Here is a 288,358-nt window from a genome sequence, read left to right as displayed (position 1 = left end):
AATCTTTGACCATGGTGAATCTTCTGAAAAATAACTTGTATGTTTTAAAAAAAAAAAAAAAAAAAAAAAAAAAAAAAAAAAAAAAAAGGTTGTTCTAAACTTAAATGTTATTTTATCATCCTAGCAAAGTCATAGTGGCTGCGAAGAAACTAGGATAGAGTTAAATCACTAATTTCAGTCCCACAAGGATATGAGGACCTGTTTCTTGCTTTTCTTTTGGCAGTTGTAGGGACGTTCAAGGAAATTTCTTTCAGATATTGTTGTGAAGATTAATCACTTAATGTATCCCAAGTGCATGCAACATATTCCAATTCCAAACTTGCAGTATACAAGAAGAGGAGAACTAACCTAAAATATATATGACAGCCTTCAGAAACTGGACAGCCCACTCTGCAGATTTTTCTACAGGGTAGTTTCAGAAAGCTCTATTAAATTCCATGTTACTGAGCACTGTCCTCATCTACTAAAAGAGGATAGTTGTCTTTGTATTTATTGATAGCTTTTCCCTCTACCACTGTCACAGTGAAAACAAACTCACATTATTTATGCAACTTTACACAAATCAGGGTGTAGATTTTGGCATGTTCATCACTTTCAGTTGGTTGCATGAATATTGTAGTACTTATACCAAAAGAGTTTCTCTGAACAATGTTCAAGATACATTAGCTTGGCCAGAGTACCACATAATATGCTTGCTAATTCACATGTTTTATAGAACACCATTATGCATTCTTACATAAATGTACTTTTTGTGGTATACTATTCCCTATCCTGCAGTGGTGCTTCTCTGACTTGTCTAGAAAAAAAATTACATATTTCATTTTATGCTACTACATTGGCTTTTCTTTTTTTTTCTCTTTTCTTTTTTTTTTTTTTAATTTAATTGGTTTAAAAGCTTACAAGTTCTCTATTTCCTCAGCTTTCTGTTCACTTTAATTATCACATATTTTGACCACACTTGAAATGATAAAAGACATCTCAATTTGAGGAAATTGTGTGCTGTTTGCCAGAAGTGTTGTGGTTATTGCTTTGACAGAAAAATCCTTCCATGTTAACTTCATTTCCTTAAATGCTTTTCATTTTAAAGTCACTTTATTAACAAGTGCCTTGGAAATTCATGCATATGTTTATAGCATTGTTATTTTTAATTTTTCACCTGTTCCAGTGCACTGAAGAGGATCCACCTAACATGAGCAAATTTGCATTAAATTCAAATGAGAAACCATTCAACAGACATCATAAATAATACATCAAGAACAGTGCTTAGTAGTTTTCCAAAAGGCTGAATAAAGTACATTTTTTTTAAGAATTGGAAATTTGGATGCATTTAGGGTTTTCAATGATCTTAACATTCTCAGGTTCTAGCTCTTCTACAAAGCTCATAAAGCACACAGCATTGTAGCATTGGGCAGTGAACAAAACCATTCAAAGTCCCAGACTACTGCAGTGTAAAATAAATTCCTTAGAAAACAGAGTTGTTACAAAATTCAGAGAAATGAATTTATAATTTCAGAAAAAGGTATGGATTTTCACAAGCATACTTGGATCTGACAAATATCCACACAATTAATCTGAGGTAGCCACTGACCCTCATTTCTACTCCTTTTAAATCTTTCCTAGACTCTTCACTGGAAATGGTTATGCCATTATTTGTCATCTCATGTTGTAGCCGATGTCCAAGCATACGTTATGTGATATCAAATTTCGTCACCTCACTCCAACCTTACTGAAAAAAAAAAAAAAAGAAAAAAAAAAAAAGAAAGCTGAGCTATGGCTATTTCTACTAGTTTATAAGTAGGGAGCCCAGATGATATTATATCAGGCAAGATGAGACAGAAGAAAAAAGCACGGAGCAGGAGTGAGTGTGCTGAATTAACAACAAGCTGGTAACTCCAGAATTTGGAAGTGAAACACCCACAGGAAAAGACCCAAGAAACTGACAAGACAGTGGAAGGTCAGAAGATGGGAACTCAGGAAGATCAAGGATCATCTTTCTTACAGGAACACGGGCTGGCACATTTTCATCTACTTGGGCATAGCTTGGACAGTGTGTATGAGGGCAGGTAAGTGTACAGATGTCTGGCCTTGAGGCACACTGCTCTCAACACACCAAGAAAATTGTTGGATACTAATAGGCTATGACTATAATTCTATTTGGATGTCTTCACACACAGTAAACATACACCCAAGCAAAAGTGACTCAGAAATCTGAGGATTTATAATACTATTTGTAAACAACGATAATTTGCCTCTGGACTACATACAAATTCCCAAACCAGGAGTGATGTGCAGCAATCCAAATAGGAAGTCATGCCAAGGAAACAAGAAAGCAAACCCAAGGCAAAAAGAGGCACTGTCACCAATGCCTTAAGCATAATTAGAGCACAATCAAATATAGCAAAATATTTCCAATTATTCCATATTCCATTCTAATGTTTTTCAGGGCTTTACTAACATCCAGGCAAAAAACTTACTTTCCCTCATCCATTAAGCCATTTATACACATCTGCCATTACATTCCAAATTAAATGAAAGTTTTGAAGAGAATCCTTGCTGACATCTTAAGTCAATATCCCTCTTCCTAGCTCTTAACTCTTTTACCTCAGCTGTTGAGTGCCGTGGGGGTTTAGTGGGATGATATTTCAGAAGCAAATTGAGGGCAAGAAAAGTTCTTATAGCAACTTCAGAACCAAAAGGTCAATACTAGAAGTGGAAGAAAAAGATGGATGTTATTGAGGCTTGATACAGACAATTTATGAGGAGTGAGAGAACAGTTAGGTGAGAGCATTCCTCTATCACTGAAATTTGTAAGGGAGACTTTTTGCAAGGTAATAAGGGATTTAATAATAATACTTAGGATGAGAAGTAATAAAGGTGTAAAAAAGGGATAGGCATTATTCACTTGAGAACTGATTCTTGTGTGCCCTGCTACAAAAACACTAACAGAGAGTGGTACAGAAAATGTGTAGTGGAAGAAGCTTGTAGTTGAATCCTAATGCTTATCTTAATGATAACGATGGACATGTTTTTTTTTTCTTTTTAGACTGCACAAAGAAACTTTTCATCTTCATTTCTGTTCTGAATGAAAAGAGGCAATTCTTTGCCATTGTTAGTCATCTATACACTTAAAAGGCAGATGTAGTTAAATCAGCTGTGCTTCTTAATATTACCTGGACTACCTAGTCTAGTCACTGACTCAAGTCACTGATTCTATGCTCCCTGTCTTTGGGGGGTAAAAATAGACACAGGGGTCTTTTAAGAAACAGCTTCAAACATGATAAATAACAACTTTTTTTTGTTGTTTGAGTTAAGAAAACTACAAAAGAATATGCAACAATGCAAGAAAAACCATAGCCTTTAAAAAATTCTGTTATGTGAACTGAAACTTATGTCTGTTTCAAGCTGCTGATGAAGTTTCATTGTAAATAGCTGGCCTGGTACTATTTTGTAAAGTAGCTTGTATTTGTTGCAAACCTAGCCATTAATCCATCTCTTGAGGACCTCATCTGCATGATTGTTCTTTAATTTGAGTGCAGCTGTGACTAGATTAAGAATGATTATTCTTTACCTCTGCTGTTCAGTGCACTGCTTCTAGTTTACAAATACAAGTAGGCAAGAAATTGATTAATTATAAAAGAAGAAGTGAAGGTGGGAGTAGAAAAACCAGAATAGGTGCTGGTTTTATTACTCCTGACAGAGCTAGACTGCATCTAGCTGGTTTACTGAAGACTTGGATAATGTCCTTGCATTCATTTCACTAAATTCAATAGCTAATCAGAATCACATTATGCCACTGCCATAATTTTCCACTAGAGAGGCATCCTTTACATGGTAACTTGAAGTAATTTCATGAGGGAACACTAAGAAAAATCTTTAATTTAAAGTCTGATTTGATTTTAATAAAAATTTCTTTGTATTTGTTTTCACTCCTTAATTAGAGCTAGTAAACTGCTTTCTCTTGAAGTCAGGAATTGAGCCATATTCCAGCTCTGGTGAATGCAGTACTGAATAGGGACAAGTGATTCTGGCACAGGAGATTTTGCCATGTCAGAAGTTGTGTTCAGCTGGGGAAGAAGACCCAGTGGCCCAGTCCACAACTGCAGCTCCTGAAAAGATTTTAGCCACTAAACTAGAAGGACTGTCGTGAGCTGAGAAGGATCTTGTTCTGTGGATTTCTCTATTGCTTGGTAGGCAGCTGGAGTCTGGGAAGCATGCTGGCTTCCATCATAGACCATGATCTGTTGCTCTTCTCCTTATTTCTTGTTCAGATTTCTTTAGATTTGTAGTTCCTGCATAATTTTGGAGGGTTGGTGTTTGTTTTGGGGAGTTTGGGGGATTTCTTGTTGCTGTTGTGGGTGTTTTGTTTGTTTATTTGTTTGTTTGGGGTTTTTTTTGGTGGGGGAGAAGAGGGTGGGATTTTTTTTTTTCCCAAATAATGTTTCTGATGCAATAATATCTTTGCTTGGCTCTTTCTGTGCTGCTGCTGGTGGTCTAAGCATGGCTGAATAAATACAGAGTCTGTTTTGCGTTTCCAGTTCCAGAAAAGGTACATTTCTGAAAGGTTTCAGTTTGTCTTAAAGTGGACTAAATGAACCAACATATTTTCCACTGTGGTTTATGAGTATCTTAAGAACTCCAGGACCCATTGTGCTAGGTTCTGAAATACACTGAATATGATTTCAAAGAAAAAGAAGGGAGTCTGCCTGGAGAACAAAATGTGAAGTACCTATAGGACCATCTGTGGGTTCACCTAGCAACCCACACAAAATATAAGGTACTTTAACAGATGTCTGTGTATATATCTAAGCATTTTAAGTTGGATTATTCTCTTCATGCAACTTAAATATGGTCTCTAGGCAATTCTATTTTACCAAGATATGATCATTGGTGACATCTTTTGTAACGATAAGTGGCATCATCTTTTGTAAAGGCAAATAATAGTCCTTTGAATGAGAAGAAAGTAATTCTATATTGTAAGGAGCTGACTTTTAATGAGTCACTGCCCAAACATGCCCACAGGGAAATGGAGTTGATGGGAAGCTCTTCACATCCTCGAATCCTGTGCCACTCACTGAGTCAAACATCATTTTCAGTCACTATTCAACCTGAGAAGTTGTGCTTAAAAACAAATTTTCCCACTTTTCCACCTCTTTCCTCCAACTACTGCAGTACCTTTTTTACTGGTTTTAATTTGGCTAGAAGGTAGCCTTTTAGACAGGTAACTGAAGTTGAGTACTTGCTACAATTTAGTTTATTAATGCCAAACTACAAAATTTTACAGCCTCAAAAAAAACTTCCTTTCATTTAAGTGGAGAGACCCCAATAGTGTTACTGCTAATGGATTGGATAGGTTCCTGCCAAATAACAATTTATGTAGTTGTATTTTAATCAGTCACACATCTAATGTTATTTACCCAATACAACAGATTTAACGCCACATATTTGGGATTCTTATTACTTCCAGTACCTATATCTTAAAAGACTGAAATGGTTCCCCTCAAATTGGACTGAAATGCAAGAGTTTCAGACTCAATGATTCACATGAAAATACGTTTATTTTGAATTTATTAAAAGACCCAACCATTATAAGTCACAAATTAAACCAACTCAAAACACCTTTTCCCACAAGATTATTCAAGACAAGAAGTAGAGTTTTCTAGCTCATCTATTTTACTAGCTCATCATTCAGCCTTGCTGGCTTGCTGGTACTGCTGCAAAAAGTCTAAAGGAAACTCTTTAGTACATGATCTGCCAAAACATACAAACAGCCTTTAACTGTAGTGTATGGGATTCTGGGCAATAAGATGATTGTGGCTCATCCCCAGCCAGCTAGTAAGGACCATGCAGCCACCCATTCACTCCCCCACCGGTGTGAGTGGGGGATGAAATTGGAAAAGTGAGAAAATTCATAGGTTGAGATTCAGAGAGTTTAGTGGGGAAAGCAAAAGCAAACACAAACAAAGCAAAAGAAGGAATTAATTATTCATTCTCCATGGGCAGGCAGGTGTTCATCTCCAGGAAAACAGGGATCCATCAGGCATAATGACGACTTGGGAAGACAAATGCCACTACTCAGAATGTCCCCCCATCTTCCTCCTGCTTCCCCCATTTTTATACACTTAGCATGACACCTTATGGAATGAAATATCCCTTTTGTCAGCTGTGCTCAGCTGTCCCAGTCATGTCCCCTCTCAAATATTTGTGCATTCTCAGTCTCCTTGCTGTAGGAGCAGTGTGAGAAGAAGAAAAGGCCTTAACTCTGCCCAGCAGTAAGGAAAACATCCCTGTGTTATCAACACTGTGTTCAGCCCAGATCCAAACCACAGCCCTGTACCAACACTGTGAACAAAATGAACTCTGCCCCGGTCAAAACCAGCACATGAGACCAGTGAGTAGGACATAAATCCAGGAGCAGATTGTCACACTTGGATTACCTTCAATTTGTTTCCTTGTGTAGTAAATCTCTTTATCTTTCAACACAAACTTACATTACAGAATCAGGATGGCAATTTTCATTCACGTTTTAGGCAAGTATTTATGATTTTCTTTTTTTGAGAAAGAAAATGGAACTCTGTCCCATACCTCAAGAACAATGAGTGCATCCAGCCCAATAATTCTTCTTATACCTTTGTACAATATTTCCAAGTGCTACTCCTGAGAAATCATAACGAAATACAATTTTGGGGGAAATTTCTTTCCATCTGATGCAAAGGTATAATCATACAGTAAGAAACAAACATAAAAAACATAGGTTTTCCTTCCTTCTCATGCCCCCTTTAATTTTGACCTAAAAAATAAAATTAAATATTTATTGACTGGTCTAAATCACCAATTGTAAAATGCAGACAATTATCTCACATTTCATTGATTTCTGTAACTCCAGTTTATCATGCTGTCAAATTTTCCTCAGTCATTCTCTCTAAGTAGGTGGAGAAAGAGATGTGTTTAAGCAAAACACATAGAATATATAAATTCCCTCCAGACTCCACACTATTAATTAGCCTGGTGAAAGAACCTCTGGTGGAAGAAAATCTGTGAAGGGGAAGAAACTGAGGAGGGGGAGGTACATTCAGTATATTCAGCACTCAGGTTTCTGTGACTCATCATTAGCGAGTTAGTGGTTAAAAGTGCTGAATCAAATGGCCAATTCTAATAGGGCAAGTAACTACACCCAGGGACACTGGTGATTGTGAAGTTGTTTTTCTTTCCTGTTACCTTTTGGAGATTTTGAACCAAGTCTTTTTGGGTAGGGGCCTGTGTCACAGGAATTAAGGGGCAGCAGAAGAAAATAAAACACTTGAACACAGGATTCATTAAATCAGACACCGAGAGAAACACCTGTGTTCCTGACAGGACTAGGGCATGTACCAGATTTGTTGCTTTCTCTCCATAAAATCAATTTTGCACATTTTAATAGGTATTCTCAGCCTTTTGTTTAAATTGATTGTATTTGAAGTTCTGTAGCATGTAGAGTTTTTCCCTAAGTTTTGGCCCAGATCTTTAATTCATTTCACCACAGACCCCTCAGATGTGTCAAAGAGTAATTACTTTCTTATCAATACAGAGCTAGCCCATATCACAGCTACTGACCTAAAGTTCAAAGGCTAGTAACTCACCCACAACTTCTTGAATTCCTTCTTTTGCCACCCTTCAGTTGGTTACTCCTCTTTCTCCACTAACATTTTCTTCTTTTCTGTAATAGTGAATCTGTTTCTTAACACTAGACTTGTCTCCCAGGATCAGATACTGAGTAAATTTGATGCCTTTTCCTCCTTATCAGTTTCTCTGAATAAATGGCTTGAAAGATGCTTTGAGCATAAAACTAGTATTTCAGAATATTAAATATTAATATTGCATCTCTCCCTCTCTCTCTCTTCCTTCACTTGACCTTGTACAATGAGTTGGAGTCCTTTTGTGCCTGTTGAAGGTTGCAGCATTTGCTTATTTCTCTGGAAAAGTTTGGTATTTAAGAGTCTACCATGTGCAATAGTTATATCCAAACTTGGTCATTGTGTGAATAGACACATACTGGTTTACCAGGGTGATCACTAATCCACAGCTGAAATGCAAACAATGGATTTGTTTTATTTTCTTGCTAACAATGTTGGACAGCACAGAGATTTTCTATCTCATAGAGTGTAATGCCCAGTATTTAAATGGAGGGTGAGTTGTACAGGAGTGGCTGATCCCCACTGAGCATGGAGAAGGCTGGGCATCAGTGTGTGATGAGCAATTGTATTGACCATCACTTGTTTTTCTTGGGTTTTAATACTTCCTCTCTCTCTATCTCCCTTTTAATAGTAGTAGTAGTAGTAGTATAGTAGTAGTAGTAGTAGTAGTAGTAGTAATAATAATAATAATAATAATAACAATAATAATAATTTACTTAATTTTAAATTTTAAACTGCTCTTGCCTTGACCCATGTATTTTTACACTTTTCTGATTCTCCTACCCATTGCACAGCAGGGGATAGTAGCCGTCAGCTGCATGGTACTTACTTGCTGGCTGGGGATGATCCACAACAACAGTATATCAAGTTTCTTCCTTACACCTTACTGCAGATCAAACAAACAGTCACACTGACAATATATTGATTATCTCAACCTGTGTGATAATCTAATAAAACTCACTTTTTGGAAGCTGGAAATTAAAAACAGAACTTCTTCCTCCTCTCTACAAAAAGAGCTTGTCTAGGCTAAGAGAAAAGCATATAGCATTTATGTTACAAAAAGTTACTGAAACAAATAAAATACTGAAGTCCAGTGTAAATATCCCCCCGCAGCCCCCCTCCCCGAGACTAGCTCTTTAGAGGCTTTGAAGGGATATCTCAGAGGGACAGGACAAAAGGTTCCAAAAGAGGCTCTTACCCCAGGATTATTCCAAGGCGTTTATTCTCGAAGGGTTCCAGGGGCTAGAGGAAGAACAAGAAAATACAGGAGTCTCATCTAGTCTCACTCAGGGAGGATAGCTGGCACTCAGCCAATTAGGTCAAGAAAGAAAGGAAAGGTCAAACCGTATGGTTACAGGCATTAGGGGTCTTGGGGGGAAAAACCTTTCCCCAGAGAAATACAACTGTCCAGCTTTTTTTTTCCTCCTCAACAAGAATTTTATAACAGTTCTTCTGAATCAGTTCTTATGAAAAACTCCAGTGTTCCAGTGAAAAAGAGGAGAGTTAAAAAAATGCTACTTGGATAACATGAGTAAAGGACATCAGAAAAAGTAGTAAACTTGTCAATCATTCCAGAAGCAGAGCTGTTCATTTTCAGATCTTCTTCTAACATGGCTTAAAGACTGAACAAGCAAGGCAGCTCTTAAGTATGGTGAGTTGGCTGGTGAGAATGACAGGAAGCATCCTTTTTCCCACTTACGTTCACAAACCCTTGTTAATCTCAGCACTTTAAAGTACATAAACTACTAATTAATCCTAAGGAGGTGCTTCTAGTTTTGGTTTAAACTAGCATTGACTGGAGCTTCAGTGAACGGATAAAGTATCTGTTATCAAACATGTATCTGGTGAAGAACGTGCTGAAAAGTGGGAAAGAATCATTCTAGCGTATTCAAGTCATGAAAGTGAGGGAAAGCATTCTGGAAGGAAAGGAACCTTTATTTTCTGAGTATCTGTTTCAGTTTTGTTTTCATTTATATGTTTAATAGATTTATTTGGAGATATTTTATCATGCATTAAAAGTCATTTCGCCTGCTGCTCACACTGCAAGGTTTTCCAGAGGCATCTAACTTTATATATGCTTTGCACCAGGTGATGAGCATGGGCATCTAGTGACACAGGGATTTAGAGACTGAGGTTTTAAACTGTATTCAGTAGGAACCTACTAGCTGGGCTGCAGAGTAGGTATGGAGAATACTCTGCCAATAAGCACTTCAAAATTAGGTGCCTTCATTCAGTTTTAACCCAGAATGGTATGTTTTCGACATTTTGAACTGCTAAAATAAAACACTTGTTTTTCCAATTCCCAAAAAAAGGTACATCTAATGAACCACTTTCTGATCTCTTCTTTTATCACAGCACCACTGAACATGCTGATAACATTTCCTATCTCTCTGCTGGTGGAAGAACCCTGACACAGGTTAAAGTACCAATTTCTCCACCAGTGTGAGAACTGCTATTATTTCAGAAGAGTGTAAGATAAAGCACAGGAAGCTCAGATCTAACACACAGTTCATTTGATCTAAACACTAGGCAACTAACAGAACAGGAAATAGAGTCTGGCCCTGGTGTCCCCTGAAGTATAGAGCTGTCCTGGGTTGAAGTATATTCTATCACCATCTTCATGAACTGTTGAAACCACGTGAGGCAGTGCTCCCTGCCTCCTCCACTCTGGCTTATCTTCTCTTAATGGGCCCCTCAGCACCTTTGCTACATGACTCACAGATAACCCCCTCCTGGACTGTCTGCTGTTAATGGGCCCATCAGGCCTTATCACATGACTCACCATCCCATTGTGAGATGCTCCGCCTAGAGGGAGGAACCAAGCATTCCAGCCTGGATATAAGCTGAGACTCTGAACACCAGAGGGGCGCTTACCCACTGGAATCCCAGAGGACCCAAGCTACCAGACCTTTCTACAGGATCACTGCTTCAGGAAGACCACCTCATCTGGACTGCTTCCATCACTCCGCTCAGGTTGTATTCTGACTCTGTCAGTGGTCTTTTGTATTATTGCATCTATTTTATTTTACTTTCTTTCCTTTTTTCCTATTAAATTGTATCTCTGACTTGGAGCCTCTCATTTGTTTTGCTTTCAAACCACTACATTTTTGGTGCCCAACGTGCAGCACAAGGCACTGAGAAAAGTCAGAATTACAATTTTGTATTGAAGAAGACACCTGTTTGCTATGATGCTCAACATGCTTACACGTGTCTTATATCTATCTCTCTAAATTTTTCCACAAGTGGGGCACCATCTGCCAGTCTTAATGCTCCTGCGTAGACCAGGGTATGGTACTAAAATTGCTTTATTGGTCTATTATGTCCATTGCTTGATAAACTCCGAGGCAATGAACATCATTCAGAATATACACCCAGTTTTGTTTTCTTGTTCTGGTCTAAGATGCTACATCTAGAGCCTCAACAATCTCACCCAGCCCCTGTGGGGAGGGGTGAAGAATGATTTTTTCCAGCTTTTCAGGCATGACACAACAGTTTTTGAAAATATGGAGTACCCTCTGGATGCCAAGGACAGCATGATGTTGTTGTTAGTCCTGCTTTGTCTTCTCTGCACAGCCCGCACCATGCTTAGAATCAAAACACTACATGGTGTGATACAGCGTGTTCTGAAGGAAGACGAAAAGGGAAAAAGAAGCAGAGCAACAGCATCAGTGTCTACACAGACTGTCACAGAGGAGAAAGGAACCAAAGGCAAGGCAACAGTGTCCTCATCTACACAGACCGTCACAGAGGAGAAAGAAGCCAAAAGTGAGGTAACAGTGTCCACATCTATGCAGTCTGTCACAGAGGAGAAAGGGACCAAAGGTGCCATCAGTATCTCCACACAAACTGTCACCGAACTGGAACAGCTTAAACCAGTAGCAGTTGCCCCCGTTCAAAAGAAGAAATCAAGGACCAAATCAGTCCGCATAGTGACGGATGAGGGTGCAGCAGGACCTTCACACCCAGCAGAAGAGACAGAGCCAGAAATCATCACTCGCTCTCTATCTCTGGGTGAGCTGCATGACCTGCGAAGGGAATTCACCCGCCAGACCAACGAGTCCATCCTGACCTGGCTGCTCCACATCTGGGACGCTGCAGCCAATGACACCATTCTGGATGGAAGTGAGGCCAGGCAACTGGGATCACTGTCCCAGGATGTGGTCATTGACCAGGAAATTGGGAAAACCCAAGAACCTCTCAGCCTCTGGCAGCAACTGCTAACAAGTGTGAAGGATAGATACCTTTGTAAAGAAGACCTCCAAGTGCACCAAGGAAAATGGAACACAATAGAACAAGGTATCCGATGCCTGAGGGAATTGGCTGTGTTGGAGATCATTTTTTCAGAAGATGAGAGATTTCCTAAAAACCCAAATGGTGTCCAGTGCACATCACGGATGTGGTTGAGATTTGCACGGCTTGGACCAGATATGTACTCACGTTACCTGGCAACACTGCAATGGAGGGAAGGTGAGGACAGGGTAGGTGTCCTGGCTAATAAACTAAGAATTTACGAGAACACTGTCACTGCCCCAGTTCGTACTCATGTCTCGTCTGTGGAAACAAGACTGGCTGAGCAAGTCCAGAGCTTGATTGAAGAAGGCCATCAGAAACAGAAAAAAGAACTTAAGGAAGAAATTTACCATATCCAACCAGAGCCAATGAGAGTCTCTGCCATTAGGAGCAGGCGCACCCCAGCCAGGGAGAGTGGATACACACCACGAGGCAACCTCTGGTCTTTTCTTCGGGAGCATGGAGAAGACATGAGGAAGTGGGATGGAAAACCCACCCCCTCCTTAGCAGCCCGGGTACGTGAACTGAAAAGAGAAACACCTACCGCAAAGAGCCCATCTAGAATCAATGTTGCTCCGGTCTCTCATGCACAGAACTCCAGACGGTACAGGAATGATGATATGACTGATCCTCTTGAAGGAACCTCAGAAACATATTTACAAGAAGAGAACAATGTATGCCATGACCAGGAATAGGGGGGCCCTGCCTCTAGCCAGGTAGAGGAAAGAGACAATCAGATCTACTGGACTGTGTGGATCCAGTGGCCCGGAACATCTGACCCACAAAGATATACGGCTCTGGTTGATACCGGTGCTCAGTGTACTCTGATGCCATCAAGGTACGTGGGAGCGGAACCCATTTCCATTTCTGGGGTGACAGGAGGATCCCAGGAGCTGACTGTACTGGAAGCTGACGTAAGTCTAACTGGGAACGAATGGCAGAAACACCCCATTGTGACTGGTCCAAAGGCCCCATGCATTTTGGGCATAGACTATCTCAGAAATGGGTATTTCAAAGACCCAAGAGGATACCGCTGGGTTTTTGGCATAGCTGCTCTAAAGACAGAAAGCATCAGACAACTGAGTACCCTGCCTGGACTCTCAGATGACCCCTCTGCTGTGGGACTACTGAAAGTTAAAGAACAACAAGTGCCGATCGCCAGAGCAACAGCGCACCGTCGGCAATATTGCACCGACAGAGACTCTGTGGTCCCCATCCATAAGATGATTCATGAGCTGGAGAGCCAAGGGGTGGTAAGCAAGGCTTGTTCACCCTTCAATAGCCCTATATGGCCTGTGCGTAAGTCCAGTGGAAAATGGAGACTGACAGTGGATTACCGTGGCCTGAATGAAGTCACGCCACCACTGAGCGCTGCCGTACCAGACATGTTGGAGCTTCAGTACGAGCTGGAATCCAAGGCAGCAAAATGGTATGCGACCATTGATATTGCAAATGCCTTTTTCTCCATTCCCCTGGCAGCAGAATGCAGGCCTCAGTTTGCCTCTGACTTGGAGCCTCTCATTTGTTTTGCTTTCAAACCACTACAAGAGCCTTGTATTTTGAAATTGAAATCTCACTCCAACTGTCACAGTGTCCTTGCAAATCAACTGCAGACACTACAACATGCTTGCAACAGTTCATTTAGCTCTTAACAGTCTTGTACTTAGCAGTTTCCTGCTCTCCAGGGATTAGTCAAACATGGATTTCTGCTCTCCTTGCCACTGTCATGCTTTTGGATTCAGTGCATCTATACTAAATTGAAACAGAAATGCATGTTTTTCAAAATCTGATGTCCAGATTTGAATCAAATTCATCAGGTGCTTTTAAACAAGTTCTTGCATGGAGTTCTAAATGCTCTTTTCTTTTTTCCAGGAGGATGGAAAGACAGGAAACTTCTGATCCAACTATTACTTCTATTGATTTAGATTTCACCTTGGAGTTGTGGATAGTGGAAGAGTAACAAATGCACCTGCAAAGTCAAGATTTGTTCAAGAACCTGGTATCTGTGTTTCTGACAAAAAAGCAAAGGTATGACACAAGTCAATCAGAAACACTGATTTTAAATATTAACTCTGAGCCATGGAGGTCTCATTTCTTTCCAGGTTACCAATCTTGACCCCTCTCTTTTCCTTTCTAAACTAGTTGCCTTCTTGCCACTATCTTGCTCATGGGCATTTTAAAAAGAAGTGAGAAGATACCATTGATTAATCAGTATCTGCTGATTGTGTTTTCCAATTGCTTCTCATTTTGATGGAGATCTCTAAATATCACACTAAGAGTCTATGCTACACTGAGAAAATTGTCTGGAGGAGTCTAGTCAAACCAACTCAAATATTTAATTTTTCCAGTGAACCAAGCAGAACAGCTCTCTAGAGAGGAGTGGGCAACTCCACACAGCAGAGCATTCTATCACAAAAGCTTCTGGGGCATTTTCAAAAGCAAGAGAGGGAACTGTGCTAGGCCAGGGGGAAAGGTGAATTTACATCAATGCTGTTACATAAACAACTCTATGACCCAGAGCTGCCCCATCATCCTGGGCAGTGCCAATGGGAAAGCCACATCATTTTCTTCAGGGCTGCAAAGCTTCATCTATTCATGCATTTACCAAATACAGACTTTAACAAGCCTTGGATTTCTCTGGGGTTAGGCGATGGCCCAGCAGTCACAGGGCTCTTGATTGCTCTTCAGGTGTCTTATTTTAAAGTCTGGTAGCACTAATATGCACAAGCTTGTGTTGGATCATGTCAAAGGGACTAATAACCTGCTGCTGAGCAAAGCCAATAAAATCCATCTCCTTCCTCTCCAAAACACTGAGTAATTTAAAAGACGCCAGTGGGAGGAACTAGTGAATTCTTAATTTCGGGTTGTTGCTATAACAATATGCTCAAGATTTACACCAATGAGCTGAAAGAGAACCATTTTTTTTTTATTCCCTGTACATTGGCCAGCTATCACAAAGCAATAGCTCATCCACTGGAGTGTAAACAAAATAATCTTGTTTGCTACCTGAAGAGTTAAGGTCACTGAAAAGCTGAAGAAGGCTAACATGTTTGTAGGTGTTCTTTTGTATAAAACACCTGGAAACCGTGCATTAAGAATATTGACAAGAAATTTGTTTGTACTTTAGTTACATAAATTGTATGCCAAAGAATGAAAGACAGTGGGTGCTAATAATGTGGAAACTTCAAAGTATGTATGCACAAAGGTTCCATGAACGTGACTGACTTTGGTTCAGTAGACTTTTGTCATGTTTTGTCTTCACTGAGGTAGTTCTATTGATGGTTCTTTGTTACTGGTGAGACAGCTGAAAAACTGCTTACAGTTCTGCATGGTTGGAAATTATCAATAATGGAAATGACATTATTCCCTTTAGACTTCTCATCTTACTGAACAACATCAAAACACAGTAGTTATACAAATGACAGAGTGCAGGACAGGTGCAACAGAGCAGACTTGTTTTCAACTCTTAGTTATCTGGAGAAATATTTCATTGTGGCTTGGATTTTATTATGAAACTTGCCTGAAAAGTCAGTGGCAGAATTTGAAACAGTGAAAACTATTTGAAAGATATTAAAATGGAATAAGGTGAGATGAGATGGTTTTTATTAGATATTCAAAATAAAGTAGTATTAGATAGTATTGAATAAAGTAAAATTTCTCAGCATGTTTCTTTCAGAATATACACTGGAGCACTGTTACACCTCTATTGCAAAAAGCAGCTTAAATGAAAGTAGTTATATTTGCTGTGCGCCAGTAGATGATACATCACAAACTCTGCTTCAAGATGTTTGTATAGAGGTTCACTTCACACACATTCCTTTGGGGGATAAAGACCAAATTTTCACACTTCACAGCATCTTTGCTTCACCGAGAATAAACACTCTGCCCATTCCTGTTTGAGAGCCTCTGAAACTCTTTCACAGTACCAGGAAAGAGAGCCTGCTTTCAGATTTACCAGAACAAATCTTATTTGGTGTAGTGAGGCGGTAGAAAAGGAAAAAACCACTATTGTTTTTGTACTTAAAGGTAATTAATAGAAAGCGACACAGTTGCATACTCTTTGTTTACCACTTTTTGAAGGGCCAGGAATGAAAAATTCTCACTGGAATATAGGCAAGTTTCAACCCCATGACCTGATGCTTAGTGTTACGCCTGTGGTCTGAAAGAGAGTAAGCCACAGTTCCATTTGATGAGCTGTGTGTTCTAGTTGCTATCTCAGACATAGTAAAAATAATATCCAGACAGGGACCCTGAGGCGAGATACTGAGGAACACCAAGGACCTGTACCAGTACCTGGCGCTAGGTCTAAACACTATGAGAGCATCAGGATGCCAGATCTAAATAAGAGAGCATCAAGTGGCTCTAAGTAGAGCAGCACTGGACATGCTTACAAGGACTTTGATAATTGGGGAACACACCCACCCAGCTGGCTTTGAGAGCCCTGTGTTCGGCAGCAGTTGAGAAGCCGCCTCCTGGCAGGAAAGGATGAGGGCATGAATACATCTCCTTGGCATGGATGTGCCAGTGAAGACATCTTCATCTCTAGTGTACCACCAGCTGCTCACCAACTTTCCTCATCCAAGGGAACATTGCTCTCCATAGGAGGAGCTCACTGTTCCCCTAAACTAGACCAGTAAGGACGAACCAAATCACCAGAGACTTTCCATTTGAAACAATTCCTCTGTTTTTTTGCTTAGGTCGGTTAAGACAAATAGCTCATAATAACAATTAAATACAGATATACACACCTCTGGGTCACACAGCCTTGAATTAGCCCTGGAAGCCGGGTGACTTTTTTTTCCTTTTGACCTTGAAGGAGGTAAGATAGGGCAATCCCAGCTCTCTGCTGCGAGAGGGAGGGCTGACTCGAGGCCGGGTCCACCACTCCCCACTGCAGGTTGGAGAGCCAGGCCTGGCCCTGGCCATGTCTCTGGGCCTTCCCCACCCCCAGCCTCCAGCGAGGGGGAGCAGAGGCTGCACCCCCTGACAGCAGCCTGGGGCTTGGCAAGGCTGGCCCCACACCATTGCAGTCCCCTCCCTGGGCCTGTGCGCAGCCCAGCCAGGCTCTGCTTCTGCTGCTGACTGGGCCGGGCCCGCCCCATGAGCCCAAGGGGTGGGCAGAAGCCATTCATATCTTAGGCTGCTGAGGTCTCTGACTGCCTGAGCTGCCCCAAGCTCTTGGTGTGAGTTCCCTACGTCGGCGCGGCCTTGAAGGCTGACACTGTGAGCTGCAGCCAGTAGAGACCTGGGCAAGATTTAACTCTCTCTTGGCACAGATGAAGTTTCCAAAGCCCTAACTTTTCCCTTAGTGAGAGAAACGACCAAAGCGAAGACATGTAAGAAGACAATACGGAGATCTCAAAGTCAGTAAAGGTAGAGTGACCTCTTAGGTGGAAGAGATGACAAGTTGCCATGGTTCTAGGCTGAAGAATCTCATATGAGTTGTGGTAACAGACTGTAATATGAATGTTCTAGAGTAACCCTTTAAATCATGGACGATATGAATTGGGGAGATGATTTGTAGATTTTTGAGCAAAGGTATCTGTGATTTACTGAGTGAATATTGAATTAGAAGTTGTGATCTGGTGATCCCATAAGAAGTTTGAACAGAGAAAGGTGAGAAGAAACCCTCTGCGCCCAGTGAAGAAGTAAGAAGACATCTCTGTTCTTCGGGATGAAGAATTCTTTGCCTTTGAGTTGTACATCTTTAAAAGTGACACCCCAAGATGTGAGTTCATGGCCCATATTTAGTCACGGGAAAGGCTGTGTGATATGGGAGGTCCACAACTGCAGAAGTTTCCTGGGAGGGCTGCTTTTGTGTGAGAAGACACAAGCAGACTGTTTCTCTTGTGGAAAGTTACCAAAAACAACAGGAGAGACCCCTCTCTCTCAAAGACTGAATTAAAGACTATTTTATAAGTGGTACTGACCTGGAGTTCTGAGTTTTCCCTCTTTACATTGTTTGTAGAAAATGAACAGTTGGTGGTGGAAGAAAGGGTTGGTTTACACATTTCATTTGGGTTTTCTTTTCTTATTTTCATCTTCCTAGTGTATGTTAATAAAATTATCTGTTTACTTTTAAGTTAAACCTGTTTTGCCTTTTCATCCTAATCCTATTTTACAACTGAAAGACATTAAACTGCTACACTAAATTTGGCAAACAGAAACAAAATTTGGTAAATGTGAAACCACTACAAGCTCACACAAATAGCTCTCTAGCAGTGGGTTGTCAGTTAGGTGCAAGCCATGGGGCACAGGCCAGCTGTGACAGCAGATGCCAACAACAGCAGGGCCATACCTTTCTCTCTCCTCTCCCACGAGGTACAGCCCCACCATGCCCCACTAAGCCAAGGTCAATGAGGGCTGGTAGGCTGGGGCCTGGGGTTGGTTGCAGTCGAGCAATTGCCAGGTGAAGCTGCAGCCATGAGTTCTCAAGACAGAAAACAAAGAGGGCAAGATGAAGTCAGGGTCAGCAATGCAAAGGCAGGGCACAGGCATTCATGCAAGAAAGCGTGGGCAAGAGAGACTGACAGTCAGCAGAGAGAGTAACAAGAACTGTTCATGGTCAAATCTCAGGTCTTGAACTAATCTGGCCATCCTTCCCAAACAGATACAGCCTGAGGGAGATACATCTTTTTCTTGTTAGAGCAGTGTGATAAACAAGCAGAAGGCAAAAGGGCTCTGCTGTGCAGTAGGATCCAATACAGATTAGATTTGATTTACCCAGCTATGCTCCTTCCCTGTAATTTTTCTCCCAGATTGCACTTTCAAAAAGCAAGGTGAGAAACTGTTGTGGTTTGACTCCAGTCAGCAATAAGCATCACAGCTGCTCACTCACTCACTCACACACACACCACCACCACCCCCCCCACGTTCATGGTGGAGAGTAGAATAGGAAAGAAAAGGGAAAATTTTGTGTGTTAAGATAAGAATGTTTTAAAATAAAATACTACTATTACTACTGTTACAAATGATACTAATAATTTTAATGAAAAGGAGAGAGAAATAAAGCTCTAGAAAAACAAGTGATGTGCAACAAAATTGTTCATCACCTGCTGACCAATACCCAGCCTGCCTCTGAGCATCAGTCAGTCCCTCATCTGGATAACTCCCTCAGCTTATATACTATGTATGGCATTCTATGGTATCTAATATCCCTTTGTCCAGTTGGGGTCAGCTGTCCTGGCCATGCTCCCTCCTAGCTTCTTGTGCAGATCATGGGAAACTGAAAATCCTTGACTTAGGGTAAACTCAGCTAAGCAAAAGCCAAAATGTCAGTATGTTATCAATGCTACTGTCATCTTGAGCCCAAGCTACAGCACTGTACCAGCTACTAAGGGGAGAATTAGCTTTATCTCAGTTGAAGCCAGGACAGAAACTTGCAGTGTTCCCTATAATAGTGAGGAGTGAAGGGTTAACTTCTACCTTAATGGGCCATGTAGAGAAGCATTTTTTCATATGGAAAACTGTTCTTAAAGTGAGAAGAGTTTCAAAGATTAATAGCCAAATTTTGCTGATCACGTGTTCCACTAGGCAGACTCCTGATCCCCCATTTAAGAACACGTTATCTTCTGCTTTATCACAGATTTCTTCCCACACAATGAATTCTCATCAGATCATAGAAGTAATATGTTCCTCATCAAGTCTGTTCATTTTAATGATTTTTAATAGGCTTTTGCTTCTTTGCCCAAGTCTCATCCCCAGTGCCTCTTCAGCAAGCTGTATCAAGGTAAAAAGGAATTTCCCTTTCAAATTAATTCAGTTAGCATGAACTCCTGAAATCTGGAAGTACCAAATCAATTTGGACTCTATACAACATTTGCAGTATTAGATATGGTGTGTGGTTTGTCAGCAGTGCTCAGACAAGTACTTCCATGACTGCGCATGCAGAATGTACTATTTGTGAAAGTACAGATGAGCTTCTGTCCTGGTACACTGCCATCCATATAAGCAACTGGAAAATAAGATAATATGAGACTGTAAAAGAACTGTTTCACTTTCAGAATGCTTCTGCTGAGCTACAACTCATTACAGCATGCTCTCAGACTGCCATTTATGTGAAACCCACATCCTGCTCCTGTTTTAGGTACTCATTTTTAGTCTTGCTCTTGTTTCATTTGATGTAATGATACATTTCTACCCACTTGTGTTTTTCCTCTATTGAAAGAGAACTATTGAACTTTATATGACCTGATTCAGATAAACACTGTTATACTTCATGTAACTGTGCAGAGACACAGGCTAACTTAAGTGGATACAACCTTATACAGAAAAATATTAACAATCACCCAATCTTCTGTACCACCAAGAAGGTTATTGTCACCAAATTTTCTTCATTTTCAATCTTCTGTCTCTGCACTGTCACCATGGAGTGGAAGGAGCCCGCTAAGGCTCTAATTCCATTTTACTGACCTCGCTCAAATCCTGCCTCATAATTCTCCTTGGAATCAACGGCCCTTCCATACACAAGTGAGGATGAAGCTGTTGTCTTGTCTCACTACTCCTGAGTAATCTCTTTCAAAGTCTTTATTTGTTATCTTGTCTTAGTCTCTATACATGAATTTTCAACTACCTTTTCTTTGCATAGAGAGGCAGGAAGACTTAGACAGTAGCAAAAGAAAAAAGTCTTGACAAAAAGAAGCAAAATAACAGCATCTCTACCTGACTGGCTTCAGCTGGTGTCAGTATCAAATAACTCTTAGCTCCAAAGTATGAGATTTGGTAGAAAAATCTAGCTGTTTGATTCACATTTTGTAAACATGAATGAATAATCTCAATGCCACAGTCACCATTAGCTGCAACTCTTGACTAAGTGAAGATTAATCATGCTCTCTGTACCCATCTCAAACACCTTAACACTGAATTTGTCAAGCAAAAGCATTTGATCAATATTCAAGAGGCTTCAGGTGGGTGAAAAAAAAACTAGTACAATAACAAAGCAAAAATGTAAACATTTTGTGTTAACGACTCCCTCTCTGGTTCCAGCACTCAGTGGGATCAGGCTACTTACAGTGTCAATGACTGCTTATTTGAATGTTTTTCTCCTGTGGGATAACTAGTTCTGTAAATATGGCTCTGTTAAGAGAGTAGAGGTGCATGGTAAACTGTGACCCAGAATATCTCTTCTACACTTTTCTGCTGGAAGAACCCTTAACCCTTCAGTGCAGTTAAATAGAAAAGATGAATCTTACCTATACCTGTGTCACCCACGGTTTTGAGTGGATTACTGCTCAACACAAACCTTAGGCATAATGCTAATCAGGATCTATAGATAAAAAATCATCCCACATGCACACTTCAAGGATTCTAACTTTTCTCCCTTTCCTTTTCCAGACTTATATTAATCCGTGCATTGCTCATTTCACCTTTAGTTAGGTAGAAATGGAAAGAAGAAAAAAGAGAGTGGGAGCAGATATTTTTATGTATTTTGTAATTTTACGTTGCAGTGGCAAGGTTTTGGTAGTGAGGGGATGGTGGGACTACAGGGATGGGTTCTGTAAGGAACTGTCAGAAGCTTTCCCTATTTCTGATCAGGCCAATGCCTGCTGGCTGCAAGAGAGAGTCACTTGGCCAAGGGCAAGCCCAAGCCCTGAGCATGGTTGCACCTTGGGATAATTCATTCAAGAAGGAGAAGAGTAACACACAGTAGCTGCAACCAGAGAAAAGAGTGAGAATGTGTGACAGGAACAGCTCTGAAGATACCCAGATGAATGTAGGAGGAGAGGGAGGAAGGGGTACTGCTGGTGCCAGAGCTGAGATTCTTCTGCAGCCTGTGGTGCAGATCATGGTGAGGCAACTGTGCCCCTGCAGCCCATGGAAGTCCATGGTGGATCAGATATTCACTGCAGCCCAGTGAGGACCCCACCTTGGAGCAGGGAAATACTGTGAGGAAACCTCCCCTTGAGGAGCAAAGAGCAGCAGAGACCACATGTGATGAACTAACCAGAGCCCCCATTCCCTGAATTAATTGGTAATAATTAAATTAAATTATTTCAACCACTTCACAGGAGGATGCAGGAATAGAAGGCATCAAAATGGAGCCCAACGTAAAATCATGTGGTTAGTGACCTTACAGAATGGCAAAGTATTGAAGACATTTATTTCAGTGCTCTGTCTCTAGGTTAAAAAAGCTGAACCTCCTGTACTGAAAATGCTTTGACTAATCTAGAAGAACAAAATTCTTTTGTTTACACTTTCATGATTTGAGCGAGAGTCACTCAAATTAAATAGCTGCCTTGTGCAAATTTTGATCAAAAAAAGCTCTAATAACATATCTCTGTGAATTCCTCAGTTTCCTCACTTCTGTTTCATACCTTCCCCCTCACCTTCTGAACACAGATGCCACTGTCACTCCATCCAGCTTAAACTCCTGCCAAACCTTGTCCTTGAACTGCTATCCCAATTATTGTTCACACAGCTTTCTTGTCTTCCCTGCTGAATTTCTTCTGAATCTATTCAGTTTATTATGTATTACATTAAGCTCAGTGCAAATTATGTAACCCAAACCCCAGGCTCTTTTAGGAGGAAGATGATGAGCAGGTTTGGGAAAGCTTTTACCCCCACTCTGCCCAGCACTGGTGAGACTGCCCTGGCAGACTGCTAATCAGTCATGTGCTTCCCTCTTCAAAAGGTATATAGAGAAATAGGAAAAGGTCCTGCAGGGAACAAGAATGATGGACAGAGGCTGTGGACAAGTGTCCTGTACAGACAGGTGGAGAGTGCTGAATTGGTTAAATTTGTTGAGAGGAAACTAAGGGACATGTTCTATTTATAGACCCAAACCCAGATTATGGGGCCAAACAGCTCCTGGCAGCACCAAATGATACATCAGGAAGCAGAAGTCACAAAACGTTAATTCACAGACTCAGATTTGAAAAATCTTTTCACTGATAGAGTAGTGCAGCACAAAAAGGGGTTATTCAGAGACTGTGGCATCCTCTTTGTTCAAGCTTTGGAACACCTGGTTAGACATAGCCACAGTTGATCCAGTCTCAGCAGCAGTCCTGGATTTGAGCAGGAGGTTGACCTAGAGGATCCCCAGTACCCAGTTTGTGACCTGAGATTTGACTAAGCTATGCCAGCAGCAGCCACCAGGTAGAAAGTTCATTTTCAGTTCCTAGGGAGCAGATAATGGTGTGAACCACAAGGACTCCTAACTCAGCTTTAGCAATAGACTCAGAATGAATGGAATGAAACATCAAAACAGAGCCAGTAATTAAGGTAGAAAGACATTCTGAGTTACCAAACAACTCAAAATTTCATCAGCTAGTCACTCTTGTGTTTATTACAGGTAGGGAGGGAAATGTACCTTTTTTTCCTTCATTATTCTTTATTTCAGTTCTTTCAAACTTTGGCTTGCTATTTGTCTTTGCTAATGGGCTGCCTAGGATGGTTCTTCTTGATGAAGTTATAAAGGTGATTAAGTAATTCTTTGTAGTTATTTAAGTTCTGGTTTTTTTTCAGACCAGACAAGCAAATGTGTTGTAACAAAAGATATAGACAGGAAAAAAAAACCCTTTTTTTTAAACTTAAGATGTATAATTAGATTTACTGGGGAATATAGATCATTCTCTGCTAGAACAGGCTGATACTACATACATTCTGTATTAATTGATGGAAATCAAGCTTTACACTTCTGTCTTTTCCCAGAAATTCTTCAGCTTTTGGTTAGATTTCAGCCCTGACATACAGTTGTCACTTTCATCTCACTGATAACATACACAGTGAATCAAAAATGGACTTATTTTGCAACTTCCAAACAACAGGACTGTATTAGAAAAGGCTTTTTAAGGGTAAATAGCTTCCAATAGGTAAGGGTCATTTTCAAACCTCTTGACTAAATGCTCAGATAATGAATTATATGATGAGAGATTAGCAGCAGTAAGGTTTACCAGCTGAAATAGCCATCCTAAAGAAAATGTATTCAACACCTCCCAAAGATAAGTGAGTATTTAGCAGATATTGTAAATGACACATGAGAAATGCAAAACACCAGCACAAATCAAAAATGAATTTTTCAGCAAGATTTTTATGGAGCAGTAATTCAAGTGTGTTTTAACTTTTCTCAAAGTTCCATTGGACTGGCAGTGGAGTCATCTCAAAGCACATAGAACCCTAACTGTTTTTGAAGAAAGTATGCCAAGTATACTTCTGCACACCTTTAGCTATATACTTGCTCAATTGTCAGGTTAAGTTTAATTTATCTCAAGTATGAGGTCCCTAGAACAGGAGGACATGACTAATATATCTATATCTATATCTATATCTATATCTATATCTATATCTATATCTATATCTATATCTATCTATATCTATATCTATATCCATATATACATATATACATATATACATATGTATACACACATATATATACACACATATATATAAATAATTTCATATATTTTATATATATATGTGTGTATATATAGATATATGTATATGAAATTTTCCAATATCAAAGCTGACTGAAACCATGAGGAGACAGAATCAAATGACAAAAGCATCTTTTACTCCTCTCTTGTACATATGTTGTCCACCCACCCCTGCCCAAAATACCTCACCAATTAAGTTGTCATTTCATGTTGTTTTCTCACTGTAATTTGGCATTGCATTTTTCTGCAAGAGTGGTTTTTCTTATTTGGCCCAAATGTGGGCCTTTTGTCCGAGATCCATTTTATGGAGTGAGCTCAATTTTATAGACAGCTGGTTGATTATTGCCCTCATGACTGGGGCTAATCATGAAGTGGTTATTGGTCTGGATTTACCATCCTGCAACGAGTTTTATAGAGGAAGGAGATCAGCATTGTAACAGTTATTTTCAGCTATATTGAGAGCGTCAGTCCCCTCTCCCCAGCTGCGTTTTCCCTCTCAAATACGCTTCCATGGTAACATACACAGAGCTGCTGCAATGGTGAAGTTAATCTCAGAAGTTTGGCTTTCCCAGCTGCTAAGATTCTGCACTGAATCTTAATTGAAATCCTAGCAGCACAGAGTAGAAATAATATTTGGCAATCTTAGTGTTACTTTTGCTTCCTAATCTATTTCCAATTATCTTCTATTTCAGGTTGTATTTTAAAAGGACTGCTGTACAAAAGAGACTAGTATTTATTTAAAAAAAAAAAAAAGAAGTTTTATAATTAATATAAACTTAAAGGTGAATACTCTAAGGGAAAATAAGATAATTTATTCTTTATAACTGATGAACCATAGAAATTTAGTAAGTTTTCTAGGGGAGGGGTCGCAGTTGAGTAGGTGGATAATATATTGTATAAAGAAGCTCTTGGTATCCTTGGTGCTGGCAGCAATCAAATTCTAAAGCACCTTCTGATGACACCTGTGGAAATGTCAGGCAATATATGTTGTTCACATCAGGGTTGTTCCTTTTTACTGGGAGGACAGCCACAAGTTCTCTGTTGAATAGATTTGACGATAAGTGAGCCATTTGATTTTATCATTGGGAACAGAATTTTCTGTGTGGTATGTCTTCAAGCACTCATCAGTATTGATGCAGAAAATCCAGAAATAACTGGCTAGAATAATACGTATTAAAAGTATTGTACATCTTTTATCCCTGTCAGTACAAAACCTAATTTGTTACACTATTTACACATTTTATTTACTTAACAGGACTTGGAGGTGAAGTCTATGAACAGTTGCAACTGTCTTCCAACTAAGGAACTATACTTCTGGTACTGTTATGAACACTTGTATTATGCAAAATATGTTTTGGGTTTGCTCAAATCTTCTCAGTTCTAGAGAATCTCAGGTTAGCATTAATGTAGCTGGATCAGTTTAGTCATCTAGAATACAGGGAATATGCTTTCAATGAATATTCACAAAAATGTTTATACTTGAAGAAATTGCCAAACTCTTTATAGGAATTCTGCTGCAGGATGAGAATCTTCAGAGGGGCATTTGGTAGCCTCTTCAACCAAAAATCTTTTTCCTTCTTGTCTTACTGTAGATGGATTCCAAAATAAGCAGCAAATAGGAAATGCGTCCAACAAATTTTTTCACTGCAACTCCCTTTTTCATATTCTAAACAACAGCCACAAGAAGCCTGTGGTCCCAGTGAAGGTAGGATATGATCAGTTTATGTAAGAATTATAAATGAAGATTAATTAGAACTGGATGAACAATCTGATTTTTGCTACTCTAACTTTAAAATTTCCTCATGTTATATAAATCTTGTCCCTTCCTAACATGTAAGTATGAGAGAGAAAAGTGGTTGTCTGTTATGGTTGCAAAAGACTACCTTCCAAACATGAACAGCTGCTATTTTGTCCTGGCCTGAAAAGCTGATCTTTGGGCTGCATGAACATTTTCCATTATATCAGCATGATATTAACCTGCAAGTAATGTCATAGCTAAGGGTCACATTTGCAAACAGATGAGATGTACACATAAATGAGCATTTCTGTTTGCAGCCAAGCTGAAAGTCAATCAGGCAGTTGCCTGTGTAGCAAGGCAAGTGAGCAAATGATAGAAAATTTCCAGCACATTTTCCCTCCCCAGAGCGAAATTCTGAATGAAGCACTAGATATACTAACAGATGAAAATTGTTAATGCTTTATCATGTCCATCTTTCCATTGCCAGTGAATGGCACCAGCTGTGAATTAGGTTATTGCCATTCATGTGTTTTGTTCTCTGCCAACACCTTAGAGGAGTCAGACTCTCTGCTTCTATGGTTAGGAAAGTGGAATGGTGGAGCCCTTTGAGAGTTTTGCTTAGAGTAAAATACTGACATACTCGGCTGAAAGTCATTCTTTGCCATCATGTTTGCTGCTAAGATACTTTGGATACAGTTTAAACTGGTGTGACTGGCTTCTATATTATAAAGAAATGCATTAAAAATGCATTTTATTGAATGGAAACAATGAAAGGAATCATAATGAAAACTAAGACTTATAGTAACATGTAAGGTCAGTTTAGTTTTAGATAGTGAAAGAATGACACAAAAAAGAAAATATTATTCCTGACCTAGCATATAGGAACAAATGAGGGGTTTTACTGAGCTAACTTCAGTTTGAAACTGTTAGACATGGATATATGCAATCCTTTAAAATCAATGTGGTAGCTTATTTGTTTCTTTTTAAAATGCAACTGAACAAGGACAGAAGGTAGGGAAGAAGATTATGAAAGACTTCAGGATGGTTGAGAGAAGCAACTATATTTTTAAAAAATCTGTTGTATCCAATCCAGTAAAGATCAAATGATGGTAATAAAGGATTTGGGACATTGCTTTTCCAGTTTCAGTAAATGGGACCTGTGTTTTTATCAGCAAGTGAGCTTTCTCTTGATTTTCATGTTCAGGCAACACAGAAAAAAGGCTGTAGAATAACTACACAATAGCTGTACACACAACAGTAAATTCTTCAATGAACAATAGTAACTATATAATCTTACCTGAGGCTATTCAGTCACTGGTTTTTCTATATGTAGCCTTAAAAACTACTTAAAAAGGCTGAAGTCCAGTTATTCAAAGAATCAATCTGCTCACCATATATTCCTTCAATTCATTATAAAGTGCCTTCTTGATAGTCTGAGATCAAGCTTTACAATTACAAAGACAAAGAATTTCAAACATATTTAATGGCTAAGCAGTAAATAATTTTTTTTTGTCTCTTGATACATGATACTGTTAGTGGATTTTCATATTCTTTGGTAGAAGCAATTGAATTTCCCAGTACAATTTAGAATTACAATAACCATATCAAAAAATAACTATCTAAAAATGAACAAATATGCATCACAAACATGCTCTTTACATTTTTATAGCTTTGATTAATTCTTGTCCCTGTCTTTCCATTTATTTGCCACAAAAACTGTATGCTTATGATAAAAAAGGATATATCCATTTACTGTAGGTAAATCTCTGTCAGTTTTATACAAGTGCATAATAAATGAAAGCAAAAATATCCTTGTAAAGTCATTATGAATTCCAGTAATGACAAAAATATATTTTACATTTATATAATACATTTAATTTCTCCCCTTTTAGTTCCTTCTTTCTTCCTTCTCAGCCTTTGCTCTAACAGCAGAACTAAAAAATACATTTCAGGCCCAAGAGTAGACATTTAGTTTCCAGAACTATTTGATGTAATACACAAAAGTGGATGAAAGTAGAAGAGAATCATATAATTTAACACATTTCTGACCAGCAAGGAGTCACAGAATAAGCTTGGAGGCTTATCAGTAATGGGAGTTGGATGTTCTATAAGTGTCTCATAGACAATATCACTGTGGTAGTACAATGATCTTAATCATGGCCAAAGTTTTAAAAGCAAAAGGAATGTATCAACAAAATTGTACTTTGAGTTCATAAATGACAAAAAAAACCCTTCTGTGAACTCTTTTAATCATTTTGCAATCGTTCATTTTGTTCAGCCAGACTGAAGAATTGCAAACATACATTAATGTTATTTGTAAAGTTAACTTTTAGTATGCAATACTCTTTTAAGGAACAGCTCCAACAGTTCTCTCCAAGTAGCTCTTTTACAAAAAACTTTAGGAGAATTGGGAAAAAGTCCATGTAATTTACTTACTGGAAGAATACTTATTGGAACATGAGAGATGGCAATACAACAGTTTTCAACTTTTTTTGCTATGAGAAGTGATGCTTGAATTTCCAACCACTAGGCTTGAAAATTCAGTCTTATTAAGGGAGCCTAAAAACTTTTTGGAGGAACACAATAAGGAAGATGATCAATCAGGCATATTTTTCTCATGGTGGAACGTGAAATTGATAGAATCTGATCTCAGAGTATTTCTCAATGTCTCCCAGCAAAATAGTGGCTGTTTAACATCCATCCTCTGGTTGTTTTCTTAGTTGAGCTACCTGATAATTCCAAATAATAGAAGGAAACAGAGGTTTTGGTAGAGTGGTTTTGTTCACAGCTGGTTCAGCACTGAGTTCAAATGCTGAGCGATTACTTTTCAGCAGTTCGGACGTTCTGGAATACAGGCTCAGAATATCAAAGGGTCAATCGTATCTGGAAATTTGAGTCTGAGGATTTTGGAGGAGCTTCAAAGCTATGACTTGGGCTGACAGCACTTCATTTAGGAGGTGTAATAACTGGACTTTATTCTCCACTGCATTAAAACAGTCTGTTTAGATCAGCTTGCATCAACATGCACCAAGCACAGTATTTAATCTCAGGATAATCAAGCATTATGATCTAATATAATAATCTTTCTCCAGTAGTTGAAAATAAATTCTTTTTTAATTGTATACTTGTGGGTGTGTGTTTTCAGTGACTGCAATTCATTTGAAAAGGCAACTCACATGTAGAGGCAACAAACAGTCATTGAAATCATTGATAAGGAAATAAAACGGCAACCAGTTCCCCCATCCTGATTTTAAAATCAGAGCCATAAGTTTGTGTATTGGACTTCTCTTGTGGATCAAACAACTAATGAGTTTCCCACATGGGAATTTAGAGCAGAAGCCCAGATGTGCTGGAGTCAGGATCTTCCTACTCCCCAAGATGTCATGGAAAGGTGTTAGGATGCCATTTTCCCCCAGTTCTGGCTGTTTTCCCTCTGAATTTTAAGGAGAAGAGATCCCCATTCCCACTCTGAGAAAGCAGGGAAACAAAGCAACCAACCACAGCCATCTGAGTGTATTTTCCAGTGGAATGATGAGTTGCATATTATGGTCCATATGAGTATTAGCCAGGCAGGAGAAAGGAACAGATGGTGAGCTAGGACAGTTGACTTGCTTGGGAAGATTTCACAACACTCTTATCTGCTGAGAGTGCCAGAAGGTGCCAGAAAAAAAGGATGTGCTCTTTCTCCTGAAAATCCTTTTCAGTGGGATGCAGTTCAGCACCTTTTCCCATATAGCTATCACCTTGGCCTTTCCTATATGCAGGCCTCCCAATGTCCTGGAGAGATGATGGTATGGTGGGTGCCAGGTCAGGGTTGGCAGTCAGGGAGGCCAGTGGCTGGGACAAGACCAGGGCTTGGGACTCCAAGGCAGCTCCCAAGCATGAAATGCCTTCCCTGCCTCAGGAAGTCCAGTCAATGGTGCAGTCACCTTTGTTTTGCTGCTGGTCCCGACAGGATGAGTGCCTGCAGGAGTTCCCAGCGTGCAGCTTAGTGAGGGAAAAGAAATGTGATTGTACTGTGCAACTCATTAAGCCACGCCTTGTGTCCAGCTAGAACTAGAGCATTAAATAACAACTGCTCCAAGGGACTGAGATAAAGAAAGAACAGTTTTCTACTTAACTAAACCTAAAGAAAGCAGACTTGAAAAAGCTGTTTCACAAGTGTCACTGAGCACTGCAGTTTGCAGTGTCAGCCAGACCTGCACTCACCACCCTGTAACAGGCATAATGTAAGGTTGCATATCCAGAATGATGCTATATGGAGGCAAATGGGTCCTCTACTGCTGTGAATGTCTTGCAGTCTCCAGGCATGTGCTGTAGCAGTGGGGAGAAGAGCCAGCTGGGAATACTAGGGTGCCTCAGCTATGAACTCACAGTTCATAGATAGGGCTGTGGCCAGCAGTGCATCTCAACATAAAATACAGACCTTGTATTCTCTTCAAAACAAGGCTTGATAATTTTAGTTGCCAGAGAAATACCCCCAAAAGACAAAAAACCAAAACATCACAAAAAAGCCACAATGAAAAGGTAAAAATACCCAGAAAAAAAAAAAATAAAAAGAAACCAAAACAAGCCAAAATAAAACAAACCAAAACTACCAAAACAAAAAAGAAAAACACCAAAAACACCGCACCAAAATAAAACCAAACCAACCAAACAAACAGAAAACCCCCATGAAAACCACATCACAAAATCTCCATATAAAACACACACACACCCACCCCGCAATATACCTGTATCTTCCTGTTTGCTTAGATAACTGATAATTTTAAGGTAGGCAGTCTAGGAAATGTGTGCACTTCAACTTCTAACCTTGTTAACCAGCTTGGTGCCACAAAATCCACTGGAGATTTGTGTAGCCTACACTAAGCCTCAGCAACCACTCAGCAAGAGACTTGTGTGAAGGACATCTAAACTCCAGTGCTGCCTTTGGGGTAGGAAGAATATGCAAAGTCTCACAACAAGATTAACATTTCATAGATTTGGTTGCATCTTCTGGGTAACACTTCAGAAGAATTTACCAATTCAGTTGCAGATGTATTCATTTTAATCTCTCCTCCTGCTTTTTGGCCTATGTGATAAGGAGTAAATCACCTATAGCCCTGCATGACTATTGACATCTCACAGTCATTGAACCTGAAATAATTAGCTTTTGTGGACTGCCCTATGCTGCCATGTAAAAAAGTATAGAGATTCTAACTATAATGCAGGCAAGAGAATTTAGATGGTAGAACTAAACTCCAGCAAATGTTGGTCTCAGTAAGAGTTCACACCATCACCAGGGTGTGTCAATATCAACCAGCTAAATTTTGACAGTCAGAAATAAAAGAAGTAGCTGGAATCACCCATGCTGCAGTGCAATGAAGATGCGCAGTAACAAATCTTTCATAACAAAGGCAGCTTTTGTTCTTAGATCTTTATGTTTACTGAAAGGTCATTATGAAGCACACAAGAAATAATTTCCTTTGTGGAGGCAGAAAGGTGAACTGTAGGTGAGGTCTCCACTTCTCTGTTTAGACTAATCTATAATGTGGATTTTTGAGGTTCACTTAGAAGATCTATTCAAGGCAAATATGTAGAACTGGCTTGGACAACCATCATAATTTTTTACCTTTGAACTTACCAGACTTTAAAATTAAGTCCTTCTTACTTGCATATCATCTCTTTCCCCTGCAGCGCAGTCTTTCTGATTTTATACTTTCCCAGACACAGCTGCAGTTCCAGAACTGCTCTGTGACAATTGATTTTCATTTTTTGTTTGTTGTGAGAAAAGCTTTGTGCATGCCAGATATGTCAAAATCTTCTTCATAGGCTTGAAGAATTACTGAATACTCCTTATCAATTCTGCGAGTAATGGTTTACTTGGTATCTCAGCTGAGCATGTTTAAGCTGCAGCTTGGCAATTCGTTCAAATCTATTAGATAAATGGCTAGCACAAATTTTGTAGATGTTTGAAGAAAATTCTCATAGTTTTGTGTTCAGAGTGGTATTTGAAGTTTGAGTATAATGTTTTTTCCTCACTCCTGGTCACTTTTCATCAAGCTCTACAAGTAACAACAGACAGGTAAGAATAATAATGAAAATTCTGTTTCCTGAAGATTTGACAAAAAGCTTTTCTTGAACAATGAATGGTCTTTTGAAATGAAGATAAATTAAAAAAAAAAAAAAACTAACCACAAATGACAAAAAAAAAAAAAAAAAAAAAAACCCAAAAAAAAAAACAACCCAAAACCAAAAAACACCCCCCAAAAAACCAAACAAAAACAACTGCCTGGCATTTCTAGTTGTGTCAGACAGGAATGAGGTACATTTACTTACATATATAGAAGTTTTTGATCAACAAATCAACAGTGGCCAGAAGCAAGGATATATAAGCAAACCAGAGTAAATTCACATCTTTCTGAAGTTATAAAGCAGATGAAATGTTACCTTTTGGCTCTGACTATGTGATTCAGAGGGTCAAAAGACTATGATTTGAACACTTCAAGGTATTTCATTTCAAGTGATTTTCAGCTATCAAACTACAGCTTTGCTACAGTATATTTTTGTGATTCAGCGGTCCATGCCTTTGGAAGCTGAGCAAAAAGACAGATAGAAGCTATAATGACAAAGAACACCAGAGTTTTCTGGTTTATTAATATCTGTAGTAATACAGATAATATATTTATATAATAATATATTACAGGTTGTCTGGATTAATCTGAGAGATGTACATCCAGTGAAATAACTCAAAGTAAGCATTTACACATTGTTTTGCTTTGTTTGCATATGTGGTTTTGGCTTTGCCTACTAAAATGTCTTTATCTCAACCTACAAGTTTTATCACTTTTATCTCACTGGTTCTGTCCCCCATCCCACTGATGGCACAGAGAAAGCCACTTCATCGTGCTGGGTTGCTGGTTGGGGTTGAGCCATAATGATGTTGACACAAGCACAGCCCATAGCAGAGTCCTGAAAGTCACTGGCTCCACTGCTACCATGTGACGGAGCGCTTCTATCCTCAAGAAGTAATATTTAATGAAAGCCATAAATCTCCAGTTTTATGATAGCTGAATCTAGTTTGCATTGTACATCATTGCTCACCATTTTTTTCCAGGTCTTATCTTCTGTGTTATTACCCCCACTTGAGCATTTAAGCAAAGTGGTAGTTAGTATTACATTAGAGGGGCTGTCATATTTCTTATCATATACCTCAGCATGAAAAATCAAGTTTGCACTACAATTAACATCTCTAATTAGGTTTGCAAGTCACTAATATAACAGTTTTACACAGTCTTCTCAATATGGGTTATTTTGATGAATTAAACGCTTTTTAAAATGAAGACAAGAATTCACAATTGTAGGACATTCATTGTGTAACATTTACCAATTTTTTTAGATCATTATGAATTCTTTTATTGTCAGAAAAGTAATTTTGGTAGAGCTTTTTAAAATCTACCCATCTCATATTTAAGGATAACATTGTGCAGAAAAGTAAACATGACAACCTGACTGTAATTCCACTAAAACGAAGAAAACAGATTCTTACAGCTGTACAGAAAGTGTATTCAGATGTCTGAGCTCACAGGTTTAGCTGAATTTGAACCCATTGTGTTAATTTTTGGTTAAGAAATATTCTACTCTCTACTTGAGCTGGGTCTTAACAGTAAAGATAAATCTGAACAGAAGTTATTTCTTGTGGTGTACTGACAGCTCTATATCCAGGTCCATTGGAGTTCTAACTTACTATACAGAGGTGTGACATTTAAACAATTCTTAAGAGCTTGCTACATTTCACTAGGGCACTCTGAACTGTCAAGAAAAACCTACAAAGATATTTAGATTTTCAGACTAGAGCTGCCAAAATCCTCTTGGCTGGTAGAATTTGCAGTAGCACAATGCGTCACTATGAAGCCAAATCAATTGATTCTTAAGCAACCATTATTGGGAAGTAGTGGAACTGAGAGAGATGCTAACAGAGAGGATTTTACTATCAGTTTTCAGAGCTGCAAGAGGAATATGCAGAAGGAAAGTGAGCCTTCGGAATTTTGATGCCTCATCATTACAGTTACATCCTCAGAAATGCAAAGAAAACAGAGGACCAGTTTTTATGACTTGCCAAAGGCTGCCTTTTACAGCAATTCATGCCTCAGATAGTTTAATCATACCATGTGCTTTTCTTCAAATATCAGTTTGACAGAAGTCTAGTCACTAGGTGCTTATACCTCTATTTAGCCTTGATTTATCAGAAGTTTCTGCTGGGAAAAATCCCAGACTTTCAAAAATGCAGAACTATGAACACACTCACAGCACTCCCACAGTGGTGGGAGGTACATGTCCATCTTTTACAGCCCTACGCAAAAATGGACTTGATACCACTTGTGAAGGGTTGTCAGGGTATATGAGAAGCAACTATATTCTGCTTTCATCTCTTCAAAGGTTACCTCTTCTGATGCAGTTATATAACCTCCTCCCTGACTTCAAAGCCCCGTTGCAGGTTTTGACCCTGAAACTTCAGAAGTATGGTATGAACAACTAGAGTATCAGAGAAGAACTCCTTACCAAAGACAGTAAAAGTAAAATTCATTTTTAATATGTCAATAATGGTTCTTAAAGAACCTTTATTTTGAAGTTGTTGATATGGCTTCTTTTCTGCCACCTCTGCTCAGAAACCTGAGAATACAAAGGGCAGGATGATGGAAATTTCCATGTTTAATGATGCTCCTCTTCTCCAGTCTTGGCAGGGAGCTTCAGCTCAGGCAAAAGAATATCTAGATCTAAGGTGTTTGGCAAGGAGACATCAACACAGGCTTTTTTCTCTTTTCCAAGAAATTCTAGAAATTCCTAGGGCTTTTGGATGTTACAATGATAACATGAACCAAACTGCAGCATTTGTTTACTTGTTTGAGAGACTGACACACACCTCAAGAGTTCAGACAGGAAGTTAGAAACAAAAATTATGATACCCTGTTTCAGTACATTTGAGATACTTGATGAATAGACTTTTGGGATGAGCCTTTTTCCCTTGCTTGCCACGACATGCCATGCCATGTAAATACACTTAGAAAAGACTGCAACAACATTTTAATGTAGAAAATTTTAGGTACCTGATTTGTTAAGTTCTCTGTCCAAACACTTTAACTTTTTAAGGTCAGATAAACCTGCACTTATAGATGATAAATTTTAAGCTCCTTTGTGACATTTTGACAATCATGATAATTTCTTGAGGTTACATTTTCCAGTCAATATATAATAAGATTTGCAGAATTTACACTATTGCCACATGACAGGTAGCACTCATTTAACTAATATTTCAGATTCTCAGAAACCAGCAAGGGATACTATTAATTCCAAGCGCCACAGGATGTGGAAAAGAAGCTCTAATAGATCCATTATCTCTGTTAATCTGCATTTTAGATATCATTTATGATTTCTGCTACATTTTGCCTCTGGTCATAATTTTGGTTTGTATCTGTTTTGTGCTGCAACTTTCTACACTTTCATGCCAAGCAGTATTATGTTTAAATAAATTTACAGTTTATTATTTATTTAAGCAGTCTTGGCAAGATGAGGTTTTTGTTTTAAGTTCAGCAAGTGTCTTGGGTTATGTAACCAAAAAAATGTTTATTCTATTCCATCTGTTGAAACTGGCTGGGGAAGTGTTTTCTTTATCTCTTGTAACTCCAGAGGGGAGGGGGCAGCTGCCTTCTGGTGATAGGCCAGTTGTTAAAACCAGGTTGAACAATGTTCCTTATCTTTTCCATGACCCATCCTCCCTCCGGGGGATATCTTCTGTTAATGGGCCATGAGGCTCACCAATGACAGGACACATCACATCATCCCATTGTGAGATGCTCCACCCAGTGGGGGAAGCCAAACCGTTCCTACCTAGATAAAAACTGAGACGTAGGAGCACCAGGCACCCAGTGTTCCCACTGCATTCCCAAAGGAAGACTGGACCCATTTTGCCAATACTGGATCCTTTTTCTACAGGACCATCTCTACTCCAACAGAACCACATCTGCCACTCCAGGAGGGCTTACTTTGTACTGCATCCAGCACTCTGACCAACAGGTGTCAGGTTATATTTCTGACTCTGTCAGGGTTTCTAGGATTTTCTGTTTGTTTTGTTTGCTTGGGTGTTTTTTGTTTGTTTGTTTGTTTGTTTGTTTGTTTTGTTTGTTTGTTGTTTTTGTTTTTTGTTGTTTTTTTTGTTGTTGTTGTTGGTTTTGGTTTGGTTTGGTTTGGTTTTTATTACAACATTTGTATTCTTAATATTTCCAGTAAAGAACTGTAATTCCTATTCCCAAATCTTTGCCTGAAAGCCTCTAATTGAAAAATTATAATAATTTGGAAAGGGGGCGGGGAGTGGTTTATATTCCCCATTCCAAGAGGAACTGCAGCTTTCCCTGGTAGATACCTGTCTTCCCAAACCAAGACAGCAGCATATCACAAATACTTCTTATGACCCTGAAAAAGACCATTTAAAATGTGAGATTTTGGTGAGAACTGAACACTTTCTTCCCTTTTCTTTTAATGGCACTTTTCAGTACATACCCAGAGGTGGCTATAAAATTAGATTACAAGGGGATGCAAATATGTTTAGAGTAATTTGTTTTCCCTGAAACTGGACATGATCAATGCATTGTAATAACACAATTTCCTTTTCAATGCAGATTGTGTGCAGTGATGAAATACATACATGACCTCTGATGATCCTAAAAGTGTTAAGCAATTGTCATGGCATTGACAAATCACCACATAGCAGAACATCAAATACAACTGCTAGGGGCCTTTATTTTCCTGTAGAAATAATTAATAGGTTTCAAACTCATCTACTCAACAAGCCTCAGGTTCTCATTCCTGAGTAGTTTCTTTCAGTAAGAAGTCAGCTCATCCACTGCTGAAGTATATTAACCTACAGTTATTACTTCTCCATTAGAAAAGCAAATCAAAGCCATGACCCGTCTCAGCCTGTTCACACTGAAGTACTATAATGTAGAGCCTTACTTCTGAATGAGTAAATTGTACCAAGTAGATTAGAACCTCCTGCTGCAGGCTTCTGACACCTGACCCAGTAAAGACAATGAAGCTCTTTCTGTCAAGGACAGTGGGTGAAAAATTATGTTCCATTATGCATAAATACGAAAATCAATTTATTATTTTCTAGAAACAGTCCCTTGAACCCATGCTATCATCTTCTCACAGGAAGAAAAAAAAAAAAAAAAAAAAAAAGTACAAGCTAACACTCAGGTGTCTTTGAGAATTACTGCTAATTTTGTTTCTCATGAGTATTTGTGATTATGCTATAAATCAAATGACAACATAGTTGAGAATGGAAGGTTGACCTGTGCATTTTAAAGGAATGCACTTGCTATAAAATGGGGTCACTTCTGCTGAGAGGTTTGAAGTGACACTTGATTAAATTAGCTTGAGGAGTTCTAGTCCCTCCAAAGCAACAAACTATGCTAAGTCCACAACTGAACAGCTAAAAACAAAGCATTACAAAGCACAGTAATTTGAAAGGGAATGCATATCTTGCAAAACAGATGCCCTGCAACTTAATGATCTTGTTTACTGAAGTTAGATATCTTATCTTCTGCATTTTAAAGTCTGCTGAAGAACACATACTCCAGTCCATCAAAATCACATCCATGTTTGCTGCTCAAAGATCTCCATATTAGGGTAGACTAATACAGTAAAAAGAGAGGGATTATGCAGTCTCTTCACTGCATGTATTAACTTATTTAGGAAGGCTATAATGTTATCAGGGCCATGAAGGGACACACAAGTGTTACGGTGTTGACAGAAACAGAAAATGCATGAGGTATGATTTTACTCAGTGAGTTATTACGATTTTATTTGGAAAGTCCACAGCATTTCTGGACTTATTTGGATTGAAGGTTCTACTCAAGAGAGTAACACAGTCACTCCTCCTTAATGTACACTGTAACTAACACTTTTCTATCCTTTAAAAGAACAGGTAGGCATAAAACATAATACAGAAACCTAAAAATTCACATGTCTCTGCTGTAAGCACACACGTTGAACCTCAACATTAATATTTAAACAAAGCCAAGCATTTTTATGCCCTCTGTGATCAGGTAAATGGCCTGATGGTATTGAGAGAGTCTGCCCTGAAGTTTCTAGTTATGAAGCACAATTCACAAATTTAGATGAAATAAAGTTCTAACAACCATGATTATTTCTTTAGTTATGCCACCACTTTATATCAAGGGCCAAAAATGTGAAATAAGTTTCAGTCACAGTTGTCTGTCCTAGCTAAGAGGAATTTTGAGGTGTGCTTGTAACACAAATTATTTTTGTAATAAATTATGATGTGTTTAAAGAGCTGGATGATAAGTGGCAAAAATAAATTCCTCTCAACAACATTTCACTATATATTTTAGCTACTTTCAGATTTAAACCCTAGTTGAACATTTGCAAAGTTAAGACAATGAAAAAAGAAACTTTGCAGACATTTTTATTTTACAAGAGAAACAGAAGAAAGGACATGTTTTAGAATTACAGCCAAAATACACTGAAATACAACCAAAGCACATTTTTGTCCCTTGCCCTTCCAACCTAGTAACAACGGCAGCATCCCAGAGATATGTCTTCTGTTGCAAGAGACCCCTATTCAGATGAATTCTGTAGAGAATAAATAACCTTTATCAAAGTGGGATGTTTGACATAAGACCTGTCCCCCTCCATAGCCAATAGTCTGCTCTTGGTGTCTGCTTTACAGTTTTGTCAAGGCTTGCAGCTTGGTTTTGTTCTCTTTATGAAGAATCTTCTGCAAGAGGTGATTTATTTCCCCCCTCATTCAGATTTCACTATTTAAAATGCATTCTGGTGCACTTTAAATGAGAGGATAACAAATTAGACCAGAGGGGGCCCTAGGCATTTATATTATTAACAGCCGGAGCACTAACAAATATTCATCCAATTAAAACAGCTCTAGCTCATTAAGTGTGAGGGAAAATTCATTTCAGATCTTCAAATACAACAGGCTACTAAACAGTCAATTAACTTTTGAGTCATGTCTTGCCCTCGTAAGTGAATGTCAATACAACTCTATTACTTGAACATTATACCTAAGAAAAAACAATCCTTTTCATACCGAGTAATTGTTTTAATGAGGTCACATATAGGCCACTGGTTATTCCACATGTATTTCCCTCCTAAGCTCAGCTCACATTCTGCTCCTAAGCTCAGCTCACCTACTGCCTGCACCATTGACTTTGAGATTTAAGTTCTGTGCAATAACCAAAAGTGATTATGCTGCAATAGCGAGAATGATGGTTACAGATAGTAAAAGTTACATTACCTTTCACTTTCATATAAGCAAATTTACCAATTTACGATTTTATCCATCACTTACTGCTTTCAGTCCTGCATCTTGCAGTTGGTAGACCTCTTAACATGCACAGAGTACACATCTTAAAAAAAATGCTCTTAGGGATAAGAAATGCAGGTTGAGATGCAGCTTGAATTGTTTTTACTCTGCTGAATCAGATGCTCTACTGTAAGGAGTAGAATTAGAAATGGCTGAAAATTTTCTTAGAAAAAAAAACACCCAAAAGTAGGAGTAAGGAGATGATAATTTGCAAAGCTTTTAAACAGAAATGTACCATGGGTAGAATTTCAGCTCAGATAAACTACTGTTAAGTAGAGAGTAGCTCCTTGTTGACAGAGGATAAAAGTAGATGAAGAAGTGTGACACTGTATCTGTGGCTGTAGGCTAGAGATCTGCACAGCCAAACACAGAGTTTGTAGAGACAGTTTTCTGAACTCTGTAATTTCTCCTTACTTATGAAAGAATCATCCTGAGTTGGAAGGGACCCAAAAGGATAATCAATTCCAACTCTTGAAATGAAGAAGGCATATTAACTGAAGAGGGAAACTTCATAGATTTGAGAGAGGAAGATATTTACAGTAGTGAAAGGGCAGATACAGAAATGTTGAGATTCCAGATATATATACCATGTTCAACAGCAACAGTTACTGCTTAATTGTCAAAGCAATATAATGTTTATCGCATTTATTTCATGGATATGCAACAGCAGACAGATACCTTTTGAAGAGGAACCTTTTAAGCAGAAAGTAGTGAAGAAAAGCCTGTTCACCAAAGATAACTGCAGCCAGTTACCATAGCCCTCCTGACAGGCTGGATACTGGGAGATCTGAACCGGAACAGGGGTTTTTTTGAACAACTTTTCCCCAGGCATAGTAAGACAAAAACAACTTCAAAAGATTTTGGTTTAAGCCTCCTTCGTTTCATTTTTTGTTTTATGAAACAAGAATCCCCAGGTCAGAAATCATTAACCTTAATCTAGGTTGCAAGGAAAGAGATCAGGACCATCCTGAGAGTTTAACACTGTAGCATGGCACTTGGGAACTTCCCCTAGCCTGAGGAATAGCCTTCAGCTCCAGGATGTTTGACTGCTTTTCCTTTGGAGCTAGGGACACTATGCCCAGAGTCAGCTTCTATCCACATTGCAGTGAATTCTGATTTAGACAACATTGCTCCTACTTGATGCCCTGCTCCAAAACTCAGAAAGCATATCACATTTTGAGACAGCATGTACAGCCATTCGGAGAAAAAAATCCATAAAGCTGTTTTGTCCAGGGCAAGACTATGCTAATTTATACCTTGGAGAAATCCAAGTTCACTGTTGAATTAATGCAAATTAAAAAGACATTACACATGCAACAGCAGCTTTTGCAAAAAGAAGAATGAAAATATCCCATTTTTAGTTTTTCTCTGCAGTACACTCTTCTTTCTCTATTTCTACAGCCCACAAGCACATCTTAAAAATGTTACTCACATCTATATATTTCTGGAAAGAAAACCCACCTCTATTTTTATTCTTATATTTAATTGCTATAGCCTCTTGCTGGATGTTATATCTCTTAAAACAAGCAACATAGATCTGAATTTCTCTTTCTCTTGTGAAGATCTAATCCTAGTCTATCAAGTTTATAGATTCCAGTAACATTTTCATACTAGTTCTGTTTCAGAATGTAAGGGTAGTTGTTAATTGCTTTTACTTGAAACTGATCAACAACTGGTAAGAATTAATGGCAATTTTCTCTTCATCCTGAAGAACAATTTCTGTTGGAGAAGAGAGTAAGTTGGTGCAGTAACTGTAGAATTGAGAAATGCCAGCTTAATTCAACATGCCTCCACAGGAGACATTCAGTGCAGATGGATTTCAAAATAACAATGAAAATTAAATAAATGTTAAAGAGCAGTTCACTTTTTGTGTGCAATCTCAAGCTACTCTACACTCTTAAAATTCCTATTTGAATGCAATTTGCTGCGGTTACTCTAGCATAATTTTATTCTCATAAGCATTCTGATGAGAACCTCTTGAGGAGTAAAAAAAGATAACAAGACCTATTTAATCTGGAATGATAAAATTGTGTCTGAAGACATTGCTTCCTGTGGGTACAATTGCCTCAATAAGTGGGTACCAGGAGAAATGTTTCCTAGCAAAATGTTTTTTACATCATGACAGTTATTTCCTAATTCTTGAGCCATTTCAGCTGAACACGGTCTGAACCAGTACTTACACATATTTTAAAAAATGAGAAAATAACCAAATTCCCTGGTGAGTTTTCTTGTCTGTTTTGCTGGGTTTAAAATTCTCAGAGTTTCACCATTTTACACAGATGGACCAGGATGGATTAACACAAGACAAAATTTCATGGGACAATGAGGCATCTCCTGGGATCTATCAAGGAATTTTGGTATACTTAGTGAGAGAAAATGCTTTCTATAAACATCCTGAAATTTTGCTCAGAATAATCTCTCTTGACGTATTTCACTGACAGTTACATGTAGAGGAAAATGAGCAGTGAGAGGAAACAGGATGAAAATACATTCTCAAGGTAGGCATCCTAATTTTCAAGAAATTAAATAAATTCTAGGTCCACTAGAAAGTCTGTAAGACCTAGTAAGTAAAAACTTCTGAGTGCAATATATTTTTGCAAAATCTGTGGAAGTCTCTGTCAGATCTGAAATAGATATTCTTTCCCTCACCCTTATTACTTCACTGGCATTTCAATTCATAGCTTAGGAGCACCTCCTGGAAAGCTGTCAGCAGAGGGAAGTAAGACATGGAACTTAAAAGTGATGTTCACTTGAACTTCTAGTCCACAAACACCCCCTATGCCTTTCCCTCATGGCTGCTCTCAATCTGTTCTCTACCCAGCCTGTATCTTTCCTTGGCATTGTCCCAATCCACATGTGGGACCTTGCACTTGGTCCTGTTGAACCAACTTTTTATAGTAGTTGGCTAGTTCCCCAAGAAACTTTGGGTTAGAGGACCTAATAGCTCTCCCTCAATTCTTTTGAAGGTCAGTGAAATCACTTGATTCTTTCTATTCGGTGTTTGGGATGTCTTTGTTCCTGGGAACTCCTGTAGTGAGAGTCTGGAGTCAGACTGGGCTTCCAGGCTGTGTTACCCTGCTGTAACCTGTACACTTCTGCCTGAGAAGACAGACGTTAAGTAGCATTTAACATCATCAGGAATCAGAAGATTGCATATGCAAAGTCTCTGCATAACTGAAGTTCTCTTACTTCAGAAACACCGGCCAATCCCCTAACAGTGAGCAGTAGAAGTGGAGAGCGTATGCCATTGTTCAAGGACATGAAAAGCAGGCAGAGCAATTTATGACCAACAATGATGAAGTAGGACATGAAATAAAACCTCACTTAAATATAATTAATATGAGAAAGATCTCAGTGACAAGGACACAATGCACACATTTTGCAAACAATAGCTCATTTTTCCTTTCTATCAGGAATTTAGTGGTACATGACATTGAGTGTCTTAGCTGTCAAATACATGAAAAACTTTTGTGAAACAATCTCATGTTAATTCCACTTATGAAATATTATGATAAAAATACTTTGGATTAGAAGGAGACTTAAAAGGTCTTCTAGTTCAACATTCTTGGAAAGACCAGGACACCTTCAAGTTGTTCAGGTTGCTCAGAGCCACATCCAGTCTGACCTTTAAAATTTCCCATAGGGGACACCTAAGCAGTACTTACAGAGTTTTTCTCCCCCTCACTCCATTCAGCCAGAGAGGAGGCTGACTTTCAAGCAGCTCCTGAGACCCACACAACAGCTTCCTCACCCTCTTCTGCTTTTCCCTTCTCACCTAGTCACACATCCTCTTCATCAGCTACCATGTGCTGCAGCCACTAAACACCACTTCTGCCTCTCATAACTCCCAATTCACCCGCTGAACTCTCTGAGCTCTCAATTATATGATTTACCCAGTAGAAGCAGAGCTTGGGGCACCTCCTTTGAAAGGTCTGTCACTATTCTTAATATGCTATCTCCATTTTATCAGAGAAATGTTATAGTATATACACATTTAATGAAGTGTAAAATAAACTAAGAGAGCTATGACTACTTACACTGAACTGGGGAAACAGACAAAAAAAACCCCAAAAACCACACCCCCTGGGTGAAGCAGCTGTTGCCCTTAGAGCAGGTGCTTTAATGTCTGCAATTACTTAATACCCAGACATTGCTAAATGCTACACTGAGCACGGCAAGTAAAAGTAAATGAAGCATTAAGCTAGCCATTGAAAAGTCTTTATTTTCTCAAGTCAGAAAAGAGGTGTATGATTGTATAGACCAAAAAGCTAATTTTATTTACGGATCTAGAAGCGTCCAGATGATCGGAAAAAGAAAAGCCTGACATAAACTAGCAAAACGATTTAATACTCCAGGAGAATTAAAGAAAAAAAAGGTTGTATAATTTTAGTGATCTCTTCCCAAGTTTTGTGTCTCAGTGTGCAATTAAAAACTAGCAGAAAAGAAATTTGTTGGACATACATATTACTGGTTACTTAATTTTGTTGGAGTTAATGTCCAGACTTTTAAATTTCTTGAAGAACCAGGTTTCATTTTGCGAGACAAATTGGTGAGTCAACCTTTAGCAGCTGTTTTATTTTCCAATGAAAAAGCCTTCTTAAGTATCAAAATGACTCAATTTGCAAAAGGATCATGCTGGTTATGACCTTCACTTAACCCACAGAAAATAACTTGTCTGCAATTAAGGGCTGATTCAGATGGTTTTGCCTTTGCTGATGCTGTTGTTAAGATGCCCAAGATGCATAGTCTCCTGAGCCTCCTCAGACCCAGACAATTTATTCTCAATCTCAGCAATGTGAAACTCGTCAATTTCAGATTACCCAGAAAACTGTGCAAGAGCCCACACTTTTTTCTAGCATCTCACTGTCCAATTGTTAGGAAAAACCTCCAAACCTAGTAAAAGTATATTCACAGATAAGTGTCATCAAAGCATGTCTTTCTCACAGGTTCCGTGTGGCATGGGAGTGTCTTATTTCGAGCAAACTGTGTTTCAGAGGACAGCTGTGTCCATTTCAAGTGTTGTTACTGATCTTGGTCTTAACTGTGTTTTCCTGCTGCAGATGTTCTGGAGCTGTTTTTGGTTCCAAAAACCTCCTGTTTGCTGATCCATGAATTTCCCTTTCACCTCTGCTAATCCACCCCAGAATTTACTGGAAGTAGAACAGCAGAGCCAGCCAGCACCCATCTGGGGAAAGGGAAGATGGAGAACAATAGTCACACTCAGTCCCACTATATGGTAGTGATAAATGTTTCATTTCTTTAGAAGGCTACACATTTTTGACAACTTCTCTAGCTCTGCCACAAACCAAATTGTTTCTCTGACTTCCATCTATGGACGATCAGGGTTTAAAGTGTTAATTCACATCCTTTTGCATGGTGGTTTATTACACAGGGCAGGTAAGTAGGTCTGGCACTGTCTTTTCCTTCTAGGACTGGAGAATCATCACCAACATCCTTTGTTGTCCTGAAATCTTCCTCAGTTTATGATGTAATTAAAGCTTCCAGACTATAGCTAGGATTATTTTTCTGCCCCATCAAATACCAGTGTGACTTGTGTGTGTGCCTATATAGAATTCTTGCTCCTGGGAAAAAATAGAAAATTGTTTTGTCCAGAAATTTCTTCTCAGGCTTATGCTTTGCAGCTGGAAAATCAGTTTTCCCAATGTGCCAAATACAAACAACACATCATTTTCCTTTTTTGTTTCATTTTACATTCTTATAACCTAAAGAAAATAAATATATTTCCCCTCTCTATAGCTATCATTTTTTAAAAAGATATATATATATAAATACATATATGACTTGACCTTTACCAGCAGACTGATCGCATCTAATGTTATTCCGCTCTCAGGAAATACATAATTCTGAAATTCAAAATTGTTCCATCAAAGCACAGCCACAGCATTAGTCCTACTGGCCATGGGGAGGACTCCAAGAGAATAAACAAATTTGAGGTAATGTCAAAGGTACTTAGTACTCATCTTTCATAAACTACTTACTAGATCCTGCGTTTTCACTGCTAAATCACAAACCAACAACAGACACAATAACATTTTCCAATAACAAACATGACAAATAATGGAATTGCATTTCCCTCTTCCTTCTCTCCTTTACTCAGTGGAACACTTACTGTGATTGTGAAGGTTCACTGAAGTATAGGTTGCTGAAGATTGATGTATGTCTAAAATTAGTCTTAATAAAAGGTGCACTGCTGTGTGCTGTATCATTCATTACAGATTCTGAGTAAAGTTACAGATGCACACTGATGTACATCAGGGATTGCACTGCACAGATTCCAGCTATTGAATTTAGCTATAGGTTCTTTTAGGACCAGTGACCAGTAAGCTGTTGATAAGTCTTTATAATGCTTTCTATGGGCAAATCTCTAAAGACATCGATGACATACTTGTCATACCTGCCCTATATTTAAAATTTAAATCACATATTTACTTCTTAATTGATTCGTAATATGCCATACAATACAATGATCACTTTCTTTGTATACCTAGGTATAAAAAGTGCTGCCACTTTCCTATGACAGGATGGGAAGGAGAATCTGGAAAAAAATTTAAAATGCTTTGTTGAGATAAAAACAGTTTAATAGTCATAACAAAGGAACATATAATGATGATGATGATGATGATGATGATAATAGTAATAATGACAACAACAATACTAAAGGAGAGGAAGAGCGAGAGCTAAAACCCAATAGAAACAAATTTACACAATCCAATTTCTCAGGACCTGCTCGCTGATACCCAGCCTATCCCTGAGCATTAATCAAACTCTTTTCTGTGTAACTCCTCCAGTTTATATCCTAGGCATGACATTCTGTGTTATGAAATAGCCCTTTGGCTATTTCAGGTCAGCTGTTCCAGGCCTAATCTTGGTTTTAGCTACAGTTAAGAATTTTTTTTTTTTTAATATATTTGTCTTCTGAAGTATGTGATTTGGAATATTGTGATCTCATTTCAATTAATATACGAAGTATATTTTCAAAAAAAATTTTTTTCAGATAAAATTACTTATATCTATACATTTCTTTAATAATACAAAAAGTTAGACTCCACATTGAAGTAAATACATTAAAAACGTAAAGAATGTTGACCAACCCAGTATAAAATTTTTTACAGATTAATAAAATTATAGATAAAAATGCCAAAGTTTCGTTATTGCCAGTGAATCAAAGAAGAGATGAATTTTTTTAGTTACTTAAACAATAATCATTAGTTATAAAATTAGGCATTAAAAATTAGACATCAAAATACAAAAGGGAGAAATGGAAATTTGAGTAGGTATGTTTGGCATATTGGGGAAAGATGTAAAACACAAAAGAAAGGGATTATAGATCACATTTTTATTTGGAATTTTCTCCTAAAGATATCTTTAACTAAGTAGACTCACTTCTGTTTCCAGTTAGTTTTCAAACATTTATTGACCTGTGCCAGGCATTTACCAGGATTTCCTCAGAAACCTGATGAATCACAGGAAACAGCAAAAATAAACATAGCAGTCGAAATTCATCCCCAACAGCATTCAGTGCTTTAAAACTGTTTCTTCTCCATGAGGCCAGTCCCAGGCATTTTGTTCACTGAATGGCCCTTCTTTTCAGCTGTTGGATCTAATTATGAGGACATTTTGGCAACAGGCTTAAACAGCATGGCTCTATAAATAGTTTCTTAGTAAGACTTCTTGTTTGATGATTTTAGTTTCACTTGCTCTGCATTGGGCATGAGGTTATGATTTAAAGAACAGTATGTAACACTGGCATTAGAGGTGGCTAAGGTAGAATGTTTATTACTATAACATTCAGGGCTTAGAGGTGCCTTGTGTGTTTTTAAAGCTTACTATTGATCTGCTATCTAGAGAGAAAATATCAAAAGAATTAAAGGCTGAGAAGGAAAAAAGGAGAGGACCAAGGCAAGGAAGTAGATTAAAAAAATCCAAGAATGAGTAGGTGGGAGGGAACAAAGTTTTGTTACTAGGTTTGCTAGCCTCCTTGAAACTTGAGAAACAGGGAAAAAAGGGAACTACTTCTATACTGGACTGTCTAATAATACATGGGGTAACTTATTAGAAAAGCAGTAGAATCCACAATCTCATCAAAAGCAGAATGCTTAATCTGCAGATTTAATTCTGTCAAATTTCCTATAAACACCAGACTACCATATGTATTTTACAAATGGTATTTCTATTATTGAAACTCATAAACAAAGAAATAAAAGTCTTATCAGTGAAGTTTTTCTGTCTGACATGATACCTGCATTGATACTTTTGGACTATTTGGGAAATGGAAGTCACTAATGCATCAGCTTTAGACTTCCACTTCTAAGGAACTTTAATGAGCTAGCTTTGAGCAGTGTCATGTTTACTTGAAGTAAAATAGCACTTAGAGGTATGGGGGAAAAAAGCATCTATATTCTGACTTCAGTTACAGACATTTCTAAAATGCCACTTAAAAAACCCCAGGATTTACTGAGGACGATCAGCCAGGTCTCAGTTTAACGACTGGCCTAGAGCCAAGGTAGGGGGTAGCTCAGAGAAGCTAGTAGTCTTACTGCAGCAAGGGGGCATCTGAGTCTGAGCAATTGGAATTACACAAATGATATCAGAAGTTCAGTGTTAGTGGGAATTGCATAGCTGGTGACTTGTACTTAAAGTGAGAAAATAAATAAAGTTGATGTAAACAGAAGAAAATCCCAAGGCAGGCTTTGATACATTAAAGTCAGGTATTTGAGTTAGCTTGGTCATTAGTACTCAGAGCTGAGCAAAATCAAGCAGCAGGGAAGGATCACCTGGTGCAGGGCACAATGTTCCAGAAGGCTTTTGTACAGCTTGGAGTCTTATTAAATTTTTGTTGTCCAAAACATATTTAGAAGCAATTACAAGAATGTCTGGAAGAGATGTTGGGTAGCAAGCAGAGTAAAAAGGACATAAACACTAGAAAATAATGTAGTACAGTGATATTCAGTATAATATGCAGCTCCATATTAGTAACCCTGCTGGGAGATATTTCTTGACTGTACAGTGTGACGCTCTACATCGAATAAATCTAAGATTTAGTATTGCCTAGAGTAGGCAAGAGATGAACATATTTTAGACTTGTTTTGGGAGACCCAGCCCAAAGTTTGCAATAATGGACGTAATTCTGTAAAGCAGTGAAAGACAAACACAAATCAGTACTACTTGTTTTGCCAAGGATCTTGAGTAAAACTGTATGCTAACAATTCTGCTAAAGGCATGAAATCCATAAGAATGCAGCCCAGCAGACAGTGCAATCCCCTGTGGTAGAAGATCTGCAAAACCATCAGGACATTCATGGCAGCTGCCAAGAATACATAACTAGCATTTAGCAAAGGAAGGCTGGAATGATTTGTCTCTCCAGTGAGATGGCTCCTTCCTTGAGAGAGTAAGTATCACTGTTTGAAATTATTTATGCTCAAAGGAACTTGCAATGAAACTGTAAAAATAATACCCAACCACTACACAAAACCAGACAAAAATTCAGACCAGAGCCACTGCTTGAATGCTTGGGACTATGGTGAGTAAAGCTTTCCTTTGCAGATCTGAGTTCCCTTATCTGAGAGAGGGGGGAGGTGGAGTCCCTTTAAGTCTACTGGGACATGAGCACCAGTGAAGCACCAGCACCTTCCAGAGCTGTGCTTGTGACAGAGAAGCAGAGCAGACAGTGGTCCACAGTCTCAAAGACAGGTAAAGAATTTAAATACCTTTTGGGGGCTGATACAATTCTCCCTTGGGATCATCGTAGGCCTATGCCAAATGGCCTCTCTTCCCAGGACTGGTCTGTGGCTGAACCTGGTGGCAGTGAGGGAATTTGTGCTGAAACAGGAGCTGGGACTGGGTTTGCTGGGTCCCAAACTTGCTATCTACACTGGAGCATGGGAGCTACACCTCTGCTGTGGTAACAGAGGACTTCCTCTTGCAAGAGACACTGAAAGCTGAAGGCAGAAAACTGATCTCTTTCATCCTTCCTCCTGAGAGTGGTCGTGATTTACAAAGGGTTTGTGGCACTGATGGAGAGAACGGGGACTATCAAACAGGACAGGAGGGGACCTTCCAGTGCTGTTCCTTGGATGCATGAGGAGAAAGAACCCATATTCTGAGTCTCCTAGAAACAGCTATAGAACTGTTTAGGTTGGAAAATACCTCTAAAATCATTGAGTCAAATCATTAACTCAGCACTGCCAAGTTCACCACTAAACCATAGCCCTAAGTGCTACATTCACATATTTAGATACCTCCAGGGAAGGGTCTCTTCCCCCAGACTGATCTTGCTGGAGAATTCTCTTCTTCTTCTTCCTCAGTAGCAGCAGAAAGAAAATATTTATGGATTTGACTCTTCAGCCACCACAGTCCAGCTCTGACCAAGTCTAGGGTGACTGACTCACAGCATCATTACCTGCCGACAGGAAGGGACAGAGCTGCCACAGACACTAAGACAGAAGCCTCAAGGAGGGGAAGAAATGGTAACAGAGAACATAATAACCTCCACCATCTGACTCATCCCTCGTTCATTCTTCTAGGAAAAGCTCATTTTGTTCCACAGTGACAAGCTGGGAATCCACATTGGAGCTTGGGTGCAGAGCTGATGGTGCACAGGGAAGACAGAGGCTGCTCAGCATATCTGGATTAAGGCCCTAGTTCATTCTGCACATGAAAGTGTGATTGTTTTACTGTTTATATCAAAATGCTCAGGTTGATGGTCCATCTTGGAAGCTGAGCCACAATTACAACAGAAGTATCTCTACCACTGAGGAATATCTGCAAATGCCCTCCAAAAGCCCTACTTACTCCTCTGTGCTGCCAAAGGGAGCAGCAGAGCAGGCAGAGGCATCTAGACACAAGAGACAATATGAAGCTGCTGACTTACACGGTGCTGGTATGCTAATATGGATTTAATTCTAATGGGCCTTCATGTGCCATCCTTGCAGTGCTGATTAGAGAAGTTATGCATTGTAATTTCACTGTCTTGTTCTGCATAATACATACTGAAATAAGCTGAGACAAAAATGAGGCAGTCACAGGGAGTGGAGGATTTGTGCATCTGGTAAATAAATAAGCCATATAGGGCAGAAGTGAGAAATAAGAGACACCTGTTTCTGGCTTGGCTTTATTACTTTTCACCAAAATAAAAAACAGCCTTGCAAATGTCCTTAATGTAGAAATTAATGTCTTTGTTATTATGTGAGACCGGCATTTACTGGCATATATACAACCTGTGTTATTCAGAGATTTCAGATGATAACAATTTGACATTCCTAAACAAAACAATACTTGAAAGGGAGATTTCTTAAATAAACTTGGATAACAACTAGACAATTCAGGATGTTACTTTGATTCTGCAGAACATGGTGAACACCTCTGCATGTGCCAGCATAGGCAAGGCACAGGAACAACTACAAGACTCAAAGATAAAATGCAAAAAAGTAAATTTGTTACCTCACTAAAGAAGGTGCACAGAACAGCACCCAGGCAGAGATGCAGGCACTGTTGAGTTTGGTCCATACTGAAGGTTCCCCCTCTTGGATCCCTCAGCCCTGGCTGCCAGGCAGCATTTTGCCCTCCCTTGCCCAGGCTTCCCCCAAGGAAAATGGGCTCTCACCTGCCACCCAGAAGGGGCTAAATCATGCCCCATTTGGGTTTTTCTACAACCTTATGCAAAGCTCAACATAAAGGATCTTTAATTTAAAAAATCCCCAATCTTCAGCAGCACGTAGTCTGACTGCACTTCATTGCAGTATGCAATGTATGGCTGTTCATGAAGTATTAAGGAAATTGGCTCCAAGGCTAAGCACATCCTTGTGGCAGACAAGTCACAAAAACACAAATAAAATAGGTCCATGGTCATGGAATTTATTCTACTGGAACAAATATTTTAAAGGAATGATATATTTACAATCTATGATATAGTCATTTATATCAACAGCAGAAGTAGTAAAAAACTGTAAAAGTGCACCGAGTCTCTGTAAAGCAAAGAGTAAAGGTAGCAAATTACCTCCATTATTTCAGAAAAAATTACAACCAAAATTTATTCCTAATGAAAGACAATATTCTAGGTGGCATTTTCTCTTTCCTGTTTCAGTTTCATTCCCAACAGATCATGTGGCGTTTTTTTCCTCTGAAAGTGCCAGTTTTCTTTATAATTACATTGATTTCTAAATTAAATAGTTCTAAAACTGTTATTTCCTAAATAGCAATACTGAAATGAGTAAAAACCTGTTACAGAATGTTTCGCTGCTGACTTCAGTGAAGCAAAACCTTTGTTTCTGAAAAAGCCATCAATTCCTTACAGGATTTAATATATAAAAGCATGCACATGCATACACACTTTTCATCCTCAAAATTATGTGAAAGTGAAAATACCAAGCCCAGTGTCTGTCCATTAGGAATATTATTTAAGCCACCAATAAAATACTCTAAGGTAAAATAAGACAGTATTAGTGAAAATGAAAACAAACATAAATGATATTCTGTGGATGGGGCAGAAGCCATGAGCTGCTCCAGAGAACTAAGAGGGTCAAGCACAAAAGATAGGAAAGATCACTACTGCAATCCTACAGTTTTAAGGGTATTTTTAGAACCAATTTTTAAAAGATGTAATATAACTCAGGAGCAAATCTGTTACCAAATTACAAAAAACATATATAATAGAAAACTATTTGAAGAAATTATATATATATATATATTTTTTTTACAGACACAAAGAAATGGGACAAACCCCCTCAATTTACAGACAAAAAGTCATTTCTCTTGCACCAATTTTAAGAAACAAGACAGTAAAAAAAATTACAGCACTAATCTGAACAAAGCAAACAGGTAACAGTCAGTTCAGATGCAGCTGAACTGGAGAAAGCAATGCAACTCAAACCCTAGCTAGGTCAGCTTGGGTTCTAGTGCCACCTGCTGAAATAACAGCAGTCTTCCCTTTGCAGCAGCTAATGAACAATTTAATCCTCCGCATTAGACAGCAACAGCTGAAGAAAGGTCACGAAGAAGAGGAAGTGCTTGAGTAATCTAAGTGCACATCCAGCGAACCATACACTGAACGTAGTAAATCGAGAACCTTATCTTGAATGATGTCAACCTGCTCTGATGGGCAGTAGTCATCCAAACTTGATCTGTAAGAACAAAAAAAGAAGCATGAGAACACAGATATCACCACCATAACCACATTGTGTATTCCTGCAATGCTCTGTGGCTAGGCTGAAGCTTCTTCCAAACTGTGGCAAGTTTTGCTTCCCAGTATCACTTCAAAGCATAATGCTGTGCTTCTCATCACTGCAATTTATGTTTAATAGAAAATCTCCAGCAGGTCAGGAACATGATCTAATCATTACAGTTCCACTCTCTTCCTGAATCTGGCACAGATCACACAGGCAGTCAAAGTTCAAGCAAATGATCTAACTAAACAACACATGGAAAATTTAGACTGAAAAATTGGCATTAAAGGTCGATCTTCATAATACCTGGCATATTTTATACTATCTATTAATGAACTTTGAACTGATACTAGTAAAAACTGACTTCCTGAATTCTTTATCTGTTAAGATCCACTGAGATGATTCTGCTTTCTCCACAACAGTGGATAATAACTCTGCAATTGGCACAGGGAATAGAGCTTTCTTTTATTGCAAGCATTAGCCATACTAGTTCTTGCTGCCAAAATCAGTTTCATATCAGCTTTTGTTATTATTGTCACCCTTTTAAGGGCACAATTAATACTTCAGACTGATTAAATTGCAATAATTTGTCAAGAAGCACACTGTGGTCTTCAAATTAGTTTTTCAGGTCAGTTCTTTGGTTCTCCCAGGTCTCTGGCCTCAAACTCTGTTCTGTTATTCTAAATGACACCCTTACAGTCCTGAATCCTAACTTTTACTGAAGTTTTACTAGAGGTTTGAATAATATAAATGCCTTTCAGCCTACTAGATGAAAACTAGTTCCATCAAAAGTTTCACTGAAAAAAGGAAATCCTATCTGTAATACAACAAACCCTAGAGGAAGAGAGTAAGGAAGGTGGGATTTCAGCCCCAGTCAGCTTTGCTCTAATTAGCACAAGTAACACAAGTAGAGATGTATGAACTCCAGTGACAACTATCAACCCCAATATACACAAGTCCTCATCACAGCCTTTATATAACCTGTGTTAAAGCACTGTAAGGCTTCCACTCTAACAGAGCTTAAGACAGAACTAGTGCTATATTGACAGGATCATTTAGCTTCATGAGCACAGTCTGGACATTTTGAAGTGAAAGTATCTGCGCAGTCTTACCGAGCAACTGTCACCAGTGTGGGCTTGGGCAGATCTGTCAGCAGAACTTTAATGGATTGTATGAGGCCTTCGATCTCATCGTCAGTGCTGACATGGTGAGGAAGCTCCACATAATCACAGGTCAGACCAGCCTGATGGACCTGTGGGCATATTAAAGATAGATGAAATTTCTGTTGATGAATTAGTGATACAGCTTATGCATGAAGAAAGTCTTTAGGATACTATCCCTAGCCCAACTTGTACCTCTTCAGACAATGGGGTTTTTTTCCCCAGCTTGTTCTTTAAACAAGTAAAATTCTGCAGGTTGTATGGATTATTTTGTTATCTCCAGTAAGACTGGAGAGTACATTGTACCTCTTCTTAGGAATTCAGAGTATGCTGCAGCCCTTGAAGACAATATAGCTCTGATACATTAAAAATAGGTATCTTATTTTAGGTTCTACAAAGGAGATCTCAACAGACTGGTGAAATATAGCCTCCATTCACAGAATGAAGCCCAAGATATTACAGTCCTGGAAGATCACATTAAAGTTGCCTAAATATAGCAGAAAAGCAGACTAGAATTTTAGCAGCTTTGAAAGGAAAAGCTGGTCTAAGTAATAAGACATAAAACCCCAAAGTCCTGAATCAAGAAGCAAGTCTGAAAGGAAGTATGTCTCTCCCTCCCTATCAAAGCTATTCTTTGGACATCTGTCTGCTTTCTGCTCTTTTACTTTGTCACCTACCATTTCATAGTCTGGGCTTTCCATCCTGCTTTTCAAACTGTGAACTAGTTGAACAAGTGGCTTCATTCTGGAGTTAAAACAAAACCAAAGTTTGTTACAAACAGCTGGAAACTGCTATATACCTTAACTGGTTAGGGAAAAAAAAAAAGGTGAGGAAAAAAGAGGGAAGCAGAAATTATGGCCTAGGATTTGAAAAGGAAATTTGCTCCTTTGTGTCACCTTGCACCTACAAAAACGGAATTATCAGTATTACTGTACTGTTTCACCAGGTCATTCTTATAAAGTCCCTATATTCATATCTGCCTCTGGCAAGTCCACCTTGTGCTCCTTTTAGGGTAGATCTGCAGAGAAGCTGTTGTAGCTCAAAAGTCATTTGAACTTAATAGGAAATACTTCTTGTCACTGTTACAGAGGTCGCACAGTAACAGCTACATTTGATATGGAAAATGAGTGATTTTTCTATCAAGGAAAAGCTCAGACTTTCCCTGTCTCTTTTCATCTGGAAACTTCTCATGTGAAAACATCTACTTTAAAAGCAGAGTGATGCAGTTCAGATGTTTAGTGGAGACTGTTGCTCAGATACACTTCCATTAACTTCCATTTTTCCAAAGAAAGCAGAACCTTTGAGAGCATCAAAGAACTGCTTCTCCATGTCCTCCTTGGTTTGTTGCCTTTTTTTGAGAGCTGTTGACACACTGATGACCAAGGTTTTAAGTCACCAAATATGCCTCCATCCATAGACAACAAAACTTGCATGAAGATGAACAAGACTGAGCTTCCAAAGCTTACAGTAGTGCTGAAGACAGCAGACTGCCTTTCTTTTTGTTTCATCTCTTTCTCCTCTACAACTAAAGGAAAAAGTGTATACTTGCATAGATCCTATCCTTTTCTGTTATCAAAATCCTGGACTAATGAGTTCTCAAACTTCTATTTGCAATTTAGGCCTCTCAGAAATCTCCTACCCAGGATATGAAGCCCACTTCTGCAGGGTTTCTTCGCCATCACTGTCACACAAATCCGCAAATGCTGCTTCGAGATCTTCCAGCTGATGAACACGGTTTTCAACACAATCCAGCAAATCTTCCTTTAAATATGCATATACAAAAGTATGTTAGGGAAAAAAAGAGGTAAGAACATCATGACTTTTCCTATGATATAAATTTTGTAATGATTGATCTACTGGAATTGGGGCATCAGAAACAACTGATTCATTCCTACAGCACATCTTTCCAAGAGGATCATAACAAATGCCTGCAGAAACTGTTATACCTTCAGGATAAATCAGCTCACTTTGTTCTGTTTTTCCCACTACAAATTTAAAAAAGCCACCTTTTAAATAGGTACTTGCTTTTATTCCTGATTGACTAAGAAACATAAGAATCAATCTGCCAATGTTCAACCTATCTTTACTTCTTTATTCACATTTCTAAATTTGTTTTTTTTTTTAATTTGTGATAAATGTGTTCAATCTCTCTGTATTAGTGTTCAGCTGAGATTATGAAAGCGTGTATTTCCAAGTTTTAGCACACAGCACATAAAATGGAAAGTACATTACAGTGGCATAATACCACCCTTTCCACATCTAAACAAAAAGGTAGAATACCAATTACACATTCATCACAGCTCTGACTATCAAGAGCAACAAGAGAAGGAAGGGGAGAGCCTGGAGGTATGAAAAAAAAAAAAAGAAAAAAGAACCAGCCACCATAAAAACCGAAAAAGAAACCCCCCACCAAACCTAAGCCCTGTTAAGCCATAAAAAAACAAGCTTGCTGGTGACTTACTATGTTTCCATTCCTTCCATACCAATTACCATTTGTTTACAGAAAAAAATTCCCACACTCATGCTAAATATTTATGCAATTTACATGTTTAATCAGAATATTTAATAGAAAAAGGTTCCGAAGATGCTGCTGATTAGCATTCAGCTGCATAGGTTAATGTGAGACCACTTCATTAAGCACCTTTGATAGGCTCCTTCCTGTTGTCGTAATTCATTTTCATTGGGTAAATAAAAAGAATCATTCCTTCATACATTCCACAAGGAAGCATCATACCTCTGTTGCATTTTTATGTGGCTTCTTGAAATTGTACAACTCTTGCAAAAGCTCATATTCTGTCTTTGAAAAAGAAAAAAGAGGAAGAAAATGACCCCTCAAATGAGAAATCCAATCCTCAAGGCCTTCCTTCTTCAAAAAAAGATCACTTCCCTAATTAGTACTGTAGACAATAATGAGCATAACAGCCTCTCATCAGGACAAGCTACCACTCCTTGGATAATCAATACTACTGCGCCTTTTAAAAGGCAGCCTCCTGATACCATCATGGTTTTCTAAGCACAGGTTATAGAGAGTGAAAAATGATTAAGTCTCTCATCCCCCCGATGAATCTTGCTGTGGGTATTTGGAAGGTAACCTCTGGAAACCCAAGCATAGCTTTTATGTCCCAAGCAACATGCAGAAGTTGAGTATACCCCTGAGTTTGAAGGTACACTCAATATTGATACCAAGTATAAGAAACTCCTCTTATGAGGAGGTTGTAATTTTTTACCACATCCACTCCCCTAGAAATATTTCTGTAAAATGGAAACATCTGTGTAAAATATTACCATGAGTCATTAACTATGACCAGCTAATCTACTAATTTAGCTTAGATGAGAGTTTCTCCATAGACATAAATACTAAGGCTGGGACTCTTTAGTGCGTGGTATGAGGCTACTACATTTCCATACTTACCTGGGTGTACATTTCTTTAAATGGATTTTTAACTGAAAAGAAATCTAAGTCGATGTCCAAAACATATGCATCCCCTTTCTGTAGCACTTGGCAGACATCTTTAACAATTTCCCTTATTGGGCGTTCACTGGTTTTGAGACAGCTTGAAGCTGAGCCCTCTGCCAAGGCTTCTGCCGCATTCAGGGCACCTGCATTTTCTGTTTCCTTTTTCTTCACACTTGGGATGATGTGATCAAAGTCACCAGGAGCTACTGAAGAGGCAGAAGAGGCACTTGCCGTGTCATCTGTATTTAGCTTCAGTCTTTTAGCAGATGCTACTTCACCATTTCCTTCAGGGTTGCTTGATGGCTCAGTAGGATTGATGAGAATGACGTGCAAATTTAAAGGCTTCTGGTTTTCTAGCTGATCAGCAGGAACATAAAGACCATCACTTAAGAAGTAATGATCTGTGCCTGTAACCCTATAATTGACAATAACTCACAGTTAATACACATCTTGATGAAGAGCTTAGGAAAAAGCATTTCATACTTTAGGTATGCAGAGAAGAATGAATAGATGTTTGATGGGTAATGAAAACAATAAAACTGTGTAGACAAAATTATTTCTTTTAATCCTCAGGTTTAAATTATATTAAAGTTTTTTCTACTTCTTTATTGTGGAATATATTAAAATTCACTCTATATTTTTATGATATCCCTACAAGGTTTTAATGGATACAAAAAAGATAATGCATTATGTGCTACTAAGATTAATTTGAAATTGAATTGCATCTTAAAGATGACATCCAGAATTGACAAGATATTATCAATACTATGGCACATAAGATTGCAAGCCTATGGATATTTTGTCTTGGTTTTATAATTTTCCAGGAAAATTATGATAATTGGGTTTGAAAAGTGCCCTGAAATGAATAAATAATGACTCGGTAAAAATCCAATTATTATTAATTCATAACTAGAATTTTTTTTACTCCCAATAGATTCCCTAAGTGATACAGATGGTAACTAGAGGATAAATAGCTAACTATCAATTGAATCCACTTAAAAAAACCCCCATAAAACAACTAACCAACTAAAAAGCAACAATAAGACTTCTGCTTACAGTGAAAATTTAAAGAATAGGATTTTAATCCTGCATTGCAGTACATTAAGACTTAAGCATCATAAACTCAAATCACAACTAAGATTAAGGAGAGTGAACTTCTGTTTGCTTGTGGTAAGGCCTCATTTGAATCCAGGGTATCACCATCAATCAACCACAAAGACAACAATTTCCTAAGCAGGAGAAATTTGAAGTTTAGTTCCCCAGTGTCCTGTGGATGGATTACCCTCAGTTTGCCAAACTGAGAGGCTGGATTACAGCTCCATCTTGTTGACAAGGCATTCACAGCACATCTTCCCAGAAATTCAGCACGGTTCACCACAAGCTCACAGTACCTTAGTGTCCACTAATCAAGAAGCCATATCTATTGCCTATCCATCTCTTGCCATCAAAACTTTTAGGACATTTGTATTTATGAGGACTGTTTCCCTTTCTTCCTTCATGGTTTTGGTAAAGCTAGAACCTGAAGAAAATGTACCTGACTGTCCTCAAAAAGAAGTGTGAAATGTTGTTTGCATGACTGCTAAGGCCACCAGTGAGAGTGCTATTCAACCATTATGAAGTATTCCTTTATATTGGCTAAATGATTAAACGTAACAAAAAGCACTAGCTTTAAAAAAAAAAATCATTTAAGTTGCCATTAGGCTTCACATTCAGAATTGTAGAGCTTTAAGTGTGTTTATTTAAGGTGGTAAAACAAAGCATTTCTCTGCTGTGTTCTGTTAAACTTGCTTCAAAAGATTTATTCAGCTATGCTCACAAGAGACATGATTTGCAAATATCTATTAAAGCTGCACAAAATCACAACATTGTGAATATAGTGAATGTAAAATTATTATGGACTGCATCCTGCAGAATGATGAGGGGCTCTGATTTGAACTTGAATCACAGAATAATTAAGATTCAAAGAGACAACTGGAATTCTATAGTTAATCATTTGATCAAAGCAGAACTGACTTCAAAGTTAGATGAGGCTGCTCAGGTCAATTGTCCTATATCAAATGATGGAGAATTCACTACCTGAGTGTCTGTTTTGGTACTTAACCAGATTAACTTCAAAAAAAACCCCCAAAAAACCTCCAAACAAACAAAAAACTCCCACCCCATACTAGAAAAACAGTCATAGCTGATACCAAATAACCATTTTACTACTTAGACCAAAGACTAAACTGATACAAGTGTAACTGCATTAGGTTCTAGGGAAATTATAAATACAAATTAAACTTTCATCTTTATCCAAGAAACCAAAAAAAAACCAAAACCAAATCTAATTAAAAACTATAGAGATGGCTTTTATATTAGTAGTATAGGACAGCAGACAATTTACCTGATTGTTGTTGTTGATATATCTTTCCCAATCAGAAAATTGTGTTTCCCCTCTGAGATCTGCTGAGCCCAGCGTGGGTGAAGCCACACTACTTGAGAAATATGGCCAGCATAAACAGCAGGCATAATCCAGTTTTCAATACTTAATTCACTGTAATCAGTAGAGAAAGACAGAAGATAGCAATGTTACTTTCCCTATAAATAAAAAAGGTCAAGAACACCACAAACACCTTCCACATCTTGAAGGCCTTCATGCAAATCATCTAAAATTAGTACTCCATGTAAGGGTAACATCATCAAAGAAAGAAAAAGAGGGAAATCTTTATTCATAAGACAAACCAACAGGGTCTGTAGTAGGTATAAAAAAGTTTGGATATAGAGTGGAATCGGCTTCACTCTTAGCATGATTATAAACTCCTTAGTGCTGGACCTGGCAGTGTTAGGTTAATTGTTGGACTTGATAATCTTAGAGGCCTTTTCAATTTAGTGACTCTATGACTCTATGCCCTTTTCCTCTTGATACGTCAGACAGAGGAAAGTGCAAGGAACATCATCAACACTGTTCTGAATAACTTCAAACTAACCTCATATGAGTGTTTTATTGTGAACTGCTCCAAGTATATTTTAAATGCCATCCCAGTAATTAAAGTGAGTCAATCCACATCCACAGGATTGGCACCTTCCCTAATTATCAAGATCCTACTTTTTTTAGGTGTATGATGCCAACTGGATCCTGGGCTGCAGCAAAAGAAGAGTGATGAGCAGGTCACAGGAGGGGATTCTGCCCCTCTGTTCTGCTCCTGTGAGACCACACACCTGGAGTGCTGCATCCAGCTCTGGGCCCCCCACACAGCAATTACATGGAACTGTTTAAGCAGGTCCAGAGAAGGCCACAAAGATGATCAGAGGGCTGGAATACCTTTCCTATGAGGATAGGTTGAGAGAGTTGGGGTTATTCAGCCTGGAGGCTGTACAGAGAGCTTATAGTACCTTCCAATACCTCAAAAGGGTCTACAAGAAAGCTGGAGAGGGTCAAGGGCACGCAGTGAGAGGACAAGAGTTTAAACTGAAAGAATGTGTATTTAGATTAGAAGTTAGGAAGAAATTCCTCACTGTGAATATGGTAAGGCACTGGAATGGGTTGTCCAAGCAGCTGCAGGTGACTCACGCCCAGAAGTGTTCAAGGCCAGGCTGGATACAGACCTGAGCAACCTGGCCTAGTGGAAGGTGTCCCAGCCCATGGAAGGGCAGTTGAAACTAGATGATCTTTAAAGTTCCTTCCAATCCATAGCATTAAATGACTTTATGATAGAGTCCATAAAACCTTTTAGTCATCCAACAAAGAAAACAAAATACTGACTATGGCTAAGTTGATTCAAGTACACCAAATGCATTAGCTTCTAATACTGTAAATCACCATAATACTGAAGCAAACAATATTTATTTTAAAGCAGGAAGAGCAAGACAATAGCAGAGATCACTGTGGCTTATTACCTACCCACCTTGGATGGTGGGGGAAAATATTGGTCTTTATGACTGTAATAGGAATATCTTGTTCTACTTCACATATTCAGCATGCCGACAAAGGATGTGCTATTTCAATCTCAAAGTCAGTTTTTCAGTGTGAAGAGAGAAAGACTGTTTTATAACTACAGCTTTTCAGACAAAGATCCATGCAGAGTGCTTTCCTGTTACCCAGAGGAACTGCTTGGGATAATACCATCATACGCTACTGTGCAAATACACAAAGCAAATTTGTATATCCTAAATTGCTTGATACGCAATGTAACTTCTGCCATTAAAAAATGAAGTTTCAGCAATAGTGAAAAGTCAGAAGATACAACTTGAATCTGACATATATTTTCTGTTCATCTTTCCTACGCAGTCATACCAATATTGACTATGAAAAAAAGGCAGCAAGAAGTGGACTTAAAGTCTACTCTGATGCAGTACCCAGGACTTACCTAAAAAGAGCTTCCTTGTCAAATACGGTGTCTGCAGGCATATTCACAGGAATAAGAAGGTCTGGATGGGAATCAAGATGAACAAAACTGATGTTACTGGCAGGGAGATGTTTTGAACCAATGGCACGATAGATGAAAGGCAGCACCTAAAGTAACATGAATAAAAACATTTTAATGATAACCAGTGGGCTGAAAAATGCAACAGCTTTAGCAGCAAAAACACAAGTATCACTTTTATTCCTTTAGAATTTGGATTAGAGGGAGGAGGAGACCGAAAACAATACAAAAGGGAAAAAACGCCAGTGGCAAGACAACTCATGAACAGTAACCATTATAAGCCCAAGCGTTCCAGATGAGAAACTGAAGAGTCACAGCTTTACATCCTTTTTCCTTTTTTATAGGAAGTCTTGTTTGCAGTAGCTCTTCTCACTAGCCATTCAATTCAATTCCGAGATTTTTTATTTTTTCCCTTTACAACTAAGCCCCAGGAATGCCTTTCCTCTTCTGCAGATCATTGCCTGTGTATTTCTTTCCCCATGCTATAAAGCTTCCTCATCACGTCCTGGTGCTATGGAGGTAAAAACAGTTTGCTCCTTATGTTTTATACATTTACTGATATAGACTGAAAACTGAGCCCACCATGATTTAAACCTTAGCTGACCATTAAACTTACTCCTCTTGAAGAACTAATTCCTAGTCCCTCCATGACTAAGTGTTTGCAACAGAGACTACCTTTCTCAACTGCCCAACTTTACTTTATTCCCTGCTGAAGTTCTTCACTCAGAAGTGTGAAAAACAGATGAGGCAACTCACCAAACTACAGCATAGCAAACCACTGAACTGCAATAATATAGTGTGGAAAAATGAGAAAACTGATGGCTGATTCCTCTTACTCAGAGGTGCAGCAGAGTTTCGTCCAGTTAGAGGGCATCAACTGCCTTGGCTGCCAGAGCAAATTCAATAAGGATTGTGAATCACAGCCCTTTTATACAGGGAATGTGAAGACTGTAAGAAGCAACAAAAATTATGTGTGACCTCTACATACCAACAGCATCTGAGCTACTTTTTTGGGGATAAAACTGATAAGGACGACGAACCCTGCATACTGCATAGGCATAACCATAACACATACGTGCATTATTGCAATAGTAGATAAAACAAGAATAAAAACAACGTGGGTTCCCTGATCCATGGCTTTTACTCCTTTGTCAAAAAGCAGCAATCTGGCCTACTAAACAATCCACAATATTTTAAATTAAAATTGAAGCTTCACCTCAGGTAAGTGTAACTACCAGTTGCAAGAGACACAAAAGACTAAGTTCTCTAACCTTGAAGTTCTCCTGATTTGGATTAAGAACAAAATTTCCTTCATGACAGCTGTTAGTATTAATCAATGCATGATCCACTTACTGACAACTTACTCTGGAGGAACATCACCGTCAGCAGGGCTGATTTAAAATTTTCTGTTAAGTTCTTACACCTTGGGACAAAAAGCCACTTATGTTTTATGCAAGATAGACCAATAGCATCCACAGTGCTATACTAAAAACATTTAAAATTAAATACTATTAATAGAACTTTAAGCTCATTGAAAACAGAAGTGTAGAGACTAAAACGAAGAAGCATCATTAAGAAGCATTATCTCAGAATTCCTACTACAGTGACACTCTAAGTCCTTGGCTACGATGAAAAATCACCTATCACAACATCATATACTTAGTGAGTCTTAGCAAGAATGAACTGCATTAAGCTACCTACAAATTCGTAACATTGTTTTCTTTAATAAACTTTACCACACAAATATTTTCTCTTTGCAAAGAATCTAGTCAAGAATCTGTTATTTTAGGATAAAAGCCTCCGTTTATGCTATTATTAAAAAAACCCATGAGAAACAGCACTTCAAAATCAATTCCTTCTTCACTCCCTTTTTCAACAACTCCATGAAAAAAGCAAAGCTCCACATTTTTAACATTTCTTGTCAAGTGGGAGTCAATTCACTTGTTGGGATGGGATTATATTTACTTATCCTCTGTTGACATGTCATACACTGGGTAGAGTTGAATTTCCAAGCACCCCACTGTGAAAAACGAGGTTGACTTTCCATGTAAAATTTAAGAAATAGATTTAATAAAACAATAAGACAAAAGAGATTAAAAAAGCAAAGTATGGCCAGCCAGGTGACTTGGCACTTATCCAAGTCCACACACTGCTATATCAAAGTCATACTTTAAATACCCTTTCTATAGCATCAGTCTGTGGAATATTCATATTTTTCCATAAACTAGTTTTCATATTCCAGGAACTGTTCTGCATGATCCCTCCTTGGGTCCGCCTTTTTAGAGCATGCGTGTTTCTTGCCAGTGTCTTCATTATCACCTCCAGTTCAGGCCTTGGTCCATACTTTCTTCAGATGGTGGATGCTGATAGTTGGTATCTCAACAGCAGGGTCTTCTTTACATGTTCACTGATGTTATCCCGGCCAAGCAGACAGTTTAAACATACTGTATCGACCATTACCACTATACCTAACTTTCTTTATTAATACAGAAGTAAAAACTTATATCCTTACCACAACGTTATTAATCATATAGCACACACCTTGCGAAAAGCCAACTTTATAATATGTATTTATAACACCACTTATAGCTACCAAATAACAAATTATAACAGCAGTGTAATGTATGTGTTATTTCCTTTAAATCAGAGAAATTAATGATACAAAGAAGAAAAAACCAGCAATAATTACTTAAAAAAGATGCCAAAATGCGATCACGGCAATAATGAGTCGCTGAATCGGGAACGAAAATCAGGTCAGCTGGGCACTGAAGTGCGCTGCTGTTTGAGCAGCAGAAGGGAAGGCAGGTTTAGGGTCTGCGTGTGGCTGCGGAGGGCAGGGCCGTTCCCCAGGACGCGTCCGGAGAACCCGCACACATGCCAGGAAAGCGCATCCCGCGGGGAGGCCGCCGGCGACCGCACCGGGCACCTCTGCGCTTCCATCTGCCGCACGGAGCATCCGCGCCGCGAGGAAACACACGAACACACATACACAAACAGGAAAAAACGACACCCCTCCCCACCCCCACCCGAGGGAGTCCCCATGCCCCGGCAGCCCGGCGCGGGGCACTCACGTCCTGGTGGTCCTCCACCACGCACACGGGCAGGGTCGGGTCATGCCGCCGGGCGGCCCCGGGAGGCCGGGACACGCCGCTGGGCCCCAGCTCCGCTCCGCTCATGCCGCCGCTCCCCTCGGGCGGGCGGCGCTTCCTCCCGGAGCGCCTCCCACCGCTTTCCTGTTCCGGAGCCGGGGCGCTGCGGGCAGCGCTGGCCTTGGCGGCGGCGAGGGCGCCAGGTGGGCTCGGCGAGCCGGGCTGCCCACGGAGGGGCGGCGGGGCCGCCTTTGGGCCGCTCCGCGCTGCTCGTGGTGCTCCGCTGGGGCCGGGGCCGGGGCCGGGGCCGGGGCGTGGCGGGGGCGCAGGTCCCGGGGTCGGGGGCGCGGCGGCTCCGCGGGGCTGGCGGGGCCGTGCGGCCGAGCAGAGCCCGGAGCGGGGAGCGGGGCCCGGCCGGGCGCGGTTCAGCGCCTCGGAGGCTCCGGGCCCCCCCGGGCCGTCGGGACGCGGCGGTGGGGTGAGGCCAGGTGGCACTGGATGGAAGTGGACCCTCCCAGGTCGGAAGGGACCACAATGGGTCATCTGGTCCAATCTCCCTGCTCCAGCAGGGTGAACCCAGAGCACATGGCACAGGATTGCATCCAGACATTTCTTGAGTATCTGCAGTGAGGGAGACTCCATAACCTCTCTGGGGAATCCATTCAGTGCACGGGCACCCGCTCAGTAAAGTTCTTCCTCGTGTTCAGGTGGATCTTACTGTGCATCAGTTTCTGCCCATTCTCACCCATGTCCTGTTGCACGGCACCCCCGAGAAGAACCTGCATCCATCCTCTTTGGTATCCTCTGTTAGACACTTACAGACATTGATGCTGTCCCCTCTCAGTGCTCTCTTCTCAATGTGTCAGTGCCCTGTTGCACTCAGCAGTGCATATGCAGGGGGGAGGCGAGTTTATTTGATGTTTTTTAGGGGATCACTGCTGCTTCAGAATGCAATGGCTCCTGTCAGTGCAATAAAATTGCTCTTTTAGGTGGCAGGGAAAGGGGAGCTTGCCCTTTTCTGTGTTTTCAAACTTACTTAACTTTAAACGAAAGTTGAATGTGACTTGCGTTTGCAGCAGAGGGACCTTTATAATGATTTGGGTATGTAAAATAGTTTTAAGTATTTTTGAATCTTTTTTTCCATTTGTGATTCTGTGCTTTCTGAAGGCCTGAAATTAAAGTAGTAGAACAAGAGCAGTTCTCTGGCATTGGGGAGATCTGAGAGCTGATAAACAAGACCCTTTGTTGAATGCTATGACATGTTAGAAACACTCTTAAAGACAAGGCACTGTGGTACAGCTTGTTTAAATAAAGTGTATGTGAATGTTGGTGAAGTCTAAAACAGTCTTCTGTTACAAGCCTGAGTTGTGTTAAGATCACAGCGGGAGAACAAAAGCAAAATTAATTCAGCATCTGATAGATTACAGTTAATAATTTCAAAAGGGGTGCACTATTGCCCGACAAGATGGACATTGACTTTTTCCTTTTTTGAGAGCCCTTACAAAGTTGGAGGGTACTGAGCAGGTACAGGCTGACTAACAAGTGGCTTTATACCATCATGGCTGCTATCTCCTCAAAGTGTGGGATTCTCACTCAGATTGGCCCTTGGCTGTTCTGGAGAGGGAATGACCACCACCAATTTCAGTGGCTTCCACTAAGCCCTGCATGTGTAAGGAGGGTTCTCTTGATTCCTCCTCTTTGATATCAGTCCTTTTTCCCCTGTGTTTCTTTTCCTTTCTCCCTCCAGTTCACCAGAAGCTGTCTACTTTCTGTCAGCAAGAGCTACATCTTTTGCTGCAGTGTCACCGGAATGCAGCTGAGAGTAGTGCCCTGAGCAGTCCAGGTTGGCCATGTTGCACTGTAGCAGGTGGGAGAGTATTCTGTGCATGTACTTCAGCATCAGCAAAGCCTCAGTGAAAGGGAGGCTTGGTTTCCTTTTTCTGGCGATCTTTCCAGTTGTGTGTGTGGCTCCCTTTTCTTATTTCCCCTCATGGAAAACAAGGTTTGACTTCTGGAGGTGCTTGGATCTTTTTTGTTCCCTCTTCTTCCATTCCAGCCATAAATTTTCTTAAGTGTTTTTCCCCCTTTTTTCAGTTTTTGAAACTTAACATTGTAATTAAAGAATCAATTTTAATTTTAATGAAGCACAGTGCTTTCATTTATAAACATTGATGCCTTAAATACATGCCTGGTTTTGAGCAATACTTAAGCCTACTTGAACCAGTGATAATTTCTCAAGGGTAACAGGGCTGAGAAGGCAACTGAGGGTTCTTGGGAACCATTTATTTCAATGAAAATTAAGGAATAGCACAGTCTACATGATTTTTTTTCATAACCTATAAGATGTATAACCTGTTTTTCCACAAAAATATACCTTCCTCACTCGAGATACTTTGAAGGGTCTGTTGAATTTAATCCTAGTACATTGGGAACTCAATAGTGAATGTAAATTGCTAGTATATTGTTTAAAATTTACGTGATTTGTTGGGCCAGGTGGCACGCAGTGAGGTGTAAGTCAAGTCACTCTGCCTGAAGTTTAGAATTGTGTTCTAGAAAGAACTTCTTGTTATACAACTTTGGATGACCACTGCAGTTACTAAAAATGAGTGATTTCTTTGGTGTGGGGTATCTAAAGGCTTTGTATCAAAGTGTCTAAGTTTTAGTGGAGGTGCTTGTATCCTTGACCTGTCATCATAACAATAATGTGTTGACATTACATTGCCCTAGCTCATGGTCCAGCTTGGGTTCTGTCTTAAAGACAGTAAGTGCTTTCACGGATTAGAGGTTAAGGGAATCAAAAGAGGCATAAATGACTTGCACTAAAGGTTTGAGGAGCACAAAGCTCCCAGTGAAAGTGGGTATCATTTACTGCTTCTGTTAAAGGCAACTGCAGTTTCAGCACTTCAGGAGTAGTTCCTGCAGATGCATTGAGGACATCTTACAAAAATTGTGTGACACTGGATTTTTATTTTCCTCAATAAAGGTGAGCCATGTCTTTCCATTCTGGGCGAGGATGTCCCCGTGGCCAGGGGGGACCAGGAGCAAGAACTTCAACGCAGACCTACCGCCCTCAGAACCTCCGGCAGCTTCACCCACAGCAGCCCTCCGTGCAGTACCAGTATGAGCAGCAAACTGCCCCTCCAACAACCTACTCCAGCCCTCCAGCCACCGGTTACATGCCTCCCAGGCCAGACTTTGTGCCCTATCCTCCTCCGGTGCCCCCTTCCACACAAAATCCCATCAGCCAGTGTCCCATGAGACCACCGTTTTCAAACCACCAGATGAGGCAGAGCTTCCCAGTGCCTCCGTGTTTCCCTCCCACACCTCCACCAGTGCCAAACCCTAGCAACACTCCCGTGGCAGGAACACCTGCTGGACAAAGCACCTTTCCATACATGATGCCTCCCCCCACGGTACCACACCCTCCTCCTCCGCCAGTCATGCCCCAGCAGGTCAGCTACCAGCCCGTGTACTCGGCGGGCTACTCGCAGCAGTCCTTCCCGCCGCCCAGCTTCAGCAGCTACCAGCACAGCTCCGGCTCCTTCCCGAGCAGTGCCGCCGGCAGCAGCGCCAGCAGCAGCCACTTCCGGCACACGGGGCAGTACCAGGGAGAGAAGTCCCAGAGCGAGCGGCGCTCCCCGGACAGGAGCAAGCACTACGATGAGCACCGGCACCGCGAGCACGGTCACGTCCATGGCGACAGGCATCGCTCCGCCAACCACGGGGATCGGCGGGATCGAGGCCGCAGCCCGGACAGGAGGAGGCAGGAAAGCAGTCGGCACCGGACAGATTATGACCGAGGAAGGGTATCACCTCATCACAGAAGTTACGAGCGAAACAGGTAACTGTTACCTGCCTGTGGGGGGAGGGATGTCATCATTGTTCCATAGTATGTGTTTGTATCAATGTTCTTCCGTTCCCCTTGTTTGTCCCTCTAGCTTGGGAAGTAGCCAGTAGTCAGGTCTCAGGAAAAAGTTACTGTTCAGGCACCTTTTGCGTACACTGCTTTGCCTCACGGTTGTGAGCTGGTAGACCTGTTGCTCTTGTCCAAGGAGATAGTTTTCAAACAAGAGCTTCCTTGCGTGCCATTGAGTGGATTGTTCCATACTGCCCAACATATTTACCTTAGAAATTTATGCACATGTGGCAGGAAAATAGAGTTGGCACTCTAAGACTGTAGAAAGTTAAGTCTTAGGAACCATTAAGCCCCAGAACTTTGAATTTCAGTATTTAGGTACCGGAGTTAGGGTGTCGTGTTTACTTTCTTTCAGAAAGTCTTGTGTTTGTAGAGAACTCTGGCTTGGTGAGGTTCATAGTCTGATAGGGGCCCATAGCTAAACTTTGCAGTAAGGTGTTTGAGTCAAAAGCATGTTATGTTCAGGATGAAGACCTCAGAAAGCCAGCCTGTGATCTCAAGAGAGGACTGAGGTGAAAATGAGCATGGGCCTGTTGTAGGTGTCACTGATGTTATTCAGATGGATGAGTGTGCACTGCTTATTTTGGGATTTATCATGAAGTGTCTGTCCCTCTTCTTCAGGGACACAGATGACTTGAAAATTATGAGCTGACCTGATGCAATTTGCTGTGGTGTGTTTTAGAGCAAACCATCATCAGTTAAATCTTTCTCATATCTTAGATTTGTTCTGTTTGTAGCTATTTATGTGTCTAATGAGTTTTGCCAAAATATTCAAAGAGCTACTGAAAAGTTAAGTATTTACCAGGGCTCCTGGATCACATACTCTTAATTTTAAAAGCTCAGAATTTTTTCATGCCACGAGTGGAATGTGAATTTACACAAAAAGCCTGCATGAATGAAGCCCCTTTGATTTAGATATGCAGAGGCTAAGTTACAAAACCTTAGACACCTGCATTCAAAAAAACAACCCAAGCCTCACACTCAGTAAGTTAACTTTGATTTTGAAAAAAGGATTTTCCTAAAAGTGAATACAGCTGGCATTAAGGCACCGGCCTTTTCTGTATGACATGCTTGTGGAGTTTTCTCCTTTTTTCTGCTTTATTTCAAGTTTCAGTTTTAAGTTTTGAAAATGCGTGTTTTCAGCAGCTTCTTTCTCAAAGACTTTCAGATTGCTGCTTTAGGACAACAGCTTCTAGATCTTCTTGATACTGTATCTACTTATTTTAATTCAGCCTGCTTGCCAGAATTGTGGTTGACTTTTTTTTTGTGCAGCATCTCTCTCCCAAGCAAATCAGATGGCATAGAGTATGCCTTCTCTGGAGCCTGAAATCCAGGCTTGAACAAAGCACCAACAAACAGGGATAAATTGGGCTGGGGAAAAACAATAGATAATTTATCTTTTTGCTTTATAAGTTTGCATTCTGTTTCATATTATGAGCATGGAAACAAACATATATATATGTTCATAAATAATTTTGACTCATTCTGTTAATCACCAAGCCACTTGAGGCTCATGTTTATAATTCCTAGTGTATCAGTAGACTAGAAGTTTTAACAGATGCACAATGACTTGCCAGCTGTTAGCAGAATGTAAAAGCTGCCTGTGTGATCTTTCCTGCCTAATAAATACAGTAATTTCATACAGTCATTTAGCTTGGAAAATGTACTTAAGATCAAGTCCAACCTATAACCTCATGCTGCCAACTCCACCATTTAATTGTGTCCCTAAGTGCCACATCTACATCTGCTTTAAGTGCCCTCAGGGATGGTGATACTACCACTTTCCTGGACAGCCTGTTCCAGTGCTCAATAACCCTTTGGGTGAAGAAATTTTTCCTGCTATCCAAATGTAATCTCTCCTAGTGCAACTTGAGGCTGTTTCCTTTCATTCTCTCGCTTGTTACTGGGAGAAGAGGCTGACCTCGACCTGGCTATAACTCCCTTTCAGGCAGTTGTAGAGAGCAATAAGGTCTTCCCTGAGCCTCCTTTTCTCCAGGTGCTACAACCCCAGCTCCCTCAGCTGCTCCTCATATGACTTACTCTCTATTCTCTTCATCAGCTCCGTTGCCCTTCTCTGGACTCACTTCAGCACCTCAGTGTCTGCCTTGTAGTGAGGGGCCCAGAACCGGACACAGGATTCCAGGTGTAGCCTCACCAGTGCTGAGTACAGGGGGACAATCACTCTGCTGCTGGTACAGGCCAGGATGCCCTTGGCCTTTCTGGCCGCTTGGGTCTGCACTGGCTTGTATTCAGCTTCCTGTGACCAACATCCTCATCTGTTCTGCTGGACAGTTTTCTAGCCACTCTTCCTAAAGACTTCAGTTGATTTAAAGCTCTTTGACCCAAGAAATGTGTTTGGGTTGTTAGATTCTTCATATGCGTGTGGAAGCTGAGTCTTGCAGATGAGAGTCATAGTTTCAGCATCATGCCAATTGTCTCTGTCTGGTTTCGGGTGTGCTTGAGGTTGCTGTTAGGAAGAGAGGACTTGCCTCAAACACTTGAACTACTGCTGTGCTTACAAAGCTGTTGTGCTTGAAATAAGTTTCCTTTTCCTTCCTTGAGGCATTTAGAATGGTTATAGATACAATACCCTTTGCCATTCATAGCAGAAGAGGAAAAATGGTAGTAAGTCCTGTTGGGGATTCATAGAAGTCGCCTCTGTATGGTGTGAATTAACTTTCATATTGAGATAGATGGCTTTGTGACAAAGGTGGGGAACATGGACACTTGACTGTCTTTTACAAGTTTCTTGAAGGTCAGTGTTAAGAACGTCTGGGTTTTTAGCAGTCAGCACGTGGATGTCATTTTGCATGATCTTAGGCTGCTTTTGTGTTCCCTTCAGGTGAAGGATGTATGAAATGCCAGATTTCTCATTTAACTTATTTTTTCAACTTCTCAAGGGAGCGAGAGAGGGAGAGGCATCGGCACCGTGACAGCAGAAGATCACCATCACAAGACAGATCCTACAAAAAGGATTACAAGAGAGCAGGAAGGTAAGGAGGGCTGCATATGGTCTCTTGGACATTTGAGGCTCTGTGCATCCACTCATATAAGGTTTTGTGTATGCATATGAAACCCAGAAAAAATGAATGTCTTAAATTTATAGTCATCTACTGATACATGCAAATACCAGTTATCTCAAGACCTTGTAGAGTTAAAAACTGGATTAATCTCTGGAGAGAGAGTTTCACTGCTGTGTTCTAAAGACTTTCTCTTAAATCTTCTAGTCTGTAAAGTACCAAAATTATTTAAAGTTGCTCTATCTTTAGATTATCTTTTAGAGGCTTTTCTTATATTGCTGCTCCTTTCTGAATACTGAATAGTTGAAAACATTGAAACATTATTGGTTTTGTAGGCAGAGAAGATTAAAAATAAGTAGGTAGTTTCCTTACTTTTCTTTTGAAAGCATCGGTCTTGCGATGCACAAGGAATATCACACCTTGTGTTGTTCAAAGGTGTGTTAGAGTAACAGAAGTGTGAGTTCTGTATAATCGTTTTAATAAAACTCAAGTCTTGTCAGACTAATAGTCTGTGGGAACTTTGAAACTTCTTACTGTAACTTCTAGTTATGCCTGATGTGACTTAGTTTTTACCAATGAGTTCCTAACTTAAAATTAAACGAAATTCACTTAGAATGCAAATAGGAATTTTAATTGAAAATGGCATGTCTTTTTTATTTTAATTCTTGATTATGGCTTCAAATAAAAAGCGCATTGAATTTTAAGTCATTTTATAGTAGTTCAAAACTACAGATTACTCTTGTACTCTTTATGGTACAAGTTAAAAGCTGGAAAGGCAGCTGGATTTTGCTGCAATTTGTATGATAGAATGACTTACTGATTGAAGCAAACTGTTTTTCATTTTAAAATAATAAAGGGAATTGCTTTTGTTTGCTTTCTCCCACTAAGTCGGTCTCCAAGCAGAGAGAGAAAGAGAACCCGATGGGAAGAGGACAGAGAAAGGTGGTCTGAGAACCAGAGCTCCAGTAAAGAGAAAAATTATACTGCTGTCAAAGACAAAGAATCAGAAGAGAATGCTTCTGAAAAAAATGAAGAGGAAGATGAGGAATTGCTTAAGCCGGTCTGGGTTCGCTGTACACATTCTGAAAGCTATTATTCCAATGACCCTATGGATCAAGTGGTATGTCAGTGAGAACTCTGAAATGACTGCAGACAGTCCTTTATAATATGAACCCTTCAGCAGGATCATCATTTTGTGTCATTTCTCTCTTCCCAATCATCTCAGTCTTTTAACCCTGTTAGGGGTTTCATTTGTTGCTATTCTTCCTTGTTTTCATCAGTCCCTTCAGTCTGTTAGCATTCAGAGGAGTCATACTTGGAATGGCGTACTTTTTTTTTTTTGTCTCCAGGAAGGAAAGATCTATTTTTTCCCTTATACGCTGTGTTCAACTTGTGAGCACAGATGCCTCAAGCAATGTACATTCCTGAAAACTTGGAGAAGTGCTATACCAGCAAATGAAATAATTTCTCTGCTAGTTCACCTGGTGAAACAATGTAATGATATACTAAAGCTTTATTAAGTATTCCCATGTTTCACTGAAAGATCTGTCTTTCCCATCTTGTTGAGTTTTTTCATGAAATGCTGGTAGATGTTGAGTTCTTGTGCTATTTTAACACTGTCTTCTTTTTGTTCTGTTGTTGTTCTAATTTTTTTTATTAACAGGGGGACTCTACTGTGGTAGGCACAAGCAAGCTCCGGGATCTGTATGAAAAGTTTGACGAGGAGTTAGGAAAGCGACAGGCAAAGGCCAAAGCTGCCAGGCCACCATGGGAGCCACCAAAAACCAAGCTGGATGAAGATTTAGGTAGGCTGAAATCATGACAAAGCTCTGAAATGGAATAATCTGTAGTTAACCTGTTTTGGCAGTTGTGTGTATTTAATCATGTTGCTAGGTGTTTTTTTAAGTCCCTGCTTTGCATTTCACATCCATGGGAGTTTTGCTGTAGCTTTTGATGGAAGTAGAGCTAGATTCTTTACCCGGAAAGCCTAGGTGGAAATGGAGAGTATCCAGCACTACCAAATGCTAGTTTGTTCCATGGCATAAAACACCCTGAGCATGATGAGGTAGTCCAGAGAAATGGCACATGAGGAGCTTTGAGGAGCTTCTGGTCTTACATTGCTGAAGAGCAAGCAAGAATAGTGGTGATAGCCTCAGTGCTGTAAAAGCACACATTTGAGTTCTCCTTCAGTATTATATTTTTGTTGTGCAGTTCTGCTTAATATGATCAGACATCTGCAAAAGTATCAGTTTTCATAACATACATTATCTGCATTACCTTTCCCACCCATATGGATCTTCTGACAGTGAAGTACTTCCAGCAGCATCAAGTACTGGGGAAATGCTGGTTGAATTAGTAGGGCAGAAGTTTTTATAGCAATTTGTCTACTCAGAAGTCAGTGAAAGCTATTTTTCTTGGTTTGTTTTGTGAAAACTGTTGTTCTTTTCATACTTCCAACATTTCACTGTTTCATAGTGTGTTTTTTAGTCAGTTGCTTTAGTTCAAGAAATTTGTAGGTGTATCACAGTGATTTAGATACCCTAGTAGGCTTGCTTTTAAACTATTGCTTCATGTTGGCCAGGTGAGCTGCTTCAAACTCTCAGGTCTCATCTCAGTAACTCATTAAAAAATCGCATATCAAAAATTCCAAAGCTGGATACAGGCATAATTACATGGTTACATGCTGATGGCATAAAAGGATGCAATGAAGAGGAAAGAAAAGGATAAATACAGATGAAGTAAAATGTGAACTTACTTTTTAAAGGATTTCTTCACGTCTTTTTTGAACAGTGCACTTGCATATATTTAAACTCCTTCAGGAAATCTGCTAACTGCAAAGTTAACTGTAGGGTTTTTTAGGAGGTGTTTTTTCATGTGGACGAATCAAGAACATGACTGCTACACTCAACATATCTGTGTAAAGCCCTCATTCCTTAGATCTCTGAGGAAGAAAGCCTGCTGCTCCAGGCTAAAATATGATCGGGCCAAGGGCAACTTCATCATTTTCTTTTTTCACTCTTTCTGTAGATCCAGAAGACTTAGTGTCTTCACTGTTCCCCTGGGCTAACTTGGTGTCTGTGCCAGCTTCTCCAACAGCCATGTAGTGTCTGGTAGTTTGTCTTACTTTGTACTGCAGTAAATGCTGTCTCTGCTCTGTCTTGTGTTAGCAGCAATGATGGGTTGCAGTGGGATAGCAGTGCACTCCAGGAGCACTTTAAGGTCATGAAGGGCTGATGATGGAAGAAATTCTTTACTGTGAAGGTGATGAGGCAATGGAAGAGGTTGCCCAGAGAAGTTATGGATGTCCTATCCCTAGCAATGTTTAAAGCCAGGTTGGATGGGGCACTGAGCAACCTGATCTAGTGGGAAGTATCCCTCTCCATGACAAAGGGATTGGAATTAGATGGTCTTTAAAACTCCTCCCAACCCAAACCATTCTATGATTTCAGTACGTTACATTGAAAAGTTCTGTGTTAGTCTTTTGAAACTAAACTCCAGCTTACTCTCACAGGTTCTTGTATATTTTGCACCTGAAAATAGACTTCATTATTAATCAGATCTATATCAGAGAACTTTTGAAACTTAAGTCTTTGTGAATATTTGTAGGAAAACACGTGCACGCTTCGTGAGGAAACTCTATTTCAGCTGTGCACAGATGACCTATGTAAACCATGTGTTCCAAAGACATATTTTAATAACACCTTATGTCAAATTATGAACTGTGTAAAAATATATCTTGATTTAAAAAAAGGGAAACATTTTTCTTAGTGATGTTCTCTCATTTTCTTTTTCTCCTTTTTCTTTCAACTAAGGAGATCTTGTATTCAGTAAAAATGTGTACTTTAAAACCCTAGTTTCACAGTATTTGAAAGCACTGACAGTATAGTAATATATTTTCTCTTAAGTCAAAACTTAAAAAATGGAAGAAACATTGCATTTTATTCCGAGAATAAAATAAACTACTTGCATACTGGTATATGTCTTGGCTATAAAGGCCTTTATTTAAATTGGAGCTGAGGATGTCTGTGGAAATGAGTGACTAAAATTATGTGCATGAGAAAGGGAGTCACTCCGCTGTACCACTGCAGATCAGAGATACTGAGATCAAGGTTTTTGTGTGTGGGGTTTTTTTTTTTAATATTAAGTCCAGACATTAATTCATGATAAAGAATGCATTGCTATGGAGAAGGGAGCATGTAGAAGTGTTTTTCAGCCTTCTTTATTTCTTCTGTGTGAATCAGAGAGCTCCAGTGAGTCAGAGTGTGACTCCGAAGATGACAGCAGCTGCTCCAGCAGTTCAGATTCGGATGTTATTGACGTCATTGCAGAAATTAAGCGTAAAAAAGCACATCCTGATCGTCTCCACGAAGAGCTGTGGTACAATGATCCTGGACAGGTAGGGTGTGAGGGAAAAGTACTGGGTGTCCAAAGGTCATTCTCCCGATAAATTGAAAATTTTGCCTTGTTGTCAAACATGCAGAGTAACTTCTAATTCAAAATGCTTTCTTTACCCCTGTTTTCAGTTTTCTCTCTCATCTTCTTCAAAGCACTTCACTTTTGGTTTCAGGAGCATGGTTCCAGCTAATTAATCCTGGAGATTATTCAGTTGGAATCATGTCTGATAGGGTTAATAAAAACTGCATGCTAACAATGTGCTAATGCTGTCCTTTTAGCCCTGAGATAAAGGTACACAACTGAATTCTGTGGTGGAAGAAAACTGATATGTTTACATCCTTTACAAATTTTTCATCTTAAGCTCTCAGCTCATAATAATAAATAATGTTTTAAATATGCAGTTAATGCTTTTAATTTCTTGTCTAATGGTTCTTTTGTAATTGCATGGAGATTGTAGTTCTCATTAAATGTAATTGCTGAGCGCATGAAGTGCTGTTTTGAATGTACACATTGCACAGAAGACTAGTTTTTGTTTGCAAATTCACCATCTTCATCTTTCTTAAATATTTTACAATCTATTCTCTCATTTCAAGTGGCACCTCAGTAAATTTATTTTTCTGTCACTTTGTGTGATGTATGAATTTAGCATGCAACAAATCATAATGTGAAGAGATACTGGAATGCATATTGCCACTGTGGTAATTCGGAATCTGTTGAATATTCTATTATGGATTCATATTTATGCTTCTAGTTAAAAAAAATGATTGAGCATAACTAGTTGTTTTTTGTTTGTATGGAAAACAAAATTAGTGAGCTCTTTAGATATTTAACAGAAAAAATTATGTAGCTCTTGGGCACACTTCAAAGTAATGTTCTATGAAGAATATTAACAAAAAAACCCGTGGAATAATTGTAGAAGGAATAGATTGAGGAATGTTTGGTATATGAGTTTCCTGCTGAAAAACGTTCTTTATCAAAAACTTTCTCGAGACTGACTCTTCATCTTTCTTGAAAAGACTAAAATCAGTCATGGTGAGCCTGTCAGTGCTGTGCTACTTCTGTGTAGACTTTATTTGAAAACATTTGAAGTTTTCATAGATATTTATCTGGTGCGTCAAAGTGCTTACTGTCAGTAAATAAAACAGGAATGATTGCCATGCACTCTGACATGTACAGGTACACTGTCTGACACGGAACTAGATTTGTGGGATGGATCTTCTCAACTCTTCAATCTGTGAAGCTTGTTTGTTAATTTGGATAATCTCCATCAGTGCTGACAGTTACCAGAAAATAAATTGTTAAATTCAAGTCCACCACAGTGGATTTTGCCTTACAAATGAGATCTGCTTGTTTGTGTTGTTCTGTTGGTCAGAGAATCATTGCCTATGTAAATTTGTGATCTCTCACCATCATTTTACCATCAATTCATGATTGCTCTCCTGCATTTTTTTCCTATGAGCAGTGTTGTTAGGGACAAGATAGACAGATATGTATGTGATTGTTTCTCAAGTCTGGGCCTTTACAGGTACTTCACATCTCTCTCAGTCTTGGCCTGTGCATTTAATATAACAGAGGCAGTATTTGTGCTAAACAGTTCTAAGAATTAAGGATGAGATTTTCAAAAATACTTGATGATTATTTAAATAGCCTCAGTAGAAGCTTAGTTTTGGAGCACTGATGAGCAATTAGCTGTTGGCTGCTTTTTTAACTCTCTTCTGTCTTATCGCTGTATAAGCCAGTGAGGAAGTTTGTTTCTACCTATGAGCATGATCCTATTTCTTGGAACCTGTTCCTTCCTCGAGGGTCTCAGAGTAGGGGAAAAACTGTGTGAACAACAGGCTGTCACATCACTCCATTGTTAAGACTGTGTGACTTAGTTTCCAAAGGAGTAGGAAAGTGACCTGCTTCTTATGTTCCTTTGCACATACACATTGTGCCAGTCTGTAGAAACTGAGGTTACCATAAAAACTAAAAGGTTGCATCCCTGTCCAACTGCCTAAAGCTAACATTAACAGTGATTTAGTGATTCTTGCTTCCTGTGGTTACCTTCACATTACGTCTAATATGTGATAATGCCATTTAGCCCCACTGTGGATGCTGTTTATGTTTTCAGACTGCTTGTAATAGCATGGAAAGTTCAGCTGGTTTTTCTATTGCATTGCAAGTTTATTGTTTATCTGTTTGGGTTTTTTTCCTAAGCCTAAAAGAAGTTTGACTTCTTGGATTCAAACATTGATTAAAAACTGGGGATGGGAACTTAATTTGTTTCTCTGGTTTGTTTGTGGCATTCTTATGTGGGATTTCTGCAATGAGCATAATGTAAGAGCAGAAAGCTTAAGGTTGTTGCAGTAGTTGATAGTCTGCCTTTATCTTAGTCATTAAAGTGAAAAGAGACGCACCAGCTTTATGATGTATACCCTGGCCCTTTTTGGTATTGGCACTTGATGCACCATACAGAACACTCAAGTGCGTATTTTTTCCCTCATTATCTCTTTTACTGCTCTGTTCACAGGATGGATTTGAAGTGTTCCCATTAGTTCTTTTAAGTACCAAGTAAAATCTTTGAAGGCTCTGCATTTCAGGGGATAGCCTTGTTCCATGGCAGAGGGCTTAGCTGAGGATGAGTTTCCAGTCAGAGAATTCAGTGGAACTGTTTGAATATGGAGATTTCAGCATGTAAATATTGACACATGCATGTTTAGGACCTGAATTTTGTTTTAGGCAGTCAGCATGCTGTTTGTGTGTATAAGCAATGGAAAAGAGGTTTATTATAGCAGGGTGGTAGAATTCTGCTGAGAGTGTTTTTCCATCTTGTGCTTCTGAAGCAGTGATGAAGTTCTAATGCTGCTGTGCAGTTCTCTTACATTAGTCTACAGTGTTTTCAGTTTTATTGGCTTAAGAACATCCACTTAATCTAAGCATGACAGGCTTTTAGAAGCATCAGCACTCAGGGCATTAAAACCAACATACTTTTCCAAAACCACTTTTCAATAAAACCAGAATCCTATTTTGTTTTTGACAGATGAATGATGGACCTTTGTGCAAGTGCAGTGCTAAAGCCCGGCGAACAGGAATAAGGCATGGCATTTATCCTGGTGAAGAGGTATTAGTAATTCTAAGGATTGCAATTATGAATACAAATTTGCAGCTGTAAATTCCTGCTTGGGTTGATTTGAGAGGGTTTTCCCATGATTTACAGGCTGAGTAAAAAAAACCTGTTGTGCAACTTTAAATCACTTAGTTACATAACCTCATATTTAAAATGCAATACTGGTAATGAAATCCATCTGAAAACCATAGAAAACTTTTGCCTGTGTTTGCTTAGTTTTAGATTTGTTTTTTTTTTTTTTTTTTTTTTTTTAAGTTCCTGAAACATGATTGTGTTAATAGAAAAAAAACTTGTGATCAAAGATCTTCTGTCTTCAAGTGGATGAATATGTTATGAGGACCCACTCTGTAAAGTGTTTGCTTTAAAAAAAATTAAATAGTAATTTTGCTGCTGAAAGAAGCAGAAGGCTTGTCAGGAGACATTCTTGCCTTAGCACGTAGTCTTTACAATTTATTTTCATACTTTTTCTTGAAAAATTTTATTTTTCAGTTTGCCTTCTTACATATATTTACTGAAAAAATCACTTATTTCTCTGTAGCTAAGGAGTTACAAATGTTTCTGTGAATTGAGTTCAGAAAATTGGCTTTGGTCTAAAGCTTACTATAAATTTCTCCAGTTCAGAATCTATTCCTCCCCATGTTGCATCTAGGATTCTTCTTGCAGAAAAGGGAGAAAATTTAGGATGAGAAAACTACTATATATAAAAGTTGCTGCATGAAGGCAGCTGCTCCCTGGAACAATGCCATCTGGGAATCCCAGGTTTCACAAAATCTCCATGGATATAATACTTTTCACAGTGTCCTGTGGGTGAAACTGCCTGGTTTTCAATTAGCTTATTTGCCGCTACCTTGTTGCAGTTGTGAGAAGCCTATGTTGGGGTGGAAGAGCCAATGAAATCACCTTCCTTACTGCATATGTTTTGCAAAGTGGTCAGAGCACTGTGGTGGTGTAGCTGTCTTGCCATTGCCACAGACCAGCTTTTGTTCTACAGGTCAGAATAGTACACTGCACCCTGCAGTGGTTTTATTCTTTTTCCCAGTGTATTCCAAACAGCAAGTTGTATGTAGTGCATATGAAAAACTGATTTTGTCCGACTATTGAGGAGTTCAGGTTTTTACACAGGAATGCTTCATAACAGGCTGGAAGGAAACATGAAATCACAGGCGTCTGACTGCCTTTGGACCTCAAAGTCAAGTATTACAGCCTGGGAGGTAGCATGGGGTTACCAGAGCTACCTCTGTGGTGATAGACTAATAATCCCTTCTCTTCAAGCCTCAGATATCCCCCAAGCAAATGAGCTGATACCTGTCTATCTTGATAATGTACCTTGAGATCTCCTCATGTGATGTCCAGGCTCCTCTTTGTAAGCTTTTAAAATGTGTTTCCATGAAACAAAGTTATATAGGAGAGGAAATCAGTCTGGAACGTGAACAGCTAACTGTTTTGTGTAAGAGAGATGGAGAGTTAAATGGAAAATGAAAAAAAAAAACATCACCTTTTCTTGCTTTTGAATAGCTTTAAAAATATTTCTTAAAGTGAGAATGGCGATAAGGCCACACTTTCCTCCTTCCCAGAATGCTTAATTATGACTACCTGCTTTTATTTAATTTTTCCTAATGCATATTTCATGGCTATTAGAAATGCTTTGTTCTCTCTTTTAATCTAAATTTGCCTTGACTCTACACATAATTCTACTCATCTCTTTCTTTTAAGCCCATTAAACCATGTCGCCCCATGACCAACAATGCTGGAAGACTATACCACTACCGAATTACTGTGTCACCCCCCACAAATTTCTTAGTAAGTACTTTCTGAATAATTCCACCTAGGACTCTGATTTTGTTTGAGGTGACAAAAGTCGTATTGCATCTTTGCTTACTCCGTGGTGGTTTTGTTTGCTTTTTTAAGACAGACAGACCTACTGTTATTGAGTATGATGACCATGAATATATCTTTGAAGGGTTCTCCATGTTTGCCCATGCCCCACTAACAAATGTAAGTATGGCCATTGCTGCATACTTTAGGTTTCATACAGAGGATTTCTTTAGAAGATGTTCATTCTGCACTGAAGCAAAACTTCTCTTAAACAGCAGTACATGTATGCTACAAACATCTTACCAGCACTAGGGACAGGGAAAAGGTATTTGTGCTAATGAATCTCAGGTTTGGTCTTGACTGATTGTGGTCTTTGAGCTGTGACTGAAGCTCTGATGTGCAGTGAAGTAACGTTTTTATGTGTTTCGCAGTTTGGAAGTTAATTAAACCATGGAACAACTTGTTAAGACTGCTAATTGGATTTAAATTGACTGAGTGGGTTTATTAAGTTGACAAAGTTTAAAAAAACTAGCAATAACCACAAGAAAAGGTTTTCCCTTTAAGTGACAAATGAATTTTTTCAGAGATCCACTCGAAAGGGTTTTCTCTCTCTTAAAACTTACCTGGATGTATCCAATACTTTCTAACAGCTGTTCAGCTTCTTCAGGATCTGGCAAGTTAGGGTTTTTAGTAAAAGCTGTCGGTATGTACAGATGTTCAATTTTGTCTTTTGAAAGCAATTGTAACAAGAAAAGGACATGGTTGGTACCTGACTGCCTTGCTTTTCCAATACAAGCTGAGTTAGCCAAATGTGAATGGAAAATATGCAGTTTCTTAATTTCTGTACACTTGAAGATTTTTTTGTTATCCTGGTTATTTCAAAGTTTTCTCAAAAAGTTCAGTGTGTGTTAGTTTGTATGGTTTTTATACCCATTACTAGCTACATCACCAATGCCACAATTCAGTGTAAGAATGGTTTTGAACACAGGGCTGGGATGTAACACAGGACTGGGATGTAAGGATACTGGAACTGAGATGCACTGAGAAGAAATTACTTTGACCCTGACAGTTTGCTTACATAATGTATACAACACTACTTCTGGCGGTCAGGGGAAGGGTCACTGGAAGCACTGCTTCCCAATGACATTAACTCAGCCTCGAAGTTCAAGGCAAATTCATCTCAAGGCTTTACGTTTTCACTTTGCAAATGAGCAAAAAGGAGCAGTTTTGTTTTACTCACATTAAATAATAGAGATCCCCTTATCTTTACAATTTTTGTGTCTACTGTGTGACAGAAAGGCAGAGAATTATGGAAATATACAGACAACAATATATAGACAACAACTCTTCTTTGATATGATTAGCTAGTGAAGCTATTAAGCCTGCTGTAAAGTGCATGTTTACATTCACTTCCAGATAGGGGAATGATACTTTTTTATAGAGTTAAATACAAAGCCACACTGGTGGTGCCAGTTCCTGTTAATAACAGGTATAAAGCCCTTTGGAAGGAATCTCTTGATGTCATGAGATGATTTTTTTGGCATACAACATAAAACCTGCTTTTTGAGGGACACTTCGGAACATATTTGATAAAATGAAGGTTGCAAAAGGTAGTAAAAGTAGAGATCTGAACACCAACATCTTTGCATTAAGCAAATTTCTGTAGTATGAAGTCTTAAGTCTGCATAGTTAGGGTTACTACTGTTATTACTGAGTAATAACTTAGCAGCTCAAGTATTAGGGAAAATGGTTAGTACAGTCACAGAAAAATTATTTCCATATTATAAATGCCAAACCAATTTTACAGTGCCAACCAAGTGCTCCTTTAGTGTGTATTTGCTTGTGTACATGGAACTCCAGTTCATGGAGGTCTTAGTTGTGGTCACTTCTCTAAAGTATTCAACTTCCAGTTTAAATTATGTGTTAGGAAGTAAGTAAACAATCCCTGTGCTTTTTTAAAAGCCTCACTGATTTAAGTATGACAGGTTTTCATCTGCTCAGATTCTAAACAGTATATTTAGCTTCCAAGGTTTTGGGAGGGTTTTATATTCACATTTAATACTGTATCAAATTTTAAGAAGTGCAGTTTTGTTTGGTTGTTTGGGGCAGCTTTCTAATTTATCATGCAGATATCAATAGATTTTTGTAGTCAGAATAGTCAAATGTTTTGACAGTGGGCTGTAAGAAGGTGCAATCAGAATATTGTACCTCTGCTATGTACATTGATTGCATTGCAACCCCAGCGCTGTTCAGATATTTATTTGTGTGCTTCTAAATGTAAAATAATCTTGGGTTGCTTCACTTCAAAGATCATGGAATTGTTCTAACATTCTTTCATACTTTTGAGGGCACTGAGTAGTAAAATTTGGTAGAGCTGTAGATGTGTAAAGGAAAATTAGGCATTTTTGTAGTCTTAGAGGAAATTTAGCTTTTTTTCTCTGAAAATCCCATAAAAAATGAAATACCTTCAGCCTATTATGGACTGTAAAAAGGTAAAAGAAAGGAATTAAACGTTTGTCTTGATAGCTAGTCAGATGAAATTGATAATATTTATTGCATGAAATTAGTATAAAACTGTAATTTATCCCTAAGTTATAACATTATGTAGCTTTGATTTAAAACGGCATTTTAAGACAGTATAGCTGACAACAGCTGGCAGTGTGCTAAGAACACCTTGCTCTCAGATCACTCTTATCAATCTGACATGTTGTGTAACAAACAAATTCACTTGCAAATATCGAAGTGAGAGAAGGTACAGGTTGACTGAAGTTTACAGGTGTGCTTTTTCTCCTAAAGAAAATTTAATCTCCAGTAGGTGGCATTATTTAACTTCCTTCACCATCCCTGCTGTCAGCACTGTGTTTTGTTACTGAGGTGAAGGCTGGAACTGATAGCCCCTTTACAGATGCTTGTGTTCTTGTCTTTGCATGATTCCCCAGAGCAGCTTGTTTAAGTAAGTGCCCTTTTCAGCAGACAGTAATACCTTTGCATACAAAATTGTATTAACTATACATTTGATGTGTATAGTTTTTAATGCTGAATCTCTCTTTTCCTTCCAGATTCCTCTATGCAAAGTAATCAGGTTTAACATTGACTATACAATTCATTTCATTGAGGAAATGATGCCTGAGGTAAGATGGATAATTATTCTAAAAGTCAGAGTGGGTTATGAGTTGTTGGTATGTTTAATGGATTAAACTCTTCAGTATCCAACCTTGTGAAGTCTCTGAGAGACCGGCTCTGTTCTGAACAAGGGGCTCAAACAGAACTTGCATTTACAGGTACTAGCATAAATCCATCTACCTAGGCTATCATGTATTAAAATCAAACAGTAAGAAGTGCTTATATCCGTAGGTTCCTTTCATTTTAAATTATATGCAATATCTGCAAGTTGAATTAGGTATTGACCTTCTTTTACATCTGACAAAAATAAGGCATATGGAGCTATTCCTTTGCCAGGGCCACATACATCAGTGGCAGAGCTGAAACTTAATCAGAAGTTTGAAGCTCTGGAGATTGCTTATCGGTACTTAATATAAGCTGTTGCCAAAACAAATTTCCTGTGGATACAAACAAAGCACATTGAGTTCATAATCTGTTTGTGGTGGGGTTTTTTATTACTAATTAATGCCTGGTGGAGCCAGTTTGCAAAGTAAATTGCTGCAGTGGAACGGTGTGTATGGAGACAGAAACACCCCTGCATATTAACTACAAAGATGGGATCAGTATTTAATTTAGCCATATATATTTACATTTTTCTTTCTAGTTATCTCATTTTTTTTTGTTGCTCAGCAGCATCTAAATATAAGCTACCACCTTGAAATGCCTCAGAAAGAATAATGTGAACAAAACAATTAATTTCTTGGTAGTGAATGTACTATGTTGTCGGCAAATCTTGAACTGGAACAAGAAATTGCTACCAAGCAAAATAGGGAAGTCACCATCTGGGGGGGCTTCTGGGTAAATGGTTACAGCATTATTTGCAGACCACCTTTTCTAATGATTTTTGAAAGAGATTGTAGTGTTGAGTAGAATTTATGGGTGAAATCATGCATGCACGATTTATATCAATCTGGCCTGATTTTGTTTGTTCAGGAAAGCTTATATGTTCGTTTGCTGAAGGAGCCACTTCCTTACTTGATGAAAATAATCTTTTTTTTTTTTTTTTTTCCCATTTCATCTTTTTTCTTCTTCTGTTGGCTATTTAGGTCATAATCCTCAATTTGTGTTGTAGTCATACTTACTGTGGAAGTGATAGTGATACCACAGATGGTGATTTATAAACATTTATTATGAGCATGTGGGAAAAAGTGAACTATGAAAAGGATATTTCTCAGAAATGTGTTATATGCTTAGCTTGCTCAGGTGGAAGGGGTTTTAGTGCTTGGCAGATTATTGCAAATTCATAATTTTTGCCTATACTGTGGATTTGGACATTAGTGAAGAGGATTCAATACTGTTCTTTCTTGACAATGCTTTCTGAGGATACCACTGTGCTGTGTTAGAGTAGATGATCACAAATATACCAATACTGTTTCCATAACACAGCATCTAGTGGTTGGCAGATATGAAGACACTGGTTTTTTCCGTTGTGTTTTATTTAACTATAGATGAATGGCATTATTTGTATTGCAGTATTATAGATTTGTAATTTTGTCTGGGTTTTTTTTGTTTGTTGTTTTTTGTTTGTTTTTGTTTTGTTTTTTGGTTTTTTTTTTTGTTTCCCCAGAATTTTTGTGTGAGAGGCCTTGAACTGTTCTCTTCATATCTATTCAAAGATATTTTGGAGTTGTATGACTGGAATCTTAAAGGTAATGTTCTCTTTGAGAGGGTCCTCGAAGTAGCTGTGCAACTGCTGTTTTCTGTGAGAGGGACAAACTTCATCTATTCTTCAAGCAAATGAAATTAGAGTTCAATAGTGTGAGCTGTAGCGATGAAAATGCACAAATTTGGCATTGTATTCCCACAAATAAACTAAATTTCTGCCTTAATCCAGAACTTTTATTTTTAATCAAACAATAAATATTACTGTGTTTAATATGATGGAGTATGATGTGCATGGCCTTTTGAAAGCCAAGGTGTCAGGTAAACTCTTCTCTCCTTTTACAAGCTAACAACAAGTTGCTCATACAATATTTCTCTGCAGTCAACTCAGAAAGCACTGTCATACAGACAACTGTGGAGAGTTAAAGTTATCATTAGAGCTGAGTGTTTTTGTCTTTTGACAAGATGAAAATATTTGTTTCTGTGAAGACTGCAACAAAGGAGAATGCTTCTCATGGTCTAAAAGAGAAGTGAGTGCATCAGAGGAATTACATTTCAGTATCTGTGGGGTGTCTTGACTTTTGTCTGTGGAATTGCACTCTGCACTTAATGCAGTTAAACACGAGCACACAGATTTAATACATTTTTTGTAGCCTGTGGTTTGATACTAAATATATTCTAATATCAGTGTTGTCTCTCCCGTCACTTCTTCTGATTGCTCTTTCTTTTTGTAACACCAGGTACTTACAGATTTAATTTTTATTTTCTTGCAAAGCTTGATATGATGAATAGCTAAATTTAAAAAAAATAAAAAAAACACAAAAACCCACAAAAAAACAAAAACAAACAAACAAACAAAAAAAACCCCACAGAACAGTACTGTGGAAATTTCCACGTTATCTTTGTTATGGTGAACAAAAACCACCCCACTAACTGGAGATAAACTAGTACTTGTACCTGTAAGGCTTAAGTGTAATAATTAATTGATTATATAAACCAATCTTTTTATGTTACTGTTTTATTTAAAAGTGCTGGGTTTTTTGTTAGATTCTTCTTATTTTTAAATTATTTTAGATTTCTTTTGAATTGTCAGTGTGAAAGCTTTCACTGCAAGTTGTCTCTGTGTTCCTTTTTTTTATTACTTTTTGGATTGAAACTCCAGCCCTATCAAATGTAATCACCATTCATTGGTTTCATCTGCAGCAAAGTTGCCTCTTTTCTTCTTTTGCAAATATGTTACTGTTCACAAATTTTCTGTAATTTTTTTTTGTATTTAAGGTCCTTCACTTGAAAATGATTCTGTTTCCTGTCCCAGATACCACTTCATGCCACGGTTTGTGAGATTTCTTCCAGGTAATGTTTGTATTATAAAGCTTTATACAAATTAGATCTAAAAAAACTTTACAAAACAAAACAGAAAACAACCCTATCCCCCAGAAAAAACCCTCCACAAAAAAAACCCTTATTGCAAGTCAAATAGTTCAGTCAGTGCAGAGATATGGTACTTCTGCCTGGAGTCTTTAGTGCTTGCTGGCTGCGTGGATGATTTATTCAGAACTGGAATTAAGATGGGCAGGCCAAGTCTTGCTTCCAGCTTTTGTGTCTGTAGTCATTTTAGGCAGTGCTGGGTCCTCCTTGGTGTGCTCTGTGATGGAGCTGTGGCATTTGAGGAGTGCTGTTATTTAATCTTGTGCATTTCACGACCCCCTGCTCTTCAGGGTACCATGGGGTTAGATCACAATTCTTGATGTGCAAGGGTCAGCATGGTTGGCAGCCCTGAGCACGTGTTTTCCTGATTGTTTCTTTATCCTAATGCAAGCTTAGACCTTGTAGCAAATAGTGAAAGACAATAGCCATCATTCCAATGCAGTTCAACCCTGGCCTGTCAGCCAAGGACAAGATTCCATGTGGAGCATTGTGCTCATTTTGAGTGGGCAGCTTACGTAGGCATTTAACACATCCTAAGACACCAGGACAGACTTTCAATTGATGTTAATGTCATGGCTCCATTGAAAATGTGTCCTGCTGAGATCCTGCCAGTGATTGCTCCAGGAGGGTTGTGTGGACAGAAGGATGTGTTTCAGCTGTGGAATTTAGGGTGCAGATGCAACATGGAGCAACCTTCATCAAGGGGGCTGTGACCTGGAGGTGCTTTCTGGTCTGGGCTTTGAAACTTGTTTGGGATATTAATTATAGCTGGAGCAAAATGAGTTTTGGCTTGTTACTGTGGAGAGTACTGATGACTAGATGACTGTATTTTTAATTGTTGCTCCTTCCTGGATACACAGCACTGTTCCAGCAGAAGCAGAGCTCTGAGACTTGCTAGCAAACATTGATTTGGTTTTACTGAGGCAATTTACAAAATAAGCCATCAAGCCACATGTGGCTGATTAACTTGACCTCATCACAAAATGAGAACAAGTTTGTCCTGCCTAGTTTGTGTAGCTTGAGGGTGCTTTCCTGTTCAGGGTTTTGATATTCTGAATTTTTTTTTTAATTAGTTTAGAAGTCAGCTCTTTCTGTGCTGTTGGGTTGTTTACTGATAGGGAGAGATAGGTCTCTATAATATGGATTCCTGTGTGCTGCTTCTTCTTTAAGGTCCCCAGCCTTCTAACTCTTTTTAAAAATGTCTTTTTCCTGATATTGCTGCATATATAGTTGCCTTTTAGCATCTTTTTGACAGGTTTTTTTTTTTAATCAAGCTTTAATTTTTTATTGATTATTTTTTGAAGTATCCTTGAAGATTTTTGATTTTCAGAGAGTGGAAATCTATTTCCTTCAGGTATGTTTGCAGAACACTTCTTATAACTAATCAAAGAAGATGCTGGTGCATCAGATCTCCACACATCCCTCAGCTGTCTTTCTAAAGATAGGAATGAATTCCTGATTTCCCACCCCTTCTACTTTTCTTACTTTCCTAACATTGTCTACAAGTAATGAGGTTTGGGTTATCAGGTTTTCTGTGTGGATTTACTTAGAGACAGGCCTTGAGGTAGCTCTGAGCTAGTCATATCAGGTTTACTGAGACGCATAGCATGCAGAACAGTTGCTGTATTGTATTCATTTTCATAGGTTTTTATGATGATAACTATATTCAGAGAGTAAATGACTAGAAAAACACATTTGAGGTCCCCAGTACTGCATATTCTGATTTAGAAAGGGTCTCTGACTTTAATTTAGCGCAGCCTTCTACAGCAGCCTGTACATAATCTTCAGTGGGTGAGGGTACACTTTTATTTTAGTGATTGGTGGGTGTGGGCTACCTCTTGTGTAAGAGTATTATCCAGTTGTTGGCAAAGAGCAGTCTTGTAAGTGGAGTCCCCCTCTGATTTGAAGGAAAACTTTGCACATTTAAAAATCTGTCCCTGTAGCTATTTTAAAGTATTTTCTATTTCTAGTGAGGTTTGGGGTTATTTTCCCCACTTAGGATTCTCTCTTGGAGTGTGAGTGAGTTAGTTCCTCTGAGAGGCCAAGTTACACCATTACCTGTCATAATTTCTGTGCAGTAGAGCTGTAATCCCAGCAGAAGTAAGAGAAGGGCTTGGTTCCTCAGACATCTTGTAGGGGATATCATTTTACACAGTGCTGCTGTTTTGCAGCTGCTCTGCAAGGCTTTTTCACTCTGCCTGGGATCACACTCCTTGTGCTGTGGTGTCATCCCCCATATTGCTCTAAGGTTTTACTTCTAGTTTGTCACCATTTCTCTTTTGTGGGTGTAGTGATAGACTCAGTGGCAGCCAGATTGTTTCTGCTCCCTGAGGGAGGGAAATCAGTGTTTGTGTTCTGTGGGGCTGAAACTTGAAGATTCTTCCATACCTGCTAATTAACACTGTTATTAAAGGAGAGAGTTAGAGAGATGTATGTCAGAATTAAAGCATTGTGGGAACATGCAGTGACGTTTAACTTACATGAGCAGACATAATGAATTTGGATAGTCAGCAATCTGAGTGATCACTGAGTGGTGATCTGTCAGGACTCGCCTTTCCTGTTTGCATATTCACATCTGTAACTGGCTACCTGAAGCCAGTCAGATTATAGTGTCTCCTTTTGTTACAAGCAGCCTTTTTGGTGCGTTTTTCCTGGGGTCTCAGAGGTATTTAGTAATTTTCACATGCCCTTGATTCATTTAGTGACAGAAGACAGCATGAGGCTCTTTAGTCTTCATTACTGCAGTTACAGCATGTAAGCACTACAGATGAATTTAAAGTGCAGGGATAGTTTACTGCATTCATCCAGAAGTATCCTGTAAAATTTTGAGTGTTCTTAAAAAAAGTCACATAACACCTAAAGGCTTTTTAACTGCTGTTGTCAAAAGAATGATAAAATTGTGAAAAGGAAGATAAAACTGGACAACATGACTGGTTGTTCTACTTACTCATTTTGAAGTTTATTCAGGCAAGTTAGAAACGTCAAGTTTACAGTACGATGGAACAGTTACTCTTGCCTCCATTACTGTTACTACTTTAGTTTAGCAAAGTGTTTATGCTTGTGCAGTATTCATCAGTAAAACATTTGCCTTCATATTTGTCAATCACTTAAGCATTTTGCATTTTACTGTGCTCATACAAATGGTTTGTGTTCTGCATATTTTCTCTTACGCTCATGCTTTAGGAGTGAATCTCTGATTTTTTTTTTTTTTTTTTTTTTTTTATTTATGGTTTTAAGATGGAGGAAAAGAAGTACTCTCAATGCATCAGATTCTTCTCTACTTGTTACGATGCAGTAAAGCTCTGGTGCCTGAAGAGGAGATTGCCAACATGCTTCAGTGGGAAGAACTGGAATGGCAGAAATATGCAGAAGAATGCAAAGGGATGATTGTTACCAGCCCTGGCATGGTAGAACAAATAAATTTTTTTTTGTTGTTTTTTGAACAATCCAGTGACATGTACGTGTCTTCTTTCAGGGACTTTGTTACAGGCTAAAAAAAAAGATGACCAGTGGTAGTTGCAGATTGCAATAGGAACAGTTTATTGACTGGTTCCAACCCTGAATTGTCCTCTCTGCTGCTGTACTGAAGGGTGCATTTTCAGATCGGCACTGTTTCAATGTGCATGTTAAAAGGAACAGCTATATTTTATGTAAAACTTTCTTATTTTCTCAGACAGTCTTTTATGTGCATGATCTCATTCTCTTTTCTCAGACACAGCACCAGAGAAATAGTAACTATTTGCTATTTACTTTGCTCTTCGTCTTTTGACCCCCTGTTGACAGCTCTGTTTAATGTGTCTGTCCTAACACTGCCTTGACTATGGAAAAGTTGTTTTCTGCCTGTGTAGTTTTTTCCACATTGTTTCTGTGTTGTTCTCATTCACACTGAGGGATTTTGTGTACATTAATTAATGCGTGTATTAATTTTCAGTGCCTAGTTTGAAACCCCTGTGGCCTTATTATTTTTGGAACAATTGGTATTTTAAAGCACATGTTCTCTGAACACAGCTCCGTTCAACTCTGGTGTGTTTGTGAATTCAGCCCATTATTCTGACTTTCCCTTTTAAGGAATGTGGGTCACAAGAATAGATAAATGTCCTCTAAAAATTGCAGGGCTGTATTTGTATAGTTTGGTCAGTATTGCAAAAGGGTATCTTAGTAGTAGAGGCATATTTTGGACCTCATATTTGAGACTGACATGCAGCTTTCTCAGTAGTAATACCTTTCTTTTTCTGACTTCATTTTCCTCCTTTGCTCATAGCTCAAATTCCTAGTTTCTGAAGAAAAAGTGTAACTTGGTACCATGCCTAAGAAGAAATTTAGTTTTTCAAATGTAAAACCTGTCCCTAAACTGCTGCCACAGTGACACACTAAATATATTTTTCCAATTCATATTTTTTTAAGTATGGCAGCATAACATTAGTAAACTACTTAATAAGCTAATAATAACTTGGGTCAGATAATTTTCCCCTCCATTTCACTCTGAGTGAAGTAAAACTTCCGAAACAACAAGAAAATTAGGCTGTTTCTGGGAAGATGAAATACAAAAATACATGTGAACTCTCACTGTGGAAAATTCTACCTCAGCTGCTATAATGATTGCTAAACCAGAATCCCATAATAGAAATTGTTAGAAAACCCAAACAGCCTTAACTTGCCTGTGTTTTCTGTGATACAAGGTACATGCTGGTCCACAAGTTGCCATCATCTGAGTGCTATACACCGACATAACTTCAGTTATTTTGCTGAAGATAAGCTGATTTCAGCTGGCTGAAAACTCGCTGTTTTGTGTAGCTTGAAGGAATGCATATATATTCCTTCCTTGTGTCACGGAGCTCTAAATGTCTGTGTGTACAAAGCAGTGTCATTTATGAGATGTAGTGTTAATTCTGAGATCTTGTGTGATTTTTTGCTGGCAAACTTTGCATTCTACAAAGCAGTGCTTTTAAAGACGTGTGGACATCAAAATATGTAAGCATAAAAGAAACCTGTAGCGCTTTGAAATGTCATGTTATAATGGCATCATTAGAACGTGCTGCTTCTCTCAAGATTGCAATGACATTCTTCTTACTTTGTGGATTTTTCCTGTACATTGCAGCATTTTGTACTGATTATGAATGTAAGTGAAAAACAGAGTATGAAACCATAACCTATGCATTTTACAACATTGGAAGATAAAACAGTTCTGTTGGAGAGACAATAGGAAAATGTTTTAGAAAATGACAGCTCTTCAATTCAATTACTTCCACTTGATGCAACAAAGTAAAAACACTACATTTTGTTTTGTTGCACAGCATCTCTTCAGAAATAATTCCTCTTGTGATCAAATCTAGGTTTTATGTGCGTGTTTTATTTTAGTTTTTTTCAGTGTGAGGTGTATATATATGCAATATGGAGAGGGGAAAAAACTTCAATAGGATATAAATCCCACTTAAACAACTAACAATAGTTCAGCACTGTTTTAAATTATTTCACTTAGTCATGGTGTTTCATTTGTTCAATGAAACTTTGTGTTGGAATAGATTTAGAAATTCACAAATTTTAGTCATCTTTCATATTTCACTCTTACTAAAATTTTGATGTCTTTCTCACTACTACATATAGATGTATGTATATATTAACATACTTCTGTACAACATCTGCATGCTATTTCATATTGTGTTCTAATGTCAGCAGAGCCTTGGTTGATAAAATTAGGAGTAGGAAACAAAAAAATAAACAGGCCTCTGTTTTGTTAGAATTTCTTTGGTTTTGATGTGACTTTAAAGGCAAAGTTGTGATTATTGGACTGTCTATCAGAGCACTTTTAAAAGAGCACCGGGATAAAGCTGTGGAAGAGTAACATCTAATTTGCTTGCATCCTGTCTGCTGGCATGCAGTTTACGCTCGATGTTTCTGTATGTTGCTGTTTGTTCATTTAACCTTCAGAAAGGGCATGGGATAGGAGGCTGGTGTTCATGATGAAATAAAAAAGCATAACCCAGCTACACTCCTCATATAACTGTCACTGAGGGAGCTGTTGTGATGAAGTCTTAGAGAAGTTCTTTTGTCCTGGTTGCTATCAGCCGTCTGTTTACAGCTGTGGAACTGAGTGACAAAATGCAAGGCAGTGTCATGGAAATGAAGAGGAGTCTGGTTTTGAGTGGTCCTGAGGTCACACGTCTAACACAGATCCTGCAATATGCGTAGTGAAATATGTCCTTTTTACTCTTTTGAGTATCTTGGCCTCTGTTTAAGTATCTAAAATGTGTCTGTATTTTTTTTTAATGTATTGATTATAATTGGTATATTGAGTACAATTATTGTTTGATATTCTGATTAATACATAATTTTGCTGACCTGGTTCTCAGAGGAGTGGTGTATCAAGGCTGCTTTTTTAAGGGGTACAGAGATGGGAGAAGTTCCTCAGTTTATTAAGAGTGGAGAGAACCAACAAACAAGAGAAGATAAAAACTTCTCAAGCTAGTTTTGTGCAACCCTCCAAAAAAGTCAAGCATTTAAGTAAGTTTTTATTTTTCTAGAATAGATTGAAATTGTGGCCATATATAGAATTGGCTTTGCTTATCTGTGCAGAAAATTATTCCTGTGAAGAGTTCTACCAAGGTGGTTTGAAGGGTAAAAGCTTTGTTCTTGACACAGTTTTTATTGTTTTGTGAAGAGAATGGTGGGAGCTGTTTCTGTAACACTGAAATTCATCTTTGAGTGCATCTTTACAGTGCTAAATGAGAAGTTCTGAAATGCAGGTAACTAGAAGTAATGCCCTTTTTCTGAAACCTAAGACAAGCAAAATATATTGGCCTCATCCAGCTGGTTGCAAAGTGGGGAATAAGCAGGCATGTTACAAAGCAGCTTGACAGGTAATGGAGAAGTTGTTTACTTGAAGACAAACTGTGCACCTTCAGCTGAGTTTTTAAATATGCTGGGCAAGTCATCAAAAGCTCTGTGAGCAGCATGTCTTGCTACAGTGATGTGCAATTACTTACTCTCTGCATTTACAGAGCTGAAGCAAAAGTTGCTTTCTTTTGCACTGTCCTTTTTAACAATAAAAAGAACTTCTGTTTTGAACTGAAAAAAGGGCAAAAGTCTCCTCATTATACAAGACTGTATTCCTTCTTGTACGCATCAGCCTAGGAGCCTTTTCTGAGAGTAGTGACAGATATTTTTTGATGCGGTTTAGTCAGTGTGATGGAATGGATCTAATAATGGCTTCACTTGCTTTGGGAAATTATGAACTAAAATTAGAGAGGTAACCTGGTCTTAGCAAACTGCTCAGGCGTGTAAATTCTTGGATGCCAGAATGCTAATCCTAATTTTTATTTCTGGTGTGATGCTTGACCAGAGAAAGTTGTTTTAAGTTCTTGGAAGTAGTCAAAGTAAATTTCCAGGTTTTTAAAATTAAAATGCCTTTTTTGTTTTTTTTCTTTAGATGTTAGGTCAATTAACTTTGTTTCTCTTATTGTTGTTGCCAATTGTTTATAATAGTATTAATGGCTAGTTTAATGTGCTTCTCATTAAGTTTGGAATGTTGTTGCTTTGTGTTTCCTGGATATTGTGGGCTTGAGGCAGTGAATTTTCCATGGAGCTGTTGTCAATTTAGTTGTATTTTGTCTTTTTCTCCTAGAAACCCAGCTCAGTTCGTATTGATCAACTAGACCGTGAACAATTCAATCCTGATGTAATTACTTTCCCTATTATTGTGCACTTTGGGATACGACCTGCTCAACTCAGTTATGCTGGAGATCCTCAGTAAGATACTTTTCCTTCTTTCTTTTGTTCAGGAACTCATTACTGGTGTCATTTGTGCCTTAAATAGGGCTTGGTTATGTGTTTAGTTGAGTCCAGTATAAAGCTTAGTGCTTACAACATTGGACACAAGCTCCTGCAAATCAGAAAATAAAAGGAATAAGTTTTTCCCTGGAATAATTCAGGATCTGCTGAAATAAACATGCATGCCTGTGAAGTAGGAAACTTCTAAACCTGACAACAACTTTTCTGGGACCAGCAAAAGATGGTTCCTCAAGCTCCATGTTATTTCTCTTAGAGGCCAGTGGCAGGTTTTCAGAGAACAGTGTAACAGGAAGGCAGAGAAGGAGGAATAGTTACCCAAGCTTCCTAATGTCTGTAGCATATAGACTTCTGAGCTAGAGGATGTACTTAGGTCATTTTGTTAAACAGCCCTGAATGGATGTTTTTAAATTTCTCAAATCACTGTTTGAATCTTTTAATGCTACTGACAGGGAGAAAATTTCAGGTAATCACTTAACCGTTACTATTGTGCATCATGTGCAAAAGTAATTATTTTTATTTCAGTGCTGCTCCTTGATTGTTTAATTAGATGTTCTTCAGGTTTCTCATCTAATAAGGAATAATGTAACCATTTTCTGTTTGATTACTTCATGATGTTCGTTTCTTGCCTAGTGCTATATCCTACTTAATCATCTCCTTCTGTGCTTTGAAGGATCATGTCTACATAGTGTTTCCTAGCTTGGGAGCTCTTGCACCCTGCTACTTTTCTGAGCTTTTTATATCCTGATAGAGGGTGGGAGGAATGTAGAGAAGAAGTGGAGAGGCAATCAGGACTTCAGGCAGAGCAAAATACTCTTTCACTGTGGATTGATGAAGGGATGCAAAAGTGATGATTGGATTTTGTTCCCATTTCTTTTCTTAACCTCTAACTATTTCAGGGAATTATTCCAGTGATTGGGACATCTGCTTTCTGCATGGTGACAGTATAAAGCCTGTCTCTGGTGCATGTGTAGTTAAGGTGGCCTTTTTCTTCAGTGCAGTTGTTTAGAAATGGTATTCACCAATTTAGTACTGCCACTAATAAGAGAACCACAAACCACTCCTTTCACCTTCCACTGAGACACACAAAAAGGCAGAGATCACAGGTTGAAAGAAGAATGATTTACTGGAAACAGCAATGAGACAAGAAAGCAAACAGTAATACCTACAAATACTAATAACAAAAATGTAGAAAGAAGATGATTCATGTGCAAACTGCTCAACAGATCTGCAGTTTTGAGGCCCAAACACTCGTGCATATATGACAGTTGTATTCTTTTGCAACTGCTTGCTGAGAATTTTAAATCCAACACGGCAGGAAGTGGGAATATCGAGTGCTAATCCGGATAATAAAACTGGTTTTTTGGCTTTGATCATCAGTTTTATCTTTAAAACATATCTCCTCATCTTTTAGTTTTTTTGTCCATCAAAAGGAAGTAGAAATTAGACCCAAAAATATAAGCATTATCTCTACTTTGGTGCTGAATCTATTAGTATTTGTGAAGTTCTAGTACTTTTCGTTGAAAACAGTATAAAGAGACAAAAAATATTCTTCCCATGCTTTTTTTCTTTTTCTTTAAAATTCAGTTCTGGGTTTGTTTTTTGTTTTGGGTTTTAACCTTGGAGCTGTCTGCAGAACGTAGGTATGTTTTGTTCTATCAAATAACAAAGCATTTTTTGTGAAGGATGTCTGTGGTGCTGTCATAAATGTCAGGCTTAAGTCTGGTGTATGTGTGCCCAGAAGAGATTTTCCTCTAATGTGTCTTGTCTTTGTGATGCTCTAATACTGAATTTTTTGTAATGGAAATGTGTTTATTAATTCTCAAACTTAATTGCAATAGCAAAGCTTGTTTCACCCTTATCAATATTTGTAGAAGAATGTGTATTGTAGATCACAGTTTCAAGTTCTTGTTTTTGGGTTGAAACTTTCTCAAGGCATTTTTTCTTTTTGTTTTGGTTGATTTGTTCATTAACTCTTTCGGGTTTTTTGGATGGTGATTTGTTAAAAATAGATGTGCTGTTCTGCAGTCTGCAAAAGTGTGATGAATGGAGCTTGAGAAAAGTCTATGGATTGACCATTTCAGATGTGTTTGTAGACTGAAAAAATATCAGTGTCTCCAGAGGCTGAGAGTATACATTCAAGAATGCTGCAGAGAAATAGCTGGGGGGAAAATGCCAATAAGAAAAGATTTAAGTGTCTGTGAATGTGGGATGTTGGAAAGATTATGAAATGGTAAAAGAGCTGCTGCTTCATTGACTGCTAAGCCACTAACATGAAAACTTCCTAATAAAACCACTGCTCTTAGTTATTGCTGAGGAGGATCTTCTTTTATGATGTAAACATGAATAAAAGCTAACTTGGATAAACTTCTTTCCTCTGGCCTCTAATTCCGTGCTTCCTATTCAAAGTCTGATTTACGGGTTGTTCTGAATACAGAGGTTACATTTTGAAGGTAGCATTGTTTCCTAAGGACGCAGGATCTCTGTCATAATTCTCTTTGTTTCTCTTCTCATTGGAACTTTTGAACCTGTTGGTCAACTGCAGGTGAATATAATGGTGGCATGTTGTCTTAAAATTGAATAAGTTCTTAAGAATTTGGTGAAAGTTTATGCTAGATTTCTGAGGGACTCCCACCAATGAAAATGTAATTGGGGTTCATGTGTAATTAGACACCACCAAAATAAGAAAATGCTGGATGGTTGGAGAAAACCAGAAAACTTAAATATGTGTCAGTCACAGAAATAACTTGAATTGCTCTTTCCATTCAGCAAAAACCCATAGGGAACAAAAGTTTCATTTCACTTTTCACAGAATAACTTCTTGTTGCATGTGACTTCTAGAGCTCTTCCTCATGTGCTTCACAGAAATGTTTGAGCTGGTGTAAGGACAGACACTTCCTGGGGAAGGGTGCTACTCCTTTGCAGTGAGTGATAGGTAAACTGTGTGGAGAAGAAGTTTTCTCCTGCCTGAACTGAGTTTAGGGGCAGGCAAGTCTCAGCATGCATAGGTGGCCCTTTGCAGAGGATGGGTGGGTATCTGGGAGACCTGGGGTCTGCCCCGATCTTTGCTATTTTTTACCTCACTTTGCACACTAATGACTCCTCTCTGCTACTCGGCCCACCCTGCTGGAGCAGCTGCCCAGGCACTGTCACCTCTCAGAAAATGCTTTGAGATTATTGTATTTCTGTAGCAAAGACGTGCTTGTAGACATTCTTTGTGTACGTTGTGTGCATTATTAGCAGCTGGTGTGTGTTCCTAATGACAAACAGGGAGAGACTCGTGTTCATTGACCGAAATACTTGTTTTCTGGTTTTGTTCTTCAGATACCAAAAGCTGTGGAAGAGTTATGTGAAGCTGCGTCACCTACTGGCTAATAGTCCCAAAGTCAAACAGGCAGATAAACAGAAGTTATCACAAAGAGAGGTATTCTGGACCTTCCTGTGGCTGATAATTGAGCATTGTCATTTGGGATGGAATAAAGCTCTGTTTATGGAAACAATAGAAATCCTTTACAGAGATTTTCTTTCCAGACTCTTAACATGGATTTTATTTTTATCTATGCTTGTTATTGAATGAGGGTTTTTTTTTTCCTTTTTTCAGCTGTCAGACTGCTGCAAGCTTTTTACCCAATTATAGAAACTATTGTTATGGAACCATAACTTCTTTGTAGCTGTTGCCATTAATGGTTTCAAGAATTAGCATGGAGAAGGACTTTTTATTTTGTAATGTACTTTTAACTGGCTCATAATTTTAAACATTTCTCTTCTGAGATAAAAACTGCCACACTTGTGTGCATAAACCATAATTTATTAGGTGGTATTGTGACATTGCTTAGGATCTTTGACTTGAAATCATCTGGTTGTTGTATGATAGATGAGATATTTTTCTCTTTTTGTTTTTTTCCCACAAAGTGATGAGCAATAAACATTTCCTAAGTGCAAATGCTCAACCAGTTGGGAATTAAAAGCAGGAAAACAAAGACTCCTAAATATACCCTAAACAAACCTATCTATTTCTGTAAACCCTTTGACTGAAGCTTTGAATTTATCTGGTGCCTGTCTATCAGGCACTCTTAATTTGACAACCTGTGTAAAGACTACATAGAGGAGAAATTAACTTCTCGAGTACAGGATGGTATTTAATTAAGTGATGCTGTATTTTTATTTATTGATTAGAAACACTAATTATTCATAAAATCATGGACTACCCTGAGCTGGGAAAGATCCATGAGAATTGTGGAGTGCGATTCCTGAGAATTCCCCAGTTTCTTGGGGAAGTCTCAAAAATTGGGCTTTTGGAATTACTTTTGGTTGGAGTAACTGTTTGATACATATGACATTGCATATTGACATGTCATATTTTCATTAGGGAGTAATGGGTGGCTCATTTGTAACATTGTAGTGGATTGATTGTAAGGGGGTGATCATATTTTGCTCCAGAAGATAAAACATTCCTTTGTTATATGGCACTTGGTGTGGACTGCTGATTTTTTTTTCTAGAGTGTATTATGTAGGATAGCGAGTTTTACAAGTAGTTTGCCAAGAGGGAGGCATACAGGGCTGAAGCAGAAACTTTATGTGAGAATAATCTATATATTTGCCAGTGAAGGTGTCAGTAACTCAGAAGGAGCTGTAGGACTGTACCTGACTGGTACATGAGCCTTTAAAGATTATGAATAATAAATTATGTAGTGCTTCTGAGCCAGTCAGACTGAAGTACAGCCAGGTCTGGCAAACACTGTAGCACCTTTCTCAGGAAAAACTCAATGACACACCTTCGACAATGCACAAGGGGTACAGTGCTGATGCTGGAAGCATCTCTGTTCCCTCTGCCATCAGTCATCCACCACTGTGAGGTTGTACAACGATATTATTTGTGACAAGGTCATGCCTGGGGCTTTGTTCCTCTAACCTACCTTTGAGCATTTGCAGCAGGTGCATAAATTAGGACCTGAAGGCTCACTTTGAAGTCAGTGGAGGGAGAAATGCATTTTTGAAGCCATTTATCCCCTTCATTGAATATAAAAGGAGCCGGGGCTAACTAGCATCCTACCCTAGACACCTTTTTATTGAGGTGTCTGAGGTTTGATGAATCTATGTCTGGACAGATGCACCTGCTGGAACTGCTCTGTGAGTCTCTGCAAATCAGAAAACAGAGCCTGTTCCTGCCCAGATATGCACACAGGCTTCAAACTGGAAGCTGGGAAGAGACAGCTTTGAGCAAGCACCCTGTAATGAAAAGGAGAAGGAGAGGCAGGATAAGTTGCAACTTTGTAGGGCTTTGTGTTCTGAATAAGGAAGAACATTGAGGAGAGTCTTTACAGTTAATTCATGCTGTGTGGGGAGCTTGCACACCCCAGGGCTTTATAGTACTACAACCAAGAGATTCTATTCCAGGGCTGATTTATTTTATGTGGTTTTCTTTCAATTCTTTTTTACAGAAAACATTTTCTTTTAATGCTACTGTCAAAATCTTTTAATGATTCTGACCCTTACATGCTTTCTAGAGACAAATTGTTTGCACACCACCAAATAGCTAGCTGGTGGTTAAGGTAAAACATATTTATATTGAAATAAAATTAATAGATTTCAATCAGGATAGTCACCAGGACTAGTAAATGCTGACCCCTTTCCCAGACTGGGCATAGTGACATCGCTAAACAGGAACTGTTGCAAAATAGCCAAGATGACAAAGCAAAGCCTATTTTGCTCCTACTGAATGTTCAAACCAGGAGTACTAACAGTGATGGACATGCATGAAGAGGTTCTTTGTACATCTGGTAAAGAAAGTGCTTTCATTTGAAGGACTTTACCTTTCTTACTTATGTGTCATCTGGGATGTATGAACTGGACTGGTTTGTTTTGTCATTTGCAGTAAAAAAAAATCTAGTCACCTTTGTTTTCTCCTTGGTCTACCAAAATCCCGTATCTATACTGTATTCCAACACATCTGCCAGTCTGTGGCTGGCCATTATCAGCCACATCTGTACCAGCCTTAGAAACTGCGCATCAAAACTGAACCTTACATGGGTATTGTGAACAAGTGGTACATGCATTGCTGTACTTTGTTGTAGCAAGTTCTTCACAGGAGCTCTGTTCTCTCCTTGCTTAGGAAGCACTGCAGAAAATTCGTCAGAAGAACACAATGAGACGTGAAGTGACTGTGGAATTGAGCAGCCAGGGATTCTGGAAAACAGGGATACGCTCTGACGTCTGCCAGGTGACTGAACGGAAAGATGCATTTTCTTGATAGCTGCCATTTACCTTTGCAAGGGTTTGTTCTAGGCTGAAGAACCAAATGGAAATGAATACCTCAGTAATATCTGTTGATCTAGGGAACTATTCTAGTGTTCTGTCCATCTCTTCTATACACACAAAAAAAAGGTAATTTAAAATTTTCTGCCAGGGGTTGATTAGTGCAAGGGGAGAGGTTAGGAATGGCCATCTTGAGGCTGGAGGTTTGCCAAGTGTTGAGTCTAGTGTGGAACTCTTAATCCATCAACTGGCTTGGTTTTAGGTACTTCAGTTTTAATATCTTTTTCTATTTAGATCTCTTTTAAAAACACCCCAAGTTTTACAGTAAACCTGTAAATCTATTTCTTGTATGAAGAAATATCTTTTTACTTGAAAGAAAGTAAAAAAACCTTAAAACCACATCACAACAAACTTATGGATTAAAACACGTGAGCCTCAGTAGGAAGATATCTTTCAGATACTCTGTTTCATATCCATGACATCTCCAAGGAACATATCTCTGTCAGATCCTATTCTAAAGCAGCTGATAGCCACCACCTTTGTGATATAAAAATAAGTGCGGTTTTTATTTAATTTTGTATTAATAAAATTTGAGTAGTTTTAGCAGCCAAATAATTATACTAGAGATATACTTGCGTTATTTTTTAGCTGTTGTTTTGGAGATGTTAGAGTTAAATGCATGCAACTTAATATTAGCTTAACAATGTGATGTATAAATTAAGGGAGTTTCTAGGCAAGAGTATAGGTAGAAATTCCATTGTAATCTTAGAAGTCTGGTCAGGCCGAAGGGGAAAATTCCACAGAGAGGGAAATGCTAGTAACTAAAATTGCTTTCCTTCTGTCTGAAATATTTCTTGTGATTCTACTTCTGAAGTAGAAGGAGAGTAGTGGCATAGTATCTCCTCATACAGCTGAGGGAAATTACAGCCCTTTCCTAATTTCTTTGTTGTGAACTGTATCTATTTTTAGAGCTTAAGTAGACAGTGTAAATTTTCAATTTAGGTGCTTTGAAACTGTTCTGTGTTATTTGTAATATCTTTTGTGATTCATCTCCTGATGTCTCGAATATTCCTGCTTTTGTTGAAGGACAGCAAAACACCAAAGAATGATAAAAGTAAAGTTATTTCACAATTTTTATGCCCATCTGCAGCTGTAACATCTAAATCAGCCAGTTCTGGTATGAGAGTCCTTGGATTTGATTTCTTTGAGAGGCCCAGAATAGGCAACTGTATGTCTGTAAAATGAAAGATTGCTTGCTGTTGCTACATGCTTTTTCCCAGATTAAAGAACACTAAAACTAAATATTTATAAATCAGCTCTGGGGACAGAGCTCAAGTGCAGTGATTCAAAATTACTGCTTTTAAAAGCATTTCAGTTTAGAAGACTGAAACTCTTTTAAGTCACTCGTGATAGCTTATACTTGCTCTGAGTTCCATGTAGCCTTTATGACACTGGTCTTTGCTGTCTTGGCAATGAACTGCTTGAAAGGGGAGGAAAAATGGTGAGTGGAATATTCAAAAAAAGTGTAAAATGTCTGAGTTCTGACAGGCTCACTTGTAGTTACCCAGTATATCAAGTGCAGTACTTGGCCATTGAGCTGGGGAGCACTTAATACACAGTGTGGCAGGATCTGGCCATGCTGAGAAGACTCCACCTCTGTTCCCCCTGTCCACCCTCACCATTGTTGCTGGTGAGCCCTCAACAGCAGTGTAGAGTGTTCAGCATTTCATGCATTCCAAAATACTTCAGCTCATCTGTTTCCCCTTAGTAGCTTCAGGTCAGGAGCACCTGATGTCCTGGGGAATGATGGCACTTCTGAGGGCACTTGAGAGAGTCTCTGCCTTGCCGTGCTCGCTGGAGCAAGAGGAGGACATGCAAACTATTTAAAATCATACATATTTTAAAAAATCTCCTCTAAAGAGATAAATACATAAAACATCAGAAACATTGAATAGCCATACTCCAAGATGATGGACGTTGATTCAATCAACGTAGTTAGTGCCAGAAAAGAAGCATTTTATCAATATAACTTCTAGAGTCAAATTAAAGTCTTCCTGTGTGCTCCCAGGGGTCTGTCAATTCTTTGTTCAATGCACCATAGCTGATAAAAGTCTGAAACTTGGTATTTCGGTCCTCAAATGCAGGGACGTATTGGTGTGAAGAATGTTAAATGTTGCTTGAGGAGACTGTTTAGTACAGTGGAGCATAGAGGCAGTGAAGCAGAGTTGTCCTGTGAAACAGTTTGAGGTTTGATTGTTTTGGTGTTTTTCAATTAATTCCTTCCATGAAGGAACACACAGGAAGCACACCTGTACAGTTTATATGGAGATAAAAAGGATGTTCTTACAAATTACCCCCAAAAAACTCTAAATGAACAACATGGTAGCAAAATAAAACTTCGCTTACGCTTCCTTATTCTGCTTGGAGTGGTTTTATATTTCTTTGTCATTTGGAGATCTTTTTCTTGCTTTTAGCTGGTTATTTCATCTGAGAGAAAAGGACCAGGGAGGAGTTCCTCGTCAACAGCCAGTTGGACATGAGCCAGCTGGACATGAGCCAGCATGTGCCCAAGAGGCCAAGAAGGCCAATGACATTCTGGCCTGTATCAGCAGTAGTGTGGCCATCAGGAGCAGGGCAGTGATTGTCCCCCTGTACTGGTGGCACTGGTGAGGCTGCACTTTGAATCCTGTGTCCAGTTCTGGGCTCTTCACTGTACAAGACAGACATCAAGGTGCTGGAGCGTGTCCAGAGCTGGTGAAGGGTCTGGAGCACAAGTCTGATGAGAAGTGACTGGGGGAGCTGGGGCTGTTTAGCCTGGAGCAAAGGAGGCTCAAGGGAGACCTTATCACTCTCTACAACTGCCTGAAAGGAGGCTGTAGTCAGGTGGGAGATGGTATGTTCTCCCAGGCAGCAAGTGACAGGACAAAAGGAAATGGTCTCAAATTGTACCAAGAGGGCTTAAGATTGGATATTAGGAATAATTTCTTTGCAGATAAGGTGATCAAGCATTGTTACAGGTTGCCCAGGAAAGTGATGAAGTCACCATCCCTGGAGGTACTTATAAAGATCTTTGTGGCATGGTTTAGTCAGTGGGGTTTTGAGTGTTACTTTTGCAGTTGGACTCAATCATCTTAAGGGTCTTTTCCAATCTAAATGATTCTGTGATTACCTTCCAGCTCTGTGTTCAGTCTCAGGAATTTCATGGTCTTTTACTTAAGCAGAAAGTCTTGCCATTGGTTAGTCTTTTTCATCTTGTAACATTCACCAGTTTGTATTTTCTTCTTTTCTGTCATTAGTGACCTGCAGAAATCTGTAACATCATTTATTCTGTAAATTATATATCACCTACTTTGTGTGCTTGTTTTTCATGCTTCTCTCCTTGCTATCCACTCATTTCCTCTAATCATACACAATCCTCTTTCTGAATTAATTGTGACAGGCCTCAGATTTTAATGCCCTTAAAACACACCATTATTTTGAATATATTTGTGTCATGTCAATAATAGGAATGATTAGCAAAAATTAGTTCAGAAATGGTCACATGCATAAAAGTCTTTAAATCCTGCATTTCTCCTGTTTCTCCTTTCATTCTTATGCAAGAATTGTGATGCTGATATCATATTGCTATACTGCTTAACTGATAAGCTATACTAATTGCTTATTTCAACCCAGATGCATCCAAAGTCAATATTAGTGTAGAATTCCTTCTTTGAAACACTGAGAGGGAGACTGCCATTGTTAGAAAATAGTTGGGTTTTTTTCAGTTTTATTGACATTTTCCCCAACAAAAAAAAACATTGTCTCTGTTGTAGACAAACAACATCCTTTCTGATAATTTTTTAGCACATTAAATGTGCCAGACTACAGCATTTCAAAAATCCCATAATTCTTCCTCAAAAGGAAGTGAAGCGAGGCACAACTGTGCTTGAAAATTGAGTAGCTACTGTTGTTTCGTGAAAACTGGCTAAAGTGGTGTAAAGTTTTCTTCCTCAATGTAATGAGGCAGAGGAGAAGTGGTGTTTCTTCAATTTTGAAACAGGATGTTAAATTAAAAGTCATTAACATATAGCATTGTATTCAGTCATAGCTTCTTGAAATTTGCTGTTAATGGTGACCAGACATTTTTTTACCGCATTGTAGTTCTTTAAGTTGAAGACTAGGTTTATGTATTTATTCCCTTAGTCTGGGCAGGACTGTGGAGATAAAAACATATATTTAATTAAGTGCCTTGATAAATGAAGGATGAGAAACTGTGTTGGTTTTTTTTTTCCTCATTTAAACCAAAACAGTAAACTAGATGTTGTAACAATTGGTAGAAGTGTTTGTATTTTTAACTCGGTCAACTGAGTTCTCTGTACACTGAGGTTGAATGCTTTTGCTTATTGCATTTGTTTTTTCAGCATGCAATGATGCTTCCTGTCCTCACCCACCATGTCCGCTACCATCAGTGTCTGATGCACTTGGACAAATTGATAGGCTACACTTTTCGAGATAGGTGCTTGTTGCAGGTAAGATATGAAGAGAGAACCCCAACCTCTTGCTGGTTTCTCTTCTTGATATTACTGAGTTCATCCAGAGTGCTGAAATGGCACGGCATTGCTGCAGCTTGGATGGACCTATTTACTTGTACTGCAGATCTTTCAAAAGTTTCAGTTTTCCCAAGAGACTTCTAAATAGAAATATCTATTGTTCACATAGATATTACACCTACCTTTGCTCCCATGGTAGATCTGGATTTGCTTGTAATGTGTAGCAAGACAAAAATGCAGTTACTGAAAAGACTGTCAAGTACTCGTTTCTGGGTAAGTTCCTTTTTTCAGGTATTTATTGAGAATACAGTGTTATTCTGCAGATGAGTGTATGTGCCCTGCTTCTTATTTCTATAGCCAGTTGTTCTAAAAGAGAATAATTAAAACATTGCCCCTTTTTTGCATTTGGAGCTGGTGAATCGAAATTTGCAAACTTCTGTTCAGCTCTGGATTTCTGCAAGTACACAATAAAATTTTTTTGTTAACAAGCAAGGGCAGGAACTGGAGAGGAGAATTTCTTACTTTTTTTAGATGCATCCTTGTCACATAAGCAGCTTTTTATGTTAGTGCATATTTGGAACTGATTACTTCTGAGGCTGATGCTTGACACGGTGGCCCCTTTCTTCTTAGACTTTTCCTGAATTTACTGAAGGAAAATGGGGACTTCCATTCAGAACTTCCTTCTTAAGTAAGCGTCATCTCTCTCCAATGACTGGACCAAGTTCAAAACATGGCAGTTTTCGTATTTCTTTAGAGATTTTACTCCCAAATTATTTTAAGAAAATGTCTCCTCTCACAGTTTTTCTGGTTTCTAGAATTTGTTTCCCAGGCCTTTTCCGACTGCAAGTTATATTAAACATTGAGCATCTTCTAGGATTTGGTTGTTGGCAGCCTGTCTGTTTTAATGTCAAAGATAAAAATGCAGTGATGGAAACTTTCAAAATGTTGAGGCCTACACACTAACCAACAAGTAAATTCTAATCAAAGAAAGATGAAAGCATAAAAATCAAGTGTGTAAGCATTAGTCATGTTTAGTTATAACAAGTGAGCTTTTTAATGCTTTGTCCCTACACTTACTTATTTAAAACCTACAAACATTTTCCATAAGAAGAGCTTTTTAAAGACGTATATAGTATCAGTCATCTACCTGAGCATAGGCAATGTTAGATGTATAATTCTGCATTGATTGTTACCTATTTATTCATGGTGTATTCTTTTTAAAGTACAAGCAGATTAAAAAAAGATTACACTAAGTTATCTATTCAGAGAAGCTGTAATGTGTCATCTAGCCCAGATGGAGCACAATTTGAGAATGTGCAATTACAACAAACTTAGTAATACTATCAAGGAATTAGAAAGGACTTGGAGAAAGTTCTTATTGTTGATTAAATATAATTTTACTCTTTAAATTTTATGCTTAGAAAGCAACAGACAATGTTTGAATGAATTACTCAATGTCTGTGCTCACAGTCTGCAGCGCCAGTCCTGCATGTGTCAGAAGTAACTTTCTGCAGCTTGCGTTTTCCAGTGCTTCCTCTTTTTTATACACAAGTTTTGTGTGCACATACTTTTATACAAGCACACTATTGTGATCTGTGTATGTGTAAAAAAGGAGAAAATGTGTGAGTTTGTAGGATGGAGTTCTGAAAAAGAAGCTGTAGTTCTATTTGTTGCAGCCATTTCTACAGTGGTGGTGTCAGCAGCAGAGTAAGCTTTTGTGGTAATCCTTAGTGGTACAAAGGTAAAACAGAGGACCAATCCTGTCATTTCTCTTCCATTTGAAGAGTGAATCCTCTATGAGAGAGAGAGTTCTTCTGTGATTAACTCTGCCAGGAATAATGTACTTGTTGTTGTTTCATTTTTTGAGCTAGTAGAGCTTTATAGATATTTAAGTGATGCAAGCATGTATGGTTGAGAAGCTCTTTTAATTGCTTATATTTTTAATATGAATATTTATAGTTCAGTGTTAGAGTGAATATATTTCTAAATAAGCAAATATATTGAAATCGGGTCAGCAAAGCTGGTAAGCGAAAGTCTTGAGGCAAATTGACGGTTCATACTTTTTCTCTTCTAAACTAATTTTTTCTTTAAAGAAAAAGATGATGAAAGTCAATTAGTTAAATTGATGATTGAGCATAAATGTTGCTTCTTTCTGACATCTGAAATAGTTCACTCTACTTTTAAATTGCTGGAACCAAGTTTCTAATTCACTACATCACTTTGTAACCTTTCTTCAAACTGAGAAATAACTATTACTAGCTACCGGTCTAAGATAATGTTTTTCTTTCATTTGCAAAAATATATTTAACACTTTTTTTTCCTGTATGTGTTACACTATAGCTTGCCATGACTCACCCAAGCCATCATTTAAATTTTGGGATGAATCCGGATCATGCCAGAAATTCCTTATCCAACTGTGGGATTCGACAGCCCAAGTATGGAGATAGAAAAGTTCACCATATACACATGAGAAAAAAAGGTATGCTACTTACACCACTAACATTTTTTTCTTACCTCACACTTAATTAGTAAGAACACCCTTTGTTCCATTATCATTTCCTTGGCCATTGTTCTTTAGGGAGATGCCTTCAGTGGAGGATTTCAATGACTATATACACATACCAGTGAGGTTTTTCTAAAAGACTGGATTTTGGAAATTAGTCAGTAAGTAAAGATCTGAGAACAAGCAAGGGTAATAAACAGGAGGATATATTTGCTTAGATTTTTGGCAAGTACTGTTTTCTTAATTTGCTGCTCAACATGGTGAACAAACTGGAATATATTTTGTAAATGTGTCTTCCTAATGTGAACATGTGGTCTGTCTGCTGCAAAATATTCCTCATCCCTTTAAAGTATATTCAGTGATAATGAAGTAAATTGTTGCTTATGTAATGTTTAGAATGTCCTTTTCATGCAAAGGTGGTATTTATCTGGCTCCCTGAATGCAAAAATTCAATACTGTTGTAATGAGACTGCAGTCAGTTAGGCAGAGATCATTGGTAAGGATTATACTTGATGTAATATACCCTGTAAGTAACGGGATAATCTTGTGTACAGCAATTATAAAGTAACATTTTGAGTAATTGTTTTCTACATTTATTCAAAGTGAATTAGTGGCTGTTTACTTAATAGTGCATTGTTTATGTTTCTAGGGATAAACACCCTGATAAATATTATGTCCCGTTTGGGACAGGATGATCCAGCTCCTTCCAGGTAATGAAAATAGTTTTTTGCAAGTAGGGAAGCTGCTGCAGAGGGAGATATTTAATAGAAATAACCAACTTACTGTCACCAACAGCTTTGGCAAATAGTTGAAGCGAAAAGTCATTTTTGAATTGACTTTTATGTTATGAAAGTGTGCTGAACCTCCATTAGCAGTGACATAGTAAATGTTTGGTTATGCCTGCAGAAAATGTCTGAGGAAGGTTTTAACAGATAATTCTATCTTTTTTTGTTGATCCCTGAAATGAGGAGGACTAAAAGACTACCTTTTTACTTTCCGCAGAATAAAAAATAAGACTTGTTGTTGTTATCAGTGCAATAAATTGGATTCTTCATCATGTTTTCTCACAGTAGTACCTTCCTGGCATGGCACCTTGTTAACAGGAATGTGGTGCTGAACATGGGCTTTGCTGATTTACTGTTCCAATTTAAAGACAGATGCAAAACCCATTAATGCTGTAATGCGATAATCCGTAAATGACCACTAAGAATTCTGTGCATATAAATAGGGTTTAAGATGGTTTACAGCCACGGGCACCATATTTAGCTGAAGTTGCATAAACAAAGCTCACAAGGCTAATGCCCGAAACAGTTGCATGTGAAATCCCTTAAACGCAGAACTAGATGGCAGTGTGTATTTTAGTCAGCTGGTGCTGTAGCCAGACCTTTCAAGAGCCATCCTTTCGGAAGAAGCTTGGGATTAGGAGAAATTTAATTCTGCATAAATTATTGTTGCACTGTTCCCTAAATGCTGATTCAGCTAGACCAAGCCCTTTTCTCTTCAAGCTTATTTCAGTCCTCTAAAGATAACATAAGGCTAAATTGAGTTAATTCTTGTGAAATAGCACAAAAATTTAAAGTCCCATTTCTGACAGAGATATGTTTTCAGTTGTGTTGCTTCACAGAGTTGTTGTAGATTTGCTCACACATTACTGTTTTTTACAGCGGAGGTACTGGAATTCTTTCAGCCCATAACAAAAGCCTGCTACTCCTGAAAATACACTGATTATATAATTGTTGGGGGAGTGAAAATTACAATAAAAGCTGCCAAACACTCGACAAGGATTTTCTGGATTAAAAAAAGAAATACTATGGCAATAGCCTTGATTCTGTTACAATCATATGTGAAATCAGAAATGGTGCTGCTTACTTGCTTTGATGTCTAGAGCAGAAATTTGTCTGAATTCAAACACATGCTCACATTCTTTTTCAGCTGCTTGCCCTTTTAGTCCTTTGAATATAAGCAGGCAGACAGCTTGAAGGAAATGAAACTTTATGCAAAACAAAGGTAAATCAGGAGCAGTGATGAAAGAAAACCGAGGAAATAAAAGTTTCTAATAACTTAATGGCATCTTTGGATTCATCTCCTGGTACAGCCATTTTTTTTTTCTTTTGAGCTCAGAGGAAGTTACAGAAAATAAGGCATTCAAAGGTGCTATGAAAAATCCCAAGTTCTTACTCCCTCTGCCATATCTGTTGCAGGGTCAACCTGCCCTGCAGGTGTTGATGTTTATTAGGTAGAGCTTCCTAGTATCATGCACAAGGCTTGGAACAGACTGTTTCAATCACCTGGTGCCCTCTGATGGACAGAGAAACCTGACTACAGTGCCAGGCAGCAGTCTGCTTTCCTTTCCCCATTTTGTGAAGCTCTAACAATAGCTCAGAACAGAACATACCAACATTTCAAAGGTGGTGGTGTCACTCATGAGTTTCACAATTCACACAGTTGTTACTCTGTTTGGAAAGGATTGTAATCCAGAGAGGGTGGGGGAGGCTGCAGGAATGACTAACATGACTGATTAGCAATCAACTCTGATTTTTTTCTGTTTTAATTGTGTTGTGTAAATAACCAGCATGTGTTAACTTAGGTTATGGTGAACCTTAAAATGCCTTTTTCAGGATTAACCACAATGAACGTTTAGAATTTCTGGGAGATGCTGTGGTGGAGTTCTTAACAAGGTAAATGGGGAATTTTTCAGCAGTTCTTACCTTTGTCTGTTATTATTATAGCGTTGTGTTTATTGAACTTTTCAGTGTCTACTTTCAGTGTGTATGTTTGCAGTCCTGCCTGATATTTAGACCTGCATACCTGCAGACAACTCTCTTGATAATTCTTTCAGCGGTCATGATAAAACAAGAAAGATTACAAAATAAAAAGCTAGACTTTCTGTTTCATGGAGTGCAATTTCAAATTGATTTCAGTTAGAGATTACTCAGCTATAGACAAGTTGAACTTTGTACCCTTTTTTTTTTAAGGAAAGGTATTTTTCCTAGCATGCTGTTTTGTTTCCATGGGTTCTTTTTGCTTAGTTGCAAGGGAGAAGCATTTATGGGTAATGTTGAATGTATTGCAGTTCTTTTATTTCCAGTAATTAGGGCTGTAGCTTCCATAACAGCTTAAATAGTTAAGCACAAATGCAGTTTATTCAAAAGTAATGAGAAAACCGCATGGCTCATCAAAAATTGCTCCAGTTCTGGCCTGAGTATTCTGAAATCAGTGAACAATACAGGCATATTATTCATTGTCTCCTTTGTTCTACCTTACCTTAGTAGAGGCAAACAGGTTGCACAATTATAAGGATTATAATCTATTTTCACCTGCTTTGTTCTACTGTTTTTAATAGAGGTGTGGTCTTGTTTTCTGCTAATTTGCTCTTTAAACCAGTTTGTTACATGAACAGCAAAACTGCCTTTATATCTCTGTTCTCTACTAGCCATTAGCTACGTGATATTAAAAACTATTAGCCTATAAAGGTCTCCACTGCCCTTAAATCTCATGGCCTTTTCTCTTGTACAACAGTACTGGCTGATAAGATGGAAGACTTGCTGATTAAAATGTCTTGCATTTTTCATTGTCATTGTTCATCAACCATCAGTTCACTTTCTGACCTAACTTTTGTCTCGATTCAGGAAAAAAACGAGCTCCATTTCTGTTCAATAGAGTTTGTAAGCACCTATTTAAGTCTGATTTTTTTTCCTACCTCACTTAACTTCAGGTGTCTGCTGTTGTGAATTACGATGCTTGATTAGATTGCCTCTAAGTTTTATAGCAGATTTTGTGCATAAATAATCTTGCATCCATCTGCATTTTTCTCCCTGTGTACTGGCTTAATAAAACATTTTAATAATTAGCGCCATACAGTGCCTTAACTGTGGAATGTTGAAAACCCTGTATATGTTTACTTTTTTTGACATGGGTTAGACAGTCATAGATGAAAGTATCCAAAATCATTTATTCATTACTCTGAATTTGATGGGGTCAGTGAATGTTTTGTTTTGTTTTGTTTTGTTTTTATGAGGTACCTTGCTACCATCATGACAAATACCGTTAAAGGTTGTTAAAACCTGTGATTTTTCCCTTTTTTTCTTTTTTGTGTGTGTGTTTGTTGTATAATGACTTTACACATTTGATAAATACAGGCTGTTGAGTTCTGTTCTTTGTTTTCATTCTTAAAGTACTGTAAGAGGCGTGTATAAGCAGATAGATACCCTTTTGGCAGCAGCATCACCTGAAGGCACTGTGCACCCACAGCATGGCGTTTCTCAAAGCTGAGGCTTCCCTTGTGCTTTATTCCTCAGCATCCTCTAGGTGTCAGCTGTGCTGAACCCTCTGCTGCTGCTGCTAGAAACCTGAGATGAGGGAACTGCAGGCTGGGGCAAGGATTTAGACCTTAGGTGCTGCCCAGCAGAGAACAGCACTCTTCCTCCTCTGCTGCCAGTGCTATCCTGTCAGATAGGATTGGGCATCGTTTGAATGTTTGTATCTTTACCTTACTGCAAGCTGAGTTCCACTTTGGGAAGGAGCCTGTATTACTCAGTAGGGTCGGAGGGAAGAGCACTGTTTTGTACAGGTGTATGTGATTCATCTTTATTCAAATGCTGACAGCATCTGGTTTGCTTTTTGTTTTGCCAGTGTCCACTTATACTACCTGTTTCCCACTCTGGAGGAGGGAGGATTAGCTACATACCGCACTGCCATTGTGCAGAACCAACACCTGGCCATGCTTGCTAAGGTACAGCTCACTGTGTCTCTGTGTTTCACATCCACGGGTAGAATACTAGGAGTGTCTGGACTGCTTCTTGAGGGAGCTTCCGGCTTTGAACATCACTCTCTTTGCTGTGTTTTGTGTACAAGATTTGGGATTCAGGTGCCCTTTTCAGTTTGAAAGTAGATTTTAAAGATAAAGGAGAACTTTGTGTTTTCTCCAAACCATGCTTTTGGGAAAAGTGATTTTTGCAGGCATAAAGGTAAGTTTTTAGCCTTTGTTGAAGATGCGCCTATACTTGCCTTTAATTTGCACAAGTAATGAATCTGACAGTAGAACTTTGTTGGAAAAAAAAAGAATCAAGCTTATAAACATATTTTTTGTAAGAGGACTTTCTGATGAATATGTAGGGAGAATGTGGCAACAGGAGATAGAAAAAATGCGGGGAAAAATTTCATCTGCTCCATAACCTATGCAGTCATTTTCAGGCCCACTGCAGACTGTCAGAGTAGTCAGAAGTACATTAAACAGGGTTTTGGAGAAGAGTTGTGTCATCTCATGAAAAAAATTAAGGTGCCTTAGAATTTTTATTTAATTTAGTTCTGTGAACAACAGAGCTTTTTGTATTTCTATATATGATACTGGTGTGTGGTATTACGGTACAGAAAGTTGATTCGATCTCTTCATAAATAGATAGGTATTCCCTTATTCATTCTTGATTTTGTTAGCTTTTTTTTTTAAAGAAACAGTCTGAGGCTTACTGATGTAGTTAATTATGCTACACATGTGCACACACTGTCCGCTGCGTACTGCTGATAGTTTTCAAGTTGCTCTTTTAATCTTTCCTCTCTGTAATCACACAGTGCCCTAAACAAGCATGTCCAATCTTGGGATTTTGGCAAAAACTGCAGGATTTCTAACATATCATCTTTTTGTTCAGGTCTCAGGAGAGGCATAGGATGGGCAGTGAACACAATAATTTTCTTTCATGTCTTTCTTTATTAATTTAGCTAAGCATGAATTGATTGAAACATTTCATATCAGGGCTTTGTTTATAAAAACATATTGCCTGACATTTGAATTCATGTTACTATTTTTAAACCTGCATCAGGAAAGCTCATATATTCTTCAAGTCTGTTCACAGCCTTTATCATTATAGAAGGACAATTTTTGAAATTTTTTATTGCGATGTTTTAAAAACTAGATACAGCTGTAAATATTAGATATCTGTATATTCCCAGTTTTCCAGCTTAACCTTTGTTCCTCTCATGTGTCTTCTGTGATGTTCCTGATTTTATCCCCTGCAGTGTCATGTTGCATTCAGTTCACTTAATGTAATTCTCAGCCTCTCAATGTCTCTTGAACCTGTGGAATGCTGTTCATAATTAAGTATCAAATGATGAGTGTAAGAAGTTTAAATTTTATATAAAACAATTTATATTCTATTATTATGTTGACTACAGCAAGTGCTCACTGTGCATTATAAAGTGTGATGGAACACTACAAGCCATAATTCACAGTGTTCTGGAGCAGTGAACAGGCTGCCTGCCATTCATTGAAAGTGGAAAACTTTTTGGCAACTGAAACATGTCTAAACCATGCATGTCAAACAACTTAGTCTCCAACTTTACCTCTTAAATATACTCCAGGAGGATGAAGTTGAAAGTTAACAAGAAATTAATCAGTAGAAACTTACACCCAGTTGGGAAGAGCCTATTCTCATACAAACGTTGCGAGATGCACAGATCTCTTCTTTAAAAATCCCAATAATGATTTTGTGTCAAAAAGATGAATATGTAAAGAGAATCTAGGAGTTCTTACCTGCATTTCTGTAGCAGAATTATCATGTATTGTAGCAAATATATGGCTTACTACCTGAGATTTTGACTGGCAAGCAGAACTACAGTTCAAGCAACAGATGAGTGTTAGTGATGCATTTTTAGAAGGAAGAAGGAAGCTAGGTGGCACTGCAGATTAAAATATGAGCCTTCTCTTGCAGTGCCCAGAGGCCACCACCTGTTGATGGTCTTGGAGGAAAAGGCCAGCTGTTCAATGGATTGTGTCTGCCAGAGTTCCTATTCCTCACTGTTCTGTTTTAGCTTCTTTTATGTTGATAATTGTAGTTCTTCCGTGGTATCACACTCCACTTGTTTACCTCTGATAAACAAGGGAAATTTTTTCATTTTAGCCTGTGTTTAAACTGAAACTATGGAGAAAAACATCATAGTTCCTTCAAACCTAGTAGCTGCATGATGGCAGTTAATTGAACTTTAGTGACTAAACTGGTACTCTTGTACTTCTAAAGCCATGGTTTTAACTCTTTCTCTATATTTTGCAGAAGCTGGAACTGGAACGATTCATGCTCTATGCTCATGGCCCAGACCTTTGCAGAGAGTCAGATCTCCGCCATGCCATGGCCAACTGCTTTGAAGCCCTAATAGGTAACGTATTTGCACTTGTGTGTGCACACAAACACGTATCAAACGTGTACTGCAGTTGTACTGCACACTCATTGTGTTTATATATCATGTGTATAAACACAATGAGTGTGCAGTACAACCGTGAAACTCTCATCTTCCATATGCTGGCTCCCACACACTGAAGGTGAAGCTGTTTCATGTCACTGCAGGACTCCACCTGTCCTGTGCCAGCATGGCCTGACAGCTGCCCCCTGTGTGAGTGTAGCAGTTCAGTCACCATGGCCTGGCAGAAGATAAGCATGTTCACTGCTTCCAATAGTGCTTGAACAGACCTGTGACCTCAGCCCTGAATTTTAAACTGCAGCTTGCTTTCTGAATGCATCAGGCACTCCCAACTGAGTCACCAGACGACTTCCTCTGTGCCCTGCTAGCCTTCTTTGAATTTGCAAAGACCTTTTAGTCTTGCATTTTTCTTACAGGTAAAAAGCATGGCAATATGCCATGGCTGGTGTGATAAGCTGCCCTCTAGCTGAGGGTGAAGGAGAGTTGTGTCAGATTTGCCATTGGGTGCTAAGATGCTGATTAGTGACTAGCTGCACTGGTCTGTAGGTTTATATTGCAGACAAAATCAGGGCCTGACCACAGTTACCAAGCAGGAGGGTGGAAGTCTCATTGGTTATATCTGCACAAGCTCTATTTTAAATAGCATATTTTTATGAATCTTCACTTGTTTGAGTACACAATGCAAGTTAATCTCACTGGTTTGACTCCATATTCATTGAGATGTACTGTACAAGTTACTAGCTATGGGAATGGTTTAGCCCTGATGCAGGTCTTTATGTACTACACAAGCTCCTAAAGCATTTTGTCCTGCTTTGAAAAATAGATCATAGTTTGCTTAGATGTCAACAGTTCTGTGCATTCTGCCTTGGGCCAGATTGCATTTCCTCTTATCAAGAAATAAGAGTTTTCTTTTTAACTCTGTTTTGCTTTCCATGAACGCTTTGATCTTTAATTTAAAAATAAAAAGCAAACAGAAGAGGAACACTAGATATGTGTCTGTGTTTTTGTTCATAGGCTTCAGCTTGTCTAGAGTGTAGTGATGAGAACTATTTGGCAAGCATTGAGATTTGCTGAGAGAGCAGGCTTGCTGTTTAACCTCCAATACAAAACTGTTCAGAAAGTTAATTGAGCAATAAGATTTTGTCAGTGCTGTAGCTAAAATCTGGGAGCTTGTTAAGGGACTATAAAAGTATATGTAGGGTCTGGAACTCCTACTTAAGGCTGTTTTACAAAGTCTGGTGCTTCATCACAAAGTCCCTGTGATGAAAATGAACAACAGAAGTTTGAGCAGGTTGCCTGGGAATTGTTTAAAAGTGTTGTGCTCTCATAATATTCCTCTGCAAAGTTAGTCTTATAAACCCCCAAACTGTTCTTCGAGGAGTCCAAAGAAAGTAGTTGACCTAGTGAGGAATCAAAGGGGAAAGGGGAAAGGGGAAGGGAAAGGCAAGGAAGCCATGTTCTTCCTGTGTGGGAGCAGGCACTCCCTTTCTCTCTGATCTTGATGTAGCTGTGTATTCCATTTGCTTTTATGCTAACAATAACAAGTTCAAGATTTTTCAGAAACCCTCCTGTAAAGCGTATTAAAGGACAAAATGTTGATACTAAATTTAAGAAGGGCCTGTGCAGATACAGAGTATATAGGGTACACCCAAAAATATAATATCTTAAAACAAGTTTTGCAGAGCTTGTTCACGATGGACATGTGGAGAGGGCTAGTGAGGACTGTGTGTGAAGTCTAAAAAAAACAAACAAACATAATCTTCAGGAACTGAGACATGCAGAGATGCTGTTTCCAATTCAGAAAATAAATTATTGTGATACCAATAAGGAAGGAAGCTCAGGAAGACCTTGAGCTTTGCAGTAGTCCGGACACATGGTTTATGTGCAGAGTGTAATGGTTTATGTGCAGAGTGTAATCTTGTCAGAAGTGTAGAATAAATGGCAATTATTTGCTAATTGTCAAAATGTATTTTTTCATGGGTTTCCCTAGCTGGAAATGTTGTTATTGTGGTTTAACCCCAGCCAGCAGCCAAGCCCCATGCAACCACTTGCTCACTCCTCCACCAGTGGGATTGAAGAGAGAATCAGAAGGGTAAAAACTGGAAAAGTTATGGGTTGAGATAAAGACAGGTTCATAGGGAAAGCAAAAGCTGTGCACACAAGTAAAACCGAACAAGAAATCATGTCACTGCTTCCCATGGGCAGGCAGCTGTTCAGCCATCTCCAGGAGAGCAGGGCCCTGTCACATGTAACAGTGACTTGGAAAGACAAATACCATCACTCCGAGCATAACCCTTGCCTCCTTCTCTGCAATTTATACACTGAGCATGATGTCATACAGTCTGGAATATCCCTTTGGTCAGTTTGGGTCACCTGTCCTGGCTGTTTCTCCTCCCAGCCTCCCAAGCACTCCTTAGTCTCGTCTCCAATGTTGCAGTACCATAAGTAGAAAAGGCCTTGGCTCTGTGTGAGCCCTACTCAGCAATAACAAAAACACCTCTGTATTATCAACCCTGTGTTGAGCAAAAATGGAAAACATATCCCTGTACTAGTCAGGGTGAAGAAAATTAACTCTATCCCTGCTGAAACCAGCACAATTGTATAGTTAGCTGTTTCCTGCAGAGTACTTTTGGAAAAATATTGCATCTAGGTTAAACTTTCTGTTTGGATGTATTATTTTCTGTCACTGTTACACTTATTTCAGGGGGATTTTTTTTGCATTTTGTGACTTTTGATTTATGCTGGTGTTTAATATGCTTTAAATTTCTCCAAAAAATAAGTGTTGCTACAGAAAACATGCTTTTAAAAATGAATGTGTTGGAGATGAAGTCCAAGATCTTTGACTTTCTCGTGCTTAGTAGTTTTCTAGGTACTAATTGCTTTATTGACCTTTGACATATTGGTCCTGTCATGTAGGTGCTGTTTATCTAGAAGGAAGCCTAGAAGAAGCAAAACAGTTATTTGGACGTTTGCTCTTCAATGAAAAGGTATTTATGTACTTGCATGGTTTGATTTCCTGTTCAAAAATAACTTGATGGGCTTTCCTGTCCATTGTTTTACTTGAGGATCACAAATAAACAGAAATACTGTTTTCTGTAGTTCTTGGAAATTGAATTAGGACAGCAAGCTGTACTGATCCAGGCAAAAAAAATTATGATGTTTTGTCAGGTGTACTTTAGGGTGCTTGGCTTAGGTGGGGAAGGGTGGGTGGTGTGGGAAACCTGACGGCTTCCATTCAAAGTGCAGCTCTGAAAACAGAAATGGGTGCTGCGGATCCAGGAGTCAGGCTCTGAGAGAATGATGCACATGTGGAGCAACTATTCTGTTTCATCAATTAAATCATCGTACCCTAAAAATTTTAAATACGTATATTTGAGGAGAAAAAAATAGGAGGGTGTTTCATTTAGCATTTACCCAATTGCACAGTGTGCAATAATAGATCAGGTTGTATCTTAGATGGCTGTTAGCTAGAATGTGTGGTGTATAAAGGTGAAGAAAAGTACACACTGCTGGGACAGCACACAAGGCCGTGGTGAGAGGATGATTTGTATATTATTTTCCTTCCTCTAAGTCTGTGAAATGACAAAGCTTATTAGAAATAAAAGTAGGGAGCCTATTGTATAATTTGGGAGCCTATTGTAACTCAGTGTTTATTTGTTGCTCGGTGGCTGTAGTGAAGGAGGCCTGTATGAAATAGAAGAAAATAAGTGGGTTTTTTTTTCTTTTTCAGTCCTTGCCTTTGGAGAAGTCAAACTTGCTACTGAGGAGTACTTGCAAATAAAGTTAGTCCTGAGGCTTAAGCAAATCTTTTTCTTCCTTTAACCACTTTTTATGTGGTTCAAGGATTTTTCCACCTCTTTGACACAAGCTAATTGGGAGAACTACAGGCAGTTTGAACAGCAAATACACGATTTTAAAAATTAGTTTGCCAGCACTATTGAATTTGCAATAAGCAGAGTCAGCATCTGAAATAGTTCAGTATTTCAAGTAATGACATTTTATTTAGTGCTGTGGAATTTGTTAAATGACTCCCTTGAGCATTAAAGGCATCTCTCAATGTTTGCAGGACCTGCGGGATGTATGGCTTAATTATCCACTACACCCACTCCAAGTAAGTGTATCCCTTTCTGTAATAAATTTCACAGTTCTGTTTTATTTTCAGAGATGCTTTTCCATAGGTCTCCATTGTGGTGACATCTCAGAAATTGTGCTAAAGAGTAGCCAAGGGAATATATATATGCTTTCCTTTGTGTTTGGTTTATGATTTGTTTGGTTGGGTTTTTAAATAAGTAGTGAATTTCTGCCTCTCTGAGAATTAAGCATTCACCTTTCCTTGGCTCATGTTTGTTATATAACTGTGCCTATACAATAAATCCAGTGACAGGTAATGTTTTGTCAGCTTCTTGTTTTTCTTCTCTAAGGAAGAGGAAAAGGGTGCAAAAACAATCTATGAATATATTTTCTTAACCTGAAATTAGGACTGGAACCTTAATAGCAGGAAGGCGCATTAATTGAATGCCATAAAAGTTTTGATTTGATTCTATTTTGATTTTGTGTGTGTGTGCCCATGCAATGATAGTGTGGCTGTTTCAGTGATTCCAGTAACTTTAATACCACGTAAACACTAAAATTATGAAGATGTCTGAAGGCTAACTTATCCTCCATCTATCAAAGGATACAAGTTCACAAGCTGTCAGTTTATGAGGCTGGAAGTTGGGAGATTGATGTCCTAGCCCATTCTCCCTTACTGAATTCTTGGGCAGACACAGGGCAAGTCTCAGAGCCTCTCTGCACTGTAGCTCCTTGTCTTCAGTGCAAGCAGGAGTGTGCAAGGGTACTGCAAGAACAGCAGGGAGTGCACAGCCAAAATCTTCAGCAGCAAATCAGTGCAGGTGAAGAATTTTTACAACCACATCCCTCTGAGTGTAAATACGAAATACTCTTAATAGGAAGATAACATTTTGAGATTCAGCACTGGCTGTCCTGTGTGGTGGCGCATGCAGCTCCAAACAAGATTGTTCTTACTCTGAATTTCTTTCTTTTCTCTTACTTTATTTTAACCTTTTCAACCCTGCTTTCACAAAGAGGACTTGCACTCAGCCTAGAAATTGGCAACAGTCAGTGTAGGAAGTTTATAATTTCTTACCACTACCTTGACTTGTGTGATGAAAATTGTTTTCTTCCGCATCCCAAAACCAGCTTAGGGGGTTTTGCCTGTAGGTGAAACACAGGCAGTTCAGATTGGTCTTTGGGCACAGCTAGCCTGAAAAAAGGCATTTTTAAAATTACTAAAAATCACTGTAACAATATGCCGAATAAGATCCCAATCAATAAAAATCCAAAAGCTCTGGGTAAGATAACAGATATACAGATCTTCAGTTCTGTGTATTTGGCGGTAGCCAAATCTGTTGAAATGGTTCCAAAAATAATTAGTGGTCATCTGGATACATAGGAACTCTTTAGAAAGAGTCAACAGGTAGACAAGTCCTGCCTCACAGATGTATGGGAAGTTTTAGGAGACAAAAAAGCACGTGATAATGCAGGTGATGCTGTCTGCTGGGTTTTCTGAGAGGCTGTTGGAAAGACAGTCAGGAAAGGCTTTTAAATTTTTTTTCTTTTTTTTAAGAAGCAATAAAAAGAAGCAACTCCAGTGAAAAATGTCAGTCCCTAGCAGATTTAAAGGAATGGCTGAAATATAAGAAATGGAGAACAGCAGGGAAATGACCACATCTTGCAAGAAATGGTTATCACCAGCAGATTTCCCTCGGGATCTTTGCTAAAGTATAGGCTGTTCTCATTGACAGCCTAGGGAAGAGGATGAGCAGTGAGGTGGCAGTTTGTTGACAGTACCAAATTATTTCAGATAGCAGGGGCAACAGCAGACTGAAGAATTGCACTCTGGTTGTGAGAATGCAAGGATGACTCACTGTGGAGTTTAAAAAAGCAGAAGAAATTCTGTGTAGGTAAATAGAAAGGGCTGTGCATGAGGAAGCAAAAAGCAGTCTCAGCTCCACATGCAGCTGAACTCCAAAATATCACCCAAGTGTGGGGTTTTGGTGCGAGAATATGTAGCTCTATGAAGGTGTAAACTGAATGCTCAGTTCAGAAAAAAAGACAAATTAAATGTAATCAATTAATAGAAAAGGGGCAGACAACAAACCAAAAATCATCTCAATGCCAGTTTAAAAATCTATGGTTATTTTTACTTTTCTTTTAGGCATCCTCTTCTGGATAATACCTCCTCTAAGGCATTACTGTGCCACAGAAATGCTCAGAATGGGTGGAGGAAATGCTTAAGTTATATCTCAGCTCCACAAAGACATTTAACAGTGTCATCACATCAAGGACGTCAGAGAAGAAACTGATAAAAGATATTGACCCAAAGCAATAATTTTAATTTCCTTGTGTTAGTGTGCCCTCTTGAATTTCATATTCAAAGTATTTATTCTTTATTTTTGATACTTAAAGAAAGTAGGAGAAATTGATTTGGGTTTTGTCTCGTCTTGACATGCTGTCAGTCTGCCAGACCAATTCTAATAATTTCTGAATCCGTTGCTTAGTTGCAAACAGTGTGATAATATTAGAAAATGCAGAAATTGTACATGTTTTGTGGAAGTTTGTATTACGCTACAGTGCCTCCCCATGTAGAGACATGGAAGTGACGTGTTTAAATGCCTCAGCTATTAAGAAAGCATACATCAGAGCTCATCTCTTCTTTGAGTGGTAATTATCCAAAAAAGGCAGAAGAAACTCGGTTTTCTCAGTTCTACTTTCCACGGGACTCATTCATTGTATTCTTTGCCCTTGATTTAGAAAAGGCTTGCTTTTCTTTGAAAATTTCTACAGCAGTCTGAGTTGGTCATTACTTAACACTTAATTTTTCTTGCAGCTGCAGGAGTCCAATACTGACAGGCAACTCATTGAGACATCTCCAGTTCTTCAAAAGCTTACAGAGTTTGAGGAGGCAATTGGAGTCATCTTCACTCATGTTCGGCTTCTGGCACGTGCATTCACTCTGAGGACAGTAGGCTTTAACCATCTGACTCTGTGAGTACACAGCAAGAGTCCTCATGGAGCTCTGTTGGCCCTTCTGTTAGAGTATTCCAGATTGCCTAGTTTGTAAACAAACTATGTTACATTAATTTCCTGGAAGAGAGCAGCTATGTTCACAAGCCCACCTGGCGCAGTATGCCACCTCTGACAGTAGTCAGTAGCTAATACTTTCTTGGGAAAGACTGTGGAAGGTGTTAGAGACCAATCCTGGTGTTTATTTTGAGCTTTCTGCATGACTGATATTTGTGTATCACTCCTGAGACCGTAGCAAAACATACCTGGAGGTACATTTGGGCAGAGAAAAGTAAAGAAGTAAAATTAAGCTCTTTGGTCCAATCACAGCCCTTGATTCTGTTGCTTGCAAAGCTGCCAGGCCCTGTTTTCAAGCAAACAGTATTATGGGATATGCTGAGTTGGAAGGGAATCATCAGGATCAAGTCCAGCTCCTGGCCCTGCATAGGACAGGAATCACACCGTGTGCCTGAGAGTGTTGTCCACACACTTCCTGAACTCAGACAGGCTGGGATTACTTCCCTGGGTAGCCTTTCCAGTGTTAAACCACCCTCTGGGTGAAAAACCTCTTTCTGAAAGCCAACCTAAACCTCTCCTGACTCAGCTTCATGCTGTTTCCTTGAGCTCTGTCTCTGATCATGAAAGTGAAGAGATTGGTACCTGCCCCTCCATTCCCCTCTGCAATGAGGCCTCCCCTCAATGCCCTCCGGGCTGAACAGGCAAAGTGACCTCAGCTGCTCCTCATATGGCTTCCCCTCAAGACCTTTCACCATCACACTTGCTTGCCTTTGGATGCTCTCTAACAGCTTAATGTTGTCTTTATATTGTAGCACCCAAACCTGTCCCCAGCACTCAAGGCGAGGCTGCCCCAGTGCAGAGCAGAGCAGGACAATCCCCTTCCTTGCCTGCCTGGCCATGCTGTGCCTGATGCCCCCAGGACGCACTTGACCCTTCTGGCTGCCAGGGCACTGCTGGCTCGTGTTCAACTTGCCATAGACCAGGACCCCCAGGTCCATTTCCCCAGTGCTGCTTTCCAGCTTCTCATTCCCCACACACATCTGGGGTTGTCATAGACAGAGAATCTGGCACTTCCCCTTGTTAAACTTCATGTCAGTGGTTATCCTCTCCAGGATCTTGTATGAGTTTAAACCCCGATCCTTTTCTTTCTTGTGAATGGACAGACATTTTTCTCTGTTGAAGTCACTGCATTCATTAGTTCATTTCCTTAGAACAAGTTTGAGGCAGAGATCTTGTCCTATTACAGATTTGATGTCAACTGCTTTTCTCCTTCATTTAGTCTGTGTTCTGTGATCTAATGATAGCATTTATTTGTAGCTATCCCGATTTGCTTTTTGCCTCTAAGTTGGTGTTACTACAGTAATGAGCTGTGTTTTCATCTCACCTGATTAACACTGAAAAATTGTCTTAAATGTGTTTGGAAATGAGCAAGTCTCACTTTCAGATCACTCTTCATTTTCATTTGTGTGTGCATGCTGATTTTGGTTTATTCCTCACTGAGTGCTTATTGATTTTGCTGCATTGATGTCTCATTTTTCAGAGGCCACAACCAGAGGATGGAATTCCTGGGTGACTCCATAATGCAGTTGGTAGCCACAGAGTATTTATTCATACATTTCCCTGATCATCATGAAGGGCACTTAACGGTGAGACTGCCATCAGTCATATTCTCCATCAGCACAAGAGTGGGATGGAGACTGAAATTATCGGAGCAGCCAGTGAATTGTTCTGAGTTTGATTAATAAAAGAAGCCTCAGCAACCACTGCTCTTAATAAGGCTTTGTTAATTTTAAGTCATGAGTGCTGCAATGAATAGAAAATGGTGATTTATGAGCCCACTGCAATAATTTCTATTCAGTCTGTGAAATGGAACAAAAATTTTAAAGATGTCAGCGATGAAATTGAGGGCTCAGACTAGTTCTTGTTAAAAGATGGGTGTCTTAAACCATTTATTTAAATAGATATATCATGTGACTTACTTATTCCTGACTTCTGGTCTGTTGAACATGCATACAGGCAGGGTTATACATCCTGATAAAAAAGTTTTTACAATTTATTTTGGTCTGGTTTTCCTCTTTTCTTCAATCCTGGGATAGCTTTTGAATTTAATTTTACTGTAGTTATAGTCATCTGTTGATTGCTATAGCCTTTTAGCCTCTCTTATCTGGGCTTGAACAACTAAGTTTGGGGATCTTTCAACAATTTACAGTACTTTAAACACAGTGTGATGGTATGAGTAGTTTTTTTCCTGACTGATTCATTTAGCCCTACAGCTGGAGAGTTGTGGCTTTGCTAATAACAAATTTTCTTGGACTTAGTAAAGTTTTTTAGTTTACTTGAACAGCAAAGCAATACATGTGTCAGGAATATGAGTCAAGTTTTCTTGTTAAAGTTAGGAAGTAGCCCATTTTTAGAGTGGTTTCCTCAGATCAATAAAGGGATGACAATGCTAAATCTCTAGCAGGCAATGTGTTATCAAGAATATGATTCTTGAGTCTTTTGGGCTAAAGCTGTTTACAAGAAAAAAAAAATTACATGCTGTGACTAAAAGTAACTTGAGTTTTTCTTCACTATTTCTTAAGTTTCAGTTACGTTTGTATGGATTCTTCTGCACCATTCAGGAGACAGGATATAAAGCCTGGTGGGGATTTTTGCTTTCTACATGACTTTTAAGAATGTAGGCATCCATAGTTTCATAACTCTTGCAAGAACTTTTTGGCCGGGAGGACATGAAATGTTGCTGTTAATGGGTGTTAATGCTCAAAACATTGTCTTTTTGTTACTTATTGTAATGATTAGTGAGTTGGAAAGCGCAAGTTGCACACTTCAGTTTTTAGACAAAACTGTAGAGTGGAGTGAATGCTGAAAACGCATAGAGATATGAAGAAGCAGGCAATGGCCAAAAATAAAATTTGAACTCTGGAGATGTGCATGTAGAGAAAAAGAAAATGGTCTTAAAATGTTTTTAAATTTGATGACAAATGAAATGAGACATGAGAAAGGAGACTGACAGAGTGGAGTATGAAGAGAAACAGCAAACACTAAGCTCTTTCCTGTCATCTTGGAACATACTTACATTTGAAGTAATAGTAGAACATCAGCTAAATGGTGTCTGTTGTGTTAAGGGCATTTTTGGTCAAGGATTCCACTTGAATGCAGTGGCTTCCCAGTGTGGAGTGGTTGCTTTTGGAGAGATGTCTGTAAATTAACTATATTTAAGAATAAAGAAAGGAGAACATAGTCTCATCTACATACTTTGAGATAGCCAGATAATGTACCAGGAAAGAAGTTGACGTTTTGTTGGCTGTTGGAAGATACAGCTTCTCCAGTACTGGATTATGGATAAATCTTCACTGGGTTGGGTGAAGATGGAAGAATTAGGAAAAAACCTGCTTTGTAGTTAGAGTCAAACTCCAACTGAGCATCTCATGTGTCACAGCATCTGCAGTGATGCAGGTTGTGTGTTATCATTGTTGAGACTAACTCTAAAAAAGCTGCTAGAAAGGCACAGGGGCTGTGTCTTCTCCTCTGTATCATTTAGAGGAATTGAGTTTCTTGCCTGATCACACTTGTAGAGGAGGTGAATTCTAATGCAGAGCAAGTTGATAACCACAGTGCTAAGAGGATAACTGGGGTTTTTTTTTCTATCTCTAATTCACTGGGTAGTGTATATGTTGCTGTTTCTTTACATGATTAATGCAAAGAGACTACTACTAATCATGATTATGGGTCCCATCAAAATAAATAGCCTGCAAACACAACAAAATAAATCCTTCCTCTCCCATTACAAGAAACAGATTTTTGTCATGGGACACTGAATTTCTCTCTCATAGGTCAGATACTAGGATATTGTACTTTGGGTACTTAGGATATTGTTGAGGAAAGTATAGTTTATTTATCTTAAGGACGTAAAAGGAAAGAATTTTGAAAAGGAACAAGTAGTAAATGAGTTTAAACAAAGGTTAGGGAGGCAGGTAATGCTATCTGCAGTTTGCCTAGTTTACGAAGATCTAGTTGTGAGTATCTGCTTCATACATCATTGACAAACAAATTATGAACATACTGTTCTTTATTTATCTGTTCTGAGAGATGAAGTATCAAGTGCAACAAATAAATCTTGATTTTTCGTAAGCTCAGTTGACATGCTGGAGCCAGGTAGCATATAACTTGTATCTAATAAGCTGAGCAAATGTGATATGGAAGACAAGGAGAGGAAAAAAATGTGTGTGCCGCTTCTCAACTCTGGATTGCACATAAACTGTGGAAAAGAGAGACATTCTTTTCTTCTCACCCCTACCTCCTACAGTATCTCTAACTTCTTTAATGCTGTTCCATTTAAAGCAAAAAAACAAACAAGCAGGAAAAATGCTGACCTTGCCAAAAGTTCAGAAATTCTCCCTAAAATTCCAAAACACTCCTTTTAGCTGTGTGGGAGCTCGGTGCCTTTGTTAGAGCTCCGTGTATAAGTAATCTGTCTGGAGCCAAGGTTAAGTATTTTCATGACACATCCTGGACATTGTCATATATGGAACATGTTTGGGCAGGTCTGTGTCCAGGATGCTTTGGCTCAGCTGTGCTGCCTTTTAGCAGAGCAAATGGTACGTACAGGCTGTCCATCTGTATATTTTTTTCCTCTGGCTAAAGGAATGGAGCAGCTTCCTCATCTGCTCATTCTGAAACACTGAACTATCTTGCTTTAATGTGCATTTGTTTCAGTCACCACCTATTTATTTGTTATTTGGTGGACACTGGGGACTGTTCCATGGACTCCAGAATATTGTTTACATACACTTTATGTGGGAAAAATATATACAACAGTGTATTACCTAGACTAGGAAACTGCAGATTAGCTGAGAAAGTACAGGACTCATGAAGAGATGGTACATAATTGCAAGTGAGCTCACAAACAAGTATTTTATGTGCATGACATATATACAGAAGTAATGTGTCTGTAGAATAAGTAAAGATGGGTGAGAAGAATTGAAACAGACAGAAAAATCACCAGTAGAAGAGTGACAGTGTGTGGCTCTATATAAATCACTTGAGATGTCCTGAATCAAGATGTCAGTAAACTGAGAGAAGTGAGAAACCTTAAGGATAAAAGTAATTTTTTCTCCTCAGCTCTCCTAGGTTTGGTAGTTTGTTTTTGGTAATTGTTACTATGGAGTGGAACTTCTTTTTTTTGCAGCTGTTGAGAAGTTCTTTGGTGAACAACAGGACACAGGCCAAGGTGGCAGAAGAGCTGGGCATGCAAGAGTTTGCCATCACTAATGACAAGACAAAAAGACCTGTAACTCTTCGAACTAAGACTTTGGCTGATCTCTTGGAATGTGAGTTAATTTGGTTATAATAACTTAGTACTTAATGACTTTCTTTTCCTTGGGGCTTGTTAAGGAAAGCCATTAGAAATCCCCTAAATCACTATTAAAAATGTATGTTGAGGTTTCCAAATGAAGTATGCCTATACCTCTGAAAGCCAGATTTTTGAAAACTAGCTTACATTTTTGATGTATAAAAGTGTGAAGGAGGCATAATTGCAGACAGAAAGTTGAAGGCTTAGAAGTTGAGGGATCGAGATGACCAGGTCAAAAGCATGTCTTCAAAGTTAAAGTTTATGATATGAGTTGAGCTATTTAACAGCAGTTTCAGTATTTAATTAGTATGTTCTTGACACTGTGGTAAGACAAAATAGTTCCTTCAGCAGGTGAATATTTCTGTGGTTCATTTGTCTGCACTTGAGGAGGTTTTAAAATGGTCACTCCAAAAGAGGGAAAGGCTACATGGAAATCAAATTATTTTTTAGTTGATTTTTGGAAGTTCGTGCTACCTTCTTTCCCATGAAATAGAAAGAGTGATAAATATTCTGCACAGAAAGTTAATCCCTATCTTGTATATTTTGATGTATTTTGCAAGCCATTCAGACCATTTGGCTTTTGCAAAATCCTGTAAACAAATGGAAATAGCACACAAACAGGAGTGATTTATATCTAAATTATTTTATGGTACCCAGTAGGGATTTATTTGTATGTATTCATGGTCTCCTGGTTAAAATGTGAGATTAGGAGCAGAGTGTTGTTTCTAGGACTTTAAATGACTGGGTGGATTTGGGTAAATCACTTAATCTCTTGATCAACTTGATTTTTTTTCCCCGAGTATGCAGCATAATACCCTCATCAGATCACTGCTCTGAAATGTAATTGAATATGGCTTTGAAGTACTCAGAGATACTTGTTTCTAAAAGTGCAAGCCAATAATGCTCTCCTTGGATGAGTGACAGTACCTTTTTTCCCCCCTAGCCTTTATTGCTGCCCTGTACATTGATAAAGATTTGGAATACGTTCACACTTTCATGAATGTTTGCTTTTTTCCACGGCTAAAGGTAAGATCAGTCTGTTTCCTACTTTCCTGCCGCTATGTTTTAATACACTGTGGCATTTGAAACTCTTACTACAATCCCTCAACCGTAAAAGCATCTTTGTGGACTCCCTACAGGAGTTTATTTTAAATCAAGATTGGAATGATCCTAAATCTCAGCTTCAGCAGTGCTGCTTGACTCTCAGGACAGAAGGAAAGGAGCCGGACATTCCTCTTTACAAGTAAGAACAGGCATCTATGGTTACCAGCTAATTATAACTCTTCCTTGTATATGGAGCAAGATGTGATCAGTCACCGTACCTTTTTCCCATAGTTTGTTTTTTATTGTCATTATCCAAGCCCTCTAGTCTCTCTTTGTCTGAAAATAGAAAATACTGTTTTCTAAGGTTTAAGTGTTTTAAGCCATTACAAGGAACAAGTTACCAGGAACAGTTAAGCATTTTACCTTTACAGTCGTAAGGGGAAAATATAGCTTTTATTTTGGAGTATTTAATTGGTATAATTCTGTATTTGTTTTTCTTTTAATGTAAGGAATGACAGTATTAAAATAAAAGAGTTAAGCAAATGTTTTGTTATGAAGCCAAGGTATCTCCTTTCTGTTCTTAGTCACAGATGACGTTTCTTGATTATTATGCAAACATAATAATGCCTTATGGTACACCTCCCCATTATAGGCACTGTTTCTCATGCTCAGGCAGGCATTGAAGGGCAGCATAAGTTTTGGACATTTTTGCTGTGCAGTTCAGCTCACAAATGTTCCTGTGTCCAATGACAAAGAGCTCAGGGCAGTGAACCTTTTAACTTGTACACCCTGGTTAGATACCTGAAGCTGGATGGGATAATTTCCCTTTTCACTTCCAGTTGCTAAATAGTGTAATAGCTGCTTCAAAAAGATGCTAAATAATAAACCTTAGGCTGTATATTGTATCCATTCAGTTAATGTAGGAAAGGGTGCAATGCTAGCCCCAAAAGAAAAGATAAAGGCTATGAAAATTCAAGGCTTGTGTTGCTGGGATTATTATATCACAAAGATATGAAGAATGAAAGTGTGAGTGCCTTTGTTACAGGTACTGAAGTGAAGTTTCCAATGCAGTGTAGCAGTTCAGTGATGGTAACACACACTACACTTCAGAAGTGCCATCCCCTGAACACTACAGCCAGTGTTGTGCAGGTCTGACTCCTCAGTGTCTTTTTGAGGATTCAGGGCTATGTCTTGAGTGAGGGGGATGAATTCAATAAAAAACAATTGCCTGTTTTTGTAAAAACCTCTTAGTATCAAGTATCAAATGTTTGTTTTGTTTTGCTGTGATGATAAATTGATTTTTATAGTACAGCTCAGACCTAGTAATATGCTGTTATCTTCCTATTATCTTGTTAAATTCCTTTTCTTGGGGTTATCTGTTTCACTGCAGTCAGTGCTATTGCTTTTAAATTTAGGGTGGGTTTTATTTGCTCTTGTCACAGTGCAGGGAGAGATAGAGTACTTAGTTAGATACTTTAAAAATTGATGTGAAATTCATGCTCCTTCTGAGAAGAAACAAGGTAGTGGACAGAACTTGATCTGAAAGTGGGGAGCGATTTGAGACAGCAGTAAGAAACTGCAAAAGAAGCAATTCATTGCACATCTAGGGAATTGCCTTTTCCCTTTTAGGTGGTTGTTGATGTATATCCTAGACTTTAGGTCAAATGGAAAGTTTGTTTTGTGACAAACTAACTTTTCAAAGCTGATGGGAAATTTCTTTGTACTGTGATAATTCAGTGTAGAGAGCTACCATGTCTAATATAAAGTCCTTATAAAATCTTGCTCCCTGCAAAACTCTCAGGGACTAAACTTCTAATGCACACATAATTGTATGGGTGTGTTTATTTGCAATTGCACAGCTCTGCATAATTTATTACTTTATTACAAGTGTTTTCAGTGTGTTTGAACACTTGATGTTACAGTTTGCATTTTTGCTTATAGGTTAAATAAGGTTTTAATTTTCATGTGGTGCTCCTGAGTGAGCCTGGAGTAATAAACGTGGTCGATATAAATACTGTTCCAGTAAGCTCTGGGTTAATGTGATATATACAGACATCCTTCAACCCTTGCTCTACATTTTGCATTAATTGCACTATATGTATTGGCCAGACTGAAAGCTTGATGAGCTATGTGCCACAAGTAGTTTCTGTGTTTTAATACTCCCTGCTTGAATAAAATATTTCTTCTTTCAGGACCTTGCAGACTGTGGGACCTTCTCATGCCAGGACATACACAGTAGCTGTTTACTTCAAAGGGGAAAGAATAGGATGTGGTAAAGGTCCAAGGTATAGTAAAAAATTAACATGGTGTTAAGAGTGTGGTGGTGTCCAAAATGACTAGTCATGGAGATAGATCATTGTATGGTCTGCCCTGAAAAAGGAAAGCTGTAGAGCCTTCTTCAAACTTTTCTGCTTCAGGAATTCTTGAAGGGTTCTATGTTGGTATAATTTTGGATCTTAAGCTTTTTTTGGTGAACTTGCCTTCAAGGTGACTGGCACTGCTAAAGATTTGTGGCTCTCAGACTAGAAACTGCAGAACAGCTTCCAGGAAGTAATGTCTTTGTCTTGGTATTTGCTAGTGGATTACTATGCAACTTACACTGGCAGGTTTAAGAGTTCCACACTATTATGTTGTTTTTTTTCCTGACATTACTGCTTCTTGGCATTTTGGAATGGTTTTAAGGGTTCAAAGATTCAACCATGAACCCCAAAACCCTGATTTTATGCTACCAAATCAGGTGGTGGTTATAAAAATATCATTGCTTTTTTTAACATTCACACATCTGAGATTTTGTTCTGTTTTTTTCTCTCAAGTAAGATCATATGCTTTAGTGAAGAATGGACTGGAATATTTTGTTTTTGTTATTGATCTAAGTTAAGAAATATTCTACTGGAGATGTAGTACTGTTGCTCACATATTTATGGAAAGGCTGATATATCATACACTCTGGGAATTACTAGCTGCTGGTTATCCAAAAAGTTTCATTACAAAAGAGTAACTAGTGCTTCACTTTGTCAGAAACTTTAGTTTATTCTGTACAGCTTAGATCTCATGTAACATGTTTTTGTTTGGCTTTCACAGTATTCAGCAAGCAGAAATGGGAGCTGCAATGGACGCACTTGAAAAATGTAAGAATTTTGGGCAACAGGGAATTCGAAGTTTATTTCCTCGTTCTTTAGTGAGACAAGGTGCAGATTTTGTGGGGGATAAGTTTAGAACAGAACACATATGCTAAGTGCTGTCAGCTTCTAAGTAGCAGGTTTTCCTCTTAGTACTTTAAAGACAGTTTTGTAGCAGTTGAAGTTGATATGATCCCAGCAGGTATTTAACGAGAGCTGATCAGCTACAGAGGATGCAACTTCAAGGGAACCCTGTGCAGTAAAGTTTCACTGCGGTTTTCCATGGTTATGCATGCAGTGGGATAAGACTGCATAGTCTCTGATGCTCCTCAGGTTGTCTCACCCTTTAATTCAGGGGAGGAGGAAACTGCGACCTTAGAAAATAAAATTTGATCTCAGATTATCAGTAGACTAGGTTAAAATCTAAGAGGCAGATGCCCAACAATTTAAATCTGTCTTTATCTGTGAAGGAGGGCTAATATCAGCTGCAGATCTAGGGATCTGTGTATACATCTCTCTAAATTACGTGCTGCACAGCCAGCATGGGAGCAGTCCTTCATTGAAATGTAGTCTCAGATATGAATGAGTGTGGGCAAGCCTCTTACATGAAATAACTTCAGTCGGTTGGGTTAAAGTGCCAGGTGTGGGTGATCTGTAAACAAATAGATTACAAACATTTTGTGCAGCAGAAATTCTCTTTTGAGAAGAACATGGGGAGTCCACTTTTTGCATTTCATTCAAAGGAAACACATGCAGTTCCTCAGATGTCAAAGGTTTTTAATCTGTTATCTCTGCATGTGGAAATTCAAGAGTTTAAAATTTCAGAAGGCAATAAATTGTGTAGTTCAGATATGTTTTTGCATCCATCTGCTAAGCATATACTTCTCACCACCAGTAAATTTGACAAGTAGAAAAATGTAACTTCCCTTCTCTGCTGAGTATCTGCAAGATGTTACTAAAGTTTTCTTTGAGTGACTTTTCTTGTGACAGTATCACCACTCAGGAGAGCTGTGAGTTTTATGGCCTATCAATCCAAGGACTTCACAGCTGTCTTCTGACATATATATTTGTTTAAATACCGTAGAACTCTAGAGGTCTGTGCTCCTGCTGCCCTTCAATTCAAAACAGAGCCAACTTTCAAGTTAGTTTCTCTGTGCCTTGCCAATCAAGTTTTAATTTTCTTTCAGGATAGAAGTTACACAACCCTTAAAGGCCCCTGTTCTATTATGTTGTGCAGTGGTTTGGTTTGTTTGTTGGGTTTTTTAATGCATAAGTAGTTAACTTCAAATAAAAGTAGTTTTCATATACCTATTTGTATAATAGCCATGATGAATTTATTACATGAGTTTCCTTCTTACCATCCTAAATACATTAGAACAGTTTGCTACCGAGCTGAGTTCTTAAAGAATCATGTTATAGGCACAGTGCTAAAATTCTGATTTTGATTTTATGGGGCACATGAGCAACAAAATATTCCAGAACTCCATTAAGCAAAGCACTGGTGTTTTTAAAACCAATTTTGTTTAGATTGCTTTCTGGTTTAAATAAATATACTCTCCTATGCCCAAGTTATAAATAACAGATGAATAAACCTTTTATTCCTGTAGTAGATACCTAATAAAAGGCACAAATTTCACTGGCCAATAAAACAAAGCAGTAGAAAGTTATTCTGCTCTACCACAAACTCCTGCAGTTTATGTGGCTTCTGCACCATATTCTCTAGCTGAGAATCCGTGCTGCCTGGGACCCAGAAAAAGGAGGAAAAAGCTCAGTGCCAAGATACTCCTCCCTGAGAAGCCTCAGCTGAATTCTCTCTCAATAGCCAGCAAGAGAGAGAGCAGTCCTTTGCTGAGACATCTACCAGATTTGTTTATGGCTTTAAAGGTCAGTGTAGTAACCTTTTGCATTCATCTCAGACTGGTTAGGTAGCCAGTGCTGATCCCAGAGCTCTGTGTGATCCCAGCAGGATTTACCTCCAACTGCAGCCTGTCGCATATTCTACCACCCCTTTGCTTTCTGACTGTCTGGAGGGTGCAGGTCTCCACAGCACAGACACCTGTAAATGTCAGCACCCTGCTCATGCAGAAAACGTCACATTCTGTGAGCAGTGCTGAAGTGAGAGCAATGCTGTTCAATTATATAAGCTGTTTTTACTGTCTTGGTTCTAATGTGTACCTGCACATCAGCCAATGGACAAATGCCTGAAAGCAGAAGCATCCATCTCCCCAGCTATTTCTCCATCACCTCAGCCTTGTCCAGTCTGTTTTGGGCAGTCTTCACTCATCCATGCTCTTAGACTGCGCTAAGGCTGTCTTCTGGTACATAGCCAAGCACTAACTTTTTCAGGAGCAGACTTAACTGCATTCCATCCTGCTGCACTTATTACTTTCCCATTAGGATCCCTGCCATAGTGTGAGGCATGTAGTTGATTCTGCATGGTGTAAACAATAATAAAAATAATGGAAACATCTGTACAATGCTTGAAACCAGTGGCTCATACTTTCTGGAGTGAGAACAAGATAAAAAAACCCTGACAGCATTGACAGTAGTTTCACATTCATTTTTCAGTATCTACCACCTGTTGCTAAGGGAACAGAATGTAAAATCCAGGTAATACCTGGCCATGTTGCTATACCAGGATTATTTTTTTTTATTATTTTTTTGAGTGTATTAGATTTGGCAATGCTTTGTAGCAGGAGAAACAGATGTAAAGAAACCATAAAGAAACCCAAGTCTTACAACACAGTCCTGGTTTACTATGTACTATAAGAAATAAATGAGTAAAAATGGGAACAACATTGTTCCCCCTACCTCTAATGACATCAAAGTTTAAAACAAAATGAGCTGAGTCTTTCTCTGTTACCAGTTTGTTTATTAATGTAAAATATTTCTCCTTGTGTCAGATAACTTTCCCCAGATGGCCCATCAGAAACGGTTCATTGAACGGAAATACAGACAAGAGTTGAAAGAACTGAGGTGGGAAAGAGAGCATCAAGAGAGAGAGTCAGAGGAGACTGAAGAAGCAAGAAAATAAGAGAAGGGCACAGAAGCAGTGGCATATTTACTTACTTAATAACTCTGACTGTGGCCTATGGAGACTTAACCTAGTTTCTTGCAGATAATGAATGAAGAGTGCCTGTTGATATCAAGAAGAAAATTGTAATCTCTTCTTTTAAAAGTGTGTGCAAATACAGTATTTCTTTAGTTTGCTTTTAAGTTTGGTTTTTTAATAAGTTTTGGGTTTAAGCCCTTTTAATTTTTATGAAAAGTTGTTGATTATCTTTACTGTCTTGTATGAAGTAATAAAGTATTAATTTCAAAAGCTAATAGGAAAAGCTGTTTAATAATTGTCTCCTATGTCTAAGTGCTGTGTTGTCAGTGACTAGCAAAGTTATTGCATGAACTCTGCTGTGGAGAAGAAAAGTATTATGAGAAACTGATTCAGCTGAGCACTTAAGCGTGTACCCAAGTTTTGCAGCTAAATTTACTTCTTGAGTCTGCTAGACCAGAGCTTTAAAGTTCAGGCCCTTTTTTTACAGAAAGTGGTACAGTAATTAAAAGGAGATAGTCAGTTTTGCTTTGAACAGTGGATGACACATCTGAAATGTGACACAGGTGTGTCGAAGATTGAGGAGTTCTGTTTTTAAATCACTGTTACAAGACTCAAAGGAGAAGATAATTATGAAGCAAGAGAATGGCAGTTTTTGTAGAGAATGTACATGTAGTTTACATTAGCAAGTTTATTTTCTTTCTCAGCTTCTTGTTCTGTCAGGCTGGTGCCTGCTTTAATGGATTTCTTTGACAAGAAGATACCAGTGTGGCCATTACTGTGAAATGGTGTATTAGAAACTCTGTGTGGGTGCTGTTCCAGAGAGGTTCATTGAAAACGGTTTTTGTTAAAAGAAGGGCAGAATTTGTCCCAAAGTGTAGTTCAAAAGGTGGTGTGCAGTTTTAAGTCACCCAGTTTCCTTGATTTCTTTGGTGTCTGTGGCTTGTATTAGACAGACAGATGTTTCCTCTATAAAAGCTCAGAACAGCACCAGAAATGGAAAATCCACTGTATCTGTTGGTATTTTTTCCCACTGGTTACCAGCGTTGTTTGTTCTTCTAATTTTGCTGCTTCGTGCCGTTCATTTCCATTATACTGGTTCTCGGTTAATACAGTCCCTTGGTAGGTATTGTGTAGTATTTTTTTCTTTCTTTTCTGATCCGCAAAACAGATTGAACCCTTATTTTCCTTAGCTGCATGTTTTCTTCCTGAAAGAGAAAAGATGCTTTTTGGCCAGTCATTTATGCATTTTCTGGTGTCCCACAGCTATATGTGTTAAAGTATGGGGCAGCTTTGTGAGCATGGATGCATAAATCCAGCCCAAGGAATTCATGCCGACTGATGGAGGAAAACTTATGCCCAACATCCACACTGCACTGAGCAGCTTCTTCAGCGATTGTCTGAAGCACCTCTCTGTAGGTGTGGGATGGACATCAGGAAAAGCACTTCATTGCAGGTGCCAAAGTAGACACCAAATGAAGCTGAAAAATCCAGACTACACAAATGTCTTCCCAAAGTTTCACTTCGGAGCTAATCAATATTTGTGTTTTCAGAAGCATACTTTTCTACACTTGCAATGTGAGATGCACTTACATAAGGAGGGTTTTTTACACTTGAGCCCACAACACTACCTCACTTCTTCCAGCCTCTATGATTTGCCTTTTCTGAATGGATTAATGCTTAAAATCCATTTCAGAGGATGAGAGAAAAGAAAAAAACAAACACATTCGGTAATTTAGAGAGTGATAAACCATTAAAACATAATGGAGGGAATAAAAACAAGGTAAAGGCAGGGAACTGCTCTCTGCTGAATGCTGCTGCCATTTGACTGTTGAGAAGTGATTGTAACTTCCTGTAGCTTCAGTGGGTAAATAAAAAGCTGAAATGCTTCTCAAGAGTAGGAAGCTTGAGAAGCACCAGCAAGTCCCCTGTTCACAAAGTCTTTTGTATTTCAAATTCTTTTGCCCCTCTGCTTCTAGCAGTAAGATGAAATGGTGTGGTGCTACAGGGTCAAACGTAACTGTGTAAACCACTGTTTTGTTTTGTTGGTTTTTTTTTTTTTTTCCCTCTTAACTGTGACCTGTTTCATATGTTTATTGAAAAGAAAATTCATTTTCAGGTGTATGATTGCTTAGCAAATTTCAGCATATTTGACATCACCAAAGTACCCCAATGGAATTGTTAGCTCATAGTTTAACATTACTTTCATTATTCCTATATATAATTTTACTTTTCAGCTGTAAGAAGACTGCAGTCTTATTCATAAGTATTTTTTTTTTAAATAGATTGAATTTATCAGATAGGCTGTTCTGGGGGCAGAACCCAGGACTGTCGTTTTCTTCTTTTACCCAGAAACTGCCTGGAAAAAACAAACTTTTAAAATAATTCCTGCATTCCAGTTACTGCAGTTAATGAATTTTAGGCTTTCCTCAAAAAAATGTAGATGATAACTACAAGTTGTGTTTTTACAAGTGGGCTATTTTCCCTTTTTTTGCTGCAAGTGTGGGCGAGGAAGATTGCCTGAGGTAATTTTGTTTTCCTTGTCTTGTCTTCAGAAAAAAAAAAAAAAAGAAAAAAAAAAGTTTAAAAAAGAAAAGGTCCTGTTTCCTATATTCAAACCACAGTGTCTTTCTATGTATGGGCTGTCTAAAAGCAGTGGCTGTGAATGTTCCTGTTGGTTTCAGGAGTTGTGTGGAATGTAAAATGTGAGCACAGTTCTTTACAACATACACCAATGAGGGGAAGCTTGTTCAAGTTGCCTTGATAAAAATTACTGTACTCGTGCTAATCAGTGGAACAGCTCTAGCTTAAAACTAGGCAGCTTGTGCTGCTCTTTTGAAGGTGTGAGGGGGTCTCTTGTTTACTTTGCTTCAGATCCTCTGAGCTAGAGGTTCTCTTGCCAGATCCATTGGCTTGAGTTGAGTACAAGTAGATGAATAGAGAACAAGACTCAGATCTGTGTAAATCCAACAGATCCTGTGAATATTTTTAATATGATTATGTACAGAGCATTTAGTAGAATTGTAGCTGATTTGATAGGGGATTATAATTGAATTTACATAAAATTCATGATGTTATTTGTTGAGCCTGAGTTTGCTTTGTAAGATTTCAGTTTCTGAAGGATTATTTAACAGCAGTACTAAGAGAACCGTGGTCTCTAAGATTGTTGTAAACATTGTTGCTAATAAAGTTTCCCAGAAAAGACTTCAGGCATTGTTGTTACTTGCTAAAACAATTTGGAAAGATCAAAAGGCAAATCCTGATCATCTGTCTCCCTACTTCAAAGACTCTGATTATACAGGCTACATATTTAAATGAAGTGAGTGGTTCACTTGTAAAAGGTTTCTTTTTGGTGGAAGTTTGTAAAGCCCTGTAAGAGCTCAGGGAGTTGATCATCTGCATCATTTACCATTCTGCATTGTCTTTGATGAGGGTGATACAGCAACAGAAATTTCTGTGACCTGTACATCCACCCTACTTCTCCCCTTTCCTACCCACTCCCCATGTCACAGGTTGACATTTTTTCTGTGCCCCTGAGATTAAATCAGCTGCAATGCTCCAGCTGTGCATATTTCTCTCTCCATCAGGGCTTACCTTAGAGGCCCTTTTCTTCCCCTGCCTGCTACAGGTGACAAAGGGAGCACCAACTTGCACCCTGAGTCTTGCTAAGTGTATTTCCCTTTGACTTGATCATCACTGCATTTCTCAAAAGGATTTCAAAGCCTTTTCTGAATAAGGGTGCAAGTGATTTGCCTGTGGCTTGCCATACAATCCTACCTAAATGTGTCAGTCATGTCATTTTGTTGCTCTTCACAGTACCTTTGTGGAGGGACTATTTATTCTGTTACTAGGAGATGAAAAGGACAAAATTGTCACTGGGGGGGCCGGGCTCAGGATGTCTGTGGGGGTGCAATGATGCCTTATCCAGTGGATGCCTTAGTCTGTGGCTTTAGTATCATCCTTGCTAGCCTGCTACAGTTCTCTTGCCATGCCTGAGAGGGTCTTCAGGGGAGAAAAGAGAACTCGGCCCTGCAGGCTGGGCACTGACACCCTCATTGCCTTTTCCTGTGGAGACTTGGAAAACAGTGATCAAGGAGATTGAGGACTCTACTGTCGGAAACCAGAGCCCAAACAAGTGTGTTGCTTGTACAAGTCTTTAGATTAAATAAATAAATAAATAAACCCTTCCACTTTGACCAGACATTTCAAAAGTAATCCATGAGCAAAGGACAGGCTCTTGAGCTGACAAATTGTGAACTTGCACTGGTGGCAGAAGCAGGCCATACATCAGTGGTCCAGAAGTGATGCAGCAGTGATGGGTAAGTGTTTGTCACTGGAGGTAGCTTGTTACTTATTTAAAGACGGGGATGGTGGTCAGGGGAACCCATGGGATCCCACTGATCCTAGCTCAGCCAACATTTCTAAAAAAAAATGTCACTTCTTTCTAAAAGAAATGAATTTACTTCCCTGCAGGTTCCTCCTTCAGTCATTTACTCTGTCAGAACAGTTCTGACATGGTGACCAGTTTCTGCTGCCAACTAGAAATAGAATTCGAATACTGCAGCTGTTTCCAGAGGGATACTTGAGCTGACAAAAAGCAGCCATTTCTCAATCCAGCAGCATTTGAAAATGCCTATACTATTCTGTATCAAATTATAAATGTCTTTTTTATATTAAAAAAAAATCTGTAAGATAAGAATTTTTAATGATCTCATGGAATAAGTCATCCAAAACTGCTGCATTTATCTTTTGTTCTTGTGATGAAAAACATTGTCAAACACGTAAGTGTCTTTAAACTTAATCATTAAGAAAAAATAAATATCAAACCATCAGAAGGAAAAAAACCCACATTTTTTCTTATCCTTAATGTTTAAAATTTCTGTTACTTAATGCTGCTCTGCTTTCTTCTTCCAAACCCCAAACATTTTAAATGTGTTCCACCTGTCAGAATGTGTCAGATTTTACAACCAATATCCCATCTCAGTTGATGTCTGTACAATAACAATCAAAATCAATCTATATGTTATTGTTTTCTGATTTTTGAACCAGAGCTTGACCAGACATCCAAAATAAGGTGACACTACTACCAACCTTTTAAGACCTCAAAACTTTCAGAGAATTAAATGGCTTTAGCCCAAAACAGGTTTTCAAGGATTCCCTTTGCTCCCATTGCCTTTATTTTAATTATTATTTTTCAATGTTTCTTTGTTTGTTTGTTCTTAATGTGGTCTGTAGCACTACTAACTTCTATTTAAAGGTTCCCTGACCCTTACTTCTGCTTCGCAGATAGGGCAGCAATTCCTTGTTCACTGAGACTAGAAGATAAATGACCTTGAGCTCTTTGCTCTTGCAAGTCATACCTCAACACTTACATCAGAAATCAAGTTCCCACAACAAGAACAAAAACCTCGCTGCACATCCATGGAAAAAAAGTACTGAAGCTTTCCAGTACAATTTCAGGGATTCTGTCAGACGTTTTAAGAGAGGCTGTGAATTCTTGAGGCATGCAGTGATGTACTTTTTGCAGCTTATGTTGTGAATTTATGCAATTGGATTAAATTTGGCATCTATTTCAGCTGGCAGCTTATAAATGGACATTTATACATGTAAGTGAGGTGAGAGAGTTAAGAAAAGGCAGAACAGATGCCTAAAACACTAGAAAAAGGCTTATTTCAGCACTGACTGCTGAGAAGCAGATTGATTTGGATGGAAAAATGTTAACTACTTTCAAATACAGACTGAAAAATATGGGGTTTCATTGTAATATAAATACAATTCTGTGCTGTGTGCTTGGGATAATGATGGCTTTCAAAATGCATTCAGAGTTGAGTTTTATGCAAAGCTAGAAAATAAATCTTATTGGTAAGATATAGCAAATCTATTAGAAGTGAGATGATAAAACATTAATGAGATACAGCAGTGGAAAGTAATCAGGTAAAGCTGTGATAGTTTTCTACATTTTAATTAGGAATATGGTTGAATATGTGTGTGTTTTGTGTAAATGCAGTTATGTATGTATGTATTTATATACTGAATGAAACATCTGAAGTTTTCACTCGTTGTAACACAATACCATTTTACCAAGGAAAGAAAATGCTTCCCTCCCTGTGTTTTTTTTTTTTTTTTTTTTAACAGCTATTTAGATATTGGTTTCATTGAAGTAGTGTCCAGAGATCTTCACTGCGACTGGGGCTTTTCATGCCAGCTGCTATGAACACAAAATGACAGGCAGTCCCTGACCCAGAAAGAAATAGAAAGGAAGCAACAACTCACTCAAAGTCACCGAACGGGTCAAGGGTAGAAATGAGAACAAAACCTGAATCTGTCAAGTCCCAGCTGAGATTTGTCCTGTTGTTGTACTGCATAACTACTTATTTACAGCATTTACCTTTAGATGTTGTAGTTGGTTTATTTCTGCATTAATATGGGTGTTTTAAATTTCATGCACAGCAGCCTAGAATGGGGCTTTCCCTAATCTCTTTCATACTGAAAGCTTGTAAAAGTAATTTTAAAAAGTGAAAGAAAACTCAAGTGGCTGGTCCTGCATGGTGGGAGCTTCTTTCTCTCCACAGCCACCATGTTCACATTTGCTGCTGAGCTCCTGCTGTGGCAGCTCGAGATCATAACTCCAAGGCTCAGCACCTCAGGACAGTGTGTGAGGGGAGTTACTCAGGTAGGAACAAGCAGCATTGTCATGCTGGTCTGGAGCTGAGGTTTGGGCCTATTACACACACACACAGGAGAAGGCAGGTCTTCCTTCTGGATTCATAGCCTGGCGTTAATGCCTGTAGTTTTTTAAAGTCTGTATCCTCACCAAATCCATTAGAGGTTAGTATGACTCTAAGCACAGGATATATTTCCAGCGTGGTGACAGAAGGAAATAAGCATGCAAACAGCTGTGCTCTCATCTGTGAAAAGTACTTGGCTTCAAAGTGCCTAAGTTACTTCCTTGGTTCCTTGAAAATTAATTGTTTAATAGATTTTTGGGCCGTAGATAGATAGAGGGGGCCATGGCTAGACATCACAAAAAGAGAGAAGCATCCCCTCTTCTTAGTCTTACTGCCCTGCTGGCTCCAGGGCAGTAACGGAACGTGGAAGGGCAGGCTGGAGCATGATCCTGGGCTGGGAGTGTTGGGTGCCAGTACCAGTGCTGGTGGGAAAACATCCTGTGCCTTTTCAGCTGGTGAGAAGGCCAGCAGAGGAATGAGAATGGGGTTTAGCCCGGCCTTGATTGGCAGAAACTGGTGAGGTGGTAGTGAGAACTGGAAGTTGAAACAGGCTCTCAGCTCCACAAGCTTTTGTTAGGCCCTGACCAAAACACTATTTCCTGCAGGGCAGTGAGGAGTAAGGCTAGAGGTCAAGAGAACAGTACATGATCAGAAGGGTTCATTTCCATCAACTGCTGCTTCCATACTGTTTGGTAATGGCCTGTCTCATGGATTCCCATGTTTTGAGGGGATTTTTGCATGGTCCCATGCATGCACCCATTGTAGAGGCGTATGTGTGCACACACGTGTATGGAGTGAAATACAGGAGGGCAAGTGTGTGGGTGTGGGCACGCACAAAGTTCAGGACTGTGCAAGTGTGGAAATGAAAGAAGCCCAGAGAGACAGCTGCATGACTCCTTCCCCTCCCAGGCAGATCTGTCATTTCTGGCTCTGGGATTGGTTTGTTTATTCTGTTTAATGATGCTGACCTTTGTGTTGGATGAGTTGGCCTGTTGGAAGGCTAGGATTTGTGGCCTTCTGGGACTTGTTTGGAAGACTGATGTTATTTTTTACCACATCAGGTCCAAAGAGAATGAATTCTGATGACCCAGCTGCCCTGATAACTCATTTGCCCTTTACCTTTTGACAGACAAAGTGACTTCAGACTTAGTCATATGTTAAAGACTCTCTGAATTTGAAGACCATCCTTATAATAAATTATGTCTTATGGCAAAGAGAAATTCAAAGTTCCCTTGAAAGTTCCTATTTTTACAATGTATTGCATATGCTTTCTTGGGGAAAACTAATCTTGAATTTGCGGTGTGAGTTTCAGAAAGGACTTATCTGGAGAAGTAGAAAAAAAAATTGGGTGCACTGGGGGGAGTATTGCCTCGAAATGTATTGTCTTCCTCGAGAGATCTTACTCCAATGTTACTTTATTGGTCTCTGTATGAACAACCAGTTTCTTCAGAAATTGTCCCCTAATCTTACTTGATTTTGGGCCCCCCAGTCTGATTCCAGAATCTATTTTAGGTAAACAAATTCCTCAGGATTAGTACAAAAGTGCTCACACCTGAGATGCTTTACAGCACATCAACCGACAGCTTCATCTGTTTTCCTATCCCTAGAATTTCAGTGGCCATCGTCCTGCAGTCCTTATGCCTAAGATTAATTTTAAACACATGACTGTCTGTCTCTGTTGAGCTGACCACATCAGCAGGAAGTGGGAAATCATGTTGTTTTCACTTGCCACTAGTGGCAGCAGCTCTGCAAGCTCTGCTGGCAGCTACAGCTTCACTGTCAGTAGCAGGAGGGTCATGCTGGTCACAACCCAGAGACCCACAGCCTGCCCAGGTGGCTCTGGAGCTCGGTTGACTGTCACACAAATACAAGAACCAAAAATCCTGACCTGTTTGCTCCCCCCTGGCTCCACTGGTCCTTCTGGGTGGAAAGCAGAGAAGGGGCAAAAGAGAGATTTTAGTACTTTTCATGGTAAGATAAGCAGCACTCTTTCTGACTTCTCACAGGAAAGGGATCTGCTGAGTAAGAAAGTGCTAATTTCACATTGCTGTTTCTCGCAGGAGAGCTATGCTGTAAGTACCAAGCCCGAGAGGAACGAAAGCATAGTCAAATTAAAGAAAAATAGGTTATGATGATAAATTATTCAAGTGGATAAAATTACTTTTGATTTGGAAGACACTGAAACTTAAGGTCCAGATCCTTTTCGGGTATAAAAAGACTCAGCTTCATTGCTTTCAGGGAAACAGAGGGAACTTACATCATTCAGTTCAGGATCTGACTGTGACTGGCAGCATAAGCAGTCATTTAAAACTCAATGGCATATATTTCATCTACTTTGGGTGACAGCCATAAGGTGAATGTTTTAAATTCTGACATGGCATAGCCTTTCTTTTGAGATCTGTGGTATGATTTTAAAAGGGATGAGATAAAAGCTGTGCCTCTCCAAAGGCACATTTTCTCTGATGTTAAAGGAAACAATGTAAAAATATGCCCACTAAATAAATCATCAGGGACTTCCAGAATAGATCACATCCTTATGTCTTAAAACTTGTAATACAACTGAAGTTGTTCACCTTAACTCAGTTTCTTTTGTTCAGCAATTTTTCCGTACAAGGGGGCATGTGTAGAGAAGACAAGTCTGGAGCAGACACCCCTTCAGGAAGAGGTTCCAGTGAACAGAGATAAGGAAGCTTCTCTTTTGACTTCTGGCATAGCACTATCAGAATTTTAATCCTTCTTAATCCCAGTCACATTTCCGAGGAGGTGACAGTGGAGAACAGATGGAAGGCTGTTTTGCTGCTAAAGGTAAATACCAGCAAGCTGTGAGTGTACCTGGCTCTGTGGAATGGCCTCTGGTTTTTTAAGTGCTTTAGCCAACATAGGGGAGGAAATGTACTGATTTGGCTTCTGCTGCTCTAGGATGAATTTTCAGTGACATTTTCCTTCCTTTTACATGCGCACAGAGTGGTGGAGAGCACAACCAACTTTTACAGGCCATGTTTGAAGTTAGAACTTGCAGACGGTTGTAACTCTAGAAAAAACAGAATACCCTGAAATCAAGAACATCTAGTAAGTTCTCTTATCATACTAAACTGCAAGGCTGAATCACATCCCACCAAGCAGCAGACACTGAAGTCATAGCTATGGTTCCCCCCCTAGGCCCCTGCTGTGATAAGTGGAGAGAGAAAGCCACATCTCCAGAGACTAGTTCATGGCTTAGGCAGGATGAATCACCTCCTCTTGTCTGAGAAGCAAAGGGTGACAACTCTTTTATCTTTCTGAACAGTCTAACGCCCATAATTACATGAGTTGAATGTAGGCTTTAAACATTTGTGGCATATAGCTATAAGACACAAGTGCTCACGTTAAGCCAGCATGGCATGGCCTCCTTAACACTTTGCATAGCCATTGCTGTGAGGAGAATGCTTCTTTATCCCCAGATGACTCTTTTAACCATCCCCTTATGTGCAGATGTGAAGAGGACTGACAGTTTCTCCAAAGTGAGAGTATTTTCAAATGTCAAGAAGCTTTATTTTTTAATGTGTTAAACCATATAAAATCCCCAGCTAATATAACTTGTAAATGAAATGAGACTAATTAGTAGGAAAGTAATGAGAGAGCATTTACAGAGGTCAAATTCCTGAGGTCCAGTCACAGCTATGGAAAATGTGAGAGAGGGGTAAAAACTGCAATCTACTTTGTTCCTGTAGCACTGGCATTCATAGTTGCTAATTAACCCCAGCAAGGGCAACTTTAGAATGGCAAAATGAGGAGAAAAATGTTAAGGGACTATGAACTTTGTCTTTCCTTTCTCTCCCCTTTGTCTCCTGTCAGTGTCCCTGGGCAGGCACAAACTCCTTACTGCTGAGCCAACCTGCCCTTGCATCCATAGCAGGGCTAGGACTCTATCGTTCTTTCTCTTTGTTACAGCCTCACTCTAGGAAACTCTGCTTCAAGCACTTTTTCCAGGAAAACCTCAAGAGCTACTAGGACACCACAAAGTTCTTTCGGCACAGGTCATCAAAGTTATGTAGCTGCCCAACTCCTTTTTTAGATGAGAGCCTATCACCCCTCTGGAAAGGCAGAAAGCAGCACTTCTTGACTTTTTGACTTGGAAGGGTAAGTCTTTTATGGATTTTTGAGCACTTGCATACAAAGGTATGGAGAGTTGTGTAAGGACTTAAAACAGACCGTGGAATTGGAATACCATCTGTGACAGCAGAAGTGGAAGCTGTTGTACTGACAGCACAGTAAAGGACCCAAATGGCAAATTTATGTTCAGGGTTACTTAAGCTTGAATAGAAGTATAAGGTCTCTTTCTTAACTCATCTGAGTCGGTAGGGTCCTTCCCTTGACTTTAATAAACATCTATGTTGAGCTGAAAGTTAAACCTTGAAATGAAACCTTGGCATCCAGGTAACTGAGATTTTAAAGCATGAATTTACAGTTTATCAAGACACCAAGGAAATACTGCTGATGAAACAGCATCTATGCTATGTACTAAATCATAATGTACTTAGTGAAAACCAGATATTTCTAGAAGGAAAACGCCTATTGAAAACCAGACCCATGTTGAACAAGGGTCATCCATTTGCACAGCTTATAACAGTCACCTTCACCTGAGCAGCTACAGGCTCTCTCAGAACAAGGCAGAATTCAAAATGTTTGAGGCAAGTGCAACTGTAGGAGCATGCAGTCAAATTGGCGGTCACTGCAAAAGCAGTGCCTGTGTCTATAGAATGATTGAAGGAACTGGATGGAAAGGGAACAAAATTATAAGAGGAGGAGAGGCTGTGGCTGAATTAAAACTGATGAGAAGTCTAAAAAAGAAATAAAAAAAAAAAGAAAGTATAGCACTGACGTCAGCTGTCACCAAAAAAAAAAATAACTTAAGAACATTCAGGTACCATGAAAAAACAGGTATGTTGCAAGAAACACAATTTAATCCACTGTACGAACCTGAAATTTACCACGTCATTGTGGAGAAAAATCACCAACAGGGTGCCAAAGAACACTTTCATCTTTGTTTCCTCTCAAAACTTAAATTGTTTAAATGTGTTTCTTCTCAACTTTAATGGATGTGTTCTCTTCATCTTTTTATTTTTAGTTCATTCTTCTTGAATATGTGCATTAATTGCACCTCAGACACCCTTGAATTTTTCACTAGCCTAATTATTCTTAGTTTTTCTCATGTTTAGGCTGAACTTTTTCTTTCTTTGCTTGTGGCCATTACTTCTTTCTCTGTTTTCTTCTGAGACTTGGTGTAATTTCCTTCCTCCATTTACATTGCTACTTTAAAGATATTTACAGGGAATGTTCATTTTCTTCCTGAGGTTTCTCTTTTCCCCTGTGTCGATCCTTTTAGTTCCTTTCTTTTTCCTCCTCTCTCCCTAATTTGTATGCTCTCCACCGCTTATTAGCAGTACGGCTAACATTTTGACTAATTTTTCAGGTGATTTTTTCCTCATGTATTTAAGATTAATAGCTAAGTAGCAGAACTGACCTTAAAAATCTGTGAGGGGCATTTCCATAAAATATACTGGAGAGTATCTCTTTTTCACACTGCTTCGTGCTTTTAATGTCCATCAGCTTGTATTGCTAAGACACAGCTACACACACATACACACATAAATATCTTTAGCCCTAATATTTTTGCAAGTGGGAATTTATATTTCCATTTCTTTAATAACTCTCTGGTGCCTATCTTTTATTCAAGCTGCCCAGACCTGCACAGGTCATGCACATAACTTGTGTACATACGTGAGACCAATGTATGCATTTGAACAAGCAGAGTCTGTGCTCAGCTAGGACAGACTGGAATGGCATTCAGTGGGCAAGTCCTCCTTCAGATGCTTCCGGGATCCCAGTCCAGGTTTACAGGTTTACATACTTGCGGTATGTAAGTGTATATAAGACCTGCATGTAGACATCTAACAGGATTTTCAGAAGTGACAAGGCAGGCTGAGCTCCTCATTTCCTGATTTTACTGGTTTACACCTGAATTCCTTCAGATGTTTGCTACCTACAGTTTTCTGGGGTGGGGACTGCCATTTTCTCCATGCAGTGCTGAGAACAGCAGAGCCCTGCTGTAGCCAGTTCCTCAGATGCACCAACATGACAGTGCCTAACAGCAGCAAAACAAAACCAGAGCAGCACCCAGGGTATGTGCAGTGGGAATTAGCACAAAGTAGAAGGAGCCAAGTAAAAACGCACCGCAGAACTGGTTCATCTGATGATGAGGAAGTGAAGAAATGAGGATCTGAAATATCTTAGCGCCTCAAGAGGAGGCACTGCCTTTCTGTTCTTTGCAAACAGACTGATTAAAAATAACACAAATAAAAGAAGGTGTTGGATGTATAAAAAGTGTAAGAATGTGATTTTTCCTTGAAATCTTTGGCCTCACATTTGTTTATAAAAATTGTCTAATAGATGGAGAGATGCAACCTGAGAATGTGTCTGTGCAGGTAATATGGTGCCAAGGAATGGGAATCTCAAGTCTGTCAGAAAAAGAAATGTGTTTAACAAGGCACACGCTCAAGAAGTTCTTCTGCCCTGAATCCCCTGCTGTCACTGGCTGCTGTCAACTAGAGGGTTTGATTTCAATGTTGTGAGAAACCTTAGGCAATCTCACACAGTGCAAGTGAGAAAATGACAGCCCTGTGATGATGCAGCCAGTTTTCCTGATCAGCATTATGGTATGAGAGCTCTGTACTTAGTTATATCGATTTGTCTCTGAGAACTCTTTCTGCCACATGAATCTCATTGAAAATCTTTAAAGATCTTGCCCCAGAAGGCCACCATGTAATTTTTCTCTGTAAAAAGAAGCAGAGCCAGGTATTCATTTCTCAAAGTTTTAACTAGAATGGTCAGTTTATGTTTAAGGTGTGAATTCATCTGTTTTACATTTGGAAACATCTAAAAACAGCTCTGGACTTTATGATTAACCTTTACTTCTAAGCTCTGCAAAGAGCTGTATTTATCTCCTCTCCCTTTCTTACTTGGATCAAGAGGTTTGAATAAAGAAAATCACCTTTCTTTTAGACGAGGAACTGGAAGGAGCATTGTGCTTATTATAGCTCAGCCTTAAGTACAATAGGCACCACATTGAAAAGATACTATTTGTGCCACTTTAGTTAAAAAGACTGATAATGCTTCCCTTATGGAAGTTTTCTTTAGAATGACTAAAATTATTTTAAAAATAAATAACCACTTTAAATTAAGAATCAATTCTTTCAACTCAGCCAGAGCTAAGAAAGCTAAAAATACTAACTCACATAAAGTCTGAATTATCAACATGTCTGAGACATAAAGTGTGTCTTTATGCCTGGCAGACTAATTTCTTCTAGCATATATAGAAGTGAATATGAGAAAACACAAGAAATCTGACATTTTTTTAACTTGACAAAACCACTTTTTTTAAAGAAGTCACTCTTGAGTTTGAATTATCTGTAACAGAGAAAGAACCTGAACACCTACATGTATGTGGGTTTTAGGCTGTTCAAGTACCGAGTAGATTGCATGAAAGGGCTATAAATGTTTCACTAACACTAAATATTTGGTAACATCAGCATTTTTTCCTCTTTGATAGCATAGTAAATTATTCCTTGGCTTTCTCTGTTGCAGTGATCTGTGCACATACTGTAATAGGAGACCAAGGACTTAATTTCCTTCTTCTCTTTTCTTCTAAATAAGCTAACTCCAAGACCTTTTACAGCTAGGATGTGCCAAAGTGTCATTTATTCATTTAAACTGTACAGCCTAGTGCAACTTAAATATAATTACTGTACATCAGAACAAAGCTAACTTCATAAAGCCACATAACATGGCAAGTAACATCTGATTAGACAAGCATCCTCCTACAAGTGCAGAACCATTGGCAGCAAAGGAGGGTACTGCATTAATCCCGGACAATAATAGCAACTAATGCCATGTTTACAAACTTGCTCCATTGGTGGGGACAGCTACAGTGGTCTTTTCACTGAAATTGGCGTCATACAAAAGTACTGGTGTACCCCTCTGCAATAAATGACAAAATTATGTTCTGCTTAATTTCCTATTATGTCCTAGAGCATACTCACATTTGTGAGTTCTCTCCAAACCTTCTTGCTCTAGGTATTCTTATTCTAACTTTATAGTAAATGACTTGAAGTTACCACAGTAAACAGATGAGAAGTCTGATGCAGTAAAGCAGCAGGGCTTCTGAGGACAGAAGCCAGCAGTGCCTAGCAGTGCATTTGTTACAAACCTACATTTAGTCAAAAGTACAACTCTCATACCTGAACCATATCAGCATATCTCCACCAGTGTGGAAGTCTTTTTCAAAGTGACAGTTCAGACTGATTAGAGTTTGAATCTATGTTCCAGACTTGCAGAAAACAGTGTATGAATCTTGCCCAGATTGATGCACATTTCTCACTTTATGCACCAGGACTAGTGCCTTTAGTTTCCCTGAACAGACAGACTAAATAATCATCATATGCAAAGAAATTCGAAGTCAGTTTCTGAGTCTCCAGGTTATAGAAGCCAACACCATGCTTTTTTGGAGCAGTCTTTAAATCTCTGAGCTCCCCTTCACCCCCCAGCCCCTGATATTAATGCTTCAGGTTTATGGGAGAGATGTAAATATGGCCACTAACACTTTGTGACAGTCCAAGTTATATTTCTGTCAGGAACAATGTTTCTCTGGCTGCCCCTCAACACTCCTTTACATTTCCTTCAGTGGCAACTCTCTTTGTACTGAGGTGAGACAAACAGACCCTGGTCTCTCTCCCTTCCGTGGCTGATAGTAAGGGAATGGAGGGGTAGGAAGAAAACACTAGCTGGCTGCTGTGTGCACAGGAAAATGGTTTTCATAAAGCTACTTTTTGGGTCTTCCTTTCAGTGTTGGAGGAATGATATTTGCGTCTTCTTTTCCTAAACTCAATACCCCTTACACCAAACAAAAAAATGCACCTTATTTGCTAAGGAGCACAGAAAGTGTTCTGGTGGCCTCTAACTCACTGCTGTCCCAAAGAGATTGGGCAGTGGATAGGCAGCCTAAAGAGGGAAGTGTTTTCCCTTGAGTAATCAAAATATCTTCCAGAGTTCGCATTTTCTCACTTCATCACAACATTAGCTCCAGCAATGACAGGAGTAACTTGTGCTGACAGTACAGGATGTATAGAAAAAGGCTTTTGGATTTTATCAGTTATTAAAAGGTGCCTATTGAGTGCCCAGAACTATCTACATTAATGAAACGTGAATAGTCTATTCACACTTGCAAACATAAATCAGAGCATGGGCAAAGTACCTGTCAGGATTTCAAAAGACAAGAGGAAGATAAGACTGTGCAACCATTAGCATAACAGCTTTGTATAAATATACATATGTATATAAAAATAGTTAATATATGGTGTAAATGTTTATGAAAGTATGTAGGTTACCCACAGGATAAAAGAAAGGAGATGCAAGAACAAGAGCTCAGTGAAATAAAAGTTTGCAGCTCAGCTTTGGTCCAGTTGGTCTGGAGGCTGGGGATGCAGGAGGGGTGACCAGAGCTGGCACAAAGCAAACACTGCCTGCAGGAAAGACATGACCTTCCAGTGGAGAGGAATTGAGAGAGAGAAAGGATACAGCTGACAGGTTTTGATGATGTCTCAGCTGATACTCAGTGAGAGTTTTGGTTTTGCAAGGTAATGGTTAATGGGCAGTAACACGGAATGCTGAATGTTTGGCACAATATTTTATATGTCATGACCTTCCTGCCAGAGATCTTTGTTCACATGAGCTTTTTTTATTTCATAGTCCTCAGGAGAAACACGTGTGATCTAGTCCCTTTTTGTCCTCTGCTGCACTTTGTGCTGGTCATCAAACCGTTAATCTGCATTGCCTTTCAGCAGTCCCATCTCCCTTCTGCCAGAATCAATGATAAAATTTTGACTGTGAAAGTGAGAGAGCCCATGGGCCAGGTGGATATTTGGTAGCAAAATATTTGAAAGGCTCTTTTTGCAATAAAGAGCTACATGAAGTACTAGCTCTATAGACAAGCACCAATATCTTGTCTCCACAGTATTTGCAATCAATATTATATTACAGGTTGATTAAATACTAAGATATTGGAGTGGTGAATCTCAAAAGTATATTTTTGACTTTTCTTTGTTTCTCAAAAACAACTGTAGAAAATATTTAGAGAAATGTTGACAATACCAGAAAACAACAAAATCAAAATAGCATCATACTCAATATCTCTGAACATGCAATCTTAGCAAGGGGGAAACACTCATCATTGGATCAGTACCTGGCAGATGTTGCAGGTGGGCAAGAATATTACAGCTTCATGGCCTAAATATTTGGCACATTTATCCTGCGCAAATAGATAGTATAACATGTGGAATAATTTCTACACATAGCTTCTTAGACTGGTATCCAGTATGTGCATAAAAGGTGGATGCCACTCAAAAAGGTGGTGACATCCCTGGGAAGCCAAACAGAGTGGTTTTAATCTGTTGTCCTCACAGATGTGTAATAAAGGACATGGCTGTTGTGCATTTGACACTGGAGCACAAAAATGGGCAAGCAAGAGAGCGAAGGCCATGTGAAGAGCCATGGTTAACCAAACCAAAACTCATAGCAGGAGCAGGTGGCTTGGCCCTCTTGTCTCTGGATGACTTCTCTCTTTAGGCTTTTTGTTTTTGGCAAAATTCATTAAGTCAATGTCTGTTTGAACATGAGTGATAAAGTCTGGGAGCAGTGTGAGAAGGAGGAGGCAGAGAGAACCTGCCTCTGTACTCAAAGAGTTAAAAAATCTAGGCCATCACGATTCCTAGCAGTAGCAAAAAAAAAAAAAAAAAAAAAAAAAAAAAAAAAAAAAAAATCACCTGCCTCTATTTTTTGTTCTGACAGCTACACCTTGGTATGTGGGGAGTAAAAGTACATTAAACTGTGTCCAGGCTGAGGAGTGCTCTCTCTGTGAGCTCTCAGAGAACAGACTTAGGGGAATGTTGTGTCAGAGAGCAAGCCTGCCAGACCCATACCACCTTCTTACATTCCTATACCAGCTTACTCACTTTTCACTTACCAGAGCTCTTTTATTCAGTCCTCTTTTCAATGCCTTGTTACCAAAGTTTAGGTTTGTTCTTTGGGGGAATTTTTGGGTTTATTTTATTAGAGGAGATTTGAGAGTTTGTTTGTTCTAATAAGCTGGAGCTGTAATTGGGAAATGGGTTAAGCTTCCTTCCAATTAAGATAATTGACATGAAATACCCAATTGCACTCTGAGAGAGAGAGAAATAAGTTCCCCAGCTGAGCTGGAGAAGAGAACAGTTTTGTCTAACAATGAAGGTAGAAGCAGATGTTTAGAAAAACATGTAAAAGCAATCAGGAGGGGATTCATACATTTGGTTATTAATTAAGATGCATGCATGAGCAGCCAGGCAGCCAAGGTTCTGAGGAAAGAAAGGCAAAATTCCAACAAGGGGTACAAGGAAAGATGTATTTAGGAGATTCTTGGGGTTTTAGGGTTTTTTGCTTGATTGGGATGGCGGAGAGGGATGCTGTTGGCTTGGGTTTTTTTGTTTGTTTGTTTTGGGGGGTTGTCTGTTTGTTTTTCCTTCTGTAAAGAAGGAACAGCCCCAAAGGTTTTTGGAATTTTTGAATTGGTGTGTCCCCTTGCATGCAATCTTCCTGACTCTGTTCTCTTGAACATGGTAAGTTTGTTTCTCTTTTGCTTAATGTCTTGGTTTAGATAGACAGGTATCTACCAGGGAAGATTGGAGTATCCCTGGCAGTATCTCCATTCCCTGAAGAATGGAGAATGTAAGCCCACCTGGAGTGGTCCTGTTGGAAGGAGAGATGGTCCTGTAGAGAAAAAGGGTCCAGAGATGACTCCGGTCTTCCTTTGGGTGTCCCGTGGGACAATGTAATGTGTCATGTCATTGATGAGTTTTAATGGCCCATTAACAAAAGATATAGCCACAGAGAGAATGGGAGGGTGAGCAGAGATAAGAAACAATGCCCCACTTGTTTTTAACAGCTGGCTTGTTATCAGAAAGGTAGTTGCACCCATCCTCCTGGAGTTACAACAGATAAAGAAAAAACACCTCCCCAACTGGGTTTCAACAGATGGAATAGAATACACTCTTTTTTTTTTTTTTTTTTTTTTTTTTTTTTTTTTTTTTTTTTTTTTGCTTTGTGATTACAAAACTCTAGACACTTAAATAAAGTAGGATACGATGTTAAGGTCCTATCAGGCCATGAGTGTCTCCACAACTAGTAAAAATACAAATGGTTCTGTGTACTCTATGGTTTGCCAAGGTCAAAAATTGTGTAATGAGTATTGGAGCAATTAGAAATAGTGAGTGTCTGAGGGCTTCTGACAATGCTCATGTTTGCTTCTGTGTGGGGAACAAAGGAAGTGGAATCAACCTTTCTGATTGCAAGGACAGAGGTGCTTGAGGGTCTGATGTAGAGATAGACAGCTGCTGAAGAACTGTTAGTTGTAGCAGTCAGTTTGGAGAAAAGAAAATGCAGAGAGTGGGTATTTGCCAGTAACTGTCTGTACTACAATCAGGGAAAGATGTACTAGTGCTGGCAAAGAAAGAGGAAAAGCTTCAAAGATTTTGGATAAGAATATGTTGGGGGGTTTTTTCTTTTTGTTTTTTTCTTTTTTTTTTTTTTAATTTGTGCCTTATCCAACAAACTGAAATTTCATTTACAACATCAAAAGGAATGTTATATGAGAGTAAGATTGGAAGAACCAACACCGAATTCACTTGGCTGCTCATTTAAGTGATCATTCCTGCAATTTTTAAGCAAGTATTAAAGCATCTTAAATGTTTGCTCTTTTCTTTGGTTCTCTTGTTCAAGGTGTCTTTGAAATTAATAGAATCACAGAATAGCTTGGTTGGAAGGGACCTTAAAGATCATCTGTTTCCAACCCCCTTGCCATGGGAAGGGGGACACCTTCCACTAGACCAGGTTCTTAGAGCTCCATCCAGTGTGGCCTGGAACACTTTGAGGGATGGGGCATTACAACTTCTCTGGGACACCAGTGCCAGTGCCTGACCACCCCCACAGTAATGAATTTCTTCCTAACATTTACCCTGTACCTACTTTCTTTCAGTTTGAAGCCATTCCCCGTTGCTCTGTCACCACCTGCTCTTGTAAAAAATCATTTTCCATCTTGTCTGTCCAGCTCCCTTCAGGTACTGGAAGATGGCAATTAAGTCACATCTTCTCTGCTCCGGGCTGAACAATCCCAATTCTCCCAGCCTTTCCTCCCAGGTGAGGAATTCCATCCCTCTGGTCATCTTTGTGTCCCTCCTCTGGACTCACTTCAACAGGTCCATGTCCTTCCTGTGCTGAGATCCCAGAGCAGGATGCAGCACTCCAGGTGGGGTCTCACAAGACTGGAACAGAGAGGCAGAGGAGGAGGAGACAAATTCAACAAGAACTTTAAAAAAATGAATGGCTGTTGGCTTTAATTCCTTGTCTAGCTGACTTATCTCTGTGATGACTTTAGCAGTATTAATGAAAGATGATTATTTGCAGGGGGTTGTGGTTTGTATGTTGCTTGTTATGGTGGGGGGAGTAATTTTGCATAGATAAACCTGGCAAATTAATGTTGGAAAACCAAATACATTTTAAGGCTGAAAGGCTACCCTTTAGTTGAATTTTCTTTATGGCTGAAGTGCTCTTTGATATAGTAAATCAAATGAGGGGACAAGAAATACGACAGATTCCTACATCATGTAAATATAAGTGGTTCTGCTTTTGGAGCCTCAGCATGTCTGGAGGGTTGCAGAATCTGGACCATCTTCCCACAGGAGGACAAGCAGGATATCTTCTGCTGCTACTGCAGAAGATGAAATACTCAATCTGATATTTTGTGAAATCCTGCAGGACTGCTCTCATGCATGAAGTAACTGAGCCAAGAGATGGGGTCACTGCAGCCCCTCTGTGTTTGAACCTGCAAATGTGCTTGTGTGCCCCTGCTGAAGGGTGGGTGGGCAGTAGATGTATCCTCCCGGACAGTGCCATGCTCGGTTTCCCTGACTTGGTGTTCAGATAATGAGGTAAATAAAAACTGTGTAGACTTTTGCATTTATACCCTTGTGATCTCCTATTGTTTTTAAAAGCTGGGGGGTTTTTTGGCTATTCATACAGAGCTTTTTTCTTCTGGAGTTCCACAAAGACTGCAGGTGGATATTTGGGCTAATTTCTCATCAGTCACAGAGTTTACTCAGTCCTTTCATGAACCCCATTTGGGTTTCAGTGCTAAACTGTTTGATTTTGTGGTTCATTCTAATGCTTTTAATTAAGTACTAGTTTGATGTGACCTTTCCCACTCTTTTCTTTGTCCTTGTCCTTTAAATACGATGGGATTTCTGGAGATATAGACAGCTCTTTTATTAAGGGCGTATTAAAATGAAGAATTTTCTCTGGAGGTTGTTCTTATGTAAAAAGATACTGCAAATGACATTTGGACTCTCCATATGAGCAATGAGACTAAATTTCTTTTTTTAATCTCACACGATGAAAGACAACTGAAAAGTGCTATTATAAATTATGTGATCTTTATATGCTTAAATAAAGGCATTCTGCATGCCTTACCTTGACAAAGCTCCTGCTGCCTTCCTGGCAAACCTTGGCTAGTCAAAATTACGCTTGTGATCATAGACTTATATCCTCCTTGTAGTAAGCATAACTAAATGATTCCTTCTGGAATTACACCACTCTTGGGAGGCTTCAATGATCACAGAATAGTGCTCCTGCAGCTTTTATAGCATGGTGCAAGCCAGACACTGAAGAACAGAATTTCAAAGACTGAGTCAATTTAGCCCTTTGTCTTAAAGTGATTGGAGAATCTTTTCAAAGGTTCATCTTTATGATAGCATTGTAAATACATAACGTAGATTGAGAGAATTAGAAAAAAAAACCAAGTAAGAAAAAACAATTTATTAAGTAATATCATATAAATAACTTGTTACAAAAATCAATTTGCAAAAAGGCAAATTCACTCTGTCTGTGAGAAATTGTTGCTCAAATTGGTTTCTCATCAAATCCTTAAATTTAATTTTCCCCTGTCCCCCAACCCCCCAAAAAGAAGCCAGTACAGTGAACAGGAAATATAAGGGAGAGAGTGCACACTTCCCATTTGACAGAAACAAACTGCCCATCCACGCTGCAGAAGACATAATCATTCCAGCATGGGTCCCTTTGCAACGCAGGAAAGTTGTAGGTGTAATCCTCTTGGGTGACAAAATTGTCACCCACAAATGTCTCTCCCTGCTGCGCAATGACCAGATCCATCCAATGCTGAGGCTCCCTTGGCACAACCAGGGGATGACATCGTGAGAGACTGAGTGGCTGGAGCATGCCAGCAAGTAAATCTTCCCAGGTGGAGGCATCATTTTCAATTTATGCTTGGAAGTATTTTGAATTAAAAAAAAAATCCATACCAAAAAGCATTTATTTTAAAGGGTTTAAAAAAATCACAAATTGCAATAGGAGGTTGCCAGATTGATTTCGCTCAGTAACACAGTTAAGATGCACATAGCATTTATTATAAGGCCTTTCTTTTAATTTTTTCAAAGCAATGAAAGTAATCACAGAATTAAAACAGTACAGTGATTCTGAAGAGTTTTTTGTGTCAAAATCCAGAACCATATTGTGTTTGGAGTGTTCCTTCTTTGTTGTGTTCACCTGAATGCTTAATAATTCTATAAGTTCGTATCTTTAATAAACACTAAAGTAATAGATCATAGAAAACTAAAAGCTTATAGAAAGTGTCTCCAAGTATATTTACATAAATAGTGCAGTCTCATAGGAAAAGTCAAAAGCCCATGGGAATGGAAAGGATTTCTCTACATGCTGGACTTTTGCCTTATTTGTCAAATCCACTTTGTTGTAGGAGAAATTTAAACATAGCAGCTCCTTTTTACCTTTTTTTTTTTTTTTTTTTTTTTTTTTTTTTTTTTTTTTTTTCTCTTTTATTTCTTTTTAAAGAAAGCAGAAGACACATGAGGAAAAAAAGGATTAGGGAAAGTTCTGTAAAAACTCCTTTGAAATCCAGTAACTTTACACACAAGATGATAGTTTTGTGGCTTTTAAGTGCCATGGACCTGCCTTACATTTGACTGATTACCTCCTCTCACCCCTCACACAATCCATCTCCTGTTCTTCTTGACATGGTCAGTTCTCTGACACTTGTACCTCCTATAACCCCAGTCATGGCTTTTAGATACCTATCACTGAATGTTAGAAAACTGTTTTAGTGTATGACAAACACAGGTCTGGGCTCAAAAGTGTAATATTGCAAGATGATGGGCAGGATTAAGATTGTTTGAGCTGGGTTAAATAAAACTGCTGAGGGCAGGGACTGGCATTAAAGGATTGTGTTGGAGTTCTGTGTTTTCCTCTCTTTCTGGAGCAACACATGAATCTCTAGACATTAAATGCTTTTGTTCTTCTTTAAATACAGAAACAATCCCCGAGAAAAGAACTCTTCCTAAAGACTGAACTGAAAGCAAAAAATATTGTGGATTTGACATTTATTGGATGAAGCTGCTGTTTCACAGGTGTAGATGGGTTGGAAAAATCCTGCCTTTCACAGCTTATGACACAGTTCATAGTCACTGGATATAGCATAATGACTGTTACTTTGTCAGCTCTCATTTGACGAGGAAGCTCTGACTGCAGAGTTAATTGAAATGCAAATGGATAGGGGATGGCAGCATCCATTTAGGACAGTGGTCTTCTGAAACACTTTGGTACTTCTCATAGCCAAAGGAAACACGGAGAGACCTTTCTAACAGATGGTGGCAGGTAGAGCTAACACAGTGGTGGTTGCAGAGTTACCTGCTCAGAACCACTGTCAGGAATTCACCCTGCAGAAGACCATCAAGATAGTTCTGCTGCAGAAATTTAACACATGCATTTCTTTCTGAGAGATTTACATGGAAATGGCCTGGATTTAAGTTGCTTGATCTAAAAAAGATGTCTTTCTCCCTATCCATGAAGATATCTCTCTGGTGTGTCAGTATATCTGAAAATGTTAGAAATCCACTCTTGGTTCTGCTCAACATTGATAAATCTGGTTTTGAAACTGTACATGTGTAGAGACTTATTTCTAAAGCCATTTCTCTTTGCTATACTTCTCTATGATTGTTCTGGTTTTTTATGGTACAACAGATGTTAATTTTCTTGGTTTTGTGGGATATTTTTTTGTTTTTGTAACAGAGAAATGGAAAAGCTTTAACTTGTAATGTAGACTGCTACTTCCTAAAGTGGATTATTTGAAGGTTGCCTCCTCCATTCACATCTAACAGTAAAAAAAAAAAAAAAAAAAAAAAATCTGTCCATAGAATGAAGTAAGACCAAAAAATATGTTTCCTAGGAAAAAAATTAGAAAATATTTCTGTTGGTACAGGTGACATGTTGTTACACTACATATCTTTTCCAGCACATTTTCGACAGAAATAACTGAAAAATACAGACAGTTTGGTTTTTTCATGGTTAGACACAACTCCATCTATGTTAGGTTTGGGAAGACATCTCAGTCCTGTGATCCTGCTGGTAGAGCCTTGTGCAAAACTCTCTGCAAGGCTTTGCCTCAGCTCTCTTCCAAGCACTTGTCTGCATAGAGAGATGTCCTGGCACAACTCACAGGCTCCTGTGTCTCCCTACACTGGTGCTGCTGTGGGATAGAATTGGGTTTAACCTGAAGTAGTTCTCCTGCGGTAAAAAACACCCCAGCAAGCACAAACCAAAAACAACTTCCCAACAAGTTTTTGGGGTAATGTGACTCTCTGGGGAGTTGAGATGAAATAGTTACTGTAGAAACCTTATTCCACTTCAAGTGTAGAGATGGTATTGTTCTGCAGTAGCATGACTGGCATAGACTCCCAGGTCCCAGTTTCCTGTTGACTCCACTGAATTCCTTGGCAACCTTTAATATGTTTCCTGTTGATAGGTCAGATGCTGTCCCAAATAAAAGCCAACTGCACTTTTTATCTCTCTATCTGGCTTAGCTAAACTGCCTAATAATGTTTCTTCTTCTGAAATAGATGTGGTTGTAAGAAGAGCAGGCTTAAAACAGCCTTGAAAGCCACTTCATAGCCCATAGTCCAAAAATTGGTTATCTACAAATGACAATTGTAGCACTGTGTGAAAGCATTATTAAGTACTCATTTCTATCATCTAACACTCCACCATGCAACAAAGTGCAAAGAAATACTACTGCAAAGGTTTGTATTCACTGCAATATGGCACTTTCAGTATTTAGAATGCAGTACTGATTTTATAAATTGCACTTTGTGGTACTGCCAAGCAAGAAGAAAAGAAAGAATTAACCTCTCCTTGCTGTGTGTGAGATGCTAAATCTGTTTAATTTGCCGGAAAAAAATAGACCTTAAAACCTAGATGCATAAATAATAATTTGGATGCAAGTTTGCCTCAAATTTTCTTAGAAGAATGCATTTGCTATTCAGGCACCATATTTGTGGTGACATAACATAATTTTATATATATATAGCATATTTACATAACAGGCATGAGTAGCCACTCTATTATTTACTGTGTCACTCAATGGACAAGATAAAACCAGCTTTGAATTAAAAGGAACAAAACCCCAAACCAACTCAAAACTTGCGCTTGGACTGCTACTAACAATCACTAAATCAGACAAAATCACTGTACAAACATAGGAAAATAGTTACAGGAGTTCACTGATCCTCTTGTCTCGTTATCCCACCCAAGGAATGACTAATGCAGGCTGACTCACAAGGTGGCCCAGCCCCTTCAGGGCCCCTGGGCTGTCTTCAGTCACTGACTCCCTCTTTCCAGTGAGCCAGAGGTGGCTTGAAGGGCTGGACACCTTGTGTGGCTTCACAGCCACCCCTGCTATCCCCTCCACACACCAGTCTCTTTCCTTGAGGCTAAAGGAAGGGAAGGGGCAGTTCACTGGCTCACTTTGGGTATCCAGCTGGATTCTGAGCTTGGGGCTATTTGCTGGAGCCAACCCCAGAGTGAAGGGCGAGAGAGGGATGTGCTAGGAAGCCACGGGGGAGAGCCACTGGAAGGATGTGCTGGCCCCACTGATTGTGTGAGGGGAGCAGCCCGAAGTGAGGGACCTGTGGCAGGTGGTACTGAGCATCTGCTGCTCCACCACATATCTGAAATCCAGATGGTCTCTCCTGTCTGCCAGAGCCAGCTTTTGGACAGATTGCTTCCCAGAAGTTTCAACTTCAAGAAAGCTATGAAGAGCTAGGCTTTTAGCATCTTAAATTACTTAGGGACCCTGAAGAGGACATAATAAAGCTCTAGCCATGCCATTGCCATTCTGATGGGTGTAACAGCTCCGCCCCTCTCTAAGTCATGGAGCTGGGAACTGCACTCTAAAACACTCTGAGAGGCCTCCACCAGGGAGGCTGAGGGCTCTGGACCCTTGGAAACTCTGGGCTCCTCTGCTCTGAAAGCATCCAATCTATAGTGCTGGGCATCTGCAAGCCATTAGCTGCTGTGCCCTACACCTACAGGTGTGCAGTGCTCCTCACTTGAACAAGTCCTTTCCTGCCCAGCCAGGGCCACAGCATGGCTGACTCATCCTCTTCCCTCTGAGCTGGTCCACAAAACCTAAAGTTCTGCCACTGTGGTTGTAAAAGTCTAATACTTGGGACGCTTATTGCTCTATTTAACTTACAAGGAGTAATGAATTCCAGGGATTAATTTTTAATTGCTCTTAGTTTTCTGTTTATTAACTTTTTTCTCATCTCTCTTTATTTCTGGAGTAAATTGGAACTGTTTAGTTTTCAAAATAATTCATTTAAAATTTGGGGGAGGAGGAAAATATATCCATTCCTGTAATTCTGGTATTAAATACTTTCTCATGAAATAAATGAGAATAGTTACACATGAGTTATTACAAAAATAATAATTTCTTCTTTCCTTGGCACAGTGCCATGGGCTGGTTCCCTACTTTGGAACACTGGGTGGTGTTTAACTCCTGGAATTGGATATGCCCCATGGCAGCCCCTTAGGGTTTTCTCCAGAGAGCCTCTCCTAGATGGCTGGATTTGAAGAGCAGCCACTACATGACCAATTGAAAAACCAACTGAAATACTGAGTGGTGTGCAAGCTACAAAGAAAACTGTTTTGGCCCAAGATTATGGCAACTTTCCCACTCCACACCTGGACAAAATTACTTAGCTTGGCAAAGCAGATAAACACACACAGAGAAACTTGGGGTTAAAAATTCACCCTTTGGTGAAGTTTTTAACAACCCTGGCTGAGTAGTTTATTTAAAAAAAAATAAGTTACGATTATAACCTTCTCCTTTTCAGGCCACTGGAATGACCATCAATTCTCACTTATTTGCTTATTCAGGGCTTGAGTCTAGAAGAAAAAAAAAGGAAACAACTCCCCAAAAGAATGAAAAGCTATTTCCTCTGGTGGAATGACAGCGTTTTCCATTTCTAAAGCATTCTCCAAATGTCTTACATAGTTCTTGCAACATTCTGATGAGGTAGGCATTATTTCCCCATTTTACAGATAGCAAAACTGGGCGGAGAGTCAGTCAGGAATCCACCCTGGACATCCAGGCAAAGAAGGTCATGACAGAAAAAGCACTTTCTGCCTCTGCAGTTGCTTCTTTTGCCCCAGAGGGTGGCAGTCACCTTGAGGTCACTCCTGCCCACCTGCACATGGGAACAGGCAGGAGTAGCTGGATATGAACATCCTGACTCCAACGTCCCCAGGACAGTGGACATCACTGAACTGATGTGTAGGTGGAGGCCAACTGAGAAAATGCAAACAGAAGCGCAGTTATGATCTGTTGCTTCCTCCAAGTCACAACATAATCTGGAGCTGGATTTGAAGACTTTCCCTGCATTGCGAAGTAAGCCTGGGTTAGAACGGGGAAACCATCTAAGAATTATATACTGGGGCTACTGACCACACACACGTGCACACACACATCTCTCCGGCAATGCTAGGTCCAAAGAATATATACAGAGCAGTCAATGAACTATATATATGTGTGTGTTAGTATGATTCAGTGCAATGGGGCAATGGTGAGTTCTAGAGAAACACTCAGGTTTAAATGACCATTAAGCCTCTCTACCCTCCTCATGAGTAAAATGCGTGTTTGATGTTCTTTTCTCAGCTTACTCTACTTGTATAATAAACCTTCATTCCAACACCACTACTTTTGACTATAATACATAGGGTAAACTAGGGTACCTCATTACATTGGGATGTGCAATACACAACAGAGCAGTCGTCTGAGCTGAATAGTCTGAATACAAGTAAAAATCAAGTGATCTTAAACAGTAATATACTCCAATTTACAATAGAAGCAGAACAAGTAAAAATATTGCTCCCCATCTGATTCTTTTTTTTCCCTCCACTACTGCTGTGCCTGTAAGATTGGCTTGGTAAACTGGATGCACTCAAAAAATAAGGATTTTGCCTCTTGGAAGCGCATAAAACGATACTAGAGAAAGTTTTCTGATGGCTAACCCACACAGACTGCAGTCATTAGACAATTCAAATGTGTAGAATAGAGAACCCTTTCAAACAGCTGTGAGGAAACAGAAAGAAATAGCCACTTCACAAATCCCAGTGCTGTTTCTGGGAATGAGGAAGAGAAAAAAAAAAAGACACCATATTAAGAGTCTTTGTCACTGTCCATTGAGCCATACATATCTGCCAGCTTTTTAAACCGAGGTCCCCAGTCACTGAGGTAATCGTAGTCCTGATCTCCATCAGTAGTCACCGACTCCAAGGAGCTGAGGGACTCGGCCACGGAACCATTACCTTCGTAGGCGTAGGTGGCTAATGAGTCATACGGGGGAGCTGTTGGATCTGTGTCGTTTTCCTTTAACCTTTGGTTAATGAAATCTCTGACATCTGTGTTATCTCGTGCTGTTGCAGTCCGCCGTGGCATAAAGAGTGTTTCCGGCACGATGTCTCTGCGTAATTTGTTATCATCTATGGCTTCGGGATTCCTCAGCGTGCCAATATCAAACGCCTGGGTGTCCTCCTCTCCACCTCCTTCATCGTTATAACTGACAATGTTGTCTCTGATATCTTCTTTGGAAATTATCAAAGGCTCTTTTTTCCGCTGCCGCCTCAGTGCTGCAAACAGCACCACAGTAACTGCAAACAAAAACAACAGTGAAAGAGAAAGGGAAAGGAGGTTAATCCCCAACTCCATGAAAGCCCAGAAGAAATGCTGTGGCTCTGCTTTAGTTTGAAGTTTGAGAGGATGTTTTGAAAAACTGAAGATGTGCACATCAGATTTTCAGGCTGCGCTTGCTCTGCCTGTGAGTTCCCTGGGAGATGAAATGGCATGGATGCACAGAAGAAAGGAGAAGTCAAGCTTGTAGGAAGCCAAGCAGAGTGTCTTTTTGCCTGTAGGCAATTTGTTACCCAGAGCCACACACTAATTTTGTCACCTTGAGAACAGAACTAGTTTATTGAGAGCTGGGAAGTAGGAAACGCTTTCTCCAGAGTAAGTAACATCAGATGTTATTTATTTATGTTGAACCCCTTGGACAATATGCAACTTCTGCTATGGACAAGGATGGTATCTACTGAGCTCAGCAAAGCTGAATTTCAAGATAAGTAAATCTATCCTCCTCTGGGAAGTAAGCTTGGAATATGGAGTAGATTTTCAGCCAGCACAAAGTCTGAGTTTTATTAACTTCCCTGGAATGTTTTTACAATGCACATCACCTTGAAAAGTACACAAATTAAATAATGAACCGATGAGATATGATAAAGGTATTTTTTAATCTGACAAAGGCAGAATTCTAGAACATATTTTATGTCATTCATTTTAAAGTGTGTGTTTGCATACACATATTTTTTATTTATTTGGAGGGAAGGAACTCTTTCCATGACCCTGATGCAAATTTTAATTTTTTTACTCAATAATGATTTTCAGTAGTGATGGAGAAGTGGACACAGAGCGTGGAAAGGGATATGGTCAACACTTTCCTGTAGGAGCTAGTTTCAGGTTTCCTAGCTGGATTCTACATTCAAATGTAAATGGCTGAATATTGACAAATGAACAGAAGCAAGGAGCAGGGATATATTTCTGCTGTCAGTGTTGCTTTGGTAGTCTGAGGTCTGCAGTGCCCAGCATTTCAGCTCTGCTGTGCAAATTCCTATGAAGGACACATCTTGCTGTCTTTACAGTTTTTTCATAGCAAAGCAAAGCAAAGCAGAAATGCCTAAACTCATTGATGTGAGATGATAAGGTGGATCACAATGATCCTTCATGTCAGCTTTGCTTCTAAAATGGCGTGTGAGTCAAGCACAGTAACCGTTAAAGAACTTTTTTTTCAGTCCTTTCCTCAGTTGTAACCTTTTAAGGTCAACATCAAGGACTAAATGTGTCCCCAACCCAAAGCTTTATTCCATTGAACCTTACCATTCTTAGTTTCCTTTGAAAGACAAATTCTGGTGGGTTTTTTCTTTTCGTGGTGGGTTTTTTTTGTTTGTTTTTCGTTTGTTTTGGCTGCTATTTTTGGGGTTTTTGTTGTTTTTTTTGCTGTTTTTGTTTTGTTTTGTTTTGTTTTGTTTTGTTTGATTTGGTGGGTTGGTTTTTTTAATAATGAGTTTCCCTGCAGGATTTCTTAGAGCAAAATACTGTCTCTAGGTGTGCCTGAGCATCTTGCAGATTGACCATGGAAGGTCACCAAAAAGACAGGATAACGTAGGAAAATACTATGTCTCACCACAGGAATACTGTGAATAAGGAAGAACATCTGTCAACATGAGTTGAAAGGAAATGGATGGTGAAGTTGAAGGATTAGGGTAGGTGGTTCAGATTGCATTAGGATCTCCACCTAATAATGATGATTTACTTATGGTATCACAGAAGGGTCCTAGTTTGTGTGATGCTTCTTTGTGCTGCTGTGCAAAAATGGAGTTAGAGACCATTGTCTTCCTCAAGAGCAAAAAGCTTTGGCACTGTGTGGAAGGACTGATTAAAGGTGTGTATGAAAAAAGAGAGAGAGGTGGAGAACATTTTGGAGAACTTGAAAAACACAATGTCAATTTGGAATGGGCTTCTGGAACAGCGACTGGTAGAATGGTCTGAGAAAGCATAAGAATGACTGATTTTACATCAAAGAGTTGCTGAAGTATCTCATTAGGAAAACAGTGTTACACAGAACATGCAAGGACTTTGATAAATACATCACGCCTGATCCGTGGATTTTACTGCTTTGTGCTGAACTTGCAGGAAAAAGACCCCATCATAAGCTAGATGTTGAAATACATTACCTTTATTTGCATGTGTGTGTTCAGCAGTATCTGAAACCACCTGATAAGATGCTAAACTTAATCAAGTTGCATATAAACCTAGCAATTTACCGGCACTTTTTGTTGCTGCTAAACTTTGAGTTGTGGTTCAAGTCTGACCAGTGTATTGTTTTTCACTCAGTAGTGGTTGCACATTCAAACCCTGCAACCAACCTGAAAATAGAAAATTATATAGCTGAGTTAATTGAAAATCTGCTTATGGTGCATGGTGGCATGAGCAGTAATTGACATAAAGTGCTGCTTAGCACACAGAATCAATTATTTTCGATTGACATAAAACAGGAAATCATTTAATGTCAGATTGATATTAATGAGCACAGTTGTACTAACGAGTGCAAGACGACCTGCAGCATTACATTACTTTTTCTGGTAAGGAACTTAATACAAAGTGAGCTCAGCCCTGGGGGGCAATGATACCATGTTCTGAAAAATGAATTTAATGGTGAATTAAAGATCAGATTGTTATTGTGGGAATCTTTTCTGCAAATGGGACAGAGCATATTTGAGCAAGCAATGACTATACGTTAGAGTCTGAGAACCACGACCTCATTTTCAACTCATTATTGGAGAGGGAAATGTCGTTAAAAGTAAAGATCAGGATGACTCTGCAGTGGTGATAAGCATGCCCAAGGAAGATAAGGGTATGGTAAAAACAAATAGAATCATGAAGGAAACATTTTCTCTCCTTCCTGACCCTACTGCTGTAAAATTGGTCTGACTTTCTTCTTTCCTCCTAACATCCTAATAACATCTCCCAGAGAACAGCCTGTGTTGAATTGTACAGCTGTCGCCAGATGACCAGGTACAGACAATGGCCGAGTGACCAACTATCTCTGCAGCACAAGAGGGGTGGAACCTGACAGGTATGTGAGAGATGTTGCAAACTTTTTATATATTTTTACATGTATTAAAAAAAGTTGACCACCTGTAAGTGCCATAGCCAGAGTTCTGCACGTTCTCCACACTCAGGATCCAACCCCTTTCTAATCACAGGTGGCTGAAATGGAGTACCCTGCAGCCTTTGAGGGAGTCCCTCAGTATCATTCAGCATCTTTTTCCAACAGAAAAACAGCACTGAGACTTGTTTCTCCTCAGTTTAGAAATGAGAAGTTAACTCTTCAAAACTAAGTTATCTGCCCTCTTTCTGTGATCAAGAGAAAGGAGTGGACACCTGCAGAGGGTCGTGAGTAATGTGTCTGGTCCTCCTCAGATGCCAGTCAAGGATGGGATGGGATGGGATGGGATGAATGTCTTTCCACAAGTGTCTCTTTGCATTGACCAGTGTGGAACCCAGCTGTCTCCTCTTCCTCATGTATCACTAACTTTATAGATAACTAAGGTTAGATTAGTTGTGCCCTATCCACCCCATCAGCAGCAGCCCTCAGAGGAGGAAATACAATAATATATAGACAGGATAAGACAATGATGTCTTTACTTTGCCTTTGTCCTAGTCTTGGAATAACAATTCTAGCAACGCAAAATAACCATGAAAGGAACAAAATATCCCTGAGCTACTTACCAAGTAATATAATGATGCAGAGAAGAATGGCAATAAGAGCCCCAGTGCTAAGACCAGTAGGATGAATCAAAGCTTCTGCATTACAGGACAGCATCTTTCCTCGATGGTCACAAGCACACACTCGAATAGTCACCGTTTCAGTGCTGCTCTGGATGGGGTAATCATTGTCTGATATTACCACTGGCAAGAAGTAGGTACTTGTTTCATGCCGGTTATATCTGGTTTTTCGAGTGAAAATCCCTGCTGTGTTGTCTGGAAACACAAAGCGTGCATTAAATCTTCATCTGAAGAGTGAAAGCAAGGATAAGATAATAAAGAAAAATCCTCCTAGAAATTCACCTCTGTTGTCCTGTAGTGTAAAGTTTGAGCTGGTGGCTGCCTCAGGAGCTAAGGAGAATGAAAACTGATGTCCATTGTAAGAGTCATCTTTATCAACAGCACTTAATGTTTGTATCAGCTGAAACAATAAGAACAAAATTATCTCCTAAGTCAGTGAACTTTATGTTTACTTATGTACTCTAAAAAAAAACTGTAAAAGCAACCTTTTGTATTAATTTTTTTCTTCTGCTTCAAGGCTAATGATGTTGCTATGGTGAGCTTAAGAAAAGTCATCCACATGCTGCTGATGCTGTTTAGGGTCACCGTGCTATTATATCCTATACCATCAGGGAGTGACATAGTGAATTTGAAAGTTGGCAGGAAAATCAAGTTGTTTTCACCAGAAGGCTTGGGTTAATGTCCCTGCAGATGAGTAGAAAACCTTTGCATGTGACAAGGAATGGAGATCCAAGGTGAGAAAGTCCAAGCTGAATTTCTATTTATCTACCCAAAGCTCATGTCACAGAAATTGTTTGGCTGAATCTTCCGAATCACCTGCAACTTTGAACTACTTCACAATAGGAGTGGTAGACTGAGACTTATCTAGCAGGATATAGTTGTATCACAGACAGGACCTATAACATTCACAGACATGAAATTCTTTTTGAAGGAGACAGTGGAGGTCCCTGAATAAAGCAAAGGATGAAAGAATGAAAATGAATCAGGGGTAACAAGGTGCAGTACAGAAAATAACATTCAAAAACATACCGACATGTCAGCTGGAAGAATACTGAGTGAAATCAGATACTGTGCAGGCACTGTTTAATTTTGCAATTAAGTTTGATGCAATGCAAAGTACACTGCTTGATGAGGTAATGCAAGAGTAGTAGCAAAACTCATTTAATTTGGAATATTTTCTTAGTACGAGCAGACAACACACCTGTTCTGCCTTTGCGTTTTCACAGACGAAGGTCTCGTAAAACATGGCAAACTCTGGAGCGTTGTCATTTACATCCAAAACCTTAATGAACACTGGGACACGGCTGCTTTGTTTTGGGTTGTCTGAAATGACAAAACCAGAATGGAGGTTTTATTTAGCCCTGTTACTGATGCAGTGCAGTGGAAGAAAAGGACAGACTTGGAGGCTCATTGCCTTAATTTTTCTCCCTCAGAGCACTTCACTTACTTTCTGTTGATTTCTGGTGAATGTGTCATGGGATGAACGTAGTATCAGTACTCTAATTCTGTGTAGAGTTAAGATGGAGTAGAAGTCCAGGATTTATAAATTTCTTTGATCATTCCAAGTATGATTATGAATGTATGCATAATGTACGTAAATATAATACTGGAACTAAATTAAACCTATTTATTAGCCTGACTGACACTGTTTGGTGGCAGTGAAGTATCTAGAACATATGCCCTTCCTTAGCTCTCTAACAGCAAGAGGATGAGATTGAGTGGGTTTTTTCTTCTCCACTTGTTAAATATAATACTCTGTGTCCTACTGATCTTGTGGTACAGCTCCTCAATCTACCATGATTAGCATTATTTTATAGAAATAGTAACTGCACTGATCACAGATGCTTTCTAACCTGTTGTGAATTGTTTTATCTGATGTTCTAGAGTAAATACTGAAGTATATCAGCTGAAAAACATAAACACGATGTAGAACCTGCAGATTCCCCCTATGTAAACAATCTTTTTTTTTCCCTATAAGGACTGCATAGTGCCAAGAGATTGAAATTGACCAAGATATTCTTGAGCATAGAATATTAATGAAAATACTGTCATCTTTCTGGATAAAAATAAAAACATCTGAAAGCACATCATACTGTATAGACCATTCCTTTCCCTGTTGGGAAGAGGCAAGATTTAGTCAAAATGATACACAGAATAAGAAAAGCAGTGGCAGTAACCTTGCCTAGAGCCATGCATGGTGAAATAGGCAAGATTCTGGGGCAAAAATCACACCATAGCAACCACTAACTCCTAAAATATTCAAGATCTGGTCCCAGAGAAATTTGTCATCACTAATCTAAAGAAACCCAAGATACACTGCCATGGATCCTTTGTATCACACGATGTCCACCCAGGAGTATGTGAGTATGGGAATGTGAGAGAGAAAAGTCTGGGGGAAAGAGTGTGATTGAGATAAGTTTCATTTAAAATAAATACCTTCCCCTCTCCTACATGAGGGCTCACACTGAATTTTCCCATGTTGATTTCCTACCCACGTAAATATGCTTTATAAATGCATTTTAACCTATCATTCAAGTGAAAAAATAGTGCAATAAAATATAGCAGATCTAAGACTCTATATTCTTCTACAAACATTCATTATAGTAGCTTGTTGGTTTTATTATTATATTTACTCATTATAGTAGCTTCTATTTATTCATTACAGTAGCTTGTTGACTTTAATAAAAGTCCTATTAATGTGTTTATCATCCTTTTATAAATGTGAAAATGCCTCCTCCAAAATTGGCACCGCTTATTTGTATTACAGAGCTCAGTCACTTGGACAAAATACTGCGCTTTAAGACTCCCCAGTCCCATTGAAGTTAATATGATTCCATTAGGCATAAACCTCTTTCTAATATCAGCCATTGGGCTAAATTCATTCGATGTATAAAATATCAGTTTATGTATAATATGGACTAGGCTGAATTCTTTGCTAAAATACATCAATAAAAAAGTTGAATTTTTATAACAGGCAGAAATCAAAGACATTCATCTGAAGTCACAGGACTATTGGCAAGACTATTTTGTAGGGCATACTTTTCTAACAAATACATTCAAATATATCGGCAAACATGTTTCTTCTCCTCTGAAGAAAGAGAATTGTTTTCTTACCTGCTTTTTTAAACCTAAACCTACATATTTTCATTTTACTTCTAGGTGCTTAAGGTTCTCAAAATTTAAAATCATACTGTAATAAACAGAAGGTTCATATAAACACTAGACTCTGTGAACATATGCATCTTCTCTGATTTAATGGAAATTAATATACATTTTCAAGTTTGGTTTTTATATTTTGTGTGATCATCTTTCAAATTAATTGTGCAAATCAAGTCATGTAGGTTCATTTGTTTGCATTATCCTTTAATTACCTCTGGGCGCCATCTCCATAGACTCAACAATCTGCTTAAATCTCTTTCTCTGTACAGGGATATGTTTTCTGCTGAGCCAGCAACAAAACTGTTAAAGTGGTGGGTTCTTTTTTCTTTTTCAGAATTCACCCTCAAAGTCCTGCCAATGTTTGATGTACCCGTAAGTGTTAAGCAACAAATATTTAAAAACACTTTGGGAATTGTCTTTAGTAAATCAGCTGTAATTCTGCAGCTGTGACTCACTAGACCTGTGTCCCGGGTTTTAATGCCAGTTTGCTCTCTGGCTGTGGCAGATGTACTGACCTGGGGTTTCACCAACTATTTATGTGCAGCACTCACAGTGTGATTGATTCTCTGGGCTGCTGAGCAATTGCAGCTCATACTGGTGGAAAAGGAGAACATTTAAACTGGAGCAATCTACACTTAATGACAATACTAGACAAAGGCAAAACAACTCCTGTATTTTTTTTTTTTTACTGTAAAACAAAATCAAGAGCAGTCATCACTGAAAGATATTTCTCTTTATGACTGTATAATTATTTTTTTTCCTATATCAAAGGGAGCACCCACCTATTTGAAGACATATCCTGCCTGTAACCTGACTGGATATTTTTTTAGATTACTTCAGTGAAATATACTTGGAGCTTCACGAGATAATGCCATCAAGTAAGTGATTCTATGGAATTTAGTGAAATGGGATTTTAAGTAGCCTTGCTAGAAATTTCTGGGTTTGCCATGAACAATAAGCAGTGGTACTTTCCAGTCAAATCTCTTGAGACTAAAATTAATGAAGTGTCCTGGATCAGAAAAGTACATTTCAACCAAAAAAAATTGCCTTTGGAAGACATCCACCCTAGTTATTCCAAAGTTACTAAAGGACACCCTGGGAAGCAGTTTGTTGCAGCCTGAGAGGATTCAAACTAAAGAGGAATGGTAGTTAAGACAGAAGCCTATGTCAGACATAAGAGGTTGAGAGGGTTTGGTGCAGCAGAAGGTCTGTGCTTAGGGGAGGGAGCAAGAAACCAAATGAGTACTTCCTATAGATGCTAAGCTGATTTTTCAGACAGTTTTCTATACTGCATGTTATTTCAGCCCAGCTGGGGTCATTGCAAATGTTCTTGTTACTGTCAATGATAAGTCTTCTTGCTATTCTTTCCTTTTTAGGATTTTTTTTTTCCCCTTCTGCTCTACCCAGGAGCTGCCTTATAGTGCACAATTTTTGACCCAAGAACCCACCTCCAAAAACTTAATAGAAAAACACATGACTAACATTCAGTGTTAGGTGTGCTGAAATCTCATACCTAGCATTAAAATGTGCAAAGTTTCATGAGAGGGAGAAAACTATTAATGTCCTCTCATTCCTATAGACTCAGACCCACTACTCCTTCATAATAATCCCATTTACTTGCCTCAGTAGCTTTATTATACATTGGTTTTCAGCTTTAAAGAAGACTTGCACAATAAAGAAAGTTGAGTCAAGTAATCTTGAGCTTTTTACACTCTTCTCACTGTTAAGCAGGTTATTGAGCCATATACACATACAAAAATAGGAAGAAGAGCTTACATTGTCTCAGAAAAATCAACAGCTTTTTAGCCTCTGAGTTGCAGAGAGACATTGTGACAGTCATAGAACTGTTTGTATCAAACTTATCTACCACTCCACCATAAACATAGGCACTGTGGCTCTGCAAAAGCAAATAGAATTGCATTCCCTGATATTGGAGCATGTGGTGTACTTACAGACAATGCATTAAAACAAAGTGAATTGTTTATTAATGCCATCTCAAACACATGTCCTTATCTTAGACCTCTGGCATTTCGACTTCTAAAATCAGCATGTCTAGTATTATCACAAAATTACTACTTTGGAACAATCGTAAACTAAGTGACAGATTGATTTGTAGCTGTGGCTTGTAATTTCAAAGGATGTACACAAAGTAAAAAATGGAGATGCATAAAACTGACTAAGATCTGGGCACCCATCTCAGCCCAGCCACTTTAGATTTATTTGCAAACATCCAGTCTGAATGAGACTGAATTCAGCCAAAGAATGCAGTTTGGCTTTAAACCATGTGTTTTTCTGCATGCCAGTTTCAGAATTCAACAGCCATGCTCAAAATTTCAAGTGGCTATAACTGATCTGTAACACAGAACTGTCACCTTTTCTCCCTGCTAAGTTACCTCTTCATGAACTGTGTCCCTAATAAACACAAAACTGCAGATGACCTCTTGCAAGAGTCACTGTTTCTTCATTAGTATTGAGTGGGCTATCCATAAACCTGACATGTGCCCAGCTGTGCTTTCCACACACTCAACTAGAAGGCTAAATTCATTACATCAGGGACAGGAGTCGTATTTAAGTTTAACTTACTGATCTCTGCTGCTATTACTGTAATGTTGTGCCACAGCAGTGTTTCCCGGTCAAGGGGTTTTGAAGTGAATATCGAACCGTTTCCTGAATTGATGTTGAATACTCTGTCCATATCAGTGTGACGATCTACAGAGTACCTGCAAGTACGGAGACAGGGATTAGAGGAATGCTTTCCTTTTAATTTCTACGTTCTAAAACCATTTTCTAAGACTAGACATCAAACAGCTTGTAAATGGGGTTTCCTTTTGTTTTCAGCACAGGCTTCAGAGTCTTTATGTATTCACACAAAGAGCTGGTTCTGAGCTACTGGATAATGACACATTGGAGGTTTGATTTAGAAGGTGGAGTATTGTCACTGAATAAATGAATTGCTGTGGAATTTACATACCTCTGAGAATCACCAAAGCTTTGTTTTTAGTGAAAAATGTGAAGTCTGTGTCCTGAAAGATATGAAGTTTATTTTAAGGCTGAGTTGGCTTTTCCTTTATGAAACCCTTTTTTTATGGTTTGATATCTCAACTGTTCCAAATCATTTCAGATACAAAATTTGACAGCTGGGGTGCATTTGTACCTTTCCCTTCCCGGCATTTAAAAAGGTTGCCTGCCCAAACCAAGTCAGCACGGAACAGAGATTCATTATTCCACCGCACATATCACAAAAAGGTTTGTTGTAACTCATTAAAACTAACATTCTCAGCCCTGCTTGATGGTATCTGTATGTGAAAAGGAATGCTAACAAGCTCTGGAGGAACTCAGAGTCTAAATACAGATTCAAATTTTCAATCTGATCTTTTGCTTTTTCAGCTGAACTAAATCCAAGTGTAAAAGTAGAACTGTCCAATTCCCCAGAGAGAGCGCTACCACCTTGAACCAAATGCTGTGACTTGGTTTCATCTCTCCTGAAGGGAAAATTTTGCATAAATTATGGAGGTTTTTGACAGAAATACGTCTCTGATGTTGCCAAAGCAAGAATGCAATTGCATTATTCTGCTCTTGTTTCAGGCCCCACTGTGTGCTCATGTACAATGCAGAGCAGATCCTTAGGAAGTCCAGTGTGCTCCCTTGGTCTCCTTGCAGGCTACGTTGATGGAGACAAGGCAGCTACTGCTGTCCCTTGTGTCCAGACAAGGGTAAAGATAACAGCTGAACTGGTAAGCAGTCAGATGAAAACTGGGCCAGGAGAATGACTGGCAGAGTTTACTGCCACCAAAGATTTCAGGGGAATGCAGAGGCTGAAGAAAAATTTCTCTCCCCTGCTCTGTCCTAGAAGCAGCTGCCAGACATGTCCTCTATTCTGCACAGATTTCCTAGTGCCTGTGCAGTGTCTCTTAAATTCTGATAAAGATCTTGAATGAAAGAAGGAAGGAATAAAAGAAACTAGTTGAAATGTGGTTCTGTCAAAATTTTTAAATTAATTAACTCGCTATTTATCTTGTAACTGACACTTTTTTCCTCTTTGCAAATAAAGAAGTGGGATATAATGCCTACAGCAAATTACTTATTAGGTCTTATTCCAAAATAAGAATTTAAGTGTAGCCAATCTTGCTAAACAAAACAATGTCAAGTATTAATTATTTGCATTAAACCATTTTTCTTTCATCACAGTTAATTCCTAGGTAAGCACCCAAATGACATTCAAGGGTACTAGCACAACATATTTTGGTAGCACTTGCAAGGGCATACTTTTCTAATTCTTCTGGAGTTCAGATTTAGTTTTCATTCATTGCTGTCACTTCACTAACAGTACTGCAATTTTGGCTGCAGGAAGTCAGCTGTGGTGTCACTAACTTAGTTCCTTTATGCAGCACGGTGATGTTAACATCAGCTTGAAAAGTGCTGCTTTGTCCAAATCTAAACAGCATGTGTGAAATTGTTGACTTGGCTGAAATGCCTAATGGCAATAAGTTTATACAAAGTGGTCTGACTCTTTTACATTTTGGCAAAGTAAGTATTTGATATGATAAACATTTCATTTTAACTTTCATTCATTCGAACTTTTATATGGTATTATGTTGGTATCTTGTGTGTTCAATTATTTTCAGATATTCTGTAGTTCATTTCCACACCTTTCAGCTGAAATATTTTGGTATTCCTATTTTGCAGTTAAATCTAGATTCTGTGTTCTTCTTTGAAATGAAATATCAGGATTTTCTATAGATTAGCTGTTCAACTAACTGTAATACTATGTTTCAGACTCTTATTCAGCAAGACATTTCAATAAGCAACTAGCTTTAGGCATGAGCTGCCTAATTATTGGGTTTTTTTTTCTTCAATTTTACTTTCACTCCAGCTTCATATTATGAATGCACTTAAAATGTCTTACTGTCTTAGCCCATTTTAATGCCTTGGTGTATTGCAATCGCTATTTTTTTAAGATTTCCCAAATACAATCTGTGGTACAGTATCTAGAAGGAAAAAAAAAAAACAAAAACAAACAACCAAAAAACATTCTGAACTTTTTCTAATATTACCACGGCTGTAACATTAAGGGATTCTTCTTCTTCATGATATTAAGAATTTTCAAGTACAAGTATTTGTAAAGCCATATGTATATTCAGTCATTTGTAAAGTGGAAACTCAAACTTAAAAATAAAACCAGCAGAGACAGTTTCTTAATGGAATGTTAATTTTATTTCTTCATATCCCAAAGAAAATACATACAAGGTCAGTGCATTTAAAGTATATTCCAATTATACCATTAAATCTGGTCTAGAAGGATGATTTTAATAAGCCAGACTGTCACTTCTGTTTCACAGTTTGCATAATCCAGTCTCTTTTGATCAAGGATTTTTAATTATGTTCAATTGGTGCTGATTCTGACTTCTGGATCACAACCTAGTAAGAATTAAGTAGACAACATCAAACTAATTTTTACATTTATTTAATGAAATTACGGGTGTATATTTGTCAGGCTTCAGGACTTCATCTCTTTCAAGCTTTGAGGAATTGACAAGCTATGAAGTTAAAAAGTATCTATGTAGACTCCAGTCTCTCCTTGTATATAACAGGAAGAAGGGAAAGGTAAAAGAGAGAATCTAACACATGCAAATATGTTGTCAGTAAAACACACAAACAAAATTTAGCCTTACATTTGTTTGCAGATCATTTTCATCTGGGGTACTTTAGTAAATCAAATCACAGCAGGAAGACAGTTCCAGTGACTGATGAACTTCATTATGCCTCTGAGGAGCTACTATAGCAAAAAAACTCAGCTAGCAATTTAAAAAGATCTGATGTACAATACAGCAGTGCCAGTTTGAGCATTGTTTTTTTATCAGTATGCAGAGGTTCATATTATTTCTACGTAGACCAAACACAAGTAGAATACAAAACTTTGTTTTATAACACCTCTGGACTGTGAAGTGCTACTCGTGAGCATCACAATGTTACTACACTTGGACACATATTCAAATATAGCCAATCATGTATTGGTGTATTGTTGTATTTTCTCAATGTCATATCAGAACAAAATTTATTTAGAAGACTTAGACTGATGCAATTTAGCTCTACCAATATACAGGTCACAAATGGTTATGAAGCCTTACAACCAGGACAGACATCCACTTCAGGTTTTACTATTGCTTCATTGTCTTCTGATGTTCAGCAGCTTGCTGTCTAATGTAACCACGAGACAGGAAGATTTGTGGGTCAGGAAAGGATGTGTGTGTGAATTTTTCATAATGTATTTTCATAATGATATTGTGAAGGTTTCCTTTAATGGAAGATCAAAGGGGCTTTCATCTAACAGAGTTAGGGCTCAGTTTGTTTAAGAAGAGAAATCTTCATTCGAGTAGAGGAGAAAATGGAAGGTTTTCATTGTAATATCAAGTGTATAAAGTTTTTATTTTTAACCGTCAAGAAAAATTGACAAGCAAGTGACAAGTCATATATATACAGTCTAATTGCATCTTCCCTGAACCTCAGAGTGAAAATCGGATTTAGCATCTTTATTGCATGATAGAAAAAAAAAAAAATTACCCTGTCAAAAAGATGGAGACTCAAACCATGCCCCTAAATTCTAGCAGATACCCAAGATATTAGCACCATAAAATTACATATATTGCAAGTTAGCATCTCTCAGGCTACTGCTCTCTGCTGATTTCCTTTCTCTCTTCCTGATTTTCATGTTTTTTCTTGCTATGTTTATTTCTATTACTCTAATCTCTTTCTGATTTTTATTTTTCTTCTCCTTGCACTCGGCTGTTGCATGCTATTAAGGTAAAAAGTAGACGAGCTTTCTGCTGCACTGCATCAGGTCCGACACTTCTACTAAATTTTGCTCAATAACTATCTGATACTAAAATATGCAAAGTACTTATATGGAATTAAAGAACTGCCCTTTGAAAGTTAGATAAGTTTTGGCACACACATTCAATTAATAGCAAAGAGCCGGTAGGCAGTACTCAACAATGAACAGCATAGTCCCTATTCACTGTAAATCACTTATAATTAGGAGCTGGTGCTGGTGTGAAATGCAAATGGTTGTAGTTATCACCACAGGGAAGGAGGGAAGCACTCTCCTTACTCTACAGTGCCATCAGATATAAAAAAAGCAGGTTCCTATGAAGACCGCAAGGGGCCTGGGTGTCACCCCAACCAATTCTTCATCTTCATGGTAGCATGCCCGTGCCCATGAAAATGTGCTACAAAAGATGTTCATTCTGTCCTGGGGCTTCACCAAAGTCAGCAAAGCATTATGCTGCTCTTTAAGTGACTATGCTCTGCTGGCCCAGAATGCCAGAGAATTGCTGCATGTCATGATACAAATTTAAGAAAACTAATTAAAGTTAGAAGGCTTAGTCTTGAACAAGAATTCATGTGTAGGGCATGCCATGCAAACTGAAAATAGTTTCTGCCAGAAACATTTTCGATTTAGCTTGTTCATCTAGGAAATTAAATTTATAATATTTACTGGTCTCACAAGATGAGCTAAGAGCTTAAAACTTACTCATTATTGTAAGAAATCTTGATGAAAGATAATTTGTAAAGTATTGATGGACTAGATTTTTATTAAACCTGCACTGTTCTATTTTGATCTAAGGCTACTATTGAATTTCCAAGGTGCCCAACTCAGAAACCTGCAGAAAATTGACCTGGATTTAATACTGCTGCACTTTTCAATTCCTCCTCTTGCTGCCTTGTCAGTAGCAATGAACTTTAATTAAAGAACACAATTATTTAAAATATCTTTAATACTCTATTCAGTATGACTTAAGTACTCCAGTATGCACAGAAGCAATACACAGTTTACGAAAAAGAAGACGTAGGTATAGCTACTCCAACCTTAACATTTCTTCTACTTCCTCTAAGAACAGTTTATTGATTCATGGCAAGTTTAATTTATGAAGCTCATGAGACTGATTATTATTTTACAAGCCTTGCACTGATACAGGTGAGATCAGAGCCTGGGTGTGCACATGAGCTGACTTTGAGGCATTTCTATTTGTGATTTAGAAAAGATGAATGTGGCCTCTGTTAAGCAGGTCTGGACAAAAGACAGAAGAAGAAAAGGCTGCTGAATCACTCAGCTGTCATATAGCCAAGAGGATGCACTGTGCTGCACTGGAAAATGTTAAACGTGGAAGGAAAACACTAAAATTTTCTAAGTGGTCTTTTTGCAGTAAAATTTTTCACGGCAGAAACAACCACATACATTAGTTACTAAAGAGATTAGGATATAATTCAAGGTGCAAAGGCCATGCAAACACATTCAGACATAACCTAAATATGCTCAAGTGTGAGACATCATTTACCATATACAATACTCCATATTCAAGCATGCCCTACAATTCACATTGTTACAAATGAGGATTTTTTTGTGTGTGCTGACACAATAAAAGCAAAATCAAGGCTGTAAGAAATTTACAGGCTAGCTGAAGTAGTATATGCTTACTTGACAGGGTTCTTGGCAGCATCTGGATCCTGAGCAGTTACTGTTCCTATTACACTGTTTAATGGAACATCTTCTTTCACTTCCATTATGTATGCTGGTCTGCTGAACATGGGGGGTTCATCTACATCCTCCACCTGAATTCTGACTGTAGCTGAGTCCTTGAATGGCCCCAAGTACAGGAATCGAGGGTCCACATGAGTATTGGTAGCTTCCACTTTGAGAATATACAAGTTTTTACTTTCGAAATCCAATGCCTGGGAAGAAATAAAGAAGTATAAGAAATCTGTGGGCATTGCTGTGATTTTCAGCCAGATGAGCAGGATGAATGGTGGGAAGTCATGGAGAAGCCTGTGCTAGATAACAGGAGCCTGAACTGGAATTAAAATGCAAACAGAAAGGAGAAAGGGTTTACGCCCAGATAATACATTAGGAAGAAAACCACTTTTTCATAGAATTCTACACCTGGAACTCCTAAACACCAATCACTTTTCTCATACAAACAGATGTATGACACTCTTCTAGTCTGTTATTCTGTCATTTTTGGCATTTTGATGATTTCTTATCTATTTCTTGCTCATAAGCACCACACACTAAAGGAGGGAAGATTTTCTAGATGTTGCTTGTTTAGATACTGGCATTCCATCACTGAAATGAAACACTGTGGCGTTTAGTATCTAGATATCCAGGATCAGCCACAAAGCCAAACATGATTTTATGACAGGCTATGACTATAGCACACACTATTAAAACTACAAAGAAACAGCATTTAGGGAGTCTTTGTTACTACTTGGAGAAACAGGCAGTCACCCTATTTTCCCATTACATTGTAGAAAATTCACCGTTTCTGTCAGCAACAGACAGAAATACAAAGTAAGTTAGACTGACACCATAATCAGACCCTGGAAGGCATCTCCTAAAAAACAAGTAATGACAGGTGTCCTATTGATATCAACAAGCAAGTGCATGTTTGGAAAATCTACACAATGTCTATCTAGTGATGACTGAACTTGAATTGATGAAGGATGATATCTGTAACCTTATCAAGTTGGCTTGATAACCCACTGTAAACAATATTTCTAAAACCTTTTCTGACAAACAATGTGCAACACAGTAGATGATGTCCACTGTGATCTGGCAAGGCACTGATTTTTTTTTCTAAAGCAAAAGCATGCTGATAGATATATTAATTTCTTACAAAATGTGAGTCAAAAGAAATTTGTCTATGTACTTTAATATATTATAGCTGCAGAATCAGCATCTTCTTACAATGAGAAATAGGCAATGTGATACTCATTACTTTTATGGTTTTAACACAGTATCTTCTACTAAGTGAGCAAAACCTGCATGCATCATAGGGAGAAAATCACAGTTGGATGGTGGAGCTTCCTTGGGTTTTTCTGTGAGTATATTCAGGCTGTAGAATTTTTTCTCAGTTGCACTCCATTCCTTAGGTAATTTACTCTCTCAGGTCCTCCAAAGTTTGTGCATTGGTTTAGTAAAGGAAGTGTAAGAGGAAGGATATCAATTGCTTGCATAAAAGAAACTTTACATATGTAGAGATTCCCAACACACAGAATTCAAATTAACACAACATACATGTAGCACTAAAAATGAAACACAAATATGTGCTGGACAAAGGTTTGACTGGTGTTTCAGAGGCCGGGATTAAGTGTGTTAAAATGTGTACCTTTTTCACAGTTATAATTCCTTCCTGTGTATCCTTGTCTGTGGTAATTCCAAACATGTCATATCCATCCCCCTCAGTGATGCTGTATTCAATCTCCGCATTTTCATCCACGTCAGCATCATTAGCTTTTATCCTGCCAACCGGGGAGTCGAGCGGTGTAGACTCAGGAGCTCTGAACTGGTACGTGCCTACAGCATGCAGGGAGGGAAATCTGGTTAGTCAGTCTTTGGACACCAAAGTCCAAAGTGCTTTGGACACCATCTCAGAGTCCACTGCCCAGGCTGAGTGTGTGAAGGTGACTTAGCGAGTCGCTGGGTCTACAGGCCCTCCTGGGGCCAAAGCCTCCAGCTTCTGCCGTACCTTCGTGTGAGTAAAAATTACTTACTTTTCTGTTTCCTCATACAGAGGATGAGCATTTTGCTTTGCTAGAAACATGTAGCTTTAGAAACCGATGCCCCTTTCTGGATGTTCTCATGGTCTCTGTCGGCTGTATTAGAAGTGTATATGAAAAATGTCTTGAGGCCAAAGGAGAAATATTAAGAATTGTTAGAAGCCAGCACAGCTTGATAACACTAGAGCTGAACCCAGCTCAAATACCTATTAAAAATGTACTACATTGAATTTTTGTCAGAAAAAAACCCCTCTACTTTTGGAGTGTTGGCATTATGAAGCTGTATCTTTGGCTTTTACACTGAAGACACTTATGTCCAGAGATGTATAATTAACTCACTGGGTGCAAAGTGTTGTATTTCTTCTTAAGTTGCTCTAATTTAAATGGAAACTCTTTGCCCACAGCAAAGAACAGACTTTGAACCTAAATGACAAGTTGCTTCCAATAACTTTCCCAGTGACTTAACTGCCAAAGCTCACTGATTTGTCTGATAGTATCTTCAATTATTTTCTGTAACAGCTGCTCTTGACTTTGACACACACTGACACTGCGATACACACACATCATACAGAGCGCAGTGGTTAGACAAGTAAAAAAAGGAAAAAAAAATAGAGAGAAAGAAGGAAGTAAAGAGAGAGGGAAAGAGAAGAGGATGAAAGCTGAACCACTTTGAATCCCTTACGGCAATGAATGGTCATTAACAGAAATTACTTTCTAAGAGAGCTCACACAATTGATAGCCACAAGCATCACACAAATATCTACCTAATTATTTGAGACAGAAGAAGTAAATAGGCAGAAATACCTGGTTTATTTATGTACATGCTTTTGTTTCTGCATGCAAAGAATATAGGAAAGTTTGTTGTAGCAAATCCTTTCTGTTTATAAATACTCATTTCTATAGAATTGCTCTTGGGATATTTTAGCACACTTAAATAAATTTGTTTCACAACTTCCACGTATTAGATTACAATAGATACCTTAAAATGCATTTAATCATGAAGTCTGAAAGAAACAACAGTGAGCAAGAAATACAGACTATGTTGATCAGTTATTTAATAGGTAGGAAAAAAAGAAATTGTTTCTGCACGGTAATTCACCTCTCAGACTGTCAACTGCAACTGGAGTAAAAATATTAAATATTCATTTCCCAGTTATTGCAATTAACCTGGGCATGATGATATTGCTTAATACGTGTTCTCTTTTGCTTTCCTAAAGGAAGTTTGATACTCAGTAAATTCACAATAGAAGAAACAGCATCTAAGGTGAACAAAAAACAGAACAAGAACCATTTTTGTCCATTTTAGTGTTACAACATAGAATGCAAATATTCCATACTCTGGGGGAAGCGAGGTGGATTGTCGTTTACGTCAGTCAACGTGATGTTCACGGTGGTGGTTCCTGATAGTCCTCCCATCTGGCCTCCCATGTCTTTAGCCTGGATCACCACTTGGTATTGCTCCCTATTTTCACGGTCCATGTTCAGTAGAGCAGTTTTAATAATGCCTGTAAACATGAAAATTAAAGACTGGGGAGTTCACAGATAGTGACTTTGATGGAAATTCTTATTAAAAGAACAAAACAATCTCAGTGTAGTAAGTAAACTTTGCCCAGTACAAATATTTACTGTTATGAGATGGTTCATTAAATCACAGACTTGTCCTGTCACATCTCAGGCTCCTGCCTATGTGACACACACAATATAAATGGTACCCACAGAAAGATATTCTAGTTATTTGTGAGCCACGTTATTTTACATAACTATTTACCCTCTTTCAGTTCCATGCTAAAATCTCTCACTGAACTGGAAAAAAAGCTGTCTGTTCAGTATTTTGACAGATGTGGTAAAAAAAAAAGAAAAGCTAACTTCAGCAAGACACCATTAAGGAATACAGCAACATTAAATGCAAGAGAAATTAATTAATAAAATTATGAGCATCCAAATATGTCTGAGTATATATACTTCTATTTATACATTGACTGAAATGATTTGACAGTTACTTCCTTCTTCAAAGGCACAAATACCAGTTATAAGATCAACTACTACTGAAATTCAATCATTCAGATTTAACATGAAGCAAATGTTTGCATTCTTACTGGGTCTCTCAAGGTAAGAACTGGCTCCTTTGTAGGCAAAAGGGATGAAATTCAAGTACTGAAATCCATGACAAAATTCACAGTGGCTTTGAAAGAGACATGTTTCACTCTAGGAGTTCTGCAATCGATTTCCATGGCAGGAAGATCAAGACTGTGGTTTACTTAGTTTCCCATCCCCCACACAAACCTCTTGATAGAAGTTTGTTACTGGTGAACTCCAAGCTACTTCATCCTTATTATAACTCTAGAAGAGCACATACAGTACTATCCAAGTCAGAAAGAGCACATCAGTGCAAAAACCCTGGCTTCTATTATCTAATACCTTATGCTTGAAGTGAAGCTCCCTTTGATCTTGGCTCTCCCTCTTCTCAGAATTGTGTACACCCTTTCAACTCAGGTTTCACTTTGAGACATATAGTCTCCCCTTCCTTTACCCTGCTTGAGTCTCTCAGATTTATGTAAGAAACTATCCCAAACCTTATGAATTGTCTGGGATAATCTCTTTCCTGTAAGGATGCTGAGAAGAACCGATTTCCCTAGCTTCCAACAACCTAACACAGCGGATGTTTCCACTGAAGGAGTTTCTTGAGATGGTTTGTTTGTTTTTGGAAAATTTAGTCAAAAAGCTTGGGAAGAGACTATCTGTGTAGTCAGGTAGTCAATGGTGCACCAAATTCAGTCAGGCAGAATACGTATGTTGTACATGCACAGGTTCCAAAGCTGTCTGTTAGTCAGACCATTAAAAATTCCAGTCACTGTGTATAATTTAAACATCTTCCAAAAACAGAACTCAGAACTTTGGGATTCTATTTGTGATCTTCTAGTTTAGCGCAACAGTCAATTTTACCTCTTCTATCATTACTCTTAATTAAGATTTCTTTCATAAAATTAGCATTAAAGTGATATGTTGCAGATGTACAGAAATTATAATTACTTTAAACAAGTTTTGAAGAAGCAGACGGAGAAAAAAAAACTCACCTGAACAAACCCTCAGTCTTAATTTAGCAATTATGAAGATCTATGAGGATTAAGCACTTTTTTCCACACCCACCTATTCCTTTCTTTCATCTAAAAGCCAACCTATTTGGTTTAATTTAAGCATCCACTGCAGTCTCTGTACCCACTGCTTGTTAAAAATGATTGAAAACTGGTTCACATCCAGTACTAATTGTGTTTATTAGACTTTGCTGGTAAGACTAAAATAATGTAGGTGTCATGTTTACAGATGTATCGGTCTATTAAATTTGTCAGATTTTGCACTGAGTAAGATGTAATCTCTTCAAAGTTTTTTTTGTAATATATCCTAGCTTGGATCAGCATGTCATTTTGAATTACAGACATTGTCACAGAATGACAGATAAGGTCCCCCGACCTGTCTCAGATTCAACAGAGAAATATGGTTGTCCCTGGAGAATGCTGTAGACAACTTTAGCACTGTTTCCATAGGTAGGATCATCAGCATCAGTTGCAGTGACTTGCACAACAAAGGTACCTGCAATGGAAAATTAAAGAAAACAAAAATTAATAGGTTTTTTTTTAATGGCCAAGACAGTTTATGATGTAGAGAAAAAATAATTCATGTTCAGGTCAGACTTGGGCAGGAAGTTAGAAATATTCTTATTTTGCAGAATTTTCTCTGTTCATGAAGGCCATAAACTCAAAATGATACCTGTCTTATTCACAGCTCATTCAAACACAGTTATTGATTGGGTATGTGGATCCTTCATCGTGTTTCTCATGAAGGAAACAGAAATGCACGCCTCTCCAGATATTGTAAGCACTCAGAATTTGAATCTCGGTCAAGAATATACTTTTGCAAATCTACTTATGCTTGTAAGGTATTTGATATAGGACTGTAAATATGGTTCTTCACATGTCTTCTAGAGAAAGAAATGGTTTTCAGTCTTAGGCAAAGTGTTAAGAAACACAAAAAAATAGCTTAGATTTTGCATTTAAAACCATTTGTGAATAAAGTGTTCACATATTAAAATGTGAATATTAGGTTCTCACTTCACCAGATGAGTTTTCATCCATATGACAAGTCCCATGAATAAGGGGAGAGCGTATGCCCCAAAGTCTTTATTTTCATATTGCTTGAGCTTTATTTTAATCTCATTCTTGATCATGATTAATTAAAGCTTCTCTCCCTGGACATTATCTCAAATTAGAAATGTGCTTCTTAGAACTCAACCGTCCACTGCTCTGACAAAGAAATCAAAATGACCTCTCTAAGAATCAAAGAATCAAAACCTGCCAACTTCTCAGGGAAAGATCTCATCTTAAAATCATTTTCCAAAGAAGTTTTTTTTTTTTTTTGTCTTGATTGATTTTTATAGCTCAATATCTTTTAAATCAATAGAAAGATTTCAGTGGACTTAAAGGGACTTTGGAGCTCTTTTCTTTTGCATGGAAAGAACAACAAAGGTCATAGGAAGTTCATGGCACATCTCAGAACCAGTGGGTGACAGAAATGTTTACAATCCCTTCTGTACTTGCCCTTTTCCATTTCGTTTACCTTCCTGAACTAAATAAGGGTTGCTGAACAGATCTAGGAATGGTATTGACACAGATGACCATGAAATATCATATTACTAACATGCATTAAACTCAGGTATCATGTAACAGAGCTCAACCCACTTTCACTGACATTAAACCAGATGGTATTAACTTGCATTTTCTTTGTGGTACAACAGAGGGAGCATGTTTCACCCAGCTGATACCTCTGATTCCAGCAAACTGTTGCCACTATTTTTCTGGATTTTCACATTTTTTCGCTTTTCACTGGTGCTTTTAGTCCAGACTCAAACAGCAGAGGTCTCTATTCAGCACCTGTAAACTCTGGGCCCATCAATAACTCCACAGAAAGAAGCCAGACCAGACATTGAAACCAGTTATTAGTTAGCACCTACCAACATCTGACATTTCGGGAATGCTGGCATTGTAGATGTCCTTTGTAAACATTGGCTCATTGTCATTGATATCATGGATCTTAATGATGAACTCAGATTCTGGTTCCACTGGTCTTCCAGTCCTTCTGTTTATAGCCTGGGCACGGAGTATGTATACAGGCTTTTCTTCCCTGTCTAATCTCTTTGTGGCCTGGATGTCACCAGTGTTTTCATTGATAATGAAGAGGTCTCCTGCTCCATCTCCAGAAAGGATGTATTTAAGTGATCCATCTCCTTTATCCTGGTCTGAATGCAGCTAGTGGTGAAATGGAAATTTAAAAAAGAAAAAAAAAATCAGAAAGGAAAATAAATAAATAATTGGGACACAATTCTAGATACTTTAACCGATATCATGATATATGCTTTCCTATCAGTAACACTCAGCCAGAAGGCTGTACACTGCTTTTGTGAAATGAGTTGATACTACAGTAGAAAGAGTGAATAGATAGAGTTGTGTCTTGATGTCAGAATTGAAATGGTCTGTAATATTATAAGAAATTGCCTGAGGATAACCACGAACTGAAGCTGCAGACCACTTTCACAAGCTAAATGTATATCCATCAAATCCAAATGCTAGTGGCTTAGGTGGAATACTAGGAATATATCGGGCAGTGATATCCTACAGAAAAAACAGTGGGTTTGGGAATTGCAATAAGCAAAGAATTAAAAAGTGGCCAGTCAAGCCACTTCTTGAGTTCAAATTCTGGGTGCTTGGCTCTTATGCCCCATGGACATTATGTAATATATCATATAGTGCATAATAAAATAATCTAGCAAATTCATACACACACAGCAGATAAATACACAGATTTGCATTCACAGATCTGGCAAAATAAGGGCAGAGGCAGGGAGGTATAAGAGACCATTACAGCACAGTTGCCTTATCCAAAGAGGCATGGATGCAGCTGAAACATGGTGGGGAAAGGGAAAGAAAAGAATGATGGTAATTAGCACACAAAGCATAAGCTGCCCCAGCCATCATCTTTTATTTCCCCAGATGATTTCCACATCTCTTGGAATGCTGTTGAGTAACACAAGAGGTGTAACTGATTAAATCATACCCTTATGGGCATTCCTTGATAAAGCCTTATTTATTCCCTGGGCCTTAAAATCCAGGCTACTCAACTCATTTTACTGTCACATTAGAGAAAATAGAAATTAAAAAAAAACATTAAAATGGCTTCCAAAGTGAGAACACAGGTAATGAAGTTAATGGGGAAAAAATCTGTTAGGTAGCAGACTCTTGGAAATTGTTTCTTTCATAGAGAAAACATATTCATGTGTCAGGAGAGCTGAATTTTCCCAACCAGCTCTTTGCTTATCTTTTCTTGATTAAGGGTTTGGAAAAAAAAAAAAACCCTGCTTGAGTGCTTTGCAAAGCACTTAGCATTGCTGGACAGAATGCAGAGGACAGTAAGATTTGTAGATTTAAAGAATCTTGGCACAGACTCCAGCTGTTTCTGGCTATGCCCCTACCATGCTGGAAGGGAAGCCTCCAGCAAGACCATATGGTCAATGTTTTGGGCTTCCTCCAACTTTCTGCTCAAATCAGAAATCCAGAGACAACACACTTGGTGGCACAGTGCTCCACTGTGTGCACATATGCCAATAATCCCTAGAGAAAGCATGTTCTGTGCAAAAAGTCTGCTTCTAAGGGCAAAACTCTCTGTCACCACACATTCCAAGACTGTCCAATAATACAAAATATTGTAACTGTGGTATGGTTAATCATTAGCAGACATGCTGAAGTACTCTTCTTCATTTTCTCCTTCAGGCATTCTGTGTAATTTTGCACAGAGTCTTTTCCCTTGATAATAAGAATAACAATAAGTAGGTTCTGTGAAGAATTTTTCATAAACAGATTTCACAGCCCTTCACAAAAACAGTCAATACCATTTCCTTTGTTTTTCGGATGACAAAGTTTCCCAGAAGGCTAATCTTGAAATTTGGAATAGAATTTAGGTCTCTTGAGTCATGTTCATTTAGCCAATTTCCTTGGCCAGGGGGCCTAGAGGAATTATATTATTTAGTAGACATAACTTCAGACTCTAAAAAACATCTATCAGACCAGCTTGTTAAGCAGTCAGACTATAAGTCTATTGCAGGAAGCAATTTCAATAGGTTATTTGAATAGAACTTTCCTCAAAGGCAACCTGCAACAGAAAAGTCATGAAAATAATTTTGTTTTATATCCGTGTATTTTTATGATTGTTTCACATCAAAAATTCAACTTCTGTTTGCCTTGAATGCCTGTTTAACTTTGTCTGTACCAGAATGGGACAAAAACAGCCCTCAGTAACAGACCATCATTAATTTGTATGAGTCATAGAATAGTACTGTTTTGAGACTTGGTAAAGGCTGAGCTCCCAAGATCATCTGTATCATCATTTTAATTAATCTTGGTTTAAATGAACAAAGTAGCAAAAAAAGGTCAAGATAGAAAAGGTGTTGGAACCACTGGGAATAGTTTTCCATAATATTCTTTAACTAGCCTAGACTACTTAAAGAACTGAAAATGGAAACGTGTATGACTTTTTCCTGTCAATTGTTTATTAAATTTCCACTTCTCCAAAATTAACCCACCTGTGTAAGACCCACTGTGACTCTGGATACCAAGACAAAGCACAACTCGGTTTTATCAACACTGAGAAAGAAGTGATCCTCACCCATGGTTCAATCTTTAGACCTCCATCTAAATCACTGTCTTTTGAAAAAAAATGCTCCCTCTGACAAAATCCATTCCAACTTCAATATCTTTAGTTTTACAACTTTCCTAAGACATTACAAAACTAAGTAAGTGCTCAGCTACCCAAGCTGTATGTGGATTATTTACTGTGAGAGTCTGACCTGTGTGAGGTCATGTCCTACATGTATATTTCAGAGAGCTAAGCCTGGCTGAATACTTGCTCTACAAACCAACAATGAATGTACAGCATATCATCACGTGTTGCCTCACCAACCTGGTTCACAAAGGGTCTCTAAAGGTATGACTGAAATCTATTTGATTTCAGTAAAGGATGATAGCTCGTGCCCTAAAGTTTTTGTGGGATAGACCTGTATCACGCCACCTCCTTAATTGCTGAGACAATAATTATATTACCAAAATAGTTTGGATTTCATTCCCTTCTATTCAGAGGAAAAAAAAAAAAAAGGTTTTATATATATATATAAAAAAAACCCAACAAAAACCCCAAGCAAATCTCTAGAAGTTTCTTGCAGATGACAACTTTGCAACATCGCCTTATGAGGAAAAAAAAAAGAAAAAAAAAGAAATAAAAAAAAAAGATTTATTATTTTAGATTACTTTCTTTGTCCTTGAGCATTTGATAGAAAAGTTCTACCCAGGCAAAGAAAGTCTTCTCTTTTATTTTTTGTTAAGTGTCAGTTTATCTTGGAAGGAATATTTTGTGTGACCTATATGAAGAGGGAAATTTCTGCTTTTATCAGGTTAAAAAAATAAATTTGCAAATAAAATTAAAGGACAAAAAAAAAAAAAGGTGCAAATTGGGTCCTGAAGAAAGGTCTGAAGGTGAGATGTACTTAAAAAATACAGTTGATGGGTTTTGTATATAAAGCTTAACACCACTGTGAGGTTATGAGGATGAAATAAATGGCAATAACAACTCCATTTTCCTTTTAAGTTGAATTTATTTTTCATTACCTGGACACCTCATTGCAAAGAAAGTTTGCTGTAATGAAGTATGTGGCTAAATCACACTGCAGAGGCTTTTAGCAGGACTGTTGCTGGCCAATACAAGATATTATAGCTTCACTCTCTTTACCCACCTGTATTGCAAAAAGGTGTCCATTATCCTCTGCATAATGTTAATCAAATAAAAGGGCCATGACAGATAGTCATGGGATAGAATAAAAAGTTTGGGACACAGCCCTCATGCAATCTGGGCTGTATCATATAACCGTTCCTCAAGACAAAGTTAGTACAGACAATTTTTTAAGTACTCCACTTTAGGACAGATTTTTTACTTCCGTCAGAACTCAGTGTTACTCACTGGCCTTCATTTCAGTTGGTGGCTGAACTGAGCAATACCCCAAAGGTAAGCAATGTGGTGAAGAACTAACTCTATGCAGTAAAAAATAAATTCATCAGCAATTGCACTGTATTAATATTATAATAAATTGATTCATGCACAATCTAATCTGGACACTCTTCTGACATTGTCCATCAATCACTGGCTAAGGCTGAGGATGAATGACAAATTAAAGATTTTACTATGCCCTAGGCATACTTTTACTCATTTTACTTTAATACCACTGTAAAGTGAACCATCTGGTTTGCTTTTAATGACTTACAGTCAGATAAAAACTCTCCAGCCTCTATCTTTCTTCTTTTCCTCCCAAATATCCTGGCCCAAACCATTTAAATACATCTGCCTGGACATGGGGAAGGCTGCATTACTCCTGAAAGAAGAGGTGTTCAAAGTGCATTCAGGACTGCAGTAATAGCTCCTTGTATTGGACATTCTGCTTGTTGTCATATACATAATTACTTCAAAGTGAGAGCTGTTTGTGTTTTGTTTTGTTTTTCTTCTTAAAATTGGGCACAATCCAGAGTAGCCTTGCTCTCCACAGTATCTCCGGAAGAGCCTTCCAAAACCTCCAAGGATAGTGGCAATGGACTGTCTTTGTACAATACCAAAGAAAAGCGAAGTGAAATCTCTGTTCAAAGTATTTTTACAGGAACTTTTTTTTTTTTTTTTTTAATTTATTTTTGGACTGAATATATTGACAGCATTTGTACTCATCTCCAACAGATAGCATTGCTTCATTTTAAAGTAATACTCCAGGAAAATTTTACTGGGATTTTAAGAATTAAGTTGGGTTCATTCTACACACTCAGGAATTCCTTCAGCAGAGCATATGCGAAGAATTTAAGGGTATCTTCCAAGTGCTTCTGCAGTAAGACTATAAACTGCTGTGGCACAGGGAATAACATCTCCCCAGGTGGGCCACGGCAGGGCCTGGCAGCCATGGCCTGCCCCACCAACCCAGACAGGAGCCACAGGTGACCAGGACAGCCGCAGTGCTGGGTACTGGGAAACTCCTGGGAACGCTGATGGCTGGGCAGGGCTGTCAAGAACTGGAGACTGGCCCTGTTGTGGTGTTTCTGGGGCAGGACCATGTGGCTGACCTGGGGTCTTGGGTGCTGGGCAGGCAGACAGGGATAGTCAAGCCTGGGCAAAGAACTCGGGGCCGTTTTCTCAACATGCTAAATTCATCTTGATACGAAAATTTATGAAACATCATGATCACAAATGAATAATTGAAGTGAGGTCCCGTATGTTTTCATAGTTTAAGACTAACCACTAACTTTTTTATGTGTTTAAATGGAATACACCAGAGAGAAGTGGCTTTCTAGCATGGATATTTGTAATAAGGTTGTACTGAAAATGTAGTTTTACAGTTGTGGTAATTAAATTCCCAAAAAATTGAAATTGGAGGCCGTGACTATTCTCCAGAGTTAAATAAAACCCCTCCTCTACCTCATTCTGTAACACTGATTTAAACAGCATAGTTAATCTCATTTATGAAGTGGCTTTAGGTTATGAAAGACAGCTGTAAATTGCAGTTTAGGTCCCACTAATGTCATATTGCTGGTTACGATACCTGGCAATTCAGTGGGTAAAATGGTTTTCTATTCACCTTACAGACCAAGTTCCTTTCCCTTTTGTGAATATTACACACTTGTCACTGAATTTAAAAGCAGTTATTGAATCTCTGCAAAGATCAAAGTCAATTGACCTTGGGATGTACACACTGAACTGTCAACCTACAATTATGCACAAATAACCTGCCTGTTATGTCTTATTATCTGTGTTTTAAAGAGTGACTTGATATTCCAAGGTTGGTGTGGTCCCATTTTTGTCTCCTAACACATCAATGAAATAGATTCCAACTATTAAAATAGTGAGCAAGCAGTTAGTAGTTAACTAATGAAGAGAATCATGGTTTTACCCCTGAGAATATTCATAGCACATGATTTCGCTCAAAATTTACTATATCCGAACACCAAAATACTGTCTATTAATGAACAAATTCAACTACATGTATTGCTTGAGGTTACACAGTGTAATACTGAAGCATTTAGAAAAAACAAAGCATGCAAAAAGAGACTGCTAATGCTGTAATAGTAAAAGTAATAACAACCTTGCACTCTTCCCTGGCTCTCTTGGTGCTCTTTACCCCTACAGCATCAACAAAACCCCTCAATTACTATAATAACCAACTCCTTTGGTATCATCAAATAATCAGCACCAAACTTTTCACTCTGTTTGGTGACTGTATTAAAAGGAAAATGTCACTGGCTTTGCACATTATGTAATAAGTATTTATGTGTATTTTGGTGAAGTTTAAGTACACACTTCTTTCTAATGCACAAAAAAAACCAACCCCAAAGCACTACATATGAGTTCCATATTCCTCCATATACATAAAAAAATCACGTATCATCAGGGCAAACACCTACACAAATAATTTATTTCAAGACATTATAGATCCTTTCTTCCAGAAGATATTCCAGAATGTCCACAAAGAGATACAGCATCACCAGAAATGCCAGATTTGCTATGGATGTGTGTGCCATGTTTTTTTGATCTCAAGCACGCCGAGCTCTGAATCCTTCCATACACCACATAACCCATCTAACTCAGCCCTAAGCCAAAGCCTCCTGTCTTTCTCATATCACTCACCCCACTGTATGGTGCTGGATACTTCCTGCTGTGGCCCTTGTCCTTAAATCCTCTAGAAACTGCAAAATGGGGCCACTTTTCATGTTCCTTACATACTCCCTGGAGAAGAACCACCATGGGCCACAGTTGGTGGTGGTTTATACGTATATCTATGGAACAGCCACCTGACCAGCCAGTCAAGGTTTATTTGCCTAATGCAGCTACTGTTCTTCAAACTGTACATGAGATTAATGATTTTGACACCTTTATTCCTCTCTAAAATTAAACTCAAATAAGTTAATGGACTACAGAGCTATTTAGAGGAGGCCAATGGGCAGAGATGGAGGCTAGACTGCTGAACCTGATGATTAGATGGCTATTTGCTTAAAAATAATTTTGAAGACAATCAAGAAAGATGCTATAGTGATTCCAAATCTTCTTAGTGCTTATAGAAACTGGAAGATATGATTCCTTTCCGTTCTTAAAATAAAGGAATTTGAAGATTATAATAAGATTTATACTCTATAGCCTCAAAAATCAAGAGACAGATTTTGGAGCAAGATTCAAACACTGCTATTTTCACAGAAAATAACACAATAAAAAAATTGACAAGATTAAAGAGAAAGGCAAACAGACCCCGTGCTAGCAGATCTCAGTACCATGATGCCTGATGTCAGGAACAATGCTTTCACACAGGGGCTGTGTTTAAACTGTTACCATAGGTACTTAGAGTAGATTCACACTCCTGTGTATCTCCTCACCCAAGATCTGCTGTCCCAAGCCATCAGCAGTCTTCACTTTTCATCACTTTCTTGCCTTTACAGATGTCACAGTTTATGGAGTAACTGAATTGTTTAACTGTAGTGACTGGTTTAGTATGGTAAGTACAGCTCCTATACCGTAGTTAGTACAATAAACATGAATATGGTTCAGTGTGATTGATTCCTGAATGTTTGAGTTTATTAATATAGTTTTATCTTGCTTGGCTCACACCGTACCTTGCAAAGAAAAAGCTGCAACGGGTTCACAGTACCTATTCGAAGAAATAGCTGTTCTGGAGAGTAGAAATGGTCTTGTTTCCCAAACTAGATGTGCTGTTCTTGTGCCAGCACTATGTTTCTGTTTTTAAGAGCCTCCTCCCACATACATACATTCTTCCTTATCCATCATTTACAGATAATAATTCCATATGCTCTTTTTTTTTTTTTTTTGTTAGACTCCCAGCCTATATACAGCCTTTGCTTGCAAAATAGGCACTTCAGAGTACTCAGCTGAAAACCTGTTTACAACCTCAGTATCTTGTTTTCAAGTCAAGTGGATTCCAAAAAAAGCCAGTGAAGAAAAGGCCAGATATGAAGGGCTGATGCTTGTAGCTGGTTTTCTGTAATTGCTGCATTTCAATTGGCCTTCCTTCTGTACAAATGGACACAGATCTCGGAACAACAATGTTAATATTTTCCTATCTGCGTTAGAAATGAGTACAAAAATTTGCTATTTTCATTGCTATATCAAACTAGCTCTTCCAGACAAAAGCATTCAGTTTTCTTCTCCTTCTTCTGTTCCTTCTCTTTTTATTTTATGACCATGTGTTGTCTATTAATTTTTTTCTTAATAACTCCTATTTCATGAACACTGCATTTTTTCCTGTTTCCATCCCTTCCATTTTCAATAGCTCCCTTTTTCTACTGTAGTATATTGTCATAAAAAAGGGTAAAACTGAAATCAAAAATCATAGAATCACTGAATATGTTGAGTTGGAAGGGATTTATCAGGATCATCGAGAAGTCCAAATCCTGATTGAAAACATTAAATCTATAAAAAATTAATGAAATAATCACTGAAGTATTACTGAGGTTATAGGAAGTTTCTGCATCTTAGGGTGTTAGTATATTTTTCAATAACGCCAAAGAAATCATGTATATTTGATTATGTGTACATTTTTTATACATACAAATTAGTATAGCACACCCAAGAATACCTCAAAACCTGGCTCATTCAGCTGTGGAATCCACAGCAGGCTGTGTTTTTACAGAAAGAACCTGTCTGCAAGATATCTTGTTTACAAGAAGTGTATCAACCCTGGTTGCAATCAAACAGGCAGATTAGCAGAAAAACTCATTAAATACTGAATTAATAACAAAAAAAATGGTAAAGGATATGAGAATTCAATACTTGGACTATTAAACTTAAATCAAATGCTTTATTAAGATAACCACCTCAGTGCATAACATGCAAAGGGTAAAACAAAAAAATCCTCTAACAATAACCTTTAACCTAAGTACTGACTTTTTAAAAGAAAATGAGAAAGAAAGCACCCATGAAATTCAAGAACAACAGCAAAAAAGCTAAAACTGCACCCACTGCAAACAGGGGAAAAAGCTGTAAGCATTCAGGAACAGCGCAATCATCTGCAAAACATACTGTCCTGATATTAAGAATTGCAGGAGAATTTGAAAAAAATATCACTGTGATATCTTTCTGTTTCTTGAGAGTATCAAAATGTCAGTGAACTTTCTCATTCATTCGCAAAAGTAGCAGTGACAATGTGTTGCCTGTAAATGGATGACATCAAAATAGTCGAAAACCAGTTTTATAGAGATGAACAAATTCAGAAAATGAACAGATCAAAAAGCACTAAGCGTATTTCAAGATTCAGAAGCAACCAGGTACTCAAAAGGCAAAATGAGTATAAAAAATGGTGGCATTTGATTTCAAAACAAATAGGACACAGAAAAGTCACCATAATAAGAACAGAGGGTTCTGGAGTGAAAAAAAAAAGAATAAGAAATATAAAGAGCAATGGAATAAGAATTTGTCATTAGATCAGAGACAAAATGTAACATGTTCTCTTACTTTGGAACCTCAGGCTCACAGCCTTCAGGCAGCAGGCTGGGAGGTCCAGGCGGGCTGGAAGTCCCTTTCTGTGAGGGCCATTTGGGAGGCCACATGGCAAGAGACAGACAGGGACTACAGTTTGGCTGATGTTGAGATCCCTGGTTTAAGGAATATCAGCCAAAATGTAGTTGGGAACCTGTTGTTCTGTTTTAAATGTATGGAGTTAAGAATAAACATACATACTCTGGTGACTCACACTTTTATTACACACTCTTCAAAATCACAAATGGGTTTTCAAACCTGAAGTGCAAACATGCAGCCACATCTAATCAGCTTTGCAAAATATCAAATGGAACATGTCAATCCTTTCAACATTGCCTGGGACCTCTCAAGTCTTCTCCCTCTTGGGCTCCCCAGCTGCTTTTGCTCTTTGTTGTGATTAAACAGGGACAGTGGCACAAGAGCCTTTCTCCTGTGCTGCAGTACACCAAACATCAAACTTATTCTGACGGCCCTTCTCTCTAGGGACAACTGATTATCAAATCTTAATGAATATCTGGCAAAGCTACAAACTAGGTAAAGGGATCTCCATGTTCTCTTGAGCTGAGTGCTCCTTAGCACATCTGTGGTAATGCACTTTATTTGTTCCTCTTCTTATTAGCTCTAAGCCAAATTATAGTGGGAATTTGCAAAGTTTCCACTTACAAAGACAAATAGGTCTTTAATTTGTAAGGAAAAAGAGACCATGGTGTCAAGTCTGATCTCTATACATAGGGGCCCTTGAGTTTCAGGTTCTTTTATCAAACTTCTTGCTTTTCTTTGAACTACTTCATAACAGTAGAAAAAAGCAGTCTTCCTTTCAGACTCTAAGGGACTCAAAACAATTCTGACTCTGAGTAATAACTGACTTCTTACTTAAAAAAAATAAAAATCCATGGTTATATACTGAATTTTCCCAGTTTTACTTAGAGCAGTTGGGTTTCATTATGCCTTTGAAAGATCAAAGAGCTCTTTTCAGCTAAACAGTAGTGATGGTAACAATAGAACATCATCCAGACTTCTGCAATTACCTTCACAAAAGTGTGAAGATCTTGTTCTTCTCTCAAGGAAGGCCAAGGTAGTTTAAAATCCCTGTTTTATGCTTTTGGTCCATCTATTTAAACATCTTTGTCAAAGCAAGAATTATAAGGACCCTATAGACATGAGGATTTGCTTTAGTTGAATCACTGGCATTAACTTACTAAAAAGTATAAATGGCTTAGCCAACTCCAAACTTCTCACAACTTAGCTCAGGTACTAGGAAAACTGTCTTGAATAGCTGAGAAAATTTTTTAAAAAATTATTTTATCTAGTGTATACAATTTAGTAATCAGGAATGAAAATTCAAGCCTCTGAATTCTTGGAAGAGCTGTATTTGTCATTTTAGGAGACAGACACTGCTAGCACTGCAAATCCACCACATTAACTGGACAGTCAGTCATTGACTTCAGTCTTCTTAAAGACTAAATGGGAAACTTAGTTTGAGAAATCACTGATGATTTTCTTGGTATTCAAAAAAAATACAAACAAGAAGTGAAGCACCTTTAAGAGTATCTCTGACAAAAACACAAGATATGTAAGGGAAAGGCAGGCTTGTAGCTGCAAATACACTGTCAAGTTTTAATACGGCCTTTGTCACACTCTCCCTGTCTAACCTTAGACAGATCACTGTTTGATGCTCCTACATTCTCCCTGCAGTAAAATGTTAACAATGTCCAGTTCTGTATGTAATGATTATAACGTGATTTGAGAATCTTGGGTGTAATTTCTTCTGCGTTTATGGAAAGACTGAGTATCATTTAACAGGAATCAAGAATAGCAATACTGTGGCTTTGCCACAGCTTGCTGTATTAAGAGGGTGGGGTGGATGGCCTTTCCTTAATGCAGCTGCAATAGTAGAAAATCTGCGTAGAAAATACACGTAGAAAAATCTGCATAGAAAATAATAGAAAGTATTCTCAGGTTTTTGTTATCCCCAGCTAAAGGTTACTGTCACCAAAAATCTGGATGGTTAGGTAGGGGGGTTTCTGCATTCTGTATTATCTGAAGTAGCATTTTGAGGTATCTTAAAAAGTAGCATTTACAAGTGTCTTAAAAATTCCTTGAAAGGAATATGTGTGTTTTCGTATGAGAGGTTAAAGAAAATTAAGCGCCTGGCTTGTAATGACATTAAGTGGGAATACAGTGAGTTCATAAAGGGATGCATGCCTAAGCCCTATTTTTCAGTTAGAACTGTGCCTACAATTCAAGGCACCAACTTTCTTTACAGGTTTTTTCCAAGTCAGAGGAAATGAATTCCAATATCCTGATATCCTTCCACTGACTAGAATTAGACTCCTGTCCTGTACTGCATTAGTCAATTAAAAAAGGGAATTCATATAGTCGAAGATGGCAGCAGGCATTCTCTTGAGCTTAGGAGAAAATATTTTTTTTAAAGAGTACATTCAGCAAACATGCACTTTAGTAATAATTTTAGAATATGTGCCTTAGTCTTTAAATTATGTGATGTGTATATTTAGTAAAATAGGTCTGTATCATATGTCCAGCTTTATTTATCTTTAATTTCTGGAATTTACCCAGGGACAGTTGATTACTCTTTATCAGTGGTCAGAATTATCTATTTAATCACTGATAAAATATTTTCTTTGGAGTCATGAACTTTCAAAAATGCTTCTTAATAAATTGTAAGCAAATACAGCACCACTAACTGAGGTATATGAGCACACCCATTTCTAATTCCGTGAAAACCTCTATTCTCCTGTGGGGGTAGGAGAGAATCCATCTGAAAGATGAACAGCAAAACAAAACCCAAAAAACCCTTGGCCTAATATCTAGAAATGTTTTTACTGGGATATAGTTGAATAAAACATCAGGCTTCTTCAGCAAGTAACAGCTTCTGACTACTCCCTGATGGATGCGCTTGAAAGCAAATGCTCATCCTTTGCTTACTGACAAAGGTGACCCTTTGATATTCTGAGTGCTTGATGCTGACAATCAAACCCTGAAATGTGTGTATGAATTTTATATGCTGTATAAAAGTGTGTGTGTCAGGGAGGAAGAAGGGGGATGGAGAAGGGAGGATACAGACAAATGCTAAAACAAATGGGAACCTACATTCAGATTTAAAGGAAGACTTAACAAAAAGTATACTAATTCATGTCCACATGTCTAATTGAGTCTTTAATCTGTTTTCACGCCCCTATCATTCAGTTCTATAGATCAGAAGCTCGGAAAAGGAGAAATATTTCCATTCTGTCATGTTCTCCAACTTTGTTTCTAAACAGATGTTTGTATTACATAACCAGATAAATCAAGGGTTTGTGAGACAGTAGACGCAATATAAAGGGTCACACATTTATCTCTCAACATGATCCTTTTGAGGAAGACTCCTCAACCAGAAAAATATTTATGGGAAATGTTAGGCAAGTCTGCCATTGAGTAGATTCTTCTTTCAAATAAGTATTCCTCAAAGTGCCATTAGTGAGGCTGTGAAGGAACAGCTCACATGACCTGAACGCTGCAGCAGAATGTGGATCCTTACAGAGGCCAGGTCAGGAAGGCAAGGAGGTGGATTAGCAAATAATCAGCACATGTAGCTGGAGCTTTGCTTTGGAACAGGTGACAAATCAGTCGAGATCCTGAGGATAAGAGGACAAGCCAATGCAAGACATCACATTAGGTATCTGCCACAGACTGCTCAAAGAGGTGAAGCAGATGCAGCCTTCTTTAGACAGATGGAGGAAACCCTGTGATTGCAGGCCATAGTACTCTTGGGGGACTTTAATCATTCTTCTGTTTGCTGGAAGGGCAATATGTCTGTATACAAGCAACCCAGGTTTCTGCAGAATGTCCTAAGACAACTTCTTCACCCAGATGATTTATGAGTTGACCAGAGGGTGTGTTATGCTGGACCCATTTGTCATGAAAAAAGGAGAAGTGCTCAGGGATATGGAACGGCACTTTGCCCACAGGCCCCAAAGAGCCTTGAGTCCGGCAGGAAATTCTGGTCGAGTGAAGCATTATCCACAGTAGACTAAAACCAATAAATCAGGAGCCTTTTAAGTAAATTGGACACTCTCAGTTCCATTAAAAAAAAAAAAAAAAGGATGTATCTTGATGACAGTGATGAAATGTTTCTTTCTATAATGTCTGAAAAGCTATAGTCTTTGGGGAAGGTACTTAAATTTTGAAAATCGGGAAAGTCACATAAATTCAGGTTCAAGATCCAGCAATAGCCTGTCTAGGATCACATATTAATTTTGACTGGAGAACCTGGAATTCTTTTGGTGAGAATACTGGTGTCTATGCTCTCCTAATTATATAATATCTAGTATTCATGAAAGGAAAGAATTCTCTCTGAAGCACATATAATTGCTGTGATACTATCAGTCTAAAAATTCTAAAAGAAATTGTTCATAAAATATTTCTGTAGGTAAAATAACAGATATTCATAAGGTGAATGGTGTAGATCCTGACAGGATCTACCTGCATGAGGGTCAAGCTCACCCACGTTTATGAATACCACAAATATACATACAAGCATTTTCTTACACAGGCATTAACTCTTTGCTTGCAACGCCCCTGGCAGTTGTTATTCCCAAAATGTGGGTTATGTTATTCTCATTCTGTGAGTAATTTTAGCTGTTGTAAGCAGCATTTAACTGTGCTTTAAGCAACTGACCTGAAATGTGTAAAACTACTTGAAGTGGAAAGGAACTATGAATAAATGCTCTTACACCTCAGTTTGCACGTCCTTTAAATCCTCTGCCAGTGCCCCAATCATCTTGATTGCAAGTGCTGTGAGGTACAAGGAAGTATGTCAAAGAGTCAAATGTACACATATGTTGTTTGGTTCTGTCTTTTGAGGAGAACATGACTTTCCACTAATGACAACATGATGCTAGACACAAAAATTATACAAATGACTTGACTGAACTTGATGTCGCCTTCCAACATGAAGATACAGAATGGGCAGAGATGACCAATAAGCTAAAGATGAGTAATGATCATTATGTGAACCTGTGCAACACATTAAAACCTCCTTTGCTCCAGCAGACATCTAATGTGAAACATCACCTGATGTTTCACAAAGAGACAAAGTATGAAATAACGCCAGAGGGACAATACTCCTATGAAGAGAGGCCATTTCAACTGAGCTCTCCTGGAGCCCTGCCCTGTTCCACATAGCATAAGCAAGCTGGGGATAGAACGACTACAGTCTTCATCAAATGATTCGACTCCAAAATAAACAACTCTGTCAAGAAAACAGTGGGAATTATAACTGCAACATAAACATTTGCTTGTGTTTCCCCCTTGTCCTTTAATGGAAGTTTTTAACTCCCAGCTCACTCAGTATTTTTTTCTTTACAACCTTTGTTTTTCTGTTTGGGGATGGGTTTTTTTATGAAATTAGAAGACAGGAGAGAAAGGACTGATAATTTTTTCCTTCTCTTTTTCTTCCAGAGGGCAATTCTTTCCTTTCCTTCATCTGCCACCTCAGACTTTCATGACAACTACAAGCTTCACTGCACCCTGAAGTACTTGCAAGTGCATGCTGATGTTTCTTTCACCCCATTAATGGTGAAAGCAAGCCACAGCCTGCATTAGCGCATATGGATCAACAGTAGGCATTCACATCACAACACATTTTCAGTTTGTGTTTTGAAATGTTACACTGACTGGTCTCAGCTCTCAACCTGCTGCTGCCCCACTGTGAACTGATGTTCACCAGTGAGGGAAATGGCAGCAAAAGCAAAGGGAGGCACAGACAATATATTTAATTTAATAAAGAGATTTCTCTAAGCTTTATAGTTTATTATATTTGGTAAGCCAACTGTAAACAACGAATGGTGGAGTAAAAATGGTTGTCTTAGGCCTGAAAGAGGGATGTTAATTTTTAGCTGTCCCTAGCCTTCAGAATTTATATTCATGATGTTGCAGCTTCATAGTGAGAATGCTACTGTGCTAAACAAACAAATAAGAAAATAGTAATTGCAGCTCCAAATAACAGCGATCTAAATAATCCATAATCAAGCACGAAGTTCACATGTAGTCTCTCCCTACTACAGAGGGAGATTAATATGTTCAGCTGTTTTTCTATAGCTGGAAGTCTAGGGACACACAATTCAGGACTAAGTGCAGACAGCTAACAAGAGTAGAATAGGATAATCTGTGAAAAAATGTGATCCAAAATATAAGCACTGGTATGAGTGGGTAATTAGCATGTGGAAAACAAAATTGTTTTGTTTAGGACACAAAAATGAAAAATAAGAATAAACAGAAATATTGCCTTGAGGGTTCCAGGATTTGCTTGCTTCTGTAGGTGGAATGGGAAGAAGGGGAGGAAGTTCTGTATCGTTACACTGTAAGTACCATCATGTGCCATAACATAGGAAATGTGGTTTGTTTGAAACAGATGGTTGTAAGACTCTTATATTGTGTAATATACTTGGATACAAGGATGATGCCAAGTAGATTCACAATTACGATGATCGTAAACATTAACCATGCTGTATTTCCTGCCTTTTCATTTTCTGAATAACATCCTTGCCCATCCCAACCATTGCTCATTATCTCCTTTCTTAGCCCCCGTGTGATGGTTCAAAACTGGCAAGCTGTTTCTGGATTGTCATCCTGGGCCTCTCTAACCTCTCAACTGTCCCTCATTACAGAGTTATCTCTGTTCTGCAGGGACTGACAGTTCAGAGAACTTCTATCAGTGCCAGTAAATCTTTCAAACAGGAATACAAGACAAGTGTGTGTATGTATGTGCAATTCAATACAGAAATGAAGGGCACTTGGGAAAGTCAAGTGGTGAAACACAAAATATGACTGATGGATGAGGAATAATGGAGGCGCAGGTGCGGCACAGCATTTGTTCTACTTTTTAAGAGAATGACAAGTACTCGGCCTATTGAAGAGGGAGGCAGGTGACCTAATCATATAAACTGGGGTGGGAGGGGAGGAGGGAGGGGCGGGGGGGGGAAAGTGGCTAAGAACTCTGATTTTTTTTGTTTTCCAGTCTCGGTTTTGAAATCTCTGACTTCTAGCTGTGCAGAAGGCCACTTAACCTCCCTATACATCAGTTTAGTCACGTGCAAAAGGTTGGTCCTAATGCTTACAACTCTTCTGGATGCAGAATGTAAAATCTAGACCCCAAGAGAGGCTATTCTAATAATCAAAAATGAATGAAAAATTGCTCTGAGATACTCTCTGAATAAACAGAAGTTACAAGGGTAACTTTTAACTTTAGGCGTTGCAAAAATAACAAACGGTCACTGTGCTTGGAACAGGAAACTAAAGGCAGCAAGCATTCATTGTAGTGCAAGTCACAAGGCAAGGAAAACAAATACTAAGCAAGTGTCTGCCAATAAAGGTGCATAAAGGATGTTAAAAGTGCAGATGGAGGAGTCATTTTAGTTTGAGTTTTCACATCTTGCTTTTTTGAGGAACTAAAATTTTAAAGGAAAGTACAGAATACTAGCGCACTAAAATCTGAGAGAAAGTAAAGATTTCTCTTGCCAGTTATCATGCCATCCAATTAAGATATGACACCTTTTAACAATTGGAGTAATGTTACCCATTACTTCCTAAAATGCTGAAAAGGCATGGACTGTATTACATGACTGTAATTTTCTTTGTTTAAATAGCCCCTTGTGTGTGCTCACAGCCAGATAATTTTGCCTCAGTATGTTGCTTAGTCCCTCTACTTGCAATGGCTTGGAGAGATTCTGCCTTTTGTTTCATTTGCTTCTGCTGAAATACACTGCTGTGCTTGCCTCCAGAATAGTTGTAGCCAGAAGTAAAGTAAGACAAAAGAAAGAAAAACCCTGCTGAAACTATACTCTGATAAAATTTAGTTCATCCCCTCCTCAAAAGCAGGGTCAACAGTACCTTAAATCATTCCTTGACAGAGGGGAATTCATCTTTCCAAGAGGCTCTTTCAACACCAAACAAAAAGATTCTGGGTTTGCCTAGAGTAACACAGTATCCTTTTTGCTTTGCCAAGCCACACACCAGCAGGAGTTTGACATTATCTTCCTTGAAAAATGGAGTTGTCAGCAGAGGTTGATTGTTTATGATGGGTTGTACAGGTAGTAACATCAGATAGCTTCCAGGCGAGCATACTGCATGAACTATATGAACATCAATAAGACACAGCAAAAATGAAAAGTATGTCTGGAAGTTTCCTTTCAGTGCCAGCCAGCCAGATTGTTACAAAACCATTCCACAGTTATGCCTGTTATTACCAGGAAAGCAAGATGGTCCTTCCCACTGAAGACTGCCAGGACCTGCTCCTGGGCTAATGGGTAAGATCTAAGACTTGTTCAGATCTTTCTTTAGTCTTAAAGGAAGTGGAATCCTATCCCTTTATGTAACAATGATCATAGGTTTGTGCTCTAAACTCAGTGATGGATGCCAGTACATGGATTTTATGTAGCCAGTGGGACTGCCATGTCAAAGCTGTCAAGTGCATACAAATAGTAACTATACCTGTGAGTATAATCTTGGAACAGAGCAGGGTTTTTTTTGGTTTTTTTTACCCCTGGAATATGGGAAGATCTCTATGAAACACAGTATATATTTTTATATACAATTGCACTACCACTTTATTGTTTACCTGTGATTTAAAGCTGTATTCATCTCAGCCCTTTCAAATTGTACGAAGCAGCCACACGTACAACCAGATCTCTTTTAAAACCCAACTCAGATGTTGCAAATTTTGGCTAGGTAGTGGTGCTAGACACTTCTCTACTTTGATGCTCATGTACTTCTTCTATTTTATTTTTGGATTGAGTCCCTGCCAAGAGCTGCAATTTCTGAACCAGAAGAAAAGATATCTTCAGGTTAAAATGTCACTGGGCCCATCAGCCACACTTCAATGCATAGCTATAGTTCACAAGTTATTCAGCAGTGCAATGAATAATTCCAGTCTAGAACTTTTCTTCAAGTTCCTTATTATTAGGTCTGAGACTAGAGTGACTGGAGGCGTGAATTTAATCTCTTTTTAAAAAGACTTTATTTCACAAATATACAGGAATGAAATTCAGGAATACAAGGATGGGTAATAAAGCCATCGATCTGGTGTCAGTGCCACAGCAGACATCAGCTTGCATTTATAACAATGCAAGTGTTTTCTTGGCAGCTGCGCATCCTTGTCCAGTGAGCTACAGCTGCATGTTCGGGCTGAAAATGAAAAATGAAGTGTGCAGCATATAAAACAGGGGAGCACTTTTTAACACCTGACAGTACCCACAGCTACCAAAAAAAGAGGTTTCATTTATGCTCGGACAATTAACTTCTAAAGGATGGAAAGCTCTGGGTTCAAGGAATAAAGAGCATACAGGATTTAAACAACAAGATCTGTGACTCAGATGATGCTACAGAATTGTCTTCAGTACTGCCTTGAGCTCTGTCTTCAGAGGGACAACTTTTCTATTATCCCAAACCTGAATGCATACCCTTCCACCGTTCTTTCCCTACTCTCTAAAACTACTATGATGCAAATGTGTTTTTTGTAGTTTAAACAGTTACAGGATTTTACAACTGTAATTTGGGCAGCTCATACATATAATGTTGTTTTTTAGAATCTTTCACAACAGACTTCTTACATCTCAAATTTTGATGTAGATGTTTGGATTAAACAGATGTTAAAAAAAAATGAAGAGGCAAAAGTGAAACCAGCATGAGTAAAAGATTTTTTTTTTGTAGCTTATACAGAATCTTTTCTCTTTATGGTTATGATGTTAATGCCCACCAGCTTTAACCACTAAACACAAAGACCCCAGAAGTTTCATGTCTGCCTTATACAGTAAGGCATGAGCACAATTCCCTTTTATATACGTATATTGCTATTGTTTTAAAAGACATTGCTGTTCACATTTCTTCTTCATATTCCTACCACTTTTAAGTACATATTTAAGGTTAACATTTAATCCTCTGAGAAAAAAAAAAACATGCTTCATAAAAATGTTCATAATCCTCATTTGCCCAAATCAATCAAGTTTAATTGCTCAGATAAATTGCCTAGTTACCTCAATTTAGAGACATTTAGATGTTTCTATCATTTCCCCTCACACCAATCCTCAAATTTAATAATAAAAGGCTGGTCTTCCATGCCTCTTGGCTAATTGTTCAGTTAAAAGAGAGTGAGCAGTTCTGGCATTTGAAAGATGTGTGAAAGGCCACTTGTGAATGGCTTACGAATACAAAATCAATGACATTTATACATTATGTGTTGTTTCTATGCTTTACAACAGAAAGTGTAATAAAGTACAAATAGGTGGAAGAAAAACTTTTTAAAATAACGTACTTCTTTTTCTCTCTCTGACTCCTGTTGAAACTGTCTTGGTTTTCTGGTCCAACTAGACCTTTTTCTAACTGTCTCTCAGCAAACATATCCTGCAGGAATATTCACTTCCCCATTAGTCCCTCTGAAGTCAACAGCTTGTACTCTAATTCTGCAGTGGAAAGAATGGGGGGCTGATCAGGTTTAGTGTCAAAATTCACAGTGACAGTGAGAGACTGTAGGATCACCCCAGGATGATATGCATTGTCTTTGAACAAAAAGATCCCCATTACCCTGACCACCCTCAGCAGACTGTGAAACAGAAAAGTGTGTGGAGGACTCTTTTAGTTTGTTTCTTTTTTTTTTTTTTGTCTTTGATTTTGTTTCATACCTGTTGTTTTTTTTCCTTCACTGTCTCATCTTCTGTTTTTGTTTTTTACTCTCTTTAGGTAAACTTTCTCCCAACTCTTACCCTCTACCTCCATTAAATTTCACTTCCCCCTGATCTTCGTCTTGATTCCTCTTTGTAAAGCTTCCATTCATTCCATCTCTGTCTTTCTAGTTCTTTCCTCTCACTCTCTTCTGTTTTGGTATCTTTTCTCACCCACTTCCTTCTCTACTTCTCTTCTCTGAGGACTCTCTGCCTTTGGCCTTTTCCTGTAGATTGGGCTCAATGGTACCTTTCATGAATGCTGATTATCCTGGCTGGAGGTCTGTGAGTATTACACCAGATGAGTAGCTCTTCATTTGAATCATGCCTTGCAGCCATTTAGCAGGAAAGGAGTGTCACATCCAACTTTGACTGACAGCTGACTGGCAGGCAAGAAAAGCAGTCACCATCTCTCATGGGAATGCTCAGAAGCTTGCAGAGGGAGATAAAATGTCAAACCACTGTGATCCTCAGCTTTTGCTAAGAGGCTTGAGAGATCAAACTAGATCAGATACAAGCCCATTTTAGTTCGGAAAACCAAGCTGTATTGTTTCTGCTTTGAATGTCATCATCTTCAGCACAATTTCTGTATTCTGCAAGACATATTCCTATAGACTTGGGCAGTATAGACTCTCTTTAGGCTCTTAACACAGGTGCATTAGTTCTACATTTCACATAAATTTTGTGACCTACATGGGGGTCTGCTGTTCAGGGAGGCAGACATTCTCAGAGTTAAGCTGTGACTTTTCTTTTTAAATTCTTTTTTGACCCTTTGGCAACTGACAGCATGTTTTGAGATGAGAAATTTACAGCTGCCTCTTGTTTCTTAGTATATATGCACAGTGTGCTTCAACCATGCTTTGTAGTAGCATGGCTGGCGGTATGAAGGTCATGTTACACAGTCCTCATGGCACCACGAAACCTCATCAGAAAATGACCACAGCATTCTTTTGTGCAGTGGGTAGTAAAAAGGGAAAAAATTACCTTTTGCTGGGCAGAGAGAATTCTCACCAAAAATGTAGGTATTGTGAATCCTAACTTATATCGAAACCTTTCCTGGTTTATATAGTTTGACTGCAGCAAAATTAGTGAACACGAGGAAAAACACATATCCCAGTTTATCTGGCCTATAATCAAACTGCATTATTTCCAGACACAAAATAAAATGCAAAATCTTTAACAGAATTGCTTGTGATTTGCCATGGTACTTCCTGGTTAAATGAAGACTTGTCAGTTACAATCTGAAGCTGAAGCGCACTAACCTTTCCACTGAATCACTCCTCAGCAGAAGCTGGGCACACAGGAACACAAACTAAAAGTTGCAGCAGGCACTGGTCTTCCCTACTTGCTACTGCTGGCTTTCCAGAGCTTCTAAAATCAAAACAGAAGCATATGAAAGAAACTTACCTTGCCAACATATTGGTAGTCAGTTCCTGTGTATTCCTCCAATAAAAAGAACTGATTCCACATCCAGCTCCTTTTGGAACGATGGAGGTCTTGCCGGCTGTTTCCAGACAGCACCAAAACCTTTTCCTTTTCTGGAAAGCCACTAGTCCTTTTGGATAATGGAGTTAAGAAACTTTGGTGGGGCTGACCAGCCCAAAACAGCAGCCAGAAGCAATGGTAAGTTCTCATCACGGCAACACAAGAAAATCTAAATAATAATTTTTTGTCTTGTCCTCAAATTAACCTACTTTACTGCACTAAATCCAGTCTCATGCCGTCTTCCTTCTTTAAATAGTCTTTGCAGTTTCAAAGGATCTCTGAAAAGAAAAATAACAACTTTTTTAGCATTTCCAAAGGTACTTAACTGTCATCACTGCAGCAAATAAGTCCACAAAGTAAATGAGTAATAATGATTGTTGAAAATCTGGGCTGTTTCTGATTCAAAATGTTGCAAATGGTCCTTCAAATGATCTGGGTGAATCTATATCAAATTTAGGGAAGGAGTCACGATGTTTGGATTTAGGGGGTGTGTGGCGGTCCTCTTTAACCCCATTTGCTTCCCTTCATCTATAAAGGCAAGCCAGATATTTTTCTTTTTACTGCTTGAACTTTGGGACGTAGCTGATTACTTTCTGATTGGGGATCTTGCATTAAAGAAGTGCTAGCAAAACTGCACACAGTCTTCCCAGGAAACATTCTGTTGCTATACTTATGTACTGAAGAGACTGGACTCAACTCCAGGATTCTCCCTTCACATTTAAGGAGTTTTTCCTTTGACTCCATTTAGAAAGGCCCGGCTTAAAAGCTTAGTGAAATAAATGTGTCTATTTGTCAATATCTCACACATAATAGACCTGCTTGTTATTGCATAGGAAATGGACACTTTCGTTTTCTCATTATCTACTGCCAGAGTTTTGAATCTTTAAATACATAGTTATATAAGTAAATGCTTTCACTAAAAACTTGCAAAAATAGAAAACAACCCACAGTTAGTTCATTGCTACCTGTGGGTTTTTACTAGCCACTGTTTCCTACTATTATTAACACTAAATATCAGATCACCTACAAAATAATTATGACAGTTATCTCTATCTCTGAATACTGCATAATTTTCAACATGCAAAAAGCCACAGATACAGTACCCCAAAGTACTGTGGACAGCTCTTCCATTTTTAAAAAAGCTGAAAACTTTCATTCAAAAGGAAAAAAAATATGTGTTTCAGGTAACCAATCATACAAATTGCCCAATAAACAGTTTTGGATCATTTTATAATGTGAAGAAATCAAAATTAGTTGGCAGAAACATTCCACAACATATATTTTTGTAGTAAACACTTCATTAAACTTTTAGTTCAAACAGATCTATAACCTCAGAGAAGGATAATTTGATTAATTTTCATTTGCTTCCTCACTGATGCTCTTTGAAAAATTTGGGGGTTTTTTCAGTATTCTGATCAAAACCCAATAAATCATTCTGAACCAGCTCAAAATTCAATACAGCCTCTCTCAGAATCTGTAAATAAAGACTGTGGAATGACAATCTGATTACATGAAATTGAAGAGAAAAATTTTGTTTGTTTCATTGTGTTTCATGAAACACTACTTGGATCATGTTCTACCTTCAAAGGATCATATTGGATCCTTTGGATATCATCCTTGGATCATATTTGGCCTTAAAAGACCATTTTTTCTCCTATAATATGTGTTTGTCTATTTAAAGGTGTACATTAGACAGGATTTAGCCTTTGAGCTATGCTAAAGGAGTTACAGTACCTGCAATGCCTCGGGTTAGCTACTCTTCTGGCTGTCGTTGTTCTTAGTAATAAATTGTATGAAATAACCTCAAGTCTCTTAGAGTTCCTGTTAGTAAATCATTTTCTATAAAGAAATACCACTCAGCTCTTATATGAATAGCAAGTAATGGAACAGGACTGTTCAAACAAAATCATTTTAGTGTTTCAAAAGGTAAAATACTGTTAAGAGGTAACTTCTGAGTGAGAAGGAGTAAGATTTTTAGCATTAAGAGGAAGAATGTAAATAGTACATATAATCAGGCATAGTGTACTTCCTTCTGGAGAAGAGGGAAGGGTTGTAGTTAGCTTTCTTATTAGCCAGGGAAAGACAACTCTGTCCTGTAGGTCCATGGGAGCTGTGTCCTCACACAGCTTTGAGAGCTTGTGAGAGAGACAGAAGACCCCTGGGTGTATTCACACTTACATGTAACCACACACACAGAGAGGAGGGCAAGAACAGAGCTGCGTTCACAAGACCTTCCCAGAGGAGGAACAGGAAAAGCTGGCATGACTAAGCTTTACAATGTGCTCAACAATTGCCTTCAGTGCAACTGATGAAGCAGTGGCAAACTAGTGTGCAGGTTGCTAGAGCAGGACACAGGCAGCAGATTCAGCAGATTCAGGCAACAGGATAGGGAGAGCTGAGGTGGCTTTAACCCTCTCCATGTCTATAGTCTCTTTTCTCCTCCTTCTCTACCCTTCTATAAGGTCCTGTCCTTTATGGCTCTGCCAACATTGATTATTACCCTGGCTCTCATTGGACTGTATTCAAGTGGACATATTCCTTCATGTGATACGGAAAAGGAAATTGTGTTTCATACATAATTTTTGACTTCCATTTTCTTGCCAGGTTGCTTTGGGGGGAGGTTGGGACCTGCCCAGGTGAGCTAAGTACTGCCCCAGGCAGGATCAGACCTGGTGAGCTGCCATATATCAAGATGGACATATCATCAGGATGATCTGTGTTTGGAGGGCAGACGTGGAAAGATGGATTAGACAGTGGTTCTGGCTGTGTACATGTGTCTTCCCTTACTGGGGAGGCAGGGTCTGAGGCAGGGAGTAGTGCAGCACAGGAGCAAACCTGCTACTTTGCTATTAATGAGGTCTGCATGGATTTTTGAGGCATAAGGGAGTGAAAATCATCAACTGACAGGCTCCTCTAGTGCTCATCTCACCACCTCTATGGCCACATCCTGTGGTGGGGCTCCATACCTCTGCTCCTGCACATAACATTTCCTGAGAAGTGCTGCCTGGAGCAGCATTACCTAGACGGGATTTGTGCCAGCCTTTTAAAAGATCAGTCCTTCAAACACCGATTGCCAGGAAACAATTATTCCTGTGGGGGAATTTTCTGCACTTGAAGTCAGCTATATTTCACAGCTCTGATGTCATGGGAAAGGTTTTATAGTGCCTCATGCTGAATTATGGCTTACAAGAATGATATCATAGCTGTGAAATGCAGCCTTTTACTCTTCCCTGCAGAGATGTGTCCAAAATGTTGAAATAAGGGCATGATCCCGTAATGGCCTTTTTGACTGTGTAGCCTTCATGATGCAGCAGAGCAGCTCAGCCCCAGCAGCTTCCCTGTGAGTGGCAAGAGAGGAGACACACCTTTACAGACCCTGGTGTGAGCGTGCAACTGGGGTAAGTACCAACTAGATCCAGGGTGTCTCTGCCCTATTGGTGCTGATTACTCTTTGATAGGTCACAGTGATAAATTCAGTAGACTGAATAAAAAGCTCAGAGCACTACACTTGGAGCTGGACCTTTAGTAGAGTGAGCTCTTGTGGCCCTAAAATGCCATTTTGAGCTCCAGTCCCAGTGTCTCATGGTCCAGAGAGGTCTCTGCAACGAAATAGCTTTTTTTGTGCAATCTCTCTTTATTTTGAAAACAAGTCATTCACCAGGGAGATATTATTTTCTTAAAGTGTAGACGTGCAAATATAACTGATGGGACCCGGGTATGGGGGCTAAAATTTTTTTCCTTCACATTGCACAAAGACAGGTAAAAAGAGGCACTTTAAAGATGGCATTTCTCTCAACCATCAGCTGGTCAGGTGGCTGGAGAACTTGCTGTGTAATCAACTGTCAAGAGTGAAAAACAATTTTAGTGTACAACAGCCTCAGACAACTGGCTGAGCTCTGCCAGCTCAAATATATAGCAAATCTGGGCTTTTTATGAGAAAAGAAGGAATGCACATCCAAGCTTAAAAAAAAATCCCAGTATAACTTTAGCTGTGGTCATTATTAAGACAAAAGCAATGTCACTTGCAGCCACAGAACTTTCTTCAGTGTGGTAAGTTGCAGATCTGAAGTTTATGTTCGTGCCTCTTTGAAAGATTTAAACCCCCGTCAATTGCTTAATCACTATAAATATCAATTTCAAAATTATTTCCCCCAGGTGACAGTAGTCATAGTCAGCCTTTCTATATACCCTCTCCAATACCTCATTAATGTAATGTCTTAATGTGAGAACTCAGTGCAAATTTACATCCTTCCAGAGCAATATCCAAGTATTTCAACTATAAATCAAAAAGGAAATGCATCCATTGGAGTAACTCCAATGAATCAGGGAGCCCTTCCCTGGAGATGCCTTTCTGGCACTGTGACAGGCATCAGGTACAGATTCCCAAAATGAGGAACCCCAAAGAGGTTCCACCCCTGCTCCTGCTCAGCACTGTGGGCTGCAATGGTCTTCCCAGCTGGTTGTTAAATAAACCAGACTGGCAAAGAGCCTTCCCATGAGAGGCATCAGCAAAGAGAGGGAAAACAACTTTTTCCCATTCCCTTCTGTTCAGCTCCATAGTACTCACTTCATCAGCAGACTCTCAGAGGAATATGCTTAATAAAGAGTGTACTAGAGTCTGGACTTTAGGAATAAATTCTTTTCTGAACCCATGCATTCAATTATGTTTCTGTATGAATTTATACATACTGGATGTTATGGGCTGCTGATAATCAGATCTTAAATAGCTTCTAAATAGGCTAGCAGTCATGGGCGTCTCTAAAGTTTCTGATCCAACCTTTGTTCAAACAGAAGTGCCAGTTTAATAAATCCTTTATTCCCTGGGCATTGAGGTACAGTTTCATTGTTTGAGCACTGCGTACAAAGCTTTGCAGATTTGGATTAAGGTCCATTAGTGCACTGTGTTTTGATTAGAACATCAACTGTGTTTTGAAGAACTGATGATGTACTGCTATTCTCACACAGAAACTGAATGGGGAAGTGGAAGTTAATACTCCCTTTTGGCATAGCATATAGGAAACTGAGCATGGGGCACGTTTTATGGCTTGAGGCTTGCTTATTTATTTATTTATCTCTGTGACACAGCAAATTGCCTCTATCCCTATGGAGTTTGTTTAACTTTTCAGAGAAAGATGCACAAAGAAAGAGAATAGACCCTACTTTCTCATTTTAGCAGATTACACTACGAATTACACTTTACTGCCTCCAAATCAGGTCTAATTTAGAGTTGTTCCTAGAAAGATACAAACTGGTCCCTGGCTTTGTCATCATATGAAGTGCTTACCAGCAGTATCTTTGGAAGGAAAGGAGGGTTCTACCCCGGAAGCTCTAATTTATATCTAATTTTGTAGATGATGTGGGAACACATTAAAAATATTCTGACATCATTTTCTAGGTGCTTACCCAACCAGAAAAATTAAGTCTGTCAGGCAAAGTGTGCCTACTTAAATTCCAAACAATCCTACAGAGCCAACTAGCAGTGACAGTACCTGGACTGCAGGCTCTGGATTCATAGCTTCCCTATGCAGGAGAGTCACTTCCTAGTCCCCCAGCACTGAGACCCTGCAGCGAGAGGAACTCTCTAGAAGAACTCACCCCTGGCTCAAACATCATGTGCAAGTGTTAAATCTGTCAGGTCTGTGACAGGGGAAGACATCAACAATTCATTGTCAAAGTCTGAGGAACCAAAGGTGAGGAAAGTATTAATGGAGGAGGAGAAAAATGGCTAAATAGCCATTTTTGCATTTACCGTGTCAGATATGAGAGTCTGGGGTATGGAATGAGGCATTCTAGGTAAGGATCTGGTGATCTTGGATTATTACAAAGCCAAGTCAAAGGAGCAATGTCCAAGTCCCTAGGAGAATTTGAATGAGTCAGAGAAGCCAGAACCCCAGGGTGTCCTTGGGGCCGTACAATCTAATGTGAAGAATGTGAATCTGCTAGCCTGGAGGCAAGACTGCAAGAAAATGATTAAGTCTTTCAGGAAAATCTGCAGAAAAATTACTTTCTTACCATGGAGGGGGAAAGGTTAAAATGACATTAGTTGCACAAAGAAAAAAAGTATTCGAGATAACTTAAAAAAATAGAAGCTTCCAAAGTTATCATATTCACTTCTTTTCAGTGCCATATTCGTATATTTTAATAAATCATTTTAATACATTTTCATATATAGCAAATAATTTCTTGCTGGATATTTTCAGTAATAGCTAGGTTTCATGTGCTCAGAAGCTGTAACACTGCAGATTTGTCCATAATTGACTTGGACTTAAAACGCCGTTGTTAAGTTTGAGCTTACTTTACAATTATGTCTCTCTTATGACCATTTAAATCTGAAAGTCTTCATCTAATAATTTTCTCAAGTATGAATAAGATTTTACAGCACTGAAACCCAAATGCTTTTTTTCTTTATTGTCCATAAGGCTTGCCTTTGTAAATATCAGTCATAAATGGAACAAGATGTCACTTTTCCAGTGTAAAGATAGCTGATGAAATTTTAATCTTCTGAAAACTTTATTTTTATATCTTTGTTATATAAACCCATATACTCCAGCAATCATTTCTGTAAATACACCACTGAAATAATGAAACAGAACAGAGCCAAGAGAGAATTCAAACTGAAAGATTTGTGAGTTTAAACTGGAGGTACTTTATGAAGACATCAAGTACACAATGTAATTGCAGCCAGCAGCCGTTGATTATAGTGTCTTTCAAAGTAATTTTTTATTCAGTTCTCTCAGCAAGAAAAAAGGTGCAGAATTATAAAAATAACTAAATGCAGCAGAAATACTAAGATAACTACTACCTCCAACCTGCACTGGGAACTATTAACATGGTGGTTTTGTACAATACAACTGATTTAATCCTAGTGGACCTAGTGAGAGCACCAGGTCTCATAAAAGCACACACTGACAAAAGATGGGAAGTGAGAACTGTATTTCCTTCTTAAGTTCATGAATGGCCATGGCAAAAGATGACTGTATGAATTCATTCAATAGCTGGTGAGTGAACTGGTGATGGTGTTTGTCTGTTCTGAGAGATTTTGTTTTTTTTTTTTTTTCACCTGGCATTTGAAAAGAGCCTTAGTGTCATTATATTCCAGAGATGCCCACTCTCAGTCTCTGTAGTTAGCCACACTGAGAGTGTATCTTTTATCCACTGTTCAAAAACAGTCTCAACACACAGGACAGAGGAATGGCACAGAAAAGGAAATTTTGTTTTCATTGTATGGCTGCATTAAGTGACATTTCTGTGGTCATTCAAGACTATCTATGGAAGGGCTGGAAACTGGACCTAGTTTCTTGAGGCTTACAGCAGTATTGTAATCACCAGGGTATTATTCTTCCTTTCTGACGGAAGTCCAAGTGTTCCTACCTGTGCTTTAAGCACCACGAGAAGCTTTGCTGCACATACTGGCTGGACATTGGTGTGAGATGGAGGTTGTAGGGACACTGTAGCTGGAGCACCTGGAAAAGGATCTGACATTGCCTGGGTGTGAAGGCAAGAACAGTAATCTTATGTAGGTATTGCAGGCTGTTGACCTCTGCAAGGAGTGCTACGGGAGAGTAAGGACAGACACAGCCCCAGCTGATCCTGTCCTCTTTGTGAGCTACCTCTGGGTGGCACTAACAGGGAGCAGGAGCTGGTCTTGCAAAAGGCTTCCAGCTTCTACTGCCCTTTGCAGGTGATGTGGGGACAGGCCTCCACAGCATTCCTGTGTCCCTCTGCAGCAGGAAGCACGCTGCTAATGCTGTGTTCTAATCTAAACCATGGACAGGTATGTGACTAGCAGGTAGTACAGAGTAATACTACAAAATATATGAAGTTCTTCCTTGATAGAAGACTAAAACAGCCAAGCAATCAACTATGTTTAGTAGAAGAACAAACCAGTAGTGCTCCTACTGCTATGCATATCTGATATGCATATTTTTTATTCTTGATGAGTACCTTAATGGCAGAGAATAGCAGATGTGCATGGAACTAGAGCCAGAGTTTCCAGCAGTACCCAAAGTAACTCTGAAGTCATGAAAATGCTGTAGGAAAATCTTACTTCTTGTTGCAGTACTTGATATAAGTCTGCAGTGTTGCCATCTTGTTGTGCAAGTTACTGTTCTTCTCAGACATGCAATAAGCTACTATCAAATCATAAGGTTGTGGTTTACCCAAAGTCTTTTTCATTATTTATTTAGATATGTTAGAACAGACAACTAGCAGGCTCTTTAAAACAGGCATGTCATAAAAAAAAAAATCAGGCTACACTATGCATCAAAATTTGATGTCTGAAAAGGAGCCTAGTCTTCCTATCCAGATAACAGGAAATATAATAAGAAGACACGCAGTGACCGTCAAGTACCTAACTGAAAGTGCTTTGTCTCCCACTGCAACAGCTACATGGTCTGAAAACCTGTTGTTGTATTTCTGTTTAGTCACTGGAATTTGGATATCTCCTAGACTGGCTCTTAGAAGGAATCAGTGACATTTTAGGCTTTTTACTGTAAAAAAAATAGAGCTACTTTAAACAATACTCCAGTCTGAGAAAGGTATGGGATGCCACCACTCAAAAATATCTGGTAAGGAAACTATTAAAAATCTTTGGATACTTTAAAAAACCCCAAACGATCAGCATCTCCCTTGAAACTGTTTCTCTCGCTTTAGGGGAGATACCCTGTTTTATTCCACACACACTCAGCCCACCATTTATTAGGAATCTACCCTCATGCCATCTGAGGAAAATTATCCACAAACTCCCATAAATAAAACAGAACCACAGGTAACAGATCCTTTCTGTGCTGATCAGCAATTACTCAAAGCCAAAATGTCAGCGATACTCTCCAATGAAAGGAGAAAAATCTGGGCTTGCAGATGCTTTAGTGGCACTGCAGTTCTCCCTCAAGTATTGTAGTGTGATAATGAATGCAGAGGCTATACTGCCACATCCATAGCTAGGAATAAAAGAAAGGAGGAGGTAAGGCATCTTTTTCAATAGGCACAGGCATATCTTCTCATCAAAGACTGACTATTTTTGACAGTAGCAATTAGGCAGTTCAATAACAGATACAAGTAAAAGAAAATTCTTTGACATAGGTGTTTTGGATGTGCTTAGGGCAGAGTGTGTATTGTTGTGAAATATGATATTAATTGCTGAAATCCTGATTTATTTCCTTCAGAAGAAACCCAGGTACTCTAACAACAGAACCATTTTAGCAAGTGAGGGAAAACAGGTAAGAAGAGTTCCCACAATTCTAATTTAGGCATGTTAGAACTTATGCACTTTTCTTATGTACAAAAGAGATTTTTCATTTCTATCTTTATTTTAACTGTTTGTAACTTCACATTTCTAGGATAGCCACAATACCAAATAGGATGGATGCTGTCTCTTTTTTTTTTTTTTTTTTTTTTTTTTTTTTAATGACCCTAATCTTTTCTGCCTACTTTTCCCAGTTCCCTACTACAGGGACTCTCCTCACTACCCCTGCTCCCAGTGTGCCCCATTTCATCTGTGGTAGAGTAAAGCAGTTGTCTTTCTTAAGCAGTTTTCTATTCACCAGCTGCTGCTTGCATATTCCTCTCTGCTAAAGGCTTAGTGCTCAGTACATTTTTCCTGACTTCTTGACAGAAACATATGCTAATTTCTCACTCTGAAGTTAAGTGAAAACAAAAGAGGTGGGACATAAGGTACCGGAACCTGGGCACGATAGAAATAGCTAAACTTTGACTTTGAATTTGATTATCAGGAGCTTTCTCATCTCTCAAAGTCGTTCATGGCCATTTACCAATGTGAAATAGGTGCAGACTGCTACCAAATCAGAAATGACTGCAATGCTCAGCCCATTGAGGGCAAGAGAACTCCATTTGTGCAAATACGCTCCAAAGGGAGGAGTCAACTAGAAAATACAGAGATGCCCATTAAGACTGATTTCATTATGAATGTGCTATTAAAAGGATTGTAGATTAGGAGGTCATGTCTCTTTTTTGGTGAAAAGGTCTGTTACTTCTTTGATCATGATAGTAACTGGCTACACTAAAACACTTTATATTCTCTAAAAACTTCTTAATGTTACCCTTATTACCTACACAGCTTAAGAATCTATAGCAAAAGACAGGAGAGCTAATGAAGATGGCTGGCCTCCCTTCTTAGATCTTTTGGTTGTACTTGTGATCCTGTTAAGGATTTATGAGATCTTCTCCAGCAGGTCACCCCCTGGATGGCAGGGGGTGGAGATAGCCAGGAGGATAGTCCAGGAGGACTAGCATGAGGAAGCAGCTGCAGCAGCAATAGGGACTGACCATTTCTGTGTGACTTCAGAGTTATTAGGACTGAATAATGAGTATTAAAATGGGAATAAAGCATGCTTGTGGTTCATACAGTGTGAATAAATACCATGCCATGCTGGCAGGGATGTTCTAGCAATTTGACAAGTAGGACATTCTGTTTCCAGAAGGATGATATTTATTCATTTTTCAAGTGCATGGCAGAAGCAGCTACACTCAACCTGTGACTTCAGGTGAGGCAATAAACTTTACCACTTCACTGTACATTTACAGCCATGATGACTCATTATTTAACTGAGGTTTTGTGAACAGTGAGTGATGTTTCTGAAACTCTTGAAGTTTCTTGAATAGGAAACATACATACTTGCTTTTCAAATCACTAATCTGAGAGGTGGCTTTCTTCTTTGAGAAGGGCCTTTTAATAAGTTTTTGCTGGTAATTTTATATTTCAGAATATGAAAATGTATAAAAGAATAATGTTACTTGTGACTGAATAGCTTCTGAAGTATTTAATAATGCCACTTATGTCATTATTTCTTTGAAAAACCTTAATGAGTTGCATAATTATAAATACTGGGGAAATTTGAATGGCACAATTTTGGTTTTTTTTCTCTTGGTTCATACAGCTCTGTATACATACATTGTGAAAATCAAATATTACAGGTGACTAACCCCTTTGCTTGTATTGTTAAAGTACACTCTTCTGGTGAGGAGTTTTCTCTGGGCATTGAAACCAATAAAACGTATGTGATCAAATCCCTGTAAAAATGTTTCCTCTTAGGAATGGAAAAAAAAAAAAGAAAACAATCTCAACAAAAGTCAGGAAAGACTGCAATCTGACTTAAAATAATTGGTGTTTCTGGTATTGCTAAATTCTTTGCAATTATATGTGGAATCTCTTTGGGATATAGAGTTTGGTTTTTTTGCAAGCGGAGTCTGTAATGGAATTACTGAAATCTTCCCTTTGTGCAATGGAGACTTGAATATGGTGCTTTATTTTTAAAATCTTTTCCAGACAGACTCTTTTCTATTGTTTTACATGGAAGGGAACTGGAGCTATCCTGCAACTCTTAACAATATTGTAAATGCTAAATAACTATGCGTTCATCATATGCAGCAAATTGGGGATTAGAAGCTTCTAGGACAGCTTTGCTTTTATGTTTGAGACAATTGAAGGAGCTAATCCTAAAAATACAGAACGTATGATTCAAGTGGTTGTTCTCAGTCCAGGATTCAATAGAACATTGCTCTGTGCAAGCCAATGAAGACAGCAAAATTGGCCTTTGCTCACTGGAGTTTTTGGTTTTGATTCTGAATTAATTGCATGGAGTTGCCAGGATTGATAACCAAGATCAAAAACACTGGAGAAGCAGTCTGGGAGGAACAGAATTAAAAGACATAATTTCTGTATAATTTGAGTTTTTATGCCTGTAAACAGATGTCCCTGTTTAAAAAAACCCAAGGAGATACTAATCTGGGCAAGAGAGACTTACTTCTGGTTCAGAAAATCCTTTTCCTCAGGCATTTCCCTGAGCAGTTAATGTTCAAGGAAATTATTTCCAGTAACAAAAGAAATGTGACCACCTGAGCTGTCAGTACAATCTCTGATGCTTCCCTCCACATCAGAGTGTGGTAAATCATCTATTCTTCCATTAATGGAAAGACTCCATGTATCTTAAGTATTTCCTTGAGCCAAATCTAAACTTCTCTGATACTCTTAGAGAAAGAACTGAACATAAACAATCAGCCTCAGTCTCATTAAAACTGTTAAGAATTTTGTGTCAGTGGAGCCAGCAAGTCACTCCTAATTTTTTAATGTTTCTTAGTTCTACTATTGCTTCATTCCATTTTTTGTTCTGTTACCGTGATTTCCATGACAAGATCTTAAATGACTGGAACTAAAATATGACTCGAAGTGACCAAATGTTTGCTGACTATATCCAGAGAAATCCATGCTTTTTCAACAAAAAATGCAATCAATTAAATCTGAAACATTTCTAAAATTTGGACCTATTTGCACTCATAATATGTTCCACTTCAGTATCTTAAATATTACATGCACTTCTAGTGCATTTTGACTGTCATCAGCTTGGGTTGCATCCTTCTAGAGAGATAAAAGCCTTCTTCCTGTCAAGGTCACTTAGCTTTGATCCTAAAGTCTTCCGAGTTTCTGCTTTCCTGTTTCCTTCCCACCTCTAGTTATGGGCAAACTGATGTAAGCCCAAAATTGTCAAATTGTCCTGCAAACATGAGTGTTTATTTGTGGAGAGTGTGATTGATAACTGGCTAGCTGCAAAAGGTCACGTAGACATGAAAGAGCTTTGCTGAGCACACAGGCACTCTCATGAGAACCAGCAAGGCAGTAAGGTTTGCATGTCCTTGAGCACAGCTGGGATACGATAACAAGACCTTGTAGCTGAAAGATATGAGGGAGAAGCACGGTAAAACAAAAACTTACTCAAACTATGTAACCACAAAGAAATGTAGAACGAGGCATAGCTGACTTTTTGTCTGAGCACCAATGCTGAGCTTAACTTTTGCAATATGCATGAGCCTATTAGTGTTATTATAAAAGCATTGTGTGAATTAACAATAAACAAGATTTGCCGATCACTCATATTGAGTGCCACATTTCTCCCGCCGCAGATTTCCCACATTTATTCACCTAAGGTACACACATAGTCTCAATTACCAAGGAGTCTGATCACTTAATAATCCTTACTGTGTTTATTCACAATGTAGTTCAGTGAGAATTGTAAAGCTACCATTCCTAAATTCTAGAAGGTTAATGTAAAGACCAGGCCTTCAAAGGCATTTAGAAACTCTTACTGCAATCAAGTCAATGGCATTTAAGCCTCTTATACCCCAGCATTTTAGACCTAATGCAGAAACAGAAGACCATATGGACAACAAAAAAATCTGAGAAATTATTATAAACTGGACATGGATAAACTCGTAAATACACACATGTTTCTTTTTCATTACTCTTAAGATTTAAGGTTTTTCTGCGTGAGTCTTGGAAACTTTGTTTTTAATGATCTCTTCTTAAAGAAGCTGTAAGACATTTACAGATTTATGATGTCTCTTGCCTGCTGGATGTAGACAAGTTTAAAAACAAAATTGAGGTTAAACCAGCAGTTTATTAGCTCTATCAACACATTATCTATTGAATTGTCTTGTGACAAAATGTTGTTTCTTCAGTTGCATAACAAATCCATAAAGCAGAAATTAGATTCTTTCTCCTATTTAAAACACTTCCAACTTATTCACCACACAGGTGTTGGGTACACATAGGTAATGTGAGGGGAATTCTTCTCCAGAATTATCTGCCTCTTCTCCCATCCCACAATCACTAACCAATACCCCTTTCTTCTGATTTACTGCAAGCTGTTTTAGCTTGTAGGTAGTAATATGACTGTTTTCCAAGTACAGGCACTTTTAAAGCAGTAGAGATTACGCACGATTCAGTCTGCCTACGGAAAAACAAGATTCAATCTATTTCTGTCTAAGATTTATAGTTTTAGATGTTCATTCCTTTCTGTTTACACATGCCTGCAGTTTGTCAGAAATGTGATGCATTGTCACTTAGTGCCATATTCCAAGTGTTGATCTTACATGTGTACATATAAATATATGTATTTAAAAAAAAATACATGTATATGAAAGCCTGTACCTGTGTGCTGTACACTACCTAAACTGATAACAGCTATAATAATCCTACTATTGATGGTAGGAAACAAACTTTAATTTCAGTGCTGAATAGCTCAAGTGATTCCTTGATGTTAATATCCAGAATAGGATAGAGACTTAAAGCCACAAGTCACATTTCCTCAAAATGGAAGCGTAACTCTATCAGATGTGAACAGCTTGAAAAAAAACCTCAGGTGTTTGGGGGAATAACACAGAACATTTTGACTGCAGTTTATTTGGTTGTAGCTGGAAAAAGAACAGGTAAGAAGAGTTTCACTGACATAAGCATTGATGTAATTGGCATGTACAAGACTGCATCAGCAGTACCAGTGTGAGCACAGCTTTTATAGCCCTGCACCTTAGGAAATAAGATTACCACTGCTACTGAAAAACCGCAGATTTTGTTTTACCTTGACAAAGTCACTTCAGGCTTTGCCTGGTCCTGAGCTTACATTAGCCTGTTTTGGCTGAATCAGCAATTGCCCAATGGATGACTAATATTCAGCTTATTTTTGGTGTTATCTTCACTCTAAAATTTCATGGGTTTACCCTAAAGAAATTACAGCATGCATGTTGTTCCAACACCTCCTAAGTAATTAACTGGTAACTAAAGTTGGGCACCAATTAAAAAAAGTGGTATTAACAGACTGTGTAAAAAAACTCAAGCAGCTGCATGACTAAATATATTCTTCCCAGTGAAGAAATTATGGTCCTAATTATTTGCTGTTGCTACTCATAAGAAAGGTGAGTTTGATATAACAAAAGGAGGTAGATACCAGAAAGTTGGTGAGTAACAAATTGGGTTGTACTATTAATGGGAATAAGCAATAATTAGATAATGAGAACTATAAATATTAGCATCATTGTAGCAGGACTTGGAATAACTGTTTGATTAATTTTGATTTTACTGTTGAAATAATAATTAGACAAACAATAAACTCTAATTGTCAGCTCTGCAAAAAAGGTGTGTTCTCCTGTGCCCATAATGAGATTTTGACTCTAATACTCTTCGTCAGATGGGCAATTTTTGTGCAGCAGAAGTGTGGAAAAAGGGAAAATAAGTACCAACAAGGAGAAGGAGGAGCAGCAGCAAAGAGGCTTCTAGCTTGGCAGCGCTTCAGAGCTGGGACACAGCTGGTTATCCAGCTGTGATCCTGGGATGGAGTCAGACAAGGATGACTCAGGGCACACCCCTCAGATACACCTTTTCATGCATTTATATTAATCTCATGCCAGCAGCACTCTGACACACCGACCGTCAATGCAGGGGTTGGGTTAAAGCCCAGCAAGTGATTTGAGTGGGTGTCCCTCTCCTATGCCATCCTCTCGGAGCAGCCTTGAAGGAAGGGCACTGTGTGCAGTCATGAGGGCTGTGATTGCTCTCTTGGACACAAGATAAGTTTTGCTAATGAAGCAGCCCCTATTCTCAGCAGTTTTGCACCACAGGGACAAGCCCCATGCCCAAACAGAGTGTCAGTTCATTAGTCAAGGCTGACTGAAATTCCGAGCTGCATCTCTAAGGTGCAGTCTGTATGGATGCCTGAGGGAAATGTGGATGAGGGTGACTTAAGGCAGCCTTGCTTTCTGTCATGCTCTGGGACCTGAAGTGGCATCTGACAAAGCCTAGGCAGTCCTGAGGAGCTCTGCAGTCACCACACCAGCCTGGGTTTTGCAGTTCAGACTCCACCTCTCCAAATCCAAGACCATTCTTGGACATGTACCCATGGCTGATAAAGTATGTGAGCAGAGTTGTTGAAATTCAGTTCCTGTGCAATGAAGTCTGAGGGAATGTGTCCCTCCTGATGGTGTCTAGGGCTTCTTAAGTTCCTTTATCACCGTCTTAAACAGACCCTCTGGTAAATACAGAGAATCTGGGAGTGATGGCTTGATCCCTCTTCATATCCAATTGCAGCAAAAGGTGACAAACCAGTTGGTTTCCTCAGTCATAAAAATAAAAAGAAATAACATGCCTCACTGCTCTTAAAAGCTAAACGGGGAAAGAGAGCATTTCACTTCAGTGGAGTTGCATACCCATTAAACTGACATGTTGGGGAAAGGGCCAGGATGCAGTTCCTGTGGGGACTCACACTTAAAAGGCATTCAAATCATGAGTCCTGAATAAGCAAATGAAAGAAAATCAGTTGTTTTCAAGGAAGAAATGGCAATGTCCAGTCTGCCTTGCCATTCCTTCTCAAATGGGGGAGTACAATGTATCATCCCTGTTTAAACTCTGCGTAATTTTTTAAGCCTAAATTTGGATTTATTAATAGTACAACTTCCCTCCTCCATTCCCCCAAGATAAGAATTCAATCTTTTTTTCCCAGAAACTGCATTTTTATGCATACTTATGGGCAGGCAAGGCTTGCAGAAGGTGACTCCCGACAGAAAATGTGTGGCTTCTTAATGTCAATTTGTTTCTGCATTTGCTGGAGGACCCTGTAGTAATCTGGATGCATACTTGCTGTAAATTGATAACAAGATATGATGTCCTAGAAAGCACATGCTGGCATAAAACATGAGGGAAAAAGAATCCTCATTCCATTTTAAATTAGCCAAGCTGTTACAAAATGGAGAGATTTACCTTTGTGTTCTGAAGTAATTTATAAGATAGGATTTTTTATTACAGCTGTTTGGTGAGTGGGATGGGAAAGAGACAGATAATGGATGAATGTGCTTTTCCTGACGTGGAGGGATGTAAGCACAGCTTGTGGCTGGGGGTGAAAGGAAGATTGTCAGTTGGCCTATTGTACAAAATTTTGACAGAATTCTATGTAGTGTAGTGTGGAATCTACACTTTTTAAATGTCTTTTTCTTTCCCCGGCTATATGTGAACATAACACTTGTGCTAGTGTAGAAGGAATGATATTAAAATGCAAACTGCAGGAAGAAAATCAGAAGTAGAATGGGTCGCTATTTTGCTTCTGAACATTTCAGAGCCTGGGAGGGATGGGAAAGGAATGGCAGACAACTTTGGTTTGGTCAAACAGAATTTCCTTCTGGGTTTAAAAGAGAGTGCATGCTTCCATTGCATCTCCTTCATCTACTCTGGGGGATGGTACCCCATGGACACTCCAGATAACTAACTATTCCTCATCCGCTTGGCTGGGCAAAATCAACCTTGTGGCTGTGGGTCAGTCCCCTTCTGCCTTTTCCCTGCAGCTGCACTTGTTTGGTCATGATTAGCTTTTTATCCTGAATTGCTTCTAATTGCACTCCAAGGCTGTTTCATCCTACTTTATTTTCATCCTAATAGTGGAAGGGCAAAATCCATAAATTCTATTTTAGACAAGGAAAAAAGATCTGAACAAAATTTTAAACTGTTTTTTGTACTGTTATTCATAGGCTTGATCTTCAACCCCATGCCCCAGCTCATCTCTGTACCAAACCACATAAAATGTTAACATGAAAATCTTGAGTGTGAGATCAAAGTCCTGAAGACCATCCCATGACTCTTCTCCTTTTTAAAATAAAACCAGGTTGTTCCTAATTTAGTTTGTGAAGCAAGGACCATACTTTCATTCAAGCTTCAAAATCCAATGACTGGCTGAACTCTATGTATTTGCCAGTGAGAGATTTTTACATGTTCAGTTTATGTTCTGTCTGAAAAAGAAGCCATTTGTCACAAGGGGTACCATAATATTCACTTGGTGGGCCTGTTTCCAGCACATCCCCTTCACGAAATGGAATTTCCAACCACAGCTGATCTCCTCAAAAGAGAATTAGACCCTAATCACTAACGGAAAGTGGGGGAAAATCAAAAGCAGGACTCTCTGCAGCCATGAGTAAAGACCAATAAGGACTCATTCTCCAGACAAAGTAATCACTGAAATGAGATATAATTAATCATACGAAGGTTTATTTGTTGATGCCAATTCTGAGCTTTTTGAGATATTTGTGTGAATACACCATAAGAACAGCATCAAAGTTGTGCATGCATTCTAACACCTGTAGGCCTTAGAAGAGATTTTGTAATACTGAGAAATTTTTGAAAAATTCTGAAGGTGTTCGGCACTTCCCAGTAAAACCTGATGTGGAAGTAGTATTTGGTACTTGCTGGCCTACAGCACATCTGTTAGTAATTGAAAGGTGGGATCAGTACAGCTCATAAAGGTGAAAATAGTAGGGATAAATGGATTTAGGTTTATGTTAAAGTTGATAGCAATAAAAACTTGATCTGTCACAGTGAACAGTGGTGAGGGTAATGAGAATGAGAAAAGATTAGAATTAACAATAAGCAGATTTTTACTTTCAGATGACAACTATGCTTGCCAAGAACACTGCAAATTCAGCAGAACATACCTCTGAAGTAACAGTTTCCTCGGCAGAGACTACTGTCACCTTGTGGCTTCAATCGTTCTCCATATTGTTAATGCCATGTTTTAATTTATTCCAGTAATACTGTGATTATTGTACAGGGTATTTTTGTATTTAATGTTTTACACTTAAGCCTTATACACCAGAAATTATAATATCTTTAATCAATTTTTTGGATATTATTAATACTACACATATGGATGATGGTTTGTCATGGACTGTGAACAAAAGAGCAAGATCCTGCTCTTACATTCAACCAGAAGCTTTAGAAGTCCTGTGGTTAGAAGATGACTGAAAAAAGACCAGGATGGAGAGAGCATCTCTGAGTGGTGGGGTCACACAACCCTTGATAGTGTCAATTGCCTTTGGAAAGGATTTGTTACCCACATGGTGATGTTTTCAAATGACAGCCCTTTGATTTGCACTTCAAAGTAGTGGAATGCATTCCACTATCACTGATTCTTAACTGCAGTGCTTTATCCTCCTGTCCTGTTTTCCAGTTTCTACTAAGTATCCACAAAATCACTTTATCACTCTCTTTCATCACTTGTTTGAAACACATCTGTGATAATCTCCACATTATCACATAATACAGAAAGTTGAAGTTCATAAATCAACCTATTTTAAGGCGTTTGCTTGTATTCCTATAGACCAATGCAGCATGATAAATTCCAGAGCAAACTGAAGGCAAATCTCAGTGTGCAAACCAATTGAACAAGTCTTATCCTTCTTCCACATCAGGCTCATTATGAAAATGGGGCACACCAACAGAGCTTTAGTCAAATTTCTGGGCCCAGCTGTGGCAGAGATGCCAACAGCAATTCTTTCTGTAGTTCCACACATCCAGCACATGCTCCAAGGCAGATGAAAAGTATTATTAGCAAATAGTTACTGAAATTGATGGGATTGTAAGGCTACCTTCCAAACCAGAACGCTACATGATATGGACGAATGTAACAGCCCATTTTAGCACCTCTAGTAAATCTGAGGATTATTACATCTCTGCCTGTCAGTTGAACCAAACTAACTCAGTGTACATGCTTCACCAAAATGAGTAGGTAACACTTGTCGCCTTCAGTGCAGGATGACTAAAAAAGTATCCAAGCTATTGACTTTCTCCTTTTCCCATAGGCTTTATGTGTATGCATCACTTACTGTGGCCTTGGACAATGCACAAGATGATGCACCTTGGTCTTGAAGCTGCTGTTGTCAATTTAAGTATCTAGTGAGATTGCAAAGGCTGAAACTTTGGAGTATTTTCCTGTTTTATGTGCAAAACAGGTTTTCTAGTGATGCTTGATAATAAAATTCAGATCCCCAAAGTATTCATCACTAGACTGTATTTACTTAATCTCACAATTTTTAGCTAGCCAAACTGAGGTATGTTCATATAGACTAACATTAAGGAGCATACCTCAGAGTACACTTCTTCCCTCAGGTATAACTATCTTGAACAAGAAGACAAGCCTTCTTGGGCATAACGTTAAAATACAATCATTTCCTCACAGGAATGCTTTGAAGCGAAGTGTTTATGCTTAGTTAGATTTACAAATGTCTAACACAAATACATCGCTTCCCAAGATGTATGTTATACTTCAACAAAACAATTAGTTATGAAATTGTGCATTAATAAAAACTGTTGGTTCTCTTTGTGGGTCAACTCCCTTTGCCCTCACTCTATATACGCTAATGTCAAATAGCTCTCTGCAGTACTTCTGAATAACTATAGCTACACTATAATCATAAAACGTGAATTTATATTATGCATGAAAGGTCATGACCTATGAGGAAGTCAGTTTCTTTTCACACATGTACTCCTTAAGAGTTGGAACTTATGGAAGTGAGGCAAAAAGGAAAAAAACCTAGGCTCTGCATTGGTACTATGGAGGCACCCAGGACACTTTTTCCTTTTCTCAGCTTTCTGACTGTGTCATGTTTTTGTTCAGTGACCACATTTACCATGTCCCTAACATTTTAACTTCCCTTTTCTTTTGGCATGTGTGCATTTCCCCCTGCAGCCTCAACTTGCTCTTTTCACATCCCTTTCAAGATTATGTGGAGCTGAAATTGTGATGGCTCAGAGAGTCACTCTGGGCAGTTGGAATTGCAGCAGAGCTGAGCACTGCTGGGGAGGACAGACAGCTCAGGCAGGGTGTGATGCTGAGCTCTGGGGTTGGGACACTGCCTGGCAGCCTTTCAGGCCACCAGGGCAGCTCTGGAACTTCTATCCCTGTTTCTTCTGATTTTGGCTGAGCACTTTTCTCCTAGTCAAGTTTTTTTAACTTTCTTCTGCAGTCATCAAAGAAAGAAACTGAGGGGTTTTTTTTTTTCATTTGAGAAAAAAAAAAAAAAAGGAGATAGATTTGGGCAGATTTCCACCAAATTACGTAATTCCTCAAATACGGCTCATGGAAATAGTTATTTATAATGATGAAATAATGGGAACAGAAAGACTTGTGGTGAGCTGATTGTGAACTCTTTGTTGGTTAGAGTGGTACACTAGAAATTGCAGATTTAGAGGAATTTTACCCTCCCAGAGAGGAACAAGGGAGTTCCAAAAAAGTTTCTCTTCTTTTTTGCTACTTGCTGCAAGTCATACTTGATGATACTCAGAAGGAACTGCACTGGTTGGTGGTCAAATAAAGGTTCAAATACATAAAGCTAATGTAATACGGTTTAGATATATAATGATTCTGAAAAAGAAATTATCATTCTCATCTCCCATGGCTTTATCAATGTAAAAAACCTTCAATATATGAAAAAGTTTGATTTTCAAATTTGTATGACTTGTAGTTTTGATCATTGTAATACAATTACATTGTAATAGTTTTGAGCACTGTAATACTTCTTTATCTGGGTTTGTTTTAATAATGTCTGAAGCAGGTACACTGAAAATGTAGCTCTTCTGTAGGAAGGAGGCTGTTTTTCCTTTTTATTATAAGACTTGGTCCCAGATTAATGGATCAGTGTTGTTTTCTTGTGTGGGCTTTACTTGCAGTCAGGCTACTTGTCTGAACTTCTTTTCCTGTCCATGGAAAGGAATCCAATTTGCTGAAGTATGAGACATCTCGTCCTTCAGCAGATTTCTATGCCAGGTCAGAAGAATCCTTTTTCTTGGTGCCTACTTCTCCCTGCTGACAATAAAGGGAATCTAACAGAGCAGCTCTGATATATCCCATACATGTTCTAAGTGTCTGAAGCTACTTGAGATGAAACCCACTTCCAGTGTTTGTGAAAATGTACACAATCCATCAACATCAATTTGCTTCTGGGTGAAATGGAAGCTATGGGTACACAACCTTCCAGCAGAGGTCTGCCCTCCAGTGAGTGAGTCCATATCATCACCTTGCCTACTGTTGTGACTTATGTCTCTTCAGTAGGTTTGTTGTGTACCAACCAACGCCCTATGCAGAAAAGCTTTCTGCCATGTTTCAGGGGAAATAAAAAAGAATATTTAGCGTGATGAATTTGATCAAGTGTATGGCACTTTTCCAGCAAAGCCTCTCATGCCTATTCTATTTAATTAGAAAAATCCTGGCCTGTTTTAGTTGGGGCATTTGCTAACATGTGGGAGCAGTAGCAGTAACATCCGATAGAGATGTCTGCCATAACTTTGAATAGCTGAACTTGGGGCACCTGCATGGTACCTAATCAATGCAAAGAGTTATGTTGTGGGCTTAATTAAGCAGTAACAGAGCATTCAGTAATCTTAATGCACACACAGAGTCAAAAAGACTAATTAATCTGACCTGCAGCTTCCTCCATCATTTATGATTAAACATTTGAGAATACAGAAAAATGCATAATGGGCTGATCAGATACAGCTATTTAAAATGAAAATATGGACTATGTGAACTGAAGACCAAGACTGTAAGACTTGGACCCTTCCTGTTTGAATCTTAATCAACATTGGTTCCTAAAGAAAATGCGATCTAACTGTCAAAGGAGCTAGACATTTTCTAAAAGTCACAGTCTCAAGTGCTCCTGCTAGCAATCAAGACATCCTGTTACCAATTCCATTCACAATTATCATTTTGCAGTCAGAATTGTTGTATTTTTCCCACATTATAATTTGTAATATTTTCATGGATTTTTTCCATGAAAAAATGGAAATGGAATTTCTTAGACCTTCCTTAAAAAAATGGGAATATATTCAGTGGCTTGCAATACCCAAAGGTAATCATGAGAGAATTTGGAAGATGGCCTTCCATGGGATGTCTCAGGCTGGAAGTGATCTCAGATAGGCATCTGCTCCAACATCCTGCTCAGAGTTAAGAGTGAATTCAGCATTTAGACCAGGTTGTTCAAGGCTTTGTTGAGTCAGGTGTTTAAAGCCCCCATGGCAAAAACTCCACAACTTCCTGGGCAGCCTGTCCCAGTGCTTTGCTGTCCTCACAGAGATCCTTGGACTGTTTGTTCCAGTTGGAACTTCTCTTTAGTCTGGAACTGTTGTTTCTCATTCATCTACCATGCCTCTACATAAGAGAAATTTTCATTCTTGCTAACTTCCCTGCGGATATGGACAGACTGCTTAAAGGTGTTCCAAAAGCCATCTTTTCTGTAGGTTGAGCAACCTCTCTCTTGCAGTTTCTGCTCACAGGGCATGTGTGCCAGCCCTGACCATACTGTTGGCCTTCACTCAATTCAGTCCAATTTACCAATGTCTTGCACTGGGAACAAAAACTGGGAGTATTCAAAATGTGATCTAATGAATATCACGTAAAGGTGAGTAATCATTTTCTTTTGTCAATTGGCTGCAATTTTGTTAACAAAGCCCAGTATGCCAAGACACTGCTGACACATGCTTAGACACAGACATACATTGATGTAGTATCAGACTGTTCTGGTGCACCTCAAGGATCTGCAGGCAAATACTGGTTTTCACCCAAAAATAGAATCTTTGTCAGACAGTCTTAGATTTTTTTGTGACAAAATATGTCAAACCTACCTGGCTGGCTGACATCAACCCCAAAAAATCAGATGGTCTCACATTGAGCAAATCTACTGTATATCTCACGCTCCAAGTTTACATTTACTATGCAAGTATAAAATGACTTTGATGCTTCCCCATTTTCTTTGGCTAAAGAATGAGATATACCTAAGAAAACCTTCCCTAAATAAATAAAAAAAATAATTTCCACAGAGATGCCACTAATTGATGGAAACTGGCTAGGAAACTGTTTAAAAGAAGAAACCCAGAAAACAGAGGATGAGCTCTAATTATCCTAACAGGCAACCTCGCCCCTGATAAGGCACAGGTGTACTAATTACCAAAGCAGAGAAACAGCCTTGCCTGGCTCACAGCTCAGAGTAACAAAGAGAAGTGGGATAAAAGTGGGTGGGGTTAGTTTTTCTCTTATAGATTAAGAGCAGCAATTTGGAAATGAAAGGTAAGAAACTTGAACCTCTCATCTTTCTTTTGTAGGGTAAGAAGAGCAGTCTAGAAATGGCGGGTAAGAAACTTGGGCGTCTGCTCTTTTATTTTTGCTTGTCAAGTAAAAAGAGCAGTCTGGAAATGGAAGGTAAGAAACTTGTGTCTCTACCCTTTCTCTTGTTGAATATGAATAGCAGTCTAGAACTGGAAGGTAAGAAACTTGCTCCTCTCCTTGTCCTTTCTGTTATTTCTCTTTTTATGTGTGTGTGTGTGTTATGGTATCTCTGGTTTAATAGGATCAAAGTAATCTGACTTTTGTATTCTCATAGGTGGTCACAGGCTATATAACATTTTTCAGATTCAGCCTTCCACCCAGGACACGTGCTAGCTCTCATGGAGGCATAAAGGAAACATCCCAATCCAATGACTTCTGCGGGTGTGTTCAATAAAAGCAGAGCTGTAACTACACAAATTACCTTTGCTGAGCTGCAGGGTGCTGCAGAACTGCTGGAATGAATTTCTCCCTGCCACACTTTTCATTCTCTCTGCTGGTTGTGAATGAATACAAATTAAGAAGAAATCCCAGAAAGAAGTTATAGGCCTATACAAATTTAAGAGAATTGGGCTGCTCATGCAGGTCGTTTTTTACATTGCAAAAAGTTTTATGAAGAAAGGGATGTTCACCTTAGAAGCCTGAGTAGGGCAGGAATGTGAACTGATCAGACTAGCAATTTCATTACCAGTCTTGTAGTAATTGTTATTTTAATTCAAGTCCCAGCTCTTGGAGATGGGTTAATGCTGGAGAAATTCCATTTTCTTTTAGGAAAGCATGCTTCTAGTCTGGTATTTGCTAGGCAATATTTGGAATTATAACCTGTGTCCTAGCCTGCTAGCTGGGCTCAAATGCAATGAAAGCTAATTTGAATGTACAATGTGTTTTCACTGTTTGAGACAAAACACCTCTTGAGTAGAAAGCCAAACTAACAGACATTGGGGCTGGGCCCCAGACTTCCAAAGGTGGCATTGTTCATTATGGATGTTTAAATTCAGGACCTGAATCATGCTGAGGCACGTGGAAGAGGCTGCTGTGGGAAGGAGGATGTGGAAGGGGTGCAAAATACCTGTTGTGACCAGGAGGAACAGAACCGTCGTAGCAAACTCAATGCACTCGGTGTACATCCAGGACAGTGCAAAAGCACACTTTCTGCCAGGGAGTGAAATGCTATCAGAGAAAAATTGCTCTGTCACCTTTACTGCAGAATCAAGTTTCTTGCAGAGAGTGATTTACTCAATCTTCTGGTTCCAAAATGCCATCAAACAGTGCATTCAAGATTGTATGAAATGAACTAGGCTCTGGTTTCAGTCCATAGACAAGCTGCATTCTCCCCAGATCTTAGTATCTGGCTGAGGCTCAGCACTGGCACTCAGCCCTGAAGGGTTTTAAGCAACTCACCTGCTTCTCCTTCTCTGGTAGTGGCACAGGGAGGAACTGGTCATATTTTGGCTTTGTGGAAGCAGGATTTTAACCCTTCTTCCATACTTACAGGTTTATTTCTCCTAGACCTACTTTGTAGAGATTCTCCTGGTGCAGAAACCTGGGAAGCAAGACCTGGTGTTTACCTACATGAGAGAAATACGCTGCCATAGTTCGTTTGTGGGATTTGGGGTTTTTTTCCCCTCTTATGAATTTGCTATGTGCAATCAATTTCAAAATGCCATAAAAAGATCCAACATGAAAGAATTTCAAAACCCTTAGTGGAATGTTGCCTTTAAAAAGAACAAGATTTTGGCTTCGGGCCAACCATGCTGAGAACAAATGGAAGAAAAATTCTCTTAAAATATTTAACATTACACGGTGGATTATACTGGATTACAAATAACCAAACATGTCTGTTTATTTTTAAAAAGGCATTCATGTCAAGTGCAGTTCTGTAGCTTTCATGTTTGTTTTTTACTACTCAATAATATTTTAATAAAAGCCTGTTACTGGCTAGAAAATACTTCATTACTCATTGGATTTTTGCCTTTTTCTTATGCTTACTCAAATTCATAGGATTTCTTACATGGACTTTAAGAGGAGTAGGCTGGAATCTGTTTTCATTTAGCAAATTCTACTTTCTTCCTTCCCTATCTCATGAAACCTGTCACAAACCCGTGGAAGATGGTCATGGAGGGACCGAGTTTGTTAGGTAGAGCCATTGGTTAGAACATGTCGGTTTTGCAAAGGATCTGCCTTGGCATTAGATAATTTGATGCCTTTTTTTCTCCCAAATGTGGCTGATAACAGTCTCCACTTATGCAATTGGCAGAGTTTTAGGAACAAGCTTTATTAATTTGTCCGCTTTTAAAAGGATGAGTACACCAGGAAGAATGGAATAAAGGAATGGAGTAAGAGTGGCTATTATGTGGGATCTTTAATGGATTAGTGACACTTGAGGGGGGAAAAAAATGGGTTCCTCAAAGTGTAAAAGCAACTTTCAGATTATGGAAGTAATATTTGTCCAACCATTGAACTAAAACAGCCAATATGATCAGTGTTCCTGGACAGAGAATTTGGACCCTGATGTTCAGTATTTAGAGCCTTTGAACCTCTTCTCAGCTGCCAGCTGACCCTGGTGGTGCCAGAATTCCCCAGGCACTTCTACTTCTGTCATCAAAGCCCTCCAGGTGCATGCACTTCTGCTATTGAGAAAGGGCAAAATTATGCAAATCTGATGCAGGCAGGCAATGTGGTAGCTAAGGCTTGGCATGATTCACAAGCTAGACCCTCATTTTCTTATTTCCCCTCAGGAGCCTCAGCTGGGGCATCAAACTGTGTCTACCAAATTGGAATGGCATGCAAGTCCATTTCTCACCTCCAGTCACTGTGATCTGGTGGGGCTCTTGGATCAAAATCCTTTCTAACAGGGTTGTAAAGCCAAGTACCACACTCTAATATTTATAGCACCCAGGTTGCCCATCTGACTGCACAACCACCACATCTAAGACCCTTCTCCAGCTTTTCGTTGGCGTGGTAGCAAAGGGAAAGTTTTGGCTCAAGTTCTGTCTCCCGTCTGTTTTCCCGTTTCCTGCCTAAATGGATGGAGCATAAAGAGTGCTGCAGATCTCTACCCTACACAACTGAATGGGCTCACATGGAGGAGCAAAGTCTTGTCCACATGTTCTTTCTTAGCTGCAGCTGTGTTGGCTTAGTTTTTGTCACCAAATGCTCATCTGTACACCCTGCCAGGAAAGAAGGTTGTTAAGATGCACGATGCCTTAACCAATCTCAGTTGAAATAAACCCATGGTAGCTTGCAGATCTCAAAGCAAACCTATGCAGTCGACAAAAAGGATGTGGGGAGAGGAGGACTCCCAGGAAGGGGTCTGTGTGAACAGTTCTTGGAAGGTGGCCTGCAGGTGGAGGAATGAGGAAGTCTCCTTCACCAGCAGAGCCAGAAGAGGATATAGGAACGAGACTACAGTCACATCGAAAAATGGAGGCAGATGCAGCTTCTGAGGAGAATTGATGAAGGGACTGAATTGAATTGTGCCTGAACTCCTGTGCTTGCTTGTATTTCCTGGCCTAGTCTGCAAGATACCAATTTAGCTATTAAGGTCTAATAACAAAATGGAAAGCTTAATTATAAATGATGAAATGTTGCATTAGAGGTTAACAGAATGGCCTGATAAACAAATCTGTTGTTGCATTTCATCTCCCTGTTAACAAATTACTGGTTTGTCAGTTGTCTGCTTCTATCCTTCCCTACTTTCTTTCTGTGTTTTTTATTTCTAACGCAGCTGGTCATGTATTATCTGTCTTTTTTTTCAAAAATAACAAAGTATAACTAAGACTTAGCTACATAGCTTTAGTTAAAATATCTCCTGTTATGTTGTTGCTAAAACCACATCTCCTGCTCCAGTCATGCAGAAATGGATGAAATGGGAATCAGACTTAGGGGATTTAATTGCAGTGCCAAAAAGCAGGGAGAGCCCTGGGGAATCAGCACCATCTTTCAGCCTTCTGACGTTGACACCTGGGAAATTTGAGATTAATGTATCAGACAGAACAGGGCTTGCACATCATCTCCATAAAAATCCCCACTGTTTCCAGTTTCACTGAACACTGTACACTTAGGCACTTCTGCCAGTTTAAAAGCACTTTATAGGCACTGAGAAGAGCCTTGCAACACATCTCTATGTTAAGTGCTATCTTTATTTAAAAGATTGAAGGAGGAAGGAGAAGAGGGAAGGGAAACCAAGAGGGAATAATGCGGAGAGGGACTTATAAAAATACTTGTTCAAGTTAACTTAATGGGAATTAGGCACCCATCTGACTTCAATGCATCCCATGAAGGAATCTAACTCCTGTGGATGAACTCCCTCAGGGACTTTTGCAAGTCTCTTGAAGCAACATGAAATCTTTGTAAATCTCATACAGAAGAGTATGTCAAGTCTGAGCTGTGATTATGGTTGGATATGTGTACCTTTCACTTTAGTAAATGGGACCTGGATATACAAGAGGTCAGCATATATAACTCTAAGGAGATGACAGTGAGCCTGGTTAATCCAGAAGTCTGCCACACTAGCTGGCCATGTGTTCTGACTGTGTGTTCAGGACCAATATTTACTTGGTACTGAGGGTGGCCCTGGGTGGCTTGCAAAAGACTAAGTCACCTCTGGGGTGACTTGCACATGCCACTCTGTAATAGAGCAAAAAGTACAATCCAGCTCATCTTACACCAGCAGTGAAGGTAGTGCTACTTCTTGGTGTAGGTAGTGGCAGGGCACAGGAGGCACTGAGGAAACAAAGACTACAATGAAGCAACCTGCTTCCTCTGAAGTCTTGAGATACCTGGCAGCTCTTTTGTGCCAGAGTTTAGAAATGTTCAATATTTGTGATACTAAGTGTTTTTTTCTTCTTCTGGTCTCTATGATTACACATCACTTAGTAGTTTAGTCTCTAAACCGTGTCTTTCAAATTGCAGGATATATTTAAAAATCTCATTGTCTCCTCAGAAATCAAACAACACCTCCTTCCCTCCAAGATCTCAGCAAGACAGCTGGCAAATCCTTACAGGCAAAAAATTACAGAAAACACAAAAAGTACGTGGACAACAAAAAATAAGGCAGGAATTCAATGTAGCGTACTGCACTCCCTGAGCACAACTATAAAGCTAGCTCAGTATAGATGAGACCCTGTCAGGGCTTTTGAGACCTCTTCATACATTTTACAGTGTGCTGCAAAACTAGCAGGTTTGGCCCCAGTGCTTCTCTGAAGACAAAGCCAAGAGAAAAGCAATAGCAGAAATGAGAGCTGTGTCTGCTGATACAGTGAATGCTGCAGAACCTGCTGGAGCATTGCTGCTGCATGTACGAGTGTGTCTGTTTGCTCAGGTGTGAATATATGTATTACCTCCCTTTGTTTACATGGAGGCTTTGGTTTCCTGTGTTTATACAAGCTTGTTCTAAAGGCTGGCACATCTCATTTTTGAAGCTGTGAATCCTGCAAATTCCATCCAAGCACACTGCCAGCAATCCACAGCTGTACACAGCAAGAGCAAGTGAATAAACCAAGTGTGACTGGAAGGAAAGCAAAGCTGCTTTGCTCTTGTGTGAGCTTTCTCTTTAGTTCTGTGAAAGACCCAATTTAGCAGAGCACTTTAGCAGCCTTCAGTAAAAGCATACAGTTTGAAAGTAGAGGACCCAAAGATAAAGATGTACCTGAATGCTTTGCTGAATCGGGGCCTAAAAAGGAGAGCATAACAGAGAAAATGTTGATTGTTATCTAAGAAATGATGGGCTGGCATCATGCTGATAAAAGTACTTTTCCAGTGCACATAAAAACAGTAGGAATTACAAGTGAGGAATGAATTTCTGCATCTTATCTTTCACTCATTGAAACAAATGGTTTTATGTTTCCAGCAAGTTTATTTAACTTATTCTTTCCAAACAGGCATTTTGTTTTTGAGCCAGGAAGGAACAAAGGTGAATGAACTCTTCTGATTGTCCTGCAAGTTTAGAGCAGCCTTAATTTTTCTCCAGTGATACATTTTGTTTTACATGATGGCAGACCAGGAGTAGGATGTCTGTTTATCCTCTGTGCTGGAGACCAGCACACCATTTGCTAAGTGCAGAAGCATTTCTGAAACTACGAAAAGCAAACAATGTTCTGGGAACATAAATGTCTTCCCTGGTTAACAATTTCCCTTACAGAGGAAGGGAAGGGAGAGGAGAATTTGAATTTGAATGTGCCCCCCTCCACACACATGCTTATACACCTCCTGCCAAAAGATGCATCTGGTTCTATAAAAATCCCATATCCACTTGCATGAATGCAATCTGAAGTCATAGGTTTGCATAAGAACCAAATCCTCAGCTAGAGGGCTGTGAAATATCTGTCAGCTCATCAGCTGGATACATACAGAGAGAGCTATTTAGAGCTGATGTTGCTGCTTGGAAGACAAGGACTCAGTTATCTTTTTACTTCTGTGCACCTGTGCCCTACCTTGCCTATTTCATAATGCTTCTACTCACTTTTACAACACCTTGTTTGAGCTAAGGGCAACTTCAAAGCAAGTGCTGATGTTTGGGTGCTCTGACCCTTGGGCATGGCAAACCTTTTTCCAGGGGCCGTGAGGCAGTGTGGTGTGGAGGTGCTGCCCTGTGAGATGGGGAGGAAGGAGAGTACAACAAATGTCCGGGAGAGAGGTAGCCAGCAAAGCCAATGGCAGTGCATTTAACCCATTGTTTCTACAGGGAGGTAGCTTGGGAAAGGTTCGCTTTTATGAAGGAAGCAACTGCAGCACAAAAAGCACCATATAAAATAGTATTAGACAAGATTCACAAGAACCTCCTACCCTTGTCTCAAGTGATGTATGCTTTGTTTTCATTTCTGCTTCAAACAAACTACGGGCATTGAACAAAGATTCAGCTAAACAATGCAGGTTAAGCAAAGAGGCTTCCAGAAATGGTGCATCATTGACCACACCATCCTGCAAATAACCAGCTTTGTAACAGAGGGCAATAAAAACAATTATGCTCTACCCTTTTAAAAATAAAAGGAAAAAAAAATGCTTTTGGTCCCATAGTCTCTACATGCCAGCTACAGCTCCCTACAAACTATCAGGATGTTACTCAGGGGAGACACTACAATGCCTGTAATGCTGGTGCCATGAGAATCTCTTTCCAGATTCAGGTGCTGGCCAGCAAACTTGAAATTGCATCCCACTGTGATGTTCTTTTCCCTATTCCACTGAAACAAATGAGTTAGTGGATCACTGCTGACTCTCCCAAAGTGTAGTGTGTGGCAGTGATCTTGGAAACAGGTCTGTGAGGCGAGCTCTCCCATTTCTTCTCTGAAGTGCTCTGGCAGATTAAAAACAGTGGGATGGAGAAAGAGGGGTTGCTGAGCAGTTAATGGCACTAGAATGAAGAAATTGCATGTTGAGATGAACATTGCCAAAGTTTGTGACCTTGCCTAGTGCATGTGGTGCTGATTATACCAAAGGCTGAAGCAGATGTGAGGGAAAATTGACTTTCATTTCCTCCCAGCTACCCCAGGCCCTCTTTGGTTAAGTGGAGGATTATGATGCTTTGGGAAAATAATATATTCCTACAGCCTCTGTGTGGCTGTAATAATGATGGATGTTTTTCCCCAACCCAACTAACTGTGATAGATGCAGCTGGCTGCAACCTATGATGAACACTAAGGTTAATTGGAAACAAGGGCACAGCAGTCTCTAAGTAGCATTATTCTGTGGTATATTCACATGCTGTCATTAATTTTCCTATTTGTTTGACTTTACAAAAACACTTAGCAACAAAATCTGAAAAGAACAGAAATAAGAGCTCTATTATTCCTCTTACCAAGGTAGTACTGAGGATGAGGAGGAGCTGAGTTAACCAAGTGCTTGCTGACATTATGTTTCTGTGCAGCCTAACGCCTCCAGGTAATGGGAGAGCACACTGTGCAGCGGCATTTCCTACATCTGTGCTCTTCTGTCTCCTCTACCTGGTTTGTTAAAAGATTGATTATCATAACACTTTGAGGCCATGGCTATTTTATTATAGGAGAGTTCAACCTGAGTCAGAATTTGAACTCCTGAGGCACTGAAAAAATATATGGAAAGCAGGACTAGAGCCATTGTGCAGTGTGAGAATGAGCATATGGCAAATGGAGTCTGGTGTCTTCTCTGAAGATGGCCAGCATCTGGTGGATGACCTGCATTTAGAGGAACGGTCAAAGATCCCAGCAATAGGCTGGTATGGGGGTAATCTGCTTTCCACATGGGGAGCCTCATCTGGTAGAGTTACAGACTGCTTTCAGCTCCAAAAATCTGAGGTATTATGGGCTTTCCAAAAGTAGTCATGGGGATCCTGAGAAATCCTCATTTCCCAGTTTACTGTTTGTCTACACGCACACACCTTTTTGGACACTAGCGAAGTTGGGTTTAGCAGGATGATGTGTAGCAGTGGTTCCTGAAATACATGTTCCTGTTGAATGAAACAAACCCACATTTCCTATACTCTGAACTTATATATTTAAGGATGGGGCCATAAAGCTTAGAGCAGCGAAAGGTTCTCCAAAGCAGCTGTAAGAATAGAATGCAGCAGGAACTACAACAGCAATGTGAATGAGAACCAAAGAAGCACAGATACTTGACAAACGATGCTTGCCTGTACTGATCCCACAGAGGTGCACAAACAGGGAGGACAAGCCAAGCCCATACAACATGTGAAACAATATGCACTTGTCAGAACACGCCAAACAAAACCCTACTGCACTACTCACTCCCTGTCCAGCAAAAAAAAAGCAGTGGAAGACTTTTGCTTTATTATAAAAGTCAACAAATCAGAAATTATCCATATTCTTATATAAAATTGATTTTTACAAGGTTTTATTTGAGGAAATGGTGACAGTATATAGGCATATCAGTATGTGTATAAAGAGGGCTTTCAGTGTAAAGTATATTCAGACTACAGGGAAAATTAGGTCCCAGTGATCCACCTCAAGTGAAACCATAACTTCTAAATAAATTTTGCAAGATTTCAGGGGAAAAAAAAAATCATGTCAGATGCAAACTCTATTGCCCAATTAACTCCATGAAACTGGCCAAATTATGATGTCTGGCCATCAAAAATAAATACACACACCAAGAAAAACCACAAGTGTCTCTGCACTGCCTACAAGTAACTCGGTATGTGTTCTTTTTCACACTTGCACCCTTCCAACATATTGCAAGCACATGAGGGAGTGAAGGAAATGGAAGCGGGGGCAGGATTCCTGCATGTTACAGATACTGCTAACAGGTTTGTTTTTTTTTTTTTTTTCCCAGTCTTTCCTTAAGACCTTCTGGTTGCTGTATTTCATATAGTAGAAAATTTCAAGATCTTTCCCTTGTTATCACTGGTTCTAACAGCTATGTGTGCCCTGATGAGACTATTTTCTTGGGCATATTCCTATTAGTGCTTTTGTGCTTTTCCATTTGCCTATTTTGTCTCCGCTGCAACACAAAGCTGTAGTAATACTGTTTAAGGAGGGCATAAACTTTTCCAGACTTTTCAAACAACTAGACTTCTGAAGAAGATAAATTGTTATTGCTTTTGCACTGCTCCTTTCTTGGGAAAAAATGAAAAATGAAAAAACACTGCCACTGTGTCAGTATTGCATAGAAGTTTATTGGGTGAGCAATAACATGTCATTGTCAATCGAACTAATAAGCAACGGAAAAGCTGGCAAGTAAAATTCAAGCTCCCGAAAATAATTTCTGAATCCATTTCATATTCACATATTTAATTATTCATTAAAAGAAACCAGAATGACTGAAAGGATCACAGTCCTCCTCAGTGGGCCCTAAAAATTAATCAGCTATTAACTATGCCTGTGGAGGGCTTTCTTTGTGGAAATGTAGCAATAAAGTAAGAAAAGTATAGGTGCAGTTTGAGGGAATGCACTGCTTAGTCATTATTGTCATGTCGAAGACTTTAGAACAATGTATTTCCTGTATTTCAGAAGGGAGTATCTTGACAGGGATATAAGACTTGGGCAGTACACCACCATGGTGAGAAAAATCTTGGTTTTTGCCAGTATGAAACCAACCTATTTTATCATGCATTTTTCAGCTGACCAGTACAACATTACATGATTCAGCAGAAACCACACGGTAAGAACTCCTACATGGTTGCAAAGCACTCTGGCCTTAAAATGAGTCCCACAAATCTTTATGTCAGTGCCTCGGACTTCTAGAAAGGATTACAAAGTTAGCACAGCACAAAAGCAGCATAGGGCACCCTGACTCATGCCAAACTGTGGTTTAAGAGCAGTTTGGAGAGCAACGGTAAGGTTAAAGGTAGCTTTATGACATCCTTATATACTACTAGTTCTCTCTCAGTTTCTGCCAAGTCATACCCTTGATCACTTCCTTTCCTTTACTGCAATGTTTCTGCCATTTTTAAGCTGCTTCTGCATCTTGTACTTCAGGTCTCAGGTGGGTTACCGGATGTAGTGAAGGGTGAACTGTGCTGTGTGTTCCCACAAATTAGGTGTGTATTATGTGGAGACTTGTGCTTATGGAAGAGCTTGACTCAGTGTCCCAAATGATTCCTTCTAGTGCTATGGGAACATAGCACTAGAAAGCACACTAGAAATTCAGCAACATTTAGTGTAGTCTAAAGGCTATTTTAAGTTTTGCCAGCTGCTAAACACAGCAGGGATTCATCAGGGTGATAAAGGACATTTTAGACCATGTCCTGACTTACATTCTGCAGGGAGGTAATACAAAAATTGCTAGGAATGCTTTGGTCATTCTGAGAATTCACCTATTTTGGGATAAGCCTTCCAGGGCTGAGTGAGGGCAGACTTATAGTAGATGAATGGTGCAAATCTACAGTAATTCAAACAGGGTCTGAATATGGAAAAGGAATAACAATAGGAGAATAATTTATAGCCAAAGATTGATATTTCAGACCTAGTTGGCTGGAGGCTGGACTCTTTTTTGATATTTGATTTTTCATTCATTAAACTCTTAACCCATTTTCAGTCCCTGTCAATGCAACTCAATTGCGTCAGTGCTTTAACAAGCTGCTAAAGGAACCATCACATAGAAATGGATAGGCAAAATTGTGTCCATATTATTGCACTTTGACTCTGAACATGGGCATAATGTACTGAGCATGATATAGTGCTCCTTCAATACTCTCACTGGGGTTAGTAAAAAGTAAAGAAAGGCTGGGATGTTTGAGGGAAAATCTCTAAGCTCTCAGCTTTATGTGTGATTCAAAAGTGAGGAATTTGAAATGGTGCTAGGCAGCCGTAAATTGAAGCTGCCATAAGCAGCAGTGTGTCCGGGTAAAAGTATGCTGCCTTGTTACATGTATTGAAAAAAATAACACTGAAAAAATCAAAGAGTTTGATGGTATCAGCTCTCTCATGACTACCTGTGTTTGTTAACTCATTTTTTGTGCTTGACCAAAAAAAAAAAAAAAAAAAACCAACCAAAAAACCAACCAAAACATCTTGCATGGCCTTCACATTGCTAATATAAGTGGCGAAGAAGAGCCAAACCCACCCTTTTCACTACTCAAGGTGCGTGCAAGCCACAAGCTGACCCAACACGTAGGCTCTGGAGCTCACTCAGGCAAGGGCTGTAGTCAGATGGTAGAGGCATCCCTGTAGGGCTCAGACTAGGTCAGTTACAGGACCTCAGATGGAAAAGTCTTTGTCCCCACACTCAGACACAGAGAGGTCCACACAGGTGCTACTGAGCCACAAGCACACTTTCATTTACCTGTCAGTGGAGAGTAGTTTGAGTTTGTCCAGGCACTAAACTTAATTCTGCGCTCTGTCAATCGCAAGTGCTGGTAGCAGCATGGCAACATTCAGCTGGTGTCAAAAACCTTTCAAGCCACTTCCATGATGCTATCCTGTCCCCCTGCTGAGTGCCTCCCTTGTTCATGTTCAGTGGAATGATGGAGCATTTTCAGCCCCCCACTACCTGCCTATGCTACATTTGCTCTGTCAGCTCTCCCTGCATGGAGGCTCCTCTTCTGTTATGGGATGTGACCTTACAATTTCCATGGCACCCAACATCCCCTGGATCACACCTACGGGCTCCGGTGCCCAGGCCCTCCGGGGCTGGAGATGAAGCACAGCCCAAGGGGATGCTCAGACCTCCAAACTGTGACTGCACTACTCTCTGGAGTAGTTCTCCTTCCTCACTGCTCTAGGAGAAAACCTTGCAAGACGATGCACAGCAGAAACAATGAAAAGAGAAGGGTTTTTAATTTAAAAAAAAAAAAAAGGAAAAAAAATTTAAAGCGGTGCTTCGATGCACTTTTAGCAAGGCATGTTCGCATTTGAAGACAGGGCTGAAATTCCGGTCGAGTGCTGCAGCATTCCCAGGCGGGATGTGCGGGACCGGCCCCGCTGCCGGCCCAGCTCCGGCCGCGGCCGCCACGCGGGGGAGCTCCAGGCCTGGCAGCGGCCCCGGGCCCAACCCGGCCGCAGGCCCGGCCCGCCAACACTTCGGAAAGAAAATAGTTAAATCGGTGCTTTGATGGGATATCGGCTAATAATTTAGGAGTAAAAGGGAAAGGATCGCCACTGTTAAAAAAACCCACAAACAAACAAACCCCCAAAAAACAAAAAACAAAACAAAAAACCCCAAAAAACAAAACCAAACCAAAACACCCCCCCCCCCCCAAAAAAAACCCAACCCAAAACCAAACCCAGAACAACCCAAAACAAACAAACAACCCTCCCCTATCTCCCTCACCGATACACATTTTAAACTACAAACAGCTAATCTTTACACTATTTCCTAGTAAACTATTTAACTGTGACAAAAAAGGGTGGGGTTTTTTTTTAGCATTTTAAACAGCTCTGCTGGAAGCAGGGAAATTAGCATGAAGTGAACTATTTGTGGGAGCTTAATACAGTTAAAAGATTGTTGTTTTCCCTGACATAAGACACTCGGGCCAGTTAACCATTTCGAATTAAGCAGCCTAAAACACAATGGCATACAGCAAGAAATAGTGGCCAAACAGTGATGACCAAACTGAGGAAGGGAGAGAGACTGGCCATGAACATGAGGTAAAAAAAAATTGATACAAAACCATTAAACTACTACAGCATGGAAAGGCAACAACTAGACGAAAGAATGAGAAGGGAAAATTACACTCAGAATTAACATTACTAAACACTATCGTCTACAAATCCTACCGGTTAAATGTGAAGCTTTTGTTCATCTAGATGTGCATCACATTGCATGGCATAATTCTGCTACACAAATGTGTAGTGGAATGCATTCCTTTCTAGTCATCTGCCAAACTCCAAACTTCCATCATTTTTGTTGAGATCTCTATACAAAAGAAAGTTAAATACTGTATACAGTAAGAAACACTTAGTTTCGTCTTTGACTCAAAAAGTGCCTAATCAGGGTGTCACCAGACCATGATTATGTGCATTTTTATTTCTCCGCAATTTTAAATTATTTTTTGTAATGCTTAAAGTTTTTGTTCTCTGAACAGTTGACATTGTCTGGAATAGGGAAGAGAATTAAAATTTCTCTGAAATGGATGAGGTAGTGTTTACAGACTCATAACCAGTCTGTTGCTGGTGCTGTTGTTTGCTCTTCAAGGTTGGGTTAACAGTGTGACTGCCATGGTGACTCTCTGGAAACCTAGAAATGCAGAACAGCACTTTAGCAACTAAAAAAGACTGAAACCTAGTTCTAGCTTACAGTTCTCATCATAGCTAGGAGAAAATTTTGGAAGAAATCCTGCAATCCCAGAGGCTGTCTTTATTTTTACATTGATGATTTATGATGACAATTTTCCCACGCTTTGTAATGACACCTCAGGTAAACTGTCTTGCTCACAACACAGCGCTTGGCCACAATGGGGAAAAAAGTGCACTGCAGCCTCACATGTAGGTCCTGACAAAAACCTTAAGATACTCTGATACCTTCAGGTCTAAAAAAGCAAGCCCAGAGTGGCTTTCCAAACGACAAATGTTTTCTGTTGAGTCTAGGATGAATATATACATCACTCGCTATTTTTCAACTGCTTTTTTTTCACAGTTCAGCAAACTTTAAGTTATTTGTGTTGGAACAATATCTAAAAGAGACAAAAAGGTGTGGGTTTTAAGCTACATTGTCATGATGATCTTCCTTGAGATCACTGCAAGTAATGATTGCATTCAGAGATTCCCTAAATCTCTGAATGATAAGCAACTGGCTATACATGTAAGGGCTTCAGACTATCTGGGTCTCTAAAATTATCTATGTGCATTAATTATTTGCAAGTTTGGGCTTGTCTAGGCTTACTTGCAGGCACCAGAGTTAATTCTCATTCTAGCTTTTTTTTTTTTGCACTCGTCCGGTACCTTCATAGCTTAGCCTTGCCAGTACAAAAAGAAGCAGCGACTTGAATTGCACCGCGTTTGGAGAAAAATTCCAAACTCCTGAGATAAGAGAGATTTGCATTGACCTCGTATCCACACCTCCCAGCGCCGGGGAGCTGGCTGTCACGCATCCCTGCTCTGGTCCCAAGCCGGGGTATGCACTCGCTGCCTCCCATCCTGAGGAGCCGTGCTCTTTGTCTGCAGACTTCGCAAGGGCAAGCCCGCAGGGCTGCGCAGCCAAGTGCGCTCTAGAGAGCCCCCCGCCCTCCCCGGCGCTGTCAGCAGCCCCGCCGGACCAGCACCTCATCCATCCTGCTGCTGGGCTGCTGCTGTGGGATCTCTGCCTGGCGCCGGACTCGGCCCTTGCGCAGGTACCAGCCGGCGCCGGGACCTGCAACATAGCACTGAGCCCCTCCACAAATATGGTCTTATCACCTCGGCATCAAAATCAACACTACCGCTATCAAACGCTGCCTGGGAGAGACATCTGCTATTTAAATGTATTCTGGCAGATGAAAGGAATGGAAACATAAAACCCAAACACTTCCCTTTTTTCCTAATGTAATCAGTATTTTTAAGCAGTTTATCTGCTTATTAATAGGAAGGTTTTAAAACATTTTGCTTGAGCTGACATTCTTTAATTATAATATTCACACTGCTGAATATGCAGTCACACCAGCAGAAGCTCTATTGTGAAAGAACACGCAGATTCAATCTGTTTCTTTCTCTGAATTTTTCTGACTTGGTCGTTTTTCCATTCATCATTATATTTTTGTTTGCGTCTCACATTTCTTTTTAAATGTGTGGGTTTTTTCCTTTTACTCTGTTGTTCCACTTGAAAACACCAGGATTAGCATGCAGATGTTTTTTGGGGTTTTTTTTGATCAGGGATTTTTTTTTTAATCATTTCCATTTTCCACAGTCTATTTAGGTAGCTGGGGATTTTTTTGTTTGTTTGCCTTTGACCCTGTTTTGTTGGTTTTTTTTTTTCTTTTTAATATATTACCCTTGTCTCAGAGTAAACACCTTCTGTTTGCTATTGTCTTCTTAAATCAGCATTTTACAAAATTAACTTCTTCTAGTTAAATAGATCATGAGCTATCCTAGCTCTGGCAATAATCTAATAACGTCCCTGGTTTCAGTGCTTTGATAACTGTGAAAGTTTAGGTCAAAAAACTGGTTTAGGAAGGTTTAAAAAAAAATAAATAAAAAAGGGTAGGGTTTCAGCATGCATGTTATTTGTGGAAAAAATTGTGCTGTAACACCTTTAAAAATGGCTTTTAGAATTCACATAAGTTATAGGATTTACTGAACATAGATCGATGAGAAAAGTATTCATACTCCTTGCCAATAACTAAGGACCAACTTCCTATTCTTTATTTAATTAAAAGGAATAATGACCTCTTTAAATGAGCTCCAGTTGGAATTTTGGCTAGGTTGTTATCTGCAGGCTATCATTCACAGGAGTTGAATTACACTTAATTTTTAGAAGGCTGAGAGGAGAAAAAAGACATTCAGTATCTTAGGGCAGGGAAATTGCCATCGAATGCTGCTTTAAGCACAAGAAGCAGAAAGAACATAACCCAAGCTGTTACCACCCATGAAACTTGCAACATCCACCTTCATTAAATCTGTATTATAAACACTGAGGAGGTTCAGAAATGCCTTATCTCTTGCATTAGAAGGAGTGATCAATGGAGTTTACAGGGCTGATATTTCAAGATCAATTTTTAATGTCAAGAAACTAAATTTGGGGGTGGGTGTTCTTCCATAACCCTGAACATTTCCAGTAACTAAGATATCCTCCACTGCTGTTTAGTGGCTGTGTATTTTCTTAAGAACATCCATGCCTGAAGCATCCATGGATAGTGAAGCTCATCTCCACACCATCCCTTACAAGGAAAGGCAAAATTGGCTGCTGTGATATGTGCTGGGCAAGCTCAGAAATGCCATGAACATGTTGTTTGAGAGCAAGGCCAAGACCACAGAAACTCCTGTTCATTTCCAAAGTTCATTTAATGCCTAAAACTTTGTAGGGTCCCTCTAATCCAAAACTACTTTGGTCCCTGAGGGCCATAGCAATTGCATCACCATGTCCTGACAGCCCAAAGGGAGCAGCTCCAGGGCATCTGCACAGAGCCTGGAGTTCAGTCCTGAGAAAGCACAACATGCACAATTTAGTTACCTCTTAGTAAGTATCTATCACCACCTCTCCCAAACAGTGGACTCAATTCCTGGAAAGGGTTATTGGATAAAGTTAAAAAAGATAATATTGAAATGTGAATTGTCCCTTGAAGGTTTTTTAGCAGTAAGCAAATGCAAAAAAAAAAAAAAAAAAAAAAAAAAAAAAAAAAAAAAAAAAAAAAAAAAAGATGATGTTTTTACTTTGTTTCTAGACACCTCCTTGAAAATGGGATTTTTTTTTTAGTGTTTAAAAAAGCTATCTTTTTTTCCCACAAGATAAAGCATAAGGTTATCTATTACCTGAAGCTATAATCAAGTTAATATAACAAATCTCTTTTTTCCCTGCAATCCTATTTCTTTTTGCCCAAGTAATCAATTTTTGGTGACATCACATACTTCAAGGAGAAAACACAGGATGACTCTGCTACAGCAGTACAGCTGAGCAGCAAAGAGATGGTTTTTTGTCTTGCTCTGCAATATGTAACTGAAAATGCTTTAGGGGTTAGTCAGCTTTCTTGAAAGCTGTGGCCAATAAAAATATTTTCCCAACCTTTTTTCTGTGCCCTATCACAAACAGACAAAGGCAGAAGTTCCTGTAGCCCCTTTGCACTACCAAAGCTGAAGCAAAGGCAATGCAGGCAAGGTACAAACCTCCCCTGTGCGGGTGTTAGTGCAGAAATGTGGATGTGTGGCAGCTCATGGGAGGGATCTGGAGTGAGTGTTAGTGGGGAAAGGTGAATGTGTGGCAGCTCATGGGAGGGACCTGCATGCATGAGGTTACAGAGGGATTATCCTAAAGATGCTGCCTTCTATCTTGTAATCTAGTGATTTCCTTTCCCAGCACAGCAGTTTATTTCAAGAACACATCTTTTAACATCTCTTTGAACACACCATTATTACTGAATGTATTGTAATTAGTTCCTGCTTGTGAAGCACTTGGACACAGAAGAAAATGCAAGTATTAAGTGTGATTAATCATTCACCTTCACTTAATACATTTCTGTTTGATTTAGCTACTTGTGACCAAGGCATCTGTGGTGTCTTTGGCCAGGCTGCACACAGGTGAACCAGTGAGATTACAGGAATGCAAAAGTGGAGTCCTGAAATATGTCTTGCTCCAGAAAGCTGAGAGATAAATTTGTTGGTAATGTGATAAGCAACTGGTTAGCAAGGAAGATAAAAATATTTGCAGTTTACTGTATTGCCAACCCCAAGTCTCCAAATTAATTGTAAGTTGGACTGACTTAAAAATAACTTAAAAGTGTTCTTTTATAATTTTTCCTTTGCTAGACTGCATGTTTTCAAGGCCTTCTTCACATGCAAGAGCAACAGATTTAACTTTTTTAGTAAAATCCATGTATAATAACATCCTTACTTTAACAGGTCAGAGCTTTAAGGAAATCAATGCTGAGTGGAAAACAAGGAGTGACATATGCAGTAAATTTTCAGAAAACACAAACACCACCAAACCCCTAAAATACAAAATATTCATTAATTCTAGTTACATAAGCTGACAATTTCCTTAAAATCTGTGAGCTAAAATCTCAATCTTGCAAACTCATAGAAGTCCACTGAAAATGTAACCAGTGGAGAGGGAGGTCCAATAATTCAATTTAACTAAGAGTGACTGTAGGTCCTGTCATTTGGCCAGACAATCTAAATGACAGAAAACAGGATCATGTCCAGTTATAAATTTCATTGGGTTTGGCTTTGCTTTTTCCTTGGAAGAATACTGATGTTCTTGTCTGATTAACTGAAACTTAAGGCTGAGTTTTAGATCTGACTTGGATTTAAGTGGAAGAAAAAGATGTCTGTATGGGATGAATAGACACATGCATTCTAGATGCATATACATCTATTTGTGTGAGGGCGAAAATCAGTTCTACTTAAAATTACATCCACATAGTAATGTAATCTTTTTTTTTTTAATGCCTCTGTGCTTCTTTTAGGGTGCATATCGAAAAAGCTTGCACACTCAATCTTCAAACCCCAGTGTCCAGGTCTGCAAATACCTATTGCAGTGAGTCATCACCAGCTTCATGAAATAATTTTCCATTGTAAACTTGCAAGTGATCTGCTCTGGGGTATAAAGACCTTAAAAGGCAGTGATAAAATGCACTTTAGGGGGAAAAAAAATGAACTCAGCATGAGATCACTCATGAAAGGAAGGGCACTGACACTCAAACCTCGAGTTATCCAATTCCTTCTTTAAAAAGTGGTCTCTAATAGGTGGTTGCAAAACTGTGTCTTTTGTGCTCCTTTCCTGTTCCTCCTCCATCAGAGGAGATATCACAAGTCAAAGTTCTACAATTTAAAAATGTAGCCTAAACACACCAGGTATACATTTATATACTGCAGATCTTTCACTGCATGACTAGAATGTGAGACAACTGAATTCCACCCTGAGATTACAGACTCCCCTGTAGTTCTCTGCTGATATGAGAAAACACAGGCCACAGGCTCTTTGAGCAACTCAAGGACCCAAAAGTACAGGAGATTTTCCCATGATAAATCAGCTGCCTTAGAATGTGCTTTTTTCTTTTTTTTTTTCTTTTCCATTTCAATCTTTTTATTGGTGCAATGTTTCTGCAGTGTAGACACTGTCAGCTTCAGAGGCTGAAGGTTTATTTGTCCACAGAACGGGTAATGGACAAGCAGCACCAATGAGAGTTTATTCAGCCTACCTCATCAAGGAGCCTAGAGATCACTTGGCAGTGCCATCCTCCACACCACTTCTGCTTCTGCTTCATGGGCCAGTGCCACTGAAGTTCTCAACAGATGATGATGCTATTAGTACAATCCACCACTATTTATCTTTTTTTCTGTATGAAAGGGAATAAAACACTTGTTTTGCTTGCACAGTCCTGTGAAGAGTCATTAGGTGGTACTGATGGTGCTTCTGACTGCTGGCATCTGCTCCAGATGGGGTTCGAGTAGGGGCCTTGAAGGTAGAGGGCTTTCAAACACCCGTTTGCTTGCCAATCCCCTGAGGAATAACAACTACATTGGTATCCACATACTGAAAGATGTGTGACACCAGCCAGCAAGCCAGGTACCCTCAATGGCAAAGTAACACTTTATTGAAACAGACAGGCATGTGAGGGCGAGCTGTGAAATAAAGATGCAGAACTTCTTGTGAGGCCTTTTAAAACAATCTTACTGAACTACCTTGTTCAGGTAGCATTATTTAAAAAACTTTTGGAGAGTATTTTATTCTGTCCAAAAATACTGCCCCCAAAGTGATTTATCAATCCGTCATACTGTGGGGGGAAAAAAAAAATTCTAGGAGTTTCTCTTTTCGTTTTTGAAAACAGACAAAATTTTTGATACAATCAGATAGATATTTGTAAAATGCAATCATATTCTCTACAAATTCTTACCCTTCTACATTTCTTGTGTTGACATTGTGTATTTTTTTTTTAATGCCAGTGGCATGAATAGTAATGGTGTAGCAAAAACCAGGCAGTCACACACTAATTGTCCTGAGCAGGACTCTGGGTAAAATGCTCATTCTTGTGTCTACAACAACTGGTGTTATAATTTTAATCATTTAATTGTGTTTGGGGCTTTTTTTCTGATAGAAAAAATCCACACTAAACAACCAAAAATATCCTTTACAGTGTGAGATGGTTCCAGGTCATTTTCCCTCTTTGCCTGTGGCTTTTAAAGAGATCATTTCTGCAAGGAGCTAGGATTCAGCATCCTATTTTTGGCACAGTGTCCATGCTTCTGACTTTGCATAGGAAGGGTTAGAGCTGAGAAAGCAAAGCTGAGTATTTATATCACATAGGTATGTGAGCTGTGCCTAGAGCCAAGCAGTACAAAAGATGTGCAGTGTATAGGTACACACCCCGTTCTGCACAGTGGACAACAACCAGAAGGCTGCCTCTGCGAAAATGCATTCCGTCTTTTTGGCATCCTTTCAGGCAGGCAGAAACAATGCATAGTCCAAATGCTCCAAAGCATCCTCTGTTTTGCAGTCTCAGAGGCCTGTTCATTAGCTGGTAGAGGCAGTGACAGTTCCTTAAAGTTACTAGAGTTAGACATGAATTTACTCCAAATTAAGGAGTTGGCCAAGATTTTTTTTTTTTTTTTTCATGCATTAGCAGATGGCAAATATGCACTAAGCACAGAAAAACTACTGTTTTTTGAGGGCAATGATTGCTTGCAATGCTAATTTTGGGCTTTATGTTTATGCAAGCTAACCTGGAGGGACACATTTCAGAGGTAGGTTGAAGCCACAGAAAGACTCAAGCAGCAAAGTGCAGAATTCCAGTAACCCATTTAAAGCTGGGTGTATGAATGCAGGGTTGGGTGTCTGCTCGTTCTGTAGAGATTCAGAAAATAAGGCAGGAGCAGATGTTAAGAGATCACAACATTAGAGATCACATTCAGTCTTGTCAAGATGAGACCATTTGCAAAACTTTCAAAGCAGGATAGTACTTGGCTTTATGTTTGGATTCAGGCTAGCTGACACTCCACTGGAAGCTGATATCCACGTGTTCTGCTGGAAAGAATGTCCACATGAGAACATTTTAGAGCACCGTTGTGTGGTGGAAATCAACTAGTAATGAGCATCCAAAAGCAGATGTTGAAAGATGTTTACAAAGCAGGTGCTGACACACTATTTTCATCTAGCAGTTCTTTTGACAGATACACCTTATCTGTATCTGCAAACTGTGATGACACAGACAACCTTTCCCTCCGAACCCTGTTAGCCTTGCTGCAGAATGCAACCTGGGATAACCACAAAATAGCTATTGACCAAGGCTGAACAGCTTATGTAGTTCCAACAGTGTAGTCACAGAATAGGAATAAAATGAAAATCAAAGCTCAAAGAAGAGGTCATTTTCCTGGTAACAGTCCTACCCAAAAATACAGGGGAAAGATGTGTTGTTCTCAGAGCACAATTTACCCTGAAGACAACTGAAGTTGCATAGTACGGTCTCCTGTGACTCCCAACAAATGTTTTGTACCTCACCTTTTATTTCTTATTTCTTTCTGTTATTTTCTTTAAAGAATTGTGATATTTTGTGTTATGCCTGATATCATGCTGTTCTTACACATAAAACATTCTTGTGTATTATGGTCAGACGTGGGGTTTTTTTCTATTTCTGATTCATTTAAGGGAACTAGGAAGCCATTTTTATGAGTGAAAAATCACAGACCTCACCTGCAAATTCTGTGCACAGAAGACTTTAAAACTATTTCAGTGGCTACAGAATGCATCACAATACAGCAGGTATTCAGCCATCTTTTTTAATAAGTATGCTTTAATTGGACAAAAGCATAGCTGACTTGTTTAACTTACGCATCTATTATAGGGTAGAATTCACTTCAACCACTTTCTCCTAATATAATTTCCTGTGAAGTTAGCCATATTTTGGTCAAATAATCCTGCAGCTAAGACCGACTTCTCTGCACATATTTGCCAGCTGGGACTCTATTAGGTTAGAGCACTGCTTCCCACAATTAAGACTTGTGGACATTAATGTCATATAAATAAATATGTGTTGCTGTAGAATAATTTTGATAACTAATTCAATACACAGATTAAGTATGAACTATCCACTTGCACTGTTGATTTCTGTGTCTCTGGCCAAAGAAGTCCCATGATATTGCTCCTGCTTTCTGGCTACATGGCTGAGGATTTTCTAATAGGAGAGAGAGAGAAAAGAGAAAGTGGGTAGAGCTGACTGCTCTAAGTTCCTGGGCATGTCCACTGTTGATAATTTATTCATGCATTTTCTTCTGCTTCCTTGGTCTGGATTTGCAGCTCATATTTATCATTACAGCTCCTTGGAAGTCAATGGAATAATGTTCATTTTTCCTCTTTTGACTGAGAATATGACTGGATAAAATTTTTATCAGAACTGAAGAATAAACTAGAAACCTTGGGTGTTGTTAATCCAGCATCTAAGGAGCTTATTCCTCATAGGTACTCCTGTGATTCCTCACAGCTCCCTGATTCAGCACAATCTTTTGAGCATTTGTTTAAATCCCTCTGTCAATAATGACCCACAAGCACAGGCTGAAAGCAAACGACACAAGAAAATATTCTGACTGCAGTTCTTGGAGTCTTTCTAACAGCAGATTATTGAAATATGAATGCAGCCCTAAAACTTAAATTCAGTTTAGCACATCCTGAAAAGCCAGAAAAATGAGAAGTCTTTCTGTGAATGTGGTAATGCTTGTTTTTGCTGTGAAGAACCAGCCGTTTTCAGATTATGGCTCCAGTATTTTAGAACTTAAAAGCCCTTAAGACCACGACAAAAAAACACTCTATTGATTATAAGGAAAACCATGAACATGCTGAGAGTTCAAATAAAGTAATGAAGATTCTTAAATATCAGCATTTCTGCAGAATCTTTTAGTGTCTTACTGGCTAGAGAAGCTCAGGAAAACCAAAATAACATCTCCCTTGCTGTGAGCCAGTGGAGCTCATAGCCCCTAGCTGACAATCTTTTTCCACATGCTATGACCACCACATCCAGCCCTTAGTGAAATGAGTGTTAAATTCACTGGAGGGTATCAGAAATGGAAATACAGAAGGGGAAGGAAAAAAAAAAAAAGCTACACAATTTTCTAAAGCAGCTGAACTTGGAAAAGACAGTCAATGGGTGAATTAGGACAGTTTGAAAAGAGAGAACTGGCCATTGTTATTTTCTATTTGAACATTAAAACAAACAAAAATCAAAAATATCTTAGCCAGAAGTAGAATTAATTCCACTCTGTTCCACTTAGCTGCATGTCTTTGGCCTGATTCCTTGTACAGGAGAGTGAGCAAAGTTTGGCCAGCAGATTTAGGTATCTACTCCTCACCCCTTTCCCACCTGGTAGCTTCTTTCTGGGCTGCCTCTGTAAGAGCAAAGAGCAGCAGCTCCTGCTCTGTTGCATCCCACAACATAGTAGCAGAATCACCCTCTGCTCCTCTCCTAGCAGAGGTGGCCCAGAAGCAACTTCATAAGCAGGACTGGGAGGCATATAAAAAACTGAGACACTGGAACGGAGTTGCTACTGGTTGTACAAAGTAAATGTCAAACTGGAAAATTCCCCACTGGGAAGGTGTGTCAGGTGAACCTTGGTCCTGTACATCTGAATTTTACTCCCCCAAGTAATGTTAGCTGGACAACATTCAGCTCCTGGTTTTGCAGGTGTCAGCCTGACTGCCAGCTGCAGATGACCCTCTGTCCCAATGGACTTCAGGCACAGTGAGGAACAACTGAGCCCAGCATGAGACAAAAGCCATCACTTTGCATGATCAAGCCCATCACAGGATGCAAGTTGTCCCTCTGACACATGTGAGGGGATCAGGTCCAACACATCAGCACAACAAATTTGTACCAGCAATATTCACGTAAGCAACATTTCAGAGGCAGCAATAATAATAGCAAAAATATTAAATAATGAAAATATAAACCTGGGTATGTTTTCTCTTAGATGCAAATCAAGATTTAAATATAAAAATGATAGGCTTCTGTTCATCCTTCTTAGGAAGTCATAAATTGTTAATCAGACCTTAGGCAGTGTTGTTTAATACCAACTTTAATAAAACAGCTGCCTGAAGCAGAAAGACAGTTGGGATCCTGACTCTAAAACTTTGGTAACCTCATCCACTTTTTTGTAGCCTGAGGCTCTTACACTACCATTGATACTAACTCCTTTGAAATATGCTCATTTTTTAGGTTGCTAAATTATTAAACACCTTATTAGTTGAAAGATTAGATGGAAAAAAGTCATCTCTGTATGATGGAAAATGGATTGGAAGAGGAAGGAAAAGTTGAGGGAATATTTACATAGAAGATACAGCTCTGTTGTTGATATACAGAGGTAATCCATAATCCATAATTCATTTAAGAAATGAACCCATCAAATTACATAACTACACGACAAATTGCTACTGTTGAGATATCCTACAATAAATTACAAGGAATCATTCCTGTCAAGAGTGTATTTTGTTTGAGACTAAAAAAAGAAATGTCGCTACAAGGTTGTTTTCCCTTTTGTTCCATAGGATTTGTCTATCGCACACAATATCTCACACTTCCACCACATAATTTGATTTGGTTAGAAAAAGTTCTTTTGTATGGGGTAACCATAAAGTCTCCGAAATTAAAACTGCTTTGAAATTTGCAAGAAAAGGGGAAAGGATGAAAAGGAAGAATTTTTCTTCCTTTTTTAATTTCTTAATACTGTTTGTCAGTCAGGTGAGCAGATCTTTAGAGTAAAAAATAAGAAACAGTCATTCCCTGAAATGTGATGTCTTTTTAGTGTATGTCCAGAGCAGCTTGTTAGCATACTAATTGTTTCATTTAATATGCAATACAGAGCATACTTACTACTTTGAAGTGCTTATTCATGATGTCATGGATATTAGTGTATATTTCTTAATTACACAACAGTACAGTCTTTCCTGTTTCAACCTACACTTTCTGCTGCTCTGATTGGTTTCTCTAACTAGCCAGAATAATCATTTTGCCACACAGAAGCAGGAAAGTAAAAAGAGTAAACAATTTTAAAAGCCATTTTAATTTAATAACAAATTGGGAGCTGTATTTTGTGTTAAATTAGCACTGCAAGCCTCGTATCAATTCAAGGCAAGGTTCCCTGTTTGTTACTGCTTAATTAATCAGTCCTGTTTCCATCTAAATGAAAAGTTTTCTCTCTTCCCTATCATCTCTAACATCTCATTTCAGGCAGCACAACAAGTTAATCTTGCTTACATTAGCAACTTATTTCTAATGGCTCAGTTCAATTATTTGGTTAGAGCATGGTGTTAATAATGCCAAGGCCGCGGGTTCAATGCCTGTATGGGCCATTCACTGAAGAGCTGGATTTGAGGATCCTTATGGATCTGTTCCAAGACAGAATACTCTGTGATAATACATCCTATCCCAGTTTGCTGATGAATTCTGCTTGGTCTCTTTGCTTTGTTTTGGGCAGCTTGGAGTCGATGGTAAAACAGCAACTGCAAGAGTGAGCTCATCCAGCCTTGTGATATGGGGACACAGTTTGTGCCCACTGTGTAAGGACAAACACCTACTTCCAAGTCTTCTGAGCTTTTGGCTCCCTGGTGCGCCTTGTACTTCCTGAGGCAACATGGCACTTGGAGACATGGTTTAGTGATGGACTTGACAGTGCTGGGTTAACTCTTGGACTTGGTGATCTTAGCGGTCTTTTCTAACCTAAAGCGTTCTATGATTTAATATGCACAGAGCTGAGCAAAGAATTATTATCTCATAAAACAACAGATGAGGATGAAACATTCCCATGGAAGAAGAGAAATTTGTAAGGGAAGGAGAATACAGAAAGTTGGGTGGTGTCTGAAAGCATGTCCTCATTAACCTTTATGCAACACATCCTGCAAATAAAGCTGTGATAAGCATGAGTCCTGCATTACCATCAGTAGTGTATATCAAAAAGTATCAAACACTCCATCATGTCACCTTTGAAGGAAGTGAAGAATGGGACTTGAACACCACCTGCTTGAGAATCTCCTGCTTATGCTGACCCCACCATTCCCAGAGCTGGAAACTGTCACCCTGATCTTTTTCAGCCTTCTAATGTTCGCATTTTTGTAGTAGAAATTTTTTTTTACAGATTTTTATGTAAACAAAAGTAATGTTATTGTAAACTGTTCTTCTTGCTTATTGTTCCTCTCTTGAAGAGGGACAATTAATAGATTTCTAGTTTGACCAGTGTGATTAAAGAAGTGTCAACCTCGTTTGTCCAATCTGTGGTCATTGTCCAAAATCTATATAAATCAAGGTCAAAAAATAAATGCCCCTCTTTTTGCCCTGATGACCTGACTGCGTGAGTTTTGTTCTTTTTGTTTCCTATAGTGAAAGGAAACTGCTGCCACTGCCATAACCTGGTACTTTCTATCATCAGCAGCAAAGCACACTAACTCTGGGACTCTAATCCAAGACCTCCGGTGTTTTGGATTGCACCAAGCTGGCCCCAGTCAAACACTTACTGAAGTTGCAGTTGCTCATATGTGCTAGTCTCTGTTTTCTGGTTGCTCCTAGTGCTGGGATGCCTGCCTGTCCATGTCAGGATGCATGTTGCTAACACTTCCATGCCCCAGTCACCACCACAGCTCCAGCAGCTCTGTCCATAGAGACCCACAGCCTCCGAGATGTAACAGACACTCACGCGGGTCAGGGCTTGAAACTAAATCTGAGCCTGAGGTGTCTGCATCACATGAAGGCTGGTTTTAATTCCAGATTGACAAATATTAATACTTTTGTAATAAACACAAAACACACAATATTTAGTGACCATTCCAAGAAGAATAAACCTGCTTTTCCGGAATAATTACAGTATTTACTTTTGCTCATCCAGGACTCAGGATGTTATTGCAACAGAGAAGAAGGATGTGCAGCCTATTTTATGCTTCTAGATTTGCAGCAACCAGACTCTGACCTCACATTTACCAGCCTGGTTGAAATTACAACCGGCTGCTAAGGAAAACTCTGTCATACTTTAAAGTAACTCCAATATCAAGTAGCTTTGAGATATCTTACAAATGAATTACAGTGGATTAATAAGGAACTGCTTCAGAAATTCTGCAATAGAGACCCTTATATGTTACAATATGGTAATACATTTCATTTAACAGCAATATAAATTATGTGCTGAGAAAAGTGGGAGCCGGTTTTTGTGTTGTTTTTTTGTGTTTTCTTTTCCCAAAAGGAACAGAAATCCTTCCTATAAATCAGAGTGCACACTTCTGTTTCTGATGAGAAACACCGCTCTGAAAAGCACTGAATTTCAAAGCTGCTTGAGATTAGATTGTCTGCAGAATTGTGCTGATGGCTGTAAATATTAATAAATATGATACACTGGGCCAGCTTTTTCTTCAGATGCTTATGCTCTGCTTCCTCGTAAGTGCAGATGACCTGAAGACACAGGCACCAGGAGGAAGAATCTGAGCTAAGAATTGGTTTTAGAGACGCAACGCACAGTGACACTTGCACAAAGGAAGGATGTTCCCATTACATGCCAGCAGAAACAGCCAGGAAGTGAAAATCTCAGTCCAGTCCTTTCTATCCCCTCTGCAACTGCTGATAGGAGCTGACAGACAGCAGACAGCATTTCTTCTCCATGCTGTACAGATGATCCAGGGCTCTACAGTTGAAGGGGCATCAATGGAAAATGATGGTTATTCCTTACACAGGTTTTCTTTCCATCCCCATTTTGCGTAGTCTATTCTTTAAGGATACAAATTGTACAAACATTTGGCTGTCATGTTGTGGTCACCATGAAAATAACTGCAAAGTTGTAAACACTTAATTACAAATCCTGACATCTTGATCCAGAACGACACTTAAGTATTCAAACAGCCTTGTTGACTTCAGTGCAGTTTATTGCTACTTTTAAAAGCAAACTGCTCTGGGACCAGGTATGATAAGTCAGAGAGAAGAACATGCTTTATTTATGGCAGAAATAACTTGGTAATTATCAGCAGTGAGAAGGGAAATACCATAGCAGAGCATTCATATTATTTAGACTTAAATGGAGTTTAGATGAAATACAGGGTTTTATAAAACTGGTTGGCACAGCATGAATTGCTTAAAGGGATGTGGCTGGTGGACTTAAGAGTTGCTTCTGCATCTTTTTCCCTTTCAGCCCTGACAGCTAAATAGAGCAACAATTTCACAAAAGAAATTTGCTCCCTTAAAGAGATTCTACCTTTATATATTTCTGTTCTGTGATCTGCCAGGGCACTCTTCACACTATGAAAGTGAGGAAATAGGTTCTCTTGAATTCTTGTAGAGCTTGATCAGTTTGTCAGGCCAGCTCCAAAAGCATTAGGTCATAGTAGGTGGCACAAGAGCTCAGGACCTGGTACTGCTTCAATCTAAACTGGCCACATAACTTGTAAATTTAATGTGTCTTTTTTTATGAGTCTTTTTCTACTTCTCCCTCTATTTTATTTACACTGAGATCAATACCCGTGTCAGGGGTACTGGTGTACACCATGTCCTTATTCAAGTAACTTCCCTTTGACTCACCTTCATATCTATGTGCTAGGAATACTACTCCTTAGATGTTTACAGTGCAGGGGTGCTTTGAAATGAATTCACGCAGGCATGGACATGAACAAGAGATAGTGCGGTATGACCTCTGGCTGCCCCAAACCACAGGGAGCAGCATGCAGAATAGGCAGCCTTTTATGAGATTTTTTTTATCCCCCTCTCTCCCACAGGCATAAGTAGGTGGGAATGTATGAGGCAGGGAATGGTAAAGAAACTCTATGGCCAGTCCAGCTCGGCCAATGCAGAGAGTAAGGTCATTGCCACCTTGCCTGGGGACAGCTCAGATTACTTTCTCCTGGGAATAAGATACTCAGTCCTGTCTCAGACAGCTCTGGAGCTAACCAGCTTTCCCCTTCCCCTCCACAGAAAACATGGCTGAACAAACAAGAAAAAACACCCAGAAAATCCTTTGGGGAGAGAGTGTCAAAGCAGATGCAAGGAGTCCTTGAGAAAAATAATTGGCTTTCTTTTGGATGAAAAAAAAGAGACCTAAATCTGACTTTTTCCCCCCATCCATTCTTTGATCAGCTACAACAACTAAAGAAAGCAGGAGAGAGGCAGGCAGGTTGACTGCAAGCTTTACTTGCTATAAGACCTTGTTCAGCATCCCTGCTGTGTTATGATCTTCTCCTGTGACCTTGGGCAAGTCACTCACCTCCATGGTGATTCGCTTTCCCTGCTGTAAAACACTGCCAGTTATACAGGCCAGCTTCACAGTGGGGCCATGTGGTGAAGATGTGGAATTGTGGAATATCTGAACAGCTTTGGAGTAAAGGCCTCATGTTAATGAGCTACCTTTGTCCCTTACTTGAAGTGAGACCCCCAAACATCCACAGGGTAACTGTGGGTTATGGGGGTAGGAGGGGGAGGAGGGGGGTTTGCAGACTACTGTAAGCTGTATAATTTTCTTCTTGTCCATGAAGATACTTTTCTCAAATGATTGCCAGACTAATGACACCCTAAAGTTACAAACCACCAGGCACTCAAAGTGAATCAATTCAGCGAGGAAACAGATTTCACCTGAGTCCTCAGGGCAAAACTAAAAGCAATCATGCTTTTAATTATTCTTGTTATGGTATTGGATCTAAGAGGATGAGGGTGGAGGACATCTTTTTAAGAGAGAGGGTTTTCCCTGGAGTGAGGCTGTCAGTACGAAGGCTGACCCCAGTGCCGCAATGTCAGCACCCCAGCTGGGCTCCACAGGCACAAGTGGTTCTCCCACTGCTCCACGGCCTCTCATGCAAGTCTGGACCACCATGACCTTCAGTGCTAAGTGGAATTACCATCAGAGGGAAGTATTCTCTTTGAGTTTGGTGTTTCCCTCACAACAAAGCAGAGCTACATGCTAATGATCGTGTTGATTAAACAGCCTTTGTGCTTATAGAAGCTATTAGCTGCCAATTGTAATGAGGGAACAGGTAGCTCTGCTTTCCACCAGACAGGCACGCACCTGCAGTACCTGGGGAAACTTGACTAGTGTTTAATTTCTGTGCTAATTTTCAATTCCTGCTGACCCTTCTCCTAGGTCCTCCTGGTCTGGCACAGCGATTGGATGCAGAAGTGGGAATGCTGGAAAGATACACTACCTATTATCTCAGAGGCAGCTGTAAACATTACAGCATGACAATGAAATTAGTTTAGCTGAGAGGAATTATGGTACCCAGATAGTACAGGATGGATCTCATTCATAAAGTGCTCTCTTCTGTGCACTGCGGTGTGTCACTAGGGAAGAGCTGAGGGGTTACGATGGGTATTTATGTTGCAAATGAAATCTAATGGTCACATTCTGGCTAGAACTAAGCATTTTCTGACTATATATAAATATATGTGCATATCCTGACAAGAGAGGCTAATTAACCCATAAAATCTTTGCCCACAATGCCAGAAAAAAGCCATTATTGAACAGGTTACTTAAAACATAGCAAGGCTGGCAGTGTTCTTGAATGAGACCAGATAGAAATGTATATGCACTTTTTGTCTATGTGCCTGGTGCAGAGGAGGGTATGGCGAGGGTGTCTTGTGGCTGGGTGCGAAGAAAGATTATGCAGTATCACTCTATCTTGGATGTTTCAGCATGGTGCTGTCAAATGCTCTGGCACCATCACAGTTAAGCAATCACTTCTTTGCTTAAAGATTCTTTTTAGAGGTCCAACATCCTAACTCAGGAAGGACTCCATTCCAGTTGACCGTTTTCCACCCTGACAGGGCTCACAGGCTCCCCTCACCCTTCCCCATCAGCAATGATCCTCACTGCTGCTCAGAGGTTTGCAGCTGTAGAGGAAACTATCCTTTCTGGTTTGTTTCGAGAGAGAAAAATACTCAAGGAGCAGGAAGCTCCATGAGACTGGATGTACCAACCAGTAACATTAATTCACACTATAAACACTCCTGAAATTCAGTTATCCTATTTTCTTCTGGGAATGCTCTTCCTAACAAACAAACAAAAGCATAAACTCAAATAATTACAAGTTTTGTTTGGGCCTTTCAGTGCCAAATGCACAACCATGAAAATGAATAAAGTAGAAGACAACGGTGGCAACCAGACCCACCTGGAATAAGGAGATGGTCACAGGTACAAAGAGGGATAAGCCTTCATGAAATGGGGTGGGAAAGTAGTTGATGGGTGATCAGGATTAGGACACACAGCAGTGCCCTTAGGAACCTGAGCCTGGATAGACTCCCAACACATATCAGACAGTCATTGAGGAAGAACCAAAAAGTGACTCTGAGGCTGAGATTTACAGCATAGAAAGCCCAACTGGAAACGAAGTACTCACACTCCAACTTTAAAAATGCTTTTATCCAGCACTTTCCCCACCTAATTCCACTGCAGCATCACTCAGCACAACCCAGAGAGGATGACTTTTTCTGCTGATGTTTTGTATTAATTATGCATTCTTCAAGGGTGTTTTTAAAACAAGGACTAATAATCTGCCCTGTACCTTTTGTTAAGCAATAAAGACAACTAAAAGATGTATTTAATACTAAATGTTCATGCTACATCTCGTCTCTCCCCATCCCAAATGAAACGGGGCAAAATGCCATACCTTTCTCCTCACATAGCATAGTTTTTTTCAGACCCCTTGGAAAGGTCTGCCATGACTAAGCATGCAGCATGAGCAAACCAGCTGCTACTGGATTCTTATCTCAACCAGAACACATTTAAACTTGTGAATGGTGTTTATGCTGCAAACTGAATCCTGCATACAGTCAGCAGAAGAGATTTGCTCTGTGTGCCACAGAACTCTTCACTTTGTGCACTGGATGGGGGACTCACTTTAAAGATTTGCATTGAAAAGGTCCTGAATTTGGCCCCACCATGGCAGTCAGGATAACCACAACTTATTTTTATCAGCCCTGTTTCTAAGAGTTAAGAACCCAAGAAATTATATAGAAAAAAGTAAAAGAAAAAAAAAAAGTAAACCCCAAATGATGCAAAGCCTTTGAAGACACAGGAACAGCTACTGCAGATAACTAGGTCTTCAAGGGGTTAATGAAGAAGCCTCCCTAACACCCAGCTTCCAAGGCAAAGCCTTTCCCACACGCTTATGATAATCAAAAGATACTGAAAACCAATTCTACTTCATTCTGGCATAATTGCAGCAGAGCCACTAGAGGAATTGTAACCATTATGTAAGATGAGGCACCATCACAGTGGGGCCTGCTGCTTCAAATACATTCTACCCACTCTTTTTTATAGATTTCAGCTACCTTTCATTTTAGTAATTAGCCACCATTTCCAAGGAGATCCATAAGTAATATCCTGCACATCTTGAGCCATAATGCTGCAAGATTGCACTAGAAGGGTAACATAATTCAAAAGTAGTCAACAAGGGGCAGGGGACACACTGAAAAGCTCAGTTAAGCATGAGACAGACTATCATTTCATTTAACAACAGATAAATGTTGCTTGACTACCACACAGGCACCCACCAGAAAACCCAACAGTGGTTCCTTCTAAACCCAAAAATACTGCGGGATTCTATTAATAAGCAGCATATCAGAGTGCCGAAAACTTCTTCAGTCAGAGCAAAAATGATGTAGCACACTTGAGGGACAGTGGTCTGGAGGGAGGCTCCTGCCCAGAGGAACTCAGTGAGCCCCTGAGAAGAGGGTTACCCATTTAGGGAAGGATCTCAGCTGGTGAGAGTACAGGCACATTCATAACTTCTATCAAGTTCACGTTAGTTTTGAGATCTTCTGCAGAAAGCAAGGGAAAAAAACCCACATTTTTTAACATGTGTATGTTTTGCTTTGAAGGAAGTCTCTCAACTAAATATTATTGAAACAGCAGATGGCAAAATGCAAACTTTATGAAACGGAAGGCTGCCTTGAGCGGCAGGTTACTGTTTGCATGGAAGAGCTGTGCAAGGGAAAAAGGAAGGGAGGGAAGGAGGGAGAGAAGAGTAAGAAGTTAAGATGCACATTTTTAGTCGAACAACTTGGTTAGAAAATGATGACCATGTCTATAAGTGTAATCTTTAGAGTGCTGGCATGGAGATACGCAAGAGCTGCGAACTGGTGTGAAAACTGAAATACCTAGAGGGACTAATAAGTCCCTACAGGGACCCCAGTTACTTAAATGGCTGCAAAGGATAATTGCAGAGAGCTACAACAGGACTGAATCAATGCCATTTTCCCTGGGAAAAAAAAAAAAAAAAAAAAAAAAAAAAAAGTATTGCTGCTCTGATTACGTTATTCTGAAAAGACTGGCTGTTTTCTTCTTCCCTCCCCCAGCACAAAAGTCAACTGCAAACCACTAGAAATATGTCCAGAAAGATTATAGTGCAACTGAAAGCCAGAAGCATATGAGATTATATATTTACTGGTGCTGTGTCAGATAACATCTGAGTAGAGAGGAAAAAGAGATTCAGCCTTGCAGTCTTTATTAGCATGTTTGGGCTCTTTAAAGGAGCTATCCAATTGTGTCATTGCTGCCAGGCCTTTAAAACTCTATATATCCATAATAAAGGAATCTACTTAATCTTGATCACAAGCCTCCGAGCCCTACCCGACTCTCCTGTGACATGCAAACTTATTGCCTTTAAACTGGAATTAGAAAAAAAAAAAAAAAAGAATAGGGATGCACCATTACCCATAGCATTATATTGCTCAGAAACAGATGTTAATCAATTTTATGGAATGTTTTAAGTAACATGCAAGTACTTTTGCAAAGAACTGTCTGCATAATAGAGATTTCAGCCCAGCAAATACAGGAGATAAGCCTTTATCTTGACTGGAGAGCTATGTCTATTTTGATTAAAACTAAAGAGTTCTGCACGATCAAGCAATTTTAGTCCCTTGGAATGATGTCATTTCCAGAATGCTACTACACACGGTCCTGTGACAAAAGGGAATGGAAATAACCTTGTTCTTGATTGTAATGTTCTCCTTGCACAAATGTTCATGCATGTAGCCCGTGAGATACACATGTAGGATGTACATTCCAGCCTCAGAGATGCTTGAATAGACAAGAACTGTACTCTCTATTCCAGCTGTGCTAGAAGAACAGTAAATTTGGAGAAAGGACTGACCCTACACTCTGTAAGTAATTTGTGCTACTCAGTCTTTCATGCACTACTAACAGAACTTTAAAATCCCTCAGTACACACAGGTAAAAGGAAAAAGGTGCCCTATCTTCTCAATCTGTATAAAAATAGTAGCTGTGCCATCCTGCTGGGAGTAATTTCGGTCGTTAAACTTCTCGAACCTTGAATGTCATCAGGAGTTACCAGGTGACCATCCACTTGCACTTAAAAAGTACTGCATTTAACTCTCTGTAAAATATGGATTTTATTGCAGCAATGACAGGACTCCTTTCCACAGCCACTGACCTCTAATGCTATTGCTTATCTCTTGACTCAACCTTTTGCATAAGAATACACAGATGTAGTATGCAAACTGTTTTCCTTGCCTGTGCATGTAAGTAGGTGTTACATACATATGAATACATAAATAGTTCAACCCAGCTGACACAGAAAGTATGCTACCAGCTCCTTAGAAACATTTACTACACCACCAAATTCAGTGCTTGCTTTCTGCAATTACCCAACTTCTTTCCTGTAAAAATGCCTATACGCCTACCCTCTTACTTCCACCTCCTTCAGCACTCCCCAACTCGTTCTTTTATCAAATAAAAGACTTCACATTTGTCAATTCCTGTAACGTCCCCAGATCTGCTCGCTCTGCCCCCTTCTTTTCACTGAGAGAGCGCCTCATTTCAACTGTGCTCTACATTCAGTTCTTCACTTTGCCTCGGATTTCGCTCATGATCCAAAAGGATTTTGCCCTGTATCCATTTCACAGCAACTCGGCAGTACCAAGAAACCGCGACAGACTTTAAAAATTATTATTTCCTAGTTATTCATCCTTTTGCTGTTGTTATTACTAATTATTACTGTTATTCTCTTCGAAGCACACACGACCCTTCTCCCGCTCTCATCACCTCTCCTCGCCCGAAGCGTCTTACTGGCGATGACAATCCCCAGGAAAACGCCGCATCCTTTCGCCTGACTTACAACGCCAGCAAACGTGGTCTCCACACGCCCCTGAGCGTCGGGTAGGAGCCCCGGGGGTTCACCCCGGCGCAAGACCGCTGCCAACTTCGCAAAATAAGTGCTATCCCCCTCCTCCGTCCGTCCGCCCCCCCCCCTTTAATTAGCATTCCAAATAAGCACGGCAGAAAGAATAAGAAAAGGGGGGAAAAGGAAAAAGAAAGAAAGTAGAAGGCGGCTGGCTGGCGAGAGCTACAACTTCCCCCTCCAGAGGTGCAGAGCCGCATCTCCTTACCGGCACGCAGGGACGACGCGGCCGAGCCTCGCCCGGGTCGGCGGCGCGGCAGCGCAGCTCCCCAGCCCCTTCTCCCGCCGCTCAGCCTCCCCGCCTCGCACTAGGGCTCCCGCTCGGCCAGCAGCACTTTTTAACTCCGGCATGCAGGCAGCCCGAGCCGAGGGGGCTCTCTATCTGATTGGTTTCCATTCACTGCTCCTGATTAATAAAAAAAAAAAAAAAAAAAAAAAAAAAAGAGGAGGGGGAGGGAGGGAAAAAAAAAAAAAAGGCCAAACTCCTCCCTCTCGGCTTGGCTCCCTGGCAGGCGCGCACACGCACCCGCACATACGCGCACCCGCACCCCTGGCGCCGGCGCTGCGGCTGCTGGGGCCGCCGGAGCTGCCGCACTGGGGCTAGGGGGGCGCGGAGCGGGCGCGGAGCCGATTCCTCCGGGCGGGCAGGGATTTGCAACTGAATGCGGTGGGAGGGCAGAGGGGGAGGGTTGTGCCAGGGAGCCCCCCTTTCCCCCCGAGAGCAGCTCCGTGCTTGAGGTGGAGAGCAGCCAGCTTCTTCCCAATCGTTTGGTAGCGATAGCTAAAGCGGAATAAAATCGGGGGAGGGGGGATAAAGAGGAGGCAGAGGCACGCTCCTCTGTTGTGAACTGTGTGTTTGTGCTAAGCGGCTCCTTATCCTCCGAGCTGGTCTTAAGTCCTTCTCTCGACATCTGAGATGCCCCGCTGGTCTTTTCCCACACTTCCCAGGAAGTTCATGGACTTGATGAATCAAGATATTTCGGTGAATTATTAATGGAGATGACACTTCGTGGTCGCATGTGGCGGTTTCTATGTGAATGGAAAGCAGCGGAGGGGGATTTTCCAGGTGCCTGCCTTTGCTTGGTCCCTCTCTTCCCAGAGGGCTCCCCACTCAGGAGGTTATGACTAATCCTAATGCAGAATGCACTGAAATCTCAGCTTTTGCTGTGGAACTCATGGAGCTCCTCTGCACACATGCATTTTGTACGACCTCTCCCCCCCCCCCCAACTGCCTTAAAACAGCTTGAAATAAGGCTTTACCTTTTCTTAATCTATAAATTAAATTACAAGATGGAAATTGCCAGACAGTTTATTATTTATCTGACAAGAGTCCACTCCAATTCAGCTGCACGGTTTCCCCTTAAGATTCATGGCAAATGTTGCAAGAAGTGAAGATTTCTGCCATTTGCCTCTCACATCTCCACAGTCTTAGGTTTGACCTTTATGATTTTTTTCTCTACTAGCAAATCTAAAGTCACCTTGTTTTTCTTTCTTTTTCTCTTCCTTTTTTCTTCCCTTGTTCCTACCCACCTTTCATAATTTCTGCATGCTGTATGTCTTAAGGAGGGGTCTGTGCTGGCTCTAAGCCATCTTTGTGTCCTGTTTATGGACTATTTCAAGGCTTTTAGTATAATTTAAATACGCTGAGCACTAGGAATTCAGGTAGCAATCTTGCTGCTTGTGCTGTAATTTCTACAGTGCTGCAGCATCGTGACCACAGCATAGCTCAAACTGGTGCTGGGATTGTTGTAAAATGTGGAATATGTAAAGTTTTCATAAGGAAGGATGTTCTTTAATGCTTGATCTTTGTGTACTCTCAAGACTAGTCAACAAGAAGGGAGATTTAATCCATGAAACAGAGCTAACAAGCATGGTCTAAGTGATGTACAGGTGTTAGAAAAACAAATTACTTGTTGGTAGAATTGCCTTGTTAAAGGTTAGGGCCTGACATGCTACAGTGATCTCGGACCTAGGGGGAGGTTACTGGAGCTTGGGAAGAAGGATGTTCCATTGATAGCAGACGCAAAGAATGCAGAATTTGCGGGCCACAAGGACAACTGGCAGAACTCCCAAGGTAAGGAAGAAACTAACTCAGCAATTGTGCTGAAATCAACTCCAATGGGGTAAAAGGTAGTTCTGGCAGGGAGAGATCATGACTGCCGACTCACGGACCATCGACCCAAGAAACTCAACAACTCAAGAAAAAGATTGAGCATAAAGATTAATTAGCATGAGAAGCAAGAGAATCATTAACCAATAGAAGATAGGATACTAACTAATAGAGAACTATGTAACTTGTCTCCAGTTGTCACAGTCCAACTCACTGTGACCCTGAGTCTGGTCTGGCTGGGCGAGCATGGCAAAAATAGAGGGGTGGGAGCAGTGGAGTTGCCCAAAAAATAGAGCACTTTAATGATGGTAAAATGACAAATACAGAAACCACACGATCTGAGGGGCAACATCTAAAGACCGTGGGGCGTGGTGAAATTAACAATATATAGGGGGATCTGAGGGCAGAGGTCTAATCCTTAACATGGAACAGGAACATGGCTTTATATGTGACAGGTCCCAGACCAATTGAGAACCGGAACCAGAAACATGGCCTGTTATGGAATGATCCTATTAGCATACTAACTTCCATCCTTTCAGTATCCCTCCTCCCATGGTCTCAGGTTGAAGCCTCTTGCATAAGCCACTGAGGCTAAACCACTGCTCATCACAGCCAATGAACACTAGTTCCTTTGTTTGCTGAAATGTATAAATTATAAAAATTCGATAGCCGAAGTGCTTGATTTGTGGAATACCACCAAGCACCCAGGCTTGTGCAACTGTGAAATAATCAATGTCTCTCTTGAGTGTGTAATTATTGGCTTGTTGCACACCAGGTAACAAATCTGATTTTTTTTGGATGACATGCTCCCTAAGAAAGCCTTCAAGCTATTTCCCACAGCCACTGTGTTGGCAAAATTCTTCCTTTAAAGACTCTGTATGATACTACAAAAGGCAAAACAGGGCAAAGAAGCTGCCTTCTGCTTTGCATATATTTGTGAACTCAAGCAAATCATGCTGAAAATGCACTAAGGTACCACTGCCATTATTTGGCCATTTTAGTCTTTCCACAGCTGAGTTTTTCTGGCCTGTAGAAACCCTGGTTGCTCTTCTTTGAACTTCCCCTAGTTCCCTCAATATTTTCTTTTTTTTTCAGCAATGACAGGTCAGGAACTCAGTGAATATTTGCAGAGCATTCCCATGGGAGCTTTCTGGACACAGTCTATCTCTCTTTATGACAGACCACATTTGCAGGCTTTCTTGTTCCCTGCCATATTGCACTGTCGATTCACTGCCCACTCTAACCCTGAGGTCTCCTTGGGCATTATTCATTCCTAGATGTGTCCTATTCCGATTAGCTTTAATAAGACTGCTTTTATTATTTTATTTTATTTTATTTTATTTTATTTTATTTTATTTTATTTTATTTTATACATTTTATTTTATTTTATTTTATTTTATTTTATTTTATTTTATTTTATTTTATTTTATTTTATTTTATTCATTTTATTTTAATTTTTATTTTCTCAGCCAGAGTGGAATTAATAATATCCAAAAAGGACTTCTGTATTTTTCTTTAAAAGGAAAAGTTAGTGCAGGAACTTATGTTCTCCATAACATGTGCATAACTTATTTATCTTCCAGTCAATTATATGAGTTTGTGGTTCATGATTTGAAGTCCATATCTGTGTGAAGAAAACTTCTTTCTTTTTGAGAGATACTGTCAGGGTGGTGCTTTTCTTCCTCAGCCCTCTTCTATTGATAGCTATAATGATAATAGAATTAGCTGATTAGATCACATCATTAGCCAATGAAGAGTCCTGCATACCTACATTAGCTGAGTGAAAGGCTCAGCTAGGATTGTGAAAATTGATCGAGATTGGCTGAAAACCACTTCCCTGCCATGTGGTGAAGAATATAAGAAGGTTCAAAGAACTGAATGTTCATGAATCTAAGACTCCAAAACCGGAAAGGAGACAAACATTGCTTGCAGCTCTTGAACCAATCTCGTATTTGGAAGTCAGAATGAGTACTCAAGGTAAAACATCCTGTCTCAATGCCTCACTTGTCTGTGGCTCTTCTCTAAAGCAAGCATTCCTGCCCATGGACTGACAAGGATTAGCCAGAATGAAGATTCCAAGGGGCAACTTCTGCCTCTGCAGTCTCTGTGGAATGCCCAGACCCTTCCAGCTGTGACCACAATGTCCGTGAATCTCCGTCACCAGCACAAAAACGAAATACAGTGTGAGCTAGGATATTCTCTAAGCTGTTTAGGTGAAATACTATTTCCAAGCAATAGAAGATGCCTATGTGGGATTTAAAGACTAAACAGCCACTTTTGGTTCACTACAAGCTGCAGTATCTGCAAAACAATCTGAATGTCTCACTTTGTAACTTCACACTTCAGAGTTTGCCCAGCCTCTTCCAAAAATAAAGAGGGAACTTACTCTGAATTTATGAAGGGCAAACCTCAGTCAAAGAGAATTTCTCTTCACTCTTTTCTGCTTTTCTTTTTTCCCCAGGGGTAGGGAGCCTCGCTTTCTCAAGCTTGAATGCCACATCTTTCAAGTCTTTAAGCCCAGTCCTGTAGACCTATTTGCAGTGATCAAGGATTAGCCAGGCAATTTTAAGGGCTGAGATAATGTCACATTTTACCATTCTTCGATCAAGATGTGCTTCTCATAGTGCTGAAACAGCCCTGGTGTCTTCCTAGTCTTGCAAATACCTAAGAAACAAGGTAGCACAAATCACTTTCCTATCTTCTGTCAATTCCTCCTGGTCTGCTTGGCCACTGGAAGAGTAATGGTTTGCCCCATGGATCTCAGTGATTGCATGCAGCCCTGCAATGCCCCATATTTTTTCTCAGTCTCTAAATAGTTTTGTTCTTTGTCAATGTCCTTCTTTTAGTGAGGCCCCCAAAATTGTAGAAGGACATTATTCCAATGAATCTGAATGCCTTGTTCTAATTTTAGTTTGTTACATGGTTTAGGGCCTTCTAGAAGTGATGAAGAACAGGAGCAGATGGTTTGATTGGTTCCTTCATAAGCCACATGAGGAACTACTCCATTTCTGTGTATTCCATAGATATTTTAGGGTGAAAAAGATTCCCACTGTGAGACACAAAAGAACAAAGAAGCAAAATGTGAATCAGAGCTTGCTGATTTTGTAGAAACATTATGAAATCTGTCTGGTTTTTCTTAGCTTGCTGTGTGAACCTCTCAGCCCCTTCCCAAGTAGGGAACCTGATACTGCAAATTCTTGCAGTTTCATGGTTTCTTGATTGTCTTGCCCCATTTCAGTGAAAGTCAATGGGAACGATGGTAATTAGAAAATAGTAATAACATTTTTGGTTTGTCCTTGAAGTAACTGTATTTGCTCATTACCAGTGCAGTTCGTCTGAGCAAACTGGAACTTCAGTCTTCTTGTCTAGGTTGAAGATGAAGATTTATTTTCAAAACTATTCTGGAAATTCAATTTTCCAATCAACTGCCATGTTAGCTATTCTTCTGCATCTCTGGGTACATGTAAACTCTTTCAAAGAAACACAGATTTTCTTTAAGGAATGGCTTTACTTCTGAGTTGAATAAACCTGACCATCATGGTCCCTCACCAGTTTTTCCTTCAGGGTTTAGTCCATGCCTTTTTTTGCCTAGGGATGGCAAAAACAATTTCATTTTGGATTAAACTCATACTGAAACAGATATTTTCAAAACTGTCATATACCTCTGAATTTCTTAGCTCTCCTAATTCCAATGGTATTAAAATATCACAAGAACATCTGTTGTTATGTTGCTTGTGGAGTCAGTAATTACAGAATTGTGTTGTGAAAGTAACAAGCTGAAGGGTGGCAGGTAAGTTTCACACACACTTTAAATAGGTTCTGCTGAACCAAACCTTTGTATTTCAGGGTTCACCCCTCACTCATGGCAAGCAACCGAGAAACTGCTGTTGGAAATAATATAACAGCATCCTTCACCTTTTGCATTCCCAATATGTCAGATTGATCATTCCTGGCAGGAACATAAAAATGTCAGTGTAACAAATAAGATGGGTAAATAGCAGCTAATGCCTGGGGAGTTTCATTGCCTCAACAGGTACATGAAGTTATAATTGCAATAATCAGCATTCCTACAAGCAGCCAGCACTTCAGCTTGCCATAGAAAAGGCCTGAAGGGGCAGAGACTTCTTCTGTGCAAAACACCATGGATATCAACTGAACCTCCACCAGTGTGGTCTTTAAAAATGAAAGCTTACATCGTTAGGATAAATGAGGAGCCAGCACACATCTGCATGCATGGGATGGCAGCAAATGAAAAATCAGATTCTATCCTTCTAGCTGAATAATCAGTAAACGATAGAATCAGTTCATCACCAAATTTCACTATACGTCATCCAGCTGCAGTCAAAATCTTGGTAGCTTCCCTGGAACTGATACAAGAGGTTATCAGTGATAATCTGATGCGGCTGTTGTAGCAGGTGCTAGTCATGGGCACTAGTCAGAATCTGGAGATAGTACCCTTTTCGATATGCAATGTTATTGTAGCAAAGTTAGAAAGTAATGCATTTTTCCATATCAGTCAAGGTTTTGGATGCTTTGGGAATATTTTACAAGATACATATAAACATTTTTGAAGTAATACCTAATTTTCTGTAAAAAATATCCTTTAATTTATTGTGTAACCTGCAGAAGTCTTCTACATGATCACATTTATTGTCACAAAGCCCAACTTTGGCCATGAAACGTATTATTTATTTATGTGAAACTGAAGTTCTTACCAGTCCCCTGTCTGTTTGTATCCATCGATTCTCTCTTCTCTAAGGGCTCAGAGTTTCTATGTAATTTACCATGGTTTAACCAATTCCTTCTCACTGCCTGAGCCACAGTGACTGTCTGTACTCTCAGATGGTAGAGAACACCATGTAATTTGATTTTGTCAATCCCTTTTCACTGTGGACTGGGCTAAAAAGAATTTTCTTCCATTTGTTCCTGGCTAAGAGTGCCTCTATGAGCAGGTACCATGCCTCAGCTGATGTAGGCTACTCACTGTGCAGTAATAACTTGCTTGTGAGTCTGACATGAACATACTTTGTATTTTAATAACCTCTGGAGAAATAACTGTCTTTTCTACCTCAGCTTGCACAGTGCTTAGTACAATGGAAGAAAAAGCACTAAAAAAGTCATGAAAATAATTAATACATCAAAATCACACTGTATTTTTTGGTAGTGCACACAAACACACATCTATTTGCGGATTTCTTGGCCCAAAGGATTTGTCATCTAAATAGAGATGAAAGGCAAATGCTAAAAAGGAAAATGAAGAGATGAAGTGAATTAAGGTCCATGCAGTGGGTCAGTTTAGATCTGGGGATAAAATTCAAACCTGGCTCCTACTCTTCTGTAGCTCAAATCAGTATTTTATCCTCTTATTCAGAGTGCCTGTCATGGCTAGTCCCTACCAAAGGTTTCAATCAAGGTGTATCTTTCTCATTTCTGAGATTAGTATTGCTGAGAACCGCAGGTCACGCTTTTCCCCCAGGCTGATCACTTCCTCCTTCTCAGGATTAGGACTTAGTCCAGATCTTCATCTTTCCTGATAACAATATTGACACATACACTTTTCTGTCTGTTAGGCTAGGTCGTTTACACAATGAATAGTAGATCATTTTTGAGTAGTTTTCTAAAAAGTGGTGCTTTGCTTTTCCCCATCTCCTCCACTTTTTGATTCATACAGTCACAATTTTGTTTTTTTGCATGGTTGCAGTGATCTGTGGGGTTACACCAGTACTGAATACTGCAACACACCCACACCCACCCACCCACAAATATTCCTTACACTAAAGCTTCAAATGCACGCTGCATTTTTCTTGACAAAGCAGTTTAAGTAATTTTCTCTACCTGTGGGCTTATCATTCCTGCCTCTGGCCAGGCTCACCTCTCTCCAGTTTTGTCATCAAAACCATCAGTGGGATGTGCTGTAACCTGGTCACAGAAATCAATGTGGTTACAAATGAGTCTTGACAAAGTTAGTTTTGTAATTTGGACCATTTGAGTCACCTGTTGCAGCGGTAAATCTGAGCGGATCGTGAACTACTGCACCTCTGTGTATGTGCGGGAGAGTGGTGGATGGGGGAAATTTCTTCAATGACTGTGTCACTGGAAAAAATATGGTGTCATATTACACATGAAGAGATGCATTCCCTTTTCAGGAGAAGCTGTGTAGCAGCATAGTAATAAAAATGATGAAAAATCCCCAGGACACTAGTGTAAGATCGTTCTCTAGCTATATACAGAATTTGAAGTGACCTAGAGTTTTGTATTAGCATTTACTTGAGCTAATCAGTGAATCTGCTGCTGCCTTTCTACTTGACAACTGATACTGTCACTCCCAGAAGAAACAAACACCCTTTGCATCACATCTTTGTGGTCTCTTTGTATGCTGCTTGCTTTATCTAAGAACATAATTTGCTGTTCCTGATGTTTGGCTGAAGGCAGGGGCCTAGCAAATATTTTTTATGACATTTCACATGGGGTATTTTATTCTTCCCTACAATAAGTCTTTTTTCTCCCCTTCCTCCTTCTTTTTGGAATTTCTCTAATCTGCTTTGTCACAAAAGCCTTTATATGAGGAGTGGAAATTGCAGCTCCTTATGCTTTTCTTTGATGCCACCAGGTGAACTTTGGGATTCCAGTTTATGAAATCCAGTGACCAGGACATTTTCATAACTTTTTTGTCCCTATCTCTTGTGACTGTAACACTTGTTACTGTAGGAGACTGACACTAATCTCAGTCTGCATTGTAAGAAGGCAGGGATATTTTGAATTTAAGTAGATGTCTGAATTTCAAATTAAGGTGCGATTGCAGCTGAAAATGTGCAAATGCCCAGGCAGTGTCTGTAAATACATACACTTTTCTTAGAAGGCTGCAAAATTTAAAAAGGTTCCACCTCATCTGCTTCCATGCTGGTGATTTGTAACCCCTCATCCTAATCCTCCAGGGTTACTTACATGTTACTTACGTGGTTGCCCAGTCATCCTGTATTCTGCATCCTCAAGCCCAGACACTTTCAAGGAATTTATAGAAACCAGGAGCCAAACTCTTTGCAGAATTTTTTTATGACTCCCTTCAAATGGAGTTGCACAACTACCCTATGTGTGACATTAGGAGTAAAGTCCCTAAGGATGAGGCAGCTCACTAATGGTTGCTATGAAATGCAAAGGAAATATTGAAACTGCATAATGCAGCTGGCTAGTCAGCCTGGTATTAATATAATTTTGGGCCAATTTTCCTGGAATGAAGTATTCTTGCCTCTGTTAAGGATTTCCAGTCAGAAAGGGTCTCAGCAGCCTTTTATTTTGCATTTAATGAGAATAGTCCCCACTAGGAAAGAACATACTGTCAGGACCTTTTTTATTTACTTTCTCAATTAGTAGCAAACTGTGATAGTAATTCACATGAGAATTAACACGCTGGCTTCTGCATTTCACTGTCTCCTTTTCCTGTCGCTATTTCAGGAACTGCAATGCTGTGGGATACACCTAGATCCCATTAATAGGTACTATACTGAAAAGGAATAAGCTAAACATCCTCTACTAGATCCTCCTTCTAAGCCTTTATTCAGCTGGCCTTCTGTTAGGGTAGGAAACATTTTAGCAGGAATTAGAGTGATGCAGGTGGAGTCTTGTAGGAAAAGACTGTCTCATAGTTGGATGAAAATCAGTATACTAGCAAGGGCCCATAATAATGCAAGGGAAGACACTAGCTGCATTGGGATTCTTGTTGGAAATCCTAGTTTACTGACTTAGGTTGTAGCTCTGCAAGTTAATGGAAGCAGTCTAAACTTTGGGCACCAGAGTAGTCCACCCAAGTCTGGAGTGTGAAAGTAACAAGATGTGTCACCTTACATCTGTGTTGAATCAGGGCTCAAGGTACTATGGGGATTAACGCTACAGTAAAACTCCACTGCAGACTAGGAAGAGTTAAAAAATCCTGTTTATGTGTTCTCCTTGAATTGGGTGAGGAAATGTTTCCTGAACCCACAGGCTTTGTTTCACATTTGAAATACTGTATAGCCTGTTTGAATTTTTTTGTAGTGCTTAACATTAGCATCTCTCACACAGTTTACATTACTTTGACTTATGGAAGTCCCACTGTGGAGGATTGGGAAAATCTAAAGTTCGGCATTAGTAAACCCATGACAGAAAAAAGAGGCAATTATCTCTTGTTTTAAAAGCTCCAAAGTGTAATTCTTGCAGTTAATTCCTGCAAGGTTCAGAAAATCTAGGGTGAATTTGGTTTGTGGTAGATATTTACATTTTCTTTGGATCAGTTATATATTTATATATAAGAACACTGATTTCAGTACCAGTCTTCTACTCAAACTTGCAAATCAAATATACCCTATGGGGCATCTGACATAAATTAGTGAACTGTTGTTCGAGGTCCAGCTGAGTATCTGATGCTATGGATAAAAATAGGTTTCTTGGCATGTCCTGAAAAAAAAAAAAAAAAAAAAAAAGAAAAAAAGAAAAAAAAAGTTTATAAGGCTCTTTCTTACTAGAATTAATTTTCCCTTCTATTTTCTCCCATATGATTAGTTATGTATTAGCTAGCCGCCATGGCAGGGAAAATGTCCAACAACTATCTGGAGACATAAAACCAGACTAATGTAACACACACCCAGGAGGAACACAACTCATAGGAGCTGTTGGAATGGGGCCCTAGGAAAGAGCTATAATTTATAATTGGCCACTGTTCATCTGACAAAAAAGAGAGAAACTGTGAGTTCAAAAGGGACTTCAAAATGTGAACCTGTCAAAGCCTGTGCATTGTATTTGCTCTGGATGGTGCATTAACATCTCTAGCAAAGCTTATGCTATTTTGAATGATGGAGGTCCTACTGTGTAGAGCTGGGGAAAAAGAAATAAAGTTCTGTATCAGTAAGCATGTGACTGGAAAAAAAGGCAATTATCTCTTTCTTTGAGAGCTACAAAGTACGGTGGTGGTAGCTTCTGACAAGAGTAAACTAGATGTGCACAGCTTAAAGGCAAACTGAGGACATGCAGATGATAAGTTCAGCCCTTTCCTCATTCCCCCCTCCTTTCTTTACCCACCTTTGTGATCTCTTTACTACCGCTGGAGAGAAAATCTGGGGCACTTGTTTCTTTCATTTCTTCCAGATTGTTATTTTATCCTCATTTTTGGTAGAGTGGCAATGATATCCAGTGGCTGCTTAGATGAATCACTGATAGATATTCCTTAGGGATATTCCAGAAAAATACATCCCAGCCAGGACTTATTTCTTAAGTCACAGCATGAATTTGAAACCTATACAGTCTGCCAACAGTAATCAGCTCCTATCACTGGCCGGGTTTCCATTATTTTTTCCTTGGCTCTGTTCGTCAACCCTTCCATTTTATCCACCCGCACCAGCAATTAAAGGCTGCAATGAATCTCTAATGCACATAAGGAGGCAAGAACACACAGACAATCCTTTCTTACCCTTGCATTTCATCTCCAGAATATTACAGATCTTTCCATCTTCTGCACTCACTAGCTTATGCTGGCTTGGTTTGGGATTTACAAGATGCTTCCATTTCTTTTCTTGGGCTGTTTTCAAGAGAGAACCTGGCTCTCTGAAATCTACAAGGAGTAGGAGCACAGTCAATGGAAAAAAAAAATCAGAGATATTATAGTGAAAAGTCAGGTAAGCTTTATTCAGGGATCCAAAATCTTGAAATGAAAAGTGGCACATCCAAAGGCTCCATATCTGTTAAGGAGATGAATACTGCTTCTGAAAGTGCAAAGTAATCTTACCAAAGTTTAGCTTGTGTCACAAGATGACCAAAGGGCTTTGTAGAGGGTTTGTCCTGTTACTTCTGAACCAGTCATCTGAATTCAAGCTGTGCTTTTTACCAGGTCTGGTTTGGAAATGGGAATGGATTGTCGCAGAAGCTGCCCTAGACACATTGCAACATCTCCCTGCATAGTCTCTGAGCGGTGGCATTGCCTTTTATGGAGAAGTTCCCCTTCCAGTGCAGCTTTTGGAATGACACATCAGCTCTCCCTCCTCAAGAAGGCCTTTCCAGTTGGCGTTTGCCAACTGTGTCAGCTGCCAGGTAGAAAGAAATCCATCACTGCTTTCATTCTCTTACACAGAGGGCATATTTTTAGAGGAAAATGCTGTTAGAGCTGGATTAAATAATTTCCCAAGCTTGCACGACAATGTATCTATTGCCATAGCAGTACTTAGAGCTCCTGTGGCCGAGCTGATGTGATATCAAGTCAAAACTGCTGGGCTTCCTTGTCTGGCACAGAGCTGGGGCAAGCCAGGCATGAGGCACAGGGTGGGAGTGAGGCTGCCTTCACACTAGCCTTGCCCAGCCTGTAATTCTGCACTCCCAAGCAGTGGATCTGTGGGCTAGGTTGCTGCAAAACAGACATCTGGTCTGGATCAAGAACCGGCACACAGTTGCTTTTTCTTTGGTTGTTGAACAGAGCACAGATTTACAGTAATGAATGATGATGTGCTGGTACAGTGGCTGCATGCTGGCTATAGGGCAACAGACAACTGCTGATACAGCCAACTGGTAAAAATTCACCTGTCGCCACTGGCAGGGTGAATTGATACATTACATCCACGGTCTATGATGAGCTCCGAAGCCAAATGTACTATATTGCCAAAGCACAACCTTGTTATTTGGGGGATTTTTGGTAAGAGGCATCCAGCTCCTAGGGCTGCAGAGGCTGAGGAGGGTGTAATTACGTGCTACGTTTGAGATGGTTGCTTGGGAAATGCTGAAAACTGCATTGCAGTTCCCCATCCCAACTCCTCCAGCTCTGCTGACACAGCTCAATGAGAGCTGAACCAGTGAGCTAGGTCACTGAAGTTATTTTGCTGTAACTTCTCAGGGTTCCTTTTAACCCCAAGCATTTGAGTGAACTGGTTTACCCAGCAGTCAGATAAACGGTTGCTGTGTTTCATCAGGAAGGGTAAGGCTGCAGTGTGAAGTGAGAGGCAGAGTGGGTAACTGCACTGACCCAACCACTCTGAGCTCTCTGGCAATCCCTCTGTGTCAGAGTTGAAGAATATGGTGTATAGTTTGCAGCACTGCTCCCAGAGGTATGAGTATCTTAGGAACAGCCACTTCACACTGTACAATCTTCATCTTAAAATAGAGCAGGCTAAAAGATGTTTGTTTACACTAAAACAAAAGCTGTAGATGGAGTAAATTAGCTCTGTGGTATTTAATTTGTGATTCAGGCTCATCTATGACTCTTCCAGTTTCTCTTCAATTAAAAGAGCATGTAACTGCATGTACACATTTAGCCTAGTCAGATTTAGACAACATTAAGACTCGGATGCCAAACTGCATGTACTTTCAGTGGCATTTTGGTGGTAAACTCTTATTTGTTCCTTTAAAATTAATGGCAGGATTCCAGGCAGGTTTTCCCTTCTTTTTATTTTGTGAATGGTTCTTATATTATAGGGATCAGGTAAATATATGATTCTCCCACTAGTATTGCAATGACAACTCCATAAAATATTGGCACTTCTGTAACAGAAAAAGCCACACACATAAAATTTTTACCAAATCCTAGCGAACTAGTATATTACCAGGGTGTCCTGTCATGATCAAAACTTTCTGTTATCATTTCTGTGAGAACATCCCAATAAGGTCACATAACATTACCCCCTGCTGGGGATTTTCTCTCTCATGTCTCCTGCTTGGGGCTAAAACGATTGTAAAATGGGTGTTCAGTGTCCCACTGAATTAGCCAAAATCTCAGATTTGAAAGCAGTGATTTCTACTTACTTTAATCAACTTTGTACCAGTCTTGTTCATTATCCTTTCAACAAAAGAATTGTTTTTCCTATTTTTTCATTAGATCTCAAATTAATATCTTCCAGGGGAGGCACAGAAACTAATTGGAATAGTAAACGTCCTCATATTTGCTGATGTGTTTTAGCATACTACAGTTCAGATACAGTGCATATGAATAGTTACTTAATAAAAGTTTGCCTGATGGGACACAGGCTAAAAAGATACCTCTTTATTTCTTTAGATCTGACTGTAGTTATGTGAATTTCTCATGTTATACTTCCCTCTGCCTTTCTAGGCCTTTGTACTGCTATGAGCAGAAGGCAGAGGAGGTAAGGTCACTCTTCCTTCTCTGTTTCCCTGTCATCATCATCAACTGATGTAGTTGCAACAGAAATGATACTATTCTTGTTTGTTGTCTCCTCTGAGACCACAGAGAAACTCTTCTGAATGTTAACATAAGGCTTGAAGTATCTGTCTGATATGTAGAGAAAGGCCTCTGTCATCCTTTTTCCTGCTCCTCAATACTGAAAATAGCTGCCAGAATCATAAGCCCAGCATGGTGGCAGTTGCCTCACACAGTGACTCCGTTGATTTTTTTTGCATGAAGCTTTGAAGTTGGATCCTCATGGTCCTTTAATCAGGAGAAACTCATTGAGTTTTTAGACTTCTTTTTCAAACACTGAGTTATCCAAGAAGTGGGATGAAAGATATGGCGTGATGCAGACAAGAGCTGAAAGACACAAATATGATGTTTTCTAATTGTTTATTTGGATGACTAGAAAGTTGGGAAGAGACAAACTTTCTTTTTATCTCTCCTTTTCAGTGCTTTGTTCGCCGTTACTACATGCATGGTGGATATATTGCTACCTATCCGTGGCCATGATCTGTTGTTTCCACCAGGGTGTTCTTGGGCTGCAAGGCACTTTTTTTGAATTATTTGATATGTAATCACAGAAAACTAAAGCTTTTCATGACTACTTTGTAGTGAAGAACAAAATTGTTTTCTGTCCGTCTTTCCATGTTACCTTACCACAATCTGTTTACAGAAATATGTGCATTCTGTGGAACAGACTCACTAATAAGGTGCAAATCCATCTCCCTGATATGTATCTATTAATTCCTACTGATATTATATAGATGTTTTTAAATCTAAAATACACAAAAACCCAGACAAACAAGAAAAAATAGCCCAAACCCTGTCTTGCTTCGTAAAATAGTCACCCTACTTTCTTTTATTAGCAATTTTTATTGCAGTTTGAAAGGTTATCACTTGTGTCAGTTATTACCAGTCCCATTTTTGATTCTGTCCCATAATATGCTTATGAAAATCTACCTGTACAGTGTTTTGCTTTGCTTTTTTTTCATCTCCACTTATGAATTAAAGGAAAGTTCGAGTGTACCAATATATTCTTCTGATATTAATATGAACAAGTGCAAGAGTGACATGACTGTCAGGGGGCCATGCTGCCAGCCAAAGGGACCTTGAAAAAGAGGGACCTGGACAGAAATCTCAGAAAGTTCAACAAGGGGAAGTTTAAAATCCTGGACCTGGGGAGAAACAACCCCATTCACCAATATATGCTGTGTACCACCCAGCTGGAAGGCAACTTTGCAGAAAAAGACCTGGAGATTCTACTGAAGACTAAGTTGAACATGATCCAGCAACATGCCCTCGTAGCTAAGAGGGCTAATGTTATCCTGGGCTACATTCAGCAGAGTATTGCCAGTGTCTAGAGGGATGTGTTCCTTCCCCTTTATTCAGTGCTTGTGAGACCACAGCAGGAATAGTGTGGATGTGACTCTGGACAACTTTCTCCAGGTGATCCTGCTTATGCAGGAGACTTAGACCAGATGACCTCCAGAGGTCCCTTCCAGCCTCACCATTGTATCATTCTGTGATTCTTTGATTTGATTATTCTCCTATTTAACCAGGCATGAGCAATCTGTAATTATGCAAAATAACCTATTCCAAGACATTACCCCTGAAAGATGATCACCTAAGAAATGCTTCCTTCATTTGCCAGTACAACTCTGTTTTCACTTCTGCCCTGCCACAGCATTCATACCAAGGGCATTTCAACTCTGCAACAAAGTTTAAACGAATGTCAAGAGTTATCCAGTTCCCTGGGCCCTTAGCAGTTCAAGTTCAGGCCATTACCAGTAGGCAAGGTGTACGAGCAAGGGGTGAAGCCGCATATTTAAACAGCAATATTTATTGTCCAGAATATGCAGTTTTTCATACTCCTGCAGTGTGGTTGAGTGGCAACAAGGTTACCCAGGTCCCTTTCCAGCTGACAGTGCTGCTCCAGAGTAAGAAAATGAACGAGTAATGCCTCTGTGGCAGGAGTGGCATCTGCCCAAATAGTGCAGTGCAAAGTACTCCAGTAGATGCCATTATCTTTCTCTTTTGCCTATTCACAGAAAATAGAGAAACGCTTCCCCTGTTCCCCTGTCCAAGGATCTCTGAGGAATCAGGCTGTAAGCTGCCAGTTGAATGATACTGTAGAGTAAGCTGAACAATACAATCTTTTTTTTATATACAGCTCTATAATTTCCAACCATAAATTTAATTGGAAATTTTAAGGATAAGAGACTACTAAAAGTGAAGTGGTTTAAAAGTTATTGACTGAAGTAAAAAGAATTGTGAGCTAAACAGGGATCTCAATTGTGAAAAAGAAAATTAATGTATCTATTTAATTATTTGCATGGGTGATATCATAATATCTGAACACTTTAGAAGTATTATGAATTTTCTCAGTTCACTCTAACTTCATCAGAAAAAGTTCATGTTCTGCTCTGAAGTGGGACTCGCTGAAGGTGTGCAACACTTCTGCAGTGGAGCTATTCATTTTGGTAACTGCCCCTTGACAGGCTCAAATTTACACTAGATTTCCTGTATGTGAGAAAAGGTATTTGTCTTAGTTTATGTTCTAATCCAAATTAGGTTTAAAGTCTACAGAGAATTTTGATTTTAGAGGGAGTTCTTCAGCTAAATATGTAGGTAGAGCACCCTGAGCGGTCTTGCACATATGGATTCCTTCCCCTTTTTTCACACTAGAGGTATCTAAAACAAACTTTTCCATAAGCTGCAGTAGTATGGACAAAATCAGAAGAAAAGAAACAATTTGAAGGAAATTGCATTGGTGTGATATAAGTTTATGAGGCCCCTTCTAATGAGAGGAATTCCTTCCAGATAAGCAAGTTCACGGATGACACAAAGTTGGGGGGAGTGGCCAATACCTCAGAGGGCTGTGCAGGCCTTTAGAAGGACCTCGACAGGTTGGAGAGGTGGGCAGAGTGGAAACTTCTGAAATTCAACAAAGGCAGGAGGAGGCCCCTGGAGGAGAATAATCCCATGGACCAGCATGGTCTGACTTGCTGGGGAGCAGCTCTGCAGAGAAGAACCTGGGGGCCCTGGTGGACAACAAACTGTCCATGAGCCAGCAGTGTGTCCTTGTGGCAGAGAAGGCCAAACATATGCTGGGGTGCATTAGGAAGAGCATTGTTGCCAGCAGGTCGAGGAGGTGATCCTGCCCCACTGCTCAGCCCTGATGAGGTCACATTTGGGGTGCTGTGTCCAGTTCTGGACTCCTCAGTATATGAGAGACAGGGAGCTCCCGGTGTAGGTCTAGAGGAGGGGGACAAAGGTGATTAAGGGACTGGATCCTCTCTCTTACAAGGAAAGACTGAGGGAGCTGAGCCTGTTCAGTCTTGAGAAGACAAGAACAACTCTAAAGAAATCTCATCAGTGTCTATCAGTATCTTAGGGAGGGTGTCCAGGCTCTTCTCGGTTGTGCCAAGCAACAGGCAAAGAGTCAATGGGCAGAAACTGATGCACAGAAAGTTCCACCTGAACACGAGGCAGAACTTCCTTACAGTGCAGGTGACCGTGCACTGAACAGATTGCCCAGAGATGTTTTGGTGTCTTTCTCACCGGCGATATCCAAGAAACACCTTGACACAATTCTGTGCCTTGTGCTTTAGGTTGACCTTGCTTGAGCAGAGAGATTGGACCAGATGACCCACTCTGGTGCCTTCCAACCTGACCCATTGTGTGATTCTGTGAAATTATTCCATGCAAACTGTTCTACTTCAATATATATCTTACAGTTTGCAGTGATTCATAAACTGCTGGACTTTCAACCAGGGAGCAATTTCCTTTCTGTTTTTCTGCTTTTTACCTACATAAAGTGGTATTCAAGTGCTCTAAAACAAGCATGCTTTGGGTACCAAAATATTATGCATAAGAAAGGAGAAAGACTGAAATGTTTTTGTGTTCACAGAGTGCTTGGATTCTCATTGTTCCCTGTGATTTCAAATGCAGAAGCTATTAGCAGTTGAAAGGGAAAGGGGAAAAAAGACAGGTGACAGAAGGATGCAGTGGGTAGTCTGGCAGTGACACTGGAGGTTAGAATGCACCATTGTTGTGTCTGCAACGCTGCTACAGGCATGCAGATTTTGAGTGTTTGCAGATATGTTTAATATAGAGTGTTGCCACCTGAGCTGAACTGAGTATTCCAATCCCAGACAGGTGGGAAGCATTCTTTGCTGAAGCCTGTCTAGGGTATGCTATCTCATTATGTGCAGGCTGACCCACGTGAGGGTATGTGCACTGCAGTCGTGCATCTTAGTGAATGTACTGACTACATCTGAAAAATTATCATTAAAGGACTAGTGTGGGTTGTAGTCGAATTAGTGTGGATGAATAATCCACACTGACCTCCATGTTGCTGTGTTAAGTTTATTGTTAAGTTTATGTGGTACTCACAATGTAATTGAGTGGAAACTTAAGTATCTCCCCACTGAACTGAAGCCATGGGTGAAGCTGCAATGTCAGCCATGTCTGGAGATCTGCTAATGCCAACGGAAAGAACTTCAGTGGACCAAGTGCTTCCCAGTGAGCAGTGTCAGGGCCCAACACTCACCATAATATTTGGGATCTACAAAATTCCTAAGCCTTTGCTTTCTAGGACTTTTTTTGTTTGTTTGTTTTATTAAGAGTATTTCAGAGGCTGTGTTTTGAACTAGTTACAAAGGCATCATAATGCTACCTCAGACCTGGGAATCTTAGCTACTGATTCTCAGCTGGTAGGTACAGTCTCTTTAAAACAGTTATATGGACATTTTCCTCTTCTGGAAGGAAGGTAGCCTATGAGCACTGGAGGCAAGCCTTCTCTCTTAGAATTGGATGATTTGTGGTTGGAGAATTGTATCTTATGGTTAGGTCACAGCCTTTCAGTGATCCATTCAGTAGTAGGATCTTCTTACTCTGTCATCTCTTTTCATCAAACTCACAGGAAGTTAAGACTGTTACAGCCTCTGCCCTTTTGTTCAGCTTGTCTAAATTTGGCCAATGAGTTCAAAAGTCATGCTAAGAATGAGCCCTTGGAGAGACAAATATCCATACAAACTGCAGTAGCACTTTGGAAAACAGATTTGAAAATAGTACCACACTATAATAGAAAAAGCTGCTTTGGTTTGTGTGGTTTGTGGAGCATAGTAATGGAGTTGCTTGAACATGAGATCTGTCTGGGCAACAATTTCACTGAAGCAGGATTTTATGAAATTTTATGGAGATAGAGCTCATTTATCTGTGATTGGTATGATAACTGAAGCATTTGTTTTAAATTTCCAGAAATCATAATTCCTAGATATATAAATCCACCTGGCAGTCAAAACAGCTATTGGAAATCCCACCAGAGTCTTGTTGTTTTTAATCCCATATCCAGGCAAGAAGCCAAACTGTTCAACAGTTTGGGCACTGAGGCTTCTGAGCTCAAGAATTGCGTCTGTGCTGGGTCCAAATAAGCAGTCTGTTGCTGCTGTCATTTTATGTGGTCAGTTTTACTTCTACACTGCACTCTCCAATCCCCACAGCTGCTCATTTTAGTGGTACCAGTGCTGACTCAGCCAGTTGGGATGAAGTGGTCCTGCCTTTGTAACGAGGCAAGGAACCACACAGGCAGGACGAGTCAGTGTGTAGCAGCCTAATCCACTCTAATCGATACTGGTCACCAAACTGTATGCCATTAAGAAATTATGGGAACATCTCAGCCAAATCTAAGGAAAGAATCTAGCAAAAAGGCTCCCAAAGGCTCTTGTGAGTGCTGTGAAATTGTACTTGTTTCGATGAATGGCCTGTGATGGCCTGCCCAAATCTGAAATGAAATGAATCTGACCTGATTTATGTGAATAATTTGAGTTGTAACTTCTTCCAAGTGACGACTAAAGCTCTGGCAAGAATGATCATGTCATAATTTATCAATGAAATGGGCTTCCAGCATGCAGAGTCAGCAGGATCTCTTCCTCAGCCTGAGTTACACATATTGTTACCTCTTGCTTGGTCAGAGGTGAGATACTGCTCCTTTGGCCTCATTGAGCTCATCGGAGAGCCTGGGGGTTATTTAGTTAGAGTTTAAATAAAACTCCACTGGAAAGCCATTGCTGCTTTGGGACTTACCATTTTTCTCACAGTTAGGTCTATTTCTGTGAAATACAGCCATGCTCTCAGGTGTTCTTTTCCAGGCTTTTTGTACGGATAGCCATGAAGGACTTAACCAAAAATGAATATAGGTTTTTGTTTTACTCTATATACTGTGAATTTATCTGCTTTTCTATGCTTTCTATAATTTTTGATTAAAGCAAAAGGAAACTTAGTTTATTAATTTTTTAGCATGTTTTCTAAGCTATTGCCTCATTCGATTCAGGGCTTTCTCTTCATACTGTTTGGGCATGATCTTGGTATAAATTTAAATGTTTCACCTACAGATGCCAACTTTTTATTAACCTTTATGAAGATTTTTTTTTCTACTACTGGAGAGTATGCTATATTTCTGTCATATAAGCATTTTCAATGTCTTAGAATACTACAGTTGTCAGGGGTACAAAATTATTTATTTCAGTAGTTCCTCATTCATCAATGCCGAAAGTCACAAAGGCCACAGCCATCAAGACCTTAGCTTCCCTGACTGCCTGAGAAACTCACCTCCCAAATAAGAGATAGTCACAATATTGTTCTTGAAGTCTGGTTTTGAAATTATCTTCATTGCTGCATCATTTGTAATTTCAGTTAACTAGTGATATGCTAGAAGTTAATCTTATCTCAGAGGTTGAAATGAGCCCCCCAAATGAACGGGTTTTCATGCTGCTAGTGGAATGTGTAAGCCTCCTTGTGTCTACAGGCCTTGCTTGTCAGGACTGACTATGGCTCTGTTTGGCTTTTATAGACACATAAATGTTCAAGCTAATTTTTGAGTTAATTTCTCCCTGATGAAGCAACAATTTGGGATCCCAAAGACACCCTTTGATACAACAGGACCAAGGATGGAGAGTGATTTGGACTGTTTCTTTTTACTTCGATCCAGCATAAGAGCTAAAATGAGAATAATGTACAATTATGAGTACTCTTCTTTTCAAAGCTTCTAT

At 39.2% G+C, this 288,358-nt stretch overlaps 3 protein-coding genes and 2 long non-coding RNA genes across 9 annotated transcripts; 2 read left to right on the top strand and 3 right to left on the bottom strand.

The window, feature by feature from the left end:
* Window positions 1-50,607: 50,607 nt before the first annotated feature.
* On the bottom strand, window positions 50,608-64,831 carry CUNH5orf22 (chromosome unknown C5orf22 homolog). 2 transcript variants are annotated; one of them, XM_066186604.1, is made up of 9 exons: window positions 64,720-64,831; window positions 61,592-61,737; window positions 59,629-59,778; window positions 57,201-57,660; window positions 56,523-56,585; window positions 55,428-55,549; window positions 54,466-54,532; window positions 53,741-53,880; window positions 50,608-52,586 (listed from the first exon to the last, which is right to left on the bottom strand). In XM_066186604.1, the coding sequence occupies exons 1-9, from the start codon at window positions 64,822-64,824 to the stop codon at window positions 52,454-52,456; spliced, it is 1,386 nt and encodes a 461-aa protein (XP_066042701.1). In that variant the 5' UTR covers window positions 64,825-64,831; the 3' UTR covers window positions 50,608-52,453. The 2 variants fall into 2 exon arrangements, with proteins under 2 accessions (XP_066042701.1, XP_066042709.1); XM_066186612.1 differs by having other exon boundaries at window positions 50,609-52,586; window positions 61,592-61,652; window positions 64,720-64,796.
* A 58-nt stretch (window positions 64,832-64,889) lies between these two features.
* DROSHA (drosha ribonuclease III) lies at window positions 64,890-135,370 on the top strand. 2 transcript variants are annotated; one of them, XM_066186590.1, is made up of 32 exons: window positions 64,890-64,940; window positions 67,721-68,578; window positions 71,554-71,646; window positions 72,562-72,793; window positions 73,337-73,478; window positions 75,915-76,069; window positions 79,091-79,171; window positions 80,891-80,977; window positions 81,086-81,172; window positions 84,052-84,123; window positions 85,722-85,803; window positions 87,035-87,109; window positions 90,422-90,591; window positions 94,806-94,930; window positions 98,294-98,393; window positions 101,082-101,189; window positions 105,625-105,732; window positions 108,094-108,232; window positions 108,906-108,966; window positions 110,875-110,934; window positions 112,889-112,988; window positions 115,300-115,402; window positions 118,361-118,431; window positions 119,511-119,555; window positions 122,334-122,491; window positions 124,068-124,173; window positions 127,716-127,857; window positions 128,824-128,906; window positions 129,020-129,123; window positions 131,117-131,209; window positions 132,006-132,052; window positions 134,947-135,370. In XM_066186590.1, the coding sequence occupies exons 2-32, from the start codon at window positions 67,728-67,730 to the stop codon at window positions 135,075-135,077; spliced, it is 4,011 nt and encodes a 1,336-aa protein (XP_066042687.1). In that variant the 5' UTR covers window positions 64,890-64,940; window positions 67,721-67,727; the 3' UTR covers window positions 135,078-135,370. The 2 variants fall into 2 exon arrangements, with proteins under 2 accessions (XP_066042687.1, XP_066042675.1); XM_066186578.1 differs by lacking the exon at window positions 64,890-64,940 and adding an exon at window positions 66,487-66,604.
* Window positions 135,371-162,665: 27,295 nt separating this feature from the next.
* On the bottom strand, window positions 162,666-267,463 carry LOC136291460 (cadherin-6). The gene is made up of 12 exons (XM_066186565.1): window positions 267,269-267,463; window positions 208,148-208,503; window positions 186,424-186,718; window positions 184,887-185,006; window positions 182,756-182,923; window positions 181,028-181,215; window positions 179,341-179,594; window positions 173,448-173,584; window positions 168,907-169,028; window positions 167,988-168,105; window positions 167,649-167,900; window positions 162,666-163,954 (listed from the first exon to the last, which is right to left on the bottom strand). Exons 2-12 carry the CDS (start codon window positions 208,373-208,375, stop codon window positions 163,464-163,466), a joined length of 2,373 nt encoding a protein of 790 aa, XP_066042662.1. The 5' UTR covers window positions 208,376-208,503; window positions 267,269-267,463; the 3' UTR covers window positions 162,666-163,463.
* Window positions 231,860-235,807, top strand: LOC136302719 (uncharacterized). 3 transcript variants are annotated; one of them, XR_010724122.1, is made up of 3 exons: window positions 231,860-231,888; window positions 232,202-232,308; window positions 232,923-235,807. It is a non-coding gene; the product is annotated as an uncharacterized lncRNA (long non-coding RNA). The 3 variants fall into 3 exon arrangements; XR_010724124.1 differs by having other exon boundaries at window positions 231,870-231,951; XR_010724123.1 differs by lacking the exon at window positions 231,860-231,888 and adding an exon at window positions 231,934-232,020.
* Window positions 267,464-276,512: 9,049 nt separating the features above from the next.
* LOC136302714 (uncharacterized) lies at window positions 276,513-279,020 on the bottom strand. Its single transcript, XR_010724120.1, has 3 exons — window positions 278,925-279,020; window positions 278,610-278,750; window positions 276,513-277,600 (listed from the first exon to the last, which is right to left on the bottom strand). It is a non-coding gene; the product is annotated as an uncharacterized lncRNA (long non-coding RNA).
* Between the last annotated feature and the right edge of the window lie 9,338 nt (window positions 279,021-288,358).

This window comes from Chamaea fasciata, unplaced genomic scaffold (genome assembly GCF_029207755.1).
Source record: "Chamaea fasciata isolate MVZ Bird 193981 ecotype frontalis unplaced genomic scaffold, bChaFas1.0.hap1 SCAF_1, whole genome shotgun sequence".
Classification (NCBI taxonomy): domain Eukaryota; kingdom Metazoa; phylum Chordata; class Aves; order Passeriformes; family Sylviidae; genus Chamaea; species Chamaea fasciata.
The sequence above is the reverse complement of the archived record's forward strand: the minus strand, read 5'-3'. Positions and strand labels throughout refer to the sequence as shown.

Excerpts from the sequence above, each read along its gene's own strand:
- CUNH5orf22 (XM_066186604.1), bottom strand. The coding sequence starts at position 64,824 with ATGAGCGGAGCGGAGCTGGGGCCCAGCGGCGTGTCCCGGCCTCCCGGG. Across the intron at positions 57,661-59,628 it reads ATATCAACAACAACAATCAG|GGTTACAGGCACAGATCATT; the intron begins GTAAATTGTCTG and ends TGTCAATTATAG. Across the intron at positions 54,533-55,427 it reads AAGTGGGCTTCATATCCTGG|AATGAAGCCACTTGTTCAAC; the intron begins GTAGGAGATTTC and ends TTTTAACTCCAG.
- DROSHA (XM_066186590.1), top strand. The coding sequence starts at position 67,728 with ATGTCTTTCCATTCTGGGCGAGGATGTCCCCGTGGCCAGGGGGGACCA. Across the intron at positions 72,794-73,336 it reads ATGACCCTATGGATCAAGTG|GGGGACTCTACTGTGGTAGG; the intron begins GTATGTCAGTGA and ends TTTTATTAACAG. Across the intron at positions 124,174-127,715 it reads ATCATGAAGGGCACTTAACG|CTGTTGAGAAGTTCTTTGGT; the intron begins GTGAGACTGCCA and ends TTTTTTTTGCAG.
- LOC136291460 (XM_066186565.1), bottom strand. The coding sequence starts at position 208,375 with ATGAGAACTTACCATTGCTTCTGGCTGCTGTTTTGGGCTGGTCAGCCC. Across the intron at positions 186,719-208,147 it reads ACTACCAATATGTTGGCAAG|CTGCATTCAGACCAGGATAA; the intron begins GTAAGTTTCTTT and ends TTTCACCACTAG. Across the intron at positions 168,106-168,906 it reads AAAACGCAAAGGCAGAACAG|CTGATACAAACATTAAGTGC; the intron begins GTGTGTTGTCTG and ends TTATTGTTTCAG.